The 288,358-nt window shown below is 43.2% G+C and overlaps 3 protein-coding genes and 2 pseudogenes across 4 annotated transcripts in view; all 5 read right to left on the reverse strand.

Moving 5' to 3' along the window:
- The window catches only part of bhlhe40 (basic helix-loop-helix family, member e40), a 3,908-nt gene extending 806 nt beyond the window's left edge, over nt 1-3,102 (reverse strand). Inside the window, 6 exon segments of the mRNA XM_046335889.1 lie at nt 1-571; nt 573-1,341; nt 1,507-1,630; nt 2,283-2,390; nt 2,532-2,595; nt 2,725-3,102. The exon segment at nt 1-571 is cut by the window's left edge and continues 806 nt beyond it. Of these exon segments, the coding sequence (XP_046191845.1) occupies nt 484-571; nt 573-1,341; nt 1,507-1,630; nt 2,283-2,390; nt 2,532-2,595; nt 2,725-2,801 (1,230 nt within the window). The 5' untranslated portion in view covers nt 2,802-3,102 and the 3' untranslated portion in view covers nt 1-483.
- Nucleotides 3,103-10,925: 7,823 nt separating this feature from the next.
- itpr1b (inositol 1,4,5-trisphosphate receptor, type 1b) lies at nt 10,926-174,378 on the reverse strand. The gene is given in 65 exon segments (XM_046342783.1): nt 10,926-12,033; nt 13,771-13,932; nt 23,308-23,468; nt 32,218-32,383; nt 33,043-33,191; nt 34,866-34,958; nt 35,185-35,374; nt 35,479-35,643; nt 36,146-36,321; nt 44,618-44,740; nt 53,712-53,904; nt 54,485-54,583; nt 57,106-57,243; nt 57,352-57,447; nt 59,150-59,260; nt 59,743-59,943; nt 60,708-60,982; nt 61,282-61,471; nt 78,700-78,887; nt 82,810-82,939; nt 83,515-83,562; nt 86,067-86,108; nt 91,650-91,685; nt 92,433-92,544; nt 93,665-93,813; nt 95,715-95,899; nt 96,097-96,217; nt 96,937-96,963; nt 97,520-97,537; nt 97,743-97,871; nt 98,190-98,315; nt 98,514-98,765; nt 98,933-99,133; nt 99,246-99,371; nt 99,570-99,707; nt 99,849-99,920; nt 100,030-100,194; nt 100,414-100,579; nt 100,689-100,743; nt 100,977-101,109; nt 101,316-101,506; nt 101,699-101,852; nt 101,949-102,090; nt 102,208-102,459; nt 102,639-102,833; nt 103,037-103,156; nt 104,720-104,892; nt 105,031-105,189; nt 105,327-105,468; nt 105,741-105,901; nt 105,994-106,093; nt 112,046-112,200; nt 113,384-113,413; nt 113,537-113,581; nt 113,851-113,922; nt 113,924-113,947; nt 119,063-119,209; nt 119,320-119,403; nt 120,296-120,394; nt 125,368-125,526; nt 130,430-130,516; nt 131,036-131,151; nt 152,290-152,360; nt 169,392-169,505; nt 174,204-174,378. Coding segments are annotated over 64 exon segments (8,367 nt in total). The 5' UTR covers nt 169,484-169,505; nt 174,204-174,378; the 3' UTR covers nt 10,926-11,943.
- Nucleotides 174,379-202,859: 28,481 nt separating this feature from the next.
- On the reverse strand, nt 202,860-204,681 carry LOC124017093 (annotated as a pseudogene).
- A 2,301-nt stretch (nt 204,682-206,982) lies between these two features.
- Nucleotides 206,983-207,038, reverse strand: LOC124032471 (annotated as a pseudogene).
- Nucleotides 207,039-250,316: 43,278 nt separating this feature from the next.
- Nucleotides 250,317-265,979, reverse strand: LOC124031498 (leucine-rich repeat neuronal protein 1-like). Of its 2 annotated transcripts, none has more exons than XM_046342786.1 (2): nt 265,777-265,979; nt 250,317-253,535 (listed from the first exon to the last, which is right to left on the reverse strand). In XM_046342786.1, the coding sequence occupies exon 2, from the start codon at nt 253,284-253,286 to the stop codon at nt 251,124-251,126; it is 2,163 nt and encodes a 720-aa protein (XP_046198742.1). In that variant the 5' UTR covers nt 253,287-253,535; nt 265,777-265,979; the 3' UTR covers nt 250,317-251,123. The 2 variants fall into 2 exon arrangements, with proteins under 2 accessions (XP_046198742.1, XP_046198741.1); XM_046342785.1 differs by having other exon boundaries at nt 265,553-265,979.
- Between the last annotated feature and the right edge of the window lie 22,379 nt (nt 265,980-288,358).

Below are 288,358 nucleotides of genomic sequence, written 5' to 3' on the forward strand. Positions count from 1 at the left end.
TACAATTCTTACATTCATTACAGACTGATGTGTGCAAAGGGCAGGTCCGAATGGCTGGGGGCTGTGCTGTCTGCGCATCACATTCTGGGTTTAACTCTGAGATTAAACAGAAGTGCAGAGAAACCATCCCCACGGTAAGTCTCACCCTCAAACACTTTTGTCATGTCCTTGTGTAAGACCATCTATTTACAGTTACTCAGAACTTTGCAACAGGTCATATTTGAGCCTTTAAAGGGACTGAGCTTCAGTGCTGACCGGCTCCAAGGCTCCACTCAGTGTATGGGTGCTAGCTTGGAGGGCGGTGGCTACTGTGTTTGTGTGTAACAGTTGCTGTTTGCTCTCAAAGGGAGAATGTGGGCGGAGGGGTGAAACAGCTGCTTGCTGGTGATCTTGTCTTTGTTTTCCCATTCCCTGGATGCCTTCCAGCAGGCAATTCATTCAACACCAAATATTCATAGAGCAGGGTGCAAACACAAAAGTGTATCAGTCTTTGGATTCCAAGTTCATGGGGGGGACTTGCTTTAAAGCTTGGAAGAGAGCTGGTGAATCCATAGGTGCCTGCTGGTGTGCCCGGGGAACCTGGCCTGGGCGACATTACCAGGTTTTGGGGTAGTTTCTCTGGAGACAAGCTGGCTGCAGAGCCACTCATGCCTGGGTACAAAAGGGGCATGCCCCCTTGGTACCAGCACTTCTCCAGCATGGGCCATGCTGCAGCCATTTGGGGGATTAGGTAGAAGGGCATGCAGAGTGGGGTCTGGTGTTGGGAGAAGCTCATGTAGCTTCCGTGGCTGCTGACCACCTGTCCAGAGGAAGACTCATCCTCTGAGGAGTCAGCTCTTAACCTCTTGATCTGGGGCTCATCACCCTCCTGCTTGATGCCACCTCCTGCCATCCTCTCAGCCACATCATACTTGAGATCCCCCTCCTTGGCGTAGCAGCTTGTGCGTTGGCCTTTGGGGTCCCGTTTCTCGTGTTCCCCTCCATAGCCACTGTCAGTGTCTGTGTCACTGCCACTCTGCTCTCCATGTCCGTTTGGGTATGTCCTTTGAATGACAGACACAAAGTTCTTGGCGTTACCCTCGTTGCCCTTAGGCGGATGACCAGCAGGCTTTTCCATGCTCTCGACGGGTTTGTGGGTAGACTCTTCTGGCTGGGGCCTGGGTGGACCCTGGAGCACCTCTGATGCAACTTTCTGGAGATGGCTGATCATGTGGGAGGGGATCAGATGGTCTTTGCTGCTCTCCTGGTTAGCCAGGTACTGGAGGACCTCCTTAGCACAGACGTGGAAACCAAGGCGGAACATCTCCTCACTGTTCTCTGAGCTAACACTGCTCTGATCACCTGTGAGAAACAAAGTCATATCAGATATATTCAATAATACTACAGTTTTGGCAATGAAACCACTGTCTCGATGGTATGTCAATAACAAATAATACTATTGATCGGGGGGAATAAGGTGTTGCCCATAATAAAATGAAACAGTGTGTCTCACGGTGTCAAACTTACTGATTTGCATGCCATTCTGTAATGCAATGATTTTCTGCTGCTGCTGATCCAGGAGAGTGCTCAGGGCTTTCACGTGCTTCAGGGTGAGTTCCAACACCACAGCTTTCTCCAAATGGCCCAGAGTCTAAAACAGGAAAACCTTCCATTAAGCATGTTGATCTTTCTTATGTAACACTTTCAGCACCTGAACAAAGGACAAACCACCACAGAGGGGAAGGCAGGGAATCCGCACACACCAACATTCAAACACAATGCAATAAATATAACTGAAAAGCATAGTTGATCAATGTACTATTTATGTCATATGTATTGTATTGATATAATAATATGAATAATAATAATAAAACTAATTTACAAAAGGCAACAGTAAACACGTCATCCCCCACACATGATGCAGATTTCAGTTAATTACTATAGCTCCCCCCTTGGGCCAATCAAATCAGTGTAATTTTGTAAATGACCGAACTCTATGGCAAAGAGCATAATTCACCCACGTTTAGTCAACATCGGCCCCGTGCTGTCTAAGATATCGCGTTTAACGTACGATCGAACGAACGGACGGAGAGAGATCCACAGTCCCCTCCCGATTTCACAGTGGGAGATAATTATGAGAAAAAAATCGAATAATAACTTTCCTTTGTCATATCAAATGTTTGAATTAAATGTCAGACTTAATCAAGGCAATGATTTGACCAAACAAAGCAAACGTGAACCAGGTGGCGCTAGACCTTTTGCATTGCTATTACATAGTCAGTACACATGCAAGTCGTACTCACTGCGAGTTTGAGATGTTCTGGCAATAAATCCTTCAGTTGGGCAATGCATTCATTGATTCTGTCACGTCTTTTCTTCTCAATCAATCGGTGGGGTAACTTGTATGACTCCTGCGGGGAAACATGCATAAATTTGTAAGTCAATGTGTAACATATATTCAATATGGAATAAGAACGAATATACTACCAAATATGAACATGTTGTTTTAAACTAAATAAACAAAATGTTGAAAGTAAAGAACTGTAGCATACCTTACTGTCTTCCCCGCGCTTCAAACCCCGTCGGGGTTTGTACACGTACATTGGGAAATCCATTCTATAGGACAATGAGAATAAAATATTGAGAAGAAATCATGCTTAAAGTTATTTATTTATTTACACAACAATACCAGGTTGTTTTGCAACGTTATAATGCAGAAATTACCAGCTGGTTCTGGGGACTTACCCTTGCATGTCTGCCATCTCCAGCAACTGGTGTTTTGCCATACAAGGAGGAGGTTGTGCACTTGTAATCCTCTCCATGTTGCGTCTTTATTAAATCCAAATATTGGTCTTCAAAAAATTAAACCCTAAAAATAGGCTTCTTCAGATCTGTTTCAATAGTCAGCAAATATTCTAATTTAAGAAAGATATATTTTTCTTCTTCTTCTTGCTATTATTGTTATGTTCTTCTATTCAATAGTTAACACTTTTTCTATAAAGAATAATCTTTCAACAGGCTATTGCTTTGCAGACTGTCAATGTGATGGTGTCACTCTGAGATCCAAGCACAGCAACGGTTTAGAAGCTCTACTCCCTGATAAATGTGTGAGAGAGGGGTGGTTTGGTCTACGTGTTAAATAAACCCTGTGACGAGACAGTCTCTCGGTTGGATAGCTGACCTACCTCCGTCACATGAGTCTCACGTGTTGGACGGCGCTTCCAACCCATCCCCTTTCTGTGCGATCTGCACGAGAATAGCCCTCCCTCTTATTCTAGCGGGCTGGGTTTATGCATCATTGGCTGTGTCACGTGTACCACCATGCTACAGCTACGCCACGAGACTTTAAAACAACTCGAGGCGGAACGTGCAAGTCGACCATGTTTACTAGATAGAGAGTAGGGCAGAATTCCTTCCATACACATTAAAGCCCAATCGATTTGTTCTTTATGAAGGCTACTGGCATGTTGTACATTCTGCCAACTGTACTTTCATGTACAACTTCCATATGCAGAATAATGACATAGGCCTATACACTAAGTGTACAAAACATTAGGACCAAGGTTCCTCTTTCCATTACATATACTGACCAGGTAAATCCAGGTTAAAGGTTTGATGTCACTTTAAATCCATTTCAATCAGTGTAGATGAAACGGAGGAGACAGGTTAAAGAAGGATGTTTAAGCCTTGAGAGAATTGAGACAATGATTGTTTATGTGCAACACTCAGAGGGTGAATGGGCAAGACAACATATTTAAGTGCCTTTGAACGGGGTATGGTAGGTAGTAGGTGGTTTGTGTGTCAAGAACTGCAATGCTGCTGTTTTTTTTCATGCTCAACAGTTTCCCTGTGTATCACGAATGGCCCACCACCCAAAGTACATCCATCCGACTTGTCAAAACACTGAAGCATTGGAGTCAACATGGGTCTGGAACGCTTTCGACCTTGTAGAGTCCATGCCCCGACGAATTAACTCTGTTCTGAGGGCAATAAGGGGTGCAACTCTATATTAGGAAGGTTTATAACTTATTATAGGACAGTGGGGAATTGGAAAGTGCATAGCCACAGGAAGTAGGGGTGCTGAGGCACCTCCTGCTAATTAGAAATACAAATAAATAACAAATAAATACAAATATGTGAACTAGGTCTTTATTGTGACTGTATGAGTGAACAAAAATACTATATATTTTTTTAACTTTTTTTTTTTTTTTTATGTAAGGAAAGTAGGTCAGACCTTCTATGGCTAAATGTTATTACAATTGAGAAAACATCCACAGAAAGCAATTTGCAGGGAGGAACACACATTTCCATTCTGGTGTAGCCTCCTATTCAATTTGTGTGAGTGTGAGTGTGAAAATAAAAATCTGTTTTATTTACACTATTATGTTCAGTAGGTTTTCAATTGTAGGTTTCGATAAAGCCTATATACACGTAGGCCTATGGCCATGACAAATATCCACAATAAACTAAACCATCCAACCTAATAGTACAGTCATTAATGTATGTAGGCTATTACATAATAAACCATCATAAAACACCTAATGCCATGTGGGAGTAATTATTTGGTGGCACATTTCCTGTTTTATTTTCTCCACGCTGATCTGTATTCTTGCATGTGCCAATAGGCTCAGAATTGACATGCTGTCCACACACTACCCATTTGCGTGTGCACGTGCACCTGCGGAGGGATGAGTCTTTGTTGTTTCCGGCTGCACCAAGGTGTCACGTTGAGCTCCTCATGGCCACGCGAACAGAGACCAGAGGTGATTTAAGATCGCTTGAATGTTTACTACGGTGTGGAACAGTTTGTACTGAACTGTTTTTTGTGTTCCGCAAAAAGTTATTGAACAGAATGAGGTATGTTTGCTCCAGTTTGATGGGTGTGGCAAGGTATGGCTTGAAGCAATGAGTGACGTATTTAAAGAGCAGTGGCCATTCTGACAGCGTTTCCCAACCCACAACTTCACCGTTTTTTTAACTGATCGTTCAGTACAGCATCTTTTCAATTCAATTGAATGTTCCAGATTGTAAAAACTTACAGAACTAAGCCCTGATCCCTGCTGTCATTCTCTATGTCTCAGCTCTATTAGTGTAAGTACTCATCAAGGATATAACCGTTTTAGCATGAACATTGCCACTGAGGGCTTCCACCATTTTAAAGTAGTCAAAGTAGTCAACTGAGTGAGGATTCCTATGGGTGGTAGCCTCAGTAGCACTGCCCATGCTGTCACAGATGCTATAATAGAGTACCACAGTATGAGTAATACCCATAAACTTAGCGGTCAAACAAGGAAATGGTTCCAATCTGTTTTCCACCATTCATTTCTCCCATAAGGGACTTTAGAAACACTTCAAATAAGGGATGTGTTTCGTGTAGGCTTACCCTGGCGTGACATTTTGATAACCATGTAAATCTCTCTAGGATAAGGTGACTTTTATCAATATATTTGCCTGTATTTGATTTGTATTTACCCCCCCAAAAATGAAATGTTAATTAGCTGCTAATGATGATGATCTGGACGAGCCTGCCGAATTGAGGCAAAGGTAAGTTTCTCTAGATTAATTATCAATTTTTATATTTTTATTTATTTTTTAGGGGGTAGATCAGCTTTAATATTGCGGATTGTAGCTTCTAATGTTAGCTACATTTAGTAATGAATAAATTAACATTTCTTTAAATTCACAAGTCCGTGAACTGTCAAGTTTTAAATGGACACAAAACCTGTTTAGCAAAGGTGTCAGATAGAGATGACATGCAGGAGTTTGCAGGGATTTGTAGTCTTGTTGATGTCTACTTTGATGCCAATTATCATTTTTGAATCTGAGAGTAAATAGAGCCGAATATATTACTAAAAGTCACCCTTGTCCGAGAGAAATTTACATGGTTATCAAAATGTCACACCAGGGTAAGCCCACATGAAACACAGGCCCTATTTGAAAGAGTTTCAAAAATTCACTATGGAGAAAAATGAATGATGGAGAAACGATTGGGCCATTTCCCTGTTTGGTTTTATGGGTATTATGACACCTCTAAGGTGGGGCTCTATGGCACGGATATAAATATGAGTCCTCTATTTTTATGAGATGAGCGTGCCTCTCTGCCTAGTGGCCACAACATATTTTTATGGACGTTAATTGTAAATAGCCTAGTAGGCTTAAACTGTCAGATGTGCACATGTCTGGACGATATACAGTGCATTCAGAAAATATTATGAATTTTGTTACGCTACAGCCTGATTCTAAAATTGATTACATTGTTTTTTCCCCTCATCAGTCTACACACAATACCAAATAATGACAGAGCAAAAACAGGTTTTTATAAATGTTTGCAAATTTATTAGAAATAAAAAAACTTAAATGTCACATAAATAAGTATTCAGACCCTTTACTCAATACTTTGTTGAAGGACCTTTGGCAGCAATTACAGCCTTGAGTCTTCTTTGGCATGACACTACAAGCTTGACACACCTGTATTTGGGAGCTTGCCCTATACACCATCACACCCCCTCCTCCGTGCTTCATCCATTCACCTACTGCGTCTCACAAAGACATGGCGGTTGGACTCATCAGACCGAAGGACAAATTTCCACCGGACTAATGTCCATTGCTTGTGTTTCTTGGCACAAGCTAGTCTCTTCTTCTTATTAGTGTCTGTTAGTAGTGGTTTCATTGCATCAATTCAACCATGAAGGTCTGATTCACGCAGTCTCGTCTGAACAGTTGATGTTGATATCTGTTTCTTGAACTCTATGAAGCATTTATTTGGGCTGCAATTTCTGAGGTGCAGTTAACTCTAATGAACGTATCCTCTGCAGCAGAGGTAAGTCCGGGTTTTCCTTTCCTGCGGCAGCCCTCACGAGAGCCAGTTTCATCATAGTGCTTGATGGTTTTTGCGACTGCACTAGAAGAAACTTTCAAAGTTCTTGAATTGTTCTGGATTGACTTACCTTCACGTCTTAAAATAATGATGGGCTGTCGTTGCTCTATGCTTATTTGAGCTGTTCTTTCCATAATATGGACTTGGTCTTTCACCAAATATTCTGTATACCATCCCTACCTTGTCACAACACAACTGATTGGCTCAAATGCATTAAGAAGCATGTAAATTCCACAAATTTACTTTAAAGGAAATTAGTAGGTGTGTCCAACCTTTTGACTGGTACTGTACGTCGAATTGACCTCTGTGCCCAGTGGGTTTCCAAGAGGTGTTGACTGTTCCTGACTTGAAAATCTGAGACAAAGTTTCAATATTGCTGTCCATCAATGATTCCCAACCAAATTTATTGAGCTTGAGCGATGTAAAAAAAAAGGATATATTTTGCCCTGAAAGTTGTGCAAAGTTGGTAGAATCTTCAAAATTATTCATAGCTGTAATAGCTGCCAAAAGTGCTTTGACCAAGTAGGCTATTAACTCTGGGGTGTGAAGACTTATGCAATCAAGAGTTTAAATCTAGAATTTTCTGTCATTTTTCTTTCACTTTGAAATTGTGGAGTAGATCGATAGGAACAAAAAACACATTTGATCTATTTTAAGAACATTTAAGAACATTTTTAGGCAGCAAACTGCAAGGAGTGTGTGAAGTTTCACTAAGCACTGTAAATATTGTAATAGACCATTGCCTATTTTAAATAGGCTGTTAGACTCCAAATTACAGACCTGGTCTGCTCCATCCAGTGCATTTGGAAAGTATTCAGACCGCTTGACTTCTCCAACATTTTGTTACTTTACAGACTTGTTCTAAAATGGATAAAATACATTCTTTCCCTTATCAATCTACACACAACACCCAATAATGACGAAGTGAAAACAGTTTTTTCAACATTTTTGCAAATGTATAAAATAAATACTATGCCTTATTTACGTAACTATTCAGACCCTTTGCTATGAGATTCGAAATTGAGCTCAGGAGAATCCTGTTTCCGTTATTCCTCCTTGATGTTTCTACAACTTGATTGGAGTTCACCTGTATTAAATTCAATTGAACGGACATGATTTGGAAAGGCACACACCTGTTATATATATAAGACCTTATATATAAGGTCCCAGAGTTGACAGTTCATGTCAGAGCAAAAACCAAGCCATGTGGTCGAAGGAATTGTCTGTAGAGATTTGAGATAGGATTTTGTCCAGGCACAGATCAGGGAATGGTACCAAAATATTTCTGCTGCATTGAAGGTCCCCAAGAACACAATGGCCTCCATCATTCTTAAATGGAAGAAGTTTGGAACCAGCAAGACTCTTCCTAGAGCTGGACGTCCTGCCAAATTGAGCAATCGGGGGAGAAGGGCCTTGGTCACTCTGACAGAGCTCTAGAGTTCCTCTGTGGAGATGGGTGAATCTTACAGAAGAACAACCATCTCTACAGCACTCCATCAATCAGGCCTTTATGGTAGAGTGGACAGACGGAAGCCACTCCTCAGTAAAATGCAAATGACAGCCCACTTGGAGTTTGCCAAAAGGCACCTAAAGTACTCTCAGACCATGATAAGCAAGATTCTCTGGTCTAATGAAACCAAGATTGAACTCTTTGGCCTGAAAGCCAAGTGTCACGTCTGGAGGAACCCTGGCACCATCCCTACAGTTAAGCATGGTGGTGGCTGCATCATGCTGTGGGGATGTTTTTCAGTGGCAGGAACTGGGAGACCAGTAAGTATCGAGGGAAAGATGAACAGAGAAAAGTACAGAGAGATCCTTGATGAAAACCTTCTCTAGAGTGCTCATGTCCTCAGACTGGGGTGAAGGTTCCCCTTCCAACAGGTCAACAACTAAGCGCACAGCCAAGACAACGCAGGAGTGGCTTCGGGACAAGTCTCTGAATGTACTTGAGTGGCTCAGCCAGAGCCCGGACTTGAACCCGATCATATACATCTCTGGAGAGATCTGAAAATAGCTGTGCAGCAACACTCCCCATCCAACCTGACAGAGCTTGAGAAGATCTGCAGAGAAGAATGGGAGAAAATCCTACAAATACAGGTCTTCCAAGCTTGTAGTGTCATACCCAAGAAGACTCGAGGCTGTAATTGATGCCAAACGTGCTTCAACAAAGCATTGAGAAAATGGTCTGAAAACTTATATAAATGTGATATTTCCATTTTTTTTAATACATTTGCAAACATTTCTAAAAACCTGTTTTTGCTTAGTCATAATGAACTATTGTGTTTAAATTGATTTAATCCATTTTAGAATGTGATTGTAACGTATCAAAATGGGGAAAAAGACAAGGAGTCTGAATACTTTCCCAAAGCACTGTAAATAAATATATAACCTATATAATTAGTCACAAGTTCAGTAACCCCTAGGTATGTGGGGAATCCTGCAGGGAAGTCCCCCAATTAAGCTAGATGCACCGTTTTAATTCCAGCCAATTACACACACTCCTTTTGTGACTGAGGTTGGCTATTCTGTAAACTTGTTTATGTTCGAGTCTACAGACAAGCATTAGTCCATTTATCTTTCATTTAACATGCTCCGTTTCTCTGAATAGCTACATTTCACCCAGCGAGGATGATTTGACTCTTCAACACTTTCTCTTTTGATTTGTGCTCGCCTGTGCACCAGAGTGCCCGCATACAGATGTAGTTACAATTGACAATGTATATATATTTTTAAATTAAGAAAGAAAAAAAAGGGGGAAACATTGTGTTCACACGTGTATTTGTTTGATTTACAACGGCATAGGACCAAGAGGAAGAAAAAAAATCTAAACTGAAATTATTATTTTTCACAAAAATGGACAGGACTACATTATTCACAATTCTAATTAATTTGGTTAGAGGCAAGTGATTCTCGTTAATGTGTAATTTATCTCACCTGTGGTAAATTGCAGGTGCCTACAGGGTTAAAAGTAACCATACAACCAGTTTAGAAAAAACAGAACATTCTGCTCCATTGACCTCCCTTGAAAAAGTGCAAGGTTGCCAGTATTTAACTGGAACTGCATACTGTGTAAAAATGCCTCAATATTTGTGACAATACTTACAAAGAGTTGAATACAAATTAAGTCATATTTTCTATAACAAAAGCAGACACTGTAGAAGTAGGTGAAAAAATTAGGTGGGAAATGATGTTACCTCTGACCTTTGCAGCTGGATTTTGCAATGGACTACAAAACTGGAATTACAGCTTTCCTTCAACATTTGATACAAAGTAACTGATTATCAAGCTAAAGTCAATACCTCTTCAAGACACTGGCCAGATGTGTATATATGGACATATATTTACAAATTCAATAATGAGATCCACAATATTCATCTTAAAAATAAAGTAAATTGTGAAAAAATTGAAGGCCGTTGGGCTCTCTGCTAACTACAAAGCTGACTTGCTAGTTGTCTAGAACATTTCAAAGTAGTTCCACCCACCGATAAAAACTAACCATGCAAATAAACCCATTACACTGCAACTTGAGGTTAAACAGAGTACACTGCCTATACAGAACTGAGTCACTGTAAAATGTATAGAAAGCCTATAGGTCTCATGAATTAAAAGCAGATTTAGGCAGCATCTGTGATTTATCTCAACCACAACCTTTCCTATATAGTAGCCCATTAGCCTACTGTGTAGTGACAAGATTCAATGGTAGATATAGAGGAGAATTACATACTGTATATTTTATTCAATAATTCTACATTATTTTACAATTCTGACAGTACTTAACTATTTTAAATTAGTCCTTTGAACATTAATTTCCAGTAACACCGCTTTAAATTCCATATTACCTTTCTGAAAACGTAGGTCCCTATACAACAACAATGGCTTAAGCGACAATGTAAAAAAAAACAGAAATGACTTGAAAAAAGTATTAAACAGCAGAATTGAGAACTCAACAGATGTGCTGAACGATAAAACAATGAAAAACACAATGACTAGTAAATCAGTAGCCAAATATACCTCTTAAAGGGACAAATGGCACACATGATAGGTGTATAATTAAAACATGACAAACCTGGACGATAGATGCTAATTATATTTAGTGCAATAAAATGTGGAAAGATTAACAAATCATGACAGCTTGGTCATATTTTAACATATTACATTTGTTTGGATGAAATGTCCTAACACCTCCCACTATCCCAGAAAGCAAATATCATCAAATAGTACAACAAGGTAGGACACATTCTTATTTGCAGAAAGGAAGCCGAAAACAAGACCTACACTTGCTCTCAGACAATACTATATCTCTATTAAGCGTATTAAATACTTTTTATGAAACATTCTGAAAGAAATAAAACAAGTAAAATCAGAAAGCCCAGAACAATGCATGTAACTTGATCTGTCCAGCCAACTGCTATTCTACATGGAATAATTTCCATATGTGAAATCTAACAACAGGTCCCTATTTAATTTGAAGCAAAATAATAACAAATAAAGCTCCCATTTGAAATTTTTTGCTGTCCCTATTAAATAAGGCATGACTTAAATTACAACTTAAATTCATACACCAAGGAGGTGGTTGCATATTTAAGTAGTGATATTGCACAAAATACAAAAATAAGACATTAAATACTGCTTGCTATACCAGTAGTATATACAAAAAGATGTTTCTTTCCATGTCTCTCAGTGTCATCTTCATGTTGGACTCCCTATTCCTGTGTCCGGTACAGCGCTGCTGTATTTCAAGTTCACACAGTAAAGGCCATATAATGAGAATTCACTTTCGTTTCTACATAGAAAACATTTGGCACCAATCCCAAATGGCCTGGGAAAAAGATGGGGTGTCTGGGTCTGGTGAGTGTTCTTGTTTGAGTTATACCTTTGTGGGCTAACCTACATATCACAATTATATGACTAGCTATGTCAGTGTGTTGCCTACTGTTACGCTTCGCACTCACACTCGGTAGCTACGGTATGAAGGCGGGAGTGACCACTAAGTGAAGATTCTGCACTCTGTTCTCTATGCAAACACAAAGCAGGAGTAGAAGTGGGTCTTCCTGGATCTTGTGGCTAGGTTGGGGGCATCCTCAGCCTCACGCAGGTTGCTGGGGGTTGGCGTGTTGAGGATGCTGAGGATGGCCCAACAGTCCAATTCTCTGTTTCTGCTTCCTTTGCTCTGTCATCTAGAGGACAACACACGGGACAGGAGCTGGGTTATTTGCTCATCTCTCATTTTCTGTATCTGTACCTCTACCATCTACTGTCGGTGTCTGACACTAGCCTCCAAATAAGCTGATGCTAAGTTTCTTTTTCAGATAAAGTTTTAAAAAACTGTTCGCGCCTGCAAATGCTGCACAGCAATGAAGTGAAAGCTTTTGGGTTTAACGGGAGGGTTTCAGTGTTTCATCTGAAACGTATCCTTCTACCCTTTTAGAACGTCATCTTGTCTAACAACATGTACACCACAGTAAGCAAACAACCAGCAGTGAAACCCCAGTAAAATACATTTTTACTTTCAAGTCAGGCTCATGAGTAATAATGCAAGATGTTGGCTTTCATGGCACTAGGGACGACATCCGTTTGAAATAAACTGAAGTATTAAAACAAAACAAGTGTCCTAAAAAAGGATTTTGCAATCTTAATATTGCAAACATACAATGGCAAAGGCAATACAAATACCCTCACAAACGCTGTTGGTCATGAGATGAGCGTTATAAAAGGAATTAATTACTAGATGTTGGGAAGTGCTAGAAAGAGCAGCATTAAAGTTTGTGAGAGTGCTGTGGGGGTGCCCACTGGTTAAACTCGGTTACAGTAGAATGTGACTCTTTATTTGTGCCACAGCAAACTAATTAAATCAATTTTCGTTGGAATTATGTAACAGATGGAGCTCTTGTCTGGGCCAGTTGTTTTTGAAACCATTTTCTTGTTTGTGCCACTTCTGAGTGCCATGGAGCATGCTTAAGACTCTTACAGGCAGGGGAGGGGACAGGAGGCACTGAAGGCAACTTCTGGGAAAATGAGACTGAAACAGTCCAATGTCTATAAAAAAAGCACAGTTTAGTCTGAATTTGTCTGTCAACTAAACTCAAAGTTCATTTTCATATTTTGGTCCATGTTTGTGTACGTGTGAAAAAAACGTGCAAAAGCAAAGTAGACATCAACCAATTTAGATCTGAACATGTATTTATGGAGATATTTAGTAATGAATAATCAAGAGAAAAGGGTTTTTGTGCCCTCACCCAAATATTTTAGCCTCACAACAACCATTTCCTTCTGTCTGGGCCAGTGTCTAGATAACACCCACTTCCTCATAGACACGTCTAATTTTATTGATAGACCAAAATACTACTTTGTTTACAAGAAACAGTATGCAAAGTTTGATTAAATTATTTATGACCAGTAACATTTTCTTGTACCGAACACAACTAATAAAGGTTGTATAATTAAATGATAGTCATTGCCATTATGATCATTGTCATTCTAATAATATTTTTGATATGTTAATGGAAAATAAAAGGTGTTAAGATCATCATTATCATCTTGCCAATTTACTGTAATCTGACCTTGGGCATATAAAGTCTACCAGATTATTGTACATAACTATAATTACTGCATTTAAAGACAATATAGCTCTGACTAGGATGCCCACAATACAGTGTGAGCTAAGTCATTGTGGAACTAATCCTTAATTAATGACGTAAATCAGATCAGGTTGAAGGCCACATGAGCTGCAGCATTGTGCACTATGAGTCATGGCCTTCTGATTTTAGTAAGCTCTACACCTACAAGGCAAAGAGTTGCTATCAAACAGATCAAAGCTACACAAATGACATGGAAAAATGTCGAAATAATGTAATATTTTCATAGCAATATCTATACAGACCACCATCTAGTCACAGGCAAAAGGGACGTCTCACCTGCTCCTTGAGCTCAGTCAGTTGTCCAGAGAGGTTGGAGACTAGCTTCATGGTAGACTCCAGTTTCTCCTGTAGGCTCCTGATTTCATTTTGCTCCCCGTCCGCATCGCTACAGACCAGAGACATGGCCCGCATCCGTGGAAACCAGTCAAGGTTGTGCTCCTGGTGACCAGAGGGAGAAGAGATGTTATTTAAGCATAACTAGAACATTTGTTTTGCGCACAACACATTTAAATTCTGGTCTCTAATCATGATTCTAAAAGATTATATAGAAAATATTTGGTAACATTTTCGTAACACTTCCATACACTTTGAAAAAGTAAACATTGTAAAGTGGACAAAAATGTACTGCCCAGAATTGATTAAATAACCTATCATTTAAACATAAATCAAATATCTTTACAATTTGTTTGCACAAATATTTTCATCACATTTTGTCATTAATTTAATGTATGCCGAACAAAAATATAAAACACAACATGAAACAATTTCAAAGATTTTACTGAGTTACAGTTCATAGGAGAAAATCAGTCATTTGAAATAAATGCATTAGACAATAGTCTATGGATTTCCCATGACTGGGAATACAAATGTGCATCTGTTGTTCACATATACCTTTAAAAAAAGATATACCTTTAAATAATTGACCTCACATTAGGCCTCAGGATATTGTCAAGGTATTTCTGTGCACTCAAATACCCATCGATAAAATGCAATTGTGTCCGTTGTCTGTATGCCTGCCCATACCGAAACCCACCGCCACCACGGGGCACTCTGTTCACAAAGTTGACTCAGCAAACCGCTCGCCCACATGACACCATACGCGTGGTCTGCATTTGTGAGGCCGGTTGGACGTACTGCCAAATGATCTAAAATGACATTGGAGGCGGCTTATGGTAGAGAAATTAACATTAAATTCTCTGGCAACAGCTCTGGTGGACATTCCTGCAGTCAGCATGCCAATTGCATGCTCCCTCAAATCTGTGGCATTGTGTTGGACATTTTAGAGTGGCCTTTTATTGTCCCCAGCACAAGGGGCACCTGTGTAATGATAATGCTGTTGAAACAGCTTGTTGATATGCCACACCTGTCAGGTGGATGGATTATGTTTACAATGGAGAACTGCACACTAACAGGTATGTAACCAAATTTGTAAAAAAAAAATAATAATTGACAAGAAATTATATTTTTGTGCCTATGGAAAATGTGTGGGATCATTTCAGCTCTGGAAACATGGGACCAACCCCTTGCATTCATATTTTTGTTCAGTGTAATTACATTTCTGGTGAACACTTATTTCATCAAATTTCACCAATAACATGATAACAGCCTTTGATTTTCTTTGACAAAGCCTTACACATTAGGGTAAGTCAGAATGACATCAAATATATTAGCTTGCTACAGCTCCACTTGGCAAACAGATGCCTCTTTGACTTGTGTTTCTCTCAATCCCTCTTTGTCTGTCTGTCTGTCTGTCTGTCTGTCTGTCTGTCTGTCTGTCTGTCTGTCTGTCTGTCTGTCTGTCTGTCTGTCTGTCTGTCTGTCTGTCTGTCTGTCTGTCTGTCTGTCTGTCTGTCTGTCTGTCTGTCTGTCTGTCTGTCTGTCTGTCTGTCTGTCTGTCTGTCTGTCTGTCTGTCTGTCTGTCTGTCTGTCTGTCTGTCTGTCTGTCTGTCTGTCTGTCTGTGTCTGTCTGTCTGTCTGTCTTTGTGCACTTATCAAGCCTGTAATAGAATTAATGTTGGGGACTTTCCATACCAGGGAGTTCAAACTTACCGAGACAACTTCCTTTAAAAAAATGATGATCTAATTATACAATAACACAGTCAGGTTGGATGTGTGAGGGCCGAATAGAGGAACATTTACTCAGACTTAACTAGCAATATAAGGCTGAGTTCCCCATTTCATTAATGTGGTATATTGTTGCATGTAAACTTCCTCTTCGGTGGCAATGTGGAGTTTAACACAACACACCCCTAAAGTGACAAAATGAGAATTGCTTGAATTTTCCAAATGCCACCACGGATTAGTTTCACATCTAAATAGTTGAGGTAAGAAAAACGCCTCAAGTCATCCACAGTGATTTGTAACGACTCTTTGCCTCTTTCCTCATTTGTAAAACGTTTCCACACTCCTCCTTGGTGTGTAGCCTACAGTACACATCAAAACACCACAGCTATCAATCAGTCAATACCTCTCAATTAATTTCTTATGCTAATCTGCTCTACCCGAGTGGAATCGCATGACTAAACTGATGGCTTCTAAAAATAGAAAATGGAAAACATACTGTACAAGGCATGCCCAGCGCACCTAGTGCACAAACGTTTACGCGTGGAGAACACAGTAAGTGTGACGGCCAGTCACTTCAGAGCCTTGAGCCAGTGAAAGGGTCGCTGCGTTCATCCAGGCGAGCGGCAAAGGGCCACTCTGAGCACATTCTGTCACCCCTCCATCTCCTCCAGCACTTGGCCACTACATACCAATGTTATTGTGTGTGCACTGTCTGAACCTGCCCTCAAACAAACGGAGGCTGTGTGAATAGGTCTGTCTGGAAGTCCCATCAACAAAAACACACGTTGGTAGATGCACACCATTCAAAAATAGTCACTCCTTTAGCTACATGTACATGCATGTGCACTCCCAGACCCTACAAAATAGCATTACAGTTAGCTTAACTACAAACCGAACAGTAGATTGTGTGCTTGAACAGGAGCGTGCTGGGTAGCACCTGCACTGTCGCTGGTTGTGAGCACAGCTGCATGGCTGGAAAAGTCCCTGGGTTTCAGTGGTGTAGTCTGAGATGTGGGGGCGAGAGTGGCGGCTGCATGGGCCACAGGCTAGTCCTCGGTCAGACAAACAGCAGGACAGGGGAATCACACAGAGACTCATTCTGAGATGAGGAAAGAAGAGCTGTGTGCATGCTCAACCCCACACCCCCCTCGCAGCACAATGCTGCTTTCCCACATGTGATCATGTACATGCGTATTCTGTATTGGACATCTACCTACTATAATAGACTAGAAATGCACCGACACAGTATACTAGATTGCTCTGCTAGTGTACTGCTGAACGTAGAAACAAATCCTTCAAGAAAAATCATGTATAGCTCAGACATAATGACATAAGTAAAATCGTGTCAACATTATTTGTCTGAAATCAATTTGTAATCAAAGTGCTAGGCTTGACTTGGATGAGAAAGGGGCAGAGGCGTGCAGTACAGCAAGATTGATCATCCTGCCCTTTGCTGTCTGTGTCAAGAGTCAGTTTGACAGCCCAGCCCCCCAAAACCCCTTTTCCTTTCTCAGTGTTTACAAGTGAAAACACTTCCAGTAAGTCTCAGACCGATGTCACCGCTGACATTAAATTAATCTTCACAGTAGCTCAATGGAAATGACAGAAATTCATTTTCCATTATTTAAACCACAAGGGCCATGACAGAGAAACAGGATGCTGTGTGGTTTTGACAGCAACAGAAACGTCACAGGCAAGCCACAGGCCACCTGACATACTGACAACCCACCACATCTACTACTCTTTCACACAAATTAAAGAAACAGATCACATTTCAAAATAGACCAAACAAACAATTAGAAACAATGTGCAAAACACAACGGGAAAACTCCTTCTCACTCCCCTTCTTCTGAAATGCCTCTAAAGCATTCTCTTATCAATGCGATTCAATGTTCAAATCACGATGTGGACGCATCTCGGCGCAGCGAGCATGGGCCGCAATAATAATGAGGGCAACAGATTCTGGCGTACCCAAGTCAAGCAATATAAATGTAAGCCTTCAACCCGACACTTCAGCCAAGGCTTTCTGCAATTGACGTCAGTCCCAGTCATTGTCAGACTTGTCTGACTTCTATCTACACCCCCTGATCTCTTAAATCCCCTCTGTGCATATGAGGTGTCTTCACCACTTCAGACAGCATCATCATGAGACACTGTCATGCTTGTTAGGGTAACCAGGGAAGAAAGAAGGGGAAATGTATCAATAGAACTATTATACAGTATTAAGCCTATTACACCAACATAAGGAGCCTTTTCCCCTACCATGTCAAATGAAGAAGAAAGATCTCCTGTGTTGAGTTGTGACATCATAAGAGGATAACTAATGTGACCGATTCCTTCACTTCTCAGATTCTAAAAGCTCAAACATGTATTTTATTTTATTAATCCATCCCCCTTTTCGGTGGTCAAGAATAACTTTCCTTTTTTACAGCTTTCTTGCGAACATATACACACATTTTGCATATACATTTTACATGCAATGCATTCAGAAAGTATTCAGACTTTTTCCACATTTTGTTGTTACAGCCATATTCTAAAATGTACTAAATTGTTTGTTTTGTCTCATCAATCTACATACAATACCGAATAATGAGAAAGCAAAAACAGATTTTTAGATTTCTTTGCTAATTAATGTAAAATAAAGAACAGAAATATCACATTTACATAAGTATTTAGACCCTTGATCGTTCTTGAGATGTTTCTACAACTTGATTGGGGTCCACCTGTGGTCAATTCAACTGATTCTATATGATTTGTAAAGGCACACACCTGTCTATAAAAATCCCACAGTTGACAGTGCATGTCAGAGCATAAACCAAGCCATGAGGTGGAAGGAATTGTCCATAGAGCTCCAAGACAGGATTGTGTCGAGGCACAGATCTGGAGAAGGGTACCAAACTATTTCTGCAGAACTGAAGGTCCTCAAGAACATAGTGACCTCCATCATTTTTAAAATGGAAAAAGTTTGGAATCAACAAGACTCTTCCTAAACCTGGTCGCCCGGCCAAACTGAGCAATTGGGGAAGGAGGGCCTTGGTCTGGGAGGTGACCAAGAACCCGATGGTCACTCTGACAGAACTCCAGAGTTCCTCTGTGGAGATGGGAGAACCTTCCAGAAGGACAACCATCTCTGCAGCACTCCACCAATCCGACCAGTTTCCAGACAGAAGCCACATCAGTTAAAAGACACATGGCAGCTCGCTTGGAATTTGCCAAAAGTCACCTAAAGGACTCTCAGACCGTGAGAAACAGCATTCTCTGGTCTGATGAAACCAAGATTGAACTCTTTGGCCTGAATGCCAAGCGTTATGTCTGGAGGAAACCTAGCATGGTGGTGGCAGCAGCAGCAAACTGTGGTGATGTTTTTCAGTGACAGGGACTGGGAGACTAGTCAGGATTAAGGGAAAGACGAAAAGAGCAAAGTACGAAGAGATTGATGAAAACCTGCTTGAGAGCACTCAGGACCTCAGACTGGGGCGAAGGTTCACCTTCCAACAGGACAACGACCCTAAACACACAGCCAGGGCAACGCAGGAGTGGCTTCGGGACAAGTCTCTGAATGTCCTTGAGTGGCTCAGCCAGAGCCCAGACTTTAACCCGATCAAACATCTCTGGAGAGACCTGAAAATAGCTGTGCAGCAATGCTCCCCATCAAACCAGACAGAGCTTGAGAGGATGTGCAGAGGAGAATGAGAGAAACTACACAAATACAGTTGGGCCAAGCTTGTAGTGTCATACCCAAAAAGACTCAAAGCTGTAATCGCTGTCTCTGAGCTCTACGGACAATTCCTTAGACCTGATGGCTTGGTTTTTGCTCTGACATGCACTGTCAACTGTCGGACCTTATATAGACAGGTGTGTGCCGTTCCAAATCATGTCCAATCAATTGAATTTACCACAGCTGGACTCCAATCAAGTTGTAGAAACATCTCAAGGATGATCAATGGAAACAGGATGCACCTGAGCTCAATTTCCAGTCTCATAGCAAAGGGTCTGAATACTTATGTTAAAAAAGCATTTAAAACATTTGTTTTTAAATAAATGTGCAAATATGTCTAAAAACCAGTTTTCACTTCGTCATTATGAGGTATTGTATGAAGATTGATGAGGAACACTTTTTATTTAATCATTTTTAGAATAAGGCTGTAATAGATGCATCACAAGTCCTAAACTGGCAGCTTCATTAAATAGTACCCGCAAAACACCAGCCTAGAAGGCCAGAATCCCGGAGTCTCCTCTTCACTGTTGACGTTGAGACTGGTGTTTTGCGGGTACTATTTAATGAAGCTGCTAGTTGAAGACTTGTGAGACATTTGTTTCTCAAACTAGACACTCTAATGCACTTGTCCTCTTGCTTGTGCAGTAGCACCGGGGCTTCCCACCCCTCTTTCTATTCTGGTTAGAGACCATTTGCGCTGTTCTGTGAAGCGAGTAGGACACAGCGTTGTACGAGATCTTCAGTTTCTTGGCAATAACTCTCAAGGAATAGCCTTCAATTCTCAGAACAAAAATAGACTGATGAGTTTCGGAAGAAAAGTCTTTGTTTCTGACCATTTTGAGCCTGTAATCGAACCCAAAAATGCTGATGCTCCAGATTCTCAACTAGTCTAAAGAAGGCCAGTTTTATTGCTTCTTTAATCGAAACAAGAGTTTTCAGCTGTGCTAACATAATTGCAAAAGGGTTTTATAATGATCAATTAGCCTTTTAAAATTATAAACTTGGATTAGCTAACACACCGTTCCATTGGAACACAGGAGTGATGGTTGCTGATAATGGGTCTCTGACGCCTATGTAGATATTCCATTAAAAATATGCAGTTTCCAGCTACAATAGTCATTTACATCATTCACAATGTCTACACTGTATTTCTGATCAATTTAATGTTATTTTAATGGGCAAAAATAATTTCCTTTCTTTCAGCATATATACACAGACACACATATATACAGTTGAAGTTGGAAGTTTACATACACTTAGGTCATTAAAACTTGTTTTTCAACCACTGCACAAATATCTTGTTAACTATAGCTTTGGCAAGTCGGTTAAGACATCCACTTTGTCCATGACACAAGTAATTTTTCCAACAATTGTTTACAAACAGATTATTTAACTTATAATTCACTGTATCACAATTCCAGTGGGTCAGAAGTTTACATACACTAAGTTGACTGTGGCTTTAAACAGCTTGGAGAATTCCAGAAAATGATGTCATGGCTTTAGAAGCTTCTGATTGGCTAATTGACATCATTTGAGTCGATTGGAGCTGTACCTGTGGATGCATTTTAAGCCCTACCTTCAAGGCCTATGCAGTGCCTCTTTGCTTGACATCATGGGAAAATCAAAATAAATCAGCCATGACCTCAGAAAAAAAAATTGTAGACATCCACAAGTCTGGTTAATTCTTAGGAGCAATTTCCAAATGCCTGAAGGTACCACGTTAATCTGTACAAACAATAGTACGCAAGTATAGACACCATGGGGCCACGCAGCCGTCATACCGCTCAGGAAGGAAATGCATTCTGTCTCCTAGAGATGAACGTACTTTGGTGTGAAAAGTGCAAATCAATTCCAGAACAACAGCAAAGGACCTTGTGAAGATGCTGGAGGAAACCTACGGTTTTGCTACTGCACATGTGGACAAAGATTGTACTTTTTGGAGAAATGTCCTCTGGTCTGATGAAACAAAAATAGAATTGTTTGGCCATAATGGCCATCGTTATGTTTGTTGGAAAAAGGGAGAGGCTTGCAAGCCGAACAACACCATCCCAACTGTGAAGCACAGGGGTGGCAGCATGTTGTGGGGGTGCTTTGCTGCAGGAGGGCCTGGTGCACTTCACAAAATAGAATGATTCATGAAGACAGACAATTATGTGGATATATTGAAGCAACATCTCAAGAGATCAGTCAGGAAGTTAATGTTTGGTCACAAATGGGTCTTCCAAATGGACAATGACTCCAAGCATACTTCCAAAGTTGTGGAAAAATGGCTTAATTAAGGACAACAAAGTCAAGGTATTGGAGGGGCCATCACAAAGGCCTGACCTCAATCCTATAGAAAATGTGTGGGCAGAACTGAAAAAGCGTGTGCGAGCAAGGAGACCTACAAACCTGAGTCAGCTACACCAGCTCTGTCAGGAGGAATGGGCCAAAATTCACCCAACTTATTGTGGGAAGCTTATGGAAGGATACCCAAAACATTTGACCCAAGTTAAACAATTTAAAGGCAATGCTACCAAATACTAATTGAGTGTATGTAAACTTCTGACCCACTGGGAATGTGAAGAAATAAAATCTGAAATAAATAATTCTCTCTACTATTATTCTGACATTTCAAATTCTTAAAAGAAAGTGGTGATTCTAACTGACCTAAAACATGGACATTTTACTAAGATTAAATGTCAGGAATTGTGAAAAACTGAGTTAAAATGTAATTGTAAACTTCCGACTTCAACTGTATACCCACACACATACACACATACAAGCTATTAACTTAGTTCTTGGTAAAAGTTTTGATCCATTAATAGCCCAGAGCCTGCATGCAGACATGCATGAACCTCCTGATGCTGGAGAGCTAACATCTAAGCTGTGAATTCTCTAAACTCAGCTTCTTCAGTAAATTACCATGTCTGAGCTCTGCCGAGAGCCGTGCTGCAGACACCTAATTTAGCTCCCAATCCAGAGCAGGAGGCCCCACATGATCAAACATGTAGCATGAGTCCAGTTGTGGTTCACTGTTCGAGTTGACGGGTCAGTGGATTCTAACACACCATGTGCCCTCTCTCAAGCAGAGGTCACTTTAAATCCTCCTTTGGACCACAATGTGTCCCCGACAAGCTCTGTTTGGCTCAGTAGGGTCCAAGGCTAAGAGGGGGTAGTTAATCCCAAATCAGATGACTCCTCATAAGACCTCGCAGCGCACCTCAAACCGAGAGACAGAACTGGGCCAAATAGTGCCTGAAAACTGTGTCAGAAGCCAACACCAGCACAACTGCATCAGGAAAGTTACCACTGTTGAAGAAGGGGCTTTCCTTTGACAGCTATAATTTTCCATGAAATCACTAAAAAAGCAATGGATAGCCTACTGACATTCAAGAACAGAATTTGAACAAAACTCATCGAGCAACAACATATTTTTAAACAATTCTAAAGACACCAAGGAATTAACTACCTCCCGTGGATTCTTCAGTCTAAATGTCAATGTATGTGTTCGAGATGCCTCCATGCCGTTGGAAGAGTAGGTAATTAGGTCTTCAGTGCAATATCCTCAGGCCTGGTTGGCATAGGAGACACAGCAGACATTGTGGGAGGGAGGGATTTCCCACACTGTTCAGCAGCTATCACGAGGCTACCTCCTGGCAGTAACCAGACAGGGGCGATATCGATGGACCAGAGGGTGTAACACGGTAAAACAGGGTGGAGGATGACTTTTAAAAAGTTGACAATGTATTGGTGCTTGTGGTTTTCTATTTCTGAAGATTTTTTTAGATGTATTCTCGCCACGGGACAGAGATATTTAACTGCATGCCAAAATGTCTTTCTTTATCTTGTATAGGAGCTGACCTGCATTCTCAGGAGACACATTTGATCAAAGCTCAGATATGTGAGCCTCTCTGATGAAGTCATGCAGAACTGCAAACTCCCTGTTCGAGATATATTTATGACCACATCCCTGCCTATTTTGATGTGTAAAATCAAGAATCTCATTCGTAATAAGCTGGCCGGTACTATGCGTAGTAGTCTAGTCGTACCCTGATCATCTCAGCGACGTAGCTCTCTGGTCCTGTGTACTCTGTGGAGTCCTTCACTTTCACCAGCACTATGAAGAACAGGTAGTGCCACATGTTGTGCTCCACCTTGATGTGCTCTTCAAATGTCACTGTCTTGTTGTCAAACTTGTCCCTTTCCAGGCCTGCACACGAGGGGACATATAAAAAAACAAATGGTCAAATAAGCAGACACAAATGCATGGCAGTTACTGCATTCCTCATCTGTAAACAATGCATGTGTGGCAATAATGGGTCAATCATTATGAGTCTGGTGATTGTCATGACCTTAGTTGGAATGACTGACTGCACAACAATAGCACGGGGAAGTTGCGTCATTGGAGAAAAGAACCCAATGCATTTCAGAGGGAGAATAGAATAGACCAAGGGACTTAACACTCAACAGGTTCTCAATGTCTCACATAAGCTAGTTTTTTTAACATTCCCCTTTGTCCTATGGGGCCACCTATACATACAATGTTTGCACACATGACTGTAGGTCGCTTTCTGCATAAAAGCGTCTGCTAAATGGGTGATTCAAAATATCTTTGGTATCTCAGATTGTTCTGGCAATTTTCACATAGGATCTTCATCTGGAGGAAGGATGTTTGAAAAGCTTTTTACATTTGCATCACAAACCACTTGGAGAAAATCCTTATGAAAGTGTACATTTTAGGCCCCTTTCAGACCTATACATTGCTCCTTTAAGACCCTATGATCTGTAAAACACACATGATACAGACAAAATCTTAGTGTCAATATACTCATCATAGTGTGCCCAAATATGCATTATGTTTCGTTTCTGATTTTTTTTTTCACATTCATTTAATAAACATTAAAACATAATATCTCCAAACTACACTTTTAGATTTGTTCATTTTAGGACACAATGTTCGATTTTAACAAACCTAAAGCAATGGTCAGTTTTAGGGTAGGCAGTAGTGCTATAGGTCTGGGGGTGTTTCAGAAATATTCTTGTCATTTTCAATGCTGGAATTATGAGTGCAATAGCTGGTGGTGGCACGAAAGGGCTCTGATGAATAAATAAATGACAGGTGTGACGAGGGCTTGGCCACTCACTGGCCAAATCAATCAATTCATGGCTTAAAGGAAAATATATTTTTTAAATGTAACTTCATATTGATCATCCCCAGCACTACCCAAACATCAACATGTGTGCAAATGGTGCATTTCTATGTTTTGTAGTAAAAAGAGATAGAAGAAATGTGTTTCCAATGACATCATCGGTGTGCATCATGTGATTTTAACCAATTATGAGTAGGCATTGCGTACTAATTGCCTACTAATTGGTTGATAATGTCATTGGAAACACTCATCTTCCTCTTATCTTTTTTACTACAAAACATAGAAATGCACCATTTGCACACATGTTGATGTTTGGGTAGTGCTGGGGATGATCAATATGAAGTTACATTTTCACATGACCCATTTCAGGAAGCTAGTCTTATGTCGCACATCACTACTTCACAGGAGAGGCATTTGAATGTCTTTGCAGAAATGACCTCGATGAACTTCCTGTGAACTTTCATGTTCCTTAATAACAAACTTGTATTCCGTCTGTAAATACAAATAAAATTGTTAAATTACGAGCGTTTTTGGTTTAGCCACGGAAAAAGGCAGGAACCTTCCTGCTAGCCATGAATTGGCTGAGATAATGGATGGGCTGGACATGCCGGGAGATGACTTTGGATTGGGCTACCATGTAGCGCGCTTCTGTCTATAACTTTAGCTGCTCAGTATGTGTTGATAATCCTTTCTACCACGGCTATCTTGAAAGATATAATGTTAGCCATCGAGAACTACAAAAGTTTTGGTACTTTTCTCAACAACATTGATGCCCTGAATTTAGCAGGTGCTATTGACAGATCAGTTGGAAAAAGTTGTGATGGGCTACTTTATGCACATGTCACAGTCAGTGTGAACCGGAGTGATTTAACTTGACTGGCAAACAAGATGAAGCTACAAACAAAATTAAGTTAAATGGTTCCCGTCTGATGTGAAGCGTTCATCCATGTATACGTGTAAGAGTCCAGCTACAGTTTCAGAAATGATATGTTTCTAATTTTGGCAGAAAGTAATTTTCATTGCAAGTTAAAGCCTACAGTTCGCTAACTAGCAAACGTTAGCTTGCTGGCTCGCTAGCTAACGTTACGCTACGTGTATGATCGGTGTAGTACTATTGTTCGAATCAGAAACCATTTGCATTGCTAGTTATAGCCTAATGTTAGCTAGCTAAAATTGAACCTAGTTGGTTAGCTTTAGCTACCTGAAGTTTCATACCACAGAAACTGTATGACAATACGTTTGTATTGGTAGCAGTATGAGTTGGGATTATGCCGGTTCATTGTTTCGCGATGTCTAAACAAAAAACTCCACTTCTTCAGATGATTACATGACCCATCAAGTTAGCCAGGTGTGTATGGAGGTGATTACAGACATCTATTGTATTTCATGAACATGTCTTGACATTTCTTTCACATGACCCATTCATTTAGACAAGTGTGTCTGGGTAAGCGTCATCTAATAATTCAAAAATATTTTTAAAAATATATATTTTTTGGACACTTTCTGTTTTTGATATTGCTACTATGCAAATACACTACAGATCAAAAGTTTTAGAACACCTACTCATTCAAGGGTTTTTCTTTATTTGTACTATTTTCTACAATTGTAGAATAATAGTGAAGACATCAACACTATGAAATAACACATATGGAATCACGTAGTAACTAAAAAAGTGTTAAACAAAGATTCTTCAAATAGCCACACTTGATGACAGTTTGTACAAACTTGGAATTCTATCAGCTAGCTTTGCTTGGAATGCTTTTCCAACAGTCTTGAAGGAGTGCCCACATATGCTAAGCACTTGTTGGCTGCTTTTCCTTCACTCTGCGGTCCAAATCATCCCAAACATCTTATTTTGGTTGAAATAATCCACAGTCGGGGGATTGTGGAGGCCAGGTCATCTGATGCAGCACTCCATCACTCTCCTTCTTGGTAAAATAGCGCTTACACAGCCTGGATGTGTGTGGGGTCATTGTCCTGTTGAAAAACAAATGATAGTCCCACTAAGCCCAAACCAGATGGGATGGCGTATCGCTGCAGAATGCTGTGGTAGCCATGCTGGTTAAGTATGCCTTGAATTCTAAATAAATCACAGACAGTGTCACCATTAAAGCGCCCCCACACCATAACACCTCCTACTCCATACTTTACGGTGGGAAATACACATGCGGAGATCATCCGTTCACCCACACCGCGTCTCACAAAGACACGGTGGTTGGAACCTAAAATCTCACATTTGGACTCCAGACCAAAGGACACATTTTCACAGGTCTAATGGTCATTGCTCGTGTTTCTTGACCGAAGCAAGTCTCTTCTTCTTATTGGTGTCTTTTAGTAATGGTTTCTTTGCAGAAATTTGACCATGAAGGACTGATTCACAGTCTCATCTGAACAGTTGATATTGAGATGTGTCTGTTACTTGAACTCTGTTAAGCATTTATTTGGACTGCATATTATGAGGCTGCTAACTTTAATGAATTTATCCTCTGCAGCAGAGGTAACTCTGGGTCTTCCGTTCCTGTGGCAGCCTTCATGAGAGCCAGTTTCATCATAGCGCTTGATGGTTTTTGCGACTGCACTTTCAAAAACTCCGTATTGACTGACCTTCATGTCTTAAAAGTAATGATGGACTGTTGTTTCTATTTGCTTATTTGAGCTTTTCTTGACATAATATGGACTTGGTCTTTTACCAAATAGGGCTATCTCCTTTATACTACCCCTACCTTGTCACAACACAACTGATTGGCTCAAATGCATTAAGGAAGCCTGTTCAACCTCTCTTTCATATCTTCTGAGATCCCCAAGGATTGGAAAGCTGCCGCAGTCATCCCCCTCTTCAAAGGGGGAGACACCCTGGACCCAAACTGTTACAGACCTATATCCATCCTGCCCTGCCTATCTAAGGTCTTCGAAAGCCAAGTCAACAAACAGGTCACTGACCCTCTCGAATCCCACCGTACCTTCTCCGCTATGCAATCTGGTTTCCGAGCTGGTCACGGGTGCACCTCAGCCACACTCAAGGTACTAAACGACATCATAACCGCCATCGATAAAAGACAGTACTGTGCAGCCGTCTTCATCGACCTTGCCAAGGCTTTCGACTCTGTCAATCACCATATTCTTATCAGCAGACTCAGTAGCCTCGGTTTTTCGGATGACTGCCTTGCCTGGTTCACCAATTACTTTGCAGACAGAGTTCAGTGTGTCAAATCGGAGGGCATGTTGTCCGGTCCTCTGGCAATCTCTATGGGGGTACCACAGGGTTCAATTCTCGGGCCGACTCTTTTCTCTGTGTATATCAATGATGTTGCTCTTGCTGCGGGCGATTCCCTGATCCACCTCTACGCAGACGACACCACGTCATTGGACACTGTGCTATCTAACCTCCAATCGAGCTTCAATGCCATACAACACTCCTTCCGTGGCCTCCAACTGCTCTTAAACGCTAGTAAAACCAAATGCATGCTTTTCAACCGATCGCTGCCTGCACCCGCTTGCCCGACTAGCATCACCACACTGGATGGTTCCGACCTTGAATATGTGGACACCTATAAGTACCTAGGTGTCTGGCTAGACTGAAAACCCTCCTTCCAGACCCATATCAAACATCTCCAATCGAAAATCAAATCAAGAGTCGGCTTTCTATTCCGCAACAAAGCCTCCTTCACTCACGCTGCCAAGCTTACCCTAGTAAAACTGACTATCCTACCGATCCTCGACTTCGGCGATGTCATCTACAAAATTGCTTCCAACACTCTTCTCAGCAAACTGGATGCAGTTTATCACAGTGCCGTCCATTTTGTCACTAAAGCACCTTATACTACCCACCACTGCGACTTTTATGCTCTAGTCGGCTGGCCCTCGCTACATATTCATCGCCAGACCCACTAGCTCCAGGTCATCTACAAGGCCATGCTAGGCAAAGCCCCGCCTTATCTCAGCTCAATGGTCACGATGGCAACACCCATCCGTAGCACGCGCTCCAGCAGGTGTATCTCATTGATCATCCCTAAAGCCAACACCTCATTCGGCCGCCTTTCGTTCCAGTACTCTGCTGCCTGTGACTGGAACGAATTGCAAAAATCGCTGAAGTTGGAGACTTTTATCTCCCTCACCAACTTCAAACATCAGCTATCTGAGCAGCTAACCGATCGCTGCAGCTGTACATAATCTATTGGTAAATAGCCCACCCATTTTCACCTACCTCATCCCCACAGTTGTTTTTATTTACTTTTCTGCTCTTTTGCACACCAATATCTCTACCTGTACATGATCATCTGATCATTTATCACTCCAGTGTTAATCTGCAATATTGTAATTATTCACCTACCTCCTCATGCCTTTTGCACACATTGTATATAGACTCCCCTTTTTTCTCTACTGTGTTATTGACTTGTTAATTTTTTACTCCATGTGTAACTCTGTGTTGTCTGTTCACACTGCTATGCTTTATCTTGGCCAGGTCGCAGTTGCAAATGAGAACCTGTTCTCAACTAGCCAACCTGGTTAAATAAAGGTGAAAAAAAACAACAACAAAAAAACATTTGAAATGCAGTCCAGGTGACTACCTCATGAAGCTAGTTGAGAGAATGGCAAGAGTATGCAAAGCTGTCATCAAGGCAAAGTGTGGCTACTTTGAAGAATCTAAAATATATATTGATTTGTTTAAACACTTTTTTGGTTACTACATGATTCCATGCATGTTAATTTCATAGTTTTGATGTCTACAATGTAGAAAATGGTAAAAGTAAAGAAAAACCTTTGAATGAGTAGGTGTTCTAAAACATTTGACCGGTCGTGTATATAAGTTACCACTTCACTGTTCTGTTTACACCTTCTGTATCCTGTGCATGTGACAAATAAACTTACATTGTATTTGATATAGTGTGTGTTTACCAGAGATGGTAAAGTGAAGAACAACATGACCTGCACCAAAGTCAGTTTAGGATATAGACCAAGTACTAGATAGTGTATTTTTACCTTGAGTTTCCTTATTGTACGCTCCTGCCTTTACCACTTTTAGTCTTGAAATCTTTGGTTGTTTACTACAATACTCACTCTGTGTAGAACATGGCCTCACATGTGAATCCTTAAAGAGATGGGTGGGGCCAAAGCTTAAGAGGGTGTGAAAGATGCTGAATGAGTGTAGACAAAGAAGAGCTCTCCAGTTGGCATACCAAAACATTCAAGGCCCAATGTGGGGTTACAAGTTTATCAACTTTCGAAGCAGAATTACTTTTTCATTGTTCCTTAACTGTAGTGTATGATATACATTGGATAAAAACTATATAGCTTTTATCCAATGTAAAACAAAAACACTATTTCAAATTTTGCTACATAGGACCGAATCCAGGTGGTGAGTCACATATGTTGATGTTGGGGTGGTGCTGGCGATGATGAATATGACGTTTAAAATGGTTTAAATGTCCCTTTAATACTGTATGCTGTTGTCTCAAGTTATGTAGGTTGTTGACGATATTTGCATATTCATCAACTCCAATTCGGCTTGGGGTATGGAATATTCTCTTCCTAGTCCATTGTGGATTGATACGGTTTATTAAATAGCATAGACTACAGTAACGAGTAACAGCAACAGTAAAACAAAATCATCCAGTGTTTGCTGAATGTATTTTTTTGAAATAATTGAAAACAAAAACTAAAATGTACCCCTTTTTCTCCCCAATTTTGTGGCATCCAATTGGTAGTTACAGTCTTGTCTCGTTGCTGCAACTCCCGTACCGACGAAAGTCAAGAGCCGTGCATCCTCCTCTTGACTCAATGCGCACTTAACCTGGAAGCCAGCCGCACCAATGTGTCGGAGGAAACACCGAACACCTGGCAACCATGTCAGTGGGCACTGCGCCTGGCCCACCACAGGAGTCGCTAGTACGCGATAGGACAAAGACATCCCTGCTGACCAAACCCTCCCCTAACCCAGACAATGCTGGGCCAATTGTGCGCCGCCCCATGGGTCTCCCAGTCGCGGTCGGCTGCGACAGAGCCTGGACTCGAACCCAGAATCTCTATTGACACAACTAGCACTGCGATGCAATGTACAATAGCCTACATAGATTTTTTTAAAAGTCCACTCAATATTTTGCTGCTCCCAAACTTGATCTTTTAATCAAGCTTAGGTGATTAAGATTTATTTCAAAGCAGTCTCAAGAGCCAAACCCTTTATCGATAGTCTTGACTACTTGGCAAAAGCATTTGGCAGGATGAATAAAAAATGCCTTCATCGAGAGGGGACGCTCTACTTGGTTTTTAATCAAATGAAAGAAACGGTTTCTATGTTTTTTCTAATGTATGTTTTTAAATACGAGGTTGGTTTACAACTCTTGTTGTTATGGGCACTGTGCATCACGGCTGGATTGGCTGTGCTTCCGCTGTAAAAAGCCATGCCATCACCAACCGTGTTACCTGGTAAAACCAGCTTTTGGTTGGTCTTAAATATCCCCACCAGTGCTGCCTGAAACTGGCACTTTGGCACGCATTTTTAGGGACACATCTCAGATATTTCCAACCCTCACACCTCAGAACAAGTGAGCTCATATAAAACGGGGAAATTACCAATCCTGGCACTAGGGAAATAGAAGAGGGTCGGCTTTAACAGGTCAATTGCAAATTAGTGTGTTTGACCATTGTGCCTGCTTAACGGCAGCCGGAAATAGAGCCCATATTGTTTGGAACAATATACTCTACAAGTACATGACATTTCCAAAGTGGGCTCTCTGCTAATTCTGAAGGTATGATCAATTTAGCGTTAGATGTTGTATGTTATGATCAATTATTGTTTGGCTGTGATTGGCTATTGACCTATAATGTCAATTTCTATGAATAAAATTAATCATATGATAAAAGTACCACTCTGGAAATATGACTTGTGTGAAGAGTATTTTGTTACAAACAATATGTCTAAAAATAAGCTAAATCAAAAAGGGTAGTTTTGAGATATTCATATTTTTTTACGTTGAATAATTGAATGTGAAAATGTGTATTTCAGAGTATAATGTACTGAGATGTTTTATGTCTGTATCATGTACCGTTCACAGATACAAGGGTCTTACAGGAGGCATGTATGTATAGGTCTAAAAAGGGCCTAAGATGCCCAATTTCATAATGATTTTCCCAAAAAAATGGTTTATGATATAAATGTAAAAAGCCTGTTAAGAGATACAAAAATATATGCTCTCCTCCCGCTGGCTTGGGATCATCCTATAGTAACACCAACCTGTTACAATCATGCTTGCAATATCTAACATGGAATGGATTTGTTTTTTTTAAATGGATAGGCTACAGTAACTAAAGCTGCAGTAATAGCTTGTATATGGTGATGTGATCCAGTACATTGCCATTGCATTGCACAACATGGTCAAGAATCTGCATTGGCAACAGGAGGAAGTTACTCCTACACATCCGCCATGACTAACCATTCTGGTTCTGGGAAGAGAAGGCGTTCTGTTGTTTACACTGCTGAGATGAGCAAAACAGCCCCCATTCTGCCACAGGCCAGCTGTGAGGCATGCAACATTAACAGCCTCAGACAGGCTTAAAGTGCAGGTTGAGACCACTCATCTGCAATGCCTGTTCATCCTCCTCCAACGCTCGCTGCACTGCAAACCTTGTTCTGAAATTGCACTGCTTCCGACTCTTCAGACCACAACCACTAGTCATTCCAACCCAAGCTCAAAATGGTAGCTACCACCATGATAGCTTAGCAGACAGTCTCAGGCCGAGCGTCAGCCCACTGATCACTAGCATTGGACACAGGCCAGAAGAGCCAAGCCAGGTCCAGGTAGGGCCACTCACCGCAGATAAAGCACGTCGTCTTCAGGACTTCCTCTTTTTTTTGCTTTTCACTCCTGAGGTCGGCAAAGGTGTCGATGATGACTCCGAAGATGAGGTTGAGGACGATGATGATGACCAGGAAGAAGAAGAGCAGGTCATAGATCACCCTGCCAGCAAACAGAGGCTCCTACCAAAGACACAGAATACAGAAAAAAAAACATTTGATAACACACATCTGAACATTACAAATAGTCAACTGTCAAAAACAACTGCGGCTAAGAAACATGACTACAGCAAAGTTATCCCAATAATTGAGATTGTAATGAAGCTAAAATGTATTTGTTTCTTCCCAAGTCTGGAACTGTGGGACATGTAAATGTTTTGGTATTGTTAGGGCTGTGACGATTATGGAACGATTACTTGTCATGCAAATGGACACGGTTATTGTCATATTTGTCATTTTTGTTGAAAAATGTTTTGAACTTGTAATGCATCTTTGAAAACAAGCTACAAATCACACACAGCTTTGGTGACAACCTTGTCCCAAAAAACTAATGTTTTTTACCGCTGGGAAGTTTTTGAAATTAAGCTTCTCCCCCCACCGTGCCATTCTGCTCGTAAAACAATGACCAACTTTACCCACTTGGTGTAAAAATAAAAAACTGCTATTGGGTAAACTAGTATATCCACTTCAATGTAAAGTTGAATCCCCACTTCTCCTAAAATGAATGTAATAAGACAATCATTATTTTGAGTTCACGGTTATTGTCCATAATTGTCAGTAACACAATTATAAGATAATTGTACCAGGCTTAGGTGTCGTGTTCAACATGGGCATTTGCGTACCTCTTTGGATGGCTTCCGGAGGACGTCCCCCACACCACCTCCACTCCTCAGGCCGTGACTCAAGACAGTGACAATACACATGAGTAGAGAGTCACATGACCGCTCCTTGTCCTCGATCACTACTGCCGACGGCTGGGTGGCTATGGCAGCTACAGAGGGACATCGGGTACATGTATTGCACATAATATATCCACAACAAATCCACAAACCCTTTTAATCCACATCCTCTAACTCAAATCCACATTTCTCATATACAAGACCTCATAGCAAATTCTGCCTTGCGGAGAAAACAATAACTCGTCAATTAGGAAAATGTTGTGCAAACAAAACATCTCACTCGATAGAAACTTCCACTGCCTGTCTCATCCCAGCACAGGAACCACAGACAATACCGATCTGACCCTTCCAAACTGTTCTCACAAAACAACAAGTCACCAGACAAGCATCATTAATTTGGATGGTGGTGATGGTGGCGGTGGCCTCCATGAGGTTTTAACCCAGAATCCCCAGAGCCTGACAAGGTTCATACAAGGTTGTCTGAGCACATTAAGGCAGCATGTAGGTCGTCTTTGATTTGGGAGATTTTTCTAAAGAAGTCTTACAGGGTCCGTTAGAATGCCTGGATCCCAACGAGCTGCCCCCTGCGCCCTCTCAGAGCGAACCCGTCAACCTGCCCTGGGCCTGATGGCAATTAACCCCTGACCTCTTCTCCCCTTCTTCTGGATCCTGGTCCTCCAGCAGCAGACGCACGTGGCATGGCCTAAGTCCCTGTGTGCTTCCCCTAGCCCAGGGTTAGGTGTCTTGCTCAAGGGCACAGACAGATTTTTCACCTAGTAGGCTCAGGGATTCGAAATAGCAACCTTTTGGATACTGGCCCAGCACTTCTAACTACTAGGCTACCTGCCATGTATCTATATGCCAACTGTGCACAACAATGCGTAATTTATCATAACCATTATAGATAACAAATCCTAATTGCAAAATGTCCTCACATATATTGAGAAAAAAAAGGTGCAATTTAAGATACATTTATTGAAACCGTAATATCGGCTGTTTATATTACACCGTGGAACACAATCTTCAAAAAGGCAGTAGCCTCAGCCATGCCGCTTGCTTGCCTTATGTTAGGAATCAAAAGGACTACATAAAAGGTAGGTTAAGTAAGGGATCACGGCGCTTTGCAGTGGCAAAAGAAATGATGCGAGATTTCTGCTGCTGGGCCCCCTTCTTTGAATGTTTCTTTGTGCATATGATATCTCATGGAGCTAGTTGTGCTGTGATAGGAGAGCTTGATATTGCATAGTTTGCATTGCACATGGGTCAAATTTCATCAGTTTGATCAAAATACTTTGAAACCTCACACAATTTGGCAGCCATGCTGATAGTGCCCACTTCTCGCTACGTGCTTGAAACAACCCCCCCACAGCCAATCAGAAGCATTTTCCATCAAATATTTGCCATTTATATTTTTAAATGTTAAATATTTAAAAAATCTTAAATAAAGAAGTTGTAATGTGATAGTTAACCCAGCTCTATCTCAATGTAACCCATTTAACTTTGACAAGAGTTATGAAATACATTTGACAAATAGTTCTACAATATTTGAAAAGAAAAACGATTTCTGGTTAAAGATGGAGTTTTGATGTCATTCGGGTACTCATGCCCCTCCCTAAACCAGGCCTAATCCCATGACTGCCCGGCCGTACACGTTTACGGCTCAGTGGAACTATGGGAAGCTTCTCCTCTGGATGAGGGGAGACTTAGGGGTCTGTGAGGATGCAGAAGCCCACGCACACACATTTTCCTTTCTCTTGAGCACATACCATCCACAACAGCTTCTGTGGAGCAGTTCTCCCCACTGTCCTTCCGACACACTTCTGCTGATAGGAACTCTCCCACCATACTGGCTCCACTCTCTGCCAAACAGGAAAACATAGGGTCAGGAGAAACGTTTGTGCCTTTTTTGGCTCAGCATTGTCTATTGCAAACGAGGGACCATATTAGGCCTTACAGACTTAATTTACAGCAGGAAACCTGGTGCAAGTTTTAAATGTGACAATCAGGGTGGGGAGGATAGACTGAGGAAGCCATTCTGTTTGGGAACTTTAAGTGACATAGGGAGCGCCTGCTCTTTGACCTTACCAAGTGTTTTATTAGGTATCCTGTCAATGTTAAGGAGAAAGTCATCCTGGAAGAAGATGTAGCCCACGATGGAGAAGAGGTAGACCAGGATGAGAGCCAGCACGGCTGTTAGCAGGATGGAGCGGCCATTACGGGTTACACTCTTGATCACATTCAGCAGCGTCTCCTCCCTGTACACCAGGTCAAAGAGCTGCAGGAGAGACAAGAGAAGAACACAGCTTAGTGGGAAGCAGGGGGGCAGGGGAGTGATTGAGTGAGTGAGTGAGTGAGTGAGTGAGTGAGTCCAGTTCTTACCAGCAGACTGTAGAAGAAGACATGGACGAAGACGCCCAGACTACAGATGATCAGGTAGAGGAGGTGGTAGAGGAACTCGACATCCATGATCATGGCCTTGTAGCCCCGCGTGAACGTCCCTCTGTTCCCCACGAAACTCATCAAGAAGATCATCTTATTGCCCACCTGAGGAACAGTGGAAAACATGGAGGGATTGAGCAACAACTTTGCCAGGTTAATTTAAAAGGTAAATACTGGCATGCAAAAACAAAGTAGGGATATTCAGAAACAACCAGGCATAGAAGACAAACACAACCAACTTAGAGAGACTGGCATAGATACAGGTCAACAAGAGGTGGACTTGAACACAGTGAAGTTGACATCGGTGACTTAAAAATATGTTGTGTAAAAGCATGAGTCATGCATCTATCCAACAGGTATTCATTCATTAGAAGACATGTCATTTAGTGTTTAGTTGGCCTGGTTGACAAGAGCGCCACAGCTCTGTGGAATCCCACAGTGACGCACTACACACCTCACCTCACATACGGGCGAGGTGAGGACACTGGACGGGGTGTTTGAGGGCACAGAGGCTACTGTAACCTAACGTGGCAGGCGTAAAAGCAAGGACCCAGTGACCAGAAACCCATCCAGTCACAGAGGCACACACACTTGCAGACACACTTACGTTGAAGGCCCCTAGGAGGAAGAGGGTTGGCTCCAGGCCCACAGAGAAGATGAGGCGGAGGATGGTTGAGGCGATGAGGACCCGGACGCCGTGGGGCTGGGGCAGAATGATGACAATGGCCAGGGAAACCAGCATGGCGATCCACAGCAGAGCTGACAGATGACCATCCAGGGTACCTGGAGAGAGGAGGTGGGAGAGGAGAGAGGCAAGAGTAGGGTTAAAAAGGAGGGATGGATGGGACGTGGATAGTGTTGTCCATGTAAGATGCCTACTATAATATACCTACAGTAACACATAGGTTTACTGTAAATTACATCACTTTTAAAAGTAGATCCAGTTAAAGATCTGTTTACATTAAATGTTGATTTAAAAGAAAAAAGCAGCCAACACCACAAGCACTGGCTCATCCAACTGCTGTAATGATAGTATTAACAGGGCAAACAATAATATGTTCTTGGCCTCCAGTGAGGGATATCCCTCTGCAGTAATATCACCTGTTGGACATGTTCAGACACATTCTTCTCCCCAGGGAGATGAGGCAGAGCTCTAAAGCCTTACAATACTAACAGTTACATAATACGGAAAGTGTGACATCAGATCGTTGTGGCTCAGTGAAGCTTTATAATGAGCTTACCTGGCACTAACTTGGTGGCTTAGTCCCAGCTCTGCTCTGTGCAACACAAGGACAAAGTCAGTCGAAGAACTGTTTGTTTGTTTGTATGTGTGTGTGTGTGTGTGTGTGTGTGTGTGTGTGTGTGTGTGTGTGTGTGTGTGTGTGTGTGTGTGTGTGTGTGTGTGTGTGTGTGTGTGTGTGTGTGTGTGTGTGTGTGTGTGTGTGTGTGTGTGTGTGTGTGTGTGTGTGTGTGTGTGCGTGTGTATACACATCTGTGCATGTGTGTGTGTTAAGCTGAAAACAAGGTCAGTCGTCTTTGCCGTATTCACTTCCAGGCCCCAGCCAGAGGCAAGTTTTGAGCTTCCTCCCACTCCCTCCCTGTCCGTGCCCCTCTCTTCTCCTCTCCTCTCCGTGGAGAGATCACATGACAGGTGCTCGTTACATAACTGGGTCCGCTAAAAATACCACTGGCTCCTGAGAAATTCATGAGGGATGGTCTGGGAGGGATCCCAGGCCTGCTGGCTGACAGCACGCCAGGGAGCTAGACTCTGCCGCCACGGAGGGAGGAATGGACATCACAGGCCTCCTCTCCAAACCCCATTCCTTTCTCTCCAAAAAGTCCAAATGATTACACTACCAGAGTAAAGCAGAATGAGAGCAGGATGCAGCCACTGCTCAACACCTCCTCTACACACATTGTCTGATATCTTGAAAGGCCAAACAGGCAGGTCTGTGGGAACAGACTTCAAAGCAGATTCTCAGAGTGGACACATGGTCAAAAGACAAGAGAGGAGTTTCATCTGTTAACATGGCTAAGTTAGGCTCAAGTATTCTCCCTCCCAACAGGCAGCTGCTATGCCAGCCATGCCACACTGACCCACCTCCAGAAGAGTGGAGAGGCACGAAGCATACAGCTCAACCTGGTCCTCTCCAGACAAACACTTCCCTGGGAAGTCTTGAGCAGACTGGGACAAGCAGCACACTATGGAATGACTGCTACGCTTTTTCTGACTTGTTTTATAGGAGAGTGCATCAGCTGAGCTCTGGGCAAGGCTCACCACTGTAAATGCACAGGGCCTTTAGAGAAACTAGCATTGTTTAAAGTCGTAAAAGTCTACTAGGCCACTGAAGTTCACTTCTCTTTTACAAGCAGCTGGTTTGAACATTAACAACGAGCAGCATCAGAGCTGGCATACATCCGGAGAGACATTATTATGGACCAATTAACTGTATATGTGTTTAAGATTTACTACTGAGTAATAATGATTCAAGAGCCAAGCTTCTATGCACATGATGGCTGGCTACATCATTAATTAAATTGTTTTTAAACCTTTTTTTAACTAGGCAAGTCGGTAAAGAACAAATTAATTCTTATTTACAATGACGGCCTACCCCGGCCAGACCCTAGCCCGGCCAGACCCTAGCCCGGGCGACGCTGGGCAAAATTGTGCGCCACCCTATGGGACTCCCAATCACAGTTGTGATACAGCCTGGAATCGAACCAGGGTCTGTAGTGACCCCTCTAGCACTGAAATGCAGTGCCTTAGACCGCTGCACCACTCGGGAGCCCACAAAAGTTAAATTATGTTAAGCCGAAATCATATCCGCCCTCACTGATGTCCTGAGCTGAACCCTACAGTCTGATGCTAATCTCTTTGAAGACACTGGAAACCACATGAATGTATTCTAGCTCTAAGCTAAAAGCATTTTCGCTTCTCTCTCTCTCTCTCTCTCTCTCTCTCTCTCTCTCTCTCTGAGGAAGTTCAAAACAAAAGGGACTGCGCCGCTTGACCCCAGACAGAACAATGTAAAGTTTATGCGAGTCACAATGTGGGTCTTCTCTCGGCAACTCTGCCCTGGAACAATAAAGGCCTTAATGACTGGGGCTGTGTTTTACACATCACCACAGACTAACAGAGAGAGAGAGAGAGAGAGAGAGAGAGAGAGAGAGCGAGAGAGAGAGCTGGAGAGAAAAGGCAGTTATGTAAAAATGTCTCTAAAATGACTAAATAAATCCTGTTTATTCAATTCTGACATTGCACAGGGGCAACAGTTTCCCCTTGCACACTGGCATACAGTGAAGGTAAAAGATAGGATTTAAAAGCTTGAAATCAATTCCAAGCCCCGCCTGGGCCAACTACAAGAGCAGCTCAATTATGCCATGTTCAATACCTAAGCCTAATGAGTGGCTATGCTCTTGCCTGATCATATGTTCCAAAAGAAATGTCAAATTTCACAGTCTGGGGCAGTGAAATGCACTGATCCTATAAGATGGTAAGATCTCAATTGCATACTTCTCATGTCCTTTCTCCTCGCCTTCTTCTCAAAACCCATTGGAGGAGAAGGTCAGAAGGCGTTCTCATCCAAGGGGTTTTGAGAAGGAGACAAAGAGAGAGGATGCGAGGATTATGCAATTGAGATCTTCTCATTGAGTATTACTTGTATTGTGTATTCATCGTTTTCTTTATCTTTATTTCCACAGATACAATGATGTTCAAGATCGGTATATACGACCTGTACTGTATATACGACCTGTATAAAATATCTGTATATAAGACCTGTATATAAGATATGTACTGTATATACGACCTGTATATAAGACCTGTACTGTATATACGACCTGTAAATAACTGCATTCTTGTGTTTTTCTTTTTTTCTTCTGTCACATTTCATGTTTTATTTCTTATTTATACAACAGGTTGGTCTAATCCTGAATGCTGATTAGTTAAAAGCGCATTCCAGCCGGTGTCTATTTCACAAGATACCACAGGCTAAATCTATGACATTAAAAGGCCTATTTACTCTGTTCCATCTGACTGCGCTATCAACTTTCTCATCAGCCCAAGCAGGGAAGTTATAAACTTGATCTCCACTATAAAAAGCATCTAGACATTATCTCACATTTCTTTTAGACTAACAATGAGTTTTTAACAGCAGAGGTGTATTAAACCTTACTGTCTGTCCCTCTGACATTTGCAACATCGTTTCAACATTCAAATTCGATCTCCAACTGTCCCCTAGTAATGAACGTGTAAGGGTCGGGATGAGTGATAGAGGGAGGCAGCCTTTCTCAGTCAGTCGAAATCATGAAATCAGCATAGTGTAGCTAGTTTGCAGTGTTTCCAGCTTCAGTTTGAAGTTATTGTGTTAGCTGTGCTGTTGACATCTCCTTTCAACTACAGTGTCCTAACGAGAGAGCACATTTTCTATGCCAGGCGAAATCGTGCCTCATTAGCGCATTGTTATGGATGTATCCAAATAAATGTCTCTAGAAAACCTCCAAATGCAGTAGCTGTTGTTGTTCTGTCTGCACTGTTTGATGTGACTGTAAGTTAGACGTAGTTGGCAAGCTAGCAAGCAAGGGATAAAACTGTTGCCAGCCAGTATAGAAATGGAACATTTAGAACGAATGACTTGGTCAAGTCCATAGATACAGAACAAAAAGACTTATCAACTGGGTCGCGTCTCTAGCAACCGAACCAATAGCACAAACGACCACCCGGCTTGGGTAGCAACCCTAGATTTGTTTTGGGACTATATCTTGTGGAAGGATGATATAGTATGAATAAATTCATCTAAATTCATCTAAATATATACGACTTGATTAGTGTAGTGTCAACAACGCACCCACTGCCAGCTGGCCTACTTCAGCAGTACTGTATCATTTTAATCATTTTAGTCAATAAGATTCTTGCTATGTAGCTTAACTTTCTGAACATTCGAGACGTGTAGTCCACTTGTCATTCCAATCTCCTTTGCATTAGCGTAGCCTCTTCTGTAGCCTGTCAACTATGTGTCTGTTTATCCCTGTTCTCTCCTCTCTGCACAGACCATACAAACGCTCCACACCGCGTGGCCGCGGCCACCCTACTCTGGTGGTCCCAGCGCGCACGACCCACGTGGAGTTCCAGGTCTCCGGTAGCCTCTGGAACTGCCAATCTGCGGTCAACAAGGCAGAGTTCATCTCAGCCTATGCCTCCCTCCAGTCCCTCGACTTCTTGCCACTGACGGAAACATGGATCACCACAGACAACACTGCTACTCCTACTGCTCTCTCTTCGTCCGCCCACGTGTTCTCGCACACCCCGAGAGCGTCTGGTCAGCGGGGTGGTGGCACCGGGATCCTCATCTCTCCCAAGTGGTCATTCTCTCTTTCTCCCCTTACCCATCTGTCTATCGCCTCCTTTGAATTCCATGCTGTCACAGTTACTAGCCCTTTCAAGCTTAACATCCTTATCATTTATCGCCCTCCAGGTTCCCTCGGAGAGTTCATCAATGAGCTTGATGCCTTGATAAGCTCCTTTCCTGAGGACGGCTCACCTCTCACAGTTCTGGGCGACTTTAACCTCCCCACGTCTACCTTTGACTCTTTCCTCTCTGCCTCCTTCTTTCCACTCCTCTCCTCTTTTGACCTCACCCTCTCACCTTCCCCCCTACTCACAAGGCAGGCAATACGCTCGACCTCATCTTTACTAGATGCTGTTCTTCCACTAACCTCACTGCAACTCCCCTCCAAGTCTCCGACCACTGCCTTGTATCCTTTTCCCTCTCGCTCTCATCCAACACCTCCCACACTGCCCCTACTCGGATGGTATCGCGCCGTCCCAACCTTCGCTCTCTCTCCCCCGCTACTCTCTCCTCTTCCATCCTATCATCTCTTCCCTCCGCTCAAACCTTCTCCCACCTATCTCCTGATTCTGCCTCCTCAACCCTCCTCTCCTCCCTCTCTGCATCCCTTGACTCTCTATGTCCCCTATCCTCCAGGCCGGCTCGGTCCTCCCTCCCGCTCCGTGGCTCGATGACTCATTGCGAGCTCACAGAACAGGGCTCCGGGCAGCCGAGCGGAAATGGAGGAAAACTCGCCTCCCTGCGGACCTGGCATCCTTTCACTCCCTCCTCTCTACATTTTCCTCCTCTGTCTCTGCTGCTAAAGCCACTTTCTACCACGCTAAATTCAAAGCATCTGCCTCTAACCCTAGGAAGCTCTTTGCCACCTTCTCCTCCCTTCTGAATCCTCCGCCCCCTCCCCCCCTCCTCCCTCTCTGCAGATGACTTCGTCAACCATTTTGAAAAGAAGGTCGACGACATCCGATCCTCGTTTGCTAAGTCAAACGACACCGCTGGTTCTGCTCACACTGCCTTACCCTGTGCTCTGACCTCTTTCTCCCCTCTCTCTCCAGATGAAATCTCGCGTCTTGTGACGGCCGGCCGCCCAACAACCTGCCCGCTTGACCCTATCCCCTCCTCTCTTCTCCAGACCATTTCCGGAGACCTTCTCCCTAACCTCACCTCGCTCATCAACTCATCCCTGACCGTTGGCTACGTCCCTTCCGTCTTCAAGAGAGCGAGAGTTGCACCCCTTCTGAAAAAACCTACACTCGATCCCTCCGATGTCAACAATTACAGACCAGTATCCCTTCTTTCTTTTCTCTCCAAAACTCTTGAACGTGCCGTCCTTGGCCAGCTCTCCTGCTATCTCTCTCTGAATGACCTTCTTGATCCAAATCAGTCAGGTTTCAAGACTAGTCATTCAACTGAGACTGCTCTCCTCTGTATCACGGAGGCGCTCCGCACTGCTAAAGCTAACTCTCTCTCCTCTGCTCTCATCCTTCTAGATCTATCGGCTGCCTTCGATACTGTGAACCATCAGATCCTCCTCTCCACCCTCTCCCAGTTGGGCATCTCCGGCGCGGCCCACGCTTGGATTGCGTCCTACCTGACAGGTCGCTCCTACCAGGTGGCGTGGCGAGAATCTGTCTCCTCACCACGCGCTCTCACCACTGGTGTCCCCCAGGGCTCTGTTCTTGGCCCTCTCCTATTCTCGCTATACACCAAGTCACTTGGCTCTGTCATAACCTCACATGGTCTCTCTTATCATTGCTATGCAGACGACACACAATTAATCTTCTCCTTTCCCCCTTCTGATGACCAGGTGGCGAATCGCATCTCTGCATGTCTGGCAGACATATCAGTGTGGATGACGGATCACCACCTCAAGCTGAACCTCGGCAAGACGGAGCTGCTCTTCTTCCCGGGGAAGGACTGCCCGTTCCATGATCTCGCCATCACGGTCGACAACTCCATTGTGTCCTCCTCCCAGAGCGCCAAGAACCTTGGCGTGATCCTGGACAACACCCTGTCGTTCTCTACTAACATCAAGGCGGTGGCCCGTTCCTGTAGGTTCATGCTCTACAACATCCGCAGAGTACGACCCTGCCTCACACAGGAAGCGGCGCAGGTCCTAATCCAGGCACTTGTCATCTCCCGTCTGGATTACTGCAACTCGCTGTTGGCTGGGCTCCCTGCCTGTGCCATTAAACCCCTTCAACTCATCCAGAACGCCGCAGCCCGTCTGGTGTTCAACCTTCCCAAGTTCTCTCACGTCACCCCGCTCCTCCGTTCTCTCCACTGGCTTCCAGTTGAAGCTCGCATCCGCTACAAGACCATGGTGCTTGCCTACGGAGCTGTGAGGGGAACGGCACCTCAGTACCTCCAGGCTCTGATCAGGCCCTACACCCAAACAAGGGCACTGCGTTCATCCACCTCTGGCCTGCTCGCCTCCCTACCACTGAGGAAGTACAGCTCCCGCTCAGCCCAGTCAAAACTGTTCGCTGCCCTGGCCCCCCAATGGTGGAACAAACTCCCTCACGACGCCAGGACAGCGGAGTCAATCACCACCTTCCGGAGACACCTGAAACCCCACCTCTTTAAGGAATACCTAGGATAGGTTAAGTAATCCCTCTCACCCCACCCCCCCCTAAGTTTTAGATGCACTATTGTTAAGTGACTGTCCCACTGGATGTCATAAGGTGAATGCACCAATTTGTAAGTCGCTCTGGATAAGAGCGTCTGCTAAATGACTTAAATGTAAATGTAAATGTAATGAAAATATGTCAATAATTATTTTAATATGTTGGGCCGGTTTGCAGGCCCTCAACCATGTCTCAGTTACGGCATTATCTTACCCTCAAAACACTGGCTTCTCGGGCATTATCACTTAACTATATTACTACCTTTATTGCACATTATTGGGAAGGAGCTCGCAAGTTAAGCATTTTACTGTACTGGTTTACGCCTGCTGTGTTCTGCGCATGTGACAATAAAACTTGAAACTTGAGAGACAGATACATGGCAATGGATCCTGACTGAATACTCGTCAGCATCAGAGTGAAGACAGGAGTCTGGTGACAGGTTAATTAAGTTAATGTGTGTGTGCGTGTGGGTGTGTGTTTAGCTCAAACCCCATATCAATAATCAGGCCAGGGCCTGATTCAGAGGACCTGGCATTAATAAGTGATGCCAGTGACACCTAAACCACAGGCATGAGACAGGAATCCAGCCTTGCATCACAGATCAGAGGTAAAGGTTACCTTCATAAATGTATGAAAGACATTGTTTTAAATATTCAAATAATTATCTCAAAGACATTGTGTGGAATAGGTAGCCACATAACCGTGATGCACTCATAATATAGCTTTACAAACACGCTTGCTTCAAACTGTTAGCTAAGTCATCCTGAGCATGACTAAATAAGCATAAATTACTGTTGAAATGTACAGTATTGTGAAATCACAATATTTTCAGAGAACAGTTTGAAAACAGTGGTGACCAAGTTTATGCTCAATTCACCTTCCCAAACAACTTGAGTTTGTGTGTAATGTGCGTTGTAATGTAGTTCCCTTGCTTTAATGGTCTGTGCTTGTCATTTGCTTCAATGTCCTGTTTGGTAACAGTCACACTTGTAGAATTAAACAGAGAACACATACAGATATCAGCCATCGTTTGGCACAGATACCCTGCAGATTATTTAGCTGAGCGAGAGAGAAGGTAGGGGATAAGGAGGAGAGAACTTCACTGACCTCCGCGGATTCCTTCCAGAGGGTAGAAGAAGGCCACCAGCAGGTTCATGAGCACGGCCAGGTTGAAGGAGATGCTGCTCCAGAAGGACATGTTACGAGAGCACCAGTATAGAATGGGCTGGGCTGGAGAAGGGACGAAGAGGGCCAACACACTTGGTCAATACAGAGTCATTGGGACCACCTCTACACCAGAAAACATTGCAATGCTACAACTACACCACCATCACAATACTGCTGCACTCGCCGAACTTAGACAAGATTCACAGAACACATCACAGGAGATGCACATACACGTACAGTATCTATAGTGCGTAAACATATTTGAAGGGAGCATTCATTGGAGGATTGTCCATTGAGATCATTCTGTATAATGAAAAGCATTTTATGAATTATTAATATTATTATGCACAACGCAGAGGTCCTTAAAGGGATACTTCAGGAGTCAGGTGAACTCATGGATACCATTTTTAATGTCCCTGTATGCAGTTTTAAGGAAGTTGCTAACAAGCGCTAACACAACTGCTAACCAAATGTTAGTGCAATGACTGGAAGTCTATAATATCTATTAGTAGATACCCATAGAACTTCCAGTCATTGCACTAACACCAGTTAGCATTTGCTCACAAAACTACCGCCAACTTCCTTCATACTGAGACAAACGTTTTATCAACAAATTTATCTGACTCTGGGGAAAATCCTGAAGGATCCCTTCAAAAATCACAATTGCATCTAGAGCTAAATCTCAAATATAAGACATACCACTAGGGGTTAGAATTTTGTCTAGTATGACATTTTTGAAAGAGGGGGGGCAATTTTGTATTTGGTTACAGTTGTAGGAAGGTTACTCTTAACTGGTACCCAAACATCATGGGTGATAGGGTGATTCACTTGTCAGTTTTTCTCGCAGCAAATAATACACCCCAGTGGCACGTCTTCACTTCACTGAAGTGTTTGCCTTTTTTGTGTCAGCTGAAGCATTCAACCCAGTAGGGCAGCATTTCTCAAACTCAGTCCTTGGTACCCCAAGGGGTACACATTTTAGTTTTTGCCCTTGCACTAGAGAGTTGATTCAAATAATCAAAGCGTGATGATGATAGTACTACATACAATGGTTACATAAGCTTACACACCAGAGCAGTGTTTCCATTTTCGTGTCTTTAGCCTGCTAGCCGTGGCCCGCTAGCTGTCTAGAGCATATCGGCTGTTAGCTGAATAGGTCCATCAGACAACTTCTTGGGCCACTATACCTATGTTGCCAATTGGACTGGTCCACTTTACAACACAGAACCCTACTAATCCATCACGACTGGTCTACTGACGTAAACGCACGAGGCGGGGCCGCACGAGGAGGCTATAAACAGACTTCCCCCGTCGCGACGTCCCTCTGAGGCCCTTCTGCTAGCTTGATTGCCCCGGCCCGCTAGCTGTCTGAATAGCCGTGTCTCCAACCAGCCTCACTACTCACTGGACCCTTACGATCACTCGGCTGCGCATGCCTCTCCTTAATGTCAATATGCCTTGTCCATTGTTCTGGTTAGTGATTATGGTTTTATTTCACTGTAGAACCTCTAGCCCTGCTCAATATACAGTACCTTAGCCAACCCTTTAGTTCCACCTCCAACACATGCAATGACATCACCTGGTTTAAAGGATGTTTCTAGAGACAATATCTCTCTCATCATCAATCAATGCCTAGGCCTACCTCCACTGTATTCACATCCTACCATACCTTTGTCTGTATATTATGCCTTGAATCTATTCTATCGTTCCCAGAAACCTGCTCCTTTTACTCTTTGTTCCGGACGTACTAGACGACTAGTTCTTATAGCCTTTAGCCGTACCCTTAACCTACTCATCCTCTGTTCCTCTGGTGATGTAGAGGTTAATCCAGGCCCTGCAGTGCCTAGCTCCACTCCTATTCCTCAGCTGCTCTCATTTGTTGACTTCTGTAACTGTAAAAGCCTTGGTTTCATGCTAGTTAACATTAGAAGCCTCCTCCCTAAGTTTGTTTTATTCACTGCTTTAGCACACTCTGCCAACCCGGATGTCCTAGCCGTGTCTGAATCCTGGCATAGGAAGACCACCAAAACCCCTGAAATTTCCATCCCTAACTATAACATTTTCCGACAAGATAGAACTGCCAAAGGGGGCGGTGTTGCAATCTACTGCAGAGATAGCGTGCAGAGTTCTGTCTTACTATCCAGGTCTGTACCCAAACAATTCGAGCTTCTACTTTTAAAAATCCACCTTTCCAGAAACAAGTCTCTCACTGTTGCCGCTTGCTATAGACCACCCTCTGCCCCCAGCTGTGCTCTGGACACCATATGTGAACTGATTGCCCCCCCATCTATCTTCAGAGCTTGTGCTGCTAGGTGATCTAAACTGAGACATGCTTAACACCCTGGCCATCCTACAATCTAAGCTTGATGCCCTCAATCTCACACAAATGATCAATGAACCTACCAGGTACAACCCCAAAACTGTAAACACGGGCACCCTCATAGATATCATCCTAACCAACTTGCCATCCAAATAAACCTATGCTGTTTTCAACCAAGATCTCAGCGATCACTGCCTCATTGCCTGCATCCGTAATGGGTCTGCGGTCAAACGACCATCCCTCATCACTGTCAAACGCTCCCTAAAACACTTCAGCGAACAGGCCTTTCTAATCGGCCTGGCCAGGAAGGATACATCCCATCAGTTGAGGATGCCTGGTTATTCTTCAAAAGTGCCCTCCTCACCATCTTAAATAAGCATGCCCCATTCCAAAAAAATGAACCAGGGATAGATATAGCCCTTGGTTCTCTCCAGACCTGACTGCCCTTGACCAGCACAAAAACATACTGTGGCATTCTGCAATGGTATCGAATAGCCCCCATGATATGCAACTTTTCAGGGAAGTTAAGTTAGGAACCAACATACACAGGCGGTTAGGAAAGCTAAGGCTAGCTTTTTCAAACAGAGGTTTGCATCCTATAGCACAAACTCAAAAACGTTCTGGGGCACTGTAAAGTCCATGGAGAATAAGAGCACCTACTCCCAGCTGCCCACTGCACTGAGGCTAGGAAACACTGTCACCACCGATATTTTATTTTAATTGTATTTCACCATAATTTAACCAGGTAGGCTAGTTGAGAACAAGATCTCATTTGCAACTGCGACCTGGCCAAGATAAAGCAAAGCAGTGTGACACAGACAACAACACAGAGTTACACATGGAGTAAACAATAAATAAGTGAATAACACAATAAACAAGTCAATGACACAGTAGAAAAAATAAAGTCTATGTACAGTGTATGCAAAATCCTCTATAATTGACCATTTCAATAAGCATTTTTCTAAGGCTGGCCAGGCTTTCCACCTGGCTACCCCTACCCCGGTCAACAGCACTGCACCCCCCACAGCAACTCGCCCAAGCCTCCCCATTTCTCCCTCACCCAAATCCAGATAGCTGATGTTCTGAAAGAGTTGCAAAATATGGACCCCTACAAATCAGCTGGGTTCGACAATCTGGACCCTCTCTTTATAAAATTATCTGCCAAAATTGTTGTAACCCCTATTACTAGCCTATTCAACCTCTCTTTCATATCGTCTGAGATTCCCAAAGATCGGAAAACAGTCGTGGTCATCCCCCTCTTCAAACATGGAGACACTCTAGACCCAAACTGCTACAAACCTATATCTATCATACCCTGCCTTTTTATGGTCTTTGAAAGTTAACAAACAGATTACCGAACATTTCGAATCCCACCGTACCTTCTCTGCTATGCAATCTGGTTTCAGAGCTGTTCATGGGTGCACCTCAGCCACGCTCAAGGTCCTAAACGATGTCATAACCGCCATCGATAAGAGACAATACTGTGCAGCCGTATTCATCGACCTGGCCAAGGCTTTCAACTCTGTTAATCACCACATTCTTATCGGCAGACTCAACAGCCTTGGTTTCTCAAATGATTGCTTCGCCTGGTTCACCAACTACTTCTCTGATAGAGTTGGGTGTGTCAAATCGGAGGGCTTGTTGTCCGGACCTCTGGCAGTCTCTATGGGGGTGCCACAGGGTTCAATTCTCGGGCCGACTCTCTTCTCTGTATACATCAATGATGTCACTCTTGCTGCTGGTAATTCTCTGATCCACCTCTATGCAGACGACACTATTCTGTATACTTCTGGCCCTTCTTTGGACACTGTGTTAACTAACCTCCAGACGAGCTTCAATGACATACAACTCTCCTTCCGTGTCCTCCAACTGCTCTTAAATGCAAGTAACACTAAATGCATGCTCTTCAACCGATCGCTGCCTACAACTGCCCGCCTGTCCAGCATCACTACTGTGGATGGCTCTGACTTAGAATATGTGGACAACTACAAATCCCTAGGTGTCTGTTAGACTCTAAACTCTCCTTCCAGATTCACATTAACCTCTTGCTCCTACCCGACACACAGGCGTCCCATCTAGACATCTGGAAATGCAAATGCGCTACGCTAAATGCTAATAGCACTCGTTAAAACTCAAACGTTCATTAAAATACACATGCAGGGTACTGAATTAAAGCTACACTCGTTGTGAATCCAGGCAACAAGTCAGATTTTTAAAATGCTTTTCGGCGAAAGCATGAGAAGCTATTATCTGATAGCATGTAACACCCCAAAAGACCCGCAGGGGACGTAAACAAAATAATTAGCATAGTCGGCGCTACACAAAACGCACAAATAAAATATAAAACATTCATTACCTTTGACCATCTTCTTTGTTGGCACTCCTAGATGTCCCATAAACCACTATTGGGTCTTTTTTTTCTCTCGATTAAATCGGTCCATATATAGCCTAGATATCGATCTATGAAGACTGAGTGATCAACGAAAAGAATAGCGTTTTATAACGTAAAAATTTTTTAAATAAAAAAAGTTGATGATAAACTTTCACAAAACACTTCGAAATACTTTTGTAATGCAACTTTAGGTATTAGTAAACGTTAATAAGTGATCAAATTGATCACGAGGCGATGTATATTCTATAGCTGTACGTCTGGAAATAATGTCCGGGTAAATCTCAACCAAAATATCCGGTCGGAGACCGGAAGAACTGCGCTGCCTCGTGTCTGTTTGACCAAGAAACAAATCGTAGGCAAATGACAAGACTGTTGACATCGTGTGGAAGCTGCAGGTATTGCAACCTCGGCCCCATTTAATGTGGTTCACGTTTAACAATCGGTTGAAGTGGCGCATGGATATATTTTCTCATTTTCAGTGATCAGATTTTCCTGCACTTTTCGATGAAACGCACGTTCCGTTATAGTCACAGCCGTGATTTAACCAGTTTTATAAACGTCTGAGTGTTTTCTATCCACACATACTAATCATATGCATATACTATATTCCTGGCATGAGTAGCAGGGCGCTGAAATGTTGCGCGATTTTTAACAGAATGTTCGAAAAAGTAGGGGGTAGGAGTAACAGGTTAAGCAACTCCAATCCAAAATTAAATCTAGAATCGGCTTCCTATTCCACAACAAAACATCCTTCCCTCATGCTGCCAAACATACCCTCTTAAAAAACTGACCATCCTACAGATCCTCGACTTTGGCGATGTCATTTACAAAATAGCCTCCAACACTCTACTCAACTAATTGGATGCAGTCTATCACAGTGCCATCCGTTTTGTCACCAAAGCTCCATATACTACCCACCACTGCAACCTGTATGCTCTCGTTGCCTGGCCCTCACTTCATACTTGTCGCCAAACCCACTGGCTCCAGGTCATCTACAAGTCTCTGCTAGGTAATGCCCCACCTTATCTCAGCTCACTGGTCACCATAGCATCACCCACCCATAGCACGCGCTCCAGCAGGTATATCTCACTGATCACCCCAAAAGCCAATTCCTCCTTTGGCCTCCTTTACTTCCAGTTCTCTGATGCCAATGACTGGAACAAACTGCAAAAATCACTGAAGCTGGAGACACATATCTCCTTCCATAGCTTTAACCTGTTGAGTGTAGGGGGCAGTATTTTGACGTTTGGATGAAAAAACGTACCCAAATTAAACGGCCTATTTCTCAGGCCCAGAAGCTAGAATATGCATATAATAGTCAGATTAGGATAGAAAACCCTCTAAAGTTTCCAAAACTGTTAAAATATTGTCTGTCAGTATAACATAACTGATATTGCAGGTGAAAACATAAGGAAAATCCAACTAGGAAGTGCCTCTTATTTTGAAAACTCCCTGTTCCATTGCCATGCCTTCCCTCCATTTAAAGGGATATCAACCAGATTCCTTTCCCTATGGCTTCCACATGGTGTGAAAAGTCTTTAGACATAGTTTCAGCCATTTATTCTGAAAAATGAGCGAGAACAATCACATTGCGTCAGTGGATGGCTGGGTGCCAGTAGAGTTTGGAGCAGACATTTTCTCTCTCTCTCTCCTATTGAAAAAGCTACGGTCCGGTTGAAATATTATCGATTATTTATTGTAAAAACAACCTGAGGATTAATTATAAAAAACGTTTGACATGTTTCTACTAACTTTACGGATACTATTCGGAATTTTCATCTACCCCATCATGACCGCTCGAGCCTGTGGATTTCTGAACAAAACGCGCAAACCAAATGGAGGAATTTGGGATGTAAAATGATCTTTATGGAACAAAAGAAACATTTATTGTGTAACTGGGAGTCTCGCGATTGCAAACATCCGAAGATCATCAAAGCTAAGTGATTAATTTTATTGCTTTTCTGACTTTCGTGACCAATCTACTTTGCTGCTAGCTGTTTGTAATGTTTTGTCTGCTGAGAGAAATGTCCTTACATAAACGCTTGGTTTGCTTTAGCTGTAAAAAAAAAAAAATCTGACACGCCAGGTGGATTAACAACAAGCTAAGCTGTGTTTTGCTATATTTCACTTGGGATTTCATGAAAAATTTATATTTTTAGTAATTTAATTTGAATTCGGCGCTCTGCAATTCAGCGGATGTTGACGAAATGATCCCGCTAATGGGATGGGTGCGCCAAGAGGTTTAAGCACCAGCTGTCAGAGCAGCTCACAGATCACTGCACCTGAACATAGCTCATCTGTAAATAGCCCATCCAACTACCTCATCCCCATACTGTATTTACCATTCATCTTCTGCACATCTACCATTCCAGTGTTTAATTGCTATATTGTAATTACTTCGCCACCATGGCCTATTTATTGCCTTACCTCCCTTATCTTACCTCATTTGCACACACTGTATATAGACTTTTTCTACTGTATTATTGACTGTATGTTTGTTTATTCCACGTGCAACTCTGTGTAGTTTCATGTGTCGAACTGCTTTGCTTTATCTTGGCCAGGTCGCAGTTGTAAATGAGAACTTGTTCTCATCTAGCCTACCTGGTTAAATAAAGGTGAAATAAAATAAAAATGTATCCAACTGAAGGTTAATTCTACATTAAACAAGAATTATGTCCAGGCTAAGGTTCACAATCGGTTTATTTTTAAATCGATAAGGGTAGGGTCAGATAGGAAATTTGCAAGGTTCAAATACACACTAAACAACAAAGCAAAAACATAATTTAAATAATGGAAAGGGGGCTAAGCCAATTAGCAGGCTTATTTAGTGTACATAAATCCTATGGGGTGATTTTGGAGTGTGTTCAGTACTTGATCCAGGGATTTGAACATCCAACTTGGACACTCATGACCGCCAATCCCTTCCCCGGCCAACATAAGTAACACTCGCCTCGCCTTCTGCCCACATGGTTTTTGATCAGGGGGTCGGACGGTTGCGTGGCGGCTGCTATTTTGGAGGCAGCTTCTTCATTTGAAAAGAGGAACGGAGGGTGGGGACTTTTATAAACAGTATAGGGCTCACAGAGTGACAGACAGGCAGGCAGAAACACGCTCCCATTGAGGAAACAAAGAGTGCAGTCATACAGCGTTCACAGCCTGAGAGGGGGGGGTGGAAGAATCAGGAACTGTGTGTCAATAGGGAGACGCCCTACTGAATGTGTAACATGGGGGATGTTTTGTGGGTGGACTTGGGATGAGGGCATCAACAATCACACCATGAGTTATTGTAGGACTGTTTTTTCTTCTTCATTTTTTTAACCTCCCATGAGGCTTAGGGTGTTATACTGTTTGCAAACAGATTCTGAGAACGCTAATCTTATTCTCTACGTGTCTAACTCTCTACCTTTACAAAAAATAATTTATTCTCCCAATCTATTGAATCACTCTCTCCCCCAGTCCCTCTCATGGCATCTGGTTCCCATTCATCAAGTAGGCCTAATCTGGTCCTGTCCTCCACCACACTCTCCAGCAGTCCTATAGATGGCTCATGACCTGATTGCTCTCAGTCTGTGCTGCCTGAACCGTTGTGGGCCTGGGGTCAGCAGTTGTGTCTGATGGTCTGCTGTATCCTGGACTGATTCTCCCTGGTCGAGACCCACCCAGACTGACCTCCAATCCCATTACACCCTATTCTCAGAGCAGCTCATCCTCTCGTCTAGCTATCTATTCACTCCCTGTGAGACAGGGCCATGGCATGTACTCAGTCTAGTAAACAATTAAAATATATCCCATCTGATAGTGTGCGTGTGTGTTTCTGTGATAAGAAAGATGAATTCTCACCTGACATAAACAACAACCCATCATAAGTAATTGAATGTGAATGTGTGGGCTGGGAACATAAACAAAAATACAGTACTGTAGCTGTGGGGCGTGAACAGGAGTCAATCAAGAATTTCATAATTCTTTACGAGACGTTGCAGAAAGTCACACCCACATTCTCAACAATCCTCCCTCTGTCATGTAAACATTTCACTCCAACCTTACACTGTAAATATCTTAGCCTTTATCCACTTTATGTTAGGTGCTCTAACTTAACATACAACCTTTACATGCCCTCTCCCCTCCCTCCCTTCCATTCAGGGTTCAGGGTGGGTCTCTGGCCCACGGAGGGAGAACCCAACCCAGCCTGGGGGGTCTCCTGAAGGGCCTGGAGGGGTCAGGGAGGGCTGAGGGCATGTAAAGCAGGTACCTAGTATAGAAAGGTAGGGAGAGGGACGCACAGGGAACCGTGTTTGCGTTACCAGTGGTTGGCTCTTGAGTACCTCGCAGCTTCTTCTGCCAGTTCATCTCGTTGAAGAGGTCCTCAGAGCGCAGGAAGAAGTCGTTGATCTTGCTGCCCTGCTCATCGCGCTCCGTGGTATAGTACACCCGCAGCTTGGACTCGTTGGTGAGGAACTCACAGATGTTGGGCACGGGGAAGACTATCTGCTCCATGGTGCGATCCAGCCGCACAATCTGGACACAACCACATGCAGCCAACGCTGCCTGTCACAGACATTCTCTCACAGGGGGGGACGGGAAACTCTAGGTCCTGGACTAGGTAGGCCCCAAACTATTTGGTTAGATAGTGGCATGTTGGTTACTATGTTATACACCAGAAGAGGAGTAGAGAGTGTGTATAAGTGGCTGTGTGTATAAAAGCACTTTGCAACACTACACTAATTTGATAAGCTCTTCCAGGTTTGAGGTTTGTCAACAGACAGCATTCTTTCCCCTTGCTGAGCACACAGTGGAACAGGTGCAAACATAACAAAGCTGCTAGTCATTTTCAAATGCTAACAAAATACTAACAGTATGAAAAGCAGGCCAAGAAAAATAACGTGACTGTCACATGAGTAGGGTAATAAAAAGTCTAAACATATTTATGACAAAATATATGTTGCAATCCACCATATTGAACACAGGGGTAATAAAACAGAAAATGACATAGTAAAAACACAGTGGAACAAATTGAACTTTTCCGTGCAGGGAGAGGACACCGGCAGGGGCAGAGCCACAATTGCTGACTCTCCTGAATCAGACTAAAATGACTGACCTCAATCTGAGCTGTGTGCTTGGCATAGAATTCCAGAGCTTCATCCCCCTCCCCATAGGTCTTCAACAAGGCCTGCAGCTCCTTGTTGTGGCGGGCCAACTGGAACAACATTGTATGAATGTACTAATGTCGTCAGGTGATGTACCACACTATAGTTGTGAATATTCATTGTACAGACATAAGTCCAAATTGACGATCAGGGTTTTCTAAGTCACCAACTTCATGTTTTTGTGTCTATTTGGCAGGTGGCATGGAACGTGCTACGTGTGGGGACAGGTGACTAACACTGATCTCTGCCGTGTCTGACACGGCAGCCTTCACCCACTAGCCAGCAGGGCATCATGCCTTGGGATCAACATTTTCATCTACATACAGTACTTTCGGAAAGTATTCAGACCCCTTCCCTTTTTCCACATTTTGTTACATTACAGCCTTATTATAAAATTGATTAAATACACTGTAGCCTCCATCATTCTTAAATGGAAGAAGTTTGGAACCACCAAGACTCTTCCTAGTGGGGGCCTCGTGAGTGGTGCAGCAGTCTAAGGCACTGTATTGCAGGGCTTGAGGCCTCACTACAGACCGGGTTCGTTCCAAGGCTGTGTCACAGCCGGCCATGATTGGAAGACCCATAAGGCAGCACACAATTGGTCCAGCGTCGTCCGGGTTAGGAGAGAGTAGGCTGGCCGGGATTTCCTTGTCCCATCGCGACTCTAGCTACTCCTTGTGGCGAGCCGGGCGTCTGCAAGCTGACTTCGGTCGCCAGCTGGACAGTGTTTCCTCCGACACATTGGTGCTTCCGAGTTAAGCAGGCAGTGTGTCATGTTTTGTCTTAGATTGTCTTGTCATTTTGCTTTTCCTTCTGTTCGTTTTCCCCCTGCTGGTCTTTTTAGGTTCGTTCCCCTTTTTCTCTCTCCCTTCCTCTCTCTCTTCTCTCTATCGTTCCGTTCCTGCTCCCAGCTGTTCCTATTCCCCTAATCAATCATTTAGTCTTCCCACACCTGTTCCTTATCTTTTCCCCTGATTAGAGTCCCTATTTCTTCCCTTGTTTTCCGTTCCTGTCCTGTCGGATCCTTGTCTATTGTTCACCGTGCTGTGTCTGTGTTTCGCCCTGTCGTGTCGTGTTTCCCTCAGATGCTGCGTGGAGAGCAGGTGTCTGAGTCTGCTAGGTTCAAGTGCCTTCCCGAGGCAACCTGCAGTTCTTGATCGAGTCTCCAGTCTGTTCTCGTCATTACGAGTGGAATTATGTCTTATGTTTGTAGAATTACTTTACTGGATTAAAGACTCTGTTTTCGCCAAGTCGCTTTTGGGTCCTCATTCACCTGCATAACACAGTGTGTCAAGATGCAGTGCGGCTTGGCAGAGTCGTGTTTCAGAGGACGCATGGCTCTTGACCTTCGCCTATGACGAGTCCATAGGGGAGTTGCAGCAATGGGACAAGACTAACTACCAATTGGATATCACGAAATTGTGAAGAAAAAGGGGTAAAAAATAATAAAATACTCTTCCTAGAGCTGGTAACCCAGACAAACATTGCAATCGGAGGTGAAGGGCCTTGGTCAAGGAGATGACCAAGAACCCGATGGTCACTCTGACTGAGCTCTAGCATTCCTCTGTTGAGATGGGAGAACCTTCCAGAAGGACAACCATCTTTGCAGAACTCTACCAATCAGGCCTTTATGGTAGATTGGCCAGACGGAAGCCACTCCTCAGTAATTGGCACATGACAGCCCGCTTGGAGTTCGCCAAAAGGCGACTAAAGACTCTCAGACCATGATAAACAAGATTCTCTGGTCTGATGAAACCAAGATTGAACTCTTTGGCCTGAATGCCAAGTGTCACATCTGGAGGAATCCTGGTACCATCCCTACGGTGAAGCATGGCGGTGGCAGCATCAGTGGCAGGGACTGGGAGACTAGTCAGGATCGAGGGAAATATAAACAGAGCAACGTACAGAGAGATCCTTGATGAAAACCTTTTGAACAAGTCTCTGAATGTCCTTGAGTGGCCCAGCCAGAGCCCGGACTTAAGCCCGATCGAACATCTCTGGAGACTTGAAAATAACTGTGCAGCAACGCTCCTCATCTAACCTGACAGAGCATGAAAGGCTCCCCAAATACAGGTGTGCCAAGCTTGTAGCGTCATACCCAAGAAGACTCAAGACTGTAATTGCTGCCAAAGGTGCTTCAACAAAGTACTGAGTAAAGGATCTGAATACTTAATCAAATGTAATATTTCAGTTTTTTATTTTTTATAAATTTGCTCAAATTGGCCTGAAAAACTGTTTTTGCTTTGTCATTTGTCATATTTTGTGATAATTGATGATAATTAAAACAAAAAATATATTTTAGAATAAGACTAATGTAACAAAATGTGGAAAATGTCAAGGGATCTGAATACTTTCCGAATGAACTGTAACTGTCGGTGTTATAACTGCATGAACTGTCGGTGTTATAACTACATGAATAGCTACATGAATAGACACAAAATGCCTCAGGGGGGTTAGGGTGGAAGCAAGGAGTAGTGCTCTGATGTAATTATGACTATAGGTTGTGTAGCTGTTACAGGGGTACTGTATGGGGGTGGACAATTGCATGCAGCCAGTAAGTGATCTACAGTACCTGATGAGCCAGGATGTAGATGTTATGTCCCACGTTTTGTGGAGAGGCTGCATGCTCTTCCTCGCCATCTTCATCTTCCTCAGCAGGCTCATTTGGCTCCACCTCCCCCTGCATGTAGGCCTTTTTTATCACCTCCACCTGCACATGAACGTCACAAACCAGACCGTCAGATAACTTCGCCTTAACATTGTCCTCTGTGCTGTGCTGCATGTGCATCTTGCAACCAATACTGTATATGCCACTTACCAGTTCTTTGGGCCTCATGTTGTATAGTATCCTCTCTGCGTTCTCACTGTCGTGGCGACTCTCCATGATGGCCAAGAGGAGCTTGGATGCATTATTCTGGAACAGAAAGAGAGCGGTGCAATGGAGACAGAACATCAGGAGGATGGATAACATTCAGGTTGTCATGAGTGCTGAAGGTTAAAAAATGCATTGAAACAAAGATTTAAGCCTACTAGAAAGGCCTGGAGGGAAGCAAATGCTACATAAGAATAGTAATGCCCCCTTTACTGGCTCAAAAAGCCGACCAATCAGCCTGTTACCAACCCTTAGTAAACTTTGGGAAAAATTTAGTTTGACCAGATACAATGCTATTTTACAGTAAACAAATTGACAACAGACTTTAAATACGCTTATAGGGAAGAACATTCAACAAGCACAGCACTTACACAAATGACTGATGATTGGGTGAGAGAAATTGTTGATTAAACGATTGTGGGGGCTGTTTTGTTAAACATCAGTGTGGCTTTTGACATTGTTTATAGTCTGCTGCTGTAAAAACGTATGCGTTTTAAACCCCATGCTATATTGTAGATAAATAGTTACCTGTCTAACAGAACACAGAGGGGGTTCTTTAATAGAAGCCTCTCCAAAATAATCCAGGTAGAATCAGGAATTCCCCAGGGTAGCTGTGTAGGCCCCTTACTTTAAAAAATCTTTATTAATGACATGCCACTGGCTTTGAGTAAAGCGGCTGTGGATGACTGAACACTATACAGGTCAGCTACTACAGCGACTGACACGTCTGCAAAATTTAACAAAGAGCTGCAGTTAGTTTCAGAATTGGTGGCAACAAATAAGTTAGTCCTAAATATTTCAAAAACTAAAATCTTGTAATAAATAATGTGGAAATTGAGCAAGTTGAGGTGACTAAACTGCTTGGAGTAACAGTGGATTGTAAACTGTCATGGTCAAACATGTTGATACAACAGCAGCTAAGATGGGGAGAAGTCTGTGCATTATAAAGCGCTACTCTGTCTTTTTAACAGCACTATCAACAAGGCAGGTCGTTCAGGCCCTAGTTTTGTCGCACCTGGACTACTGTTCAGTCAGGTCGTCACGTGCCACAAAGAGGGACATAGGAAAATTGCAATTCGCTCAAAACAGGACAGCACAGCTGGCCCTTGGATGTACACAGAAAACTAACATTAATAATATGCATGTCAATCTCTCCTGGCTCAAAGTGGAGGAGAGATTGACTTCATCACTACTTGTATTTGTGAGAGGTATTGACATGTTGAATGAACCAAGCTGTCTGTTTGAACTACCTGCACACAGCTCGGACACCCATGCATAGCCCACTAGACATGCCACCAGAGGTCCCTTCACAGTCCAGGCGCACAGTACTACATATAGCCATGACTACATGGAACTCTATTCCACATCAAGCAACTCATGCAAACAGTAAAATTAGATTTAAAAAACAGATAAAAATACACTTTATGGATCTGCGGGGACTGTGAAGCAGCACAAACAGACACATGCATTCACACACGCAATAACATACGCACTATACACACACAAATGGATTTTGTGTTGGAGATACTGTATGTGGTAGGGGCTTGGGGCACACACTTAATGTGTTGTGAAATCTGTTGTAAATGTATTGTAATGATTTTAAAATTGTATAACTGCCTTAATTACTTGATTAGAAATTACCTTGAAATGACCTTAATTACCTTGATTAATATGCCAAATGGATAATGAAGGAAAACATAACAGGGTGCAACATGACTACCAAACCGAGACAGGGTGTCCATACCTTAAGCTCCAGCACCAGGTCCATCCTCTTCTTGCCCAGGGGGTTGATGTCGTTGAGGATCAGAGCGATGATGATGTCGATACCGTTGCATTCATGAGTGGCGATGCAGTTCTGACAAAGAAACAGACAGGAAACTTTTTGCATCCCTCTCTGGGACTGATGTGACATTTACCAGAAAACAATATTACAAAAAGGGTTTTGTTTAGTCTGACATGATCCTGCAAGGAAAGCCTTCTCTTAGCATGCAGCTGTGTACTGGGACCTAGCTGGGCTTGTAAAGAGAATGTAAAAGCCAAGTAAAGCACTGCCAAACAAGACCAACCCTGCAATTACTAAAATGGAACCATCAGTTATATGCAAACACTGGGTCATTTGACAACAATGTTTCATGATACTGCATGTGCACATATAAAACAAAGCTTTGATCTCTGTAAAATCGGTGTGTGTGTGTGTGTGTGTGTGTGTGTGTGTGTGTGTGTGTGTGTGTGTGTGTGTGTGTGTGTGTGTGTGTGTGTGTGTGTGTGTGTGTGTGTGTGTGTGTGTGTGTGTGTGTGTGTGTGTGTGTGTGTGTGTGTGTGTGTGTGTATGCCCACCTGGTTCTCATGGCAGGGTCCCTGGCAGTACTCTGTGAGGCTCTCTACTGTCTGGTTGATGAGGCCTACGTTCTTCTCATTGATGTAGAGTCCCAGTAGCCCCAGGCCTCCCGTGGTGCTGCCACAGATACAGTCCAGGAACTGCAGTGTCTCACACACCAGATTATAGTTGTTCTTGTTGTTCTGACACCGTAGGAAGTTCTGGAGAGGAAAGTTACACACGACTCAAAGTTAGAAACACACTAATTCATATGTTCATTCTAAACATTGGCAATATGAACAATAAGCTCAGATCCCTCTATGAACAAATGGGTTTATTCCACTGAAACTCAAAAGTACTGGCTTTTGAGTATAATATCATCAGAAATGACCAATTATCAATGTTTCATGTGCTGTGTTAAAAAAGATACCTGTTACGGTTGCTTTCTGCCTAAGAGTTTAATTCAATGGCTGGTTTATCTAATGATGAGACACATCTTTAACTCGTGAGTCTAAAAATGTCAGTGACATTAAATCCTGATCATTTTAGCCCACTGTGTGTTTGGCTCAGGATCAATCCAGCCAAGCCATATAACTACACAACTGATGACGAGCTACGGTGATTCAGCATCCAGCTATCCGTCAATCATGTGGAGCCTTGACCTTACTGCACAGAGGATGTTAGTGGGGGAAGTTCACTGTCAGTCTGAGTTATTGGACGTCCCCATTTCCAAACACAATCGTCCTCATAGTGAAACCAGACCAAGCGCTACCAGATATGGAAACAGTTGCATCATGTTGTTCCAACGGATGTCTATTTTCACCATATGGTTTCATTTCTGTATAAAGATCTGGTGATGGAAATTTACCAGCACTGAAACGGTAAGTATGCCATGGGGCCTGAGCAATCATCGTGGCCCCCCTTTAATAGCTAAATTGTGTAACGTAAACTAGAGTAGTGCCCCCTGGTGGTGTGGCTGACCAACCTGCAGCTCCCTGTTGTGGTTCTCACACAGCAGCTGCATGAGTCGCAGGATGGGCTGCATGATGGTGATAATGACACTCATCTCCCCTTCCTGGTCATCAGGAGTGCTGGTGGGGCCCTGACCCTCAGCGGCAGCCAGATGCTCCTCGGCCTCGGCCTCACGCCGGTACCTTGTGAACGCCTTCTTAGTGACTGTGGAAGCCTCCACCAGTTGCTCCTTGACCTCCTCTGTCACCACGGCAACCGCCACCGTAGACACCACTGCCACCTCCATCCCTGTAGAGAGAGGAACAGGATAATTTAGAGACATACACACCGAAGGGCACCAGAGTACAACAGAGTAAGACATGGGAGCGTCTCACTGCACATTGCATACAGGAGCAGAGATGTAGCTGTCACAGAACGTGAGCTTCATCATTGGGTTCCAATTTGCACTGCAGTGTGAAACAGCTGTATGTGTTTGTGAATGACTGATGTATGATTTGTGCTGTGTTCTGAGTGCAGTAAATTCACTGGATTGACTGTCTTAGTAGACAGGAACAGGATGTTGTTCACACCAGGCCTGCTACCCTGACCTTTCTTTCCTTTAGCGGTGGGCGTGTCCTTGTCCGGGGGCTCCTCTTCTTTCTTTTTGCTGCCCAGATCGCTGGTGTTGACGGTCACAGTGGCCTTGATCTCCTGCTGGGCCAGCTTCATCCTCTCATAGAACACCTTGAAGAACATCTCCGACTTGTTTTCTCCCGTCAGGCGCATGAAGAAGGATTTCTGGAGACGGACAAGAAGAACAAGTAAATGCGGATGTAAGAGGTTCTGTTTGAGATCATTCTGTGTTTATATGGGAAGTGGTAGTGAGAGGGATTCATAGTGAGGTATTATGATAATGTTGTCAGATAATCTACATGTTTCCCATTGAAAGCAATACAAGGTAGACAGCTCAAAGGTCGGGTAGATTTGTTGTTCCGTTTGTTGGCAGTTTGACCACGTCTCTCCGTCTGTCTGTCTGTCTGCTATGCACCCAGAGGCTCTCTCTCGCTGAAGCTCTGTTAAATAACCCTCAGCCCTCTGCCAAGGAAATAACCTGGAGTGCCTCCATGTGCTCACCTGTTTTCACACCATCTGCTCTCTGCCCAAAGGGCACAACTCTACTGGCACTGTGCAGGGCAGGCTGCACTGTACACAAAGTCATACAGCAAACACAGCCAGGTACACAGCAATCACAGGAAGTTTGTCAACTCAAACAAAGGTGGCTTTAACCAAATTCAGCATCAAGTACTTTTCACCAGAACAAAACTCTTCAAGTGAAAGTATAGGACTTTATGTTTACAGTCTAACACTGCAAAACCTATAAAAACAAATGTATTTTTTTGCACACTAATTTGACAACTTTTCTTCCATGCATGGGACTTTGCTTTTTCCAGCTGCTATTATCCAGTCCCATTTTCCCTCCTTACATAAGGCTTGCAATCAGCTGAGTGGTTGAAGGGAGGGAGCCACTGCAAACAAACCTCAGCCCAAACACTGTTACATCAGATAACAAGGGGGGAAATGAAGGTAAAGAAGAGATGGAGTTTTTCCTAGCCACCGTGCTTCTACACCTGCATTGCTTGCTGTTTGGGGTTTTAGGCTGGGTTTCTGTACAGCACTTTGAGATATCAGCTGATGTACGAAGGGCTATATAAATACATTTGATTTGATTTAGATGGAAAACCCTGCCCTACTTTTTGAGCACCCGAGTGGCACTGTGTGTGTGCTTGGTCTGAGAGGGAAGGGAAGAGAGGGGAGACCAGAGGCGGGCAGGAGTTATCGCATGAATTCTGGGGCAGTTTGAAAACCTCTTACATAACCAGCATTCTTTCCAGGTTGAGACTCAACTCATTGAAGTCCCTCTGTCTGAGATAATGGAACATACAGTATACAGAAGATGAAGGAAAACCAGAAAATGTTATAGTAAAACTGTGCATGCATTAAACAGTACTCATAGAATTCCACTAGTAACCATGACCCGAGAGTAAGCACAAAGTTCAGATTAAGTTACCTGAAGTAGTTTCTACCCCTTTAAAATAACTTTCCAATAAACAACAAAACTGTAAAAAGGAACACATGTGGTTAAGTCAATCTTGTTGACAAAACCACGGTCATTCATTGATAGTGATCAGAAATCAGCAGTGGTTATGTAAGCAGGCAAACCTCCACCCAAACCTCCACCTCCATTACCATACAGAGGGGACAACTGCCAGAAAGCAACTTTATAACAACATTACCCAGTTCAAATGGGAAAACCCTCATGACTGTGACCATAAACAAGTAATTTCATCTCAAATTGCTTGGATGACAATAATTATGTCAACACCTGACTGCCTTATGACAATTTCCAAGAAAACAACAACAGCAGCAGCAGCAGCAGGAATAGAGCTGGCTAAGGAAAAACCCTGTCAGGGCAACTTGGCTGTTGCTCTATCTGCACATATGTAGGAATTTGTCAGTTTGCTGACTAGTATTGCCTATCAGTTTCCAATTCTCTGCAACACTACTATCTTGAAAAGGTTTCTAAACATATCTTGGGAAAATAACATTATGGCATGGTCTGCAAAACAACATAATACAATGAAATGATCAACAGTCCATCATATTGGGTCGTCACTCAATTGTCAAATTCGGGTCCCCGAGCAAAACCAGCTGAGAACCACTGGTCTAGATTATTATTATTTAGTTTCTTCTTGAGTGGATGGTCAGGGGACCAGAACATAATTACAAATCAATTGTAGACCGCAAATTAACCGCAAGAAGCCCAAACAAATATATTGTTTGACTAAAACAATTATTTAAAACCTTGCTTACATTTGTATACAACCATGTCGTGTCTCTCTATCATGTGTGGGAATACTTGGGAAGAGACTTCTTAAATGAAAATCACGTGGATGTGATTTCCTGGTGTTTTTTTTACAGTCTTTTATGTCAACACACACACATACATATATATATATATATATATATATATATATATATATATATATATATATATATATATATATATATATATATATATATATATATATATACACATATATATATATTTGTGGGAGGTTTCTGAAAACTTTGTGGGCAACAGAAAACCACCCGCCAGCCAGGAACCCTGGCCTAGGCATTAAGGTGCCATTTGCAGGTGATACTCAATAGCACTTGGACATTGCCAAGTGACATTTAATCCCCTCCCTCACACAACCACAGGACTGCGGCCCGCCTTTAACCATATGCATGACAGATTTCAAACAAGGATACAGTTCATGTGTACAAAACATACCCATGGCACGAGGGCTGTGACCTTTCCTGCAGCAGGGAATTGGGAAAGAGTAGAACAATAACCTTTTCCTTTATCATCTGAAGCAGTGTGCAGCAGAGCCACACGCACGCACCTGTTGCATCTGCACTATAGCCCTCTAGAGTCTAATAACCAGCATGGCTGTGGTGGTAAGCTTATTTATCCCTGGGCATGCACCATCAACCTGGTGATTCATTCTTCCAGGAAACCACCAGCTTGTCCTCTGCAGCAGCTTAGATCCTGCCTGCAAGGCCCACTGGGTGCACTAAGCCCTCTGTATCAAAAGCCCCCCCGAGGCCCCTGTCGACCCTGGCGCTCACCGTCATGTACAGTAGGCTGGGTCCCGCCCCCAGGTCTCTCGCCACATAAAACAAGGTCATTATGCATTCCTATCTTTCTCTTTTTTATTTTCCTCCTCTTCACTGCTGTCCCGGCTCTTGGCATCAACAAGGGGCAGTTATGTAAGCTCTATTTATATCGCTGGCTCCCTCGCTCCCTTGCCTCCTCTCCTGAAGCTTCAGTGAGCAACATGGCTGAGGCTGTAATCATTGCAGGGCAACGTACCGTACCCACCCAGCTGGTAACCACGGTGATCCGCTCTGGGAGAGGAGCGTGCTGGGAGGGAGAATGCTGTGGCACTTCACTTCACTCTGAGTTCTACAGAGACCCGGTCATATATGAGGATAGAAAAACAAACAAATCAACAAATCAACCAACCAACCAACCAGTATCCAATCACAAACCCTGCCAGCCACTGCCATTAGCATGGTGGAACTGTAGGGGGGAGATAAGGAGTGCTTGGAACACTGTATGGTAGTAATAAGCGAGATCATTGATTACTAATAAGAGAACAGTGCGTGAGTACACTGTGAAAAGTCTGAGGAAGGGAAATCCTAATAATATTTATTAGCTAAAGTTTTTGAGGTGGAGAAAATAGCCTGATTGCTGAATAGTGTTTTAGCTCAAGGTAAAAAAAAAAAGATTTTAAAAAATGAAGGGCAGCAGAAACTGGGTTTATTGGCTTTCAAAGAGGTTGCTGAAAAGAGAGTGAATCCGAGCCGGTGGCAATAAATGAAGTTGCACTGCAGGCGTCGGTGGACATCACCGTGCTGCGGCATGCCTATTGAGTAACAGCATTGACACCTGTTCCCCTCCATGACAGGGCAGGCCAGGGTTCACACAGGGAGATGGCCAGGTGGAGAAGCTGCCATAGTGGGCCTCTTCATCTGTTACATAAGACACACACAGTGTTTCCCCTATATTCCATTTAGCAATGACGGACAGCCGCTGTTAAATAGTTGGTGCCACTCCCAAAAAATATTATTTATTTAAAAAACATATTTTTAGAAATTTTCTCCGGGACGAGCTTTTAAACAGATTTTGGCAATTAAAGACATTTTTTCTACTTATCCAGAGTCAGATGAACTCATGAATAACAATTTTGTTTCTGAATGCAGTTAAATGAAGTTGCTAACTAGTGTTATCGCAAAGACTGGAAGTCTATGGGAACAGCAAGCATAATAGCTGTTCCTGTATAATTACGCTAGTTAGCAATGGCTCACGAAGCTACCTTCAACTTCCTTCTAACTGCACACAGAGACATGCAAATGGTATTGATGAGTTCATCGGACTTTGGTTAAGTAGAAAAGTTGCCAAAATCTTGCACTATACCTTTAAGATCAGAGTGACAAGACACAACGTGTCACACTGAGTGTGTGACACTGAGTGTACAAAACATTGCTCTTACCATGACAAAGATTATCCAGGTGAATCCAGGTGAAAGGTATGATCCCTCATTGATGTCACTTGTTAAATCCACTTCAAATCATTGTAGATGAAAGGGAGGAGACTGGTTAAAGAAGGATTTTGAGACAATTGAGACATGGATTGGGTATTTGTGCTATTCAGAGTGTGAATGTGCCAGACAAAATACCTTTGAACTGTGAATGGTAGTAGGTGCCAGGCGCACCAGTTTGAGTGTGTCAAGAACTGCAATGTTGCTGGGTTTTTCACGCTCAACAGATTCCCGTGATAATAAAAAATAGTCCACCACTCAAAAGACATCCAACCAACTTGGCAGAACTGTGGGAAGATTTAGAGTCAACATGGACCAGCATCCCTATGGAATGGTTTTGACACCTTGTAGAGTCCCGAACAAATATAGTATATTCTGAGGGTAAAAGAGGGTGCAACTAAATATTAGGAAGGTGTTCATAATGTTTTGTACACTCCGTGTATATTTGTATGATGTCAACATAATGACATTTTCAGTTGTCCACCAAAATTTTCAGTCGTCCACCAAAATAAATCCTCTACGGACACCTGGCAGAGGGGAAGAGGATGCGAGGAGGGCAAAATAAAATATACAAAGACACAATGAAAACAAACCTAAAAAAATATGCACCATAAACACAAAAAAACTGGGAACTCCACGCCACAAGTAGAACACACCAAGCAACATCAGATTACGAGGACAACCGCACCACTCTGGCAAATGACAAGACAGAAACACAAAGATCGTCAATTTACAAAGAATCCCACCGCATAGGAATATACACAGTGCCTTCGAAAGTATTCAGAAGCCGTGCATTTTTCCACATTTTGTTACGTTACAGCCCCCCCCCTCATCAGTCTACACACCCCATAATGACATAACCCATTTTTCTTTTTTTTAAACATTTTAGCAAATTTATTTAAAAAAATAAAAACTGAAACTATACATTTACAAAAGCATTCACACCCTTTACTCAGTACTTTGTTGAGGCTCCTTTGGCAGTGGTTATAGCCTTGAGTCTTCTTGGGTATGATGCTACTCTACCATAACGGCCTGATTGGTGGAGCATGGTGATGGCAGGATATTGCTGTGGGGATATTTTTCAGCGGCAGGGACTGGGAGACTAGCTAGGATCGATCGAGGGAAAGATGGTCGGAGCAAAGTACAGAGAGGTCCGTGATGAAAACCTGCTCCACAGTGCTCAGGACCTTAGAAGGTTCACCTTCCAACAGGACAACAACACTAAGCACACAGCTAAGGCAACGCTGGAGTGGCTTCGGCACAAGTCTCGGAATGTCCTTAAGTGGCCCAGCCAGAGCCCGGACTTGAACCCAATCAAACATCTCTGGACAGACCTGACAATAGCAGTGCAGTGATGCTCCCCATCCAACATGACAGAGCTTGAGAGGATCTGCAGAGAAGAATGGGAGAAAAATCCCAAATACAAGTGTGCCAGGCTTGTAGCGTCAGACCCAAGAAGACTCAAGGCTGTAATCACTGCCAAAGGTGCTTCATCAAAGTACTAAGTAAGGTTCTGAATACTTATGTAAATGTAATATCAGTAGATTTTATATACATTTGCAAAAAAAATGGAACCTGTTTTAACTTTGTCATTGTGGTGTACTGTGTGTTGATTTATGCGGGGGGAAAACTATTTCATCCATTTTAGAATAGGTCTATAACATCACAAAATGTGGAAAAAATGAATATTTTCCGAATGCAGTACAGGCAAAAGTTTTGACACACCTACTCATTCAAGGGTTTATTTTTACTATTTTCTACACTGTAGAATAATAGTGAAGACATGAAAACTATGAAATAACACATATGGAATCATGTAGCAACCAAAACAAGTGTTGAAATATATTTTGTTTTTGAGATTCTTCAAAGTAGCCACCCTTTCACTTGATGACAGCTTTGCACACGCTTGGCATTCTCACAACCAGCTTCATGAGGTAGTCACCTGAAATACATTTCAATTAACAGGTGTGCCTTATTAATACTTCATTTGTGGAATGTATTTTCTTCTTAAAGCGTTTGAGCCAATCAGTTGTGTTGTGACAGGGTAGGGGCGTATACAGAAGGTTGTCTATTTAGTAAAAGACCAATTCCATATTATGGCAAGAACAGCTCAAATAAGCAAAGAGAAACGACAGACATGAAGGTCAGTCAATACAGAACATCTCAAGAACTTTGAAAGTTTCTTCAAGTGCAGTCGTAGAGTCACCAGCCTCAAGAAATTGCAGCCCAAATAAATGCTTCATAGAGTTCAAGTAACAGACACATCACAACATCAACTGTTAAGAGGAGGCTGTGTAAATCAGGCCTTCATGGCGAATTGCTGCAAAGAAACCACTACTAAAGGACACCAATAAGATGAGACTTGCTTAGGACAAGAACCACGAGCAATGGACATTAGACCAGTGGAAATCTGTTCTTTGGTCTAATGAGTCCAAATGTGAGATTTTTGGTTTCAACCGCCGTGTCTTTATGAGACGCAGAGTAGGTGAATAGATGATCTCCACATGTGTGGGTGTGATGGTGCTTTGCTGGTGACACTGTCTGTGATTTATTTAGAATTCAAGGCATACTTAACCAGCATGGATAACACAGCATTCTGCAGCGATATACCATCCCATCTGGTTTTGCTTAGTGGGACTATCATTTGTTTTTCAACAGGACAATGACCCAAAATGCTCCTCCAGGCTGTGTAAGGGCTATTTGACCAAGAAGAGTGATGGAGTGCTGCATCACATGATCTGGCCTCCACAATCTGTCATGTTTTGTCATTGATTATCATGTCTTGTCTCTGTGCTTCCCTTCTATTCGTTTCCCTCTGCTGGTCTTATTAGGTTCTTTCCCTCTTTCTATCCCTCTCTCTCCCCCTCCCTCTCTCCCTCTCTCGCTCTCTCTCTCTATCGTTCCGTTCCTGCTCCCAGCTGTTCCTCATTCTCCTAACTACCTCATTACTCTTTTCACACCTGTCCCCTATTTTGCCCTCTGATTAGAGTCCCTATTTCTCCCTCTGTTTTCCGCTTCTGTCCTTGTCGGATCCTTGTATGATGTTCGCTGTTCTGTGTCCTTGTTCCGCCCTGTCGTGTTTTACCTTCTTCAGATGCTGCATGTGAGCAGGTGTCAATGTCAGCTACGGCCGGTGCCTTCCCGAAGCGAACTGCAGTCTGTGGTCGCGTCTCCAGTCATTCCTCTCTACTGACGAGTGGATTTCAGTGTTCCTGTTTTTGCTTTCACCTAGATAATATCCAGGATTATCGCTTTTGTCTAAGACTGGAATAAAGACTCTGTTTTCGTTAAGTCGCTTTTGGGTCCTCATTCACCTGCATAACACAATCACCCGACCTCAACCCATTTGTGATGGTTTGGGATGAGTTGGACCGCAGAGTGAAGGAAAAGCAGCCAACAAGTGCTCAGCATATGTAGGAACTCCTTCAAGACTGATGGAAAAGCATTCCTCAAGAAGCAAGTTGAGAGAATGCCAAGAATGTGCAAAGCTGTCATCAAGGCAAAGGGTGGCTACTTTGAAGAATCTAAAACATTAAATATATTTGTTAAACATTTTTTTGATTACTACATGATTCCATATATGTTATTTCATAGTTTTGTTCTATTCTACAATGTAGAAAATAGTAAAACAAGAAAGACCCTTGAATGTGTAGGTGTGTCTAAACCTTTGACTGGTACTAACCAAAAGTACGTGGACACCTGCTTGTCGAACATCTCATTCCAAATCATGGGCAGTATTGGGAAGGCTTTCCACTAGATGTTGGACGATTGCGGCAGGGACTTGTTCCTTTCAGACACAAGAGCATTAGTGAGGTCGTGCACTGATGTTGGGTGATTACACCTGGCTCACAGTCGGCATTCCAATTCATCCCAAAGGTGTTTGATGGGGTTGCGGTCAGGGCTCTTTGAGGGCCAGACAAGTAATTCCACACCGATCTCGGCAAACCATTTCTGTATGGACCTCGCTTTGTGTATGGGGGCATTGTCATGCTGAAACAGGAAAGGGCCTTCGCCAAACTGTTGCCACAAAGTTGAACGCGCAGAATAATCTATAATGTCATTGTATGCTGTAGGGTTAACATTTCCCTTCACTGTAACTAAGAGGTCTAGCCATAACCATGAAAAACAGCCCCAGAACATTATTCCTCCACCAAACTTGACAGTTGGCCCTATGCATTGGGGAAGGTCTGGCATCTGCCAAACCCAGATTCGTCCGTCGGACTGCCAGATGGTTAAGAGTTATTCATCACTCCAGAGAACGCATTTCCACTGCTCCAGAGTCCAATGATGGCGAGCTTTACAGCACTCCAGCCGACACTTGGCATTGCACATGCTGATCTTAGGCTTGTGGGCTGCTGCTCGGCCATTGAAACCGATTTCATGAAGCTGCCAACGAACAGTTCTTGTGCTGATGTCCTTGCCTAACACAGTTCCTCTGTGGAGGTGGGAGAACTTTCCAGAAGGACAACCATCTCCGCAGCACTCCACCAATCAGGCCTTTATGGTAGAGTGGCCAGACGGAAGCCACTCTTCAGTAAAAGCCACATGACAGCCCACTTGGAGTTTGCCAAAAGGCACCTAAAGGACTCTCAGACCATGAGAAACAAGATTCTCTGGTCTGATGAAACCAAGATTGAACTCTTTCGCCTGACTGCCAAGCGTCATATCTGGAGGAAACCTGGCACCATACCTAAAAGGAAGCATGGTGGTGGCAGGCTCATGCTGGCGGGATGTTTTTCAGCGGCAGGTACTGGAAGACTAGTCAGGAACGAGGCAAAGCTGAAACGGAGCAAAGTACAGAGAGATCCTTGATGAAAACTTGCTTTTCCTTCACTCTGCGGTCCAACTCATCCCAAACCATCTCAATTGGGTTGAGGTCGGGTGATTGTGGAGTTCAGGTCATCTGGTCTTTAATCAAATAGTATACCTGTATACTACCCCTACCTTGTCACAACACAACTGATTGGCTCAAAATCATTAAGGAAATACACTTTTAACAAGGCACACCAGTTAATTGAAATGCATTCCAGGTGACTACCTCATGAAGCTGGTTGAGAGAATGCCAAGAGAATGCCAAGTGTGTGCCAAGTGTGTGCAAAGCTTTGCAAAGCTGTCATCAAGGCAAAGGGTGGCTACTTTGAAGAATATAAATACAAAATACAAAATATATTTTGATTTGATTAACAATTTGATTAACAACTTTTTGGTTACTACATGATATTCCATATGTATAATTTCATGATTTTGATGTCTTCACTATTATTCTACAATGTAGAAAATAATAATTTTGAAGAAAAAAAAAAAAAAAAAAACCCTTGAATGAGTAGGTGCCCAAACTTTTGACTGGTACTGTGTGTTATGTGTGTGTTATGTGTTATTTCAGTTTTTTTTTTTGTCTGTTTTTGCATTGTCACTGCCGGGTATTGTGTGTAGATTGATGAGGGGAGGGGGGAAACAATGTAGAATAAGGCTGTAACGTAACAAAATGTGGAAAAAGTCAAGGGGTCTGAATACTAAGTAAATATTTAACAGTGTTGCGTGCTCTGTCAGATATAGACTTAGTAGACAGGTGCGCAGTGACCAGACAGCCCTGTGAAATGATAGGTCAGTCAGAAAGCAGAGTTCAATCAATATACTGTGTAATTGTTCTTCTAATTACAGGCAACCTCATATAATTGACAGATTAGGATAGAAAACACAGTTCTGTTATACTCATTGTCTGTGAGTATAACAGAACTGATATTGAAGGCGAAACCCTGAGAAAAATCAAACCAGGAAGTGGCTTCTATTTTGAAAACTCTATGTTCCATAGCCTCCCTTTGCTCCATTTAAAGGGATATCAACCAGATTCCTTTTCCTATCGCTTCTTCAAGGTGTCAACAGTCTTCCGACATAGTTGCAGGCTTTTATTTTGAAAAAATGAGCCAGAAAGATAACATCACGTTAGATGTTCACATGAGTTGCAATAGCATCGAATAGCATCGAATAGCCCCCGTGATATGCAACTGTTCAGGGAAGTCAGGAACCAATACACACAGTCAGTCAGGAAAGCTAAGGCCAGCTTCTTCAGGCAGAAGTTTGCATCCTGTAGCTCCAACTCCAAAAAGTTCTGGGACACTGTGAAGTCCATGGAGAACAAGAGCACCTCCTCCCAGCTGCCCACTGCACTGAGGCTAGGAAACACGGTCTCCACCGATAAATCCATGATTATCGAAAACTTCAATAAGCACTTCTCAACGGCTGGCCATGCCTTCCGCCTGGCTACTCCAACCTCGGCCAACAGCTCCGCCCCCCCCCCCCCCGTAGGTCCTCACCCAAGCCTCTCCAGGTTCTCCTTTACCCAAATCCAGATAGCAGATGTTCTGAAAGAGCTGCAAAACCTGGACCCGTACAAATCAGCTGGGCTTGACAATCTGGACCATCTATTTCTGAAACTATCTGCCGCCATTGTCGCAACCCCTATTACCAGCCTGTTCAACCTCTCTTTCATATCGTCTGAGATCCCCAAGGATTGGGAAAGCTGCCGCAGTCATCCCCCTCTTCAAAGGGGGAGACACCCTGGACCCAAACTGTTACAGACCTATATCCATCCTGCCCTGCCTATCTAAGGTCTTCGAAAGCCAAGTCAACAAACAGGTCACTGACCATCTCGAATCCCACCGTACCTTCTCCGCTGTGCAATCTGGTTTCCGAGCCGGTCACGGGTGCACCTCAGCCACACTCAAGGTACTAAACGATATCATAACCGCCATCGATAAAAGACAGTACTGTGCAGCCGTCTTCATCGACCTCGCCAAGGCTTTCGACTCTGTCAATCACCATATTCTTATCGGCAGACTCAACAGCCTCGGTTTTTCGGATCGGAGGGCATGCTGTCCAGTCCTCTGGCAGTCTCTATGGGGGTGCCACAGGGTTCAATTCTCGGGCCGACTCTTTTCTCTGTGTATATCAATGATGTTGCTCTTGCTGCGGGCTGATCCACCTCTACGCAGACGACACCATTCTATATACCTTCGGCCCGTCATTGGACACTGTGCTATCTAACCTCCAAACGAGCTTCAATGCCATACAGCACTCCTTCCGTGGCCTCCAACTGCTCTTAAACGCGAGTAAAACCAAATGCATGCTTTTCAACCGATCGCTGCCTGCACCCGCATGCCCGACTAGCATCACCACCCTGGATGGTTCCGACCTTGAATATGTGGACATCTATAAGTACCTAGGTGTCTGGCTAGACTGCAAACTCTCCTTACAGACCCACATCAAACATCTCCAATCGAAAATCAAATCAAGAGTCGGCTTTCTATTCCGCAACAAAGCCTCCTTCACTCACGCTGCCAAGCTTACCCTAGTAAAACTGACTATCCTACCGATCCTCGACTTCGGCGATGTCATCTACAAAATGGCTTCCAACACTCTACTCAGCAAACTGGATGCAGTCTATCACAGTGCCATCCGTTTTGTCACTAAAGCACCTTATACCACCCACCATTGCGACTTGTATGCTCTAGTCGGCTGGCCCTCACTACATACTCGTCGCCAGACCCACTGGCTCCAGGTCATCTACAAGTCCATGCTAGGTAAAGCTCCGCCTTATCTCAGTTCACTGGTCACGATGGCAACACCCATCCGTAGCACGCGCTCCAGCAGGTGTATCTCACTGATCATCCCTAAAGCCAACACATCATTTGGCCGCCTTTCGTTCCAGTACTCTGCTGCCTGTGACTGGAACGAATTGCAAAAATCGCTGAAGTTGGAGACTTTTATCTCCCTCACCAACTTCAAACATCAGCTATCCGAGCAGCTAACCGATCGCTGCAGCTGTACATAGTCTATAGGAAAATAGCCCACCCATTTTCACCTACCTCATTCCCATACTGTTTTTATACTGTTTTTATTTATTTACTTTTCTGCCCTTTTGCACACCAATATCTCTACCTGTACATGACCATCTGATCATTTATCACTCCAGTGTTAATCTGCAAAATTGTATTATTCGCCTACCTCCTCATGCCTTTTGCACACATTGTATATAGACTGCCCATTTTCTCCTACTGTGTTATTGACTTGTTAATTGTTTATTCCATGTGTAACTCTGTGTTGTCTGTTCACACTGCTATGCTTTATCTTGGCCAGGTCGCAGTTGCAAATGAGAACTTGTTCTCAACTAGCCTACCTGGTTAAATAAAGGTGAAATAAAAAAATAAAAAATAAATAAATAACGCGCCAAACAAACAAACAAACAGAGTTATTTTGGACATAAATATAATCTTTATGAAACAAAAGGAACATTTGTTGTGTAACTGGGAGTCTTGTGAGTGAAAACATCCGAAGATCATCAAAGGTAAACGATTAATTTGATTGCTTTTCTGATTTGTTACCAAGCTATCTGATGCTAAGTGTACTTAATTTTTTGTCATGCGATCGATAAACTTACACAAACGCTTGGATTGCTTTCGCTGTAAAGCATAATTTCAAAATCTGACACGACAGGTGGATTAACAAAAGGCTAAAATGTGTTTTGCAATATTGCACTTGTGATTTCACGAATATAAATATTTTTAGTAATATTATGTGAATGTGGCGCTATGCTATTCAGCGGTTGTTGATGACAATTATCTCGCTAAAGGGATGGGTAGCGTCAAAATGAAACCATCTGGTAGCATGCCCATGTATAGTAAATAAAATTACCCTTCACTCCTCATTCAGCCTGTAAGCAGAGCAGTTACAGGCTGACTGAGCAGTTACAGCCTCCTTAGCCTGTAAGCAAAGCAGTTACAGTATGTGGCTCTGACAGAATGACTCAAAATGAGATGTCAGTTTCCAGCCTCCCGTCTCTCTCTGACATTTCTATTAATACATTTCTCTAGAAGGGATGGGTTTTCTAATAAGTTATGTTTTTATATCCCTCTCACAAGACAAAGATGGAAATATAACCTAAAGCGGTTTGGCGTTTGAGCACTGATAATAACTGAGTGAACCAGGAAGCTTGTTCAAGGCAATGTTCTATCATGCAAAGAACAAACAATTCCAGTTCAATTAAAGAGTCAAATACTGAACAATGACCTAATTTCAGGTTTTACAGAGGAGGAATGCAGTTTATCCCATGAAACATTACAATGATCTCACTATAGCCTGCAGGCTGTTCTGCCTACTGCCAGTGTAGTAGCCAATAGTGTGGGCATCAGTATGGGCCAGAAAGCCTTCCAGACAAAGTCAGCAGCTTTGCAATCTAATTGGCGCTTATAATAATAATAATAATAATATATGCCATTTAGCAGACGCTTTTATCCAAAGCGACTTACAGTCATGTGTGCATACATTCTACGTATGGGTAGTCCCGGGAATCGAACCCACTACCCTTTTCTTATCACTACTGTCTGACCTATTTGGATTTCAACAAAAACAAAAAAAATGTTTACCTTAATTTAACCAGGTTAGTCTCTTTGAGATACAAATCTAGACCTGGATCAGTTCTGGAGCAGAGCCTTACATGGGACTATAAGTCTCTGATCTGGAGTAGCCATAAATGATGGTCATGTCCATACTGCAAGGACCTGACGCCGGAGATGAGAAGCAGGTACGGGGAGTCAAACATTTATTCAGGAACAGACATAGAAAACGACAGGAACAGCGTCAGCACACGTGTAAACAAGGACATGTGACAAACAATCCCGAAGCAGGGAACAGCGCTAGAAAACAGACAGATATAGGGAAGGAAATGACACAAGTAATTGAGTCCACGTGTGTCCAATGAGCGCTGATGCGCGTGGTGGGGAAAGGCAGGTGTGCGTACTGGAGGTGGCTTGCGTGAGTAATGTTGGGGAGTCTGGCGCCGTCGAGCGCCATAAGGAGGAAGAGCAGGACGCTTCTTCCATGTTTGATTTGATATCCCAGGAGAAAGCCAGAGAAAGGCATCAAGGAGTTAAAACATCATCTCACAGAACGCTTCATGTTCACAAAATGGTGTGACTGACTACCCACAACATTTCTAAAAGGGGAGTCAAATGGATTACAAACAATGAAAGCCATAATTACAGCTGGGCCTGGAATCCCAATTACACAAGCTGTGTCAGTGACAGCCATCTCGTCAGAAATCAGAGTAAGCAGGAGCCTTCATAGGAAAGTCTTTCATTAGTATGGTGAGAACATAATCAGTGGGCATGTTAAGAGAGTTAATGTCCCCAGTGGTGGGAGCACACAGAGGAGAGGAATGCAGAGGACCTGGACCCTTTCCCCCAGCATGGCTGGCACACACAGCTCAGTGCTGCAGCTCTGCTCCCAACGCTGCCTTCACTTTGGCACTTCATACGACCCCTCCCTCCTCCCTTCCCTCCCGCCCTCTTTCCCAAAGCAAATCCCGTTGGCCTGGCGACGGCCCCAGATTATCACAAAAACAAACAAACAAACTGCATGGATAAATCTGTGGCATGTTTTTGTCCTGCTTTTCATTTGGACAACAAGAGCCCTTCTGTCCTAGAAGAGGGGTAGCGGGCCCAGCATTATGCAACAGGAAGAAATGTGATGCGTCTGCTGATATGTTTTAGATTGACTCAGCACCATATGTGACCCCGCAACAAAGCTCACTTGTCCCCTGCAAAACAAGAAGGAAAAAAACAAACTGGCATTATGAAACAAGAAGCCCTGTTTGAAGTTGAGCAGGCTCCTTGGCTACAAAGCAGGAAGAATCACTTTCCCTGGCAGCTATCTGCAATGCTTTCCTGAAGGGAGGGCTTTTCCAAGGCCCCAGTGGGAGTGCAGGAAAGCATAATGGTGTTTAAGAGTGGGAGGAAATGAGATCATTGTGACAAAATTGTTCTATAAACGAATACGCTTTACCTAAAAAAAAAAAAAGCAGGCAGGCAGGAGGATCAGCGATTGATTCCCTTACGACAGAAGTATCACACTGAGTAATTGCAGTAATTCCCCTGCTCAACTCTCACACTCGCCCACACTGCAGTGAGAAACTCTTCAGAATTAACACTCTCGCATGGGGTTGGCAACCACCAAACACACACGACACAGATGACTTTGCAAACACTAACCCAAACTTCAAAAGAAAGGATTGCCACAAAGCCAAAAGGAAGACACGCCCATGGCACACACTGCTGGCTGATCTTAGCACAATAGAAAGCCGTCTTAGGCCTCACTCTCCCCTATCTGAGATATCTACTGCAGCCCTCATCCTCCACATACAACACCCTTTCAGCCAGTCACATTCTGTTAAAGGTCCCCAAAGCCCACGTATCCCTGGGTCGCTTGTATTTTCAGTTTGCTGCAACTAGCGACTGGAACGAGCTGCAACAAACACTCAATCTGGACAGTTTTATTTCAATCTCTTCATTCAAAGACTCAATCATGGACACTCTTACTGACGGTTGTGGCTGCTTTGCGTGATGTATTGTTGTCTCTACCTTCTTGCCCTTTGTGCTGTTGTCTGTGCCCAACAATGCTTGTACCCTGTTTTGTGTTGCTACCATGTTGTTGTCATGTTGTGTTGCTACCATGCTGAGTTGTCATGTGTTGCTGCCATGCTGCGTTGTCAAGTGTTGCTGCCATGCTATGTTGTCATCTTAGGTCTTTCTTTATGTGGTGTTGTGTTGTCTCTCTTGTTGTGATGTGTGTTTTGTCCTATATTTATATTTCATTTATTTGTATTTTTAATCCCTACCCCCAACGCCGCAGGAGGCCTTTTGGTAGGCTGTCATTGTAAATAAGAATTTGTACTTAACCGACTTGCCTAGTTAAAAAAAGGTTAAATAGAATTTGTACTTAACCGACTTGCCTAGTTAAAAAAAGGTTAATATATATATATATATATATACTGACTGGCGTTATCACTCCATAGATCTACATGAAAACACCTGCCTGGGTTTGCATGTTTGTATGTGGATCTGTGTGCGTCTAGCCAGTGGGATGGTGGAATACTCCCTAGGGAATGGCTGTTCTACAGGTGTCTGCTCTGTCTGGAACATTGGGGCTCCAAGGCTGCTCCTCTTCCCTTGTTTTGACAGTACAGTGCTACCCAGTTAAAAGGCTCTCTGTATTAATAAGCCAGGGACATGGTGTGGTTATGTAACCTGAGAGTCATGTGAGTGCCTTTGAGTACACTGCCTGAGCTGTGTGAAGCCAAGCCAGGGTTCATCAGGTAGAACTACTATGCAAATACAAGCCCACGCACACACAAACGTGGGCGATAAGTAGGGAAATGTAATTGGCCTACAATCAGCAGCACACCCTCCCCCCACCATCCCCTGTTCCTCTCTCAATCTTGCTGTGAGGTTAGAGAAGTGAAGGACTGTGTTGCTATAGCAACCCCTGGCTGACTGGCTGAGAGGAGAGGAGGTGGTGACACCAAAGACAGTACATCATGAAGATATGCTAAAACTACTTCTCCAATACAAATCCCGATCACACTTGTAGGTGATGCCAATGCGAAGTTGGCTAGCTGAGCTCCTCCTTCGATATAAAGTTATTTTTTATGAAAATGAAAACTTTCACTAGGTTGGAATAATAACATGTTCAACTACTTGAAACATTGGCTCGAATCTAGATTGTACCTTTAGGTTTAGAGAAAATGAACAACTAAAGAAGAATCGTTCACTTTTCTCATTGACTTCTCAAACCCCAAACCCCAACCTGGTCTGTATGGTCTGTTTCGCAAGTGTTCCTGGAAGTCTCGGGTTGTTCTGCCTCTGGGTTTAGAAACTCTGTGGTGACACATTGGAGCCTGGACCTCTCCCACCAGACAGATCATTAGTTCAAGCTCTGCCTCCACTTCCTGCTCTCCTCCTCTGGGCCCAGTCTCTTTCCCTCTACCGCCTCTCTAGCATGTTCTATTCATATTACATTATGCACCTGGCACGGGTTCATTCTCACCTGGATGACCGTGTTACCGCCCTCCAGCAGGGCGATGGCTAATAGGATGCTCTCCTGGAAGATACGATCGCTGGTGGCGTTCATGATGAGGTCAATTACCAGGTCGGATGCTCCCTCTTTATCCAGGCGGCACTGGACCTCATGCAGGGTCAGCTCCCCTTGGGCCGCGGCCGCCCCTGAACTCACCACTAGGGAGGGACAGAGAGAGAGGCAGAAAGAGAGGGATAAGCGGAGAGGGACAAGGAGACAGGAAGAAAGAGAGGGACAGGGAGAGAGGGACAGGGAAAGAGGGACAGGGAGAGAGGGACAGGGAGAGAGGGACAGGGAGAGAGGGACGGGAGGAGTGGGACAGGGCGAGAGGGACAGGGAGAGAGGGACAGGGAGAGAGGGACAAGGAGAGAGGGACAGGGAGAGAGGGACAAGGAGAGAGGGACAGGGAGAGAGGGACGGGAGGAGTGGGACAGGTAGAGAGGGACAGGGAGAGAGGGACAGGGAGAAAGGTACAGTGAGAGAAGGGCAGTGAGAGTGAGACAGGGAGAGCGGGACAGGGAGAGAGGGACAGGGAGAGAGGGACAGGGAGAAAGGTACAGTGAGAGAAGGGCAGTGAGAGTGAGACAGGGAGAGCGGGACAGGTAGAGAGGGACAGGGAGAGAGGGACAGGGAGAAAGGTACAGTGAGAGAAGGGCAGTGAGAGTGAGACAGGGAGAGCGGGACAGGTAGAGAGGGACAGGGAGAGAGGGACAGGGAGAAAGGTACAGTGAGAGAAGGGCAGTGAGAGTGAGACAGGGAGAGCGGGACAGGGAGAAAGGTACAGGGAGAGAGCCATCAAGAGCCTGAACAATGAGGAAGGACATACAGTATACAGGAGAACTTTGTCACTCTAAATGAGAGTAAAACTACTATTCCACCACTCAATAGATTTAGGATTTATTTGGATTCCAATTAGCTGACGCCAATGGCGACAGCTAGTCTTACTGGGGTCCCACACATAAAGAAAAAGACAGAACAGACCAAATACTTTAGAATTGAATTACATCAAGAGGATTGTCAAATGGGCAGAATGAATAGATCCATCTGTCTCTTTCCTCTTCATTGATTCACTGCATCATTTGCTTATTATATAATGTAATTCAATTAATTTTGATGGACAACTAAACCAAAGACGGGATGCCACAACTATAGTGATCATCATTCAGTCCCTTGAAAATAGCTGTATTTCCTGGCTAAGACTAGCTAGCCTCATCCAGTCATGATGACTTCGCCAGCCACACGAGGAAGTCGACGTGTGATAATGTTACCCAGAGGGCCATTCTCTGGCTGTGGGAGCAGGTGTGTCCACACTCCACAGGACTTTCTAATCTAGAGCCCATCTCTCTGGTCGCCTGGCAACAGCACGGCCTGGCTTAGCCAGAGGAGAGGGCTCGTAGGCTGAGGGACAGACCCCGGGTCCAAAGGTTTAATGGAGGACAGGGGCAGGCAGGCATAATTAAAATGGCGCTGTAATGAATAGCAGCCGTTTTACGGGCTCCTGACCTATTTTGTGTTTTTTTTTACACTGATCTTAACTTTTTTTTGTACATGATGACTCTACCATCGTTTTCTATGACCGAAAACTTCTGGAGATCAGAACAGCGATCATTAATCTTGATTTGGATGATAATTTCTACGTCAACGATTTGGCAGCTCTGGACGTTCTGATTACACCGGAACAGACCCTGATCCCCAGGACTCGAAAGAGGAAGTGACAGCGCGAAAGAGGCAGACGAACTGGCATCCTGACTAGACTATGTTGACATGCAAATAAACCTCCTCAACTCTCTTTGTTGGCAAAAGTATAGCCACTAGAGAATAAACTGGACGAGCTCCGTTCGAGACTATCTTATCAACAGCACCTGTGGAACTGTAATAGTCTATGTTTCACGGAGTCGTGGCTGAACAAGAACATGGATAAAATACATATCACTGGCTATTCCATGCATCGTCAAGAACGGTCGGGCAGCCTTGGGTAAGATGAGGGGGAGGGGTGTGTCTCTTTGTTAACAACAGCTGGTACGCAATCTCTAATGTTAAGGAAGTTTTTCATAGATGTTGATTTTAAACCGCTGGGAAACAGGACTGTTTCACTTGCAAAGACTGGAATAGGTTCCGGAATTCATCCGATAACATTGAGGAGTCACCGGCTTGTCTCCGGCTTCATTAATAAGTGCTTCAACGTCATCCCCACAGTGACCGTACGTACATATCCCAACCAGAAGCCATGGATTACAAGCAACAACCACACTAAGCTAAAGGCTAAAGCGGGACACTAATCCAGACGCTTTTAAGAAATCCCACTATGAACTCCAAAAGTGGTTGAACAGCCAAAGATCGAATCCTACTACGCTGGCTATGGCGCAAACCTTCCAGATGAGCTAAATGCCTTCTATGCACGCTTCGAGGCAAGCAACACTGAACCATGCATGAAAGCACGTGCTGTTCTGGACGACTGTGTGATTTTGTGTTCCGTAGACGATGTGAGGAAGACGTTAAAACAGGCTAACATTCAGGCCGTAGGTCAAGCAGACCACCATAGGTTACCTTGGCAAAATTGGGCACAGGGACTATCACCCCATACCACTCACATATGTAGCCATGAAATGCTTTGAAAGGCTGGACATGGTTCACATTCGTATATCGCCCCAACAGATCCACAGACACAATCTCTACTGCACTCCACACTGCCCTCTCCCACCTGGATAAGAGGAATACCTACAGTGTGTGAGAATGTTGTGCATTGACTACAGCTCAGTGTTCAACACAATAGTGCCCTCCAAGCTCATTATTAAGCTCAGGACCCTGGAACTGAACTCCTCCCTCTGCAACTGGATCTTGGACTTCCTGACGGGCCGTCCCCAGGTGAGGGTAGGCAACAACATATACGCCACGCTGACCCTCAACAAGGGGGCCCCTCAAGGTTGGGTGCTTAGTCCCCTCCTGAACTCATTACTCACCTATGACTGTGTGGCCATGCACAACGCTAACACCATCATTAAATTAGCTGATGACAACGGTGGTAGGCCTGAGCTCCGATGACGATAAGACAGCCTAAAGGAGGTCAGTAAACTGACAGTGTTGTGCCAGGACAACAACCTCTCCCTCAATGTCAGCAAGACAAAGGAGCTGATCGTGGACTATAGGAAATGTAGGGCCGAGCACGCCCCCTTCCACATCGACGAGGCTGTAGTGGAGCTTCAAGTTCCTTGGTGTCCATATTGCAAAGAAAATAACATGATCGACACACAACAACACAGTCGTGAAGAAGGCACGACAACGCCTTTGGCATGAGCCCTCAGATCCTCAAAAATGGCACCAATGACAGCATCTTCACTGGCTGCATCACCGCTTGGTATAGCAACTGCTTGGCATTCGACCACAAGGCAGTAGTGTGTACGGCCCAATACATCACTGGGGCCGAGCTCCGTGCCATCCAGGACCTCTATACCAGGCGGTGTCAGAGGAAGGCCCTAAAAATGTTCAAAGACTCCAGCCACCCAAGTCATAGACTGTACTCTCTGCTGCACAGCAAACGATACCGATGCACCGAGGCTGGAATCAACAGGACCCTGAACAGCTTCCAACCCCAAGTCAAGACTGCTAAATAGTGAACCAAATAGCTACCCAGACCATCTGCATTGACCGTTTTTGCACTAACTCTTCTGAATCATCACATATGCTGCTGCTACTGTTTATTATCTATCCTGTTGCCCTCAATAACCTCGTACCCCTGCACACAGACTTGGTACTGGTACCCCATGTATATATTGTTACCCATTGTGTATTTATTCCTCGTGTTATAATTTTTTCCTATAATTTTTCTATTTTTCTCTCTGCATTGTTGGGAAGGGCCCGTAAGAAAGTATTTCACTGTTAGTCTATACTTGTTGTTGACAAAGCATGCAACAAATTACATTTGGTTTGAGGCAGAAGCGTGAACAGGAAGGAACTCATTCCTTTTCTCCAAGCATGGAGAAGAGACCAACCATGACTCATCACCCTGATTTGTGATATTCAGCCAGTCCGTACCACCTTATCCAGAGAGACAGAGACAGAGATACAGAGACAGGCAGGTACCTGCTCGAGGTTTCCCTTCTGTTCCAGGGGGGACAGGACCATTGCTGAACGTCGTCACACTGTCTCTTCTGGCCCCAGGTTTGATGTTCCCATAGTAACGATTCACCAGAATCTGCCTCAGAGCTTCACCCTGGTGGAGAGAGGTGATGTCAGAGGATTGAGCCTAAATCGTCATCATGAGATAAGGACTCCCAACATCAGTGTTATCAGCTTAGAATACCTCAACTCTGATTGGGCCTGGCACCCTCATACAGTCAGTCTCAAGATATTAACCCTGCATTTTTAATCAGTGGAAACAGTGTGCTTCTTAGAAAATATTTTTTTCTTGCCTTTGTTTATAACCTTTGCCAGGTAAGAGGCAGAGCATGCTAAAAATCTGACCTCTGATCCCAACTGATTGAGCATCGCGCCTCATACAGTGTGTCTCAAAAGCAATCTTCCAACTCATATACAGTACATATAATTTCCCTAATATTCCTCCTGAAACCCATTGACACCCACATCCAGTGGCCAGTTCGTTAGTGTGGGGTGGGGGTGTGGGGGGGGGGTAACCCTGTGAGTAGGTGGGCATGCTGTGGAAGCAGAGTGGCTGCAGGCCAGGTCAGGTGCATCAGTGCATCAGGACAGCCAGCTGTGGTGGGCCAGAGAGAGCAGGTTGGCGGACTCCGGAACAGAGAGGATCAGACCGTACTGGACTGTACCTACCCTTCTCTGGTCCTCCAGTTGCTTCTGGGGCTGGTTGGGATCAAGCTCCTAAGGGTGAGGTGAGTTAGCAGAAAGTAAATCAAAGAAAAGTCCAAAAAAGGAAAATTAAGGGAAAACAAAAACAAAACGAGAGAGGAGTGTTAATACTGTGCACATTAGTCACCTTCCTTACATGCAGGGAACTGAGCCAAATGATTTCATGCAGTTAACATAGGGAGGTGGGTGGTGTGTTGGGGTGGATGTGGGGTAGGAACATAATCATGCAAGGCTTCGTGAAAATAGTCTTAAGCACCGGTTAGAGAAGAAAATTGAATAACAAGGTGGCTTGCTGTTAGAAATAAAATAACATTTATTTACAACCATCCCATTAACTTCACATCTCATAATCACTTTAAACTTTTTTACGTTCACAATGCTAAAACAAGGCGTAAACTTTGCTGTTCAAACCTTTGATATTGGGTTATTTCAACCAACAAACTAGATGGCTCAGAGTGACTCCATTGTTACTTTGCAGTTGCAGCACAAATTAAACCATGTTAAAAACACAAGGGAGCAACAGGCTGCAAGGGGCAGAAACACAACTCAAACCATGAGAAAAAACCCATCCCTTTCCAGATGACATAACGGAGTCAGTGCAGTGTACTAGTAGTGGTACTGACACAGTGTAAACCCATGTTCCCATCTGCAATGGAAAAACACCCAGCACGCTGCTCCAAAATCCGGCAGAAAGAAGGTAAGGAATCTGTTCTTCACTCAAAAACCTACAGAGGGATGGATGGATGAATGGAGGGAGGGAAACGGGACATACAGTGAGGGAAAAAAAGTATTTGATCTCCTGCTGACTTTGTACGTTTGCCCACTGACAAAGATATGATCAGTCTATAATTTTAATGGTAGGTTTATTTGAACAATAAGAGACAGAATAACAACAACAAAATCCAGAAAAACGCATGTCAAAAATGTTATAAATTGATTCGCATTTTAATGAGGGAAATAAGTATTTGACCCCCTCTCAATCTGAAAGATTTCTGTCTCCCAGGTGTCTTTTATACAGGTAACGAGCTGAGATTAGGAGCACACTCTTAAAGAGGGTGCTCCTAATCTCATTTTGTTACCTGTATAAAAGACACCTGTCCACAGAAGCAATCCATCAATCAGATTCCAAACTCTCCACCATGGCCAAGACCAAAGAGCTCTCCAAGGATGTCAGGGACAAGATTGTAGACCTACACAAGGCTGAAATGGGCTAAAAGACCATCGCCAAGCAGCTTGGTGAGAAGGTGACAACAGTTGGTGCAATTATTCTCAAATGGAAGAAACACAAAAGAACTGTCAATCTCCCTCGGCCTGGGGCTCCATGCAATATCTCACGTCGTGGAGTTGCAATGATCATGAGAACGGTGAGGAATCAGCCCAGAACTACACGGGAGGATCTTGTCAATGATTTCAATGCAGCTGGGACAATAGTCACCAAGAAAACAATTGGTAACACAATACGCCGTGAAGGACTGAAATGCTGCAGCGCCCGCAAGGTCCCCCTGCTCAAGAAAGAACATATACATGCCCGTCTGAAGTTTGCCAATGAACATATGAATGATTCAGAGTGCAACTGGGTGAAAGTGTTGTGGTCAGATGAGACCAAAATGGAGCTCTTTGGCATCAACTCAACGTGTTTGGTGGAGGAGGAATGCTGCCTATGACCCCAAGAACACCATCCCCACCATCAAACATGGAGGTGGAAACATTATGCTTTGGGGGTGTTTTCTGCTAAGGGGACAGGACAACTTCACCGCATCAAAGGGATGATGGACGGGGCCATGTACTGTCAAATCTTGGGTGAGAACCTCCTTCCCTCAGCCAGGGCATTGAAAATGGGTCGTGGATGGATATTCCAGCATGACAACAAAGAAGAAGCACATTAAGGTCCTGGAGTGGCCTAGCCAGTCTCCAGACCTTAATCCCATAGAAAATCTGTGGAGGGAGCTGAAGGTTCGTCAGCCTCGAAACCTTAATAACGTGGAGAAGATCTGCAAAGAGGAGTGGGACAAAATCCCTCCTGAGATGTGTGCAAACCTGGTGGCCAACTACACGAAACATCTGACCCCTGTGATTGCCAACAAGGGTTTTGCCACCAAGTACTAAGTCCTGTTTTGCAGAGGGGTCAAGTACTTATTTCCCTAATTAAAATGCAAATCAATTTATAACATTTTTGACATGCGTTTTTCTGGATTTTTGTTGTTGTTATTCTGTCTCTCACTGTTCAAATATACCTACCATTAAAATGATAGACTGATCATTTCTTTGTCAGTGGGCAAACGTACAAAATCAGCAGGGGATCAAATACCTTTTTCCCTTAAAAATCCACAAGGGGAAACATTTGCGTCTGTGTGTTTTGGTGAGTGGGCACTGAAAAGGGAAAGGATTTCGCTGTTTCCATCTTGATGAGTGGGGAGGTTGGATGACTCAGATTATCTATATTCTACAATAACCCATATTGGAGTGCTAAGGCCCAGGCTGTGCTGAGGCCCAGGCAATATGGGTGTTGAACTCACATCTGCAGCAGGGACTTCAGGTTCAGCCGGCAGAGGGGCCAGCTGAATAGATAGACAGATAAGACACATGGTCTGGGTTAGTCAAGGTCTGGGTTAGACCACAGTCCGCTGGCAAATTAACCTCAGGCAGTTCTCAGGTCACTTGCCTCACAGTGCAAACAGATCAATGCAAGGCCATTCCCGCTTCACCAAGGACCTCCTTGTATGTCTGGCTGGTTACAGTTGATCAGTTGGCCCATCATGTGCCCGACAGCAATAAAAGCGCATGACTCAAAGCCAGCCACGACGAAGGGGACAACAAACACGCCCTTATCTGACGTTTCTATGCTAAGTCTCTGCTGTTATTAGAGCATGTGTCTTGTGTTATATAATCAAACATCACTATTATACTCTCCCTGTGTTCATATGCCTGCATGGGGTTGCCACTGCTTTCTCCCAGTTGCTTGCATAGCAAAATGAACACCTTGACGTAGGACAATGAATGGACTGTTTAGTTAATGTGAGCAGAAATTGCAGGTCCTAAAATGAAGGCCAAGGGCTTTAAGGGACAAACCAGACTTGCAGTTATGGCTTTTAGTGGCATGATGGCGCTACAAGTAGGCCTATTAGTGATACAGTGCATAATAATACAGGCAAATGGAAACAAAACATGTACGAATACATTTAAAAACCTAAACCATTAGCTAATGCTGATTTGTTGATGTTGTTCATACTCAATGTTTGACAAAGTACCCCAAGAGAAAAGAGAGACATTTGATTTTCTGTGGGCTGACTGCAGAAATGAAACGCTTGCTTCAACACCAATGTTAAAAAGGACTTTTAGGAAGAGAGAGACAGACTGACGGATGTGATACATTTAAATGGTGCAAAGTGAAAAGGCAGAGACAGATACATAGACAGACCACAGTGCCTCAGTAACGCAGTCATGCTGACTCTGAGTAATTGTGAGACTAGACAAGAATCTCCCCTTATCAGGCCCCTGTTTACGTAAAACATCCATTTGCACAGGAAAAAGGATGATGCATGCAAACAAGGCTGAAAAGGTTTTAACCCTGATTCACTTGTCGAATTCAATTAAAGCACAACATCATAAAGCTACTTTTCAATGGGTTTCCGATCCGTCAACATATTCAGTGGTGGAGCATGACAATCATTATGGGCCTTATCTGCCCTGATTTGTCTTCCATGAGTCCCGGGGATCTGAACGCTGGGGGTCGCCCATGCTTTTCCCATGGAACTGCTGGCATCAGCCCTGGACACAGCTAGACCCATGACCGCCAACATTGGTCCCACTTGTACGTTTTCTCAGACTGTATGACGTAAACTATATTGTGGTATAGTGGGCTGAATCACTGCTCCACTGCGATACAGGGCCAAACATAAGGTCATCTTAATGGAAGTTACAATCACATTTCAGCCGTGGAAAGATGAGACGACTCCCCCATGGAGTTTCCACTTGTCTCTGCACTTGTTTTCAGGGTGTGTCACATGGGTCTGTAGTCAGAATCGTACCACCCCTTCCTTCTCCTTATTATATAATCTGCCGGGCCTCTCTCCTAGTGACAGTGACTGTCATAGACACCCCAGCACCCCTCCCCCCACCCTCCTATCCCCTAGCATGGAAGATTACAGGTCAAAGAATAAATAGGCAGGGGGAGGGAGACATACAGGCTTTCAAGAAAGAGAGACAAACAGGAAGACAATCATAGGAGATAAAGGGGGATAAGGGTGGAGGACAGAGAGATTATTTATTTTGTTCTTATCTGACACCATTACATCAGTGGCGGGCCTGAAACAGTTAACACTCCCTTGCCCGCCCCAGCGCCGCCCAACACGAGGCGCTGCCAGTCTCTCAGTAAACAGCTCCGCCACACTTTTATTGCCAATTACTTCTGAAGGTCACATCAGTGGAGAGTGAATTTCAGGGGGGGGGGGGGGGTATGCTAGCTCTTACATAACCGCTGCCTGAGAGCTGGCGGGAACCCAAGTATCGTGCAGGACGAAGGCAGGCTGCAGGGAACCTGGGACAGAGCGGCATGGCCAGCAAAAGTGCCTATAGTTTTCCCTGTTGGAGGGGATCAGAGAAACAACCAAGGTTCCCTCAAATCGCCTCACACACACTGCAGCAGCTCTGAGTATAGCTGAGGACAAGCAGGGAAATGCTGAGGCAGAGGACACCAGCACTGTGGGATGTAGAACGGCCATGAGAGGAGCGAACAGGGAGAGACGAAGAGGGAGGAAAAAGATTGGTAGAGAGATATAAATAGAGAGAGAGGGAGACAGAGAGTTTGCCAGGGATAATGAGACGATAGAGATCCACTGGCACGGGGACACACAGCGATGCGAGGGAGCAAGAGAGACACATGCGGACACAAACAGACCGTCGTGCCCTCTCCTGCATAGAAATCATCTCTATTGCGTAACCCCCCCCCAGGTCAGCACACAACATATCGCCAACCTAAAGCCATATTATCTCTGCTTTCTGCTGACCCTATTACATTATCCCACCCACCCCCGACACAAACACGCACACCGACTCAGGGTACTACAGTACCCTACGCTTCTCAGATTAATAATGAGAGTACTGTCCTGCATGGCAGAGCTCTCCTGTAGCAGTGGGAAGCCACAGAGGAGCTGGCATACCGAGCAGCGCAGCAAGCTTAACACAGGGCTTACGGAACAGCTAACTGACAGACAGCTCAGTGCTGCTGCTGCTGTTTCTGCTGCAGAGGGGAAGTGTGGGCTTTGGATCAGCCTGGGGTATGGGACACTGCATCCCACAGTAGGGCCCTCCTAGGTCCATGCACGTGCTGGATGTATGGGTGGGTGTGTGTGTGTGTGTGTGTGTGTGTGTGTGTGTGTGTGTGTGTGTGTGTGTGTGTGTGTGTGTGTGTGTGTGTGTGTGTGTGTGTGTGTGTGTGTGTGTGTGTGTGTGTGTGTGTGTAAAGTATGTGTGTACATTCTTCAGACAGTAAAACGGGGAGGGGGCGTTGAGGCAACAAAGAAGCAGTCTATCTGTTCACTCCCATTTTAGGAGGGAGCGTCAGGGATTGTTTTTGGGAGGGGAAGCAGCTGGGGATTTCCAACACTGGATACCACATGGAGGGAGGGAAGGAGGGGTAGAGAAAGAGAGAAAATACACTCATGTGAGCATGTGATCTCCTGGCAGACATGCAGCTTAGAGTGTAGGCTCTCCAACAGCCACTCAGTCTGATATCTATGTTTACCTTTCCTTCTTATCTCTCCCTCTCTTGTTTTCTTTCCTTTTTTCAGAAATGAAGTTTCACACCCTAAAGTGACTCATTCCATTCTTGTGCTCATTTACAGTACAATAAATCAAGTGCTTGAATTTGTGAGTAGAAAATGTTGTTGTGACCAAAAAGTTAAACTACAGTAATACAGCAACTTATACTAAATGATATCTTCCAAAGGTAAAAAACAAACAAACAATACAATCTATGGTTGAAAGCTGTGCTCTTATATGCCACACCCTCTCAATGTATGCTTTGGAATGGGGTGTACTGTAGTCTGGTGCTTCGCCATTGACAAGGGTAATATTAACTGTTGCGTAACATCCAGGAACTATAAACACTTCTAAGTAAGAAGTTAGACCCTCCCATATGGCACTGGTCCCAGCCTCTCTGAAAGTCCCTAAACAGACAGATACAGTACCAGATGAAAGGTTAAAATTTAAAAAAAAAGAATATCTCCACTGTCCTTAAGGCAGACACAGACACAGAAACACAGACCTGAATGTACATATACAGTAGCAAGCACACCTGCACACACCAACCCCCTTACCCTCTATGGATGTTGGTATGCTCTGGTGTCCGCCACTACATTTAAGGGATAGCTTCACGTGTATAAATACTCACACACCTGCTGTGGTAATGATGGTGAGGAATTTAGGGGGAACCACCCTGTCCCTCTGACCACCACCCAAAGAGAGTCTGGGTATGATCAACCCCCCCCCCTCAGGGTCTGCCATTATGGTCTGTGTGCACTGTTTCCAAAAATACCAGATTCCTAACATGCAATTCCAGTCTGAAAAAAACTGTATAAAGACCTGTGGATCTATGTACACAACGACCATAATTCAACTTTAAGCAGACGACTACAATCAGACATGTGTTCAAATACATGGACCTCTGTATCTGGGCCGTTCCACCAATTGGATGCCTTTTGAGTCGTGTAACTTGATAAAAAAAATATATATATATATATGATTTCACCTCATTTTTACATGACCTAATGTGTATATGTTAACCTTAAATTAAAAAAAGTGTTTTCCATCTCAAGAGGTTAAATAAAAATACTACTATGATAAGTGCCAAATAAAGTAACAGGGTTGACCGTAACTGGGTTGACAGTAACAGGGTTGACCGTAACTGGGTTGACAGTAACAGGGTTGAGAATTTCATCCATACATCCCCTTGTGTCAGGGTGAATGGAAGCCTGTTGCGTACAACAGGGAAAGGCAGTTGAACGCAAACTTTACAGAAAAAAAAGTATTGTTAAAACATTTGTAGCCTGTCTACTGGTTGATGTGTTCTGCTCGACCCCACTCACTTTTCCACCTCAAAACACCAGAAAATTGCTCAAAATAGTAGAACCAGCTCACCTGCTTCTACACTATGATTTGATTGTTAGATGTTGTGTTTCTTTTGTAAAAAAAAAATTTACAGTACAAAAAAAGAAGAGTTTTCATCATATTAAAAGGAGAGTTCAGTTCATGTGACAGGGTTGACCTTAAAATGAGAGACAGACGTAAAATGAATAACTAATCACATGAAATAAATAATCATCTTCAATATCTGAAGCTAAAGCAAGTTAAGTTAAAGCAACAAAATAACTAGGGCTTTACAATGATGGTGAAAACTTGAGAGACATTTTGGGGTTAAGTGGGTTAATAAAGTCCTAGAAGTCACAGAGGGTGTGCAGAGGGACATGTCAAAATGTAGAATTTTGGCACTTTAGCAAATCTTTATTCATATTAACTGTCAGATTTATTGAATTCTCCATGTGGTCTATATTAAAAGGGCACATCATTTAATATAAATGGCTTTTAAATTGCAATATTGGTGCGCAATTTCTACTTGAAATATCGAAGTGATGCAAAAGGCACTTTTTTCTTGGAACAAACCATCTGGCATCTAAAATACTTTTTTTGGTGTATTTGAGTATTCTCAAACACACAGCCCAAAACAAACACTTTTATTTGAAGTATTTGAATGGCTAATTGTAAAAACCAAATAGTCTGCCAAATTGTATTTGACAGTATTTTCGAATACTTGTTTGAAATACTATTTCCCGATACCTGGGTTAAATGTGTGGGAGTGAATTTGAGTCTGAGTATTTTGAACCCAGGTCTGACTACAATACAGACACATTGGAGTGTAGCAAGTTGGCAACACCAAAAAGTGCTTAGCATGCTAGTGGCACGGTAACACACACGGAAACAAGCAGCTACACTGAAGTCAGCAGCACGTAACAAGACAGAAAAACCACCAGCACAGGCACATCTATCTACACCACACGACTAGTACGAGACAGAAACCGAACGAAAGAAGGAAAATGATCAACCTCAGCCACATCCATCTCATCATCAAAGGCAATGTGCTGGAAGAGAAGAGTATACAGGCAGAGTTAGTAGAGCTGGGTTAGGAGGAGGGGTGGCAGCTGAAAACAGACAAACAGTAGGTAAGAAACCCCACACCATGTCAGTCAGTCAGTCAGTTAGTAAAAACACACAGGTTACTGCATTTTAAAGCAATGGATTGCCCTCGCTCAACAGAACAGAAAGCAGAGTGAACCAAGGTCATTAATCAGAGATTAGTACAAAGAGTCATTTACAGCCCATACAGTAAATGCTGTATTAGTGTTAATGGTGTATTAGAGTTAAAGTTCAATTACAGCGTGCTGGTGCTGTTAAAGTATACTGGAACTGTCCCCAACCACCAAACATAGACAAGTCATTTTCAGATGGACACTAATCCATTGTGGTTTATGTGTGTGTCTGACTGTGCCAATAGGAAAAGCACTGAGGATACCATATATACACACCCTTGGCATCTTATTCCTGCAGAAAGGCAGCTGCTACTGTAGGTTTTAAACCAAACCAAAAGACTCATCCCAACCAACACAGACATAATGTACTACCAGTATCATCTGGGGGGAAGGCAGAGGGCAACAGAGGAAAACTTAACCTCCAGCTTTGCTGTTAACCTCTGACCTTTGCACTGACCTCTGTAAAGAGCTACAGAATACCAGGCCTCTTAGAAAGCACTCAGTTTCCGCTCATGATAAAACCCAGTGTAGAGAGAACAAGGGAAGTATTGTGAGATGGTGGTGAAGACGGCCATTTACCTTCTCCCCATAGCCACGGTCTTTGGTCATCATCTCCCTCAGAGTCTGCAGCACCTTGATACACAGCCGCTCCTCGTTCTCCTCCAGTAGCTGCTTGGTGTGTTTGATCAGCCTGGGCAGAGGGACAGGGACAGAGACAGGGACAGGAGGAGAGGTGTATCACACTGTACAGAACTGCACTCCCCTCCCAAAAAAAACACTTCAGTGATAACAAACCCTGATTTCAGAGTCACCCCTATAGTATGTACTGTTAAGCTTGAGTAATTAAGAGATAATATTATGTTTGCTTGACATATCGTAATTGATTGGCTTAATTCATTATTGGTCATAAATGCTAGGGGTAGAGATTGACCTCACGTGGGTCTTAGAGGTGCTGTCAATCAGATCAGGTGCTGTGTGACTTGTATTCATTGATAGGAGTGTTTCAGTCCAAATGATCAATCATGTGTATGAACACTTCAATGAAAATCATTAGACCCAATTTATTCCCGGCATACAAGCTTTCCTAAAGGTCCCATTGTATTCTACTGTACATATTACGGTTAGTACTGTACTGCATTACCTTTGAAATGTAAGTCATTGTTCTGAATCAGTGTGAACATGTGGTATCTCACGTGCTACTCCACACATTAATCCCCCCTGCCTGCGGCCCTTTACAGTACGCTAACCCCTGAGCCGGCACCTGTTCAAAAAGCCCAGACGCCCGCCCTCATGCCCAGTAATCCAATCTCAGCCCTTATCAAACACAACAGACACAGGAATGGCCTGGCCCGTGTAAGGCAGGGAGGGAGGGAGCCCTGTGTGAGGGAGGGAGAGCTCCAGTAGGTTCAGGGCAGGACACGTGAAAACAAAGCCCTGGGTCACTACAGTAGCATGTTTTGAGCAGCACGCCCTGATCAATGACGGATTCAGTTACTGTACACTTGTACATGATAAGTGTCCCAACTCTAGTTACAGTACAGCAGGTACAGTATGAAAGAGCACAACACATTCCTCAACACTGAGACAGTATCAGGAGACTGTGCAGACTTCCCAGTTAAACCACAGCTAGATCAATTTCTAGTGGCTAAAACCTCAGTCGGTTTACAACTGCTGTGGGAAATTTTTCGCAATTTCTAAGAAGATTACAGACTGTGGTTTATCACTGGACATAGCAAGAGGCACGTCCATTGTTAGTCAGCATGTCAATGAGGTGGGTGGCTTGCAGTGGTTAGTGGGTACATGAGTCTTACTTGGAAATGAAGCCACCGCTTTCACACTTCCTGCGGGCATCTGTGTTCTCAGGAAAGAGTAGCTCTGGGCGATGCAGCACATCCACCAGTACAGATAGCTCAGCCTGGACCAAAGGACGCAGACGGTCCTCTAGAGCCGACACTATGTCCTTAAACACAGAGAAATGCAGAAGACAGGCATGGTTAGAGAGGTAACAGAACAGAAATAGGACACAGACAGGGCACAGGCACACTCAGGATATTGGCACACTGAGTGTTACACCAGTGGTAGGTCTAGATGAGGCCCAACCGAACTGTATGAGATTGGGGCCTGGATTCCAGCCCCTACATTTGAAGTCGTGACCAAACAAGATACAGGGAAGCTGACAAAAATGAAAAACACCATGGTGAACTTTGTGACCTTACTGTCTCAGAATACACACTGGAAAAAAATGTATAAAAGCAGAAGTAGACCTCGGTTTACCAAAAACCTCGAAAACAGACCAGCCCAATCCAACTCCCCTCACCCCTCTCTATATCCCCATGAGTCAGAGTCATGATAAACTCCATGGAAATAAGAAAACTGTTACATTTGCGTCACACTGTGTGTTGATTGTAGACATTGTCTTGCGTAGGTGGGAGGGAAGGCGGGAGGGGTTCTGGTAGAGTTACTGTATACAGTGTGATGGGTACAAAGAAATTGCAACACACACACTAGGTTAGCTTTCTGGGGGACTACAGGTCATTCCTTACTAACGCAGTTCCATGAATTCTGTTTCTGGGAACTGGTCAATTCATCACAGCCATTTTCAATTATTGCCATAGTTTTACAAGATGATTTAAGTCAAAACTGAAACTAGGCCACTTAGGAACATTCAACGTTGTCTTGGTAAGCAACTCTAGTGAATATTTGGCTTTGTGTTTTCGGTTATTGTCCTGGTGAAAGAGGAATTTCAAATCAAATCAAATTTGATTTGTCACATGGCAGAATACAACAGGTATTCCTTACTGTGAAATGCTTACTTACAAGCCCTTAACCAACAACGCAGTTCAAGAAATAGAGTTAAGAAAATATTTACTAAATAAACTAAAGTAACACAATAAAAAGTAGCACAAAATGACACACCAATAACGAGGCTATATACAGGGGGTACCGGTACCGAGTCAATGTGTGGGGGTACAGATTAGTTCAGGTAGTTTGTACATGTAGGTAGGGGTAAAGTGACTATGCATAGATAATAAACAACAAGTATCAGTAGTGTAAAAATAAAGGAGGTGGGGGGTCAATGTAAATAGCCCGGGGTGGCATTTGATTAATTGTTCAGCAGTCTTATAGCTTATTAGAAGCTGTTAAAGAGCCTTTTGGACCTAGACTTGGCGCTCTGGTACCGCTTGCCGCTGTGCGGTAGCAGAGAGAACAGTCTATGACCTGGGTGACTGGAGTCTTTGACAATTTTATGTATCTTCCTCTGACACCGCCTAGTATAGAGGTCCTGGATGGCAGGAAGCTTGGCCCCAGTGATGTACTGGGCCGTACGCACTACCCTCTGTAGCACCTTACGGTCGGATGCCAAGCAGTTGCCATACCAGGCGGTGATGCAACTGGTTAGGATGCTCTCAATGGTGCAGCTGTAGACATTTTTTAGGTTCTGGGGACCCATGCCAAATCTTTTCAGCCTCCTGAGGGGGGAAATGTGTTGTCGTGCTCTCTTGTGTTTGGACCATGTTGCTGATGTGGACACCAAGGAACTTGAAACTCTCGACAGAGTGACTCCATTGCAAATTCTTGTGTGACTAGTTAAGCAAATTTTTGCGACTGAACTTTAGGCTTGCCATTACAAAGGGCTTGAATACATATTGACTCAAGACATTTCAGCTTTTCATTTTTTATTAATTTGTAAAATGTTCTAAAAACATAATTCCACTTTGACATTATGGGATATTGTGTGTAGGCCAGTGACATACAATCTAAATGTAATCCATTTTAAATTGAGGCTGTAACAAAACAAATTGTGGACAAAGTCAAGGGGTGTGAATACTTTCTGAAGGCACTGTATTCCTGAATCCTCACCTGCAGCCTTTCTATGATGTTCCTGTAGCTAACGGACGCAGTGGCGTTGGAGTCCCTCCTGGGGGCGTTCTTGGCGGAGAGTCTCCAGCTCAAGATGGACTTGGTGACCACGTTGTTGGACTTGACAAACAGGTTGTTCACCTGGCTGTCCAGGTCCACTGGGATCGCGATGGCTCTGCTCTTGGCTGTGTGAAATGAAACAGTAGGACGCAAACTTAAGAGGGATGCTCGTTTTTTAAAAACTTTTTGAAATATGTATTTTTTTCTTCTAGATGACAGATAAAATGAGCTCATTGACTTGTGACTATAAAGATATGTACTTCTCTGACTTTATCAAGACAGTATTTGGGTAACAGGTGGAGGCCAATTGCAGGTATCTTACCCACGTCAGAGAGCACCTTGATACAGGCCTCAACGGAGGCCTTCTGAGTGGGGTTGAGCCAGTTGCAGTGGTATACCCTGAACACCCCCTGTAGGAGCTGTACAAACACCGGCTGACGAGTCTAAGAGAAAGCGCGAGAGACAGACAGACAGACAGACAGACAGACAGACAGACAGACAGACAGACAGACAGACAGACAGACAGACAGACAGACAGACAGACAGACAGACAGACAGACAGACAGACAGACAGACAGACAGACAGACAGACAGACAGACAGACAGACAGACAGACAGACAGACAGACAGACAGACAGACAGACAGACAGACAGACAGGAAGACAAGACAGTAGATATAAGAGGAGGAAAGAAATCAAAAGACAAGTCAGAAGCTGCACATTAAACAAAGCTAAAATCCCCAGCCGTGATCAACAAAGGCTTTGTGGTTTATCACAGACCATATTTCTATAACCCAGTTTCCCCAACGTGAGGGTGCCATCAGACACAAATTGAGTCATGTTCAGCAGGAAGAAATCAGAGAAAACCTTTGACACCGAGAAAGTATTACCTGAACGTTTATTTACGTTTCAAAGCATTTTCTCCTGTTTGCCCGTACAATTCTCAAACCTTGAACAGTATGTACTGTAAAGGTGCTATAACATACAGTATGTAAGAGGGTCTAACACTTCTAGTATGCCTGTTGGTTACCACCAGAATCAGCTCAGGTCCCAACTACTACTAGAGCAATGTCTAATACATACAGTATCACCGCTACCACCAGGACCAAACAACACCCTGTGAACCAGCTGCACACAAACCTACGGTACAACATACTGTATACCTCAGTTATCTTTCCCAGAATGCTTGCCTGTCATGGGAGAGAAGGGAATGAATATCATTATGGCGGTTCACATCAACTGGTGTATTGAGTCTAATGGGATGTGGGATAGTGGAGGAAATGGGTTGGAAAGGATGTGGAAATGACTATAAGAGAAACTAAACCTAAAACAATCTAAACGAAAACATAGTTCCTTACAGGAATTGGTATTACTAGACAACTCCAGGAGGGATTGCAAAACCCTTAGAGTGAAGTGGACAAATCTTCTCCTCCACCTGTCATACATCTCAACCATTTATAGTAGGCCACGGAGTGATTTACCATTCGTTACGTGACATTTGCAATTATATCCCAGCAAACACATCCCAGTTATCTTGTGAAAACAGGCCTAAAGATCTGGGAAGGAACTGAGGGGAAGATTCTAAAGCATTTGCACACGCCATCTGTAGAGAATTCTTGGAAGGTGCTGACTCAGTTCTGTGAAGACCGGTCATTGAGGAAACGTCTGGCTGCTCTATGACTGCTGGTAAGGAACACACCCAGGGGATGGAAAACCAATTACAATGGGACTTTTACTCATACTTACATACACCTGACGTGCCAGCTATTTGAAGCAAAATGTCATATATTACATGTTAACTGTCGGTGTAGAGCCTTTGGGAATAATGTTTCTTACACACAGACGAGGAAGTTAACACCGTTCACTATCAACAGAAAATGATTGATGACCAGATTTCTCCCAACAGCGTAGAATATCCACCATTCAACTGCTTTTATTTAGTGTTATATGTTACGGTGGTCATGGTTACCTGCAGACTGGTGCTCTGGTCAGAGAAGGGCGAGCTGAAGAAGGTGGTGACGATGCTCATGACGGTCTCTGTCACGTAACCCTCCAGAACCGTGTCTGCATGCTTCCTGTCACTGGTGTTGTTGCACACCTACAGACAGCAGACAACAGACAACCATGGTCAACCTGACTCACTCACCAGACAGACATGGGTAATGGGTGAGCATTCACTGGATCACATTTCCTGGATCCTCACAGGAAGGAGGATAGAATATTGTTTCTCCACGCTGTGATCTCACAGTGCCTCTCAGCAGAACACTCCCAGGAGAACATATAAGGCTAACTTCATTTTTGAGAGTCTCCCTGTAGAATGCTCAGCAGACTATCAACCAGGTCTCAGTAACATGTCACCAGCATGCCTGTTGACTCGCCAACAGATAAGGAAGAGAGGTGATGTGTGTTTGTTTACCCTGCATATGTCCACCAGGAAGTTCTCAAAGAGCTTCCACATGTGGTTGCTGGTGTAGATCTCCTTCATCTCCACCTCTGTGTCCACGTAGCAGTGGTTCAGGAAGTTGATGTAGGCTATCTTCACCTGGAGAAAAAGTTAAGAATGAACAACTTCATAGGTGCCTAAGTACATAATTATCCCAAGAGCCCAGAATGGTCATTTAACTTGCTGCAAGAAGCAAATATTCAAATGAGTCGCATGAATACAACATGTACACCAGGCTCTTGATCATTTCAGTAGACTACCAATGCATGCCGTTTAGCTCTTCGGTCAATCACTCACCTCAGGGATGCAGTCCTCATGGGTGACCACCCTCACTATGTCATCCAAAGGCAGCAGAGAGTTACACTTGATCTCAGTGTAGACGTTTTTTCCCTCGGTGCAGACAGCCAGCAGCTCGACCAGGTGGATGTGGTACCTCAGAGCGCTGTTCTCATCCATACGATCCCGCTCCGACCTCATCATCGTGACCAGGGTCTGGAAGGATGCACGGTCGTTGTAGAACACCAGGACGTCCTCGCCCGAGTTCACCAGCTGAGCAGGAGGAAGACAGAGACTGTCATTATCATAATGCTGCTGACAAATGATATAGATTTGAACAAATTTCTGTTTGGGTAGTATTACAGGTTTATATTGCTAAAATGCATAATGTGTTACATTTGCATTGGAATCATGTGTGCACTGTAATTATGGTGTCCCACCTCAGCCATGACGGTGTCCTGACACTTCTTGATGAATTTGTTTTCGGCTTTGACAATGGTTTGAAGGAATTTGAGGTACTGGACATGGCGGCCATGCGTCTCGGTGCAGTGGATAAAGTGCTGCACCACGCGCTCGTTGATCTCACTGCACAGCTGGAAGTTATTCATGAAAACGTGCTGCATGGTGACTGCCTCCAGAATCTAAAGAGAAGGTGAAATAGAAGCATCAAACTAGTGGACTTATGGTGTGGGAAGGATGGAGTACCACTGGTTCCTCCCAGCCCTAACCCTTTCTCCAGGAAAGTCCACTCACCCCTGGGTTGAGGAATAGGTTGATGTGCTTATGCAGCAGGATCTGGTTCTGCTGGTTCCCTGCACAGAAGTTCTGGAGGAACTCATGAGCCAGCTTCATGATCTCCTGCATACGGACGTCCTCGCCCTGGAGTGTTCATCATAAGTACAGGCAGACACACATCCAAAGAGCTGCAGCTATCATTCAAACCTTCCACAAATTAAATGATTGACCAAGCTTATGTACTGTACAACTCTATGGCATAAATGCTCTAGTGTTTTCTTCATGCCTTTTTGATCAGTATGTGTTGAGAGTATAGGTCTGGCTCATCATATTATCCAGTACCTTCTCATAGGGGATCTGCAGTAGCTCCAGCACCACACTGTGGGCCCCCATGTTCCTCAATAGTCTCTGTTGCTGCTTCTTACTCTTCTTCCCCGATGCTCCCTCCTGGACACACAGCTTACTGAGCCGCAGCAGGATCTGAACACAGGGGAAGAGAGAAGGGGCTCAGAGACTGTCTGCCTTATACATCTCTAATGACTGACAACATATTAAAAGAGTGAAGGCAAGGACTCCTTACACCACCAACTCAGAGATGAGAGAAAATGAAGAAGATGATACCTCCTTCATAACCCTGTAGTTGTAACTGCTGTTGCTTTCCTCCTTCTTTTTGTCAGAGCTGCCTGAATCCCCCTGCACATGGACAGAGTTAGAATGAGAGCTTGTTCATATTCATGTGAAGCATTCCCCCCCAAAAATCATTGAGATGTACAATAATCGTTGGTAAGTTTTAACCAAATACCTTCTTTTTATGGTCGGACTCTGAGGGTCCGTCCCCTCCGTCATCGTCCCCCTGCCTCTTGTACACCCACAGCTCCGACTTCTCCACGATGGAGCGCAGCTGGTCCAAGTCGGACTTGATCTGTTTGTAGTTGTCCACATCTTGACTGGTCACCAAGAGCTGGACCTAAGGGAAGAGGAAGCGCTATAACTCAGTTTAGACTAAAGTTTAATCTCCACAGCAGGCTAGGCCTTTAATTGCCTTGTAATCAAATGGCTTTAATGCTCATTCATATGATGCCTTTCTAACTAAAGATACGATTCTTGATGAGTGTGCAGAAAACTGATACAGTGGACCTGTGAGTTCTTGTGGCTGTGGCACCTGTGGGTTTGGTCGGAGGCCTACCTGTTTGAAAGCCATGAGGACTTCCTGTCTCTGGCTGAAGTGTCTGAAGAGCAGCTGGAGGGCCCCAGACACCAGGGGAGGATAGTCATGCATGGTGAGGTGCAGTAGCACCCTCAGGAAGGTCCTCCCTCCATGGTCATCCAGGTCCAGAGGGGTGTTCTCCTCACTGCAGAGCAACACACCAGGCTCAGACACTGAGGACTAAGTATCCCAGTCTTAAAAACAGTCCGTTTACGGAGACTGACACTGCATTGCTTTAAAATGAGAGGGTTTACCTTCCTCCAAAGATTGCCTCTGCCTGCTCTTCTATGTTCTCAAAATCTAGAGCCCCTAACAAAACAAATGAAGCATTTACATTCTTGTGGAACCCGTTTGAAGGCTATACTTCACTTTAGAAACCATCGACTCCACAAATGAACTTGAAAAATATCTGAATATAAAAATGTAATACAAATACTAAGGGTGTAAGGACATGTGGCATCTGTTATGCCTGTAGTGTCTGTAGCTTGAGGGTAAAAGCAGTAAGAAAGAAAAGGCAAGGCTATGGTTCTCAGTATGCTGACCTGTCATATTATTTCCATCTTGACTAGCACTAGACGATGTATTATCACCCTGAGGGTTACTCTCATCAAACTCTCGCTTGAAGATGCAGAGCAGGCAGGAGATCCTGTAGTCCAGCCGCACATTCAGAATGAACTGGTGGGCAGGAACAGAGCACATCAGTTAGTTAAAACACCAGGCTTTGGAGCTCACCACTAAGAATAATCATACGGACAGTAATAGGTCCTTCATCTAGATTTTGTACACATTTGTATATGATACTATGGGAAATCAAAGCCAAGATATTTGGAAACAACATCAGAAAATCTATATAAAAGACCAGATGACGGGGCAGATGTTACCTGCAGGATCTCGATGATCTTGAGCTTGGTGTCCATCACCATGATGTCCTCCCTCTCCGGCTCTGTTTGGGTCTTGACCACACCCTCCTCCGGCTGGTGGGTGGGGGTGATGGGGAGGAAGCCCCCCCCTCGAAGGACCACCTGGGTCATTAGCTCCCCCACCCCATGGATAGACTTCATCACATTACTGCCTGTGGGGACACACATACACACAAAAACACACACTCCTCAGAGTTGAACTGGGGTGCTTAACCAAACCTAATTAACTCCCACATGATTCCTCATATAAGGGAAGGGTATTGAGAGCGAGAGAGTGCACCTCAATTACACTACATCAGTAACAGCCAATACCAATTGAGAGACAAAAGAAGTCGGGTGTTCACCTTGTTTTTCCTCTCCCTTCTCCAGCTTGGTAATGGGGTAAATGGTGCTGACATGAACACAATCCAAGATGTTCAATAAGATCTTAGTCAGTCGCAGCAGGTCACTGAAGTTATAGAAGCCAAAGTAAATGAGGTTCCTTGCCAGGTTCACTACCTTTTAACAGAGAAAAGTGAAAATGGAAGTGAGATAATTCCTCATATTATACATTCTCTCTGGTTGACACTTTGTGATGTTTCCAGAGAAAACTACCTCGAAGGTGAGCTTGTTTTTCTCTCTGTCGTCGAAAGGGATGTTCTGAGACACCACAGACATCAGGTAGTTCTCCACAAACTCCATGGTCAGGCAGAACCTTTCCTTGATCTCATCTCTGGTGGTCCCATCATTGTCGTAGCTTAGAAAGTGAGAGAACATTCTTGTGTAAAGGCTCAGAGGTAGCCTATAGAGGAGCTCAGCTAATGCAGAATATCGCTGATAGGACCCTAATAACACGTTCATAAACCCCACTCACTTGTCAATGGCGATCTTGGAGGGGATCTCGGACCAGAGGCGTGCGTACTTGACTGGCGTGACCTGTTCCTGGGGGTCGCGGTCCACGTGCATGTGCAGCATCATGCGGCAGAAGGATGCCCTAAGGTCATAGGGCAGGTCCTCGTCAGACATGCAGCGCAGGATCAGGTCCACGTCTAGCTGGCCAGAGATCTTATTGATGGCCAGGTACTGCCGGTCCAGACACATCCGCGCAAACAGATTCAGCTGGTACCTGCAGGGGGAGAGGAGCATACTTTAACATCTGGTCGGGGTATTAGTCTGAAAGCAGGCTATGTACATAGACAATAAAACTGTCCCATATGCTTTTAGATACTGTACATTCAAACATGTCATTGCACCCATAATCCAACCTTAAATCCTTCTGAACCCTGTAAGGCTCTAAACCCCGACCTGTAGTAGCTGACCACCTCCTGGTCCTCCTTCTGGCCCTCCTTGGCGTCCTGGGCCAACTCTCTGACACTCTTGCTCCTGATCTCCTTGCAGTTGTCCCTCCAGAAGAGCCACACCTCCTCCTCGTCCTCCTCCGTCTCTATGGGATTCTCCCCCATTGTTACAGCCTCAATCTCAAAGCGCGACAGAACTAGCCTGGTCGGCGGCAAATAAAACAGACAGTCAACATAGTGCAAAGTAACTGCAGAAAACAATGAATACTGAAACACACGTCGGTCTTTGTTTACATAATCAATAGCATTACTAATAACACTATATTGGAGCCAATCTAATTAGAAAGCATCAGTATAATGTTCAAGCACGCACACACCCACGCTCATGTTTTTAGTGGGGTTTACTTAGTCTCGATGAGGATGTCTGCGTTGGATGGGTCCAGCACGGCGTTACAGATGAGCTCCTGAGTAACTGGTATTGACTTGTTCATGGACACACACAGATCAGACAGGTAGTCCAGAAACCTGGAGATGAAGGTCAAAGACAAGGAGATGGTCAACATACAGGTCCAGCTGCCTAGGAGGAGGCATACACCACTGCACTGGATTAACACTCAAGTTGGTGCTAAACTGAAGAACAGGGCTACCGCACACAGAGCTACCGTAGACAACCTTGGCCGAAGACAAGAAGAAGTAGACCCGCTATGACCTCCGCAGAGTCAACAAACGAGCAAAAGGACAATATGGGAATAAGGTTGAATCATAATAAACAGACGCCCGCCTCATGTGGCAGGGGCTACATTCTATTACTGATAACAAAGGAAGACCCAACTCTGCCCAACGATGCCTCTCTAGCAGACAAACTCAATGCACGCTTTGACAACAACATTGTGAGAATTCGGTGATCTCACTCTCTGAGGCCGACGTGAGAAGGGTCTTTAATCAGGTTAACACCCGCAGGGCTGCTGATGGTACTCCAGGTTGCGCTCTAGGGGCATGCGCAGAACAGCTGGTAAGCATATTCACAGTTATTTTCAACTTCTTCTTGCCCCAGTCTGTAATTCCCACATTTCAAAATGACCACAATCCTTCCTGTTTCTAAGAATTCTAAGGCTTCATGCCACAATGACTAATGCCCTGTAGCACTCACTTCTGTAATCATTAAGTGTTTTGAGAGGCTGGTTATTGCACACATTAACTTCATCATCTCAGCCACCCTAGACCCACTCCAATTTGCATACCACCCCAACAGATCCATAGATGACGCAATCTCAATTTTTCCACACCGCCCTCATCTACCTAGATAAGAGGAATAACTATGTGAGATTGCTGTTCATTGACTACACACTATTGTCCCCTCCAAGCTCGTCACCAAGCTTAGGACTCTGGGTCTGAACACCTCCCTCTGCAACTGGAACCTGGACTTCCTGACGGGCCGACCCCAGGTTGTAAGGGTAGGCAACATCTCCTCCGCCACGCTGACCCTTAACACAGGGGCCCCACAGGGGTGTGTGCTTAGTCCCCTCCTGTACTCCCTGTTCACCCACGAAAGTGTAGCCACGCATGATTTCAACACAATTATCAAGTTGACTGATAACACGACAGTGGTAGTCTTGATATTCTTGTGTTTTTTTATGTGACATTAAAACTTGAAAACTACGGGGTCTACAACAGTGCACTAGCCAGTATCCACAGTACAGGCTCCCAGAGTAGGCTTATTCAGGCTCTATGACCTGCTACAGCCCTGTGCTGCTGGAAACAGAAGGCTCCAGTCCCGACACAGTCCCCCTCCCAGTTCCATCAGACCCCAATAAAAGCCCCCTTTATCCAGACCCTTGGATCAGCATGGTTCTCATGTCGCCAGCAGCACAAAACTGGAGCTTGACAGCACTAATGACAGCAATTACCTCCAGTGCCAGGGTCCAAAACAATCCCATCCTCTGATACCCTCATGCATACATTTGAATACATCTACATCTACTACATTCCCTGGCTGGTGCTGTACAAACAAACTTCCCCCCACAGACAACCTTCTGAATCAGGCCCATGGCATGCCCCCATCCTATCACCCCGTCCTCTTGGTCTCACCTGGGCTCCCGGTTCTTCCTGACCAGGGTGACAAAGGTGTCGATCTCTGCGGCCGTGATGTGTTTTTCCAGCAGCTTGCGGTTGTTGTGGAGCAGGGCAGTTATCGTGTCCTCAGCCAGAACGTCGTAGCCTATCTGCTTCTGCATGAAGCGGAACTGCTTAGCTATGTACTCCTGTAGAGGGGGAGTCCGTGAGGGTCAGGACCATTCTAATGCACAACTAACAGGTTAATTATATTTAGCCTTTTAGCTAGCACATTTCTGCTGTGTGTCTGAGTTGATAGATGCAATCAACCAGTTCTGCCCACCGACCTGGTTCTTCCTGTAGTCTTGTTGGGAGTGTCGTAATACCCGGTAACAGAGCCTGCAGATGTGCCTGAAGGGGGCGTGTCGCTGGTCACCAAGCTCTTCCAATCGCAGCATAGGACCATCCCCACTGTCCGTGAATGGGGCTTGGAGAAGTTTGAAAATCTAAAGAGGGATATGGATTCCATATGTCATTTAACTCAAATTGACAATGTGGAGAGGTCAACTTAACATTGACTCATTGTCATAAGTACCCCAAGCCCAAAGTAGATGATACTACCACGGAGTACAATGAGCTGTACCTGTTTGAGGATGTTCTGCTCCCTCATGAGTTTCTGTCTCTCTCTGTTGGGCTTGTTGACCATGATCTCCAGCACGTCCTGGCCAGTGTTGGGGATGTCACACACGAAGAAGACTAGGTCCTCCAGAAGCTTAGTGACAAACCTGGAGACCAGAGAGACAGGGCCAGGGAGGAATGAATGGTTCCACCAGGAACCCAAATAACACCCACTCCTACAGCCAGGAGCCACGGACAATAGCTAAAAGAGAAAAACTATGGAATACCCAGTGGACCTTAAAATGATGACACATCTCAACATGAAAAATACTACTTCTACCAAATGTTAAAAGGCCAACAGCAATTTCTAAAATGACTTTCGACCTACCAGATATTTACAACAATGTTGTACAACATCTGTTTCAAACACACACTTTACCTCCTCTCATTCTGTGTTATAGTGCCCTTCTCCAGTTTCCCAGCAATGGATGCCAACACTTTACTGGCATCGTTGGCCAAGTCTAAGTCTCTGACTTCCGCTGGGGGGACAGGCACTATGGCAAAGGCCTCTTTGTCTTCTTTAACCGCTGATGTGCCAATCTAAAAGAACGACGTGTAAAACATACTTTGAATAAATAGATTTTACAAGTCCGATCAAAGGTCACACACTAGTATCCTTCCCAGCCACGTACCCGTAACATGACAGGCTTCTCCTCCTCCTTGTCAATGGGGTTGTTGGTGCTGTGGACCCATGTGTTGGTGCAGAGGTGCCTGAGCCTCACAAAAGAGTTCCTGAGGGAACAGGACAGAGCAACTCAGAGGACCGCACCAACACAAAAAACAACAGTCCACTAAACTAGTCAACCTCTCTATGATAATCCTACTAAGAGGCCTTTATATGCAAAATTATGTTTGTGGATAGTAATTCTTCAGGTGATTATTTTTTCTGGTGTCAACCTTACAGTAGCCTTGAAAAGTGAACTTTGTTTAAACATTTATATTGTTTGGAGAAGTATTTTGAGATTACTAGGGAATACCAACCGTCTGTAATGCTCTTTCAACTTGGATGGGGAAAAAATGCTGTCTTATTAAACCAAGCCCTGTGAGGACAGAATGGGACGCTCAATAACGTACGTCACTCAATTTCTCAGAATCTGCTCTTGATGCAAGAGCTCAACTGTAGACAACCGTGCATGGTGACTCTGCATGGATATAGATGGCTGAGTCAGGACAGGAGATTCTTCAAAGTAGCCACCTTTTGCCTTGATGACAGCTTTGTACACTCTTGGCATTCTCTCAACCAGCTTCATGAGGTAGTCCCCTGGGATGCATTTCAATTAACAGGTGTGCCTTGTTAATACTTAATTAGTGGATTTTTTCCCTTCTTAACGCGTTTGAGCCAATCTGTTGTGACAAGGTAGAATTGGTATACAGAAGATAGCCCTATTTGGTATAAGACCAAGTCCATATTATGGACTTATTCATTACTTTACTTGAAGACATGAAGGTCAGTCAATCCAGAATATTTCAAGAATTTTGAAAGTGCATCAAGTGCTATGATGACACTGTCTCTCATGAGGACCACCACAGGAAAGGAAGACCCAGAGTTACCTCTGCTGCATAGGATAAGTTCATTAGAGTTACTGACCTCAGAAATTGCATTAAAAAAAAATGCTTCACAGAGTTCAAGTAACAGACACATCTCAACATCAACTGTTCAGAGGAGACTGCGTGAATCAGGCTTTCATGGTTGATTTGCTGCAAAGAAACCACTACGAAAGGACACCAATAAAAATAAGAGACTCGATTGGGCCAAGAAACACGAGCAATTGACATTAGAGCGGTGGAAATCTGTCCTTTGGTCTGATGAGTCCAAATTTGAGATTTTTGTTTCCAACCGCTGTGTCTTTGTGAGACGCAGAGAAGATGAACGGTTGATCTCTGCTTGTGTGGTTCCCACCGTGAAGCATGGAGGAGGAGGTGTGATGGTGTGGGGGTGCTTTGCTGGTGACACTGTCTGTGATTATTTAGAATTCAAGGCGCACTAACCAGCATGGCTACCACAGCATTCTGCAGCGATACGCCATCCCATCTGGTTTGCGCTTCGTAGGACTATCATTTGTTTTTCAACAGGACAATGACCCAACACACCTCCAGACTGTGTAAGGGCTATTTGACCAAGGAGGAGGAGAGTGATGGAGTGCTGCATCAGATGACCTGGCCTCCAGAATCACCCGACCTCAACCCAATTGAGATGGTATGGGATGAGTTGGACCACAGATTGAAGGAAAAGCAGCTAACAAGTGCTCATCATATGTGGAAACTCCTCCAAGGCTGTTGAAAAAGCATTCCAGGTGAAGCTGGTTGAGAGAATGACAACAGTGTGCAAATCTATCATCAAGGCAAAGGGTGGCTACTTTGATGAATCTCAAATATAACATTTCTTTTGATTTGTTTAACCCTTTTTTGGTTCCTACATGATTCCATGTGTTATTTCATAGTTTTGATGTTGTCACTATTATTCTACAATGTAGAAAATAATAAAAATAAAGAAAAACCGTTGAATGAGTAGGTGTGTCCAAACTTTTTACTGGTCCTGTATATCAATTGGTTGTTCAAACCACCTAAAACCAACTTAGTTATTGATAATGGTAATAACGTTTAGAGTGGGCTCTCACCACTAGTGGGTGTGATGACTTTCTGTAACATCCTCAAACAAGATGTATGAAAATCTAGTTCCAAAATACAAATACTGTTGTTGTTCAACGCGATGTGCCATTCATAATGGCTGCTGTAGCTACTGCTACCTAGCATGAGGACAAAAAGGGCAGTTTTCTGGGGAAAAAATAGCAGTATTTCAATCTTCCCAATGTATCGGTTTGGATAAAGGTAACATTTGGAGTACAGAGGCATATCCCATCTCTATATTTTTTATTTTTCTTTAACAAGGCAAGTCAGTTAAGAACAAATTCTTATTTACAATGTTTACATTGTAAACACAATTTAACCAACACCCATCTATTTTTGTGGCTAACTGGACCTACCAATTGGTTTTGAATTACTGAAACCAAACCATAAGAATTGAATAAAAAGTATTTTAATAAACATGAAAAAGGTGAACATAAGAGGCGCTCAAAATTTCAGATGGGCTACATGTAATATTAAACTGCATATAAACACTCTAAATAGGTCAGGAGGCAGACAGGGAGCCTAAAAAAGGAATGAATTATTTAGGCTATATTATTTCAATTATCTCAAGGCTATAGCCTACAAAGAAATACATTGTGAAGTATTTGCGAGTACGACCCACTAGTCTGGTAGGAGTCAGGGTCATTAGGCGCTCAGCATTTAAACAACATTTCATTGTGTTAACTCATTTTAGTCTATAAATTGCACATATAGCCCTGTGACTTACTTAGAATTAAATACAAATTAAATTAAATGCCTTATTAGACTCAGTCTACAGTGCCTTTGAATTCATTTTTAGAAACAGCAGTTCGTCCAAAGTCTGTGGCACGAGGCTCATTCTGACGGTGCAGGGAGAGCAGACCAACAGCGGAAAATATCCACGCTTGCAGAGCCACCGGAGATGCTAAACACCTTTTTGGCCACTCTTACCAGGCTGATATACTGTACATACACTACCGGTCAAAAGATTTATAACTCTTTCAAGGCTTTTCTTTATTTTTACTATTTTCTACATCAAAGAATAATAGTGAAGACATAAAAACTATGAATTTTCTAAAGATTTTGCCCTGTTTATCAAAGGTGTTGGAAAAACTTGTCAATAAACTACTGACTGGCTCACAAGTCCTCAACTGGCAGCTTCATTAAATAGTACCCGCAAAACACCCGTCTCAACGTCAACAGTGAAGAAGCGACTCCGGGATGCTGGCCTTCTATGCAGAGTTGCAAAGAAAAAGCCATATCTCAGACTGGCCAATAAAAATTCAACTATTAAGATGGGCAAAAGAACACAGACACTGGACAGAGGAACTCTGCCTAGAAATCAAGCATCCCGGAGTCTCCTCTTCACTGTTTATGTTGAGGCTGGTGTTTTGCGGGTACTATTTAATGAAGCTGCCAGTTGAGGACTTGTGAGGCATCTGTTTCTCAAACTAGACACTCTAATGAACTTGTCCTCTTGCTCAGTTGTGCACCGGGGCCTCCCACTCCTCTTTCTATTCCGGTAGAGCCAGTTTGCGCTGTTCTGTGAAGGGAGTAGTACACAGCGTTGTACCAGATCTTCAGTTTCTTGGCAATTTCTTGCATGGAATAGCCTTCAATTCTCAGAACAAAAATAGACTGACGAGTTTCGAAAGAAAGGTCTTTGTTTCTGGCCATTTTGAGCCTGTAATCGAACGCACAAATGCTGTTGCTCCAGATACTCAACTAGTCTAAAGAAGGCCAGGCCTAAAGGTTTTTAGGCAAAATAACCCAATCAAAATGGAAAGCTCCTTGAAAGTTGGAATATGACAGGCCTATTGGGCCAAAATCAATTATGGCATATTGTATAGATAAAATATAGCGGCACACAAGTAGACTACAAATGCATATTGGGTTTGGCATGCCCTGAGCTCGTAAAATTAGCGCTACTGGAGCGAAATTGGAGCAGGGGCAAGAAGGCCGACACTCCAGCCTTTGGGAATCTTGCTCCGTGCTCCAGTCAAATTGAGCACTCGCCACTCCTCGCTCACTTACTCTGGTGTCCACCTTCTCTGGCCGTAGGCACAGACAGTACACCAGACACTGGCTGTATTCTTGGCCTGGTTGCGTAATGACCCATTAGGCTAACAGGCTTACCTTTGTGTAGACCATCCACCATGCTCACTCTAGTGACTCATACCTAAAGCCCAGCCTGCCTACTCGTGTCCTGAAGAACATGGGTTATTTCAGGTAGGAAGGGAGGGGAGGAGGAGCCGAGAGGGAGGGTGCAGCCAATAGTAGCCAGAAGTTCAAGCACGCACCTGACAACGTTACACAATACAGTCTTTAACACAACAGTGAGAGGCGCTGGCCTTATCTGATGTGATGCTGGTGACAGAAACAACCACACTATTGTTATTTTAGCAAACACCGCCATTGCACATGATACAGTCAATAAGGGTGAAGAAGAAGGAACACAGCAAAGGTAAATATAGACATATGGTATGTCAGAAATCTACGCCCTGTTGCGCACATGAGAGAGCTAGTCATTTTACTCACACTAGTGTGTGTGTGTGTGTGTGTGTGTGTGTGTGTGTGTGTGTGTGTGTGTGTGTGTGTGTGTGTGTGTGTGTGTGTGTGTGTGTGTGTGTGTGTGTGTGTGTGTGTGTGTGTGTGTGTGTGTGTGTGTGTGTGTGTGTCAGTCAATAGAGTTTCAGTCACTTGTAGAATCTATGTCAAGGTGCATTGAAGCTGTTCTGGCTTGTGGTGGCCCAATGTCCTATTAAGACACTTTATGTTGAGAAAACATGTGGTTCGAGGCTGGGTTTCTATATAGCACTTTGTGACATCTGCTGATGTAAAAAGGGCTTTATAAATACATTGGATCGAGCACACCTTAATATCACATTGTCTGATGTCCATATTTGAGGTAATATATGGACAGAACCTGATCATTCCCATGTATTGGGAAGTAGTCGTCTGAAAGCGCAGTTTACTTCATGAGAAATATGACGGTGTGTTTTCTGTGTGGGGGCAGATGGATGGTTATTCAACATCTGGCTTCTGTGTTTAGTTAGGGGACCGGGAGGTGGCTAGATCAAGACATGTTGCAACATCTTCTGGTTCTCCTGAACAAGCCTGCAGTGCTGCAGTCTGCCTCATCACCATGGTTTCCTGCTTCAAACCATACCGGGACTTTCCTGACTATTATTAGATAGTAGAAAACAAACTGGACTCCCTCCTACAAACACGCACACAGAAAGTGGAATGAATGGCCAATGTCCGGTATCACCTCAGCAAGGTCAGAGTTCTGACTGATTTTGAGAAAACACAACAGCACATTATTGTGGTAGATGGTGAGACATCTTAGAACTAAGGATCACTTTGAAAACAAAAGTTCTAAAATTGAATCATGTGCACCACTGAGCTATGCTGTCCCGCAAACCTTCTATTCACATTAAAGAACAAACAACTGAACATTTCTTTAGCTATCCCACAATAGCCCTGAAATGGTCCACTCTGAAATTGTAAACGCTGCTCCTTGGTTTCTCAGACTAACTAGGCTGCATGACTAGACACCCTTGAGGTCCCTTCTCCATCTCTATGAAGATGCGTCACGGGTGGGTGCCTCATCCAGTCAACACGTGACTGTCAGCAACAGCCTGTAACACGGCCCCTACAGGAGGAAATAGAGTCCTGCCCACTACTTCCCCTTGACCCCGAGTAACCCTGGACCACTCCCTAATAACCTGACGGTACAGGTTCACGTGGGGATAACGTGGGGATAAAGAGGGCACCAGACAGATTTGCATCATGCGTCACCTGTGCTATTTAGACCAGGTTGTTTGAAGATGTGATGAAAGACAGGTCACAGCGGCAAGTAGCCTAGTGGTTAGAGCGTTGGACTAGTAACCGAAAGGTTGTAAGATCAAATCCCCGAGCTGACAAGGTAAAATGATGTTCTGAAAAAGGCAGTTAACCCACTGTTCTTAGGCCATCATTGAAAGTAAAAATTTGTTCTTAACTGACTTGCCTAGTTAAATAAAGGTACAATTATTAAAAATATCAGGTGGAGGGGTGTGATATTTGACTGTGTACCTGGGCACTAGGGAGTCCCCACCTCTCAGGGTGGTAGGGTCCAGCTCAAAGATGGAGGAGATGTCCATGCCATCAGGAACAGACACCAGTTGGTACATGACCCTTTCCTGGGGGGTTCGCAAACGCGCTCTCAGGGCCTCATGATCCGAGTCCAACTGGAGGTACAGTATAAAGAGGACACTGTTAGTTCATATTGAAGTCCCAACACAGCAGTCCAGTTCATCATTTCAATATTACTGTGACTGTGTGTAACACAAATGAGGAATGAAGATATGTTTCCTTTAATCTGTTTCTAGTTAAGACTTATGCATGGCAACAATAACTTAAATCAGTGCTATATCAATGGATCACATTAAGAAGTTAAAGCATTGCAACACTGTTCGGGTTACTGCAGTCAGAGATGTTCTAATTTCCAGCTTTACAGTACAGTAAGGCAAGTTAATCATTATTCTGATATTGGGATAATTGACTAACCTAACTCCCTCTTTTCCTCCATCCCCCAAGACAAATACACCAACCAACACATCTCTCCTTGAGTACTCATCAGTACCACTCAGATGAGGACTGAGCAAGAAGTTACGTTGAGATGGGAGTTACGCCAACTCAGAGACCTTTTCCAATTTTAGAAGAGCTAATGTGTTGTTGACGCATCCTGTCAAGTTGACTGATCTAAAGGCTAATTCAATTCAGAATGCATTTAGATGTATATGATAAATAAATCTATAAATAAAAACATTTGCGGGATGTTCCCCAATGATGGAAGGAGCCCCCTCCCCCCAATTTGGGAACCACTAATCTAGGCTAAGGGCTTATATAATAAGTCAGTTTTTATGAATGCAATTCAATAAGAAGGAAGCTGAATCAAACTATGGAAAGACACAGACCCTGGATTCTACCCCAGAAGATCATATTTCTTTGGCATATTCCTCCATAGCCACACTCCACACAGAGTAATAGATGGTGTTCTACTGCCATCTATGGCTGAGCTCCAGTACCATACACAGAGAATATGGTATGATGACATCCAGTGGAGATCTACTACAACTGCCAATGCCATTGAATTTGTAAACCTATTACAAGTGGACGCTCTCCTTTCAGAATATGCAGAAAAATCTTCAAAATGTGATGATAGAAAATGGTTTTCCTAAGAACTACTCAAAACACACTACACACAAACAGTGGCTTGTATGGAGAGACCCGAATTAAGGAAGTCAGACCGCGATTTAGTTTGAGTTCTCTTCAAGAGGGTGAATTCGCTATTAAATCGTGGTTAAAGAATCTCTCAATTCATCAATGAAGTATTTCAGTGGATGAAACACACCAGGACAGACACAGTACCTGGAAGTTAAAGGGAACAGAATCCACCACCTGGAAAGAAAAACAAGATCCAACACAGAGTTGAAAGTGTAGATCAGCGGTAGATAGGGCAAGTCAGAGCAAACACAGCTCAGACATGAAACACAGACATAGAGTAGTCTCTGGTTGACTTACTGAGGATCTGGGCTCAGGACATTCTTCCTTATAGTCGGGGTTCACCTGAAAAGATATCAGGAACCAGAATGGGATACTTAACTACAACATGTGAGGAAGCAAGAGGCAATACATAGTCCTCTTATAAGTGAATAGAAAGTAGATCAGGTCCAACTTAATCAAGCCCCGTTGTTAAGACTTTCAGATCGCATGCTGAAGCACTGCAAGATGATGCTACACATTATAATTCCAGGTATTAATCAATTGAGCCATGCAAGTGGTTGGTTGGTAGACTATCATGTAATATGACTACAGTCGGGTGTGAGAGGACTCACCTCAGCAGCCAGGTATGATCCTGTTGCAAGGTGTTTGAACCGGAACAGGCTGTTCCAGTAGCCAGCTCCGCCCCCGACAAGGGTCATGGTGGACCACCTGATAAAAGAATGCAAAACATGACAGCATGAGAAACAGCTGTCTGGACTGATAACATACGAGTAAAAACATCTTATAAGATGCAGGACGACCCACATGGTTTCACCTGGTTCTCTCCATCCCAGGGGCCTCATTTATCAATCATGTGTAGGCAAAAAAAAAACATGTGCGTAAACCAGGCATGGGAACATTTCCACGCAAAGTGTGAGATTTAAAAATGGGAACGCTTGCTTGAGAGTGTATGTAAATGTACACACAGCCATGACCATGTGTATGCACAGTGCCAAGTGGGGGAATGAGGGAACTGCTTGTCAAGAGTAACCTAGAGAATGGGGAATATATATGTTGAAAATGTGTGAATTCAATAATTATTCGATTTCATTGTATTTCCATTGTGAATTCATGCAACATAGTATCTTCACAGGTTATATCATATACATACATATACAAAGCATGTCGACACCCCCTCAAATTAGTGGATTTGGTTATTTCAGCCACAACCGTTGCTGACAACTGTATACAATTGAGCTCACAGCCATGCAATCTCCATAGACAAACATTGGCAGTAGAAAGGCCTTATTGTAGAGCTCAGTGACTTTCAACGTGACACCGTCATAGGATGTCACCTTTCCATCAAGTCAGTTCGTCAAAGTTCTGCCTCGTTAGAGCTGCCACAGACAACTTAAGTGATGTTATTGTGGAAACGTCTCAGCCGCAAAGTGGAATGCCACGCAAGCTCACAGAACGGGACCGCCGGGTGCTGAAGGTCGTAAAAATGATCTGTCCTTGGTTGCAACTCACTACCGATTTCAAAACTGTCTCTGGAAGCCACGTCAGCATAATAACTGTTTGTCGGGAGCTTCATGAAATTAGTTTCCATGGCCGAGCAGCCGCACACAAGATTAATGCCAAGCATCGGCTGGAGTGGTGTAAAGCTCACCGCCATTGGACTCTGCAGCAGTGGAAACACGTTCTCTGGAGTGATGAATCTGGCAGTCCAACGGATTATTCTGGGTTTGGTGGATGCCAGGGGAACAATACCCAAATGCATAATGCCAACTGTAAAGTTTGGTGGAGGAGTAATATTGGTCTGGGGCTGTTTTTCATGGTTTGGCTAGGCCCCTAAGTTCCAGTGAAGGGAAATCTTAACGCTACAGTATACAATGAAATTCTAGACGATTCAGTGCTTCCAACTTTGTGGCAACAGTTTGGGGAAGGCCCTTTCAAGTTTCAGCATGGCAATGCCCCTGTGCACAAAGCGGGGTCCATATACAAATGGTTTGTCAAGATCGGTGTGGAAGAACTTGACTGGTCTGCACAGAGCCCTGACCTCAACCCCATCGAACACCTTTGGGATGAATTGGAGTGCCAACTGCGAGCCAGGCCTCATCGCCCAACATCAGTGCCCGACCTCACTATTGCTCATGCCTAAATGGAAGCATGTCCCCGCAGCAATGCGGGGACAACATGTAGTGGAAAGCCTTCCCAGAAGAGTGGAGGCTGTTATAGCAGCAAAGGGGGGACCAACTCCAAATATGCCCATGATTTTGGAATGAGATATTCAACAAGCAGGTGACCACATACTCTTGGTCATGTAGTGTAATTTGACCACATCAGTCCATTTTGTTATGATAATAATCAATATAAAGTACAGTAATTATTAAATGAAAAGGCACGTGTGAAAGTGAAACCATTGTTGAAGTTAATGGGAAATTGAATGCGAGATAACTGATCTTGCTCTGTTTGACACAGGTTGCATTTCACAGAGAGCACATTTTTTTGTGACAGGTGGGACCTATTTTCAGAAAGTACAGATTGGCATATCAGATATCATTTTTTTGCAAAGACCCTCTTGTTCCTGTTCCCAAGAAAGCTAAGGTAACTTGAGCTAAACGACTACCGCGCCCCGTAGCACTCACTTCTGTCATCATGAAGTGCTTTGAGAGACTAGTTGTTACGGATACAGTTATCCTGTGTGTGTGTGTATCCTGTGTGTGTTTCTTTTCTCTCCTTCTCCCCTCACAGGTGAAAACCATCACTCCCCAATCAGTCAACAATCAGTCATCAATCAGAAGACACACCACCTCCTATTTCCTGACCTATCACAGTTCCTTCCCCATGGTTTAAAAACCCCATCATTTGTTTGTTCTAGCTCAGCTCAGCTCAGCTCAATCTCTCTGTAAATGCCATGTCTGTTGGTCTCTGTGTTTCACTCTCGCTTTGTGTCTTAACCTCTCTTTTGTTTAAAGCACCTCCATAGCACTTTGTCATCACCTGTGAGTATTGTTTTTGGTTATGGTGTTTGTTTGTTTGCTGGTGGGAAAAGGGGAAACCAAGACAAGTCGCCCATGGGCATACACTACCCGTAGGTGAACTTTGTTAAATACACTAGGTAGAACTGGGCGGACCACCCACTGTATTTTTGGTTAGTTAGTTAGTTGTTGTTAAAGTAGGCTAGTCTAGCTTAGGGGTGTGTTTTTGTATATTTATTGTTTCTTTCCTTGGGTCCAGCTCAGCCCCTTTTCCTGCTCCCCCCATTACCGTGTGTTTATAAATAAACCTAGAGTTTGACGGTAGATTTCTGTTGTCGTGGTTATTTCGTGCACACTTTTACTTTGTCACAATAATAATTTGCATGAGTTATGTTACGGGTCTCATTACCATCCCCCCTAGACTGTCGGGCCAAAAGGGATTCGTAACACTAGTCAAGGACCATATCACCTCCACCCTACCTGACACCCTAGACCCACTCCAATTTGCTTACCGCCCAAATAGGTCCACAGACGATGCAATCTCAACCACACTGCACACTGCCCTAACCCATCTGGACATGAGGAATACCTATGTGAGAATGCTGTTCATCGACTACAGCTCGGCATTTAACACCATAGTGCCCTTCAAGCTCGAGACTCTGGGTCTCGACCCCGCCCTGTGCAACTGGGTATTGGACTTCCTGACGGGCCGCCCCCAGGTGGTGAGGGTAGGCAACAACATCTCCACCCGCTGATCCTCAACACTGGGGCCCCACAAGGGTGTGTTCTGAGCCCTCTCATGTACTCCCTGTTCACCCACGACTGCGTGGCCATGCACGCCTCCAACTCAATCATCAAGTTTGCGGACGACACAACAGTGGTAGGCTTGATTACCAACAACGACGAGATGGCCTACAGGGAGGAGGTGAGGGCCCTCGGAGTGTGGTGTCAGGAAAATAACCTCACACTCAACGTCAACAAAACTAAGGAGATGATTGTGGACTTCAGGAAACAGCAGAGGGAACACCCCCCTATCCACATCGATGGAACAGTAGTGGAGAGGGTAGTAAGTTTTAAGTTCCTTGGTGAAAAACATCACAGACAAACTGAATTGGTCCACCCACACAGCACCTCTTCAACCTCAGGAGGCTGAAGAAGTTTGGCTTGTCACCAAAAGCACTCACAAACTTCTACAGATGCACAATCGAGAGCATCCTGTCGGGCTGTATCACCGCCTGGTACGGCAACTGCTCCGCCCACAACCGTAAGGCTCTCCAGAGGGTACTGAGGTCAGCACAACGCATCACCGGGGCAAACTACCTGCCCTCCAGGACACCTACACCACCCGATGTCACAGGAAGGCCATAAAGATCATGAAGGACAACAACCACCCGAGCCACTGCCTGTTCACCCCGCTATCATCCAGAAGGCGAGGTCCACTAACATTGAGTGGCTGCTGCCAACACAATGACTCAACTCCAGCCACTTTAATAATGGGAATTGATGGGAAATTATGTTTAATATATCACTAGCCACTTTAAACAATGCTACCTAATATAATGTTTACATACCCTACATTATCCATCTCATATGTATACGTATATACTGTACTCTATATCATCTACTGCATCTTTATGTAATACATGTATCACTAGCCACTTTAACTATGCCACTTTGTTTACATACTCATCTCATATGTATATACTGTACTCAATACCATCTACTGTATCTTGCCTATGCCGCTCTGCACCGTCACTCATTCATATATCTGTATGTACATATTCTTTATCCCCTTACACTTGTGTCTCTAAGGTAGTAGTTTTGGAATTGTTAGCTAGATTACCTGTTGGTTATTACTGCATTGTCGGAACTAGAAGCACAAGCATTTCGCTACACTCGCATTAACATCTGCTAACCATGTGTATGTGACAAATAAAATTTTATTTGATTTGTTTTTTGGCCACAGGCACACACCATCGCACAACAGTTTGCGGTCAAGAGGGGTTTCTTTGCAATTAATGGGTTCCCAGATACCAACGGAGCAATAAAAGCCACATCCCAAAACGAGTTCAACTATGGAAAAGGCTTCAACTCAATTAATGTGCAGGTTATGTGACGCACAAAAGACACTGCTGAATGTGGTGGCAAGGTGGCCAGGTGCAACGCGCGGCTCGTTCATTCTGCACAACAGAAGAGCTGTTGAGGATGGATGGCTTATTGGTGAGTGTTGCCTACTCATTTGAAGTATATTTGCCATTGCTAAAGCAACTTTAATTATCCTAATGGGCCTCTCTGTTTGTTCAAATGTGTACTGGTCAAGCCACAACTGAGCGAGCCAAATAAAACCTTTTGGTTGCATTCAACCTCTGACACCAACACCTTTATTTCAGGTCTCGGAAAAGTTGTATGCTTCTTAGCTTTTTTGGGTTGCATATCATGGTACGGCATTGTATATTTCCCACAGGCTTTAAAGGGATGATTTTGAACATATATGGTTAATTAGGGGCATTTCACAATGCAAATAGACAAGGTTGTGCACGAGCACTGAGGCTGAGAACAATATTGATTAATATCATTGGAGATCTCCTACAGGTGATGATGCCCGTATGATGGTTTGATGAATCACACTTTCTTTGCAAACGGACATTCTAAATTCTGTTTCTAAGTAGCATTTTAGAATAGTTTTACCACAAAATGTATAAATTAGGCCCCAGGACTTATTCAGGGAAACTAGCTTTGGAACAACCTACAGAATGTCATGGCAAAGTTATCGTAAAAACCATATCCTTAAATATCAGTGTCATATGTGATTGTGTACCATGAATTTCACCATGTATCTAATATCTCATTGTCCTATGCTCACCTCCACTTCCCACAATGCCTTGCTGCTAGTGGCGGAGGTGGCGGACTGGCGTCCTGTAGTCCTGAGAAAGACGTACTCCTTCTTCTTGAAGTCGTCACATGTCAGGAACTTCTCCTGCTCTGCATGGAACAGCCGAACAACATCCCCCTTGCAACACAAACACAGACACCAGTCAGTAAAATGAGGGCAGGAGAGCCATCTACCCTGTATGTGTTATTGTGTCCAATACATTTCAATCAACTAATCAGAGTACATACCCCTTTAAGAATAGTCTCCTTGTTGTCACTCCATTTCATGAACAAAACTACTTTCCAACTTGTGTTGCAGTTTACAGAGTTCACCTGAAAAACAAAATGATAAGCATGTGTGAGTTGTGTCAGGAAATACTTGGTTTAATTCTCAGTTATACAGTTGGGATAGACTTTTATTCACATCATCAAGTTTGTTTTAAAAAAGTGACATCAAAACAAATGAGCCTGCACCTTTTTGTGCATGTGGGTTTCGGACAGGCTTGCAGGAATGGAGAAGCTCAGTAAATATGCACTGTGTGTACAAAACATTGGGAACATGTGCTCGTTCCATGACAGATTAACCAGGTGAAGCCAGGTGAAAGCTATGATCCCTTATTGATGTCACTTGTTAAATTTACCTCCATCAGTGTAGATGATGGAGAGAAGACAGGCTAAAGAAGGTATTTTAAGCCTTGGACATGGATTGTGTATGTGTGCCTTTCAGAGGGTAAATGGGCAAGACAAAATATTTAAGTGCCTTTGAACTGAGTATGGTAGTAGGTGCAAGGAGCACCGGTTTGAGTGTCAAGAACTGTAACGCTGTAACCTTGTAGAGTCCACACCCTGTAAAATGAAGGCTGTTCTGTGGGCAAAAGGAGGTGCAACTGTATTTTGTCTTTATGGCTGTTGAGCTTTAAGAATGGTGTATGTACTAGCATAAACAACCATCACTTCATTAATTCAAGACAATATGGCCGTTTTACAATCCATTCTTCACATATAGCAAGGATGATTAGTACGCAACAAAAATAAAACAGGAACTAATGAATGCGTTTCCTCATCTTTGAGAGGACAGAATGAACAATAACAAAGCACAGTTCTCAGCATAGTTAAAACCTGCACTACTCAAGGAAGTGAAATGTGCAGGGACACCTTGGTTAATAAAACAGTAGAGACTTTCCCAAAATGGATTCTGTTCCACAAGATGAAACATGTACTCTACCTCATTGCATCCTGGGTTGTCGACCAGCTGATGGCTGCTGGCATGAAGGGGCTGTCCAGCGTTCACAGGGTTAAGGACCACCTTGTCTCCAATCACCACCTAGACAGACCGGGGCGCAATCAATAGCATTATTATACACACACAGTATAATCAACTACACCGAATATCACGGCCACACATGCTCACACAAAAACACACATGTACATACAGAGACATGGACACCGAGACACAACAAACAGAGAGACAGTCTGATTGTGTGTCATTGAGTATTTTACATGTACACTAATAATTCAATATTAAACTAATTATGGCAATGGGCAGATTTTGCAATAGTCATATAAACACCTTACTCTGCATATCCTAATTGGCGTGAGGTCAAATTCTAAGTAAGCATACCTTGCTTTTCTGAGCATTATTTTGAAATTATTAGGACACGTAAACACCTTCAAAATCTGCGTTCCAGCGGTGTATTTTAGCTGCGCATGTGCTCACACCAGCCGAGAGCCTCCTCCTTTTGCGCGAGTGAAGTGAGTTCAGAACAACTGAATGTATGCATCTTAGAGGTAGTAGTTTTCACTTACAAACTTTACATGTCCCAACTCAGAATCAAATATGCTTCCCAAAAATAACATGTTCCCTGTGGTAGAACGTTAATATTGATTGCCGATTTCCTGCATTTTCAGAGTGCTTTCAGGTAGATGGATTTCCGATGCGTCCATGTAAAACAGGATTATTTAGGGAAATCGCTCTTCTTACAAAGCATGTAAACGTTTTAATCGAAACATTATATTAAATATGTATCCACAATAATCACTTTATTGTGTGCGTGTAACTGCCATCATTATTATATACTGCTCAAAAAAATAAAGGGAACACTTAAACAACACAATGTAACTCCAAGTCAATCACACTGATTGACAATAAATGTCACATGCTGTTGGGCGGCAGGGTAGCCTAGTGGTTAGAACCGGAAGGTTACGAGTTCAAACCCCGAGCTGACAAGGTACAAATCTGTCGTTCTGCCCCTGAACAGGCAGTTAACCCACTGTTCCCAGGCCGTCATTGAAAATAAGAATTTGTTCTTAATTGACTTGCCTGGTTAAAAAAAATAAAAAATGGAATAGACAACAGGTGGAAATTATAAGCAATTAGCAAGACACCCCCAATAAAGGAGTGGTTCTGCAGGTGGTGACCACAGACCACTTCTCAGTTCATATGCTTCCTGGCTGATGTTTTGGTCACTTTTGAATGCTGGCGGTGCTTTCACTCTAGTGGTAGCATGAGACGGAGTCGACAACCCACACAAGTGGCTCAGGTAGTGCAGCTCATCCAGGATGGCACATCAATGCGAGCTGTGGCAAGAAGGTTTGCTGTGTCTGTCAGCGTAGTGTCCAGAGCATGGAGACACTACCAGGAGACAGGCCAGTACATCAGGAGACGTGGAGAAGGCCGTAGGAGGGCAACAACCCAGCAGCAGGACCGCTACCTCCGCCTTTGTGCAAGGAGGAGCACTGCCAGAGCCCTGCAAAATGACCTCCAGCAGGCCACAAATGTGCATGTGTCTGCTCAAACGGTCAGACACAGACTCCATGAGGGTGGTATGAGGGCCCGACGTCCACAGGCGGGGGTTGTGCTTACAACCCAACACCGTTCAGGACTTTTTGCATTTGCCAGAGAACACCAAGATTGGCAAATTCGCCACTGGCGCCCTGTGCTCTTCACAGATGAAAGCAGGTTCACACTGAGCACATGTGACAGACGTGACAGAGTCTGGAGACGCTGTGGAGAACGTTCTGCTGCGTGCAACATGCTCCAGCATGACCGGATTGGCGGTGGGTCAGTCATGGTGTGGGGTGGCATTTCTTTGGGGGGCCGCACAGCCCTCCATGTGCTCGCCAGAGGTAGCCTGACTGCCATGCTTTAGTCCAGGTCTGGGAGGAGATCCCTCAGGAGACCATCTGCCACCTCATCAGGAGCATGCCCAGGCGTTGTAGGGAGGTCATACAGGCAGGTGGAGGCCACACACACTACTGAGCCTCATTTTGACTTGTTTTAAGGACATTACATCAAAGTTGGATCAGCCTGTAGTGTGGTTTTCCACTTTAATTTTGAGTGTGACTCCAAATCCAGACCTCCATGGGTTGATAAATTTGATTTCCATTGATCATTTTTGTGTGATTTTGTTGTCAGCACATTCAACTATGTAAAGAAAAAAGTATTTAATACGAATATTTCATTCATTCAGATCTAGGATGTGTTATTTTAGTGTTCCCTTTATTTTTTGAGCAGTGTATATATGATCATGTAGAAAACCACTGATAGCACTTGTACATACACACACATCAGTGTTCTCCAGTGTGCTGATCTACAGAGGCCCCGGCAGAGCTGCTATACACTACAGCTCAGGCACACGCACACAGGGAGGGGTCAGATTAGTTTAGAGCAGAGGAAAGGTGCCCTTCAAGATAACCAGAAGCTCTCGACTTCTGGCAACTGTTGATTGCACAATGAAAGAGAACAGCTGCCACGCCCTGACCTTAAATATCTGTTTTCTATATATTTTGGTTAGGTCAGGGTGTGACTAGGGTGGGTACTCTAGGTTTTTGTATGTCTAGGGTTTTTTGTATGTCTAGGGGTTTTGTATGTCTATGTTGGCCTGATATGGTTCCCAATCAGAGACAGCTGTTTATCGTTGTCTCTGATTGGGGATCATATTTAGGCAGGCCTTTTTCCCAATTTCTGGAGTGGGATCTTGACTAAGTGTAGTTGCCTGTCAGCACGCTATTGTATAGCTTCACGTTTTGTTAGTTATTTTGTTAGTTTGTTCGGTGTTCATGATTTTAATAAAGAGAATGTACGCACACCACCCTGCGTCTCCTTCATACGACGAACGTGACAGAAGATCCCACCCAAAATGGACCAAGCAGCGTGTACAGGAGGAGTGGACTTGGGAGGAGATTCTGGAAGGAAAGGGACCCTGGACGCAGGCCGGGGAGTATCGCAAACCTAAGGAGGAGATAGAGGCAGCGAAAGCGGAACAGCGACGATAACGAGGATATAGCTCAATGGAGCAAGCACGAGAGGCAATCCCAATAAAAAAAATTGGGGGGGAGCACATGGAGCGAACCGGAGCCAGTCAGGGAGTCGGATGAGGAGCTCGATGCAAGATTCCGAAGAGAGGTGCTAGCATTGAGAGCGCTGCAGAGCGGGCGTGCTGAGGTGCGTGTCATCAGCCCGGTGTCACATGTACCGGTCCCACGCATCAGGTCTCCAGTGCGCCTCCACAGTCCAGTACGTCCTGTGCCTACTCTCCGCACTCGCCCTGAGGTGCGTGTCATCAGCCCGGTGCCACCTGTACCGGACCCACACATCAGGTCTCTAGTGCACATCCACAGTCGAGTACGTCTTGTGAATCTTCCCCGCACTCACTCTGAGGTGCGTGTCATCAGCCGGGTGCCACCGGTACCGGTCCCACGCACCAGGCCTCCAGTGCACCTTCACAATCCAGAGCATCCGGCGACCGTTCCCAGACCGGAACCGCCGGCGATGGGCCATAGTCCGGAACCTCCAACGTCGGGCCACAGTCCGGAACCTCCAACGACGAACTGCAGTCCAGATCCTCCAGCGGTGGTTCCCAGTTCTGAGCCTCCGGCGATGATCCACGGTCCGGTTCCTCCGACAACGATCCACAGTCTGGTTCCACAGAAGCTGCGGGATCAGTGTAGGGAGTGGGGACTGCGTCCAGAAACGGAGCCGCCACCGAGGGTAGATGCCCACCCGGACCCTCCCCTATAGGTTCAGATTTGTGGCCGGGGGGGTACTGTCACGCCCTGACCTTAGATATCTCTGTTTTCTATATATTTTAGTTAGGTCAGCGTGTGACTAGGGTGGGTACGTTTTTGTATGTCTCTGTTTTTTTGTATGTCTAGGGTTTTTTGTATGTCTATGTTGGCTTGATATGGTTCCCAATCAGAGACAGCTGTTTATCATTGTCTCTAATTGGGGATCATATTTAGGCAGTTCTTTTTCCCACTATCTGGTGTGGGATCTTGACTATGTGTAGTTGCATGTCAGCACTCTATTGTATAGCTTCACACTTTGTTTGTTATTTTGTTAGTTTGTTCGGTGTTCATTCTTTTAATAAAGAGAATGTACACATACCACGCTGCGCCTTGGTCTCCTTCATATGACGAACGTGACAACAGCTGTGGTCTTATAACAGCCAGGTGAAGTCCTGCTGCCGCACAAGATGTCCTGCCACACAGGTCTGAGATGTCTGAGCACTACCACTGCATAATTAATTCCTGTCAACATCCACTGTCCTCTTAATGTATATAACTAGTGCTTGGTGCTATCTAACACCAGGCAAATAATGATAACACATTGGTTGACTTGTTCACATCAGACCATGTTGGCTACCAAGCACTAGGTGGCCACAGTGGACCATCTCATCAGCACAGGAATCATTCAGCCAGAAATACCCTAATGGCTAAAGCTAATGAACTTACCTACGGTAGCCTACTTGCAATTGAACTAGTACACACCCTGAAGCCATCACAATGTCAAAATAGGCAATGATATATTCATGTATTCGTACAACTTGTCAATTCTATACACCCCTGATTCTATTTATAAAGCAGGTAAGCTTAAGTAGCATCAGGCATTAACAGAGGAGTGCTGTCCAAGAGATCCCTGTGTTAATGATTTTTGCTCTGGCCACTGACGCCAGGAGCTTTAAGAATCTTGTGTGCCAGACTCACCATGTGAACTTTCAGTGAGATCTTTACATGTTAAGCTCTTAATCACTCTTAATCTAGACGCCTACTGACAATACAACTTTGACCAGCTAGCCTGAATGTTAAAATGTTAGGCATATCCACCAATTAAGAAATTGAAACCTGAAGAGAACCATACAGATAGCTATGAATCAGAACAATCAATGAGCATCACGTCTTGCTCTTGAGAATAAAGGCTGTTGTCTAGGCTTTATCATTGTTCTATAGAGAGACATGACAAGACTTCCTATCTGACCTTTGACCCACACTACAGCCAACCCTGGGCTAGACACTCACACTGTCTCCCAGGGAGCGCAGTTTGTAGAAGGGCTGAATGTAAAACCAGGAGCCCTCGTTGCCTGCAGAGTCCAGCGTCACCCTCATAGCATTCTTCTCCAACAGGGCAGGGAGTCGCTTATTCACCGTCAGGTACTTATTACTTTTCAAGTGCAACAGCTGAAACAGTGGCAGACAACAGACACAGTTATAAACTCATACATGCATGTAAACATAATACATGTACAGATGCATGTCACAGTCTGAGTCTATCATGACGTGTATCTACAAGGAAAGTTGGAGTTAGATATCAAATATTGGCACAGTGGCCATTCGTAGATATCCCCAAAGAAACATAAAGGTTTAAACACTGTTTCCCATGCTTGTTCAATGAACCATAAACAATTAATGAACATGCACCTGTGGAATGGTCGTTAAGACACTAACAGCTTACAGACGATAGGCGATTAAGGTCACAGTTATGAAAACTTAGGACACTAAAGAGGCCTTTCTACTGACTCTGAAAAACAACAAAAGAAAGATGCCCAGGGTCCCTGCTCATCTGCATGAACGTGCCTTAGGCATGCTGCAAGGAGGCATGAGGACTGTAGATGTGGCCAGGGCAATAAATTGCAATGTCCGTACTGTGAGAGTCCTAAGACAGCGCTACAGGGTGACAGGACGGACAGCTGATCATCGCAGTGTAACAACACCTGCATAGGATCAGTGCATCCGAACATCACATCTGTGGGACAGGTACAGGATGGCAACAACAACTGCCAGAGTTACACCAGGAACGCACAGTCCATCCATCAGTGCTCAGACTGTCTGCAATAGGCTGAAAGAGGCTGGACTGAAGGCTTGTGGGCCTGTTGTAAGGTAGGTCCTCACCAGACATCACCGGCAACAGCGTCGCCTATGGGCACAAACCCACCATTGCCGGACCAGACAGGACTGGCAAAATGTGCTCTTCACTGACGAGTTGCGGTTTTGTCTCACCAGGGGTGATGGTCGTATTCACATTTATCGTCGAAGGAATCAGCGTTACACCGAGGCCTGTACTCTGGAATGAGATCGACTTATTCCTCTGCCATTATTTCTACTTTTGAACTCGGACAACTTGTTCTAGGTCCCAAAAAACAAAGAGATCTGTTGGATCTGACAATAAATCTTGATGGTTGTACAGTCGTCTCAAATAAAACTGTGAAGGACCTTACTCTGGACCCTGATCTCTCTTTTGACGAACATATCAAGACTGTTTCAAGGACAGCTTTTTTCCATCTACGTAATATTGCAAAAATCAGAAACTTTCTGTCCAAAAATGATGCAGGAAAATTAATCCATGTTTTTTTACTTCTAGGTTAGACAACTGCAATGCTCTACTTTCAGGCTACCCGGATAAAGCACTAAATATACTTCAGTTAGTGCTAAATACGGCTGCTAGAATCCTGACTAGAATCCCAAAATTTGATCATATTACTCCAGTGCTAGCCTCCCTACACTGGCTTCCTGTTAAGGCAAGGGCTTATTTCAAGGATTTACTGCTAACCTACAAAGCATTACATGGGCTTGCTCCTACCTATCTTTCTGATTTGGTCCTACACGTACGCTACAGTCACAAGACGCAGGCCTCCTAATTCTCCCTAGAATTTCTAAGCAAACAGCTGGAGGCAGGGCTTTCTCCAAAAGAGCTCCATTTTTATGGAATGGTCTGCCTACCCATGTGAGAGACGCAGCCTCGGTCTCAACCTTTAAGTCTTTACTGAAGACTCATCTCTTCAGAAGGTCATATGATTGAGTGTTGTCTGGCCCAGGAGTGTGAAGGTGAATGGAAAGGCTCTGGAGCAACGAACCACCCTTGCTGTCTCTGCCTGGCCGGTTCTCCTCTCTCCACTGGGATTCTCTGCCTCTAACCCTATTACAGGGGCTGAGTCACTGGCTTACTGGTGCTCTTTCATGCCATCCCTAGGAGGGGTGTGTCACTTGAGTGGGTTGATTCACTGATGTGATCTTCCTGTCTGGGTTGGCCCCCACCGCCTTGTGATTATTATTATTTGACCATGCTGGTCATTTATGAACATTTGAACATCTTGGCCATGTTCTGTTATAATCTCCACCCGGCACAGCCAGAAGAGGAATGGCCACCCCTCACAGCCTGGTTCCTCTCTAGGTTTTGGCCTTTCTAGGGAGTTTTTCCTAGCGACCATGCTTCTACACCTGCACTGCTTGCTGTTTTAGGCTGGGTTTCTGTACAACACTTTGAGATATCAGCTGATGTACGAAGGGCTGAATAAATACATTTGATTTGATTTGATTGGAGGTGGAGGGTCAGTCATGGTCTGGGGTAGTGTGTCACAGCATCATCGGACTGAGCTTGTTGTCATTGCAGGCAATCTCATTGCTGTGCTTTTCAGGGAAGACATTCTCATCCCTCATGTGGTACCCTTCATGCAGGTTCATCCTGACATAACCCTCCAGCATGACAATGTCACCAGCTATACTGCTCGTTCTGTGCGTGATTTCCTGCAAGACAGGAATGTCAGTGTCCTGCCACGGCCAGTGAAGAATCCAGATCTCAATCCCATTGAGCACGTCTGGGACCTGTTGGATTAGCGGGTGAGGGCTAGTGCCATTCCCCCCAGAAATGTCCGGGAACTTGCAGGTGCCTTGGTGGAAGAGCAGGGTAACATCTCACAGCAAGAACTGGCAAATCTGGTACAGTCCATGGGGAGGAGATGCACTGCAGTACTTAATGCAGCTGGTGGCCACACCAAATACTGACTGTTACTTTTGATTTTGACCCCCCCTTTTTTCAGAGACACATTATTCAATTTCTGTTAGTCACATGTCTGTGGAACTTGTTCTGTTTATGTCTCAGTTGTTGAAACTTGCTATGTTCATACAAATATTTACGCATGTTAAGTTTGTTGAAAATAAATGCAGTTGACAGAGAAGAGGACGTTTATTTTTTTGCTGAGTTTATTTCTCATGGACCTTCATTGCTCCATAATTTCAACCAATAAATAAATCAGGCATGTTTACTCTATTGACCTCAACCAGCCTCACCGCCTCAAACAGGTATTCTACATCTGCATTGCTTGCGGTTTGGGGTTTTAGGCTGGGTTTCTGTATCGCACTTTGTGTGTCATGTTTTGTCATTTATTATCTTGTCTTGTCCCTGTGCTTCCCATTCTATTCGTTTCCCTCTGCTGGTCTTATTAGGTTCTTTCCCTCTTTCTATCCCTCTCTCTCCCCCTCCCTCTCTCACTCTCTCGCTCTCTCTTCTCTCTATCGTTCCGTTCCTGCTCCCAGCTGTTCCTATTCCCCTAATCAATCATTTAGTCTTCCCACACCTGTTCCCGATCCTTTCCCCTGATTAGAGTCCCTATTTCTTCCTTTGTGTTCCGTTCCTGTCCTGTCGGTTCCTTGTCTAGAATTCACCGTGCTGTGTTTGTGTATCGCCCTGTCGTGTCGTGTTTTCCTCAGATGCTGCGTGGTGAGCAGGTGTCTGAGTCTGTCTGGTTCAAGTGCCTTCCCGAGGCAACCTGCTGTTCACCTGCTGTTCAAGATCGAGTCTCCAGTTTGTCCTCGTCATTTCGAGTGAAAGTTGTGTTTTTTGTTTGTATTTACTTTACTGGATTAAAGACTCTGTTTTCGCCAAGTCGCTTTTGGGTCCTCTTTCACCTGCATGACATTGTGACATCGGTTGATGTAAAAAGGGCTTTATAAATACATTTGATTGGTACTGTGAGACTAGACCTTAACCAACCTTTCTGATTGTGGTTGTTTGTTTTGAGGGAGAAATTAGCGACTAAAAAAACTATTAGTTCAAAATGTCTCAGACAATTACAGATATATGCGTTTACAATGCATTCTGTCAAGTGTTGAGCTACCCACTTACTAGTGTAGTAAGACTGTGTTAAATATTAAACACTGGCAGAGGAGCACGGCTGTACCCTACTGCCCTCAATACCTTTCCTGTCATCACACCACTAAAACACATAAACCCCATAGGCCTACTGTACAACTTCCTCAAATACAGTTCTGAAAGCACGAGCACCATTTTTCAGGAGATAGCTGTCCTAAAATATATGCAGGTGTTTTGCCTTTTTAGATGATAGATATCGCTAATACAATGGGTCTGTCACTTGACAGGGGAGTGTTGAGTAAGTTCAGCCATTTTTACATTCGGCATCACTCCTTCAAGGAAAAATGTTTGTTCTTTCTAACAAAGATATCTACATATATTTCAGGATGTTGTGTATCCCCCCCCAAAAAAATCTGAATTTATGTGAACATTACAGTTTTCAACACAATCACTTTTTTGTATATTAATAATTTAAAAATCTTTTAACACAGGCTTAACACCTAACTTTTAACATATTCCAGGCCCTGTTCTTACCTCATATCTCAGCTATAATGCCTTGCATTACACCTGGGAAGAAAACACTTCAATTTGCTGAACTTCCATTGGCTCAACTTACCCCAAGGCAAACATTTTGACTATGTTAGCCCCCACAGCTACAACAATACACTTCCATGCTGAGTTTAGGAACTCATACTGAAGCTTATAGAGACCCCAACTGATGAATAGAAAATATAAATAAATATCTACTTTGGTTTAGATACAAGCATCATTAAACCTCTAACACAATGCATTAATTTGACTTGGTGAAAATACATTTTTGGGACCAAACTTGCTTTCCACTTTTTCCATGTGGTTTCTTCCTTCACAGACTCCACAAAATTACGACCTCTTCCTAAATATTTGATCAAATTACTGGTTTTCTGTATGGGCCCTCAATTTAACCCACTCTCCCCTACTATAGAGCACATCTACTTCTAGTGGTCCATTAGACCGGTTTCCCTGTGACCTGATAATCTCACTTCTGTGTCGTAAACTTTCACTGGTCAAATATGCAGAGGATGATAAGGCCTGGATGATAATTGTCTGCATTAATGGAGGAGCTGTATTGCCTTTCTGCTCCAGGCTCTTCACTAACCTTAATGACACTGTCACGGTATGGCTATACCAAACTCAATCTCCTTGTTACCACCTTACACTTACTCTTCCTAGTCATACCTGAATTACATTTCCGTATTGGATTACAGTTCCTAGCAGCTTTCGGTTCTCAGATTCATTCTGTTTCTTCTCCAGATCAGCAGCATGCTGAAACATAGGGATAAAATATTATGTCAGACAATACAATAGCCACAAACGAAAGAGAAAACTCAACAGACCGATTGTCGGTCTGCACAGTTCGGGGCCGGATGTTCGCTGTTCATTCGCTTGCTGTCTACGCTGTGTGTTTAAATGGGACCACCCACCGTTGGTGATTGCCGTCATTTTCACTTGTTTCTACATGTAGAATCGGTTTGCACTTGGTATGCAAATTACGGCCAGTACTCTGTTCAGAGGTGCGAAGTACTCATGGGCCAGAGACGCTCGGCAATCCTACCGGTCTGTCCATGCCTTTAGATTTAGTACTCCAAAAACACATTAAGAATAAGATGCAGTACTTTATGAAATACAGATCTGGCTTTATGGCGTGTAATAAAAGTGGAGAGTGTCTCACTTGTAATGATTTTCTCGACCTCAACAACATGCAGATTAGAAGTCAGAAGTCAGAATGGGAAGCAGTTGTGTTAGAGAACAATGAATAGAAACCAGTGGGATGAGGGTACTCACGTGGAGTTTGTTCAGTAGTACTGTGTCAGTGGTGCTGTTTCCCCCTGGTTTTGCTGCCTTCCAGAACTGTTTCTGTGCAGAGTACCTGTTCATGGGGCACAGCTTGAAAAGGCAGTCTGGAAAGAAGAACAGAGAAGGAGAGTCAGAGAAAAGATGTGCTGATTTATCATCAAATCCATAACATTGAGTGCATGATGAATAAAGTGGTGGGAATATTTACCAAAAGGGCATGGAGGAGTAATTGGTTGTCAGTATAACAACATGAATATCTCTAAATCAATAAAACAGGATGATGGTGAGTCCTGACAGAAAACCCTAGTTCCTCCTCCAGTCCCCGAGGCTGGCTACCGGCTAGGCACAATGGGGGACCTGATTATCTGTGACAGGTGTACAAAATTGCCGTTCCAGTGAGCGCCAAGCGCCACCACAAAACTTGTCCAACGAACGCCACAGTACAGGGATTAGCTGTCATGGGGATGCATGGTGGGGGAGAGGGAAGAGCGGGATGAATAAGCACAGGAGGAGGTGAAGAGAAGAGAGCCAGGGACAATAGGAGAGAGGGTTAGGTAAATGAACGAGGGAGAGGAAGTGGGTTTATGGACTGAAGAAGACCATGTTAGGGGAATTAGGATAGGAGGACAGAATTGGGAGGAGTGTAAGCAAATGACACACAGTACGAAGGAAGGGTTGTGTTTTTTTTCTTTTTTTAACAACAGTTGGCAAACTGTGCAGGAAATGGCAGGGTACAGTATGACACAACCCACCCTGCAAACATTGAGGAACAGACAGGAATCAACATAAAACAGGCCACTGAAATGCTTAAACAATGCTGCTTTAGATCAAATAAATGGAAGTTTAAACAGCAGGCCCACTGTACAAAAATAATAAAACAAATAATATACTACTATATATAATACTTAGTACAGAATTGTCACAGTCACATTAAATACAGCATACTCTGCCAGACTGTGATGATCCAATGATAAAAGGGTCAACAGGTGACATTGACAAATACCATCGCCTTCTCCTTTCATCCATGTTATCACAGCTCTCTGAGAAGTGTATGAATACAATCAGAGACAGTCTATCACTGACAGGAATGAGTTGTCCTAGCTGTGGGTAATATTTCCTAGAGAAACATACCTAAGTGTCAGACATGTCACCCAAGCAATTACAGTTGCAATGTACCAATCCCACATCAGAGAGGAAGAAGTGAGGTTTAAAACGCTGGGTTAAAGCTCCATGGAAACCAGTCCTTTTAAATAGCTTAACAGGGCTATTAATACTCAACAGGGATCTTAGGATTTAGCCAGGTACACTTTCCCTCTGTTCAGTGCTCAGGCACGTGGAGTCTTGCATGGAGTCTCAGTCCTGTTGCTGTGGCTACCTGGAGGATTGATGAGGCCTGTGAGAGGCTGGAGAGGTGGGGTGAAGACGAGTACACTGTGCCATCGCAAACCAACCGTGCCCCAAGCCCCATGAGGAAACTTAGGCAAATAAGGTTGAAACATGCTGATGCCATTGCACTTGGTCATGCCATCACTTGAGGTCACCGCTTGAAATGCCCTCAATAGACTCTGCTATAATTCAAATGCAAAGCCTGTAAAACACTGCGAGAGAACGCTAGCCTCTCACTGTGCAGGGGGAACTGTAGCCATGGGTGATAGGACTTTCAGAACCTCACAAGAGCTCCATTGTTCTACATCCATATCCATTACTGACCAATCTCAGAGTAATTTCTCTGGAATCCCAATAACTCTGGAACCGAAATTTGCAATAGATGCCCACAATACACTAGATCTTGAGTTCCAGAAGGAATTTCTGACATTGCCTTTAACAAAGTAGTTCACTACCAGCACAGTATTCACTTCATGCATTCAATGTAGGCTGAATATTTGTTCTGGGCCCAGTTTCCCAAAATCATTTTAAGGCTAAATGAATTTTTTGAATCTTCATAGCAGCACCACTAAATCTCCAAACTGTCTTTGAAATTGTTACAAACAAGCAAAGCATAAAAAGATGAAAGAAAACAGATGACTGCAAATTAAATCTAAATACAGTATAGGCTACATAGTCCTATATACCGTTTTTAGATCATATTGAAATACATTTCATGTTCAATCAATTGAGTTCTATTTTACTTATTGTATGCTACTGTCTGTAATTTTCCCCTCAATATATTTCATAATGTGTAACAAGATGTGGGCAATGATGTGCCAAATCTGTGATTTAGTGCATCATTATAGGGTAAGCATTAGAATAAGCAGCAAAGTTTGCAGCCAGCCAATTAGGCAATAATATCTTTCTAAGAGCTGATCCGTCTCCAGTATTGTAGAATAATTCTAATGTTAAGGTAAGATTTGAATGAAGAAAAGCTGATCTGAGATCAGCGCTACATGTCTTTCGATCCTACCAGTATCAACACATGCTCCAACAACTCACTTATTGAAAGTTCTCCCTATGTGATGTGAGTTGTTTGGCCGTTATAAGAACGATGCATCTTTAAAATTAACTGTGACGTCACATCTCTACGTTGCCTCCGTGCTGCTTGTTGCTACCTGCCAAACTTATTTTTTAAAACTTTTAATAAACGTTTAATTAAAATTATGCATTTAACCCATTTACCAAAGTTTAACTTTTTTCCTCGCTGAACTTTATAATTTTTTTCTACTTTTTCCACCCAGGACGCTTTATCTGGACATAGGATCTACAGTATCTCCACCAGCTGAAAAGCTATGTAGTAACATTAACTCTATGCCGTATAATTTCAGTCGCTGTACTCATAATCTACAGGAGAGCTATCGCCTCAAGGTGAGGACAGCCAAGTTGCAAGCCCAGCTTCATATGCAAGGGCAATTTAGTGTAGGAAAGGATGAATCAGCATTTGTCACCAGTAAGGACAGGTAGTAGTATAAATCCCCCCCCGACCCGCACAGTCCCCGCAGCTGGACATTTTTTTCAAGGGTTCTGGTAAGAAATGCTGTCGGCATGCTCAACCGGTGTCGCTAATTCAGACAACATAAACTTTTAAACAGGTTCTCCCCATTAAGCAACGAGTCAGAGTCAGATGCCGAGCCTTCTAAGGTCTCTCCTCCACCCGTTACAATGGGGTCTGAGCCACCGAAGCCTCCTACCATTAGCTCTGACAAATTTAAAATCCTCGTCATTGGCTACTCCATTACCCGCAATATTAGATTTAAAAATAATAATCCAGCGATCAAACACTGTTTACCAGGGGGCATAGCTACAGACGTAAAGGCTAATCTGAAGAGGGTGCTGGCTAAGGCTAAAACTGGCAAATGTAGAAATTATAGGGATATTGATATCCATAGTTACTGTTTACGGGCCTCCCGAGCCGTATACAGCATTCGTCACTGAGTTCCCTGAATTCCTATTGGACCTTGTAGTCATGGCAGATAATATTCACATTTTTGGTGACTTCAATATCCACATGGAAAAGTCCACAGACCCACTCCAAAAGTATTTCGGCTCAGTTTATTTTGGTCATCGACTCAGTTGGTTTTGTCCAACATGTCTCCAGACCCACGCATTGCCTCAGTCATACCCTAGATCTAATTAAGGTCCTGTGTAACAAGTATTGTGGATCTAAATGTTTTCCTCATAATCCTGGACTATCGGACTACCATCTTATTACATTTCCAATCGCAACATATCATCTGATCAGACCACAACCAAGGATCATCAAAAGCCGCGCTATAAATTATCGGACAACCCAAAAATTCCTAGATGTCCTTCCAGACCCCCTCCACCTACCCAAGGACATCAGAGTATAAAAATCGGTTACCACCTAATTGGGGATCTAAATTTAACCTTTCGTAATACCTTAGATGCAGTCTCACCCCTAAAAACAGAAAACATTTGTCACAAGAAATGAGCTCCCTGGTATACAGAAAATACTACGTTTCCAGAAAATTGGAATGGAAAGACAGAACCATAAAATAGCTTGGAAAGCCAGTACCGTACAATATTAAAGAGCCCTCAATGCTGCTCGATCAGCCTATTTTTCCAACCTAATTGAGGAGAATTTATTTTTCGATACCGTTTCGATAAGTAAAAATCGGCATTCCCCAAGAGAGGATGGCTTTCACTTCAGCAGTGATGAATTAAACTCTGACAAATCATTTGTACAACCATTTCGCTACACTCGCATTAACATCTGCGAACCATGTGTATGTGACCAGTAAAATTTGATTTACTTTGTACCTTTCGTTGTTCCTCAAGGTTCCGTTTTAGAACCACTATTGTTTTCACTATATATTCTACCTCTTGGTGATGTCATTCGGAAGCACAATGTCAACATTGCCTACCCTGAAAGCATGTGTTTCAGACATAAGGAAGTGGATGGCGACAAATGTTTTGACTTTTAAACTCAAACAAAACAGAGATGCTAGTTCTAGGTCCCAAGAAACAAAGAGATCTGCTGTTGGATCTGACAATTAAACTTGATGGTTGTACAGTCGTCTCAAATAAAACTGTGAAGGACCACTGCATTACTGGACCTTGATCTCTCTTTTGACGAACATATCATGAATACTTCAAGGGCAGCTTTTTTCCATCTTCGTAAAGTCTTTACTGAAGACTCATCTCTTCAGTAGGTCTAATGATTAAGTGTAGTCTGGCCCAGGGGTGCGAAGGTGAACGACAAGGCACTGGAGCAACAAACCGCCCTTGCAGTCTCTGCCTGGCCGGCTCCCCTCACTCCACTGGGATTATCTGCCTTTGACCATATTACGGGGGCTGAGTCACTGGCTTACTAGTGCTCACTAGTGCTCTTCCATGCCGTCCCTAGGAGGTGTGCGTCAATTGAATGGGTTGAGTCACTGACGTGATCTTCCTGTCCGGTTTTGCGCCCCCTCTGGTTCATGCGGTGTCGGAGATGTTTGTGGGCTATACTCTGCCTTGTCTCAGGGTAGTATGCTCCCCTCTAATTCTCCCTCTCTCCCTGCCCTCCCTCAGGACCTGAGCTCTAGGACCATGCCTCAGGACTAATTGGCCTGATGATTCCTGGCTGTCCACAGTCAACCTGGTCTCCACCCAGCACAGTTAGAAAAGGACTGGCCACCCCTCAGAGCCTGGTTCCTCTCTAGGTTTCTTCCTAAGCTCCTGCCTTTCTAGGGAGGTTTTCCTAGCCACCGTTCTACATCTGCATTGCTTGCTTTTTGGGGTTTTAGGCTTTATGACACCTGCTGATGTAAAAAGGGCTTTATAAATACATTTGATTTAAAACACTCGCCCATAGCTATCGGGAAACCAGGCCCAGAGCAATCGGGGAACCAGGCCCAGAGCTAGTATGGGAGGAAACAAACTGCTGCTTAACAGGTGTTTATTTCGTGTTTTGGAGAAATGACAGCTTCAAAAGTTCTTAAGCACTCCAGGAACAACTGTACTTTGGAAATAGACTATTTCCCAATTTTATTAAGTGACTGACTTCAATATAATATTACTGAGCCTGCAAGCACAGTGGAAAAAAACTAGCTAGCCAGCTAAAACTGGTACAGCTAGCTAGCTAACTAATGGTATCTGCTGAATCAGACCTTCATCTTTCCACATTTGTTTGGACACCTGTAGCTCATCAGACTTAAAAAACAACATCAGGAGGCCTATACCTAGCTGTCTTTAAGTGTTTTGTATATTTTCGCTAAACTAAAGTTCAGTTATTTATTTAAATCAAATCACATTTTATTTGTCACACACATGGTTATCAGATGTTAATGCGAGCGTAGCGAAATGCTTGTGCTTCTAGTTCCGACAATGCGGTAATAACCAATGAGTAATCTAACCTAACAATTCCACAACTACTACCTTATACACACACGTGTAAAATGATAAAGAATATGTACATAAAGATATATGAATGAGTGATGGTACAGAATGGCATAGGCAAGATGCAGTAGATAGTATCGAGTACAGTATATACATATGAGATGAGTAATGTAGGGTATGTAAACATAAAAGTGGCATAGTTTAAAGTGGCAAGTGATACATGTATTACATAAAGATGGCAAGATGCAGTAGATGATATACAGTACAGTATATACATATACAGATGAGATGAGTTATGTAGGGCAAGATGCAGTAGATGACACACAGTACTGTATATACATATACATATGAGATGAGTAATGTAGGGTATGTAAACATTATATTAAGTGGCATTGTTTAATGTGGCTAGTGATAGATTTTTTACATCAATTTCCATTATTAAAGTGAGCTGGAGTTGAGTCAGTATGTGGGCAGCAGCCACTCAATGTTAGTGGTGGCTGTTTAACAGTCTGATGGCCTTGAGATAGAAGCTGTTTTTTAGTCTCTCGGTCCCAGCTTTAATGCACCTGTACTGACCTCTCCATCTGGATGATAACGGTGTGAACAGGCAGTGGCTCATTTACATTACATTACATTTAAGTCATTTAGCAGACGCTCTTATCCAGAGTGACTTACAAATTGGTGCATTCACCTTATGACATCCAGTGGAACATCCAGTGGCTCGGGTGGTTGTTGTCCTTGATGATCTTTATGGCCTTCCTGTGACATCGGGTGGTGTAGGTGTCCTAGAGGGCAGGTAGTTTGCCCCCAGTGATGCGTTGTGAAGACCTCACTACCCTCTGGAGAGCCTTGCGGTTGTGGGCGGAGCAGTTGCCGTACCAGGTGGTGATACAGCCCGACAGGATGCTCTCATTGTGCATCTGTAAAAGTTTGTGAGTGCTTTTGGTGACAAGCCAAATTTCTTCAGTCTCCTGAGGTTGAAGAGGCGCTGCTGCGCCTTCTTCACAACACTGTCTGTGTGGGTGGACCAATTCAGTTTGTCCGTGATGTGTATGCCGAGGAACTTAAAACTTACTACCCTCTCCACGACTGTCCCGTCGATGTGGATAGGGGAGTGCTCCCTCTGCTGTTTCCTGAAGTCCACGATCATCTCCTTTGTTTTGTTGACGTTGAGTGTGAGATTATTTTCCCGACACCACACTCCGAGGGACCTCACCTCCTCCTTGTAGGCCGTCTCGTTGTTGTTAGTAATCAAGCCTACTACTGTAGTGTCATCCGCAAACTTGATGATTGAGTTGGAGGCGTGCATGGCCATGCAGTCGTGTGTGAACAGGGAGGACAGGAGCGGGCTCAGAACGCACCCTTGTCACTTAATTTAGCTAGCTAGATAGGTAGAACAAACTGAATGGAACTGTCAAGCAGCCGTGCAGCGAGTGTGTGAGTGACCAGCTGCCTGCAAAGTGGGGTGCCCATTTTCTCAGGCGCATGATGAATTGATTGAAGCAGTGTACTGTTAGGTAGCATGCCTTCATGTGGAGAACCTATAGAATGTGGAATCACATTTTTGTTCATGACATGTAAGGTGTAGAGCAGGGCTTTGCTTATAAATTCACAAGATAATGCCCCTGATATTTTGCTATTTCAAAAAGAGGTATGGTACATTGAGTTAACTTCCATAAACATGGCTCTCCCACGCTTGTTCAATGAACCATAAACAATTAGTGAACATGCACCTGTGGAACAGTCGTTAAGAAAAAAACAGCTTACAGACGATAGGCAATTAAAGTCACAGCTATGAAAACGTAGGACACTAAAGAGGCCTCTCTACTGACTCTGAAAAACACCAAAAGAAAGATGCCCAGGGTCCCTGCTCATCTGCATGAACATGCCTTAGGCATGCTGCAAGAAGGCATGAGGACTGCAGATGTGACCAGGGCAATAAATTGCAATATCCTTACTGTGAGACGCCTAAGAAAGCACTACAGGGAGACAGGATGGACAGCTGATTGTCCTCGCAGTGGCAGACCACGTGTAACAACACCTGCACAGGATCGGTACATCTGAACATCACACCGGCGGGACAGGTACAGGATGGCAACAACAACTGCCCAAGTTACACCAGGAACGCACAATCCCTCCATCAGTGCTCAGGCTGTCCGCAATAGGCTGAGAGAGGCTGGAATGAGAGCTTGTAGGCCTGTGTAAGGCAGGTCCTCACCAGACATCACCGGCAACAACGTCGCCTATGGGCACAAGCCCACCGTCACTGAACCAGACAGGACTCGCAAAGGTGCTCTTCACTGACGAGTCGCGGTGGGGTGATGGTGATTTGGTCGGGGGTGATGGTCGGATTTGAGTTTATCGTTGAATGAATGAGCATTACACCGAGGCCTGTACTCTGGAGCGGGATCGATTTGGTGTTGGAGGGTCAGTCATGGTCTGGGGTGGTATGTCACAGCATCATCGGACTGAGCTTGTTGTCATTGCAGGCAATCTCAAGGCTGTACGTTACAGGGAAGACATTCTCCTCCCTCATGTGGTACCCTTCCTGCAGGCTCATCCTGACATGACCCTCCAGCATGACAATGTCACGAGCAATACAGCTCGTTCTGTGTGTGATTTCCTGCAAGACAGGAATGTCAGTGTTCTGCCATGGCCAGAAAAAAGCCCGGATCTCAATCCCATTGAGCACATCTGGGACCTGTTGGATCGGAAGGTGAGGGCTAGGGCCATTCACCCCAGAAATGTCTGGGAACTTGCAGGTGCCTTGGTGGAAGAGCGGGGTAACATCTCACAGCAAGAACGGGCAAATCTGGTACAGTCCATGAAGAGGAGATGCACTGCAGTACTTAATGCAGCTGTTGGCCACACCAGATACCGACTGTTACTTTTGATATTGACCCTCCCTTTTTTTCAGGGACACATTATTCAATTTCTGTTAGTCAAATGTCTGTGGAACTTGTTCAGTTTATGTCTCAGTTGTTGAGTCTTGTTATGTTCATACTAATATTTATGCATGTTAAGTTTGCTGAAAATAAATGCAGTTGACAGTGAGAGGACGTTTCTTTTTTTTGCTGAGTTTAGTATCACAGTTGAGTATTGATCAATCGCCAACCAAGCACAGAATGCTGCTCCCTGAGTGAGTGTGTTTCTGTATATCAGAGATGTAAGGTCTGGTTTGGTTCCAGGAAATCAGCATATGGTTTTCCTTCTGTACTGTGGCATGAACACACTTTGCACTTGTCTTGCTTAAATGAACTGCCTGGTCTTGCATCTAATCAAACACCATGATGTATTATTATAATACAAAAGCACAAGACAGGGCTGGACATGGTGGGAAAAGTCAAGGGGGTTAACCTGTGCAGGACCTTGTGCTCTATTCCTGACTATGAGAAAAAATATTAACATTTACGACAGATGTTTAGCAGGGAGGGCAGGATCAAGACAACTAAAAAGTTCCTAGGTAGCCTAGTCTCTAATTAAGTGCATCTGAGGATTGCTCTCTTTCCTAAAAGCAGAATTCTTCCTTCCTCTTCATTTTTCGCCAGTTAGACAACATTGCCAAATAAGGCAGGGTGGTCAGTGGGAAAAGGAGCTGGAGATAGGAATGGACCCTGCTGCCAATGTCTACCAATACTCAGTATACAGTATAACCGCCCTACAGTATAACCGCCCAATACAACATCAGTCCAGATAACTTTAGTCACTCCCATTGCTGCAACTAAGGTTCATCCATTCGAGCCTAGATCACTAAATAAACGAATGTCCAGTAATGCTCATGTCTACTATAGCTATTTGGGGAACCGAAACAACAGTTGTGCAAACCACAACAAAAACAGCTCACCATCTTGACAATGCAAGCCATTTAGTAGAAACACAATTCCGAAATGAGGCTAAAGACGTCATGTAGGACTATTCTCAATCAAAAATGAGAATGATAAGGCCAGAAAATAAACAACAGTGGCACGAAAACATACAGTTGAAGTCGGAAGTTTACATACACTTAGGTTGGAGTCATTAAAACTCATTTTTCAACCACTCCACAAATGTGCTGTTAACAAACTATAGTTTGGGCAAGTCGGTTTGGGTATCTACTTTGTGCATGACACAAGTAATTTTCCAAAAATGGTTTACAGACAGATTATTTCACTTATAATTTACTGTATCACAATTCCAGTGGGTCAGAAGCTTACATACACTAAGTTGACTGTGCCTTTAAACAGCTTGGAAAATTCTAAGAAATTATGTCATGGCTTTAGAAGCTTCTGATAGGCTAATTGACATAATTTGAGTCAATTGGAGGTGTTCCTGTGGATGTATTTCAAGGCCTACCTTCAAACTCAGTGCCTCTTTGCTTGACATCATGGGAAAATCAAAAGAAATCAGCCAAGACCTCAGGAAAAGAATTGTAGACCTCCACAAGTCTGGTTCATCCTGGGGAGCAATTTCCAAATGTCTGAAGGTACCACGTTCATCTGTACAAAAAATAGTACGCAAGGATAAACACCATGGGACCATGTAGCCGTCATACCGCTCAGGAAGGAGACTTGTCCTTTCTTCTAGAGATGAACTTACTTTGGTAAGAAAAGTGCAAATCAATCCCAGAATAACAGCAAAGGACATTGTGAAGATGCTGGAGGAAGAGGTACAAAAGTATCTACATCCACAGTAAAACAAGTCCTATATCGACATATCCTGAAAGGCCACTCAGCAAGGAAGAAGCCACTGCTCCAAAACCGCCATAAAAAAGCCGGATTTCAACTGCACATGGGGACAAAGATCGTACTTTTTGGAAAGATGTCCTCTGGTCTGATGAAACCAAAATAGAACTGTTTCGCCATAATGACTATCGTTATGTTTGGAGGAAAAAGGGGGAGGCTTGCAAACCGAAGAACACCATCCCAACCGTGAAGCACAGGGGTGGCAGCATCATGTTGTGGGACTGCTTTGCACTTCAGAAAATTGATGGCTTCATGAGAAAGGAAAATGATGTGGATATATTGAAGCAACATCTCAAAACATCAGTCAGGAAGTTAAAGCTTGGTCGCAAATGGGTCTTCCAAATGGACAATGGTCCCAAGCATACTTCCAAAGTTGTGGCAAAATGGCTTAAGGACAACACAGTCAAGGTATTGGAGTGGCCACCACAAAGCCCTGACCTCAATCCTATAGAAGATTTGTGGGCAGAACTGAAAAAGCGTGTGCAAGCAAGGTGACCTACAAACCTGACTCAGTTACACCAGCTCTGTCAGGAGGAATGGGCCAAAATTCACCCAATTCATTGTGGGAAGCTTGTGGAAGGCTACCCAAAACGTTTGACCCAAGTTAAACAATTTAAAGGCAATGCTACCAAATACTAACTGAGTGTATGTAAACTTCTGACACTCTGGGATTGTGATTAAAGAAATAGAAGCTGAAATAAATAATTCTCTCTATTATTCTGACATTTCACATTCTTAAAATAAAGGGTTAGGATTAAATGTCAGGAATTGTGAAAATTTAGTTTAAAAGTATTTGGCTAAGGTATGTAAACTTCTGACTTCAACTGTATAGTAAGACTCTACAAAGACAACTAAAAGGTACTCTGCTACTAGCTATTGATTCCTCTTTTATCTCAATAATAAGCAGTGACATATCTGGGTGAGTCCTGTTAGAGGCCTGAAACCTGATGCATATGGATGGTTCAATCTCTAGCAGGAGTCTGGACAGCTGCTTCAGAGGAAGGAATTGACACTGTCCATCAAATTATCTTGAGCTCCTGCACTAAAAAAAACACTAAAACATCCATACGGCAAAACATACAACTGACATCAAACTAACCAGAGGCAATACATTGACTCTTTACCATCTTCCATTGTGCTACAGCACAGGTGATCTTCGATATCCGGATGAAGAGTGTATTGGGAAAGTATTCAGACCTCTTAACTTTCACATTTTGGTAAGTTTTTCCCCTCAATCTACCCGCAGTAGTCCATAATGACGAAGCAAAAGGTGTTTTTTAGCAACATTTTGAAAATAAGAAAATGAAATATCACATTTACATAAGTATTCAGACCCCTTACTCAGTACTTTGTTGAAGTACCTTTGGCATCGATTATAGCCTCCAGTCTTCTTAGGTATGACACTACAAGCTTGGCACACCTGTATTTGGAGAGTTTCTCCCATTCTTCTCTGCAGATCCTCTCAAGCTCTTTCAGGTTCGATGGGGAGTGTCGCTGCATAGTTATTTTCAGGTCTCTCCAGAGATGTTAGATCAGGTTTGAGCTATGGCTGGGTCACTCAAGGACATTCAGAAATTGTTCCTGAAGCAACTCCTGCGTTGTCTTGGCTGTGTGCTTAGGATTGTTGTCCTGTTGGAAGGTGAACCTTTGCCCCAGTCTGAGGTCCTGAGCGCTCTTGAGCAGATTTTCATAAAGGATCCCTCTATACTTTGCTCCGTTCACCTTTCCCTCGATCCTGACTAGACTCCCAGTCCCTTCCGCTGAAAAACAACACCACAGCATAATACTGCCACCACCATGCTTCACCGTAGGGATGGTGCCAGGTTTCCTCCAGATGTGACACATGGCATTCAGGCCAAAGAGTTACATTTTTGTTTCATCAGACCAGAGAATTTTGTTTCTCATGGTCTGAGAGTCCTTTAGGTGCCTTTTTGCAATCGCCAAGCGGTCTGTCGTGCCTTTTACTGAGGAGTAGTTTCCGTCTGGCCAGTCTACCATAAAGGCCTGAATGGTGGAGTGCTTCAGAGATGGTTGTCCTTCTGGAAGCCTCTCATCTCTACAGAGGAACTTTGGAGCTCTGTCAGAGTGACCATCAGGTTCATGGTCACCTCCCTGTCCAAAGGCCCTTCTCCCCCGACTGCTCAGTCTGGCTGAGCGGCCAGCTCTAGGAAGAAGCCACTGTGTTCATGGGGACCAAAGCTCCAGAAATGTTTTAGTAACCTTCCCCAGATCTGTGCATCGACACAATCCTGTCTCGGGGGTCAAACGACAATTCCTTTGACCTCATGGCTTAGTTTTTTCTCTGACATGCACTGTCAACTGTGGGATCTTATAAGGACAGGTGTGTGCCTTTCCAAATCATGTCCAATCAATTCAATTTACAACAGGTGGACTCAAATCAAGTTTTAGAAACATCAAGTATGATCAATAGAAACAGGATGCACCTTAGCTAATTTTTGAGTCTCATAGCAAAGGGTCTGAATATTTATGTAGATAAATTATCTATTTTTATTTTGAATACATTTGCAAAAAAAAGTGTTTTGTCATTACGGGATGCTGTGTATAGATTTATGAGGTAAACATTTTTTGAATCCATTTTAGAATATCATTCCGTTGAGCTCCCAGCTGTTCCTATTCCCCTAATCATCATTTAGTCTTCCCACACCTGTTGACGTCACAGTTTTGGAGAGTCCCTATTTCTTCGTTTGTGTTCCTTCGGGTTTTCCCTATTTCTTTTCCGTTCCTGTCCTGTCGGTTCCTTGTTTAAATTCTGGTTATCTTTCTAAACTCTGTTTCTGTGTACGTACCAAATTTTAGAAAAGGTCATGGGGTTTGCATACTTTCCAAATGTGTTTCATTACACACCACCTCTTAATTTTGTCACCATTGAACCTGAAGGTTGACATAAACTGTGACTCGCTTCAGGAAACTAAGCATATATATGTCGAGCATCACTACTTTACAGGAGAGGCATTTCAACGTAGACACTTCGGTACGTGTAGGTAATAATGCAGAGGGAGTCAAAAAGAGAACACACAGAAGAAGGCTTTGTATAAAATACCTGTCTCTGGATTATATCTTCAAACTAAGGGTAACCATGTCATCCATGACAGAGAGGGTGAAGCGTTCATCCCATGTATATGGGTAAGAGAGTCTAGCTTGCTACATTTTCAGATACTATAAGTTTCTCATTTTGTCAGAAAGGCATTTTCATTGTAAGGTAAAGTGTACTGTTAACTAACTAGCTAACGTTAGCTGGCTTGCTCGCTAGCTAACGTTACGTGTATGATGTATCTGTAGTAATATTATTTGTATCTCAGAGACATTTGCATTGCTAGTTATAGCCTGATGTTAGCTAGCTAGCTAACATTGAACCTAGCTAGTTGGTTAGCTTTAGCTTCCAGCAGATTCATGAAGGGTAGGAACATTATGAGTTGGGATTATGAATCATTGTTCAGCTAGCTAGCTAGCTCCATGTCCAAACAAAAGACTCCACTATGCAAGTAACCATTTCACTGTACCATTTATACTTTCTGTAATTATCCTGTGCATGTGACAAATAAACTTTGATATAGTGTGTGTTTACCAGAGACGGTAATGTGAAGAGCAACATGACCTGCACCAAAGTCAAATTAGGATATAACGTTAGGCCAACGAGACAGTGTACAAGTTCTACAATTCTATGTTAGAATGGCCTGCTTTTATTTCGTCAAACTCACAACAATAAGCCACTTTCTGTAATTAGCTCATCATTAACTTGTAAATAATGATCTTGTTTTGAGTTTATTTTCCTGTAATAGTGAATACAAATTAGCTAAAGTTAAGACGTTGTCAGCTATATATGGTCATTATTTGAATTGACTAGCCAGCTAATTCGACGTTATCTAGCTAGCTAACAAGCTAGAAACGAACCAAAACATTGTTTAAAAAGTTGCTTTTAGTTGCCTGGTTTGCTAGATTGACATTTTTAAACAAATGGGTTTCGGACCACCAGGCTGTTGATGTCATGCAGCCTGTCGTTTTTGTGTTTATACATGTTCATAGCGACAATGACAAGTTTGATGTAGGACAACAATAGAATGTTCACTGCGACAACTATCTACAGACATGTCGATAGACGCAGTATAAACCAGCCTTTAGTCTTGAAATCTTTGTCTGTTTAGTACACTACCATACTCACTCTATATAGCACATGGCCTCACATGTGAATCCTTAAAGAGATGGGTGGGGCTAAAGCTTAAGAGGCTGTGAACGATGCTGAATGGGTGTAGACAAAGAAGAGCACTCTAGTGGGTGTACCAAAACATTCAAGGGTCATTTTCTCAAAAGTGGCGATACAAGTTTATCACTTTCAAAGCAGAATTACTTTCCCATTGTTACTCAACACTAGTATATGATATACCCTTTTCTCGCTCTGAATCTCTACATTTATCCAATGTAAAAAACACAATTTCAAATAATTTTGCTACATAAGACCAAATTGAGCTGGTCAGTCACAAATAGAGAGTGATTTGTGTGACAATGGCACGGATGTGCTATGTAAAGTAAAGCGGGGCTCATCATTTTCAGGAATAAAAAGGTCAATTAAATTTACATGACCTTGATTTGAGTAAATGGAACTCACATTGGCCATCACGTCAATTCACTCAAAAAATAATTTACTAAAGGTCTGCTCTGGAGGCCTGCCAAGGCCTTGTGCTCATTTGAAAAGGGCTCTATTAGAGACCGAGACAGTATGCAACCAGCGCCTCCAGGAGCCCATCAGGAGGAGTCTCACAACCACTCCCAGATGGCCCTCCCTGCTGATGCCAGAATCATTCTGCTGCACTGACCTTGAGATGCAGGGAGGCTTCTACTGTAAACACTCCAGGTGCTTTACTGTCTGACACATCACTGATCAGTCTTAAAGTCCCAATAACATCTAGCCTGTATGGTTTTGAGTTAGTGGGGGGGGAGTAACAGTCCGAGAATAAGTCTGAGAATAAAGCTCAAAACAGAACATTGGTATAATTTCCAACCAATCATACACATTCATAGCTTCTCCAAAATAACCTAATGTAGTTTTCATCAAAGTGCTATAAATAAGAGCGTATTCTATTATCTTATTATGTAGGCTGCCAGTATACAATAAATTATGTAATTTGCATTACGCACAAGCCTATGTGTTCAACGTGAGCTAAAAAAGAGCAATTTTGTAGCATAACTTCATCCGCCGTTGAAATCTCCATCTGGGAAAGGTCAATATGCCATTTCTATGGCAATAGGATTGACACAGTGCCAGTTCAAACAACCATGGCAATTTATGATGAACCCCACGAGTCCCAATGTACTTTCACTTCACTAATCACAGTCATTTTTCAATAATAAGTGAATTCCGGAACGTCCAAGTATTAAATGTGGTAGGGTTTAAAACAGCAGTGCCATCAAAATACACTCGTAGATGTATCAACGTGTTTTATTTCAGGACAGTGTTCTTGTTCATGAATTAAGATGCCTCTGAAGATATGAAGCTCTAGTTCCAGTGAAAACAAAGTTAATTAAATAACAAACACAAACCTTTTTTTGCTGCTGCCTCAAAATCAAAATCCCAATAACAGCAAGCTGGGAATAAGGGTTTGCATTGGAACCAAGACACCAGGGGTTGGTTTTGGCTATCACAAATGGGCCTCAAAACCACCAAACAGTTTGAGACTTCACAGGCAACATTACTGAGAGCAACACTCAGGCAAAACCAAACCCTGGAAACACATTGGAGTCTAACACCCAGTTGGATGCATCATCCGCACTACTGCATCAATCTATATTAACTGAGTGCTTGCTCACCTGTTGATGGAAATGTGGAAATGAACAGTGAAGTCTATCAGACCTGTCATGAAAGATGTATGAAGATCAATCTGATCTAATGCAAGAACCCCTGGGCTGTGTTCATTAATGTCAAACATTGATCAAAAGCATGACTCATAACTTGTAGTAGAAGAATCACGAATGCCTTGAGAAACTGCCAGAAAATAGTACATTTTACTCACACACAATCCTGTTTCAGACTTCTAGACAGTCTCTGAACACTTAGCTCTGAGAGATGTCCTAGCGTAATCCACACTGCTTACATTTGCAGGAAATGGACTGCATCTGGCTAGTTCTACACGTCAGCCTCAATAACTATAAGAAACATGGCACTCCGCCATCAATCGCTTTACAGAATGTTTTACAGTCCAAAGACATTTGATACATTTGCACAAAGCTTAATTCTTAAATGCTGCCACTGCCAGATAAAATAATATAGATGAAAGTTCTCATTAGGTTTTAGTGGTGAAAGAACAAAGGGCATCAGAGTTAAACATACTTTCCCCTCAGAGTTAACACAGGGTACAGGCCTCTCACTAGGTGACACATTGTGGTGTAATAACCGTACTGTAATGTAGCCTAGTGCCACATTTCAGTCAGGGGCTGAGGGGTGGCAGGTGAACGCAAGGTTAATTATCTTCATTACAGCTTCATTTACACAAAGACACCAGTTCACATTTCATAACAAAGGAGCAGGGGTCACATCTCCATGTCTCAAAATACCTTTTATATCTCCTCAGTGTCAACTACTGCTGATCTAATGGTTACACGGAGCACAAACCACTTGGTTAAACATACAGTACTTACAGTGCCTTGCGAAAGTATTCGGCCCCCTTGAACTTTGCGACCTTTTGCCACATTTCAGGCTTCAAACATAAAGATATAAAACTGTATATTTTTGTGAAGAATCAACAACAAGTGGGACACAATCATGAAGTGAAACGACATTTATTGGATATTTCAAACTTTTTTAACAAATCAAAACTGAAAAATTGGGCGTGCAAAATTATTCAGCCCCTTTACTTTCAGTGCAGCAAACTCTCTCCAGAAGTTCAGTGAGGATCTCTGAATGATCCAATGTTGACCTAAATGACTAATGATGATAAATACAATCCACCTGTGTGTAATCAAGTCTCCGTATAAATGCACCTGCACTGTGATAGTCTCAGAGGTCCGTTAAAAGCGCAGAGAGCATCATGAAGAACAAGGAACACACCAGGCAGGTCCGAGATACTGTTGTGAAGAAGTTTAAAGCCGGATTTGGATACAAAAAGATTTCCCAAGCTTTAAACATCCCAAGGAGCACTGTGCAAGCGATACTATTGAAATGGAAGGAGTATCAGACCACTGCAAATCTACCAAGAACTGGCCGTCCTTCTAAACCTTCAGCTCATACAAGGAGAAGACTGATCAGAGATGCAGCCAAGAGGCCCATGATCACTCTGGATGAACTGCAGAGATCTACAGCTGAGGTGGGAGACTCTGTCCATAGGACAACAATCAGTTGTATATTGCACAAATCTGGCCTTTATGGAAGAATGGCAAGAAGAAAGCCATTTCTTAAAGATATCCATAAAAAGTGTTGTTTAAAGTTTGCCACAAGCCACGTGGGAGACACACCAAACATGTGGAAGAAGGTGCTCTGATCAGATGAAACCAAAATTGAACTTTTTGGCAACAATGCAAAACATTATGTTTGGCGTAAAAGCAACACCCTGAACACACCATCCCCACTGTCAAACATGGTGGTGGCAGCATCAGCAGCATTTTCTGCAGCAGGGACAGGGAAGATGGTTAAAATTGATGGGAAGATGGATGGAGCCAAATACAGGACCATTCTGGAAGAAAACCTGATGGAGTCTGCAAAAGAACTGAGACTGGGACGGAGATTTGTCTTCCAACATGACAATGATCCAAAACATAAAGCAAAATCTACAATGGAATGGTTCAAAAATAAACATATCCAGGTGTTAGAATGGCCAAGTCAAAGTTCAGACCTGAATCCAATTGAGAATCTGTGGAAAGAACTGAAAACTGCTGTTCACAAATGCTCTCCATCCAACCTCACTGAGCTCGAGCTGTTTTGCAAGGAGGAATGGGAAAAAATTTCAGTCTCTCGATGTGCAAAACTGATAGCGACTTACAGCTGTAATCGCAGCAAAAGGTGGCGCTACAAAGTACTAACTTAAGGGGGCTGAATAATTTTGCACGCCCAATTTTTCAGTTTTTGATTTGTTAAAAGAGTTTGAAATATCCAATAAATGTCGTTCCACTTCATGATTGTGTCCCACTTGTTGTTGATTCTGCACAAAAAAATACAGTTTTATATCTTTATGTTTGAAGCCTGAAATGTGGCAAAAGGTCGCAAAGTTCAAGGGGGGCGAATACTTTCGCTAGGCACTGTAGTTATAATCCCCATGTAATGATGATGGTCTCAGAGAAGAGAATCTAAACAGCTTTTTCCAGCTGACATCATGTCCAGTGTAATGTTATCAGAGAACAGGGGACACTCACTTTTACCAGCAAGTCACCTGTGCAACTAGAGTGAAAAAAAACCTAGATCACCTTTACTCCACGCGCAGAAACACATACAAAGCTCTCCATTTGGCAGATTTGACCATAACTATCATCCCGAATCCTACTTACAAGCAAAAACTCAAACTGGAAGTACCAGTGCTCAATACGGAAGTTGTCCGAAAACTCAAATATAAAGTACCAGTGCTCAATACAGAAGTGGTCTGACGAAGCAGATTATACACTACAGGACTGTTTTGCAAGCACAGACTGGAATATGTTCCTGGATTCATCCTATAATATTGAGGAGTTTACCACATCAGTCACCGGCTTCATTAATAAGCGCATCGATGAAGTCGTCCCCACATTGACCTTACATACATATCCCAACCAGACGCCATGGATTACAGGCAACAACCACACAGAACTAAAGGTAGGAGCTGCCGTGTTCAAGGAGCGGGAAACTAATCCGGACGATTATAAGGAATCCCGCTATGAAGTCTGATGACCCATCAAACAGTCAAAACATCAATACAGGACAAAGATCGAATCCTACTGTGCCGGCTCTGACGCTCAGCATATTTTGCAGGGCTTGCAAACAATCACGGATTACACAAGGAAACCCAGACGTGAGCTGCACAGTGACGCGAGCAGACCACCATAGTGTGTCCAAGATACCCACCAAAATACCCTGTTTAAATTACTATTGCCCTGTAGCACATCTGTAGCCATGAAATGCTTTGAAAGGCTGGTCATGGCTAACATTAACAACACCATCCAAGACACCCTGGACCCACACCAATTAACATATTGTCCCAACAGATCCACTCCACACTATTGCACTCCACACTGCCCTTTCCCACCTGGACAAGAGGAACACCTACTGTGAGAATGCTGTTCATTGACTATTGCAGCATCCAATACCAAAGCTCATCACTAAGCTCAGGACCCAGGGACTAAACACCTCCCTCTGCAACTGGATCCTGAACTTCCTGACAGGCCATCCCCAGGTGGTGAGGATAGACAACAACACATCCATCATGCTGACCTTAAACACGGGGACCCCTCTGGGGTGCGTGCTTTATCCCATCCTATACTCCCTGTTCACCCATGACTGTGTGGCCATGGACAACTCCAGCACCATCATTAGGTTTGCTTAAGACACAAGGTTGGTTGGCCTGAGCACCGATGATGATGAGACAGCATATAAAGAGGTCAGTGACCTGGCAGTGTGGTGCCAGGAGCTGATCGTGGACTACAGGAATGGGGCCGAGGACGCCCCCATCCACTTCAACAGGGCTGTAATGGAGGGGGCAGAGAGGTCCAAGTTCCTCGGTGTCCACATCACTAAAGAATGATCATGGTCCACTCACCCCAACACAGTTGTGAAGAAGTCACGACAATGCCTCTTCCCCCTCAGGACGCTGAAAAGATTTGGCATGGGCCCTCAGATCCCCAAAAAGGTATACAGCTGCACAGTTAATAACGGAATTGATTTGACAACATCCGGTGAAATGGCAGAGCGCCAAATTCATATTAAATTATTAGAAATATTTAACTTTCATACAATCACAAGTGCAATACACCAAATTAAATCTTTACTTCTTGTTAATCTAGCCACCGTGTCAGATTTCAAAAAGGCTTTACGGCGATAGCAAACCATGCTATTATCTGAGGACAGCACCCGATCAAACAAACACAGACAATCATATTTCAACCCGCCAGGCGCAAATAATACATTATGGCCTTTCTCTTGCATTTCAAAGATGATGGTACATTTTTTGATAATCTTTAATCAGATCTATTGTGTTATATTCTACTACATTCCTTTCACATTTCCATAAACTTCAAAGTGTTTCATTTCAAATGGTACCAAGAATATGCATATCCTTGCTTCAGGGCCTGAGCTACAGGTAATTAGATTTGGTATGTCATTTTAGGCTAAAATTGGGAAAAAAAGGGGCTTAAGAGGTCAAATAGCTACCTGAACTATCAGCATCAACCCTTTTTGCACTAACTCTTTTGATTCATCACATATGTTGCTTCTAATGTTTAAAATCTATCTTGTTGCCTATTCACTTTATCCCAAGTTATCATTACTCATTGTATATTTATTGCCTGTGTTAATATTTTGCTATTATAAAATTATTTAAAAAATCTCTGCATTGTTGGGAAAGGCCCGTAAGTAAGCATATCACTGTTTGTTTACACCTGTTGTTTACAAAGCATGTGACAAATAAAAGTATTATTTGATTTGGACTGACAGAGCAAGCTATAGTGAAAAAAGGTCACATGAAGCGATGCCTTAACTCCTTGCTGATTGTTTGAGCAAACAATATTGGTTGAGTGCTTGCACTTGAACAGCAGACTGAACAGAGTGATAGTCCTTACCTCGAAATTTCTTGGGTGGGTTGTTAAGGTCGCCTGTGTCTGGCTGTACCACACAGCGGTCATCCACAAGCCTGGGGACAGGAGGAGCAATGACAGCTGTCAAACACTCAGAATATTAATCTCTCTGACTGCACATCCATCTAGCCTCCAAAAACAGACAAACAATAACATCAGCTACAATTTTCCTCCTCAGCAGTGGATGCTACTGATGCACGTGCATACACAGTACAAATAATGATGTTGAGTCGCTCAATACTTTAAAGGGATTTTTTAAAATACTTTAAAGGAAATTTGAAGATGAAACTTTAACAAAGCTGGGCACCCCACCGCTGTTTTGGGAAAAGGCTGAGGGATGGGACAGGAGAAATGTTACCACATTGAAATTCTTAAGACAGAGCTATGGATGCTGAGTTGACTCTTATTTCAGTATACATGGCAGCTAAAAGCTGAATTGCATACACACCAAGAAATCAAAGTGAACCAATAAATGTCTTAGGTAGCTAATCCAGCATGTTCAGGCGTCTGATGGATGGGTCATGGAGGGTTGTTCAAGCACTTTGGATCGTGAACGGAGCAGCGTAGAGGAAACATCGATGGAGGAGGAAGCATCTCAGTCACAGCCAGGTGCTTAAAGACAGATTTTTTTCACCTTTATTTAACCAGGTAGGCAAGTTGAGAACAAGTTCTCATTTACAATTGGACCTGGCCAAGATAAAGCAAAGCAGTTCGACAGATACAACGACACAGAGTTACACATGGAGTAAAACAAACATACAGTCAATAATACAGTATAAACAAGTCTATATACAATGTGAGCAAATTAGGTGAGAAGGGAGGTAAAGGCAAAAAGGCCATGGTGGCAAGTAAATACAATATAGCAAGTAAAACACTGGAATGGTAGTTTTGCAATGGAAGAATGTGCAAAGTAGAAATAAAAATAATGGGGTGCAAAGGAGCAAAATAAATAAATACATTAAATACAGTTGAGAAAGAGGTAGTTGTTTGGGCTAAATTATAGGTGGGCTATGTACAGGTGCAGTAATCTGTAAGATGCTCTGACAGTTGGTGCTTAAAGCTAGTGAGGGAGATAAGTGTTTCCAGTTTCAGAGATTTTTGTAGTCCGTTCCAGTCATTGGCAGCAGAGAACTGGAAGGAGAGGCGGCCAAAGAAAGAATTGGTTTTGGGGGTGACTAGAGAGATATACCTGCTGGAGTGTGTGCTACAGGTGGGAGATGCTATGGTGACCAGCGAGCTGAGATAAGGGGGGACTTTACCTAGCAGGGTCTTGTAGATGACATGGAGCCAGTGGATTTGGCGATGAGTATGAAGCGAGGGCCAGCCAACGAGAGCGTACAGGTCGCAATGGTGGTTAGTATATGGGGCTTTGGTGACAAAATGGATTGCACTGTGATAGACTGCATCCAATTTGTTGAGTAGGGTATTGGAGGCTATTTTGTAAATGACATTGCCAAAGTCGAGGATTGGTAGGATGGTCAGTTTTACAAGGGTATGTTTGGCAGCGAGAGTGAAGGATGCTTTGTTGCGAAATAGGAAGCCAATTCTATATTTAACTTTGGATTGGAGATGTTTGATATGGGTCTGGAAGGAGAGTTTACAGTCTAACCAGACACCTAAGTATTTGTAGTTGTCCACGTATTCTAAGTCAGAGCCGTCAAGAGTAGTGATGTTGGACAGGTGGGTAGGTGCAGGTAGCGATCGGTTGAAGAGCATGCATTTAGTTTTACTTGTATTTAAGAGCAATTGGAGGCCACGGAAGGAGAGTTGTATGGCATTGAAGCTTGCCTGGAGGGTTGTTAACACAGTGTCCAAAGAAGGGCCAGAAGTATACAGAATGTTGTCGTCTGCGTAGAGGTGGATCAGGGACTCACCAGCAGCAAGAGCGACCTCATTGATGTATACAGAGAAGAGAGTCGGTCCAAGAATTGAACCCTGTGGCACCCCCATAGAGACTGCCAGAGGTCCGGACAGCAGACCCTCCGATTTGACACACTGAACTCTATCAGAGAAGTAGTTGGTGAACCAGGCGAGGCAATCATTTGAGAAACCAAGGCTGTCGAGTCTGCCGATGAGGATGTGGTGGTTGACAGAGTCGAAAGCCTTGGCCAGATCAATGAATACGGCTGCACAGTAATGTTTCTTATCGATGGCGGAGGCAGAGGTGCACCCATGACCAGCTCTGAAACCAGATTGCATAGGTATGGTGAGATTTGAAATGGTCGGTAATCTGTTTGTTGACTTGGCTTTCGAAGACCTTAGAAAGGCATGGTAGGATAGATATAGGTCTGTAGCAGTTTGGGTCAAGAGTGTGTCCCCCCTTTGAAGAGGGGGATGACCGCAGCTGCTTTCCAATCTTTGGGAATCTCAGATGACACGAAAGAGAGGTTGAACAGGCTAGTAATAGGGGTGGCAACAATTTCGGCAGGTAATTTTAGAAAGAAAGGGTCCAGATTGTCTAGCCCGGCTGATTTGTAGGGGTCCAGATTTTTCAGCTCTTTCAGAACATCAGCTGAATGGATTTGGGAGAAGGAGAAATGGGGAAGGCTTGGGCGAGTTGCTGTTGGGGGTGCAGTGCTGTTGACCGGGGTAGGAGTAGCCAGGTGGAAAGCATGGCCAGCCGTAGAAAAATGCTTCTTGAAATTCTCAATTATGGTGGACTTATCAGTGGTGACAGTGTTTCCTATCTTCAGTGCAGTGGGCAGCTGGAAGGAGGTGTTCTTATTCTCCATGGACTTTACAGTGTCCCAGAACTTTTTTGAGTTAGTGTTGCAGGAAGCAAATTTCTGCTTGAAAAAGCTAGCCTTGGCTTTTCTAACTGCCTGTGTATAACGGTTTGTAGCTTCCCTGAAGAGCTGCATATCACAGGGGCTGTTCGATGCTAATGCAGAACGCCATAGGATGTTTTTGTGTTGGTTAAGGGCAGTCAGGTCTGGGGAGAACCAAGGGCTATATCTGTTCCTGGTTCTAAATTTCTTGAATGGGGCATGTTTATTTAAGATGGTTAGGAAGGCATTTTTTTAAAATATCCAGGCATCCTCTACTGACGGGATGAGATCAATATCCTTCCAGGATACCCCAGCCAGGTCGATTAGAAACGCCTGCTCGCTGAAGTGTTTCAGGGAGCGTTTTACAGTGATGAGTGGAGGTCGTTTGACCGCTGACCCATTACAGATGCAGGCAATGAGGCAGTGATCGCTGAGATCTTGGTTGAAGACAGCAGAGGTGTATTTAGAGGGGAAGTTGGTTAGGATGATATCTATGAGGGTGCCCGTGTTTAAGGCTTTAGGGGGGTACCTGGTAGGTTCATTGATAATTTGAGTGAGATTGAGGGCATCAAGTTTAGATTGTAGGATGGCTGGGTTGTTAAGCATGTTCCAGTTTAGGTCGCCTAGCAGCACGAGCTCTGAAGGTAGATGGGGGGCAATCAGTTCACATATGGTGTCCAGAGCACAGCTGGGGGCAGAGGGTGGTCTATAGCAGGCGGCAACGGTGAGAGACTTGTTTTTAGAGAGGTGGATTTTTAAAAGTAGAAGTTCAAATTGTTTGGGTACAGACCTGGATAGTAGGACAGAACTCTGCAGGCTATCTTTGCAGTAGATTGCAACACCGCCCCCTTTGGCAGTTCTATCTTGTCTGAAAATGTTGTAATTTGGAATTAAAATTTCAGAATTTTTGGTGGTCTTCCTAAGCCAGGATTCAGACACAGCTAGAACATCCGGGTTGGCAGAGTGTGCTAAAGCAGTGAATAGAACAAACTTAGGGAGGAGGCTTCTAATGTTAACATGCATGAAACCAAGGCTATTACGGTTACAGAAGTCATCAAAAGAGAACGCCTGGGGAATAGGAGTGGAGCTAGGCACTGCAGGGCCTGGATTCACCTCTACATCGCCAGAGGAACATAGGAGGAGAAGAATAAGGGTATGGCTAAAAGCAATAAGAATTGGTTGTCTAGAATTTCTGGAACAGAGAGTAAAAGGAGGTTTCTGGGGGCGATAAAATAGCTTCAACGTATAATGTACAGACAAAGGTATGGTAGGATGTGAAGACAGTGGAGGTAAACCTAGGTATTGAGTGATGAAGAGAGAGATATTGTCTCTAGAAACATCATTGAAACCAGGAGATGTCATTGCATGTGTGGGTGGTGGAACTAATAAATTGGATAAGGTATAGTGAGCAGGACTAGAGGCTCTACAGTGAAATAAGCCAATAAACACTAACCAGAACAGCAATGGACAAGACATATTGACATTAAGGCGAGGCATCCTTAGTCGAGTGATCAAAAGAGTCCAGTGAGTGGAGTGGTTGGTTTGGGGGTCATGGCGATTTAGACAGCTAGCCAGGACATCGGTAGCAAGCTAGCATAGGATAGAGGTCTGTTGTTAGCCACCTCTTGCGTTCCGTCAGTAGATTAGTGGGGTTCCGTGTGGTAGAAGGGATTAGTCCAAATCACACAACAACAAAAATAAAATAAAAACAATAGATATAGTTATAGAGGCCCAAGAAGAAACATAATAATAATACAAATAAATAAATTGTCTGATTGTCTATTCTGAGAGCAGCCGGTAAGACAGCTAACGGTTAGCAGGCCGCAGATGGGCATTCAGGTAACGTCGCGACGGAGGAGCCAGCCGGATCTCCTTCGGGTAGATAACGTCGGCAGTCCAGTTGTGAAGACCCGGTGGGGCTCCGCGTAGGCAGTAAAACGGGTCCGGATAGGTGACTGCAGCCCAGGAGTGATTGACGGAGATCAGGAGTGATTGATGGAGCTGGCTAGCTCCGGAGTAATTGATGTTTGCTCCGGAATCGACGAGAGCAGATAGACACACGGATAGCAGCTAGCTAGCTGTGAGATCCGGGAATGAATGTCCAGAGAGCAGTTGAAATCCAAGGACATGGAGAGAAAAATTGGTCCGGTATGTTCCGTTCCGAGCCGCGCTGCGCCGTACAAAACTGGCGATAGATTTTCGAGCTAAATGATAGCTGATGACCACAAACCGTGGTTAGCTGAATACTAACGATTTGCCAGTAAAGAAGCTAACTAGCTTCTGAACTAGCTTCTGATTAGCTTCTAGCTAGCTCCTGGCTAGCTTCTGGTTAGTTTCTGGCTAGCTTCTGGCTAACTTCTTGGAGGATTGCAGATTTGAGGTAAATAATACTTATTTATAAATATAAATTGGTGAGGCGGGTTGCAGGAGAGTGTTTTGAAGATGAGTTGATGGAAAATAAAAATAAAATGTATGTGAAAAAAAGTTGTAAATATATATATATATACAGGACACGACAAGACGAGGACAAAAGACGTCTGAACTGCTATGCCATCTCGGGTTATTAGGGCCGCAGCCTCAGCAGCGCACCTCGCCGTGCCCAACAGCCACTCCATGCTCAAACAGCACCACCATTAGTGCAGCACCCACTTGAGTGATGCCACTGCTGCCACTGGCGCACAGGTCATCAATATTTGGTAACAAACGCAAGGATTGACTGGAGGCTAGGACTGACCATCCATGGACTGATCTTGCATGACATTAACATTACAGTTTGAACCATGTTTTAAGGCTATATAGTGTTTGTTTAGGCCTACATTTACATTGTCTACAAACATTGGAGTAAAACAAGCTTCATTGGAGTAAAACAAGCTTGCATTTTGGGGTTCTGCTGGGGTATATTCTTTAAGAATCAATGGGTATACATCATTTAGAATTGCAAGAAATGGATGTAGCAACTGCAGATTGCCCCTTTAGTCTCCATCTTCATTATTACACCCGTCTCTTTCACTCCGAAGCATGACTGTCATTTTGATCCAGGCTATCCTGCATGTGTCACCAATCATCATCACAATGCATAATACCACTACTTCATTGTATCAACAAAATGAATATTGGTCAAGAATTGTAGAGGGCAGATTGCTGTGGGAGATGCCCATCAAACTCAGTATGCCCAATTTTGGCTAAGCAGAGCAGAGGCATCCAGCTGCCCTCTCTGGAGGCTGCACATTGAGAGAACCTATAAGGACATAAAGGCCTGAGACCAGGCCTAAACAGTGGATGTGAGCTGTGTATCACCCGCTACCTGCTGTAAGGGCATTCACAGCAATGCTAAGCCAGTCTGCTCACTCAGACCTAAGCCAAACCTTCTGAGCTAAAAATAAACAGAGCAAGAACAGCTTCAGCAGAGATTCCTGGCTTAAATGTATATATATATATTTGAGGGGTTATTATGAAAATAAATATTTAGTTTGGGAGAAGCTGGTGAAATATCAAAAGGATTGGGGCTTTTTTTTAAACACACGGTTTCAAGAGCATTTTTCCCCTTATTATTACAAATATTAGTTCTTAATACACGCCTATTCACACTTAACTCCTAAACATCTAAAAACCATTGTGCCTTATGAACCAACACAGCTGAATTAATATTGGAGGCACTTGGAATCTGAACACCTGAACATCTGGGATTGGCATTCCTCAAACACTCTCTGTTTGATTCCTATGTTGGTGCAGCAATGCAATAATCAGAATTAGGCCTGTTATTGATCCTCGTTCTTGGAGAATTCTGCTGAAGCATTTACACTATTAGGATCTAACATTTTAATAACATGTGTTGCTCTCATACATGTGTAGTTACGCTGTAATTACACTAGTCACTACATTGTATTGACATGTTACATGGGCTAATATTTTGTAACTAATTATAATGACGAAGTTGGGTGCTTTTTCTTTGTTACACAAGAGGCATATACTACCTGGGAAATAGCAAGACACGCTCAACTCCCTTATTTTGCAATTACAATGCACTTAGTAAAATAATATGTAACTACAATGTTACTGTAGTAATTAGTGTAACTACACTGTTATAAGACCCATGAAAATCCTTTTCATAATAGCTCAGTCAGATTTACTACTGGCTGCAAAACACAGGATGCTTAGCAGGTAGTCTGAAATATAAATATGACACCTCCATGGGGTTCTGGATCCAGTCCAGGCAGCATTTTCCTTTTATAGCCCATGCAGTGTGTAGGCTATGTATCGTACCGTAGGACATTCTTATGTTTAGATTTGTAAAAATACACTGTAACCATCTCCCCAAGGGGAATGAATGGGATTACGATAGTTGTACTTGTTTTACATATCAAATATACTAATATTTTGTCCATGTATCACATGGATGAACTGCATTGTGCCGATAATGGAAAGATTCAGGCCTATCTGCATTAATGACTCCTGCAAGATGTCATTCAACTGGATTTGTATGCAGAGATCGTTTTGATTGCTCGTCCTGATGCTTTGTGCAAATTCTTTGGGGACCTTCTGGATTATGTGTGTATTGTTTAGTACTGCTAGGAATGGCGGCACTGCTGCAGCCAGAAACAAAAGCATTTCGTTGCACCTGTGATAACATCTGCAAATCTGTGTATGAAGCCAATAAACTTTGATTTGAGCCTGTAAAGAGGTGTAATGGCGGATATGTAAAATCACCAGAGGGCTTCAGTCTTGCTTTGTGTTCCTGTTATGCACGTGAGTGAGGACCCAAAGGCGGTTTAACAGATACAGAGTCTTTTAATGTCAAATCACAGGGAAGACATAGATCCTCTTCAGATGTATAAAAATGGCAAAATAGACAACCCGCAGAGAGGGCGACAAAAGAATAATAAAGTCCCTCTGAATATTACAGATGAGTCCCCTTCTTGCAGCAGAGGAGAATAGCTGGGTTAGAGTCCCCCTCTAGCAGCCGAGGACAATAGCTGGGTGAGCAGCGACAGACTGCTGGTCTCTCTGGGTAGGCGCGGGTCGTAGAGGACAGAGGTACCTGATCACATGTAGCATCAGAAGAACAGGTAGATTCCGACAGGACGGGACAAGGGTGAAGCAAACAAAACGATAGTTTGGTTCTGGCATGAGAAACTCAAACGAGAATCTGATAAAGACAGAAACAGGAACAGAGAAAGAAATAGAGACCTAATCAGAGGGAAAAAGGGAACAGGTGGGAAAAGGGTGAACGAGGTAGTTAGAGAATATGAGGGACAGCTGGGGGAAGGAAAGGAAGAGAAGGTAACCTAATACGACCAGCAGAGGGAGACTGAGTGAAGAGAAAGAACAGGAACAAGACATAATATGACAATACATGACAGTACCCCCCCACTCACCGAGCACCTCCTGGCGCACTCGAGGAGGAAACCTGGCGGCAACGGAGGAAATCATCGATCAGCGAACGGTCCAGCACGTCCCGAGAAGGAACCCAACTCCTTTCCTCAGGACCGTACCCCTCCCAATCCACTAAGTACTGATGACCACGGCCCCGAGAACGCATGTCCAAAATCTTACGGACCCTGTAGATAGGTGCGTCCTCGACAAGGATGGGGGGGGGAGACGAGCGGTGGCGTGAAGAACGGGCTTAACACAGGAGACATGGAAGACCGGGTGGACACGACGAAGATATCGCGGGAGAAGAAGTCGCACTGCGACAGGATTAATGATCTGAGAAATACGGAACGGACGAATGAAACGCGGGGTCAACTTGCGAGAAGCTGTCTTAAGGGGAAGGTTTTGAGTGGAGAGCCATACTCTCTGACCGCGACAATATCTAGGACTCTTAGTTCTACGCTTATTAGCGGCTCTCACAGTCTGCGCCCTATAACGGCAAAGTGCAGACCTGACCCTCTTCCAGGTGCGCTCACAACGTTGGACAAAAGCCTGAGCGGAGGGGACGCTGGACTCGGCGAGCTGAGATGAGAACAGTGGAGGCTGGTACCCGAGGCTAATCTGAAAAGGAGATAGCCCGGTCGCAGATGAAGGAAGCGAGTTGTGGGCGTATTCTGCCCAGGGGAGCTGTTCTGCCCAAGACGCAGGGTTACGAAAAGAAAGACTGCGTAAGATGCGACCAATAGTCTGATTGGCCCTTTCTGCTTGACCTCCTGTACACTGCCTGCTGTTGCTATATAAAAAAAAAGTGATTACCAGTGCAATGTTGGCAACTTGACAAACGAGCACTGTCAAGTAGGGCATTGACAGTCATGGGATTTTGGAAGACAGTAATTGACCAGCCAAATGACCGCGGTCAACGTAAGAACCATTTTTAGACCCAGATGTTCTCCTCTCCTCTGCTCCTGACCATGTGTGCTGCCATAGAAATAGAATGAATAGAACGGGCGTCCCCATTCAAGTCAATGGTGGCATAATGGGTGGACATTGCGAGAGTACCGGAATTGTCTCACGTCAGACAGGATCACTAAAAAGAAGTTATTTATTCAACTCTAAATGTGCATGGAAATGTGCTAGCTAGTGTCTGCATGCTGGCTGAACCAGTCTCAAATAAATCCATATGAAAACGGCAGTTCATACATTCAATGCTTAATGCACCCTCTAGCTAGCTAGCGTAGTGAAATTCTATCTAATAGCACAAATTAGCTTTCCTGATAAGGCAGTTTGTTTTGCCATGATTAATGTGCAGAGTTCTGCAGCACAGCTGACCGCTCTGGCTGATACATTATCGTGTTGGCCAAATGTTACAAAGTAGCAAGTAAGATACATGCTGATTTCTAAGAATAGTCAGAAAACTTCGGTGTCATCATACAAGTTCATCAACAAGCTTGCAAACTAGCAGAGGTGGAAAATGTACCCAGAGTAAAAGTAAAGATACCTTATTAGAAAATAACTCAAGTAAAAGTGAAAGTTGCCCAGTACAATACTACTTGAGTAAAAGTTTTAAAGTATTTCGTTTTAAATATACTTAAGAATCAAAAGTAAAAGTGTAAATCATTTCAAATTCCTTATATAGGGCACGCTCCAACATAGCCAGGGGCACGCTCCAACATAGTCAGGGGCACACTCCAACATAGCCAGGGGCACGCTCCAACATAGCCAGGGGCACGCTCCAACATAGTCAGGGGCACGCTCCAACATAGCCAGGGGCACGCTCCAACATAGCCAGGGGCACGCTCCAACATAGCCAGGGGCACGCTCCAACATAGTCAGGGGCACGCTCCAACATAGTCAGGGGCACGCTCCAACATATTTTACAAACAATGCATGTGTTTAGTGAGTCTGCCAGATCAGAGGCTGTAGGGATGACCAGGGATTTTCTCTTGATAAGTGTGTGAATTAGACAATTTTCCTTTCCTGCTAAGCATTCAAAATGTAACGGGTGTAAAGTACTTAAATAAAAATTCTTAAGTAGTTTTTTGGGGTATCTGTACTTTACTTTTTATATTTTTGACAACTTTTACTCCACTACATTCCTAAAGAATTAGTGTACTTTTCACTCCATAAAGTTTCACTGACACCCAACCTGCAAACTAGCTACCATAATGGCTATTCAAACAAGCTAGCACTAGGCTGCTAGCTGGGGCAAGTTTGATAAGCTGATCGCACATGGTTTGCCATTGTAGCCAGTGCATCATAGCTACGGATAGCAGAGTGATTTTTTTATGGAGTGATCATCTAGCTATGCGCTTCCCAATCCTCTCATGACCACGGCTGTCCATCTGCAGGATTCTTCAAGAAGCTTTCAAAACAGACTTGATCTAGCTACTGTTGTAGCCTATACTTATTTTTGAACAACTTGTTTATTTTGCTTGACAAGTGCTTTGAGATTCTGTCTAATGAAAAGCGCTATAAAAGTTTAATAAATTACTATAATTTTCAGAATTAAAAACAGATTAACAAAAAAAATGACAGATGAGCAAAATCGTGATTTTTAGACATGAGTTCCACGTTTGGTTAGACAGATGGCTTCTGGCAACTGCGTGTCGCAAAGCAGGAAGAAAAATACGTGCTGTGATTTGTTGATTCAACTTAACTGACATTACAAAAGTTATATTCCATTGCATGAGCCACATCAGTTAACATCATTTAAATGTATATTCTACATTATCATGGAAATTCTTGCATCACAATACCAGGCAGCCATTGCGAGTGTACCCATGGCTAAAAGGTGCTGTGAAAGATGCAAGTTTGTGTTCTTGGAAGTAGCCTATGGCAACTACTCGTCTCCTCCATTGCAAAACTACTGAATCTTAGGAGTCAATTCCTAGCTTGACACCCGGAAATGGGAGTCGATGGGCAAGGAATCGAGGAATCTATCCTTTTGGTTTCAACTCCCCACCACTAGTGTCTAGGCAACTAAGACGTGTTTGCTACAACACCTTGCTGGTTTGAGCAAGGAGCAAGAAGGCTTCATTATGCTGTTAAGAGTCAATGTTACGGCAGAAACGGACTCAAGGGCCAGATAGTGATGAGGTATGATTAAGACTGCTAAACGAGGAGGCTAAGAGTAGAAAGGGCAATACAGATGCCGTGTTCATTTTCACTGATGGAAAAGAACAACAAAATGGCAGGAGCAGAAAATGGAGGAGGAACAAGAGGCAGTCAAGCTGCTCTGACGCCAGAGAACTAGAGGCTGAAATAATTTATAACCTTCCAGAAGTGTTGTCAAGTCCATCAGCCTTTTGTGAATCCAGTCACGGTTCAGTCAATGATCTCCCTCAACCCTCACTTTGGCCGTGATGAAAGTTGAGGTGCAGAAATGCTCTCTGATTCTCTTTGATAAATGGGTATCAGCGCTTAGAGGAAGAACTGAAGTTGACATTTTATCAATTTTACAGTTCATTGCATAAGTTCTCAATATTTAAATTCAAACACAGGAAGCAAAATATTTGAAGCCACTTAGGTCCATCATTTCAGGGTTTACTAATGGTACAACTTGGGAGAAAGAGGAGAGCCAACACATCCCATAAACCTCCCACAATATGACATCACCTGCATCGTGTCCCATTGACACTATCCCATTCAGTATAACATGTTTCTCGTTCAACCCCATCCCTCTCTTCCCTGACACTCATCTTTCCTATGGTTTTCCCTTTTTTCCTTCATCTCACTCTCTTATTTGCTAATAACACCCTCACTTCCTGTCATGCAGGTGAAAGAGGACCCAAAAGCGACTTAACAGAAACAGAGTTTATTTAAGTCCAAAACGGAATAACAGAAATCCTCTAGACTTGTAGAGGGGAAACAACTGGAGAAGCGGCCACAGACTGCAGGTCGCTTTTCGGGTAGGCGCAGGCCGTAGTCGACAGAGACACCTGCTCACACGCAGCATCTGATGAAGGCAAAAAACACGACAGGACAGGGCGATACACAATCACGGCAAAAACACGACAGGACAGGGCGAAACGCAATCACAGCATGGTGAATACAATACAAGGAACCGACGGGACAGGAACGGAACACAAAGGAATAAATAGGGACTCTAATCAGGGGAAAGGATCGGGAACAGGTGTGGGAAGACTAAATGATGATTAGGGGAATAGGAACAGCTGGGAGCAGGAACGGAACGATAGAGAGAAGAGAGAGCGAGAGAGTGAGAGAGGGAGGGGGAGAGAGAGGGCTAGAAGGAGGGAAAGAACCAAATAAGACCAGCAGAGGGAAACGAATAGCATGGGAAGCACAGGGACAAGACAAGATAATAAATGACAAACATGACAGTACCCCCCCACTCACCGAGCGCCTCCTGGCGCTCTCGAGGAGGAACACTGGCGGCAACGGAGGAAATCATAGATCAAACGGTCCAGCACGTCCCGAGAAAGAACCCAACTCCTCTCCTCAGGACCGTAACGAAAAACGATAAAAAGGGAAACTAGGGTACTACTCTAAAAAAAAAAAAAAGAGAACTAGGGACAGACTGAGACACAGCAAGGGCAGGGACAAGAACAGGAGAGATGCGATGGCAGGGAACAGACTGAGACCCAGCAAGACCAGGAGCAGAAGCAGAAAAAAATTACCAGACTTCTTCTGCGCGCAGTCTGAACACGCAGCCACGAAACGGCGCGTGTCACGCTCCTGAGTCGGCCACCAAAAGCGCTGGCGAATAGACGCAAGAGTGCCTCGAACACCGGGATGACCAGCTAACTTGGCAGAGTGAGCCCACTGAAGAACAGCCAGACGAGTGGAAACAGGAACGAAAAGGAGGTTACTAGGACAAGCGCGCGGCGACGCAGTGTGCGTGAGTGCTTGCTTAACCTGTCTTTCAATTCCCCAGACTGTCAACCCGACAACACGCCCATAAGGAAGAATCCCCTCGAGATCAGTAGAAGCCACAGAAGAACTAAACAGACGGGATAAGGCATCAGGCTTGGTGTTCTTGCTACCCGGACGGTAAGAAATCACAAACTCGAAACGAGCGAAAAACAACGCCCAACGAGCTTGACGGGCATTAAGTCGTTTGGCAGAACGGATGTACTCAAGGTTCTTATGGTCTGTCCAAACGACAAAAGGAACGGTCGCCCCCTCCAACCACTGTCGCCATTCGCCTAAGCGGATGGCGAGCAGTTCACGGTTACCCACATCATAGTTGCGCTCAGATGGCGACAGGCGATGAGAAAAGTAAGCGCAAGGATGAACCTTATCGTCAGACTGGAAGTGCTGGGATAGAATGGCTCCCACGCCTACCTCTGAAGCGTCAACCTCGACAATAAATTGTCTAGTGACGTCAGGAGTAACGAGGATAGGAGCGGACGTAAAACGTTCTTTTAGAAGATCAAAAGCTCCCTGGGCGGAACCGGACCACTTAAAACACGTCTTGACAGAAGTAAGAGCTGTGAGAGGGGCAGCAACTTGACCGAAATTACGAATGAAACGCCGATAGAAATTAGCGAAACCTAAAAAGCGCTGCAACTCGACACGTGACCTTGGAACGGGCCAATCACTGACAGCTTGGACCTTAGCGGAATCCATCTGAATGCCTTCAGCGGAAATAACGGAACCGAGAAAAGTAACGGAGGAGACATGAAAAGAGCACTTCTCAGCCTTTACGTAGAGACAATTCTCTAAAAGGCGCTGTAGAACACGTCGAACGTGCTGAACATGAATCTCGAGTGACGGAGAAAAAATCAGGATATCGTCAAGATAGACAAAAACAAAAATGTTCAGCATGTCTCTCAGAACATCATTAACTAATGCCTGAAAAACAGCTGGCGCATTGGCGAGGCCGAACGGCAGAACCCGGTACTCAAAATGCCCTAACGGAGTGTTAAACGCCGTTTTCCACTCGTCCCCCTCTCTGATGCGCACGAGATGGTAAGCGTTACGAAGGTCCAACTTAGTAAAGCACCTGGCTCCCTGCAGAATCTCGAAGGCTGATGACATAAGGGGAAGCGGATAACGATTCTTAACCGTTATGTCATTCAGCCCTCGATAATCCACGCAGGGGCGCAGAGTACCGTCCTTCTTCTTAACAAAAAGAACCCCGCCCCGGCCGGAGAAGAAGAAGGCACTATGGTACCGGCGTCAAGAGACACAGACAAATAATCCTCGAGAGCCTTACGTTCGGGAGCCGACAGAGAGTATAGTCTACCTCGAGGAGGCGTGGTCCCTGGAAGGAGATCAATACTACAATCATACGACCGGTGAGGAGGAAGGGAGTTGGCTCGGGACCGACTGAAGACCGTGCGCAGATCATGATATTCCTCCGGCACTCCTGTCAAATCGCCAGGTTCCTCCTGAGAAGTAGGGAGAGAAGAAACGGGAGGGATGGCAGACATTAAACACTTCACATGACAAGAAACGTTCCAGGATAGGATAGAATTACTAGACCAATTAATAGAAGGATTATGACATACTAGCCAGGGATGACCCAAAACAACAGGTGTAAACGGTGAACGGAAAATCAAAAAGAAAGAGTCTCACTGTGGTTACCAGATACTGTGAGAGTTAAAGGTAGTGTCTCAAATTTGATACTGGGAAGATGACTACCATCTAAGGCAAACATGGGCGTAGGCTTGTCTAACGGTCTGAAAGGAATGTTATGTTTCCGAACCCATGCTTCGTCCATGAAACAACCCTCAGCCCCAGAGTCAATCAAGGCACTGCATGTAGCACCCGAACCGGTCCAGCGTAGATGGACCGACATAGTAGTACAAGATCTAGATGAAGAGGACTGAGTAGTAGCGCTCACCAGTAGCCCTCCGCTTACTGATGGGCTCTGGCCTCTTACTGGACATGAATTAACAAAATGTCCAGCAACTCCGCAATAGAGGCACAGGCGGTTGGTGATCCTCCGTTCCCTCTCCTTATTCGAGATGCGAATCCCTCCCAGCTGCATGGGCTCAGTCTCAAAGCCAGAGGAGGGAGATGGTTGCGATGCGGAGCAGGGAAACACCGTTGATGCGAGCTCTCTTCCACGAGCCCGGTGACGAAGATCTACCCGTCGTTCTATGCGGATGGCGAGAGCAATCAAAGAGTCCACATCTGAAGGAACCTCCCGGGAGAGAATCTCATCCTTAACCACTGCGTGGAGTCCCTCCAGAAAACGAGCGAGCAGCGCCGGCTCGTTCCACTCACTAGAGGCAGCAAGAGTGCGAAACTCAATGGAATAATCCGTTATGGACCGTTCACCTTGGCATAAGGAAGCCAGGGCCCTAGAAGCCTCCCCACCAAAAACTGAACGGTCAAAAACCCGAATCATCTCCTCTTTAAAGTTCTGGAATTTGTTAGAGCAATCAGCCCTTGCCTCCCAGATAGCTGTGCCCCATTCTCGAGCCCGGCCAGTAAGGAGTGAAATGACGTAAGCAACCCGAGCTCTCTCTCTAGAGAGTGTTGGGTTGGAGAGAGAACACAATCTCACACTGCGTGAGAAAGGAGCGGCACTCAGTGGGCTGCCCGGAGTAGCAAGGTGGGTTATTAACCCTAGGTTCTGGAGGCTCGGCAGGCCAGGAAGTAACAGGTGGCACGAGACGTAGACTCTGGAACTGTCCAGAGAGGTCGGAAACCTGAGCGGCCAGGTTCTCCACGGCATGGCGAGCAGCGGACAATTCCTGCTCGTGTCTGCCGAGCATGGCTCCTTGGATCTCGACGGCAGTGTAACGAGCGTCTGAAGTCGCTGGGTCCATTCCTTGGTCGGTTCCTTCTGTCATGCAGGTGAAAGAGGACCCAAAAGCGACTTAACAGAAACAGAGTTTATTTAAGTCCAAAACGGAATAACAGAAATCCTCTAGACTTGTAGAGGGGAAACAACTGGAGAAGCGGCCACAGACTGCAGGTCGCTCGGGTAGGCGCAGGCCGTAGTCGACAGAGACACCTGCTCACACGCAGCATCTGATGAAGGCAAAAAACACGACAGGACAGGGCGATACACAATCACGGCAAAAACACGACAGGACAGGGCGAAACGCAATCACAGCATGGTGAATACAATACAAGGAACCGACGGGACAGGAACGGAACACAAAGGAATAAATAGGGACTCTAATCAGGGGAAAGGATCGGGAACAGGTGTGGGAAGACTAAATGATGATTAGGGGAATAGGAACAGCTGGGAGCAGGAACGGAACGATAGAGAGAAGAGAGAGCGAGAGAGTGAGAGAGGGAGGGGGAGAGAGAGGGCTAGAAGGAGGGAAAGAACCAAATAAGACCAGCAGAGGGAAACGAATAGCATGGGAAGCACAGGGACAAGACAAGATAATAAATGACAAACATGACACTTCCACTGCTATCCTGCATCAGCTGGACTCCAAAACTACGTGACCACTCTCTGCCTCTCACACTCCAGTTCCAAACACTCTCTGCCTTGCCATTTATCAAAGTGTGTTCTAAGGGCATAGAACAGTATCACCTCAATGACAAGAGTTCTGCAATCTTGCTGTTCTTATTATATACTTCACCACCACAATGTTTCTTCCATAAGAATGGAATTAGCACGGATTTATTCTGCTAATAACATTGGGGGAGCAAACATGATTAAACTTGTGAAGTAAAAGCCATGACTCAGACTAAGCAATTAACTAAATCCCTCCATTATTCTACGTTATCGCCTTGGCTGCAGATCCAGCCATCTCCCTGGCTTCAAACACCAATAAGGTTCATATTTCCACTGGTACCTGGATCTGTCTGTGTATATGCATGCGTACATGTGCACAGACTGGTGTCTGATCTTGGCTGTGTACTGTACTGTACTGTGACAGACATGAGTCTATGGGCATGCATCTATTCAATTAAAGATCATGTTTTTCATGAATATCAGTGGGGTTTCAATGAGAATTCAAGTTGAGAGGGATGGGATTCATATGCAGCTGTAAAACAGTAGGCAGACAGACATACCCTAAAGTGCTGATAAATCCACTGGTGGAGCCCTCCGCATAGAGGGAGCAGATGTCGCCTATGTGGAGGAAACTGGACATCTTGTCCGACATGTTGCCTCACCCAGTACCGTGCCTGGAAAAGATGGAACAGACAAGAGATAGCATGGCAAATAAACCACACAGATGTACAGTCATTTACACTGATAAATACTGCATATTTAATTGTATATGATGTATTAAATAACCTATACCGCTATTACCGTGTAATTACAACATTGCTACTATAGTAACTACTGTGTAGTTACATAGGTATAATGGCAACATAAGGTAAAGTGTTGCGAAACATGTGTGCGAATGGATATGTATTGGATTTGTACAGTGTGGAGAATGGGAAGTAAGCATTGCTATTGTATGCCAAGATATGGCCCATGTTTACATATTAAAAAATCAAACAAACAGTTTGGTGCATGCTGTGTGTATTTGTGTGTCGACATAGGCGAACGAAGGGTGTCAACTAGAGGTCGACAGAGTAATGGGTATGGCTGATTAATTAGGGCCGATTTCAAGTTTTCATAATAATCGGAAATCAATATTTTTGGGCGCCGATTTGCCGATTTTTTTATACTTTTATTTAACTAGGCAAGTCGGTTAAGAACACATTCTTATTTTCAATGACGGCCTAGGAACGATCCACTCTTGCAACCTTACAGTTAAGTAGTCCAACGCAATAACGACCTGCATCTCTCTCGTTGCACTCCACAAGGAGACTGCCTGTTACGCGAATGCAGTAAGCCAAGGTAAGTTGCTAGCTAGCATTAAACTTATCTTATAAGGACAATCAATCATAATCACTAGTTAACTACACATGGTTGATGATATTACTGGATATTATCTAGCTTGTCCTGCGTTACATATAATCTGACTGAGCATACAAGCATACAAGTATCTAAGTATCGGACTGAGCGGTGGTAGGCAGAAGCAGGCGCGTAAACATTCATTCAAACAGCACTTTCGTGCATTTTCCCAGCAGCTTTTCGTTGAGTGTCAAGCATTGCGCTGTTTATGACTTCAAGCCTATCAACTCCCGAGATGAGGCTGGTCTAACCGAAGTGAAATGGCTAGCTAATAGCGTTTCAAACGTCTCTCGCTCTGAGCCTTCTAGAAGTTGTTCCCCTTGCTCTGCATGGGTAACGCTGCTTCGATGGTGGCTGTTGTCATTGTGTTGCTGGTTCAAGCCCAGGGAGAAGCGAGGAGAGGGATGGAAGCTACTGTATACTGTTACACTGGCAATACTAAAGTGCCTCTAAGAACATCCAATAGTCAAAGGTTAATGAAATACAAATGGTATAGAGGGGAATAGTCCTATAATTCCTATAATAACTACAACCTAAAACTTCTTACCTGGGAATATTGAAGACTCATGTTAAAAGGAACCACAGGCTTTCATATGTTCTCATGTTCTGAGCAAGGAACTGAAACGTTAGCTTTCTTACATAGCACATATTGCACTTTTACTTTCTTCTCCAACACTTTGTTTTGGCATTATTTAAACCAAATTGAACATGTTTCATTATTTACTTGAGGCTAAATTGGTTTTATTGATCTATTATATTAAGTTAAAATAAGTGTTCATTCAGTATTGTTGTAATTGTCATTATTACAAATAAATAAATAAAAATTGTCCGATTAATCGGTATCGGCTTTTTTGGTCCTCCAATAATCGGTATAGGCGTTGAAAAATCAGACAAATCTCTCACACAATATAGTACAAAGCAAGAATTGAATAAGGGTCGTTCCATTTGAATTCAATCACTTTCTGACTGCACCCCATTTGATTCCAGCAAAACCTTCCATAATTGATTGCCCATGGTAGACGTGGTCAGAAAGTAACCTTTTGGACCTGAATGCCAAAGCATTCAGGAGATGGAGGTGTTCAAAGTTGACCCTAACATGTGACATCAATGTCTATATCACTGAAAAATATAAATGGTTGAGATGTATATTATTTGAAAGCTCACATAAAGGGTTGGTAAATTTCATAAATCTATATTAAAAAAATATATATTTTATGTCAATTACTCAAAACACGTGAATAACGATATTGTTCATGTTCATATACACTGAGTGGACAAAACAAAAAGGAACATATTCCTAATATTGAGTTTCACCCCCTTTTGCCCACTGAACAGTCTCAATTTGTTGGGCATGGACACTACAAGGTGTCGAAAGCATTCCACAGGGATGTTGGCCCATGTTGACTCCAATGCTTCCAACAGTTGTGTCAAGTTGGCTGGATGTCCTTTGGATGGTGGACCATTCTTGACACACGAGAAACTGATGAGTGTGAAAATCCCAGCAGCGTTGCAGTTCTTATCACACACAAATTGGGGCGTCTGGCACCTACCAACATACCCCGTTCAAAACAAATGAAATATTGTCTTTCCCATTCACCCTCTGAATGGCACACATACACAATCCATACCACAATTGTCTCAAAGCTTAAAAATCCTTATTTAACCTGTATCCTCCCCTTCTACACGAATTGAAGTGGATTTAACAGATGACATCAATACGGAATCATAGCTTTCATCTGGATGAATCTGGTCACTCAATGTCATGGAAAGAGCAGGTGTCTTTAATGTTTTGTACGCTCAGTGTATGTAGATCAGACTCGATTTTACACCGTCTGAGGTGTTTGTGATGTGCACACCATCGGTTGAGACACAGTATACTATTGAATACAGGGTGGATGTCATGTGACTTATAACTGTACTAAAATCCAAATACAATTAAAATGTAAACTTTCAAGTGCTACCACAAAGCTGGTTGGAGCTCCACACATGATAGAATGTTGACTTGAGTGGGAATATCTATTGTTTTAAATTAAACTGTCAATCTTCCATAGGAAACCTATTGAAATCATAGAAATATAGATAATAGAATAGACATTCCTATGGAAGTCAGCCATCTTTCTGGTAGTAATTGGAAGTTGCAATTTCAATTCAATTTAAATTTAAATAGAGTACAAGCTAAATTGCAGTGGTCTGAAGGGATAGGTCCATTCTCAGAATTCTGTTTCTATGATTGAAATGACACGCACCCTGTGTTCAAGAGCATGCATGGCTGGCACAACACAAACACCTCAGATGATGTAAAATAGGGTACGCTACAACATGTGAAAATGAGATGAATTTGAGTTTACATTTTTTTTTAAATATTTGACGTGATGAAGACATGGATGTCTCATTGTCGGGTAGGGTATGTAAAATGGGTCAACTTTAGGTACCTCTATCTCCTGATTGTTTGGGTATTCTGGTCTAAAATGTAACTTTCAGACCACTTCTACCATGGGCAAACATGTATGTAAGGTTTCATTCAAATCAAAAGAGGTGCAGTCAAAAAGTGATTGAAAGCATTATGGAAACAGTGTGTACCAATGAATGCGGCCCTGAGAAAAACTGGTCAGAGCACAGGGCCAAAGTCACTGCATACTGATTGCAGTGACACTGTACCACTTCTGTTGAGAACCTCTGACTGACAGTTAAGAATTCGATGCTACATTCAAATGAACAAACCTGAACAGAAAAACATATTGGATTAAATGCATTAATAGGTGACATTTGTTATACTATGCCCTACAAGACACCATATAACCTCTGAACTAGAGCTGGTGTAATCTAAATTGTCTTTGCTTTCATTATCTGTTTAACATTTACATATCCCTGGGCTTTTGCATGGGACGATAGTCCATTACAGTAGTAATTTAGGACAGAGGTCCTCTTGTACATCACATTTGTTTTAGGTCAATTTGACTTGATCATAAATTGTTTCAAGTGATAGTGTTCAACAACCAACACAGCTCATGCAGATAGCTGCGAAGTGAGTGATAGCCCACAGAGGCTATATGAACGAAAACTCAAAGAAAATATAAGCCTATTTTAAAACTCTACATTCACAAGCACACTCATCTTTATGGAACACATTGACAAACCTACAACTCTAATTCCCAGAAGTGTCCAAATGGAAATGTCTGTAGACTTATCCATTAGTAATACTAATTCCTGTCCAAATCCCCAGTGAAAAACACTTGTTTGTAAACAGGCAGCGCACCTCGTCATCAACGTCCCCAATGTAAACCTCATCCAAACAGACGCAAATACTATAGCCATCTACAATGTGGCAATAGGTCTATCTGACTCCATCAGAAACAACCATCTGACAATTATATTTTACTGTTGCATGGCTTGTTTACCTACGCTGTCATTGATGTAGGCAACAATTGCTTGAGATAGGCTTCTAAATCATCAGGATGAAACACAATGAATCAATACAGATCAAAAGTTAGACTAATCCTACATTTACTCGAACACTAATCCCAAACATTAGATTTGTTTGACAATGACTATATTGATACATTGTAATTACAATGTTGGGCTACGTTGCCAGTCTTTGCCTGCTTGCTAGGATACATGGTTACATCCTGAGTGAAGCTGTCAAATGAAACCGAGTCGCATAAACCACACATTTACCGCTTGGTTACATTGTGTCAGTATTGCCCACAGCTGCCATGTATGTCCCTTTGAGTCTAAAACACTCTGAAATTTTGACGTCTTAAATTTCAGGTTTAATTCTACTATGCAGGCCCATTTTGGTGAACTTGAAATGCAATGCAATAAAAACGGTAGAAGCCGTAGCCTACTAAACGTTATGTCGAGGTAGGCTAGCTACAACTTATGGGTTAGCCGTACTGTACTTCCTTGACAATTGACGTTTGATGAGGATGCTCCTCGCAAAACTAAGCTACAGGATGAGGATGTGCATAGGATTTTACCTTCACAAAAGGAAGAATGCGACGAAAATAGAAGAGATTCAGGGAGGATCAGCAAACGTGAATTTCTACTGCGCTGTCCTCGTTTAATTCCATGATAGCCGGCTGACACTCCAGTGAGAACACCACGTCTCTGACAGCTGAATTTGTCCTCAGCGGCAATCCCCTTCTTACCTCCTCCACATGCACTTTGAAGAAACGCCCCTTTCGCTATATATATATATATATATATATATATATATATATATATATATTTGGACACACCTACTCATTCATTTGTCATTATTTTTTAACACTGAAAACATCAAAACTATAAAACAACACATATGGAATCATGTCGTAACCAAAAAAGTGTTAAACAAATCACAATATATTTTAGATTTTAGATTCTTCAAAGTAGCCGCCCATTGCCTTTATGACAGCTTTGCATACTGTTGGCATTCTCTCAACCAGCTTCACCTGGAATGCTTTTCCAACAGTCTTGAAGGAGTTCCCACATATGCTGAGCAGTTGTTGGCTGCTTTTCCTTCACTCTGCGGTCCAACTCATCCCAATCCATCTTAATTGGGTTGAGGTAGGTTGATTGTGGAGGCCAGGTCATCTGATGCAGCACTCCATTACTCATTCTTGGTCAAATAGCCCTTACACAGCCTGTACAGTAGGTGTGTTGGTTCATTGTCCTGTTAAAAAAAAAATATATATATATTCCCACTAAGCATAAACCAGATGGGATGGCAGAATGCTTAGGTAGCCATACTGGTTAAAACCTCTTAGGACTTAGGACCTCTTAGGACTCTCTCCACTGGCTTCCAGTTGAAGCTCGCATCCGCTACAAGACCATGGTGCTTGCCTACGGAGCTGTGAGGGGAACGGCACCTCAGTACCTCCAGGCTCTGATCAGGCCCTACACCCAAATAAGGGCACTGCGTTCATCCACCTCTGGCCTGCTCGCCTCCCTACCACTGAGGAAGTACAGTTCCCGCTCAGCTCAGTCAAAACTGTTCGCTGCTCTGGCTCCCCAATGGTGGAACAAACTCCCTCACGACGCCAGGACAGCGGAGTCAATCACCACCTTCCGGAGACACCTGAAACCCCACCTCTTTAAGGAATACCTAGGATAGGATAAAGTAATCCTTCTCACCCCCTCCCCCCTTAAAATATTTAGATGCACTATTGTAAAGTGGTTGTTCCACTGGATGTCATAAGGTGAATGCACCAATTTGTAAGTCGCTCTGGATAAGAGCGTCTGCTAAATGACTTAAATGTAAATGTAAATGACTAGGCCCCTTTTTTTTCAATTTCCGCCTGACTGATGTGCCCAAAGTAAACTGACTGTTGCTCAGGCCCTGAAGCCAGGATATGCATATAACTGGAAAGAAAACACTTTGAAGTTTGTAGAAATGTTAAAATAATGTAGGAGACTATAACACAATAGATATGGTAGGAGAAAATCCAAAGAAAAACCAACCAGAATTTTTGGGGGGAGAGACTATGCTCTTACAATGGAAAGTATAGGGGCATACTTAATTGTAGCTCCCGGGATGCAATTCCTATGGCTTCCACAGGGTGTCAGCAGTCTAGGTTCAAAGTTTCAGGCTTGTAACTTCCAAAACAAATAATAAATATTAGTTTTAGTACAGGGACACATTCTTGGAAATTTGTGTTTGGGCGCGCCATGAAGACAAGATGCACCTGCTAAAATTGGTTTCCTATTGAACATACTTCTTTCCATAAGAAATATTATAGTTTGATTACATTATAGGGTATCTGAGGAGTAAATAGAAATGTATTTTGACTTGTTGAAACAAAGTCTAGGGGTAGATTTTCGATGAATTTTCTCTGCATCTAAAAAAAGAGGATTAACCAAATCAATGGCAATAAATAAACAGACTTTTTGGGATATAAAGAAGGATTTGATCTAACAAAACGACACTACATGTTTTAGCTGGGACCCTTTGGATGACAAATCAGAGGAAGATTTTTTTTTAAGTAAGTGAATATTTAATAGCTATTTGTGAATTTATGAAACCTGTGCCGGTGGAAAAATATTTTGATGTGGGGCGCCGTCCTCAGACAATCGCATGGCATGTTTTCGATGTAATAGCTACTGTAAATCAGACAGTGCAGTTAGATTAAGAATGTAAGCTTTCAACCAATATAAAACTATTCTATGTACCTAAATGTTTAATATCCGTAATTTTTATGATTATTTATTGAATTGCGCGCCTTCCAGTTTCACCGGAAGTTGTCCCGCTGGGGGACGCCAATCCCTGAGAGGTTTTAAGTCTGTCGTGAATTCTAAATAAATCACAGACAGTGTCACCAGCAAAGCACCCCCACAGCATCACACCTCCTCCTCCATGCTTCACAGTGGGAACTACACATGCGGAGATCATCCGTTCACCTACTCTGCGTGCCATAAAGACTCAGTGGTCTGGTCGTGTTTCTTAGCCCAAGCAAGTATCATCTTCTTATTGGTGTCCTTTAGTAGTGGTTTCTTTGCAGCAATTCAACCATGAAGGCCTGATTCATGCAGTCTCCTCTGAAAAGTTGATGTTGAGATGTGTCTGTTACTTGAACTCTGTGAAGCATTTATTTGGGCTGCAATTTCTGAGGCTGGTAACACTAATGAACTTATCCTCTGCAGCAGAGGTAACTCTGGGTCTTCCTTTCCCGTGGCAGTCCTCATGAGAGCCAGTTTCATCATAGCTCTTAATAGTTTTTGCGACTGCACTTGAAGAAACTTTCAAAGTTCTTGAAATGTTCTGTATTGACTGACCTTCATGTCTTAAAGTAATGATGGACTGTTGTTTCTCTTTGCTTATTTGAGCTGTTCCATAACATGTACTTGGTCTTTTACCAAATAGGGCTATTTTCTATATACCAAGCCTACCTTGTCACAACACAACTGATTGGCTCAAACGCATTAAGAAAGAAGACAAATTCCACAAATTAACGTTCAACAAGGCACACCTGTGAAATGCGTTCCAGGTGACTACCTCATGAAGCTGGTTGAGAGAATGCCAAGAGTTTGCAAAACTTTCTTCAAGGCAAAGAGCGGCTACTTGCAAGAATCTGAAATATAAAATATATTTTCATTTGCATAACACTTTTTTGGTTACTACATGACTACATGTGTGTTGTTTCATAGTTTTGATGTCTACACTAGTATTCTACAATGTAGAAAAAAGTCAAAATAAAGAAAAACCATGGAATGAGTAGGTGTGTCCAAACTTTTGACTGGTACTGTATATATAGTGCAGCAGTTGAGTTTGGGGAATGTTGTTCCAATGAGAAAACTCTTCTTATGCACCACTGACCTATTCCTTTCCAGTCTATGGCACTGGGAGCCATTAAATGATATTGACGTTGAAGTTCATGATATGCCAATAAAGATAGACTTATGTTTAGAGCTGTTTTATAATTGCTGTGTTGATAATTTCTTTGCTTGAGAGTGTATTAGGCCTACTATTATTAACTTTGACACTATGAATAACTAAAGTGTGTCATTATGGATGAACAATTAATTTAAAGTGCAGTCTCTATTTGGGAGTGATTTGTCCAAAGATATTTTTACCAAATGTTTCATGTGAGGTGACAGTACAGAATGTCACCTTTTGTCACGTTCGTTGTAACGAGGAGACCAAGGCGCAGCGTGATGTGAATACATTCTTCTTTAATAAAAGGAAGAACACTAAACAAACTATACAAAACAATAAAACAAACATGAAGCTATAAACAACTAGTGCTGACATGCAACTATACATAGACAATAACCCACGAAATACCCAAGGAATATGGCTACGTAAATATGGTCCCCAATCAGAGACAACGATAAACAGCTGCTTCTGATTGAGAACCAATATAGGCAACCATAGGCATATAAACACCTAGACTAGAACAACCCCATAAACATACAAAAACCCTAGACAGGCCAAAAACACATATATCACCCTTGTCACACCCTGACCTAACCAAAATAATAAAGAAAACAAAGAATACTAAGGTCAGAGCGTGACATCTTTATTTCACGGTATATTCACACATTTATTTTTAATGTTTAAAAATGATATTACTATATGTATCTAGTCCCCCTATTTGAAGAAGTTTTATTTTTTATACAGTTGAAGTCTGAAGTTTACATACACCTAGGTTGTAGTCATTTAAACTTATTTTTCAACCACTCCACAAATTTCTTGTTAACAAACTACAGTTTTGGCAAGTCGGTTAGGACGTCTACTTTGTGCATGACACAAGTAATTGTTCTAACAATTGTATACAGACAGATTATTTCACTTATAATTCACTGTATCACAATTCTTGTGGGTCAGAAGTTTACATACACTAAGTTAACTGTGCCTTTAAACAGCTTGGAAAATTCCAGAAAATTATATCATTGCTTTAGAAGCTTCTGATAGGCTAATTGACATCATTTGAGTCAATTGGAGGTGTACCTGTGGATGTATTTCAAAGCCTACCTTCAAACTCAGTGACTCTTTGCTTGACATCATTGAAAAATCAAAAGAAATCAGCCAAGACCTCAGAAAAAAAAATGTAGACCTCCACAACTCTGGTTCATCCTTGGAGCAATTTCCAAACGCCTGAAGGTACCACATTAATCTGTACAAACAATAGTAAGCAAGTATAAACACCATGGGACCACGCAGCTGTCATACCGCTCAGGAAGGAGACGTGTTCTGTCTCCTAGAGATGAACATACTTTGGTGCGAAAAGTGCAAATGAATCCCAGAACAAAAGCAAAGGACGTTGTGAAGATGCTGTATGAAACAGGTACAAAAGCATCTATTTCCACAGTAAAACAAGTCCTATATTGAAACCTGAAAGTCCGCGCAGCAAGGAAGAAGCCACTGCTTCAAAACCCCCATAAAAAAAGCCAGACTATGGTTTGCAACTGCATCATACTTTTTGGAGAAATGTTCTCTGGTCTGATTAAACTTTTTGGCCATAATGACCATCGTCATGTTTGTTGGAAAAAGGGGGAGGCTTGCAAGCCGAAGAACACCATCCCAACCGTGAAGCACGGGGGTGGCAGCATCATGTTGTGGGGGTGATTTGCTGCAGGAAGGACTGGCGCACTTCACAAAATAGATGGAAATCATGAGAAAGGAAAATGATGTGGATATATTGAAGCAACCTCTCAAGACATTAGTTAGGAAGTTAAAGCTTGGCTGCAAATGGGTCTTCCAAATGGACAATGACCCCAAGCATACTACCAAAGTTGTGGTAAAATGGCCTAAGGACAACAAAGTCAAGGTATTGGATCACAAAGCCCTGACCTCAATCCTATAGAAAATGTATGGGTCTGCAAGCAATTAGGCCTACAAACCTGACTCAGTTACACCAACTCTGCCAGGAGGAATGGGCCAAAGCTTGTGGGAAGCTCGTGGAAGGCTAAAAAAATGAATATGTATCTGAACACTTCAACATGAATGTGGATGCTACCATAACTATTAATAATCATGAAGAAATCATGAATAATGATAAGTAAGAAAGTTACAAAGATCATACACCCCCCAAAAATGCTACATTCCCATGATTGGTAATGGTAAGTGACTAGCCATCTTCAAATGGAGGGACTACATACATAAAGTGCTTTCATTTCTAAATAGTAAAACAGATATGTATGAAAATACCCTCAAATAAAAGTTTACCTTCTGCACTGTCACCTCATCACATTTGATCTGAAATTCTAAATCCTGCAGTATATAGCCAACTGTATACATTTTAACTTTACTGTTCTTATAGATATGAAAAGTACACCCACATACTTTTCATATCTATAAGGACAGTAAAGTTAAAAGCATCAGAATAAATAGCATCAGAATAGCAACAGAAAAATAGCTTAAAACTGTTCCTGAACTTTAGGCCAGGGTTTGACATGGGTGATTATGTGTTTTTTTTTTTTGTCTAGGGGTTTTGTAGATTGATGGGGTTGTGTGTAGTATAGTATTCTAGGTAAGTCTATGGTTGCCGAGAGTGGTTCTTAATCAGAGGCAGATGTTTATCATTGTTTCTGATTGGAACCATATTTAGGCAGCCATATTCTTTGGGTATTTCATGGGTGATTGTTCCTGTCTCTGTGTTTGTTGAACCAATTAGGACTGGTGACGTTTTTGTAAATTAGAATATGTGGACATCTATAAGTACCTAGGTGTCTGGCTAGACTGTAAACTCTCCTTCCAGACTCATATCAAACATCTCCAATCTAAAATCAAATCTAGAGTCGGCTTTCTATTCCGCAACAAAGCCTCCTTCACTCACGCCACCAAACTTACCCTAGTAAAACTGACTATCCTACCGATCCTCGACTTCGGCGATGTCATCTACAAAATAGCTTCCAATACTCTACTCAGCAAACTGGATGCAGTTTATCACAGTGCCATCCGTTTTGTTACTAAAGCACCTTATACCACCCACCACTGCGACCTGTATGCTCTAGTCGGCTGGCCCTCGCTACATATTCAACTGAAACAGGGCTGAACCTGTCCTGGGGAAAATGGGATGGTCATCCTAACACACACGGTCAACTTTACTAGACTAGGCTACAATGTGAATTACCATGAACTTCTAATAGGCCTACCGGTAGCCAGTGATGTAGTGGTAACAAATAGGTGGGTAAACTCTGATTGCCAGTCACAGTGAAAAGTAACGCTCCCTATACTGCATTCTTCTGAAAAGGGTGGGTAAATGGCGTTTACTTGCGTTTCCCCTCCACTAGGCCTACACCCCTGCCGGTAGCCTACCCTGTCAGGCGAGGCAATTTTACACACATGAACATACGCACAACAGGTAGCCTACATTCAATATCATAGGCCTATGATTTGAATCAAAACATTTTTACACCCTACAGTGCATTCGGAAAGTATTCAGACCCTTTGACTTTTTTTCACATGTTGCTACGTTACAGCTGGATATAAATTCAACAAAATGTATTTAAAAAATAAAACATCTCAAATCTACACACAATACCCCATAATGACAAAGCAAAAATAGGTTTATATATATATATGAAATGAAATATCACATTTACGTAAGTGTTCAGACCCTCAGTACTTTGCTGAAGCACTTTTGGTAGGGATTACAGCTTTGAGTCTTCTTGGGTATGACTCTACAAGCTTGGCACACCTGTATTTGGGGTGTTTTCTCCCATCCTTCTCTGCAGATCCTCTCAAGGTCTGTCAGGTTGGATGGGGAGCATCGCTGCACAGCTATTTTCTCACCAGAGATGTTCGATCAGGTTCAAGTTCAAAAGGTTTCCTATGGAGGATCGACAGTATAATTGAAAACAACATTTCCCATTCAAGTCAACATTCTCTGATATGTGCACCTCCAACAGTCTTTCTGGAACCATTTTGAAAGTAGACATTGCAATTGTATTCCCATTTTAGTACATTTATCAGCCAAAACATGATACCCACTGTGTATTCTAGAGCATGTTGTGTCTCAACTGATGGCGGACACAACATAATAGGGTCTAAGCTACAACATTGTTTTGATTTTTTTTTGTGATTTTCTTTTGATAATTGTAAAAAATATTAACCCTTTACATTCGTACCCAGGTTGAAAATAGCAGATTTGGGCACTCAGTGGCAGTACAGTAAGATGCTCTACATCTTGTCAGACACCCTTGTCAGACACCTTGTGCTCCACAGTGCTGTAAGGGTTTTGACTGACAGACATTCTGAACTTGAGCACCTTGCATGACAAGAAGTTGCCCCCATCCCTCCCACTAATTGGGCAAATTTTGTAAATATTTTGTTGACTGGGTGAGGGAAATGCTGTTAATTAAGAGGTCTCAATGTACAGTATATTGAAATGTGAGATATTGAGGATTATAATAAATACTGCTTTGATGTCATACAAGCCAGCCAAACACCTGTGAGTCCAAATGTGCACATCACATCTCCAAATCATAAAACTCCTACAGTTTCAACGTTTATGATCACTATGTTTGATGTACAGTTACGAGATGACATGGCGTTGTACCCTGAACAGAATGAGCCTATGTACGTCTACTGTGAAGAAGATTTGGCGCTACACACACACACACACCTGAATGTACTCATGACTCCTTTTCCATGTGCACTAAAATTACACTCTGTTTCCCTGAATTGCATTGTGAAAGCCTGACACTGTAATGTCATATTTTATCATTCAGCTAGTCTTGTTGGCAATAGAACAACCTTTCAAATCATGCCCACCTGGACCTAGATTGAGATTTATGTTTTTGGATTACGTAAATAATAGCAGTAATTGTATGGTGGCAGGGCTTGTGTTCCAAACAAATCAACTACAAGTGTGCTTCCTCTAGTTCCTCAACAGCACAGCAAGGAGAACTCAAAAAAGCCCCTTTATAGTTGAAGACTCATCTTTAAGTCATACAAGAGTGTTCAAATCACATTGGAGAGGTGTGTGTGGTCACTTCGGGACACCAGTTAGTGCTCCCACTCAAACCCTGTTGTTTTATGTGGTACCGATCCCACATTTTCCTGGGAAAGTTTTATCATGTCACTGAATGTATCCAGAGTATTTTCAGATGGTGTTATCTAGTAAATGTCAAATGCATATAAAATCAACAGTGTACTGTTTTGGTTTCAGTCTTGTCACGTGCTGTTGTGTCCTCGCCTTTTGGTCTGATCATTTTCCCATCTCCAAACTGTTCCCTTTCAATTTGTTATGCGTTTCATATTTCTTCTGTAAGAAATAATTCAACGTCTTAATTGTTTATTATTATGATAATTTAATTGATTCTGATATTTCAGGGGGTGGCAGCACCCCGACTTCCTGCGGGTATGGGAATAACCAATGGCGATGCAGGCATTGCAGCCTGTGAAATTTATAGCACGCTTCAGACAACCACGGTGAATGTGACTACAGTAAATTTTAGAAATGTTAAAAAGTTTGATACAATTTTCACCTGACACGATCACTCTTAGTTCTTGCCTAAATATGTTGGCATGCATAACTCTTTTTTTTTTACAATTCCCATATTTTCAATAATGTGATAGTCGTTTTGCACTGATCCAAACAGTATGTTTTAACTGTTTTGTATAATATTACCATTATATCTACGCTAAATGACCAGGTAATCTCTGCTCTGGCAGACATATCCGGATCACCACCTGCTCTCGGCAAGACAGCTGCTCTTCCTAGACCTATCACGGTTGACAACTCCATTGTGCCTCCTCCCAGATAAGAAAGATCCCACAACAAACTGTGAACCAGCAGGTGACCAATTTCTGTGTCTTTATTAACAATGTCATATTCTGCTTGAAATAACATGTAGGTTAATGAAATAATCAAAAGAAAAATGTGATTTGATTATTAGCCTAATGGTAGGCATTATATCATGTGAATTAGGCCTTATGTGAAATCATTGTCAAAAGCGCAACAGGTACTGTTGCATGTAGGCCTAGATTATTTATGGGTTGATCATATAGAAATATCAAAACATTCTTTCAACTCCAAAGCAATTGCCTGTCTATGATGCCGGAACCACTTACTCGCTACCTTTTTCTATAATCAAGACACCTGCTGGTAACTCTTAAATGGTTAGGACAGCTCACAAGGTGTCCTAAATATCTGTCGACTAGGTGTGACTCTTACGACTAAAGAGGCTTCTTGCATAGCTTCTATTTTTACCCATAAGAGTAAAATCTCTCTATGCTCAGCACTTATGCCCAATTGTCTACCCTGAGATGCTTTGTGGATACGGGCCCACCTAGGATAGGATAAAGTAATCCTTCTCACCCCCTTAAAATACTTAGATGCACTATTGTAAAGTGGTTGTTCCACTGGATGTCATAAGGCTGTCAGTAAAATCTCTCTATGCTCAGCACTTATGCCCAATTGTCTACCCTGAGATGCTTTGTGGATACGGGCCCAGCTGTCAGATGAACAGGTTGTTTCCCCTCATCGGTGAGATGCACGTAAACCCAATGGGTTGGTCACTGCCCAGGTACTGGGACACAGTGCTTTATGGCAGAATGGTGGATTGTGGGAAATGCAAGCACCGGGCCATCTCTTTGTGCTTGTTTTATTAATTTATTTGATCTTTATTTAACCAGGCAAGTCAGTTAAGAACAAATTCTTATTTTCAATGACGGCCTAGGAACAGCGGGTTAACTGCCTGTTCAGGGGCAGAACGACAGATTTGTACCTTGTCAGCTCGGGGGTTTGAACTTGCAACCTTCTGGCTACTAGTCCAACACTCTAACCACTAGGCTAACCTGCCGCCCTGCTGTTCTCCTCCCACTGGAACCTCCAACTCCTTTACTGTGTGATGTCAGAGTAGATCACCGTTGTCCCGGGGAACAGTTGGATGGCAGCTCACATCTGACGCACCTTTGTGTGTCCCAAGTCGTTTCCGAGGTGGATGACTATGATACATTCACGGTCGCACCTTGCCTTGGTGAGAGAGAATATTTCAGAACTTTTCCTTTGAGAACAGCTCATCCATATTTCACGCTCCTGTCGTCATCTAGCCAGATACATTGTGTAATCCCATTGTAAATATTTGCTCTCGCCAATTTGCTTTGAGCAATGATCAGTAGGATTATGAGCTGGGATCTTATCAATAAGTCAAACGCACAACATTGTGAGGGTTCACAAGGATAGCATGTGTTAAACTGTATTATAATGTTGCGTAATTATCTTCCGGTGTGAAACCATGGAAATGAAAAACTACTAGATTTGAAGTCAGAATAGGCATTGGTCTGAAGCCGAAAAAGAAAAGAAATTCACGAGTACCATAATGCTTATTCCACCAACGCTCTACCAAGGTTTTCCAGCACATAGCTTTGCCCTACTACAGTAGCTATGTTGGTATTGTAATTCAAACTGTGGTGGCTGGTTGCTTTGGATTCAAACCTTCTCAAATAGCCTAATTCATACTCTTCAGATGGATAATGGACTGCAATTACAATTATATATAACGGTATAGATATATACAGTACCAGTCAAAAGTTTGTAAACACCTACTCGTTTCAGGGTTTCTTTGTTTTTGTTTTTTTTCTACATTGAGGAATAATTGTGAAGACATCAAAATCACAAAATAATACATATGTAATGTAGTAACCAAAAAAGTATGAAACAATGCAGAGATCATCCGTTCACCTACTCAACGTCTCACAAAGACACGGCGGTTGGAACTAAAAATGTCAAATTTGGACTCCTCAGAATAAAGGACAGATTTCCACCGGTCTAATGTCCATTGCTCGTGTTTTTTGTCCCAAGCAAGTCTCTTCTTCTTATTGGAGTCCTTTTAGTAGTGGTTTCTTTGTAGCAATTTGACCATGAAGGCCTGATTCACGCAGTTGATGTTGAGATGTGTCTGTTACTTGAACTCTGAAGGATTTATTTCGGCTGAAATCGGAAGTGCAGTTCATTTGTGGCAAACTTATCCTCTGCAGCAGAGGAAACTCTGTGTCTTCCATTTCTGTGGCGGTCCCCATGAGAGCCAGTTTCATCATAGCACTTGATGGTTTTTGCGACTGCACTTGAAGAAACTTGAAAAGTTCTTGAAATGTTCCGTATTGACTGACCTTCATGTCTTAAAGTGGTCCTTCTGTAGCTCAGTTGGTAGAGCATGGCGCTTGTAACGCCAGGGTAGTGGGTTCGATTCCCGGGACCACCCATACGTAGAATGTATGCACACATGACTGTAAGTCGCTTTGGATAAAAGTGTCTGCTAAATGGCATATATTATATTATTATTATATTATTATATTATATATTATATTCGGCGCCAGACCCACTGGCTCCAGGTCATCTACAAGTCCATGCTAGGTAAAGCTCCGCCTTATCTCAGTTCACTGGTCACGATGGCAACACCCACCCGTAGCACTCGCTCCAGCAGGTGTATCTCACTGATCATCCCTAAAGCCAACACCTCATTTGGCCGCCTTTCGTTCCAGTTCTCTGCTGCCTGTGACTGGAACAAATTGCTAAAATCGCTGAAGTTAGAGAATTTTATCTCCTTCACCAACTTCAAACATCTGCTATCTGAGCAGCTAACTGATCGCTGCAGCTGTACATAGTCTATCGGTAAATAGCCCACCCAATTTTACCTACCTCTTCCCCATACTGTTTATATTTATTTACTTTTCTGCCCTTTTGCACACCAATATCTCTACCTGTACATGACCATCTGATCATTTATCACTCCAGTGTTAATCTGCTAAATTGTAATTATTCGCCTACCTCCTCATGCCTTTTGCACACAATGTATATAGACTCTCTTTTTTTTCTTTTTCTTTCTACTGTGTTATTGACTTGTTAATTGTTTACTCCATGTGTAACTCTGTGTTGTCTGTTCACACTGCTATGCTTTATCTTGGCCAGGTCGCAGTTGCAAATGAGAACTTGTTCTCAACTAGCCTACCTGGTTAAATAAAGGTGTTCTCAACTAGCCTACCTGGTTAAATAAAGGTGAAATAAAATAATAATAATAAATAAATAAATTGTTCGTATTTTCATATTTCATTAAAGATGTTTATGAATAACCACACTGCATTTTGGTCCTCCTCTCTTTCACCAGAAGAAAACCGTAACACTCATAAGCTAGTGTAGTAATGGACAAAACAGCTGACATGGGCCTATATGTCACATGATATTGCTTTTACCATGCACATGATGACGATGGAGGATAAAATCCCTGAGATGAATTGATGTTTTTATAGGATATAACTGTGTATAATAGGTTGGTTGCCATGTTCAAAACAGAAATGTCCAAAACATACACTCTCCCTTATAGTGAGGCCTCATGCTGTGCATGTCGGTCTTGGAAGGGAAATGAGAGAAGCCCAGCGTTTGTGTGGACAACCTGCTGTCAAAAACACCACTGTCACAAACTCTTCAATCAATTAGATTTTCTGAATAGGATTCAACCGGGTCAGACACCTCAACAATTTACCGTGGTCAGACACCTCAACAATTGACACTGCATGGTTTATTCCCACTAGGCTGTTGTTCACACAGGAAAATATTATTATTCCTAGCCGTGGATGGAATATCCTGAAGACGCAACTGTATTGTACACATGCTGCAACTTAGAGAGCCTCTAGTGTTCTGAAGTGATCCTTCAGCTGAGGTGGACAATGAACCTCATCAACCAAAGGCATGAATGTACATTCGGTTATGGTATGCTAATTTAGTTTCTGTCCTCTCTGTCTCTCAACTAGCGAATAAACTCTGTCTTTCATTTCAAGTTTTGTAGCTCTGACCTGGTGTGAGTGATCTACTTTATTTTCATTTGCCCCATTAAAATCTTGTCTTTCCATTTCTTTTCCTGCTGGAGTTGGAACACAGACTCGTCAATGTACTCTGGATTAAACATGAAAAAACATTGAAGCCACTAAAACACTTCCCAGATAAACTGAATAAATTTAAGTGGTCCCCTGACTGTTTCAAAACCCCACTTAAGCAACTGTTATTTTCCAATAAAAATAACTTTAAGATCACTTAATAAACAGTAAATACCACTTTTTGAGATTGTTTTACCTCCCACTGGAATTCAGTAGCCCACAAATGTATCTGTTGAAACGCTTTTAATATTGTCCATCAAGTTTTCTTAGTATGGATGTCTTAACGATAAGGTGCATTAGTTATTTATGTCAGCATTTTGACATATAATTAGATATCACACCACTTAAGTCCATTTTCTCATCTGGCCTGTGATATTTCCATTACTATATTATTACCATGTATTTAAGCACAAACACACCCGCACATGCATGTATGCACTCCCGCATGCACGCACACACACATGCGTACACACACTCACGGCTCAGTATCTTCAAATCTTGTGCATAGAGCATGTTCATTTGAAAACTGCAGGTTCTAAAGAGATAATGATTCAGGTTCAGCATCTGTGAGAGTGCCCGTGTATCTGTTACCCTATGAGAGCTGTTCCCTCAGGTATCTCCCTTTCCCTTTCCCACATTCACCCACCTCACACTCCGCTTTCGCCTAGTGCTCAACAAGGAGGCCTTTGAGATGTAAACGTTTGCAGATCGATACAATATATAAACGATTTAGCGGATGCTTTGAAGATCATTTAAACCCTTTGTGGTACACCTTACTGTAGTGTCACTTTGATCAGTGTGACTCATGTATTAATGGTGTTTACCTCCACCAAATGAATTTGGTGTGTCATGGAACATGTCTCTTTGATACAGCTGAAGGCATGATAAGCGTAATAGTCCTGAAGGGACTGCGGTCTCCGTGCACTGCAGGTTGTACTCGAGTTGCTACACTGCATAATAAAAATGTATTAGTCATTGCAGACATATTGGTCCCACTTGGTCCACCTACTATCCTTCCCCCTTAAGTATTTCTCATGACCATTTTAAATCACACAGGAGTTGGACGTGATCCCCATGTGAGAGCTTAGCCTGTCAACAATAATACTCAGTGCCTACAATGGATTACATCCCTGGGTAAAATCCCTTACACCACTATGTTTTCCAATATGCATTTTCTCTTCCTTCTCTGCCAGTATCTGGAGTCCAGACGTCAATGACGTCTGACAAAAATCATCATGAGTTGTCAGTTAGTTATTTATACTCAGTACCATATGGGTTTCACTTCATATTCTTCTATGCCTACATTACCAAACTGAGTGGCTGAGTGGGACTTTCATAAATTGCTATTGTCCCTATGTCAATACAGTTTGATGTATTCCTGGCAAGTGTACCTTAGTCATTGAGAGGTTCCCTTCATTCTTAAAAGTCTGAGCCGTGAGTGAGTCAATCTAACCACTACTGTACTTGCTTTCCATGATCAATCTTAAATCAAACCTTTTCCCGGAGGTTTCAGCTTTGACTTATTTAGGATTGCAAATTCCCACAGAAATGGCAAACACCTATAAAGTATGTGATGTGCCTTCACTTTAAAAGGCTGAGGAAGAACTGGATTGGTGGTGTGATCTACCAATTTCACTAATTGGGTGTGTTAATTTCACGGCCGTCTTCCTGGAGGAAGAAGTGGACCCAAGCGCAGCGTGGTGAGCGTACAGGGTAGCCTAGTGGTTAGAGCGTTGGACTAGTAACCGGAAGGCTGCAAGTTCAAACCCTCGAGCTGACAAGGTACAGTACAAATCTGTCGTTCTGCCCCTGAACAGGCAGTTAACCCACTGTTCCTAGGCCGTCATTGAAAATAAGAATTTGTTCTTAACTGACTTGCCTGGTTAAATAAAGAAAAAAAAAAAAACATTACTTTATTTCTAATGCCACCAACAAAACAATAAACAATCCAAAAGGACCGTGAAGCTTGAGGGCTATAGTGCCACTAACAAAGTCAACTTCCCACAAAGACAGGTGGGAAAAAAGGCTACCAAAGTATGGTTCTCAATCAGAGACAACGATAGACAGCTGTCCCTGATTGAGAACCCTACCCGGCCAAAACATAAAAATACAAATAATAGAATATAGGATACCCAACCCAACTCACACCCCGACCGAACCAAAATAGAGACAATAACAGTATCTCTAAGGTCAGGGCGTGACAGTTAATTGTTTTGGCAACATTTTAGTATCTGTTCCAACTCTGCTATGTCTCTGCCTAAACACTTTTTCAGACAAATGAGCACTCTGATTTCTAAATTGTTATGGAAAGGGAAGCCCCCCCCTCCCCCAGAGTTAAACTCTCTTTGTGCAGACCGTACTCAAAGGGTGGTCTTTCTGTGCTCGATTTTAGGATTTATTACTGGGCATCGCAACTGAAGGCAATATGGGTGGCAGGACACCAGTACTGATCCACTGGCTTGGAGGCATTTAGTATCTCCATAAATAAGTACAGCCTTGAGTCTTCTTGGGTATGATGCTACAAGCTTTGCATACCTGTATTTGGGGAGTTTCTCCAAATATTCTCTGCAGATCCTCTCAAGCTCTGCCAGGTTGGATGGGGAGCATCGCTGCCCAGCTATTTTCAGGTCTCTCCAGAGATGTTTGATCATGTTCAAGTCTGGGCTCTGGCTGGGCCACTCAAGGACATTCAGAGACTTGTCCCCAAGCCACTCCTGCATTGTCTTGACTGTGTGGTTAGGGTTGTTGTCTTATTGGAAGGTGAACCTTCGCCCCAGTCTGAGGTCCTGAGTGCTCTGGAGCAGGTGTTCATCAAGGATGTCTCTGTACTTTGCTCTGATCATCTTTCCCTCGATCCTGACTAGTCTCCCAGTCCCTGCTGCTGAAAATCATCCCTACAGTATGATTCTGCCACCAACATGCTTCACCGTAGGGATGGTGCCAGGTGTCCTCCAGACGTGACACTTGGCATTCAGGCCAAAGAGTTCAATATTGGTTTCATCAGACCAGAGAATATAATTTCTCGTGGTGTGAGAGTCCTTTAGGTTCCTTTTGGCGAACTCCAAATGGGCTGTCATGTGCCTTGTACTGAGTGGCAGGATGCACCTGAGCTTTATTTCGAGTCTCGTACGGTCGGAAAACTTGTGTAAATAGGAATTTCTACCAAATAAAAACCAAATATCAACATTTAAAGTAGGTGTATCTAATCCTTGGATAGTTTCATCTGATTCACTGGCTTAGTCCTGTTCTTTAGTTGTAAAAAGGTTAATTAGCTATTTACTGTATTTCAAAAGTGTTGTCCACACAACCAAATATCAACATTTGAAGGAGATGTACAGTATTGTTTGTGCCGCTGACTTAGTCTTTTTTAAGTTCCAGTTGGTCTACAAATGAATAATTGATATATCTCCATCTCAACCAAAAATCTAAATTAAAGAATAGGACTAGTTGATTTAGTCCTATACTTTAACTTCTATTTTTCTTTGAGATGTAGACGTGAATCCAAAATATTAATTATTAATGAAGTTACATTTGAAATCAACCAAAGTTTGAAACCCTTGGACTATATTTGTTGTTTATTTTTAGTTGGACCCTGGGTTGAATTGAAACAATAGTTGTAAGCCTAAATAGTTGAAGATACATGTATGTGACTTATATGTTTGGTTTAACCTTCCCTTTGGAATGACTTCGATAGCAACACTGAATCTATTTCGATATTACAAAATCTCTCAACAATCATTCTCACAATAGCACATTGGTAGTAGTCAGTGACAAGTATCAAAGCTAAGCAGAGCTTGGTTAAAACACTGAATGGGAGACCAAATGGATATTGCTAATGTAGATTGATCAACACTCCAGTAGGAGATACTGCCCAGCCTACTGTTTTTGTTTTCTGATAGTGGATATAACGTTGAAGATCTGAAGTTGTTTCAAAGGCACAAATTCAACATATTTATAACAAGGTTTGTCTATGTTGAAAATTGGTTACCATGATGATATAATTCTGTGGTTGAAATTTCACCCTGAAAACAACAGGATCTCTACACCAGGCAGTGTCAGAGGAAGACCCCCAAAATTGTCAGACTCCAGTCACCGAAATGACAAGTCTAGGTCCAAAAGTCTCCTTAGGAGCTTCTACCCCCAAGCCATAAACTACTGAACAGTTAATCAATGACTACCTGGGTTATTTGCATTGACCCCCCAATTTTTAAAACGCTACTGCCACTCGCTGTTTAATATTTATGCATAGTCACTTTACCCCTACCTACATGTACATATTACCTCAATTATCTCAACTAACCTATACCCCTGCACATTGACTCAGTACCGGTACCCCTTGTATATAGCCTCATTATTGTTATTTTAATGTGTTTATTTTTTTTATATATATTTTTTTACTGTAGTTTATTTAGTAAATATTTTCTTAACTCTTATTTTTCTTAAAACTGCGTTGTTGGTTAAGGGCTTGTAAGTGAGCATTTCACGGTCTACACCTTTTGTATTTGACGCATGTGACAAATACAATTGGATTTGATTTGATTTGATTTGATTTGGATGCATTTTTGCAAATCCAATGTGATTTCCACATCACAATACGTTGGCAAATTATGTTGAAACAATGTTGTATTCAACCAGTTTGTGCCCAGTAGGGAGGCTTATTCTTCCCACAGTAGGCCTACACAAAATCAACGAAATCAACTAATTGAGACCTTTAACAACCTGCGGGTCATAGACAGGGAGCCGAGCGATTGCGATGACATAAACACTGACAGTCTGGCTTGTGGTGGATATATGGCCTTTGGGACTTTGGGACATGTGTCTGTTTCTCATAGCATTTCTGTTCCTTTCTGTTCTCACAAAAATTACAATGCAAATCTTCTTCATGCACAGAATGTTAAACAGAGAGTAGGTTAACAAAATGTATTGCCCATGCGTGGGTGTGTGTTTCAGAGATTTGAGTGAATGTGCAATCTGCTAAATGATTAAAATGTCAAATATAAATGTGTGTGTGTGTGTGTGTGTGTGTGTGTGTGTGTGTGTGTGTGTGTGTGTGTGTGTGTGTGTGTGTGTGTGTGTGTGTGTGTGTGTGTGTGTGTGTGTGTGTGTGTGTGTGTGTGTGTGTGTGTGTGTGTGTGTGTGTGTGTGTGTGTGTGTGTGTGTCTCTTTACGGTTTCAAAACCAGTGTGTGTGTCTGACTGTTCCGGCCTGACGCCATTCCTCTGCCAATGTTGTGTGGGTGTAACCATAGATGGTTTTCTTGATTCACAAGCCATGTCAGAGTTTCAGGGTTGCTATTTCTGTGTGGGCCCAGTCTTTAATCTTATCTTAGTATTGATACAAAAATGATAATAGCGGGGGAAAACTCAATTACAACCAAAGAAACAAAGAAAATCTGGAATTATCTGTGCAGCTAATGCTTGCATTATGAATATAGTGCCTTCAGAAAGTATTCAATCACACCCCTTGACTTTTCCACATTTTGTTGTGCAACAGCCTGAATTTAAAATAGATACAATTTTGATTTTGTGTCACTGGCCTACACAATATTTCCCCATAATGTCAAAGTGGAGTTATGTTTCAAGAAATGTTAACAAATGAATTAAAAATGAAAAGCTGAAATGTCTTGAGTCAACACCTGTTCAACCTCTTTGTTCTGGCAAGCCTAAATAAGTTCAGGAGTAAAAATGTGCTTAACAAGTCACATAATAGGTTGCATGGACTCACTCTATGTGCGATAATAGTGTATAGAGCTATTTGTGTTAGTCAGAATATGAGCAACAGGACGGTTATATAGTAGTCTGATAAGCCCAACATATTTTCGACCTATATTCCAGAAGTTCCGATCAAATGCTTTTATTGCATCCATCACTACAGGCTCCTGTTAACCCTCCACGCAATGCATCATATTTAATCATCTCGTAATATTGTCTGACAACGATCGGTTTCGTACCAAGCCTGTCTGATCTATATTAACCAGGCCTGATAACACCCTGTCGAGTCTATGGGCTATGAGTTTAGCAATAATTGTATAGTCTGTATTAAGTAGGGATATGGGCCTATAGGAGCTGCATTGGGTGGGATCTTTCTTTAGCTTAGGCAATATAGTATTGAGGGATAGCGCAAGAGTGTCTGGTAGCTTGCTCGTCACTATAGCATGGCTGAACATATTACAGAGTGGCTCAATTAACTTGGGAAGGAAAGCTTTGTAAAATGCAATGGAAAATCCATCCAGCCCAGGTGCCTTCCCCCCCACACAATGCTAAAAAGGGCCTCCCGAATTTCATCAGATGTAATTACCTCTTCCAGATTATCTCTGTCCTCATTAGTCAAGGACTTTAATGTTATTCTATCCAGAAACCCCTGCATCACTTCTGACAAACCTCCTTCAGACATGTAGGTTCTCGTAAATAATCTTGAACGTCAAGTTCACATCATCAGAGCTCAAGACTACAATGGTACTAGGCAATGTAATTGAATCTGTCTCTCTTCACTTCCTTCCTTCTTATTTTCCAGCCAAGTAGCTGCCTGCCTTATCCCATGTTCGTAATAGTTCTGTTTAAGTCTATTTAGTGCATTTTATGGTTCACGGGTCATTAAGGTGTTGTATTCAAGCTGTTTCAAGCTGTCCATTTTTGTTTTGTTAGGTCCTCAAATGTTGTGTAATGAGATATTTATTTATTTCATTTTCAAGAAATTTGGAACATTTTCGAAATACATGTTTTCACTTTGTCATTATGGGGTATTGTGTGTAGATGAGTGAGAAAAATAATCAATTGAATACATCTTGAATTCAGGCTGTAACAAAACAAAATGGAATAAGTCAAGGGGTATGAATACTTTCTGAAGACAATGTAAGTAATAATAAGGTCCCACAGTTGACAGTGTATGCCAGAGCAAAAACAAAGCCTTGAGATCGAAGGAATTCCGAGACAGGATTTTTATTGAGGCACAGATCTGGGGAAGGGTACCAACACATTTCTACAGCATTGAAGGTCCCTACGAACAGTGTCCTCCATCGTTTTTAAATGGAAGAAGTTTGGAACCACAAAGACTTCCTAGAGCTGACCGCCCAGCCGAACTGAGCAATCTGGGGAAAAGGGCTTTGGTCAGGGAGGTGACCCAGAAACCGATGGTCACTCTGACTGAGCTCTAGAGTTCTTCTGTGGAAATGGGAGAACCTACCAGAAGGACAACCATCTCTGCAGCACTCCACTAATTAGGCCTTTATGGTAGAGTGGCCAGACGGATGCCACTCCTCAGTAAAAAGCACATGACAGCCCGCTTGGAGTTTGCCAAAAGGCACCTAAAGTACTCTCAGACCATGAAAAACAAGATTCTCTGGTCTGATGAAACCAATAACTCTTTGGCCTGAATGCCAAGCATCACAACTGGAGGAAACCTGGCACCATCCCTACGGTGAAGCATGGTGGCAGCATCATGCTGTGGGGATGTATTTCAGAGGCAGGGACTGGGAGACTAGTAAGGATTGAGGGAAAGATGAACAGAGAACAGTACAGAGAGATCCTTGATTAAAAACCTGCTCCAGAGTGCTCATGTCCTCAGACTGTGGGCGAAGGTTCACCTTCCATCAGGACAACAACTCTAAGCACACAGCCAAGACAACGCAGGAGTGGCTTCAGGACAAGTCTAAATGTCCTTGAGTGGCCCATTCAGAGCCCGGACTTGAACCTGATCGAACATCTCTGGAGAAACCTGTAAAACATCTCTGCAAAAAACGATAAAGCCTTGCGTTCCTTTTTCTTACATTTTTTTCACGCTGTTGGCAGTAGGTGCACTTGATTCAGCAGTATTAGCGCCGTGAAGCCAAAGTGTTCCTATTTTGAACCATTTAATGTGTCTGAAGGTAGAACTCCACCTACCCGGCAGGCCCAGAAAGCAAATCAAGCGCACCTATAGGCCTACCCCTGGCCAATCAGATAACTCAGATCGTGTCTATACAGTTTCCTCGAGCCACAGACTTTAAAAATAAACCTCAAACGCACAGCAAAGTTGATACTGGGAGATTTAAACACTTTTAAAACCATGACTAGAGACTCAACGAATACAGCAAGAAAAGTCTGTGTCCCCAACGAAAGTGAGCGGAGGGACGGTGAGTTGCGTGAAAGGCAGCCTCACTGCTGCTCCCTCCCCTCAGACTGACCACCATCGGAAAGCTCGGCATTGCGCATGGTGATCTTAGGCTTGTGTGTGGCTGCTTGGTCATGGAAACCCGTTTCATGAAGCTCCCGACGAACAGTTTTTGTGCTAACGTTGCTTCCAGAGGCAGTTTGGAACTCGGTAGACAAATTATTTTTTACTCGCTATATGCTTCGGTGGTCCAGTTCTATGAGATTGTGTGGTGGCATCCTATGACGGTGCCATGTTGAAGGTCACTGAGCTTTCTATTAAAGCCTTTCTACTGCCGATGTTTGTCTATGGAGATTGCATGGCTGTGTGCTCGAATTTATACTTAGTCAGCAACGGGTGTGGCTGAAATAGCCGAATCCACTAATTTGAAGTGGTGTCCACATACTTGTGTATTTATAGTGTATTACAAGTCTTATATCAGATTTTTGAAAATATAGTTTCAAAATGGTCTGAAAAGAACAATTGACAGGGCAATTCAAGCCTAGCAAATATGCAGTTATAATGTATTCAGCCTATAGCCCATTGCACAAACCTCCAGAACTGTTTTAATTGGTTTATGTGCCTAAGCTTATATTTTTGAAGCCATGTTTAAAAAACTAAATTGAGTGGTACTGTAGATGTCGACTTGCATTTTGACTCCGAAAGTGATCTTGACTCATAAAAGGTTGGTGACCACTGTTTAACAGTAAGCTACTGTATAGGAAAGCTGGGTCAAGTGTTCTGTTTTTCAAAATGTATCTCATTTCAAGGTAAGTAACCAGCTATATCTTTTCCATCTGTAGGATCAGATCCCAGTGAGACAGAGGAAGAACAGTCATGGCTGGTTGGTTTATTTATCTCAGAAGTACCCCATTCTACTCTAAGCCTTGCCTGCATGGGAGTACTGAGCACTCTCAGAGCAACTTCCTCTCCTCCCTGTCCTCTCTTCATTTGCATCCCATCAACCAAGCCGGAAATGTAAAAATAAATTCCAGATTAGGTAGAATGCACCCATTGATAAAATCTGATGTTTCAAATGCTGTTGGCCAGTGTGTTGTAGGACAGCAGCCTGTGGACAGACAGGTTTCTGGGTTTTGAATTTAGTTCCATGCAGATGCGAGAGACAGAAACAGGACAGAAGTTGCTATGAAGAAGTTGGGAGAAAAAATATATATATAATTTATGTTAAGAAAATGTAGGATGAATACTTGAATACAATTTATTTTTATGCCCAAAAGATTCAACATATTTTTGCTTTTAAAATGTCTAATGTCATGTTCTCATGAAGATCACTGCCCTCTCCTCTCTTCAAAGTACATGCCTAGGGTTCTTTTATTTAATTTTTGTATTTATTTGGTTCAGTTTCATTTGGGTCCTGCTGTCAAAAGAACAGGAACTGGTGCTGTGCCCTACAGGGTAGAGTTCTTCCTCACTAAAAATAAAATACAATTATGCCATTATAATGGCCTTGCAATCCCCTATGGAAATGTGCTTATTAAACCAGCTACAGAGACATTCTAATTAGGCCTAGTGGTTGGTGCTATTACTTCTATTGCTGCTCTCAAAGTGTGAAAAATGATGTTTCCATCTTATGTATTTCTACACACATTATTCTTTGCAGGAATTTAGAATTTAGTTGCATCTTTGGTCAAAGGAAGTACACAACCCATCACTTCAAGAAGGGGAGATCACATGCTTGATATCATGGGATATTCATTCTGCTCAGTGTTTTGTAGACCAAAATACTAACTCGTCTCTTGATTTCAGCATAATAGAGATGTACCAGAACAAATTGTCTACCAGGTGGTGTTTGATTCAATTACGTTTAATGATCCACATTTCAAGAGTGTGAAGACTGTACCAAGCTTAGCACCTACCTTAAACAAGGAGAACGTCCAGAGAGCCATGCAGGGGTGATGAGGAACTCACCTATTTGACCCACAGAACCCCTTTTAACCCTGTTTCAGTAATACCCTTTAACAGCATGTAATCTCTTTGGATCCAGTCTGGCGACGAACCAGACAGAGCTACTGACGTGCTTTCCCTTCCATGTTTATACATACTATACACGTACGTGTCTGTCTTACTCTCCCGCTGTATATGTTTCCATGAGTAAACAGATGACATTTCTTTTGAAAAAAAAGGGACAATTCAACTCAAATGAATGTGTGCAAAAATCAGACAGCGACGTTCCATTGAATCACCAGACATGTTGTCCTATCAGAGATTGTCACCGACTGTAGCGGTGAGAGAGAACATTGGTAATGGGATTGTTACAGCTTTGGATAGAAAACGCCAATGGGTCTGCAGGTTCAGGTGGGTAGTTTGGTTCAATGATACACAATATTGTCATGGATCCCCCCGGTACTGCTGCTCATTCTGTTCACCAGTTTCCGGAGATCTACATCACCGGCCTTCTAGGTGTCACTGAACTGGGTCATCACCACCAACCCCGGGCTGTCTTGTCTCATTATGCACACCTGGTTCTCATTCCCCCTGATTAGTATGTGTATATGTGTGCCCTCTGTTCCCCATTGTCCTCGTCGGTCACTGTCCTACAGTATGTCTGTTTTATTCGGTTTTTGGTGCTATGTGTATTTTTGTGCACTTGTTATTACGGGTGTCCTCCCGAGCGTAGGAGAAGGAGGAATCTGGGCCTCTGCTCCTTTGGTGGAGAAAGGGGTCATTTTTCCCCGACCTGCCCTCTATCCACAAATAGGTGAGGAGGTGACAAGCCAGGGAATTACCCTGCTCCAATCCAGGCAGGATGCAAGATCTCCCCTCCTTTTCTGTCAACTCATCAAATTCCCTGAATACCCTAGCCCCTCACTCCCGTTAGCTCTGATTGATTGAGGTGCCGGGAATCTGTTAGACAGCGCACTGGACACTGCATTACGCATCCCTTTGGTTCCACTACAGTCACCCATTCCGGTTAGAGCCCTGGATAATCGTCCAATAAGGACAGGGCTTCCGTTTCTCTGCTGATCCATGACACTCATTTAGAACAGATCACCTTTTGGATTATAGACACCCCCACGCACCCTCTTATTTTAGGTCTCCCCTGGTTGAGTTGGCTTAACCCTGTTATTTCTTGGTCTGAGAGGAGACTGCTGGGTTGGTCACAGGAGTGTCAGGGGAGGTGTCTCGCAGTGTCTGTCAACACCACTACGGTGGAAAGTCCGGACCACACCCCTCAAGTGGATTTACTGGAGGAGTACCAGGATCTGCACAGGGTTTTCTCGAAGACCCAGGCTACACGCCTGTCTCCTCATCACCCCTGGGACTGTGCCATTGACCTGCTGACTGACGCAGCCCTCCCGAGAGGATACGTCTATTCCCTCACCTAAATGGAGACCGAGTCTAATGGAGACCTATGTACAGGAGAGCCTCCAGCAGGGTTTTATCTTCCCCTCTACGTCACCAGCCTCCTCAAGCTTTTTTTGTGAAGAAGAAAGATGGCGGACTGTGCCCCTGCATTGATTATCAAACTCTGAATAAGGCCACCGTCAAGGTCAGCTATCCTTTAACCCTCATTCCAACCATCATCGAACAAATGCACGGGGTGCCGTACTTCACGAAACTGGACTTGAGGGGCTCCTACAATCTGGTGCGCATTCGTGCAGGCGATGAATGGAAAATGGCCTTTTCCACGACCATGGGCAATTACTAGTATCTTATAATGCCTTTTGGCCTGTCTAATGCTCCTTCAGTCTTCCAGGCCTTTATTAACGAAGTGTTTCGGGACATGCTGGGACAGGGCGTAGTGGTTTATATAGATGACATTTTGGTCTATACTGCTGACTGCACCCAGCATGTCTCGTTAGTCAGCTCTGTGCTGGGAAGACTGTTGGCGCATGATCTATATACTATGTTTTTCCAGTGGTCCATGTCCTTTTCGGACTACCTTATATCCATAGAGGGAGTGGAGATGGAGGAGCAATATGTCAGCGCAATCAGGTCATGACCCATCCCCAACTATGTGAAAGCAGTGCAGTGATTATTGTCTACAAAACAACTCCAAAGCCCTGAAAAACCATAACATTATTGGAACTATTTTCTTGAAATTAGATATGGCTCCAACAGATCTCTTTTATCTGTGTTGACTTTATCTTTTTTTTTGAGGCCCCAAGTTCGGTGGCAATGACATCTGTTTCTTCATTAGAGAGGTGCTCCACTTCAGTAATGACAGGCTGCCAGACCATATTTCTGACTGACCATTCTGAAATAGACTCTATACACCCACTGCTTGTTGTCTCTATCATGTCTCTATCATAGCATCCTTTTATTAACCTAGCATGAGTGGAACAGGCACTGTTAAGTTGTAGCCTAGAGCTGCAGGGTGGTAGATTGTGTCAGTGGACACACACAAAAGAAAGTACCACCACACTGGCTTCAATGTTCTTCTGATTATACGTATGGACCTGACTATGGCCAGTCAAGTTATTATTTTTGATCATCTTTCGCATTTGAAGTATTAAAGTTTAAACTCATTTAAACTCTCAAAATGATTCATGATGAACTCGATCAATACATATCTCGTATCTAACACTATATATGTATCTAGGACAAGAAAAAGTTCAAGGCTATGACACGCTCATTTTAGAAGACATTTTGAGCAAAACATTCGGCAGTAGACATTTGTCTTGAGGTCAAAAAGAAATGGTACAGGTATTACTCAAGTTGAAGTCTTAGCATAGAAGGACAGCGTAACATACTGTAGTCTACAATCAATGTCTGTCCGTCTTAAGTGTTGCCTGGTGTGACTGTGACCAAGGCTGTGCTGTAGCAGCTGCCCACTGCAATCACCATGAGGAAGTTCACCTCATGTGGTTAAGTGCTGGTTGCTAGGTGACTGTTATGGGAATGAGGCACTCAGTTCCAGCTCCAGTCCTGAACAGTGTGTGTGGAAGACTGCTTGTCCGGCACCATGCACACAACCCTGCTGTCCAATCGCCTACTGTACACACATCCTGTTTCCATAGGGACTTAAGGGGTCGCTTGCTTACTCACAAAATTACATAAATCAAGTATTACAAACAGGATTAGGTCTCTGCTTCGACATGTTCTGGAACGCTCGGACACAGAATTACTCAGGTGAAAGAAAAATGCTTCCCGTGAAAAAATTGCTGTCACAGACCAACCTGACCCCTACCTTGACGAAAGACAAATCTCAGTGGTCACAGGTGTTTGATATACTGTGCCACCTCTGATAGGAGTGGAATGGCAGAAGAAGCGTTCCCATGGTCAATCAGAACCAAACATAACAAACTAAACAATATAGAGCAAAGGGAACCCTCATTATAGAGCTGAGAAAATGTAGGTTGATGCATAACATCCTTTATAGTTCATCTCTCTCTCTGACACTGACTGAGGCCTACCATCTCCCCAACATGCTAGAGAGGATGGGTGCGCTCTTTAAGCTTGCCTGGCTGGTGCCCCGGCTGGGCAGAGATTTCATTTTAGGACCAATAAGATGGTCTAAAATGTGCCAAATCCGCCCACGCTTTACCCTGGGTGAAGTAAAATGAGTGCACCTAGTGGTTGAGCCGCACTGCTCGACCCCCCGCCCAGCCCCACAACGTGACTGGAGCGCTGGTCTCATTTCTGGACTGAACACGCCATGGTATCTGTACTAATTAACCCAGATGTGGATATTAATAAGCAGCTGGTATGAAAGCGGGTCTAGACTGGAAGTGGGGACATTTGAGAGGAGAGAGGCCTCATTTAAGAATGGTCACAGTAAAGTGGGACACAGTGGCCCCTCCCGTGGCAGGGGAATAAGACCCGTTACTATATTGAAATACCCTCCGGCCCTTCTTAATGTCTCACACCTCTGGAGATTTGGCTCCAATGAAAAGCTGAAGATACCTTCAAGGGTGGCACTGTGTTGAAAGAATACAGAAATACATAGAGAATTGTAAAGTTGAGGGATGAAGACTAGATGCCCATGACTTCTATGCTCTTCATCTTTGAAGGTTAAATGGATGTGGGGATCATCTCTATTGACACGGAAATACCTTTGCACACAACATTTAAAAGCCAATCTAGGAGCACACATGATTTGTATAATACAGGGTTTCACAAACTCGCCCCCCAACACTACACAGCTGATTCAAATGACCGACTAATCGTCAAGCTTTGAACAATGAGTTTGGGAAACCCTAGTATAGTACATACCACTAAAAGGCCATACCCGTCTTTTACTGTAGTCAATATCAGACGGTTGGCATAAAGATCTGGTAGATTCATCTGCTGTCGCGCGAGGGCTTTACAGTCCAGGCAGGGCATGATGAGACTTGGGGACCGAAGTGTTTCGATAGCTAGGTCTGGTGGGACGTGCCCCACATAGCACAAGTACTCTCTGACAGAGAGAGCTTTTAGTTGGTCTGCTCAACACAGATGGAGTTTATACTTTTTGACAGAAATGCTGTATCTCTATATCAGACCAGCGATGCCATCCAACAGAAAGGAGTTGGGGACAGTGAGATAGTTGGCAATTGTAAGAGAACAGTGGGGGGTCATCATAGAAGGGTCAATCCAGGATTTAGAAAAACAAAGCGGTCACCGTGACACTTGTTCTGATTTGTAAGTCGCTCTGGATAAGAGCGTCTGCTAAATGACTTAAATGTAAATGTAAATGATTAACAGCTGAGGGATGAACTGGAGAAATGTAACCACTCGCAAATTCATAGACCGAGCTATGGTTGACCATCGATGAGATTTTAACCATGTTTTGAAGCAGTGCATGTTTAGACTTTCAATATAACAAGCTTATATTTTGGGTTCTGATGGGGGTATGACAGCCGAAGCTGTCGTAACCCATCCGTCATATTATTCAAGAATAAATGGTTACATGAGTCCAAAATGGAGCAATCCCGGATTGCCCCTTTAATCCAGATGGATGGCACACTGGTACGGACAGGATGACTACATCAGCAGACTGTGTAGGTGGAGCAACTGATGTGTCATAGAGAAACATCTTTATCTACAATGATGGACGATGCTGTTAGCAATCAACTGACACACTGGGTGCAGAATTGACATTTAACAAAATAACACGTGCATTAGAACTGGAGAGTTGGATTCGACCAAAATAAAAATAAAAAGCAAGGGTTCTGTGCAAAATGTCTCTCCTTTCCAGTACAACACGATCACTTCAAGTTACAAAACATCAACTTACAGATATGAAACAAATAACCACATTCATCTATCTAATTGTTGAGAACAGGTATGTCCAGTGGCAGGAATTGGGCACAGTTCTGGGCACCACAGCAGTATGGTTTCCTCTGGAGGGTATCTGTCCCATTGGCTTCTGTCCCAGGGTCACTCTGAACCAACCCATAGAGTGTGTATTGCTATAGCCCGCTGAATAGTCAAATGTGAGCTCTTGAGGGGTGATGCCAGTGAACAGGGCCAGCCTGGGCACCAGGGAGTGCACCTGGACAGGCACCATGAACAGGTTGGGCTGGAAGGAGTGGTTCAGAAATCGCCCCACATTCCCAACCACAATAGGGTCCACAAAGGTCTCATTGACTGGGCCCTATCCAGCATACTCCCGCACAGCAATGATGTAGTTGTTGTCCTCAGGCCCCTGTGCAAGCTTTCTACGCCTGGCCTCCTCAAAGCCGAGCACTTTCCCAGCGTACTCACACACAAAGGACCCACAGGAAATGCGCTCCAGAGCTCGCACCCCCAAGCCCCTGTCCTCTGTGGGGTAGACACACAACCTGAACCCCAGGCCTCTCTGGACCACCCGGTTACCTGCAGACCTCACTACAGCCCCACAAGGCATTACACTCAAGCACAGGCCTGCAGTAACAATTGACTGTATCTCCTCTGGTCCTGGTGACAGCCTGTCGTATGTCTGCCCGTATGTCTGCAGGCAGAAGGAGCTCTCTCTCAGGCAGGAGTGGGTGTAGCAGGAGCATCTAGGAAGAATGACCTCACTGGGGTCTATGTGATGTCCTGGCCCCTGGACATTCTCTGGAGAATACTGAAACCAAAGAGGCAGATGAAAAGGGGCCTTATGTTTTATATGATACAAAGGTAATCAGGCCAGTATTGTTGTTTTTTAAAACAACCAGTCAAGGTATTGGCGTTGGAGGATTTAACTTGGCTAGAGGAGATAGTTACAGAGTAAATAGCATCCAATCCAGCATAGCTCTGCTTCTTTTAGCAAGCAGTGGTGCAAATCTTCAAAGAGAAAGACGTGTAAGAAAATTGTATAGTGGGGCAGTTCACCAGCTTTCAGAAGTGAGCCTATTTTGGATTCTCTATTTTGTCCAGAATGTCTAAAGGATGTCTAGTGATGATACTGTGCTGCCACCAGCTGGCAGAAAATAGTTTAGACCGCCTGAATGAGGATCTTCAGGTAACTGCCAAAATAAAGGAAACATCAACATAGTGTCTTCCATGACCCTCCAGAACAGCTTCAATGCGCCTTGGCATAGATTCTACAAGCGCCTGGAACGCTATTAGAGGGATGCGAAACCATTATTCCACGAGACATTGCATCATTTGGTGTGTTGTTGATGGTGGTGGAAAACGGCGTCTTAGGTGCCGCTCCAGAATCTCCTGTAAGCGTTCAATTTGTTTGATATCTGGTGACTGAGACACACACATACACACGCCCCCTTTAAACCCATTATTACAGTAAACCATAAGTTATGGGGGGGGTTCTACTAGGCTATTATATGGAATTGTTTTAAGAAGGTAATACCAAGGGTCATTATGCTATTTTATTTGGAAGTTTAAGACCTATTGAAGTATCAAAAAATATATACTAAAATCATTTGATTAAACATTGCATTTGGGCTTACTACTATTAGCCCATACAAACACGTTGTTACGAAGTGTCTGTCCTATATCTGAGAGATGTAAGATAGATCTGGAATTGAAACATGTTTTTTTACACGTCCCTTATTTTTGTCACTAAACAGTCTCCATGCAGTCCATACGTGGTACCGGGGGAACTCAGACGAGTCTTGTGAGGCTTGTGGGCGTCCTAGAGCCAAACAACCGCCGTACATACTCTTGTGAGTCTCACCTTTTCACATATTAGTGTGTAGCCCAAACTGTTCGGACGCTACAGACAGGAGTTGGGTTCGAAGACGCCTGTAGGGAACAGCATCGGGTCCGTGAGAGACTCGTCTTTCCGGTAGAGGGGTTTGAAAAACAGTTCGGACGCTACAGACAATTTTGTGAGGCGTCCGATTTTAAGGGATGGTCTGACAAACACGGCTCTAGCTCTGGCACCATTCACTGCAGATGTGGAAGTGCGACATAGACGGAGGCGGAGGATTGAGAGGCGTACAATGCAAAAAAAAACAGATACACTATACATACAAAGTATGCGGAGAGCCCTTCAAATGATCGGATTAAGCTATTTCAGCCACACCCATTGCTGACAGGGGAATAAAATCAAGCACACCGCCATTGCAATCTCCATAGATAAACATTGGAGGTAGAATGGTCTTGCTGAAGAGCTCAGTGACTTTCAACGTGGTGCCGTCATGGGATGCCACCTTTCCAACAAGTCAGTTCGTCAAATTTCTGCCCTGCTAGAGCTGCTCCGGTCAACTGTAAATGCTGTTATTGTGAAGTGGAAACGTCTAGGGGCATCAATGGCTCAATCGAAAAGTGGTAGGCCACACAAGCTCACAGAACGGGACCGCCAAGTGCTGAAAGCATGTAGAAAATGTCTGTCCTTTAAAAATGTCTGTCGAAACATACCGAAACCAACCCACGTGCACTCTGTTTTACAATGTTGCCCGCCCACATTTGGATCACATGTAGGCCTATGTAATTAGAGTGCAAGAATGTAAGGATGAAGATGTAAGCTTAAGCTCTAAATAGTAATTCACCCAAAACAATAAACATGCATATATAATAACCAATGATTGGTGGCGACATGAACAATTTGTCTGTAGCGCCTTTTGCTTAGAAAAAACACAAAAAAGTTTCCCACAATGCTTTGGTTCTGACTTCAAGTTACAGTTGGTGAGGAGCAACTGTCTAGTCGACTGCTGTCGAAAGTTCATGACCTTTGATCACATGGTTTTTGTAAAGGCCATACAGTTGACATGTAGTCACAAGTCAGACAGTCTTTATACCCATAAAGCAACACACTTTGAAAGGCGGTGTCCAACGATGGTCAACGTCCTGACAAAAGTGATCCACTTGAACACGCCCAATGTCAATATAGAAAGGGCACTGCACCAGTCCAAGGAGAGACTTAGGGAAAGTCTATGATTAATGTTTTACATTGTCGCCACCTAGCGGCCTTCTAGCACAAGCACACTATCGCACTGCTGCAATTTTTGCAGTAAGTGGCGCTATGAGACTTAACAAAGAGACCCACTTACAGCCAGAACATCATGTAATGAATCACTGACTCATTAAAGAAAAGTGTGTGTATGAGACATTAGAATTCAGAGGTAATATAGACCAAATAAAAAACATGGCCATATGAGGAAACACTGTCCTGTGGTTCCCACATCATAAGAGCACAAACACGCATTGTTGGAAGTGGAACCCAGCTGGAGAGTGAGTGAGACAGCAGCCTGTGAGTAAGGAGCGAGGATCCTCTCTTCCACTCCAACAGGGGGACGCCTGGCACAATGTAGCTTTGGAAGCCACCCCTGTTACCTTGGAGATAACGATACACCAAATGGACAACAATGGAAGGCTCCTGCCAGTGACATAATCCATCCTGTAATGATGGGGCTTTGGAAGCACCGTGCTCCATCTGTTCCTTAGACCCATGGGGAGGGGAGAGGAAATGGAGAAGGAAATCATACCACAGTATACAAAAAAATACTATAGTATACTGTAGTGTTTTTGCAGACGAAAGAGTAGAATTTATTGGAGTATATTGGAGTATACTGTAGTATTTACTGTTAACAATAGTATAAATACTGAAGTAAAAGAAAACTGTGCTATATAGTATATTATCAACTGGGTGGTTAGAGTCCTGAATTCTGATTGGCTGACAGCCGTGATATATCAGACCGTATATCACAGGTATGACAATATTTGTACTGTTCTATTTACGTTGGTAACCAGTTTATAATAGCAATAAGTCCTCTTGGGGGTTTCTGGTATACGGCCAATATACGATGGCTAAGGGCTGTATCCGCTTTGCGTCGTGCATATGAACAGCCATACTTAGTATATTGTCCATATACCACACCCCTCGTGCCATATTGCTTATGTAATCAATGTAGTTTTTGCGAATTGTAGTATCCTGTAGTATTTACTGTAGTGTTTTTGTAGACATGACTGTAGTATTTATTATAGTTTTTCTGTTTTATTATCTTTGACAAAGAAGTGGAGGCTTTCTCCATGCGGAAACCTACTGGAGAAATACTAAAAGAGCATAGTATTCATAACCTGTAGGTAGGTAGGTAGGTAGGTAGGTAGGTAGGTAGGTAGGTAGGTAGGTAGGTAGGTAGGTAGGTAGGTAGGTAGATAGATAGATAGATAGATAGATAGATAGATAGATAGATAGATAGATAGATAGATAGATAGATAGATAGATAGATAGATAGATAGATAGATAGATAGATAGATATAGCTTCTGCTCTTTTATATAACTTGTATGTTACACAATATGATCTATACTTGGCTTGTAGGTTTTCCACTTATGGGCGACACAATGGGAAGAGGAATGGGCAGGGCATATGCAAATTATACACTGTAGTATTTACTATAGTTAAATGAAGTAGTGCTTTTATGGACTGCAGTGTTTTTGCGGACATTACTGAGGTATTTAATATATTTTAAAATATTTTTCTCAGGTGGTGGAAGGAAGCAGATGGGGAGAGGTCACATTGCTGGCTGGCATTTCAGCTGCACACACAACTGACCCTGTGTCATCTTCCTCTGAGAATACTCCCCCTATTCTAATTCCTTTATAATGTCCTTGTGCAAAAAACACATTTTGTTATTTTGAATTCTACTGGATTCTACTGTCAGCAGAACTATTGCAGTTATTGCATTAACAAGGACACTAGATGCTCCCCAACAAAATTACCTTTTTAGGGAAACTAACTTTAGATATGGGTAGAGCTCTGGGTAGGGTATTGATGGCTGTCATGCAATGATGATTAATTGATCGATGAGCCCAAGTCTGTCCAGTCAGCAATATGTAAATATATTACACAATGAAATCTCCCATCAGCACTTTGTCATTTTACCGCTTGCTCCTGCCTCCCTGTCTGCTGAAAATAAGCAAATGGTACAGAATCAAATAGTATTTAGCAAGACTGTATTATATTCAACCCACACACAGCTTGAAGTGTATCTCTCTGGATTCCCCCAGTGCTGTAAACTGAAACAAAGTATGGACAAATATATTACATTTACCGTTGAAAGTTTGCTATCCCATACAATAGAGGAAGAAAAAATATGCGTAAGAGGGAATGTGTTTTTGATTGGATTTCTCAGTTGGAAATCGGTTCTAAAAATGTACCAGAAGTACAAGCTTGTTTTTCTCAATGATTAATATGACTTGACAATGTGAGGCTCTCATGAAGCACATCCCTTACCTCCCGTTCTCTTAATGACAGAGCTTGTTGGGGGATCTTTAATTAACTCCTTTGTCTTTTTGGATTTAATGAGAAGACAACAACACAGAAGACCTGGGCTTTGAGGGCATAATACAATTGGTTGGACAGCCAATGATCCAAAAGCATGATAGAACACGTCCTTTGGGGAAATGATCAACAACACCCCAGTGCTCTCTCTGCTCCTGTGTTTATTGGCTTCTCTTCAAATTGCCAGTGATGCTGCTCTCAGCTAGTAAGGAAAGTTGCTCGGCGGCATGCTGCTCACTGTTTAATTTGACTTTGGAGAACAAAGGACATTTCAAAGGCTCCCCCTTCTCCCTTCTTTAGCCTGAGAGGGCTTGATTACTAGGACTCTCCCTGTGCCAACTCCCCAGGCCTCTCAAAGGGGCCCGCCATCATGGTTCTCACAGTTCATCAAAGGCCACAGTCCTACAGGGGCACAACTTGTGGAGAAAAAAAAGCATTAGGGAGGTTGCCAAACAAGCAAAACTGGGAAAGTAAAAGTAAAAATAGAAGAACAAAAAAAGGGGGGGGTAATAATAAGTACCCACATTAAAAAGTACTATAGTATACTATGGTATAAATACTGTAGTATTACTATATTTACAGTGCCTTTGGAAAGTACACATTTTGGTAGGTTACAGCCTCCTTCTGAAATGTTTTTTTCCCCTCATCAATCTCCCCGCAATAACCCATAATGACAAAACAAAAACAGGTTTTTAGAATTAATTAATGAAAAATTCAAAGCTGATATATCACATTTACATGTGCAATCTGACCATTTACTCTGTACTTTGTTTGAAGTACCTTTGGCAGCAATTACAACCTCGAGTCTTCATGGGTATGACAAGTTTGGCACACCTGGATTTGGGGAGTTTCTCCCATTCTTCTATGCAGAGCCTCTCAAGTTCTGTCAGGTTGGATGGGGAGCGTTGCTGCATGGCTATTTTCAGGTCTCTCCAGAGATGTTAGATTGGGTTCAAGTCTGGGCTCTGGCTGGGCCACTCGGAAGCAAACAAAACGAAAAAGGTATAAACATGGCTGAATTTGTCCAAGAGAAACTCTCATTTGCAACTTTTGGACTAATGATTACTCCCTAGATCAGCTAGATGCAGGCAGGAGTGCAAGGCGGTAATTAATGTGGCGCTGTCTGTGTTACATCTGCTCCTGCCACGCCCTCTACTGCTTATCCTGTGTCTCCTTGACCTGCCGCCACTCCCCCAGTTCTCACTCCCTCTCCCTCTGTGTGTGTGTGTGTGTGTGTGTGTGTGTGTGTGTGTGTGTGTGTGTGTGTGTGTGTGTGTGTGTGTGTGTGTGTGTGTGTGTGTGTGTGTGTGTGTGTGTGTGTGTGTGTGTGTGTGTGTGTGTGTGTGTGTGTGTGTGTGTGTGTGTGTGGAGACAGGTGTGCTGGAGTCAGAGCAGATCTCCACCAGCTGCAATCTGTTCCATAATCAAGAACTCTACAAATACTCAGTCCTGCCACATCCACACTGCCAGATCATAATTTCTGCTCAGTCAGTCTAAGTTTCTAGCCGTTTGTTACTATTTAGATCCTGTTATCCTGCTGTACCTGTTTTCCTTGCCTGACACGGTTTTCCTCCCCGCAGAAAGTTCTGCCCTTTCTGACCCTGGTTCCTGTCTCCAGTCACACGTCTCCTCATTCTGCTACTCTGCCCTAGATTCCCCATTCTGCTGCTCCCCTGGATTCCCCTCTGGACCTGCTCACCCTGTCCTAACCCCTCTCGCTCCAGCCTCAACCTCCTCACCTGGTTTCCTGCAACCCGCCCAAGCTTCTCCTGGCCTATACACTCCATCTTCCCTGTGTTACCAAAAATACCTTGGTTACTTCATCCCAGTCTTCTTGTCTGAGTCTGCTCTTGGGTTTCCCTGTTCCACTCCGCGTAACAGCCTGTCACCTTGATTACTCATAATTCTCTGACCTGTGCACCTACGTTGTAAACGGTCATTCATAGGCTAGGTCGTAGTAACCTCAGGATGGGTACAAGGAAAATGTGAGTATCGTATAGTAGCCTAAACCTATATAACCTAAGTTATATGGAGCTGAGTGAATGTAATATGAATCACAGTGGTCCAATATTGTAATAGAAATAAGACCACGCTCATAAAAGTATTATCCTCCCTCATCTTAAACATCACCGACCACCATTGATCAAAATGTTTCTGAAGCCTGTCGGCCAAGACTCTCTTGAGGAACTCACCTAGACTGCAGAGAAGGCTAGTTGGCTGGTTGATGGGGTTCTTTGTTGGGTGTGGGGATCATGGTAACCAAGGCTGATTTCCAGGGTTTGGGGAAATGGCCTGTGAGAAGGCAGAGGGTGAGCAAGTTAGAGATTTTTAAATTTGTTTTATTTATATGTATTTTGCCCCCTTTTTCTCCCCAATTTCAATCTTGTGTCATCACTGCAACTCCTCAACGGACTCGGGGTGCAAATGCATCGTCCGAAACCTGAACCGCCAAACCATGCTTCTTAACACCTGCACGCTTAACCTGGAAGCCAGCGAACGAAACACCGTTCACCTGATAACCGAGGTCAGCCTGCAGATACCCGGCCCGCCACAAGGAGCCGTTAGAGCACGATGACCCAAGTAAAGCCGGTCAACAATTACCTTCCACTCTAGGTCGAACAGGGGGCCTGGAGGATAGGAATGGACTTGCTGTAGGTGGTCTTTAAATACTATATGTTAGCCCTTTTTACTGTCCTCTTTGACAATCTTCCCATTGTGTTTCAGCACTGTTACATTTGAGCTGTTTGTCCTGCCATTTAACAGGTCAACTTTTTGCCAGATGGTTTTGGGGTTTGGATCTGTGTTTAGTTTAAAAAATATATATATCATAGTAGTTTTCTCTTTCTTTAGCCTGTAATGTTTCTTATTTGGGTTTGTAGCTGGTTTACTTTTCTTTTTGTTTCCTCAGATCTGTACTTCATGTAATCTCTACGTGCCTTCCGTTTCAACTGGATGAGGTGAGGGGGAAGAGGTTTGGGATGTTTGGAATGGCTTTGGTGTTTGACAGAAGATTCTCTGGCAGAAAAGAGAATCTGGCACAGCTCCACCATTCAGGGTCACAGGGGGGGTAGGTCAGAGTTCTTGGTGGATACTATGTCTCTATATTTTTGCCAGTTTGCCGTGTTGTAATCAAATCAAATCCAATCAAATCAAATTTATTTATATAGCCCTTCCGTACATCAGCTGATATCTCAAAGTGCTGTACAGAAACCCAGCCTAAAACCCCAAACAGCAAACAATGCAGGTGTAAAAGCACGGTGGCTAGGAAAAACTCCCTAGAAAGGCCAAAACCTAGGAAGAAACCTAGAGAGGAACCGGGCTATGTGGGGTGGCCAGTCCTCTTCTGGCTGTGCCGGGTAGAGATTATAACAGAACATGACCAAGATGTTCAAATGTTCATAAATGACCAGCATGGTCAAATAATAATAAGGCAGAACAGTTGAAACTGGAGCAGCAGCACAGTCAGGTGGACTGGGGACAGCAAGGAGCCATCATGTCAGGTAGTCCTGGGGCACGGTCCTAGGGCTCAGGTCCTCCGAGAGAGAGAAAGAAAGAGAGAATTAGAGAGAGCATATGTGGGGTGGCCAGTCCTCTTCTGGCTGTGCCGGGTGGAGATTATAACAGAACGTGGCCAAGATGTTCAAATGTTCATAAATGACCAGCATGGTTGAATAATAGTAAGGCAGAACAGTTGAAACTGGAGCAGGAGCATGGCCAGGTGGACTGGGGACAGCAAGGAGTCCTCATGTCAGGTAGTCCTGGGACATGGTCCTAGGGCCCAGGCCAGTTGAAACTGGAGCAGCAGCATGGCCAGGTGGACTGGGGACAGCAAGGAGTCATCATGTCAGGTAGTCCTGGGGCATGGTCCTAGGGCTCAGGTCCTCCGAGAGAGAGAAAGAAAGAGAGAGAGAGAATTAGAGAACGCACACTTAGATTCACACAGGACACCTGAATAGGACAGGAGAAGTACTCCAGATAAACAAACTGACCCTAGCCCCCGACACATAAACTACTGCAGCATAAATACTGGAGGCTGAGACAGGAGGGGTCAGGAGACACTGTGGCCCCATCCGAGGACACCCCGGACAGGGCCAAACAGGAAGGATATAACCCCACCCACTTTGCCAAAGCACAGCCCCCACACCACTAGAGGGAAATCTTCAACCACCAACTTACCATCCTGAGACAAGGCCGAGTATAGCCCACAAAGATCTCCGACACGGTACAACCCAAGGGGGGGAGGACCCAGACAGGCCGACCACAACAGGTGACGCACCCCCAGGGACGGCACGAGAGAGCCCCAGCAAGCCAGTGACTCAGCCCCGTAACAGGGTTAGAGGCAAAGAATCCCAGTGAAAAGAGGGGAACCGGCCAGGCAGAGACAGCAAGGGCGGTTCGTTGCTCCAGAGCCTTTCCGTTCACCTTCCCACTCCTGGGCCAGACTACACTCAATCATATGACCCACTGAAGAGATGAGTCTTCAGTAAAGACTTAAAGGTTGAGACCGAGTTTGCATCTCTGACATGGGTAGGCAGACCGTTCCATAAAAATGGAGCTCTATAGGAGAAAGCCCTGCCTCCAGCTGTTTGCTTAGAAATTCTAGGGACAATTAGGGTCTTGTGAGACGTGTAGGTATGTACGGCAGGACCAAATCAGAGAGGAAGGAGCAAGCCCATGTAATGCTTTGTAGGTTAGCAGTAAAACCTTGAAATCAGCCCTTGCTTTGACAGGAAGCCAGTGTAGAGAGGCTAGCACTGGAGTAATATGATCAAATTTTTTGGTTCTAGTCAGGATTCTAGCAGCCGTATTTAGCACTAACTGAAGTTTATTTAGTGCTTTATCCGGGTAGCCGGAAAATAGAGCATTGCAGTAGTCTAACCTAGAAGTGACAAAAGCATGGATTAATTTTTCTGCATCATTTTTGGACAGAAAGTTTCTGATTTTTGCAATGTTACGTAGATGGAAAAAAGCTGTCCTCGAAATGGTCTTGATATGTTCTTCAAAAGAGAGATCAGGGTCCAGAGTAACGCCGAGGTCCTTCACAGTTTTATTTGAGACGACTGTACAACCATTAAGATTAATTGTCAGATTCAACAGAAGATCTCTTTGCTTCTTGGGACCTAGAACAAGCATCTCTGTTTTGTCCGAGTTTAATAGTAGAAAGGTTGCAGCCATCCACTTCCTTATGTCTGAAACACATGCTTCTAGCGAGGGCAATTTTGGGGCTTCACCATGTTTCATTGAAATGTACAGCTGTGTGTCATCCGCATAGCAGTGAAAGTTTACATTATGTTTTCGAATAACATCCCCAAGAGGTAAAATATATAGTGAAAACAATAGTGGTCCTAAAACAGAACCTTGAGGAACACCGAAATGTACAGTTGATTTGTCAGAGGACAAACCATTCACAGAGACAAACTGATATCTTTCCGACAGATAAGACCTAAACCAGGCCAGAACATGTCCGTGAAGACCAATTTGGGTTTCCAATCTCTCCAAAAGAATGTGGTGATCGATGGTATCAAAAGCAGCACTAAGGTCTAGGAGCACGAGGACAGATGCAGAGCCTCGGTCCGATGCCATCAAAATGTCATTTACCACCTTCACAAGTGCCGTCTCAGTGCTATGATGGAGTCTAAAACCAGACTGAAGCATTTCGTATACATTGTTTGTCTTCAGGAAGGCAGTGAGTTGCTGCGCAACAGCCTTCTCTAAAATCTTTGAGAGGAATGGAAGATTCGATATAGGCCGATAGTTTTTTATATTTTCTGGGTCAAGGTTTGGCTTTTTCAAGAGAGGCTTTATTACTGCCACTTTTAGTGAGTTTGGTACACATCCAGTGGATAGAGAGCCGTTTATTATGTTCAACATAGGAGGGCCAAGCACAGGAAGCAGCTCTTTCAGTAGTTTAGTTGGAATAGGGTCCAGTATACAGCTTGAAGGTTTAGAGGCCATGATTATTTTCATCATTGTGTCAAGAGATATAGTACTAAAACACTTGAGCGTCTCTCTTGATCCTAGGTCCTGGCAGAGTTGTGCAGACTCAGGACAACTGAGGTTTGGAGGAATACGCAGGTTTAAAGAGGAGTCCGTAATTTGCTTTCTAATAATCATAATCTTTTCCTCAAAGAAGTTCATGAATTTATCACTGCTAAAGTGCAAGTCATCCTCTCTTGGGGAATGCTGCTTTTTAGTTAGCTTTGCCACAGTATCAAAAAGGAATTTCGGATTGTTCTTATTTTCCTCAATTAAGTTAGAAAAATAGGACGATCGAGCAGCAGTAAGGGCTCTTCGGTACTGCACGGTACCGTCCTTCCAAGCTAGTCGGAAGACTTCCAGTTTGGTGTGGCGCCATTTCCGTTCCAATTTTCTGGAAGCTTGCTTCAGAGCAGCTCGGGTATTTTCTGTGTACCAGGGAGCTAGTTTCTTATGAGACATTTTTTTAGTTTTTAATCATATTTCTTTGTTTTTCCTGCAGGTTAGGTATGGAGGGAGAGCGAAGTGAGTATTGGTAAGTGGTCCCTTCCTATATCTCCATATGCCGAGAACATGGCTACCTTGGCAGCAGGCTCGTGGGTGCAGAAACAGAGGTCCAGTGTTGTGTCAGTGATTTTATATGATGTTGAGTAGAAGGTGGGCTGGTCATTGCTTAATAAGACAAGATCATTTGGATTCAGGATGGAGTGGAGTGTTTTACCCGCCGGGTTGATAGATTTGCTGTTGAAAGACAGGTGTTTGGAATTGAAATCTCATATAATTATGAGTTTGTCTTGCTGGAGCAGGTGGTGGAAGAGATGAGGAGGGGATGATTCCAGAAGGGCAGTAGTTGGAGGCCAGAGTCAGGCTTGTTATATTGGTCAACCTGACTCTGGTTGTGATTCATTAGTTTAGCTTGAATTGATCTGGGGTTAATATAATGGATGTTTTGACGAAGGAGAGTAAACTCTTAATCAGGAGAGCCACTCCTCCCCTGTGACTCTGGGTCCTGTCCCTCCTTAGGATATGATATCCTTGTGAAGAGAAGTCCACTTTGGTTGATAAAAACATTTAATTAACAGAAGCAGCATGGAACTCTTTCTCAATTTATAACCTGTTGAAAGTTCTCTGTTGGCCCAGAGTCCCCTGATATTAATATGTAAAACATTTTTTTAAATGATCAATTAGGAACATTTAAAATATATTTTTTAAATATGTGCTGAGGCAGTAAAGTGCAAATTATTGAGGTGCTCCTCCGGACTCTTCAAGATTGAGCTGTATAGGGAGTTATCCTTGCATAGGCCAAGGAGTTCAATTTGGAGGTCAATGCATTTGGTCAGTGCCCTCTAGACAGGTCGGGCCTGGTTTTGGGGCTGGGACGGAGGCTGGACTGAGAGGCTAATTGGGGCCTACCAAGTCCAGGTAGGTAGGGCACTGCTTGGAGGGCGGCAGAGTGGGCTCTCCTCCACAGTTGGCACATTTGGCATCATGCTTTTCTATGGTGCACATTTTGTGTGAGTGTTCTACTCCACATCTCACACACTTGGTGGGGTTAGTGTAATTCTGTGCAGTGTGTTTGAAAAGCTGGCAGTTAAGATATTGTGTAACATGGACAGCGATGTGGGGTTTTTCTACCATGTAATGAAAGAAACCCATGAAGAACCCTTTTTTTAAGTAGCAGGTGAGTGGAGTCTTCAGGCCAGGTTAGATGGTCCCTGTCAAATGTGGTAGGTTGTTCGGTCCTCCTGCTGATGATCCTGTTGATATTTGTGTGGCAACTTCTTGATGTTGTAGTTCTTTGATTTTCTCTGAGGTGATGGAGGTTGATAGGCCTTTGATTGTTATTTGACTCTGTGGTCTGTCGCTGGCATCCTGCCTTCCATGGCAATATGCCATTGTTTTGGAGAATGGGGCTCCTTTAAAAGCATCTGTTTGCCATGGAACCAGGAGCTGGAATATGGGTGATAGGAATGGGTGGGGTATATGTAAATTAAATGCTGTAGTATTACTATAGTTTTAAAAACGGTAGTGTTATTGCGGACATTACTACAGTGGGGCAAAAAAAGTACTTAGTCAGCCACCAATTGTGCAAGTTCTCCCACTTAAAAAGATGAGAGAGGCCTGTAATTTCCATCATAGGTACACTTCAACTATGACAGACAAAATGAGAGAGAAAAAATCCAGAAAATCACATTGTAGGATTTTTTAGGAATTTATTTGCAAATTATGGTGGAAAATAAGTATTTGGTCACCTACAAACAAACAAGATTTCTGGCTTTCACAAACCTGTAACTTCTTCTTTAAGAGGCTGCTCTGTCCTCCACTCGTTACCTGTATTAATGGCACCTCTCTCATCTTTTTACGTGGGAGAATTTGCACAATTGGTGGCTGACTGAATATTTTTTTGCCCCACTGTAATTGAGGCTAGTATAGATTTGTAGTATACATACTACAGTATGCTACAAAATTGTATAGTAAGAACTACACTATCGAGGGGGATACTGCAGTGTGTAGTATAATATTCTACAGTATAATACGAAATCCTATGGTAAGTACTACACATGATCAAGGGATACTACAGAGTATAGTATAGTATTCTACAGTAAGTACTATTTTATAGTAACCTGTGCTCTTTTTTTCATGTGGGTAAACACATTATAGATGTAGACATACTGTAGACATACTGTAGCATGACACATTGACAAACTTTCCCTCCCTCTCCACAGAAGTGACATGAAGGGTTGTGTGTATGGGTGTATGTAGAAAGGCTTAAGATTGCATTTCCTCGCCCTCGGAGACTCATCAGAATACTTCCTCTGCTGCTTGGCAACAGTGACGGGCAGCATGATTTACTCACATGACAAAAATTCACAAAAAACTTAGGAAGAGTCAGGGATGTTACATTAATGTGGATGCTACCATGATGACGGATAATCATGAATAAATCGTGACTAATATCAGGATAAGGTAAGACCCAGATGCCGACCGTGTCGAAGTAACAATGTTTATTACAGCAACAGAGGCAAAGGTACAGGACGGCAGGCAGGCTCAGGGTCAGGGTCAGGGTCAGGGTCAGGGTCAGGGTCAGGGTCAGGGTCAGGGTCAGGGTCAGGGTCAGGGTCAGGGTCAGGCAGGCGACTACAGGGACAGGCAATGGTCAAAAACCAGGAGGGCGAGGAAAAAGAGGCTGGGAAAAGACAGGAGCTGACAGGACAAATGCTGGTCAACTTGACAAACAAGACAAACTGGCAACAGACAAACAGAAAACACAGGTAAATACAGGGGATAACGGGGACGATGGGCGACTCATGGAGGGGGATGGAGACAAGCACAAAGACAGGTGAAACAGATCAGGGCGTGGCAATAATGATGAGTGAGAAAGTTACACGAAGATCATACCCCAAAGACATGCTAATCTCTCACCATTACCAATAATATGGGAGGTTAGCATTTTCGGGAGGGTATGATATTTATGCCTCTGTCACTTTCTCACTCATTTTTTACGATTCATTCATGATTATTTGTAATCTTGGTAGCCTCCACATGAATGTAGAAACGTTACAAAGCATATTATATTATTATTAACAATAAAAGGGACTCCAGAATGACACAATACATTATTTACCATTCATTACTATTGGGCATAACATAACCCGAAACTCAACCCAAACAAACTGCAAATGCATCCAACACGTTTGTAGAGTCACAAGCTTGCGTGCTAGGCATATGGGATTTAATTCTAAGACGTTTGACTACTTTAATGCACTATAAGTGAATTTACCCAAATACTTATGACACATACAGTAAAGTTCTTTCATTTCTAAACAGTTAAACCGATACCGTATGTATGAAAATATTCTTAATTAAAAAGTGGCATTCTGTACTGTCGCCTTATATGAAACATTTATTCTGAAATCCAAAATGCTCAAGTATAGAGCAAAATTAAAAGTTTTATCTTCACAGTAAAAATAAACTCTTAAACTAGTTGATGATGAACATCACAGCAGCAACAAAACAGCACACTAGATTTTCATACAGTAGTTGAGGACAGGACACTGAGGAGAAGAGAGAGAAGAGAGACGCGAGAGAACCAAGAGAAGCATAGTGTATGCCCTGTGTCGCAAGTCTGAACAAGCCCCCTGGTGAGAGACTCACAGAGTTTCATGGTGATCTTTCTCCACAGCACTGCACAGGCCATCAGTGACTTCTCAACTATTACTCAGCTCCCTTTTCCTTGCTTCTCTCTTCTCTTCTTTTCTGACTCTGCAGGTTACTACTGCCTGCTTGCCTAGGGGGGGGGGAGAAGAGGGCCATTCCACAGATGTATGTCTCTCACACAGACAGGTGAAAAGGTGGAGGTGATAATGGAGCAAATTCTGCGGATTTAAAAAGCATTTCACCCTTAATGTGAAGTAATAGAGAGGGCAGGACCTTAGCCTCATGGTACTGTGGTTGAGTGCCAGACTAGAAGGATGATGATACGTCTGGGTGCGCCTGCAGAAAATAGACACACAGCCATTTGCCAGTACAGCTTAGACAATAACAAAGACAAGCAATCAATAGAACCTACAAATATAAGATAGAAATTCAGTCCATAAGGCTAACATGGGGATAAATAATGAACATGACATTAATGCTAAAATACAGCTTGATTTTTTTGTATCATATCAAACTAAATAAGTATGGTTCTTTTCCCATTCCATGGCCTTGAGTCACTCGTGACTGATATGTCCAGCCAAGCCCAAGCAGGTTTCACCCATTAACCTAAATCGTTACTCCCTGAAACTCCTTGAATCCAATGTAATTCCTTTTGTCTACTTCCACTTACCTTGCCATGGTTCAAAATCGATGTTACAGATGGGATACAGTAATCTCTCTGCACTGTCTTACCAGAGGCTTGCTAAGTTCTGGAGACACAATAGTCTATTTCCTCATTTGGAAGTGTTTGACCTTAACATTGTTTTAAAGACATATTGACTATGCTGAGTAACTTCAAGGTGGGATGTCAATTGAGTCAATCCTCTGTTTAAAGTCTTGTATGGCAACATTCTCAACTGAACATGAAGTTAAATACACCACCGTTCAAAAGTTTAGGGTCACTTAGAAATGTTCTTGCTTTTTAAAAGAAAATCACTTTTATCTCCCATTAAAATAACATCAAATTGATCAGAAATACAGTGTAGACATTGTTAATGTTGTACTATTGTAGCTGGAAACGGCAGATTTGTTTTATGGAATATCTACATAGCCATACAGAGGCCCATTACCAGCAACCATCACTCCTGTGTTCCAATGGCACATTGTGTTAGCTAATCCAAGTTTATTATTTTAAAAGGCTAATTGATCATTAGAAAACCTTTTTGCAATTATGTTAGCGCAGCAGAAAACTGTTGTGCTGATTTAAAGAAGCGATACAACTGGCCTTCTTTAGACTAGATGAGTATCTGGAGCGTCAGCATTTGTGGGTTCAATTACAGGCTCAAAATGGCCAGAAACAAATAATTTTCTTCTGAAACTCGTCAGTCTATTCTTGTTCTGAGAAATGAAAGCTATTCCATGCGAGAAATTGCCAAGAAACTGAAGGTCTCGGACAACGCTGGTTCTCTAACCAGAATGGAAAGAGGAGTGGGAGGCCCTTGTGCACAACTGAGCAAGAGAACAAGTTCAATAGAGTGTCTAGTTTGAGAAACAGACACTCAACTGGCAGCTTTATTAAATAGTACCTGCAAAACACCCGTCTCTACATGAACAGTGAAGATGCGACTCCGGGATGCTGGTCTTCCACTCAGAGTTGCAACGAAAATGCCATATCTCAGACTGGCCAATAAAAATTAAATATTAATATGGGCAAAAGAATACAGACTCTGGACAGAGGAAAATTGGCAAAAAGTGTTATGGACAGAAAAATCTAAGTTTGATGTGTTCGGATCACGAAGAACATTCGAGAGACGCAGAAAAAATGAAAAGATGCTGGAGGAGTGCTTGCCACCATCTGTCAAGCATGGTGGAGGCAAAGTGATGGACTGGGGGTGCTTTGGTGGTGGTAAAGTGGGAGATGTGTACAGGGTAAAAGGGATCTTGAAGAAGGAAGGCTGTCACTCTATTTTGCAATGCTATGCCATACACTGTGGACAGAGCTTAATTGGAGCCAATTTCCTCCTACAACAGGAAAATGACCCAAAGCACAGCTCCAAACTATGCAATAACTAATTAGGGAAGAAGCTGTCAGCTGGTATTCTGTCTATAATGGAGTGGCCAGCACAGTCACCGGATCTCAACCCTATTGAGCTGTTGTGGGAGCAGCTTGACCGTAAGAAGTGCCCATCAACCCAATCCAACTTGTGGGAGGTGCTTCAGGAAGCATGGGGTGAAATCTCTTCAGATTACCTCAACAAATTGACAACTAGAATTCCAAAGGTCAGCAAGGCTGTAATTGCTGCAAATGGTGGATTTTTTTATGAAAGCAAAGTTTGAAGGACACAATTATTATTTACATTAAAAATCATGATTTATAACCTATTCAATATGTTGACAATATTTCCTATTCATTTTGCAACTTTATTTCCTATTCATCATGTGTGTTTTTATGGAAAACAAGGACATTTCAAAGTGACCCCAAACTTTTGAATGGTAGTGTACCTTGGATAGGTTATATGGTTTCCCCCATCATGGAGTCCTATAGCAACTGTTTCCCTCTCTTCAGTCTTATTTCTTTTTTACAGTAAAACTGACATCTCTAAATCACTGGCGCTTGAAAAGATAACTATGAGTTGTTATTATGATGTTTCGATGTTCTCCAGACACATTTTATAGCCAGATCGACGCACAGACAAATTAAGTCATAAAACGTGGAGGTGACAAATGGTGATATTTGTTATTTCTCGGGAATAGACCCGTGGTGATGTCAAGGAAAGCATGCCATCCCACCAGTGGCTCTCTTCACCCCAATCACCTGGTAAAACACAGACCCCAAATTGAACTGACTACAGACCCTTTAGAAACTTCTGTAACCACTTTTCCATCCGCAGCTTTTATGAGTGTAAAGTAATACCATATATAAAGAATCACAACAGCTGTGATGGAAACAGGAAGTTTCGTTAAAATGTTATAAATGCAGACAGGTCATTTGAGGGGAAAAAAACAGACTAAGCCTGTAACGTAGCAACATTTTGAAAAAGTCAACAGGTCTGAATACTTTCTGAATGCATTGTATAAGATTATTTTAATTGTATTTTTCTTACATGTTTTTAACCCTTTATTTTGGTATTAAACAGTCTAAGCCATGTCTAAGCCGGGGGAGGAGGGGAGTTATACTAAGCTATATGGAATTGTTTTAATGCTGGCCCGTGTTGACTCCAATGCTTCCCACAGTTGTGTCAAGTTGGCTGGATGTCCTTTGGGTGGTGGACCATTTCTGATAAACATAGGAAACTGTTATGCATGAAAAATCCAGCAGCTTTGCAGTTCTTGACATACTCAAACCGGTGTGTCTGGAACCTACTACCAGACCACGTTCAAAGGCACTTACATCTTTTGTCTTGCCCATTCACCCTCTGAATGGCACACATACACAATGTCTCAATTGTCTCAAGGCTTAAAAGTCCTACTTATCCTGTCTCCTTCCCTTCATCTACAGTAATTGAAGTGGATTTAACAAGTGACATCAATAAGCAGATCATAGCTTCCACCTGGATCACAGCTTCCACCACCACAACCGACATGTACGTGTTAGTGAGCGATAAAAAAATGGAAAACACTATGTCGTGTTTGTGAAAGACTCATCTTTCCATAGAGTGGTCATATACGTTTGTAGGCCAAACCATTCGGAAACATCAGACATTTTCATGAGCAGACCGGTTTTGGGGATCTCTCATGGTCTGACAAACACCGCTGTAGCTCGGCAGTCAACCGCCGATGCGTACGGTTGCAATTGGCGGATGCAAATAAAACAGATATCTCTAGCTTAAACAGACACATTTTGACGGGGATATTTGTTATTCATCTAATTGTTTCACCTTAAGGTAAAAATTGTATTGCCTCCCCTTTTGTTGGTGGAGGGTTTTAAAGTTAATATTCTGCAATTCTACACATTTTGCCATAGGGTGGAAAGACATTTTTGTAGTTTTAAAGCAAATTTCCTGTAATTCTGCACATTTTACCATGACTTAATGATATCTGAGAGAGAATGACTAACACAATCAGTGGTGGGCTCCTGGAGGTTAGGGCTCTGGGCTAGACTAACTACCAATTAAATTTTTTTTGCTGACATGGCTAATTGAGTGATGGTCAATGACTGACATAATGAGGGAAAAACTGCTGAATGATGCACAACCAAAATTGCACCAGGTGCATTCTTCTATTCTTACTCTCAATAGTAAGTTCAGACCTCAGACCTCTGAGTTCCTAAAAGAGAATTGGGGGACCCCAAGCAGCCGTGGGGCCTTAAGCAACCCTTTATGCCGCTTATGCCTGGAGCCGGCCCTGGTGGGCAGTGTGTATCATTAATGTCACATTGATCTAATTCCAACAAGGTGATCTCATTCATTTATTTGCAGTAAAGATTGAGACGTTTTTATTTCCTATTAAAACATAATTTGGATGTTCAGACGATTAATTTTCTTCTAGTAAGTACTTTCACGGCACAGGGGCCTCAATGAGTCAATAGCTGCTTTTCCGCGATCATGTTCAGGTCTTTTAGTTTCCCACTGATACTTCCTGCCTCAGAGGAGCTCAGTACAGAGTCTACTCCTGTGGTGGAAGTTGAAATACTAAGAAAAGCATATATTTAGCCATAAATTAACAATAACGATTTTGTTGATTTAGGAACCTTGTATCTGTACTGAAAAGCTTTATGAGCATAAGAATTGGCTTTCAGTGCGTTTGGGCTATAACTTTCCCCCCAGTCACCAAAATAGGTGCACATTGTCACTCTGGTAGAGGGCTCTGCTAGTTGAGCACAGCAATTAGTAATAGACCACTTTTCTGAGCTCTGTCTGCAATGAAAATACCCTGTGAGAGTCTCTCATTCATTCACTTTGCCACTCCCCACATAGCAAACCTACAGTATGTGGAATCTGCAGGACTGTTGTCCATGGTTCTGAAACCCTTAGTGGAGAAATTGACGTTCATGGAAGACCGTCAGATCAGTGAGCAATCAACAGTGAGTGTTGGACAATTTAACAGACTATAATTTAAGCAACATACTTGTTCCTGAATGCAACAGAAAATGAACTGTTCCCGAGACCATATTGGTGAAGATGTTATAGGCAGTTTGCTGTCAAAGGGAAATGACCCTGATGTACTCTATACTGTACACGTTGCGACCCCTTTTCACGAAACCGCTCTATCTTAGCCACATGGCTATGAAGAGCACCCACGGATGCTGTCTGCTGAATCAATATCTAAACCACAGTTGTGGACTATCAACACGTACAGAGGGTAGGAAACCCAGTTTCGATATCATATTCCATTAATCATCTTCTGCACCAGTGCCTGTCTAGTGTACAACTTAAGTAATGAGTGATGATATGCAACATTGTAATATATTTCCGAATATTGCTCAAGTCAAGCCGTTCTTCAATTATGATCTTACAATCACTGTGGCTCCATATTTCTCTCACCAGCCCGTCAACTGCCCACGGAAACCATACATGCATGAAATGGGCTGTCTGTGGGAGAAGTACATTTACACCAATGACAAAAAGAGAATAATTGCCGCAGCAGACAATAGGACATTAATTGTGGAATATCCTCAATGTCATCGCATCACAGTACTGTAAAACGTTTTTAGAGTAAAATGAGAAAAGCTTCTGACCTGTTTTTATCACAAGCAAATGCAATTACCATTTGTTCCATATTCAATTTGAAAACATAATGAGCATGGTCCCTTGGCTCAAATCAATGTAATTAAGCCAAACTGTTTTTCAGATAAACAAGAAAGAAACTGCAAAGCCTCACTGGAGACAATATTCACACATGATAAAACAATCTCTATGAGGAGAGAGTCACAACCTTCAACATGTAACCTGGCCTGTACACTGCAGCATTGTGTCTGTGGATACCTTTCCTCACCAGTCAGGTATATCTTCACTCTTGAATTACCTAATTGTTGTGCATTGGGCAAGAAGTCCAGCTATAGAAAGTGCCTTATATCTAATAGTTTAAGCATATAGAGACGTTTACATTATAAGACATGGATTAGAAATTATAAGATGTTTCGTGACCCATTTTTTTATGGCTCAGAATACCCAGAGGCAACATAATGTAAGGCAAAACGATGCTGACAGTAGTAAGGATATTGGCTAATGTTGCAAAAACTAGGGCCTGAAAGTGCATACACACATATGCACATGTATTCAGGTACACACAAACACACACCCTTTCAAAGTGGTGTAAAGTACTTAGGTAAAACTACTTGAAAGTACTACTTAAGTAGTTTTTTGGGGTATCTGTACTTTACTTTACTATTTATATATTTGACAACTTTTACTTTTAGTTCACTACATTCCTGAAGAAAATTATATACGTTTTACTCCATACATTCTCCCTGACACTCAAAGGTACTCATTATATTTTGAATGCTTAACGGAACAGGAAAATGGTCTATGTTACACACTTGTCAAGAGAACATACCTGGACATGCCTACTGCCGCTGATCTGGTGGACTCACTAAACATATGAGGAATTTGAAATGATTTATACTTTTACTTGATAATTAAGTATAATTCAGCAATTACAATTACTTTTAATACTGAAGTATATTTAAAACCAAATATTCTTAGACTTTTACTCAAATAGGATTTTACTGGGTGACTTTCACTTTTACTTGAGTCATTTTCTATTAAGGTATCTTTATTTTTACTCAAGTATGACAATTGGGTACTTTTTCGACCACTGCACTTTCACACACAATGGGGAGATCAATTGGTTTAAGGCTTCCTTTCTCTGAGAAATGAGGACATCAGAAGATGGAGTGGGACCATCTTTGAGGTCCATAAATATTGCAAGGCAGTAAGAGAGGAAGACAGCCTATGAAGTCGGAGTCCAGGGTATAATTGGAGGGGGGATTAATAGCCTTTTCCTCCTAGAACTGACAGTTTTACAGCCAAATAGAGACCTGTGGACACATATTTCCCACATACTCTCATCTGTGTTTATTTATGAATTATAAACTGGCTGAAAGCTGTGGTATATCAGAGAAATATACCACGGATATGAAAAAAAAATGTTTTTATGTTCTAATTGCATTGGTAACGGGTTTATACAGTAATACCAGTCACCTCAGGTTTTTGGGGGGGCATGTGGCCAATATACCACGGCTTACGGCTGTAGCCAGGCACTCCGTGTTGCGTCATGCGTTAGAACAGCCCTTAGCAATGGTATCTTGGCCATGTTGTCATGTTTGTCATTTATTATCATGTCTTGTCCCTGTGCTCCCCATTCTATTCGTTTCCCTCTGCTGGTCTTATTAGGTTCTTTCCCTCTTTCTATCCCTCTCTCTCCCCCTCCCTCTCTCACTCTCTCGCTCTCTCTTCTCTCTATCGTTCCGTTCCTGCTCCCAGCTGTTCCTATTCCCCTAATCATCATTTAGTCTTCCCACACCTGTTCCCGATCCTTTCCCCTGATTGGAGTCCCTATTTATTCCTTTGTGTTCCGTTCCTGTCCTGTCGGTTCCTTGTTTAGAATTCACCGTGCTGTGATTGTGTATCGCCCTGTCCTGTCGTGTTTTTGCCTTCATCAGATGCTGCGTGTGAGCAGGTGTCTCTGTCATGCTACGGCCTGCGCCTAAAGAGCGACCTGCAGTCTGTGGCCGCTTCTCCTGTTATTCCCCTCTACAGACTAGAGGATTTCTGTTATTCCTGTTTGGACTTGAATAAACTCTGTTTCTGTTAAGTCGCTTTTGGGTCCTCTTTCACCTGCATGACAGAAGGAACCACCTCTGTCATGCAGGTGAAAGAGGACCCAAAAGCGACTTAACAGAAACAGAGTTTATTCAAGTCCAAACAGGGAATAACAGAAATCCTCTAGTCTGTAGAGGGGAATAACAGGAGAAGCGGCCACAGACTGCAGGTCGCCCGGGTAGGCGCAGGCCGTAGCTGACAGCTGCTCACACGCAGCATCACAGGACAGGGCGATACACAATCACAGCACGGTGAATTCTAAACAAGGAACCGACAGGACAGGAACGGAACACAAAGGAATAAATAGGGACTCCAATCAGGGGAAAGGATCGGGAACAGGTGTGGGAAGACTAAATGATGATTAGGGGAATAGGAACAGCTGGGAGCAGGAACGGAACGATATGAGAGAGGGAGGGGAGAGAGAGGGATAGAAAGAGGGAAAGAACCTAATAAGACCAGCAGAGGGAAACGAATAGAATGGGGAGCACAGGGACAAGACATGATAATAAATGACAAACATGACACATGTACTGTACCACACCTTCTCGGGCATTATTGCTGAATTATGTCATCGATACAACACATTTAAACTGTTGCATGTCTTGCTTAGTTGCACCTCATCACATTTCTTTTGAGTGGAATTAATTTTAACCAAACTTACAACAGAACACAGCTAGCAATGAGGAATCGACACAGAAGCGGCCCTCTTACTGGGGCCCGGAAATGATTGAATCAGCCTAGAATCGGAAGTCGGACTCGGGCCGGAATTAAAATGAATGACTGGCCAGAATGGGCCCAAGTACATCGGGCAGTTTCCATCTACCAGAATTCAGACGACTTTGCCGGCATCTTACCAGAATCCCCCCAGAAGCGTCCCGATGCAATTTTAAATAAATGTATACAAAATTACCTGATTTAGTCATTTTAAACATTACCATTATACATATACAAATTATACCCATCACAAATATCTTTTTGAATTTTATATTTTATTTTTTACCCCCTTTTCGTCATATCCAATTGCCTTGTCCCATCCCTGCAACTCCCGTACGGCCTCTGGAATGCGTCCCCCCGAAATACAGCCCCGCCAAGCCGCACTGCTTCTTGACACAATGCACGCTTAATCCGGAAGCCAGCCGCACCAATGTGTCAGAGGAAACACCATACACCTGGTGACCGTGTCAGCATGCATGCACCTGGTCCACCACAGGAGTCTCTACATCGCAATGGGACAAGGACACCCCGGCCGGCAAAACCCTCCACCCACCCGGACGATGCTGGGCCAATTGTGCGACGCACGGGTATCGATACAGCATTTGTATCAACACAGTTTGCACTGCGAAGCAGTGCTTTATACTGCTGCGCCACTCGGGAGGCCCCATCTACAAAGGTTTTAATGCTTATCAATTGCCTTGCACAAAGTATAGAAAATACGAAAAGGACTCAAAGAATTTAATTTAAATGTTAATTTTTTTTTTGATCACAGAAACAATGAGAAAATATGGAAAAATAAATAACTCATGAAATGTTAATTATATAAAGCAGCCCGTGTAATCATCTGCCAGAGAGTAGTCACAATCGTCCCGAGCCCCAAGTAATACATTTGGGCCAGATAACTCTTACCGGAATCGGACTTAGCTCAATCCTCACATCCTAGCCACAAGTAATACTGCCGAAGGCGGCCCAGACTCGGGCCACATGATGTCGGCCGAGTCTGACTCTCAGCCGAGTGCCCCGACTCTCAGGCGGAATCGGCCCAGATCCACCCTGCTAGCTGGAAACAGCGTACAGATGAAAAGTTGATGAATTCAAAGCTACTCTCACGGTGAGACTAACACACACTGCACTTCAAGCCAACTGAATCTTTTAATGAGGCCCTGGGAGAAAACACAACAACAGCACAATCAGTCCACCCGATTTACTATGCATTTAACAGATGATTAACAATACTGAAATAAAGTAGATTGGGTACTTTCACTGAGCTCTTAATTCAATAGCTAGTTGACGCCCAATGAACACAACAAAGGGTGCATCACTGCAGAAACCTATATGTGGGCAGAACTAGAACACTATCAGTCAACAGACACACCCAGGAGAATATAGAACACTCAGATTAGATCACTTCTACCCTGGGAATGTACTTTAGGCATACGAATAAGCAGTCGTTTATATTAAGCTCATTTATATAACTGCTTTTGAGAGAAGATTAACTTTCTATATATTTTATCTTTTACAAAGTCTAAAGAGACAGAGAGAGGGAGAGAGGGAGTGAAAGAGAGAAAGAGAGAGAGAAAGAGAGATTGGACATTGAGGAGTAGAGAGAGAGTTAAAGAGAGAGAGATTTGATATTGAGGAGGAGAGACAGAGAGGGAGAGAGATGGGGAGGGAAGGGATGACAAGTTGACGAGTTCTCTCTCCGCAGATCATCCGATTGCACTCTGGGTCGGGGGTGAAATTATGTCATACAAATGAAGGAAACAAGAAAATTCAACTTGTCTTGGAACAACCTCCATTACACTAGCATGAGTAGTGCCCATCACATGTTCAGCTGTAGACACAGGCAGACCCCTAAATGCTTCCATGAAAACGTCAAAGTGCAATTCTCAGCAAAGTCTTCTCTCTTATCACAGCAATTTGAGAGACAATTTAGCTGTCTCTGCATACAACTCTGCTCTGCAGAGCTTCTGGGTCTTTTGTTGTCCTTCATCTCTGTCTCCTGTGTTCCACTCTATATCCATCCATCATTATTATCTAAGATGACTACAAGAACAAAGTCTTTAACTTGGGAGATCCATGAAAAGCAATGCCAATTATGGAGGTTTGTCCTTGGACTATATTGGTTGACCAACAGACAGCATGCTACTCTATGACAGAGATTTCACGGTGAGCAGGGAAAACAAAGGTATAATACTCTATTAATGTCCAAAATACCTGAAATTAAGCTGCCAACCATACACCTTTAGAAAAAAGGCCTCCAAAATAGTTATTTGGCTGTTCTTGAAAGTTCCTTCTTATGGGGACAGCCGAAGTTCCTAAGCGTGTACAGTATAAGGCTTCCGAATCCTTCTTTTAATGGCCTACAGGACACCTCACCATTATCCCTCAGCTCTAGAGCGTCTGGTCAGCGGGGTGGTGGCACCGGGATCCTCATCTCTCCCAAGTGGTCATTCTCTCTTTCTCCCCTTACCCATCTGTCTATCGCCTCCTTTGAATTCCATGCTGTCACAGTTACTAGCCCTTTCAAGCTTAACATCCTTATCATTTATCGCCCTCCAGGTTCCCTCGGAGAGTTCATCAATGAGCTTGATGCCTTGATAAGCTCCTTTCCTGAGGACGGCTCACCTCTCACAGTTTTGGGCGACTTTAACCTCCCCACGTCTACCTTTGACTCATTCCTCTCTGCCTCCTTCTTTCCACTCCTCTCCTCTTTTGACCTCACCCTCTCACCTTCCCCCCCTACTCACAAGGCAGGCAATACGCTCGACCTCATCTTTACTAGATGCTGTTCTTCCACTAACCTCATTGCAACTCCCCTCCAAGTCTCCGACCACTACCTTGTATCCTTTTCCCTCTCGCTCTCATCCAACACCTCCCACACTGCCCCTACTCGGATGGTATCGCGCCGTCCCAACCTTCGCTCTCTCTCCCCCGCTACTCTCTCCTCTTCCATCCTATCATCTCTTCCCTCCGCTCAAACCTTCTCCCACCTATCTCCTGATTCTGCCTCCTCAACCCTCCTCTCTTCCCTCTCTGCATCCCTTGACTCTCTATGTCCCCTATCCTCCAGGCCGGCTCGGTCCTCCCCTCCCGCTCCATGGCTCGATGACTCATTGCGAGCTCACAGAACAGGGCTCCGGGCAGCCGAGCGGAAATGAAGGAAAACTCGCCTCCCTGCGGACCTGGCATCCTTTCACTCCCTCCTCTCTACATTTTCCTCCTCTGTCTCTGCTGCTAAAGCCACTTTCTACCACGCTAAATTCCAAGCATCTGCCTCTAACCCTAGGAAGCTCTTTGCCACCTTCTCCTCCCTCCTGAATCCTCCTCCCCTCCCCCCTCCTCCCTCTGCAGATGACTTCGTCAACCATTTTGAAAAGAAGGTCGATGACATCCGATCCTCGTTTGCTAAGTCAAACGACACCGCTGGTTCTGCTCACACTGCCCTACCCTGTGCTCTGACCTCTTTCTCCCCTCTCTCTCCAGATGAAATCTCGCGTCTTGTGACGGCCGGCCGCCCAACAACCTGCCCGCTTGACCCTATCCCCTCCTCTCTTCTCCAGACCATTTCCGGAGACCTTCTCCCTTACCTCACCTCGCTCATCAACTCATCCCTGACCGCTGGCTACGTCCCTTCCGTCTTCAAGAGAGCGAGAGTTGCACCCCTTCTGAAAAAACCTACACTCGATCCCTCCGATGTCAACAATTACAGACCAGTATCCCTTCTTTCTTTTCTCTCCAAAACTCTTGAACGTGCCGTCCTTGGCCAGCTCTCCCGCTATCTCTCTCTGAATGACCTTCTTGATCCAAATCAGTCAGGTTTCAAGACTAGTCATTCAACTGAGACTGCTCTCCTCTGTATCACGGAGGCGCTCCGCACTGCTAAAGCTAACTCTTTCTCCTCTGCTCTCATCCTTCTAGATCTATCGGCTGCCTTCGATACTGTGAACCATCAGATCCTCCTCTCCACCCTCTCCGAGTTGGGCATCTCCGGCGCGGCCCACGCTTGGATTGCGTCCTACCTGACAGGTCGCTCCTACCAGGTGGCGTGGCGAGAATCTGTCTCCTCACCACGCGCTCTCACCACTGGTGTCCCCCAGGGCTCTGTTCTTGGCCCTCTCCTATTCTCGCTATACACCAAGTCACTTGGCTCTGTCATAACCTCACATGGTCTCTCTTATCATTGCTATGCAGACGACACACAATTAATCTTCTCCTTTCCCCCTTCTGATGACCAGGTGGCGAATCGCATCTCTGCATGTCTGGCAGACATATCAGTGTGGATGACGGATCACCACCTCAAGCTGAACCTCGGCAAGACGGAGCTGCTCTTCCTCCCGGGGAAGGACTGCCCGTTCCATGATCTCGCCATCACGGTTGACAACTCCATTGTGTCCTCCTCCCAGAGCGCCAAGAACCTTGGCGTGATCCTGGACAACACCCTGTCGTTCTCAACCAACATCAAGGCGGTGGCCCGTTCCTGTAGGATCATGCTCTACAACATCCGCAGAGTACGACCCTGCCTCACACAGGAAGCGGCGCAGGTCCTAATCCAGGCACTTGTCATCTCCCGTCTGGATTACTGCAACTCGCTGTTGGCTGGGCTCCCTGCCTGTGCCATTAAACCCCTTCAACTCATCCAGAACGCCGCAGCCCGTCTGGTGTTCAACCTTCCCAAGTTCTCTCACGTCACCCCGCTCCTCCGTTCTCTCCACTGGCTTCCAGTTGAAGCTCGCATCCGCTGCAAGACCATGGTGCTTGCCTACGGAGCTGTGAGGGGAACGGCACCTCAGTACCTCCAGGCTCTGATCAGGCCCTACACCCAAACAAGGGCACTGCGTTCATCCACCTCTGGCCTGCTCGCCTCCCTACCACTGAGGAAGTACAGCTCCCGCTCAGCCCAGTCAAAACTGTTCGCTGCCCTGGCCCCCAATGGTGGAACAAACTCCCTCACGACGCCAGGACAGCGGAGTCAATCACCACCTTCCGGAGACACCTGAAACCCCACCTCTTTAAGGAATACCTAGGATAGGATAAGTAATCCCTCTCACCCCCCCCTTAAGTTTTAGATGCACTATTGTAAAGTGACTGTTCCACTGGATGTCATAAGGTGAATGCACCAATTTGTAAGTCGCTCTGGATAAGAGCGTCTGCTAAATGACTTAAATGTAAATGTAAATCTCTAGAACACCATGTGGTTCTGTTCAGGAACATAAATCTAGTGAGCATTAAATCAAAGCCCATTCCTTCCCAAACTCTTCACGTGGACAAGGTAATTGTGTTCCTTATCAAGGCATTAGTAATTCAATTAGAATTATTGGCCTTTTTTTTAGCAACAATATCAGCAGCCTGTAAATAAAATCTGCCTGAACCCCCAAAGGGAGATGAAGAGAAGTCAATGTTGCCATGGGAACAACCCCCCTGCACTGGTGGTGACAGGCAGGCCACTTGAGAAAGAGAAGCTTACAACTAAATGGAGGAAAATGTCACCAGTTTTACTGTTAAAAGTGACATTGTGTGTCTAGGAATTTGTAATGTGCCGTCATCAGTTTACTCAGAGTGAGGCATTTTGGGATGCTAACACAGATATCAATAACTTTTCCAATGAATCTGGAGTAAGATTCATTCATAGTTCCTGCCTGTATTGGCTTATAATCATTGACATTATTTAGATTATGACAGAAATCATGATTCATATCTGGTATGCATAAAAGCCTCATTGAGATATAAAGGAGTATAATTGCTCTGTCGCTCAAGATTCCATGGAGTTCAATTTGTTTTAGCATAAGGCACAACTATTCCATTTCTGGCAAATCCTAGCCATTATTTGTGCTGACATTTTTATTGCTAACTTTATGCCGGCATTGCGAAAACAAATGGAATGACTAAGAGCTTAATAAAATGTGTTATGTGAAAATGTGTTTCATGTCAATCATACAATGTTGTATTTGCGTAACCTTTTGTCTTGACTGAAAATTCACTTTTGAGAATACCACGGCAGTTGTTCCTGAGTGATTTCTCCTGCTTGCTGAGACTTCCTCCATCCTGGCTATTGCGATCGTCATACAGTAGACGCCTCTCATAAATTGACAACCTCTTCTTTGAAATTAATGTATTCCATTTTTTTTAAACGAGGGGAAAAAAATTATAAATGAAAATATTGAGGGAAAAAAGGGGAAAAAAAAGGTATTCAACAGCAGTCTTCTTCCCTTGCCAATAATAATAAATTGGCCAAAGTCAGTATTTGTAGAAGTGTACCTCTATGACAGTATGCATCATTTGAACTCGGTTTCTCTTTAGTATGTTCTGAACGCTGCTGAACAAATACGGACCTAATGTAAGTTCATTCCTGCCTCTTAAAGAAGGAACTACCTCTGTTAAGTGAGCTGGTCTAATAAAAAGTGTCAGGTCCTGGTGCAGGCCTTGGCTTTCTCCTCATGCTGAGCAGAAAGATTACATTTTGATTATCTTCTCTCAGCGAGGGCCGCAGGCCATGGGCCTGTTGGGGGAGAGCTGATGGCTGGGCTGTGAGTCAGGAGTCAGAGGGAAATGGAAGGTCACCTCAGCTCTGGATGGCTGCACTGCTGCCAGCTTCACACTCCAGCGGGGCAGTAAAAAGAGACCAGACACCAGCACTGACACACCAGACACCAGCACTGACACACCAGACACCAGCACTGACACACCAGACACCAGCACTGACACACCAGACACCAGCACTGACACACCAGACACCAGCCCTGACACACCAGACACCAGCACTGACACACCAGACACCAACACTGACTCACCAGACACCAGCACTGACACACCAGACACCAGCACTGACACACCAGACACCAACACTGACTCACCAGACACCAGCACTGACACACCAGACACCAGCACTGACACACCAGACACCAGCACTGACACACCAGACACCAGCACTGACACACCAGACACCAGCACTGACACACCAGACACCAGCACTGACTCACCAGACACCAGCACTGACTCACCAGACACCAACACTGACACACCAGACACCAACACTGACACACCAGACACCAGCACTGACACACCAGACATCAACACTGACACACCAGACACCAGCACTGACTCACCAGACACCAGCACTGACACACCAGACATCAACACTGACACACCAGACACCAGCACTGACCTACCAGACACCAGCACTGACACACCAGACACCAGCACTGACACACCAGACACCAACACTGACTCACCAGACACCAGCACTGACCTACCAGACACCAGCACTGACACACCAGACACCAGCACTGACTCACCAGACACCAGCACTGACTCACCAGACACCTCGATCATGCTCTGGGCTGAAACATGAATATGACAAATCTCCAGCTGTATTCCCACACACCGTGCCAACAGACAGTATTATGCTCATGTTTCAGTCATTTGGGATGGCTTAATCTGGTTTCAGTTATTGCTCCAGAGACCTTGCCAAATGAATCTCTTTAAATTTGATCTCCATTTGGCGCCACGGTTATAGGGTGACCCCATTCTGTCAGATTTGACAAATGAAAATGATTCACTGTATTTGCAGAAACACAGACACAGCCAACCTGTGCATTGTGGCGTTTATCTATTGCGCCATGAATTGTAAGAAAAATCCAACCCAATGAAATCACAGCTGCTCTCAGTAAACACTTGTCCTGACTTTGACCCATGTTAGGTTTTTCCACACTCTTCCAAAAGCATGGCTTACACAGCGGCATGATGCCTAGAATTAAGTAGTGGTATACAGGCAACAACAACAGAAAATCTCTGCACACCTTTGAAAGGGAACATGGTGTTGTTGTAGTTCCCAGCCTGCAGGGAGTTAACCTTGTCAGTGGTATTTTAGGCTCTGTGCCTGTGGGCTTTTTTTTCAGACTGCTGCCAGCCACCTTCTGTAGGTAGTAACAGCTAGGGGTTGTCATGGAAACAGGCCGCTGAGATGAGACATGGCGCAGACTACCACGCACATTTTCAAAAGAAAGCATTTATTGGCATTACAACTAAAAAATACAAATCTGTTCCAATCCTCAGATGCTCATAAACACATATCAGATCATGCATGATCATTAGGTTTGCATTAGTTAAGTAATGTGAAAATATAGATTTCCGACTAAATAGACATAACCAAATTATTTATCATAAACAACACGTAGTAATTCTCACCTTTCTGGTTAAAAAAAAACAGTTATAAATTGCTGAGGTGTAGTCACTTTTGAGGACACAAGTTGAAGTACACAATAGGGGAGAGTGGGGTAAGTCGAGTTAAAAGGGTTCGTTGAGACACCTCTTGTTTCTAGGAAACCATACACAAAATTCATCATTTGAACAAATATTTAGGAGTCTGTAATGAGAGAAACCACATGGAAAAAGTGATTTTCACAAAGACAAATTCATTTATTGTGTTAGAGGTTTAATGATGCTTGAATCTAAACCAAAGTAGATTGTTCTATACATCAGTTGGGGGTCTCTATAGGCTTCAATATAAGGTCCTAAACCTAACATGAAAGTACATCCTTGTAGCTGCATGGGCTAATAGCGTCAAGAGGTTTGCCTTGGGGTAAGTTGAGCCAAAAAGCCATGGGGTAAGTTGAGCCAAAGATTGTGAAAACTTAATATGTGTAAACATTTGTATGAGCATAACAAGATTCAACAACTGAGATATAAACTGAACAAGTTCCACAGACATGTGACTAATAGAAATTGAAAAATGTGTCCCTGAACAGGGGGGGTGTCAAAATCAAAAGTAACTGTCAGTATCTGGTGCTGCAATGCATCTCCTCCTCAACGACTGCACCAGATTTGCCAGTTCTTGCTGTGAGATGTTACCCCACTCCTCCACCAAGGCACCTGCAAGTTCCCGGACATTTCTGGTGAGAATGAGATCCGGGCTCTCGCTGGCCATGGTAGAACACTGACATTCCTGTTTTGCAGGAAATCACACACAGAACGAGCAGCATGGCTGGTGGCATCATGCTGGAGGGTCATGTCAGGATGAGCCTGCAGGAAGGGTACCACACACCGCCCCAGACCATGACGGACCCTCCACCTCCAAATCGATCCCACTCCAGAGTACAGGCCTCGGTGTAACGCTCATTCTTTCAACGATAAACGTGAATCGGACCATCATCCCTGGTGAGACTAAACCGCGACCGGTCAGTGAAGAGCACTTTTTGCCAGTCCTGTCTGGTCCAGCGATGGTGGGTTTGTGCCCATAGGCGACGACGTTGCCTGTGATGTCTGGTGAGGACCTGCCTTACAACAGGCCTACAAGCCCTCAGTCCAGCCTCTCTCAGCCTATTGTGGACAGTCTGAGCACTAATGGAGGGATTGTGCATTCCTGGTGTAACTCAGGCAGTTGTTGTTGCCGTCTTGTACCTGTTCCGCAGGTGTGATGTTCGGCTGTACCGATCCTGTGCAGGTGTTGTTACACGTGGTCTGCCACTGCGAGGACGATGAGCTGTCCATCCTGTCTCCCTGTAGCGCTGTCTTAGGCATCTCACAGTACGGACATCGCAATTTATTGCCCTGGCCACATCTGCAGTCCTCATGCCTCCTTGCAGCATGTCTAAGGCACATTCATGCAGATGACCCTGGGCATCCTTCTTTTGGTGTTTTTCAGAGTCAATAGAAAGGCCTCTTTAGTGTCCTAAGTTTCATAACTGTGACCTTAATTGCCTACCGTAAGCTGTTAGTGTCGTAACGACCTTTCCACACGTGCATGTTCATGAATTGTTTGTGGTTCATTGAACAAGCATGGGAAACAGTGTTTAAACCCTTTACAATGAAGATCTGTGAAGTTATTTGAATTGTTACGAAGTATCTTTGAAAGACAGGGACATTTCTTTTTCAGGACCCTGTTTCTTCTTCGTTAGAAAGAATACTATATTTCCCTTGATTGAGTGATACTGATACTAATGTGATTTAAAAAATACACTACATGAACAAAGGTACGTGGACACCTGCACGTCGAACATCTCATTCCTAAATCTTGGGCATTAATATGGTGTTGGTCCCCCCTTTGCTGCTATAACAGCCTCCTCTCTTCTTGGAAGGCTTTCCACTAGATGTTGGAACATTGCTGCGGGAATGTGCTTCCATTCAGCCACAGGAGCATTAGTGAGGTCGGGCACTGATGTTGAGCGATTAGGCATAGCTCGCAGTTGGCGTTCCAATTCATCCCAAAGGTATTCGATGGGGTTGAGGTCAGAGCTCTGTGAAGGCCAGTCAAGTTCTTTCACACCAATCTCGACAAACCATATATACTGTATGTTTTTACCCCCCTTTTCATCATATCCAATGTTGATCTTGTCTCATCCCTGCAACTCCCCAATGGGGAAGAGGCGAAAGTTGAGTCATCTGTCCTCCAAAACATGACCTGCCAAACCGCGCTCCTTAACACCCGCACGCTTGACCCGGAAGCCAGCCACACCAATGTGTCAGAAGAAACACTGTTCAACTGACGACCGAGATCAGCCTGCTGGCACCCGGAGTCGCTAGAGCTGCCACAAAGAGACGCTAGAGCGCAATGAGCTGAGTCAACCTCCCCGGCCAAACCCTTCCCTAACACAGACAATGCTGACCAATTGTGCACCACCCTATGGGACTCCCAGATGTGACACAGCATGGGACCGAACCTGGGTTTGTAGTGACACCTCAAGCACTGCAATGCAGTGCATTAGACCACTGCACCACTCAGAAGGCTCAACAAACCATTTTATGATGGACCTCGCTTTATACACGGGGTCATTGTCATGTTGAAACAGATAAGGGCCTTCCCCAAACTGCTGCCACAAAGTTGGAAGCACAGAACTGCCTAGAATGTTATTGTATGCTGTAGCATTAAGATTTCCCTTCACTGGAAGTAAGGGGCCTAGCCCTAACCATGAAAAACTTTACAGTATACACTATGCATTGGGGCAGGTAGCATTCTCTTGGCATCCACCAAAACAAGATTAGTGCGTCGGATTGCCAGATGGGGCAGCGTAATTCATCACTCCATAGAACGCATTTCCACTGCTCCAGAGTCCAATGGCAGTGAGCTTTACACCACTCCAGCCAATACTTGGCATTGCGCATGGTGATCTTAGGCTTATGTGCAGCTGCTCAGCCTTGGAACCCCATTTCATGAAGCTCCAGACGAACAGTTCTTGTGCTGACGTTGCTTCCAGAGGCAGTTTGGAACTCGGTAGTGAGTGTTGCAACCGATGACAGATGATTTTTACGAGCTACCCGTTTCATCACTCAGCGGTCCTGAATTGTGAGCTTTTGTGGCCTACCACTTCGCGGCTGAGCCAATGTTGCTCCTAGATGTTTCCACATCACAATAACAGCACTTACAGTTGACCAGGGAAGAGCAGATATTTGATGAACTGACTTGTTGGAAAGGTGGCATTAAGGCCATTCTAAGGCAAATGTTTGTTTATGGAGATTGCATGGCTGTGTGCTCAATTGTATACACCTGTCAGCAACGGGTGTGGCTGAAATAGTCAAATTAACTCATTTGAAGGTTGTCCACATTCTTTTGTATATATAGTGTACGGAAATATGAAAAAGTAAGTTTTTTCTTATTCAACAAAAGTGGGGGAGTAAGGCTTGAAATTATTTAAATGCTTTCTAAATATAGTAACAATCAAATTATAAACAACTTGCTATAATATTTCACCTTTCTTACAACTGTAAAATATATATGACATATATATGATTATACTTAGTGACAGTACAAAATTAGCAACATTTCTTATAACTGACGACAAAGCATTTTCTGCCCAGCGTCCTCTGAGTGACGCACAGACGCCATTCAAAAGCCTGCTGAATCATTGCTTTTCCTCTCATTTTGTCCCTCTGTGATCAAGAGAAAGTGGTCTTGTTTAAATTCTATTAAATTATTTTATATATTTATTAGCACCCTTAAATAGGGGACTTAAAGTTTAAGAGGTACTGTACCACAAGATGTTCAAGGTAACTACATATATCCAACAAGCTCTCACTGTCTCACTGCAGAATTAAACGTTCATCTATGTTCTCCAAACGTCAAATTTCAAAGCGTTTCTGTTGCTCCAAAAACAGTACATTACAGTACAGTAGAGCACAGTAGAGTACAGTACATGAATGAAAAGTAAAGAAAAGTAGAGTTGAGTACAGTACAGTAAAGTCCTGTACAGTAGAGTAGAATAGAGTGGAGTAGAGTTCCATACAGTGCACAGTAGAGAACACTAAATTGACTACACTATAATCTTTTTCCGCAATTCTGTTACTGGCTGTAAATCCACTTCACTTAATGTAGTTCAATAACCAAAACCACCTGGGGGCAGCCCGTCAAGAAATCCATGATCCAATTTCAGAGGGAGGTGTTTAATCCCAGGGTCCTTAGTTTAGTGATGAGCTTGAAGGGCACTATGATGTGGAACGCTAGGCTGTAATCAATGAACAGTATTCTCATGTAGGCATTCCTTTTGTCCAGATGGGAAAGGGCAGTGTGGAGTGCAATAAAGATTGCGTCATCTGTGGATCTGTTGGGCCGGTATGCAAATTGGAGTGTGTCCAGGGTGTCTGGGATGATGGTGTTGATGTGAGCCATGACCAGCCTTTCAAAACATTTAATGGCTACAGATGTGAGTGCTACGGGGCGATTTAGACAGGTTACCTTGGTGTTCTTGGAAACAGAAACTATGGTTTTCTGCTTGAAACATATACAGGACCAGTCAAAAGTTTGGACTCACCTACTCATTCAAGGGTTTTTCTTGAGAGAATGCCAAGAGTCTGCAAAGCTGTCATCAAGTCAAAGGGTGGCTACTTTGAAGAATCTCAAATATAAAATATATTTGGATTTCTTTCACACTTTTTTCGTTACTACATGATTCCATATGTGTTATTTCATTGTGTTGAAGTCTTCACTATTATTCTACAATGTAGTAAATAGTCAAAATAATGAAAACCCTGGAATGAGTAGGTGAGTGTAAACATTTGATATATATATATATATATATATATATATATATATATATATATATATATATATATATATATATATACTGCTGTAGCTCGGCCACCTTTCACTGCAGATTAACGATTTTGATGGAGATTTTTAAAATGATTTTACTTAGATTGAAGCAGGGGTGCGTCAATAGACTCTTAAGGATTAAAGTCACCGGCCCCTAGGAGTAGGGCCTCTGGGTAAGCATTTTCTTGTTGGCCCTATACAGCTTGTTGAGTACGGTCTTAGTGCCAGCAAACGTGTGTGGTGGTAAATAGACAGGTTTGAGAAATATCTTGGTAAACCATACTATTTACAGTTTATCATGAGTTATTCTAACTCAGGCTAGCACAACCTTGAGATTTCCCTAATATTAAAGATTGCACGCCAGATGTTGTTAACAAACACAACACGCAACATCTCCCCTGACTTTCCCCCGACGCCACCGTTCTGTCCCGCCAATGTATAGAAAAACAAACCAGCTAGATTTATATTTACCATGTCCTTGTTCAGCCACGACTCTGCGAAACATAGGATATTACAGTTCTTCAGATCACGTTGATAGGATACGGAACTCATCAAGTTTATTCTCCAGTGATTGGCAATTTTTCCTCTCTGTGACGTAGTCTCGTCAGGTAGCCTGTACAGCTCCATCTCCTCCTTATTTGACTCTCGAGGATTTGGGCCTGGTTTCGCCTCCGACTCATTGAAGTAGAAGTCCTCTTCCAAATCGAGGTTAGTGATAGCTGTTCTGATGTCCAGAAGCTCTTTTCGGTCATAGGAAATGATGGTGGAAACATTATGTTAAAAAATACACAAAATAGCACAATTGGTCAGGAGCCTGTAAAACGGACACTATTCCCTCTAGTACCATTCTCAGACTCAAAGCAATAATTATTTTAATTAGAAAAAACATAGGGTGGTAAAAGCTAGCTAGCATTTCCCCATCATTCACTAATGCGCTTAATTTCTGACAGGCTGGTCAGATTACATTTCAGCCTCAGAGGCTGATAAATCAATTCTGACATGTTAGCTGTTTCATAGGTAAAGCTCCTTGTAGGCAGATTAGTAGTCAGTGATTTAAAGGCTGATGCAGGGTTGCCGGAAAATGTGTGGCGAGGCGCCATTTGCCACAGCACTTTTTAATCAGGTGTGGCAGCGCCACATTTTTTATTTTGTTGAAATAAAATATATTGACGCAAAATGCTAAAAAGAGGGGCAAAAACACAGCCAGATGATACAAAATGTAAAACAGTGACAATAAAACATGATCAACATTAAAAGAGCTTAGTTTCCTTAAAAAGTAGTGCCTTTGCTGTCCTTTCTTATACATCAGTGCTGTGCATTTTCCCCAACGTAGCTTGTGGTGATGCACAGCTAGGGTTGGGTAGGTTACTTTCTAAATGTAATCCATTACAGTTACTAGTTATCTGTCCAAAATTGTAATCAGTAACATAACGTTTGGATAAGCCAAACTCAGCAACGTAATCTGATTACATTCAGTTACTTTTAGATTACTTTCCTTTAAGAGACAATAGAAAAATACAAAAATGTATGTTACCAATTGAACGACATCTGTCGCAGGATAAACCAATGTTAAAGTTTATATAGCTGGCCATATATGGATGTTACAATTTACTTTATGGGTTGGTTACGTAGGCTTCTTCTAACCTATCACTTTCTACTACATAAAATAATACGAATAATTTATATCTTTACATTAATATTTATAATTTCTGAATCCAAAAATGGATGTAGCAACTACAGACTGCCCCTTTAAGTATATCAACAGTGTGTGCATTTGAGCATGTCTCTATTAGACCTATGAATTATACATTTTTTTATCAGCATGAATTCGATAGAGCAATAAAAGCTCCACTCTGTAGGGTGGGATCGCACTATGCAGCTGTTGCAAGATCACATTTTTCACTGGCTGTCCACTGGTTTCAAAAACAATGATTGATATGCAGTTTAAACGTCTTGAATTCACCCATTCCTGGGTTCAAATAAACATTTTGATTTGTGAACAGCCATCCACAACAACCACAATCCATTAGCGGCAAATTGCTAAATGAGAGAGCAGCAGTGTGTTTCACATCAATGTGCAATGTAGATATCTATAATAAGTGATCCGTATCGCCATAGACTACACCACTGCTGTCATCCTTACCTCCAAGCGTTTATTCAAGTTGGTTAATCTTTGGATCCCGACAGCAGTCGCACCATTGGAAGACATAGCTTGGACTGTAGCCTACAAAAGCCTATTCCCGCTCTTTTCCCTCGAGCCATCAAACACATTTGGTGTGTCATCATAGTGGTCTCTAACTGGTGGTCAGACTCGCTCAGGTGGAACAAACATACATTTACACAATTCTTCAATGCTCATTTGAATGTCATTGAGAAAACCGAGAAATGTAAAAAAAAAATGTTTGCAAACATCCTTTCTGAATTTAAAAGTAATCCTCTAAGTAATCATCTAGTTTTTCAAAAGTATCTGTAATCTGATTACAATTGTTGCTGGTAATGTAACAGATTACAGTTACCGTTTTTTGTAATGCCTTACATGTAACAGATTACATGTAGTCCGTTACACCCCAACCCTGTGTACAACACCCACATCTTCATACTCCTACACTACCTCTATGTATTGCCCCTGAACAACAGTCAGTGGGGAGGGTGTTATGTTTCCCCTACAGTCAATATGCGTTTCTTTTCTCTTTTTTTGTGTTCAGCACTAAGTGAGAGTCATCACACCACTTAACAAAGTTCTCCAAGACTGGCCCGTGCTCCTTCTCCTCATCCTGGATTAGCATAACCAGTGCTGTGTTGTCTGCAATCTTAATCAATTGTCTTCCAGGGTAGGAGCTTTTACAGTCACTGGTATACAGCTTCGGAGAAAGCACACACCATGGAGGAGAGACCATGCTAGTGGTGCGCTTGTCTGACATCCACTGTCCCACCTTGACCTGCTGTGTCCTATTGCTCTGGAAATCCAGGATCCACAGCACCAGGCTTCCATCCAATGATAGATTGTCTGTCCGTCTCTGAGCCAAGGATGGAGGGATGGATTGTATTAAACGCCAAAGAGAAATCAACAAATAAGACCTTAGCATAGCATGGCATTTGACCCTCTAGGTGATTGTAGATACAATAAGGTTCAGTAGCATAAGGATGGCATCAACAACCCCTTCCCTCTACCAGTCACAAAAGCAAACTGAAGGCAATTAAGACACTGCTGTATCTAAATCCCCTTCACAAAACACTTCTTAACCAGGGACGTTAATGCCACTGGCCTGTAGTAATTTATTACATATGCGTTTGTCAATTTGGCGATGGGTACTATGGTAAAGTTTTCCAGAGCGTAGGTGCATGTTGCTGATCCAAAGAGGGTTTTAAAAAAACGAAAGAGAAAATACCTGCCAGTTGCTTTGTAAAGAGTTTTAAAACAGGCAAAATCCTGATTTATCAGCCTCAGTTCCAATTGTGTTTTTATGTATGTGCAGTGCTGCAAACAATGATTAATCTGCATTCATTTTCTACTTAAAAAAATGTATCTCAGTTTACGGAACTGTATTATGGCCTTCCATGGATTCCTTGTTTTACTGAGAGCAAACAACTCACAAGGTGAAAGAGACAAATGTTTGTTGACCTTCATAAATCAGACAGCAGGTACAAAAAAGGGATACAAATCCAAATATACCACTTACCAAATCAAATCAAATCAAATGTATTTCTACAGCCCTTCGTACATCAGCTGACATCTCAAAGTGCTGTACAGAAACCCAGCCTAAAACCCCAAACAGCAAGAAATGCAGGTGTAGAACCACTATTAGGGCAACGAGTAAGACCACTGGAATAGTGGTAAATGTGCCTTGTAGTGGACACATGTGTATCTTGTCCCTACGCAAAGTGAGGAAGATAGTTCGGGAGGCAAAAGAAAGGTTCAAGGGCCACAGTTGGAGAATTACAGAACTTGGTTGCATCTTCGGTTCACCGAGTCTCCAAATCTAGCATTAGATGCCACCTAAAAGACAATAGCCTCTTTGGAAGGGTTGCCAAAATTTGTCAAATTCTTTAGAGGAACTAAGAAATGTAAATTCCTGCCTGAGTTTGCTAAATGACATTGGTGCTTGGATTGGAAACAGTGCTACGGTCAGATGACATGAAAATAGAGCTCTTTGGCCACACACACCAGTGGTTGGTTTGGTTTCAAAAGAAGGATATCACATGCAGAAAACAACCTCTTACATACTGTAAAATATGGTCGTGGATCTTTGATGTGATGGGCTATTTTGCTTCCACTGGTCCTGGGGTCCTTTTTAAGGTCAACGGCAATTTGAACTTCACCAAGTACCAACGCATTTTAGCCAAAACCCCTGTTCCCTCTGCCAGGAGGCTAAACCTTGGCCGCAAGTGAATCTTCCAGCAAGACAATAACATCAAGCACAAATCAAAATACACAAATAAATGGTTAATTGACCACAAAATCAACATTTTGCAATGGCCAATGGTCTCCGGACTTGAACCCAATTTGAAAACCTGTCGTTTGAAGTGAAGAGGGCAGTCCATAAGCACACACGAAGGATATAAAGGATCTGGAAAGAAAGTCTATGGAGTAATTATCTAAGATTCCTCCCAATGTGTTCTCCAATCTCATAAAACATTTTAGAAAAAGGCTCAGTGCCGTTAACCTCGCAAGCAAAGTTTTGTGGAGTACTGAAAATGGGGGTGCAAATAATCTTTACTTCTAACGACTGCTCGCACCCTCCCGCCCGTCCAGCATCACTACTCTGGACGGTTCTGACCTAGAATATGTTAACAACTACAAATACCTAGGTGTCTGGCTAGACTGAAAAATCTCCTTCCAGACTCACATTAAGCATATCCAATCCAAAATGAAATCTAGAATCGGCTTCCTATTTCGCAACAAAGCCTCCTAACCGCCAACCATACCCTCATAAAACTAACTATCCTACCGATCCTTGACTTCGACGATGTCATTTACAAAATAGCCCCCAACACGCTACTCAGCAAACCCTGTAGTCTATCACAGTGCCATCTGTTTTATCACCAAATCCCCATATACTACCCACCACTGCGACCTCTATGCAACCGTTGGCTGGCCCTCACTACATATCCATCGCCAAACCCATTGGCTCCAGATCATCTAAGTCTTTGCTAGGTAAAGCCCTGCCTTATCTCAGCTCACTGGTCACCTTAGCAACACCCACCCGTAGCACGCACACCAGCAGGTATATTGCACTGGTCAACCCGAAAGCCAACACTTACTTTGGCCCCCTTTCCTTCCAGTTCTCTGCTGCCAATGACTGGAACGAGTTGCAAAAATCACTGAAGCTGGAGTTTATATCTCCCTCTCTAACTTTAAGCATCAGCTGTCAGAGCAGCTTACCGATCACTGTACCTGTACACAGCCAATCTGTAAATAGCACACCCGACTACCTCATCCCCATATTATTACTTACCCTGTTGCTCTTTTGCACCCCAGTATCTCTACTTGCACATCATCATCTGCACATATATCACTCCAGTATTAATGCTAAATTGTCATTATTATTATTTCACATCTATGGCCTATTTATTACCCTACCTCTGTACTCTTCACCATTTGCACACACTGTACATGGATCTTTCTATTTTTCTTTTCTTTTGTGTTATTGATTGTACGTTTGTTAATGTGTAACTCTGTGTTGTCGTTTTTGTCGCACTGCTATGGTTTATCTTGGCCAGTTCACAGTTGTAAATGAGAACTTGTTCTCAACTGGCCTACCTGGTTAAATAAAGGTGAAATAAAATAAATAAATAAAAAATATCTTAGAGAATTTTGTATTACTAAATCTATTGACCTGAGCATTTGTATTAGTATAAAATAATATAATTTTCAAAGAAAATGTAGCATTTAATATAGTTCAGTATTTTATAGTGTTTCTTGCTCCTCTAAATCAATGGTGCCAATAATGTTGGACCTGACTATATCTATTATTTTTAATGCTAAAAGCATGTTCAATATTTTTTTATACTTTCAAAGGATAAAGCTAAGAACATTAACAACTTCATAGTTAAGAACAATATATCAATATGGAGGAAAATTAAATGTATTCTACAAGAACCAATATAACATCCTAAAAACAAAACCTTTATGGAGCAATCCTTGGATAGCTTTTCAGAATTCACTGATAAATTGGTCTACATGGAAAACCAAAGTAATATAAACTGGTAACAGGAAATAAATGTTTCCATGACAGAATTAAAAAGTAATTTTGGACTGACCAATGTAGATAGTTTCAAATACATGCAACTTAAAAGTTGAATTTCATGAAATTTTGATTTTAAATATTTTGGACGTCAGAGTAACTTTGAGGGAATCTTATTTGAATCAGAAAAGAATATTCATATGAGTGTGAAGATATATAAAACCATGCAAAGAGCATATCCAACTGACAATCTCTTAGAAAAAAATATAAACTATTGGAACAAAGACTTAAAATGTAGTGATGTTTTCACAAGATGGAGAGAAAGTTGAAGCATAACTAACGTAGTTACAGTTAACTAAAATGTACACTTATTCCAGTTTAAACTAACGTATCGATTTATTATACAAGAGACAAACTTCACATTATCTACAGAACAACGTCAGAGTCATATCTTACTATAAGTGTAAAACTAATAAATACTCAATTATCAATGCTTTCTGTGAATGCAATAAAGTCCAGAAGTTATGGACGGAGCTAGAAAGTTGGAAGCTATTACAATGTAAACATACTTTTAACCCTCTTACTGTGTTCTGGTCGAATTGGACCGATTTCCAAGTTTTCTCTCTGAAAAATGTGGTTCATTTAATCTGATTGTCATAAGGTTCCATGACGTTGTCCACACAGAGCATCTGAACACACAAAATACATTTTGATTATGTTCATTACATTTTGAGTGTTTTATTTAACTTTGTACACCTGTGGTGTTCCCAGTCAAAATGACCGGTGATTAGAAATGAATTGGTGAAACTACAATTAGTGTATACAATTGAGTTCAGGCACATGCCCATTCATCAGATGGGCACACTTCCTCTCCCAGACCCCCACATGCATGTGTGTTTGAGCACACACACACACACACACACACACACACACACACACACACACACACACACACACACACACACACACACACACACACACACACACACACACACACACACACACACACACACACACACACACACACACACACACACACACACACACTTCACTCTCTTTCTTGGCTTCCATGGCAACCCCCACGGGAACCTTTCCCCAATATAATCTTTCCCCCACGGGAACCACACCTTTTGACATTCTCACAAACAATCGCAATATTGTTTCAATAATATATAGAACTTTTCTCACTGCTTTGGTATATAAAGCTATTTTGAGGCCTTGCTCAGAATTCATTCTGTGGCAGCACAATTACCAAACGATATTGTCACACCCTGGCCATAGAGTGGCTTTAGTTCTCTATTTTGGTTAGGCCAGTGTGTGACTAGGATGGGCATTCTAGTTTCTTTATTTCTATATTTTCTATTTCTTTGTTTTTGACCATGTGTGGTTCTCAATCAGAGGCAGCTGTCTATCGTTGTCTCTGATTGGGAATCATACTTAGGCAGCCTTTTTCCCACCTGTGTTTAGTGGGAAGTTGTTTTCTGTATAGTTTATTTGCCTTACAGAACTGTTCGTTATTCCCTTTGTTATTCTGTTCGAGTGTTTTGATCAATAAATATCATGAACACTTACCACGCTGCACTTTGGTCCGATCCTCATTCTGACAAGAGACGTTACAGATATACTGTATGTGAGGCTCTTGATCATATCTTTGATCATGATACTGGTGAGAAGGAGAGTCCTTGTTAAATTTTAAACTTTGACACAAAGTAGTCTGTGATAAATAGCACAATATGTTTCATCTGAGTATTTGTTATAGTCAAAATAATCCATACATTATGCTTTTTTAACTCAAAAGCGAGTTGAATGAGCTCAGGTCAATGAGGCCTACAGGCCATAAATAGCAAATAGAAAGTTCAAAACTTGCAATGTTCACAAGAACTTCAGTTGATAAAAAGTTCTATCACAATATTAGTGATAAAGAACTTCAGTTGATAAAAAGATCTAACACAATATTAGGTGATAATATATGTATTATTATGGATTTATAATCAGCTACAATGGGGCAGTCGTTTTGGACCGGGAACACAGAATGAATTAACATTAAACGAAAACAACAGGAGGGTTAATCTGTCTGTCTGCATATTTTAAGACATGGCATATGGGGGTGTAGTGAGATACCCAATGGTCTGGACCATTCTCTTCTCACCACTCATGTTGAAAAAAACGTATATTCAAAACTTGGAAATCAATCAATCCGCAATCATTAACACAATGGAAAAATGTAATGATTTACTATTGAAATATTGAAATAGCATGGGCGACTGAGAAAAACAATTGGTACAATTTAAGGCCAAGTGGATAACAATAATGCAGGCACTTGGGATGGAGGTGTGAGAATGTGGTTCTGGTCAGATGAGATGTAGTCGTTGTTTGTGTGCGTCTGTAAGTTGTTGTTATTTGTTTGTATTATAAAAAATTACGTTTTCAAAAAACATTAGATTTTACTGTCTGTCCCTCAGTTGTATGTCACCATCTTGAAAATCACTCATTACATAGATATGCAAGGACCTTGAGCATTCCCCCCAGTGGCAAACTGTTATCGAGTGAGGGATCTATATTAAATACAATTATTAGCTTCCTTTTAGTATGTCATTACTTTGAGGATTCTATTGATTCTTTGGTGTGTCTAAATCCAAAGTGTAATTTCGTGTTACTCAATTTATAACATGATGGTGCCAATAGACATGGTCACCCTATTTCTAGCTCCTAGCCAACTTTGCAGTATTCTTTTAAATGTTTGTATTATTTCTTACATGATTTGCTCAGAAAGTTACTTGTATTATTACCTACAGCCGGAAAATACTTTTGGACATTAGATTGGCGGTCACTCACCAGAAATTCAAGCAAAAATGTTACTTCCCTGACCAGGGTCCTTCATTTTAACTTCCAGAGGCAGTTTTATTCATCACGGGGCCTGCACCAAAACGCTGATGCCAAAGACAGTGAAGAACAAGTGGGGCCGAAGTCAAACTCAAGCGGTGTGCATACCATCCACCACTTCTGAATATATCACTCGCTAACGTTCAGTCCCAGGACAATAAAGTAGATGAGCTGGGAGCGAGGTTCTACTTCCGGAGAGACATCAGGGAGTGTAACATACTTTGGACTATGTGCAATCTGTAAACCACATATCGCATAAATCATATTTATTGTATCTGGGGACTTAAATAAAGGAAATCTGAGGAAAACGCTACTGAAATTCTATCAACACATCTCCTGTGCTACACACACACATCACACATTCTTGATCAGTGCCCTCCCATCAGCAAATCAGATCATGCCTCCATTCTGCTCCTCCCCACCTATAGTCAGAGACTTAAACAGGCAGCACCCTTTGTAAGGACTGTTCAACGTTGGTCTAACCAATCGGAATCTATGATTGCACCTGGTGTATTCTACTCTTCTTACTCTCAATAGTAAGTTGAGACCCCGATTGAGTGGCCGTGGCCCTAAGAGACCGCTTATGTCACTAATTCCTGGAACAGGCTCTGCTCATACAGTATGAGGGTGCAGACAACTGGGAGCTGCTAGCATCTCTCTGAATAAAGCTGTGTTGCTGACTGTAAGATAATGCAGCATTCTGTGCTGCTTAATAGTGCCCATTATCCATCATCACATCCTCCTTTGATCTAAGCTCAGCCACTTCATTCCTCCCCTCAATGCTGCCCACACCCATCTCATCTCATCCTGGAGAGTGGGCATGGCAAGGGAGGACACTGTTGCCCTATATGTCATTAAATGGCAGTGTGAACACTGAAGATCTGTCCTCTGTGCCTGGTGGTCTTCATCACTTTGGGAGGCTTGTCTTGCCATTTACTCCCATATGTCCTCTTCCTGGTTTCCAAAATCTTTCATCTGTGGTTTTTTAGGGCTGTTTGCTCCTCGAAGGCTTTTTGCAGCAATAATTGGAGACGAAAGGGGCAGATTTTAATTACGCTCTGATAATTGCTTTTGCAGCATCTCAGCCTCTGTAGTTAGTATCTCTCCACTCCATCTCTCTTTATCACAATCTACACTGTGCCGACACCTACACTCAAACTGATATAATGCATCATTTACCATAATGTCATAATGTAAAACACATCTTTCCATCTGCCCCGCGTTACATGTTTTCATTTTAGTCATATGGAATTATGGTAAACACCGTCTTTGTTGTCAAAGTAAATGCTTAAGGTTTGAAATGAATTTATTATTCCAGAGCCTGTTTTTACTATATATGATGTAACATACAAATAATGACACAAGGTCTGGAAATGGTATAAAAAATATGAGGAAAAAAGTATTTTATTTTTGCTTGCTCCTCAATATACAACATACAGTATTTGCGTGTGTAAATCACAACAAACTCAGTGATCGTTGAATGATTCTAGCAAAATCAAAAATAAGATTCTGAGAATTTAAAAAGCTTTATGTCTACTTACCTAGTTATTAAACATTCATATTTCTATTGCTGGTTCATGGTATTTTCTCTGCAAACTTAAGTTCTTAATAAAAAATTACTGTTTGTTAATGTCAAAAAAGTCATTCAAATGATAGTTGATACAACATTACAGAACAATTGCTAACATTATTCAATAGACAGTATATCAAGTCTAAACTTACTTTGTCAGCTTATATTGTAGTCCATAGACAAATTGGTTTATATATTGCATTGTACAACAGTTAACACTTAAACTGTTTTATGAGAAAAAAACCATTGTATTCTCTAAGAATACTTCCAGAGAAAGAAATCTAAATGGATCCAATTCCAGCTCCAGCAAGTTGATCCAGACTGAATCCATGACAATACCCATGCTATGATATCAAAACAAGTACTCAAAATAAAGCACAATGACTACCAAGTCCTGGGAGCTAAACAAAGCTGCCATATTGACTGTCAAAAAGGGGGCAAGAGAAGAAAGGCAATACACTATACTAAAAAGTCTGAAATATCTGTCTGTTCTTCGCCTCAAATGAGCAAAGCAGAAAACTGCAAAAAAATATTTCATATTACTGTCACACAAAGAAGCAAAATAAGTGCCTTTGTGCTCCTAAAATGTGTTATTTCTGTTTTACCCCCACATGTAGTGGCTTTCACCACATGTAGTAGCTCCGTGTTGTGTCCACCTGGCCTGGTTTGGTCTCTGATGAGGAGGAAACCTCTTTCTCCTTCTCACTGTCCGCCTCCCACAGGTTGATGAGGGGAGGGTAGAGTTCATTTAGGGGGATGGAAGATGTTTTCTGCATGTACTTTTTCAGGGAGTGATTGTAGTTTTTCCTCTTCCACCTCTTGGAAATGTACACAGCCATAGAAGCCAGGCTGATGATGCCGAATATGGTACCCATGACCGCTGCGAGAGCGGTGTTAGTGCCTTGGTCAGATATCTCCACAGTGAAGGCAGCGTGCTTCGTTGTGACATTGACACAGGACTTCTGTGTCTGCTGGTGGATGTTGGAGACGGTGAGACATACCTCATACTCGGTGGAGGGCTGTAGGTGTGTGAGGTTATACTCATGGACATCCACTGGGACCCTGGCTGTGTAGGTGATGTGAGGGTTGTCTATCTTCATTGTGGCAGATGACCACTTGAGGTTGGAGGTCATGACGTTGGAGTTGACCTTCCAGGAAACCAGAATGGAGTGGGACTCAGTCTTCTTCACGTACACTTTCATCAACTGGGTGCTGTCTAAGAGAGTACCATTCACCCTAATAGCAGTCACCCGAGTGTCCGCCCCCTCAGCATTCTGAGCCACACAGGTATACCTGCCAGAGTCCTCGACCTGGATTTGAGAGATACGCAGTGTTCCCTCACTACTGAGGCTGTATTTATCAGACAGGGTTTCCACCATCACCTTGTTCCCTACAGGTGTGACCCAGTAGATATCTGGCTCAGGCTGGGACATGGCACGGCAGTCCAGGTCCACAGTCATGTCTATGTCCAGGTTCAGGTGGTTGGGAAAGCTGTCGTGGGAGATCATGGGCAAGCACTGCTCTGATGAGTCCTGCTGGAACAACTCCCTCACATGCTGGCCTCTGACCTCGACTGGAAGAGCACAGAACATGGAGAGGGGTTCCATGAAGCGGATGCTGGTCTTGTTGGAACTCATCCACTGGATGACGCAGTCACATCGCAGGGGGTTGCTGTGGATGCTGATCTCACGCAAGTTGGGCAGGGAGTCCACAGTGGACTGGTAGAGGGCGTTAAGGGCATTGTTGTTCAACATGAGGCTCTCCAGGGCAGGGACGTCACGGAAAGCCTGGCGGTTCACGTAGGAAAATTTGGGGTTATTAGTAGCCTCCAGCTTGGTAAGCTCAGGGAGGTTATCGACGGCAAAGCGGTCAACGGAGACCAGCTCCCCCATGTTGTTTATGCCCAGCTCTTTCAGCCTCAGCATGTTCTTAAAGTCCCCTTCTTGGATTTTGTGCACAGGGTTTTTGTTCAAGTCCAAGAACTTGAGGTTAGGTAGTTTCTGAAGGGCATTCTGAGGAACTCTAATTAGCTTATTGTCGTAGAAGGAGAGACTCTCAAGGTTGTCTAGTCCCACAAATGCATTTCCAGGGACGTCTGTTAAATCCATTCCAGCCAGAACCAAGCTCCTCAGGTTTACAAGCGGCTTGAAGTTAAAGTCCAGGATGCCAACAACAGGATTTTCCCCGATCATGAGGATCTCAAGGTTGGGCGTTGACTCAAACCAGCGACTGTCAATGGCCTTGAGCCTGTTGGAGTTGAGATGGAGCCTGAGCAGATTGTGCAGACCAGAGAGGGCATTTGGGGAGATTATGTTGATCTGGTTATGGTTGATGTAGAGCTCTTGGAGGTTGCTGAGGTCCTGTAGGCAGTAGTCAGGCATTTCAGTAATCTGGTTCTCCTCAAGGTGTAGTGTGGTGAGCTGGGACATGTTGGTGAGGCCCACATCGTGGATGCTGCTGAAGTTGTTCTGAGACAGGTCCAGCTCGGTCAGGTTGAAGAGCTGCTCCAGCTCTTCACTGGTTCTGGCGATGTAATTGCTCTGCAGGAGGAGCACCTGAGTGTCGCTGGACAAGTTGCCTGGAATGCGTGTGAGACGGAGGTCGTTACAGTCCACCGTTGTGGCTTCTCTGTAGGTGGATTGGGGGGTGAACCAGGGTCGGATCTCACACACACACAGCTGGGGACACTCATTATCTCTCTGGATGGAGGATAGACCAACGGACGCCAGAAACAGGCCAGCCAACAACTGCCCTAGTAGACAGTAGATGAATCTCCCTCTAGCCATGCTGTCTGTCTGTGTTCACCGGTCCAAACCCACAGAGGGTTGGACACCAGAAAAGGTTGATGACCTTGGCAGGAGCTGTGTTATTGTCATTAACCAGAGGTTTTGCTGACTTGTAGGTGTATCCCTGTAAAAGGGTCCAGGTGGGAAAAGATGTGCAGGGGGTTCCAGTGAAACAGTCCCTGAGTTACAGTGAGCCTCCCACTGTTCAGAGTGTTTCTTTCATCAAAACCTCAGGACTGCACGGTGAGTCTGTAAAACAAAGACAAAAAAAGACTATGGGTTACTGTACAGTTTAGTTTAATGCATGGACAACCAGGAACACATACAGTTGAAGTAGAACAATTACATACACTTTAGCCAAATACATTTAATACAAATTCCTGACATTTAATCCTAGTAAAAATTCCCTGTCTTAGGTCAGTTAGGATCACCACTTTATTTTAAGAATGTGAAATGTCAGAATAATAGTGGAGATAATGATTTATTTCAGATTTGATGTCTTTCATCACAAACCCAGGGGGTCAGAAGTTTACATACACTCAATTAGTATTTGGTAGCATTGCCTTTAAATTGTTTAACTTGGGTCAAAAGTTTCAGGTAGCCTTCCACAAGCTTCCCACAATAAGTTGGTTGAATTTTGTCTCATTCGTCCTGATAGAGCTGGTGTAACTGAGTCAGGTTTGTAAGGCCTCCTTGCTCACACGCCTTTTCAGTTCCGCGATTGAGGTCAGGGCTTTGTGATGACCACTCCAATACCTTGACTTTGTTGCCCGTAAGCAATTTTGCCACAACTTTATGCTTGGTCATTGGAAGACCCATTTGTGACCAAGCTTTAACTGATGATGTCTTGAGATGTTGCTTCAATATATCCACATACTTTTGCTTCCTCATGATGCCATCTATTTTGTGAAGTGCACCAGTCCACTCTTGCAGCAAAGCACCCCACAACATGATGCTGCCACCCCCGTGCTTCACGGTTGGGATACTGTTCTTCGGGCTTGCAAGCCTCCCCTTTTTTACTCCAAACATAACGATGGTCATTATGGCCAAACAGTTCTATTTTTGTTTCATCAGACCAGAAGACATTTCTCCAAAAAGTATGATCTTTGTCCCCATGTGCAGTTGCAAACCGTAGTCTGGCTTTTTTATGGCGGTTTTGGAGCAGTGGCTTCTTCCTTGCAGAGCGGCCTTTCAGGATGTGCTGATATAGGATTCATTTTACTGTGGATATAGATACTTTTGTACCTGTTTCCTCCAGAATTTTCACAACGTCCTTTGCTGTTGTTCTGGGATTGATTTGCACTTTTCGCACCCAAGTTCATTAATCTCTAGGAGACAGAATGCATCTCCTTCCTGAGCGATATGACGACTGAGTGGTCCCATGGTGTTTATTGTGTACTATTGTTTGTACAGATGAACATGGTACCTTCAGGCGTTTGGAAACTGCTCCCAAGGATAAACCAGACTTGTTGAGGTCTACAATTTTTTTTCTGAGGTCTTGGCTGATTTTTTTTTAGTTTTCCCATGATGTCAAGCAAAGAGGCACTGAGTTTGAAGGTAGGCCTTGAAATACATCCACAGGTACAACTCCAATTGGTCGAGGCTTGCAATTGACTCAAATTATGTCAATTAGCCAATCAGATGCTTCTAAAGCCATGACATAATTTTATGGAATTTTCCAAGCTGTTTAAAGGCACAGTCAACTTAGTGTATGTAAACTTCTGACCCACTGGAATTGTGATACAGTGAATTATAAGTGAAATAATCTGTCTGTAAACAATTGTTGGAAATATTAAATGTGTCATGCACAAAGTAGATATCCTTACTGACTTGCCAAAACTGTAGTTTGCTAACAATAAATGTGTGGAGTAGTTGAAAAACAAGTTTTAATGACTCCAACCTAAGTGTATGTAAACTTCCGACTTCAACTGCACAGCATAAACAATTTGATTTATGAGACAGGGAGTTGGTGAAAAGTAGTGTCTGGGGTAAATGTAAGGCTATCATACGTCTAGTCATATCATGTTAACCAGAAGTGACATGTCAGCCATGTTAAATAGAACAATGAATGTAACACAGCTCATGATGATGTTGAGAGCAAACCTTCTGCTTGGCTGTCGTTTACATCTTCATCTCCCTGAGAGATTGTTAATGTGAATTATGCGGCATCATCAGTTGAGGGAAAATGCTAAATCAGATCCTTATAATGCAGGCACAATTAAAATAAAAAAATAAAAAATTGTATATACTTGGACACAGATCAAATTCACTTGAGTGCTTTCATCTATCCAACAGGCCCATCAGCAATAGATCATTAGCGTCTCCGCACATCATTAAATACTCTGAGATATGTCAGTATTCTCCATGCCTCTGAAGAAAATAAATGATGGCAAAAATATGTTCCTAGATTATTAATGAAAGAGCCCCTGTGTCCTGGTTTTGGTACAGGGATATGGTGGATTTCTTTAACATGTGTTGTGTATTTCTGAGAGAAGCCTTCAGTGAGCATTGCAAGTACAGTATTTTGTAAAAAAGCATACATCACACTTCTCCTCAGCCTCAACTGTCAGTTATTCATCCATAACTACTTTTGTCCAAGGACAGGAATTTCAGGAGAAGGACTTGTAAATCCAGAATCTAGTCTTGTGAGGAGCCATAACAGGAGCACTGGCATCTGCCGTACCATACAGTGCTGACTAACAAATAGGCCACAATACTATTAAACCTCAAGTTAATATGTGATATCAATTAACATTGACTTTAATTGTGGTAATGTTCTTGAACATAATGATTTCACTGACAATTGAGTTGGTTCCTAGGCTTTTGCTCCCATCACTAAAGAGTGCTAGTGATTTTGCAGAGGAGAGGCAAGCACATATGCCCACTTGAGCAACTACAAGGTTCTGTAATTGAGTTCTGAATGTGGCAAGTGGAAATCAATAAGCACTGATTCCTCCCTGTAACTACCGGAACATTCAGACCATTTGAAATAGTGCTTAACTCTTTGAGTACCAACCTGTTCTGTATGTGTAGTAAAACTATATAATGTAGATGGGCTAGCTTGCTCTACCATGTTGGAATCCTGTAGGGCATTATAGGGCAACACTTAAGAACCTAAGTAACCTAACTAGGTGAATTTACTAAAGGAGGTATCAATCTCAGTGAGTGAGTACTGAATTGCCATAGGCCTTCTTAACCTAACAGAGTCTGTGGTCAACACTCGCTAATAGGCTTTGGAACTAAAGAGCTGACTAATTCATCTGAGTGCAAAACTGCTTGGCAACAGAACAAGGGTGACATGAAATAAGTTTAAGCTCTTCCTGCACAGGGGATTTTTCTCCTGGGACAGGGTGAAATAAGGGTTATACAGACATGTTCCTGAAGCTAAAGCAGAATAAGTGAGTGGTTAGTTAGAGGTGGAGATCAATCCAAGGAAATGGAACAGTTGAAAACCTCAGGAGAGATTTATTTTTATTTTGTATTAACCTTTATTTAACTTCGCAAGTAAGAAAAAAATATTATTTACAATGACGGCTTAGGAACAATATTTCTTTCTTACTTGCGAATAAAAAAAACAGCCTTGATCAGGGGCAGAACGAGAGATTTTTACCTTGTTAACTCGGGGATTCGATCTAGCAACCTTTCGGTTACTGACCCAACACTCTAACTACTAGGCTACCTGCCACCCCGAGATACAGCTCACTGTCTAACTACTTTAATTAAAAACAACTGTAGCCGATCTAATCATGTTATTCACGGACTATTCACAGAACAACAACATATTCAAACCATTCTATTGAAATGTAAGAAAACTGCTTATTATTGGTCCCTTATGTCATTGCACTAATGCTTTTAATGCACCACAGCATGATAGTAGTGTATGTATTCTGAACACACCGTTTGAGACAAAGGTTGAGCCAGAACAGAGAGTCCTCCGACAGCCATTACTGATAGGCTTAAATAGGCTTAGAAGTAGCCCACAATGCCTCAAAAACACATAAAAGTGACAAAGTTATGCAAGTTCTTAAATCCTGAAGTTTAAGGCAATACATATGGAGCCTAAAAGGGTTCACAAGCTAAAGGATTGCCATTGATACCATTGGTTTAAATCTGATATTTCATTTTACTCCTACTGTAGTTATGCATTCTCTCATAATGCCTTCATTTATCACAATGGGGCTAATCTGAGATTCTGTTCATGACTCCGAACGACCTTAGAGATGGGACCATTTCATTGTGAGAGGTGACATTTAAGAGGCCATCATTTCATGTAAGTCTTTGTGTTCCAGACAAGGGCTTCAGTTTAAATATTATCTAAAAGGTCTAAAGCCAAAGATTAAACACATACACGTTTTTGTTTCTTTTACTCTCGTAGCTTCCCTGACAACAGTTGAAACCAATGAAAACAAAACAAATATTGTTGTGTGCACTTATCTCTGTCAGACAGAGATAAGTGTCATTAAACATGTACAAGTATCAATATGATTATATTGGAAACAGTTTAGTTTTATAAGGCAGGTAGGGCGGGCGGGATGGGGGCACATTTAAGAAATGTATATGAACGTTTAAGTGGTGTGGGTGTATCATTACTGCTTGGAACCATGACAATACAGCTGAAGAGAGCTTGTGAACTTGGCCAATGCTGTGTTAATAAACAGCTGTAGAGCCACGTTGACACTACCCTGAAACAGCCCTGACCGTGTTCTCCTGACCCAAAGGGCTCAGAGCCAGAGGAAACTCAGCCTTGAAACCTGGCCTCCACAGCCACACAGCAGAGGGGGGGGGAAGAAAACAACACTACATGGAAGGAAAGAAAGAGAAAGCTATTCAGTTTGAATCACGACAGCCTTTGTATCTTTCAATGGGGGTACTTAACCTAAATACAGCAGTCACAGTTAATACTATGTGATCCTATGGGTAAGTGATTTGAAGATCACAATTTTCTGTGATATTGTATTACAGCCTGAGATGTGTATGTGTATGAATTCATATGGGTACAAAACTACTTTAGCACATGATATGTAAGTGCAAAATTCCTTGGTATACATGATTCTTGGGCATCATAGGTTAATGGTACGCACAGTAGTCGTAGCTTGTCTGCTATGAGCCAAAATGGCATATGACAACCATGAAAATGACTATTCATGAGCGATACACCTGCCATTGTCTATCCAGAAAACTCTCTGTCCTTTGTCAAGAACACATACTACTTCTACCTTGGTGCACCTGCTACAACATGTAATATCTGCTAAACTGTGTACACGACCAATACACTTTGATTTGATTTGAATGCCAACTCGCAAAACAGTGTCAATCAAAAATATGTTTTCAACACCAAGTTATTGCAGTCAATGTTACAGTTATTCTGTGCTATTCTGTTTCGTGTGAACGTTTCCATGTTGGCTTTCATCTGATGTACTCCATTTTAAATATAAAGAGACTGCGACAAAATAATGGCGTTCATAGTCTGACTGTGTGTCCTTGAATGGGTGGTTAATGGAAATAAGGGTGTTCTTGAATGGATGGTACAACTAAACAAAAGTATGTATGGGAAAATTCAACATTTACAGTGTATACAATACTTCAATCAAACACCAAGAGGACAACCGCACAGTAAATATCTGGTACACAGACACTGAGACTACACATAATACACATCAACACAGAGCTTATAAAAAAATCAAATGTTAGCTGTACTCTTGTTATATAGTTACACATTACAATACAAATCTGTGTAATCAAATAGAAGAGACTGTGCTGGAAAATCTAATGGTTCACTTCACTACAGTACCTCTAGTTGTCAGATAAAACTGAATCATGCAAAGAATACATGAATACAAATTGACAATTGAGAAATATTATATATATATATATATATATATAGATATTATATATTATATATATATATTTTTGAATGCTGATAGTTAAGGATTTGCTTGTTCCCAGGTCTTTGATATGTAATGAGGAGTGAAATCCATTTTTCCATGAGAAGGGTGTTTACTTTCAATCCTGTGTAAATAAACAAGATAAGGCTTCCCTTAGGGACAATCAAATTTAAGTCAATTCTCCACCATCACCAATTCCTCGAGAACTCCCTCTAAACCAAGTGAATAAACAAATTCCACAGAGGGCCGAGTGTCTGCGGGTTTTCGCTGCCTTCCTTGTACTTGATTGATGAATTAAGGTCAATAATTAGTAAGGAACTCCCCACACCTGATTATCTAGGGCTTAATTGAAAGGAAAAAATAAAAACCTGCAGACACAAGGCCCTCCATGTAATGAGTTTGACACCCCTGATCTAAATGGACACTCACGCTCAAATAAATGTTTTTATTTGGTGGTCCCAGCGCGCATGACCCACGTGGAGTTCCAGGTCTCCGGTAGCCTCTGGAACTGCCGATCTGCGGCCAACAAGGCAGAGTTCATCTCAGCCTATGCCTACCTCCAGTCCCTCGACTTCTTGGCACTGACGGAAACATGGATCACCACAGACAACACTGCTACTCCTACTGCTCTCTCTTCGTCCGCCCACGTGTTCTCGCACACCCTGAGAGCTTCTGGTCAGCGGGGTGGTGGCACCGGGATCCTCATCTCTCCCAAGTGGTCATTCTCTCTTTCTCCCCTTACCCATCTGTCTATCGCCTCCTTTGAATTCCATGCTGTCACAGTTACCAGCCCTTTCAAGCTTAACATCCTTATCATTTATCGCCCTCCAGGTTCCCTCGGAGAGTTCATCAATGAGCTTGATGCCTTGATAAGCTCCTTTCCTGAGGACGGCTCACCTCTCACAGTTCTGGGCGACTTTAACCTCCCCACGTCTACCTTTGACTCATTCCTCTCTGCCTCCTTCTTTCCACTCCTCTCCTCTTTTGACCTCACCCTCTCACCTTCCCCCTACTCACAAGGCAGGCAATACGCTCGACCTCATCTTTACTAGATGCTGTTCTTCCACTAACCTCATTGCAACTCCCCTCCAAGTCTCCGACCACCACCTTGTATCCTTTTCCCTCTCGCTCTCATCCAACACTTCCCACACTGCCCCTACTCGGATGGTATCGCGCCGTCCCAACCTTCGCTCTCTCTCCCCCGCTACTCTCTCCTCTTCCATCCTATCATCTCTTCCCTCTGCTCAAACCTTCTCCAACCTATCTCCTGATTCTGCCTACTCAACCCTCCTCTCCTCCCTTTCTGCATCCTTTGACTCTCTATGTCCTCTATCCTCCAGGCCGGCTCGGTCTTCCCCTCCCGCTCCGTGGCTCGACGACTCATTGCGAGCTCACAGAACAGGGCTCCGGGCAGCCGAAATGGAGGAAATCTCGCCTCCCTGCGGACCTGGCATCCTTTCACTCCCTCCTCTCTACATTTTCCTCCTCTGTCTCTGCTGCTAAAGCCACTTTCTACCACACTAAATTCCAAGCATCTGCCTCTAACCCTAGGAAGCTCTTTGCCACCTTCTCCTCCCTCCTGAATCCTCCTCCCCCTCCCCCCCTCCTCCCTCTCTGCAGATGACTTCGTCAACCATTTTGAAAAGAAGGTCGACGACATCCGATCCTCGTTTGCTAAGTCAAACGACACCGCTGGTTCTGCTCACACTGCCCTACCCTGTGCTCTGACCTCTTTCTCCCCTCTCTCTCCAGATGAAATCTCGCGTCTTGTGATGGCCGGCCGCCCAACAACCTGCCCGCTTGACCCTATCCCCTCCTCTCTTCTCCAGACCATTTCCGGAGACCTTCTCCCTTACCTCACCTCGCTCATCAACTCATCCCTGACCGCTGGCTACGTCCCTTCCGTCTTCAAGAGAGCGAGAGTTGCACCCCTTCTGAAAAAACCTACACTCGATCCCTCCGATGTCAACAACTACAGACCAGTATCCCTTCTTTCTTTTCTCTCCAAAACTCTTGAACGTGCCGTCCTTGGCCAGCTCTCCCGCTATCTCTCTCAGAATGACCTTCTTGATCCAAATCAGTCAGGTTTCAAGACTAGTCATTCAACTGAGACTGCTCTTCTCTGTATCACGGAGGCGTTCCACTCTGCTAAAGCTAACTCTCTCTCCTCTGCTCTCATCCTTCTAGACCTATTGGCTGCCTTCGATACTGTGAACCATCAGATCCTCCTCTCCACCCTCTCCGAGTTGGGCATCTCCGGCGCGGCCCACGCTTGGATTGCGTCCTACCTGACAGGTCGCTCCTACCAGGTGGCGTGGCGAGAATCTGTCTCCTCACCACGCGCTCTCACCACTGGTGTCCCCCAGGGCTCTGTTCTAGGCCCTCTCCTATTCTCGCTATACACCAAGTCACTTGGCTCTGTCATAACCTCACATGGTCTCTCCTATCATTGCTATGCAGACGACACACAATTAATCTTCTCCTTTCCCCCTTCTGATGACCAGGTGGCGAATCGCATCTCTGCATGTCTGGCAGACATATCAGTGTGGATGACGGATCACCACCTCAAGCTGAACTTCGGCAAGACGGAGCTGCTCTTCCTCCCGGGAAGGACTGCCCGTTCCATGATCTCGCCATCACGGTTGACAACTCCATTGTGTCCTCCTCCCAGAGCGCTAAGAACCTTGGCGTGATCCTGGACAACACCCTGTCGTTCTCAACTAACATCAAGGCGGTGGCCCGTTCCTGTAGGTTCATGCTCTACAACATCCGCAGAGTACGACCCTGCCTCACACAGGAAGCGGCGCAGGTCCTAATCCAGGCACTTGTCATCTCCCGTCTGGATTACTGCAACTCGCTGTTGGCTGGGCTCCCTGCCTGTGCCATTAAACCCCTACAACTCATCCAGAACGCCACAGCCCGTCTGGTGTTCAACCTTCCCAAGTTCTCTCACGTCACCCCGCTCCTCCGCTCTCTCCACTGGCTTCCAGTTGAAGCTCGCATCCGCTACAAGACCATGGTGCTTGCCTACGGAGCTGTGAGGGGAACGGCACCTCAGTACCTCCAGGCTCTGATCAGGCCCTACACCCAAACAAGGGCACTGCGTTCATCCACCTCTGGCCTGCTCGCCTCCCTACCACTGAGGAAGTACAGCTCCCGCTCAGCCCAGTCAAAACTGTTCGCTGCCCTGGCCCCCCAATGGTGGAACAAACTCCCTCACGACGCCAGGACAGCGGAGTCAATCACCACCTTCCGGAGACACCTGAAACCCCACCTCTTTAAGGAATACCTAGGATAGGATAAAGTAATCCTTCTCACCCCCCTTAAAAGATTTAGATGCACTATTGTAAAGTGGCTGCTCCACTGGATGTCATAAGGTGAACGCACCAATTTGTATGTCGCTCTGGATAAGAGCGTCTGCTAAATGACTTAAATGTTATGTAATGTAAATGTAATATTCAAATGTAACCTTTACTGAACTAGGCAAGTCAGTTAAGAAAAATTCTTATTTACAATGATGGCCTATCTGGGCCAGTTTGTGCGATGCCCTATGGGACTCCCAATCACGGCCGGATGTGATACTGCCTGGATTCAAACCAGGGACTTTAGTGACGCCTCTTACACTGAGATGCAGTGCCTTAGACCATGGCGCCAGTTGGGAGTCCTATGCTAACTCTATAATTGAGTAACAATGAGCAATGCAAAATGAGAAAGTAGATTTTCAACACACTCGTTCATTTGAGTAGTGTAAACATGAAGTCAAAGACAACGAAAAGTGTTGATAAGCCCTGCGGCACTCGAGGGGCAGGCGTGAAGGGTGCTCAGAATCCATTATTCTAATTCCTAAAAGCCCATGAACATTTACACCTCCGTAAGAGTCTGATGGGCTGGGATTGGGAAAGGAAATTGGTAGCTAGCACAGAGAAGATTTTTAAGAACAGTAAGTATTAAAATAACTATATTCCCTTGAATGGGTGGGAGAGGTGAAATAAGTTACATACAGGAGAGTTTGGGAGGGAACTATGTTGTACAGTATGATACAATGAGCAGAATCAACTGGCCGGCTCAAGTTATGTCCTGCATTAAATGGTTCAGCCTCTTCATGTCCTGTCAACATGAGAAGATGCATGTTGATTATAGGCTAGATTAGAATATGACAAATATTAATATTGTACATCTCTGTAGTCATAAGATATCTGTGAGAGAGGTGTGTTGAGTCTTTCCGGTATTAAGAACACTGTAAAGTGAAGCGTTACCTGAAATGTATGCTCGTATTTGTAGCCTGTGTCCTTCACACTGAGAAAATAGAACAGTAATGTCCCACCACTAAGCCTGGGGTGTTTGGGCCCCTAAGCCCACTGTAAAATTTCCATTCTGCACAGAATGATTTCTTCAGCTGATTATGAGGACAGAATTAGTTGAACAGCTGCTGAGCCTGTGCCATGCCTTATCTCTGAGATCCACACAAAGACTAATGTGTTGCAACACCCTCCACCCACCCCTCCCCATCCCAACCCAGCCCCCCTATCCCCAGCCCCAGCCCCAGGGGAACTCCCTTCTCCATGGTGGAGAGCATTGTGGCTTTCTCAGCGACTCCTAACAACCCTGCCTGGTGGACAGACACACGCACCCTATTAGCAGGCCTTTGTCATAGAGTGTTCTCACAGTAAAGTGTGTGTGTGTGTGTGTGTGTGCGTGCGTGCGTGCGTGCGTGCGTGCGTGTGTGTGTGTGTGTGTGTGGAGGGGGAGGGGGAGGGAAAGGGAAAGGGGGAAGGGTTATACCCCAGGGTAGACAGAAGAAAAGGCCAGACCCCCTCATCAGGCACCTTGCCACTCTCTAATACTTTGTTCTTTGAGTTTTGATAAATGGATTTGCCCGCTGTTCACTGTCAGTTCTGGTCTTGGATTGTAACTTGACATATCACATGGGGCTCACAACAAGGTCAAGTGTTGTGTCTTTAGCATTACTCATCTCTTTATTTGAACTGCTGTAAGAAAAAGGTCATCCTCAACACTTTATTTTTCAGTCTAGACTCTGACAGCCTATGCCATACTGCCAACACTGACTGAGGCTCAGTAGGCAAAGTGATGACTTGACAATTCTAGCATAAGCAACTTGAAACCACAGCAATGAGTGACATTGTATAAAACAATGAAAGTCTGTAGCTAAGTGATAACAAATGACAACTTTAACAGACTGACCGATAACAAATTGGATTCGGTTAGAACTATAATTTTGGATGGTCAGTCCTTGAATCCATAGCTCAGTCTATGAATTTGAGAGTGGTTACATTTCTCCAACCCCATCCCTCAGCTTTTTACCGAAGTATGGGCTGGGATCATCTTTGTTATTGTTTCTACTGTTGATTACTGCTTTAAAACAGTGCCAAAGATACTGCTCCACTACCATAGCCTAGCCTTAGTGTTGACAAAAACAGTTAATAATACAAAGGGGGAATAAGAAGCTTGTGAGACAATAGTCTTTAAGTTAATAACCTCAGCTATTGCATAGGAGCAACAGCTGCAAAACCGCAGACGCGTATATACAATGACAATAGGCTACCCCACTCCCTGCCCCCCTTGTACAACCTGTTCTCACTTAATATTCTTGAAACATTGAACTTTTTTTTCTCACAGACCGGTTGCCTGTTCGAATTCTGCCGATATAGACTAATGAAATAATCGAGACATCTGCCCACATGCTTTCGCATCTATATGCAAATCACATTTTCCCTACGTTGCGTGCACCACGCGAGCCTACCTACATTTATGCGCAGCGGTGAGCCACACGAGGATCAAAGTTTGTTTCCGAGCACGTTATCTGACGCATTGAGATGTTGAAATTTGTATAATTCTGACTGTGAATGACCGGAATATAATTACAAGAATAATAGATGCAGATATAAAACAACAGGCAGAGTAATCTTAATCCTGATCAATTATATAGATCGCCTGATATTACATTATTATAGAAATCGGTTGTCTATTAGTTATTATGTCGTATAAAAGGCTATTGCCTTGGGTCCCTCCACCCCATGCACAGCAAGACATGCCCTGGCAGTGATGCAGTAACGGTAGTAGGTTGTTGGCAAACAAATACAATTTTGTTGGGGAAATGTCCTTCACAGAAAAATTGATACTATGACCCCTGTTTTTTTTCTGGCCACGTTTAACCTTATTGTGAAGGTAAGTGTCAGACAATCGGTGCACAGCCACGGAGTTCCAGTTTTCATAACATCCACGTCCACCTGTTCTCATGGTACTGCAAAATACCTCGAAAGAGCATGGCAGGCTACAAAATAAACAGCTTCCGTTTAATATATTTAGACTTTGTTCAAACATTAGCCTAATTAAAGCAATAATTGTACGTATTGGCCTCACCTCGTTGACATGCAATCCCCTCTCTTCTCAGTTGCATCCAGTTTCTTTGGACATCAGTAAGGTTTATGCAAATAGCCTTCACCTCTATGCGTCAACAGCCTACATCCCCAACAAATGCATACAATACATACATAGATAGCCTGAACGGATTCCTTAAATATGATCATGTACAATTAATCTTCCTCTATTCCATGTGATTCAAGCAGCAACTCAGGTAAGCTAACCTTCGAGCAGAGCATAGTGCAGATTGCAGAGACATCCAAACGCCAACTGAAGCCACATTGACTAGTTGCCTGCCGATATTCTACTCTTCGCCCGTAGCCCACTGCTCCTTCAAGGAAAATATTAAAACAGCACCTGGCGCTGTCCAGACGAGTCAGCTGATTCCTGACTACGCGATTGGCTGCTGGCTGGTGCCTGTCATTCTCGCCCAAGCATGCACCATCTGTTCGATGATTGTTGTGATGGGGACAAAGGCAGGCGCTAGGGCTGCGCAGTTGGAGAACGAGGGGAGTGGATAGAGAAACGCAAAGGGGGGCTCTTTTTCTGGATTTTCCTTGTGAGAATGTCTTCTGCCTGCGGCCCCCTCCTTCATCCAGACTGCATTGCTACGTCTGATGCCCCAGCTTGACAAGGAGACAATGTGCCTCATTGTTTTGCGTTCGTTAAGTTGCTCTGATTAAAGTTGTTTAATATGCAACCCATTCTATTTGTTGCTCCACTTGAACTTTGTAACATTGTATACTTTTAACAAATGTCAGCAATAACTGGAGGGGTCTTTTTGTTTGAATAGAGATATATTGCAGACCTTCAGGAAAGTTGAATTGGCTGATTAATTATTGACAGTCTCACCTATTTTAGACCAGATAGACAGAACCCTAGGTTCATGGCAAGACCTGAAAATGATTTAAATCCCAAACCAGATATTTTCAGGTCTCCCTAGGCAGTGACTCAGATGTAATGGACCCAACACATTATTCAGTGTTGTAGTTGCAGCATTAAGATTTGCGCAATAGTGTATGATGGCATCACATTTATCACAGGGGACAGTTTTAGTATGCATCATTGTGTCCTGTGTCAAAAGGTTGGCTGGTCCTCATTAATGTCCTGTAGGTCACTTCATTACTCCCTCTTTGTTTACAAAGCTCTGCTAGGCCTACATGAGCTTCAGACTTGCCTAACTTCGGTGTTTCGAAGTATAAAAACGTGAGTTACAAAACGCGTTGGTTAACTCTTGAGGTTCCTCAGGTCTCCACTGAATTAGGTAAATTCGCTTTTAGTTTAATGCAGCTCACTGCTGGAACAATTCACAGATCTTATTCAAATAGGGTGTTCTGGTGCCACTTAGGCACCAGAAGATGTCTCAGTGTAGACTCCTTGTTAAAATAAAGGTGAAATAAAATGTAAAAAATAAAAAATTAATGATGCTGAGAATCGTTTTAGTGAGGGGTGAACCCACATGAACCCACTCCAGGTTCAGGAACATACGAGGCTGTGTGAACCTGCTCATGCAACACAACCCTGTTGCCATGTCTCAAAGTACATGGCAACAAACCAGAGGGGAGCCAAGTGAAAGCTGAAAGGGTTGAAGTGGAAGACCTGCATGAATAATTTCTCCTCCACCTCTATTCTCCATCCATCTCCTGCTCTCTTCACATCCATGTGTTGCTGGAGAGCTTTTCTTTATTAGAACAAGAACTATGAACTCCAAGCAATCCAAGTCATTTTGAATACAGTAGACCTAAATGTTTTTTCTGGTAGACACCCCATACCCTGCTCTGTAAATGTCAAAAAGGTCCAGTTTATTTTCACGAAAGTGAGGCTTGATGTCACTTGGACTGCTCTCCTTGAGTGTTCTTCACTTTGAAGCACCTTGATCTCAATGCACTCCACAACATGAGATAGATGAGACATGCACACTCTTGAAATCTAAGGTTCACGACTGGCAAGATGAACTATTCCAAGTCTATGCTCAGTGATTCATTCCAGTTGAATGTGAACACATCAGGTTGAGACTGAAATCATAACAGATTTAAAGATTTAATCCTGAACCTAATCTATCCTCGATCTACGATCCCTAGGCATAAAAAGACTTATGTGTTTGTGAACCGATTGACTGGTCAAACATGATATAAAAAGGACTGATACCAAGCCTTTAAAAAATGACCCTGAGCTTTCATCCTTTCTGGAAAGATAAACTAAACCGTTTTAGCTGTAGACCAGAAAGTAGATCTTGCAGACTGTGCAAGACCCATGGCTTCAAAACCTCCCTTGGTGAGGTGACAGGAGAGGTGGGCAGGGAGGAGGCAGGTAGGGAGGAAAGTTCTTATCGACTCCTCCCAGGGCCCTGTTTGTCCGTCCCTGTCCACGGAGAGAGATGAAGACAGATGGCCAGCTCTGGCCCTGATAGAGAGAGGCTGCAGTGAAAGCACAGGCTGTCTGGAGGTGGATGGGCAGATGGATTGACCAAATAAGGTAGGGAGGAATGTCAGGAAGAAGGCTCCATCTTGCACCGCTACCTCTTCCAGGTGTATTGTGGTGCTATATGACAGTGGAGCTGCTTTTTGATGATTCATGTCTGTTCATATCGGAAAAATGCAACATTAGGGTGATCATAGGCATCGACTGTTTGTAATTAAAGCAAAATTATGATGTATTGTTACTCATGAGAACTTCACAGCTTTTTCATTGAGGAACTTCTCGAAGGGACATCTCCCACCGGTCATGACAGTAGATCTGAAGGTCTTGTAGTGTAGTTCTTCAAGGTCTTGATACATGGTCCTTGGTGTAGTCAAATGGGCCTATCACACACAAGAGAATATAATGGCGGTAAAGACTATATTGTCTCATTAAGATCACGACACACAGATAGTTGCTCCAGTTGTGATAGACTCTTTGGCAAGCGTGTCCTGCTTTCATTCCAGAGATTTTGTATTCACAGTATCAATGCCGGGTATTGATTCCTCCCATTAACTTGTGCTGTAAACAGTGTGGTTTATCAGGTGTTGTCATCTGCTTCCAGTATGATTCTCTGTGAATACTAAAGTCCACATCGCATAACAAGCGTTAAAGGGGAGCTCGGGAGGACAAACAACAAACACATTTGTGCTTGGTGTCTCCGTTTCTAATATCCCTTAATCTCACAAAGGGACAGTCTCTGGAATGGCCAAAAAGCTACCACTCACAGCTGCCAGCTGCAACTGAATGACTGTGATGTTTTATGTGAAATGTTAGGGGGTGTGAGGAGAAAACTAAAACAGTTCAGAATATGGACCATGTAAGGAATACTTGTTGGTAACTAATACTGTTTAGGAGTGCGTATATATATAGCTGTATCAAGTTAATTTGTTTCCATCGGTTTAACTTCACATCTGATGATGGACAGTGATAACAGAGAGTGTGATTAATGTGACTGATGATCGTTACTCATTTCCAGGATGATGTGTCAAGTCGAAGTGAGAGGTGCTGTGGGAGAGTCTGGTCAGACTGTGAGCATGATGCCTGGCCAAAGTGACATGGCATTTAGCCGTGAGTCAGCCAGGAGGTCAGCCTGTCAGGACCACTGACCGTCAGCCATGTACGTGCCTACTGACACTACTTTGAGGAGGCAGCACCAGATGGAGACATTCACTCAGCCTCATATAACTGTTCTACAGAAGTATCAACAGTATCTCTCTTCACACTCCAGCCCTACTGACTGAATGTGATCGAGTGGGAAGGAGCTCAGACACTCCTCCTCTTGGACAAGTCAAACATCGTCCCACTGCAGCACATCGTGACCTTTCTCTCTTTGAACATGATCTTCTCAACATTCACCACAGATCACACTGGTCTTTACTGCAACAGAGCACAGCCCTGCTCTTCCCAGACTTGTCCAAAGCAAAGGTGGTGGATAAATTAAGATAGTTCCCTCAGGTCTACTGAACTGGGTGTGTCTCCCATAGACACCAATGCATTTTCAGCTGGGCCTGGTGTACTTAATTCACTGACTTTCATTGAACTGAAAAAAGAGAGAGAAAAAACAGGGAGGGGAATGGTGTCTCGCTTCCCCTTTAGTTTCTGTTTAAAGGTCTTTCCCTCTCACCCCACCCCCCCTAAGTTTTAGATGCACTATTGTTAAGTGACTGTCCCACTGGATGTCATAAGGTGAATGCACCAATTTGTAAGTCGCTCTGGATAAGAGCGTCTGCTAAATGACTTAAATGTAAATGTAAATGTTTTCTGCTCTGCATAGCTCTGACGGCTCTTCCAGCACTTTTCCAGTCATGCCTCACACCACACTTCTCGCCTCCACTGGCTGACTGAAGTTTGTTCATATTTCACTCGGAGATGAGAATAAGAATGTAGGGCAGGCTTAAGCCAGAGCCTCTGCAGGATATTGAGACCAACTTGTCCTCTTAATCTGCTACCTGAGGCAGAGGTAGTGCAAATTGCAGATATGTTACTGTTAAGTTATTTAATTTCCATGCAACGTCCCATTCTTGCTTGTAATAAAGGATGCAGGATTATGGCAGTTTAGACATAATAGTTTCAGAGCACTGGCCAATAGAAAAGAAGGTTATGTTATCATTTCATCTATTGGAGGAATCCACAGTTGTATACTTCCCCTTAACCAGCACATAAACAATCTGGTGACATTAGTTCCATTTACAGTCACAGGACTTGAACATGACACATGCTAGATTCATGAGCTCTCATATTCCATCTGAACACCTATAACATTAGCATGACAAAAATAATCTGTGAGTGTGTGTTTTCAGAAAGTATTCACACCACTTGACTTTTTCCACATTCCACATGTTCTGTTACAAAGTGGGATTAAAATGGATTTTATTGTTTTTTTTTCAACAAACTACACAAAATACTCTGCAAGGAAAAATAAAACACTAACATATCTTGGTTAGATAAGTATTCAACCCCCTGAGTCAATAAGTGTTAGAATCGCCTTTTGCAGAGATTACAGCTATTACAGTGCCTTTCTGGATAAGTCTCTAAGGGCTTTGCACACCTAGAATGTACAATATTTGCCCATTATTCTGTCAAATTGGTTGTTGATCATCGCTAGACAACCATTTTCAAGTCTTGCCATAGATTTTCAAGCAGATTTAAGTCAAAACTGTAACTCGGCCACTCAGGAACATTCATTGTCTTCTTGGTAAGCAACTCCAGCATAAATGCTGTCTTGTGTTTTAGGTTATTGTCCTGCAAAAAGGTGAATTCATCTCCCAGTGTCTGGTGGAGAGCAGCCTAACCCAAATTTTACTCTAGGATTTTGCCTGTGCTTAGGTCCAATTCATAAATGTTTTATCCTGAAAAACTTCCCAGTCCTTAACAATTACAAGAATACCCATAAAATGATGTATCCACCACTTGAAAATATGGAGAGTTGCTTTGCCACATTATTTTCCATATTACTTTGGTGCCTCGTTACAAAAAGGATGCATATTTTGGAATAGTTTTATTCTGTACAGGCTTCCTTCTTGACACTCTTTCAATTAGGTTCATATTTTAGAGTAACTACAATAGTGTTGATCAATCCTCAGGTTTCTCCTATCACAGCCATTAAACTCTGTAACTGTTTTAAAGTCGCCATTGGCCTCATTTTTAAATCCTTGAGCAGTTTCCTTCCTCTCCAGCAACTGAGTTAGGAAGGACGCCAGTAGCGTTGTAGTGACTGGGAGTATTGATACACCATCCAAAGTGTAATTAATAACTCCACTATGCTCAAAGGGATATTCAATGTCTGTTTTTTTTTATTTTGACCCATCTACCAATATGTGCCGTTCTTTGAGAGGCATTGGAAAACCTCTCTGGTCTTTGTGGTTGAATCTTTGTTTGAAATTCACTGATCGACTGAGGGACCTTACAGATAATTGTAAGTACAGAGATGTTGTCATTCAAAAATCATGTTAAACACTATTATTGCACATAGAGTGAGTCCAAGCAACTTATTATGTGACTTATTAAACACATGTTTACTCCTGAACTTATTTAGGCTTGCTATAAGAAAGGGGTTGAATACTTAATGACTCAAGACATTTTAGATTTCATTTTTAATTAATCTTGAAGAACAGAATTCCACTTTAACATGTTGGGGTTATTGTGTGTAGGCCAGTGATTTAAAAAATAATCGCTATTTAATTTTAAATTCAGGTTGTAACACAACAAAATGTGGAAAAAGTCAAGGGGTGTGAATACTTTCTGAAGGCACTGTACAGTATGTGTACATCTGAGTGTGTGCCTCTAGGTATGAGATTCCTCATTGCCCCCCCACCCCACCCCACTCCTCACTCCTCCTCTCACTTTCAGTAAATAACCACCCAGGTGGCGTTGAGGAGTAAATACCAAATGTTAGTGCTTCTGTGTTCAGAATGGCTCTATCCTCAGGCAATGTAGTAGCTAGTGACTGTGGGTCAAAAGTGAGAATCACAAAGTGGATGTCTGGGGATAACAAGGTCAGGGGTAGTGCAGTGATAGGGATGGGAGGAGACAGGCAGGGAGAGAATATATAGCAGATAGACTAATAATGCGTGCATTGCTTCAGTTGCCAGGCAGATTTGATATCTTGACGTTGGCTATGCAGCCTGTCCTTTCCCTGACTGGGGGAATCTCATCTCTTCTGCTTGCCTACGCTCTCTCTTTCTCCCTCAGGTCTAAAAGGTTTTTATCCTTCTCTCTTAAACACACACATACATACACACAAACGCACACTCACATGCACACACACACACACATACACACAATACATAGCTAACAGAAATATTCAGGTTAGATAAATTCATAAAAATGGAGGAGCTGGAAGTGAACCACCTCAGTACCTGAGTATTTCAATAAATAAACATCCAGTAAGAGAGTTTTGCTGTAAGCTGTCACTCATGAGAAATGGTGGTAGTGTAGTCATCAGTTAAACATCCACAGGAATCCCCCAGCATTTCTCCTGGGGAAGGTACACTGCCTCTGCATCACTGGAGATCGCATAAATGAATTTACTCAGCACATGCACAGGACCACGCCTTTTAAATACTGAATAACCTCTATCTAGTATCTACACATGTGCCTTTCATGGGCTGCTATACTGTACGGCCATCTCCCACAGAGTAGTGAGACAATAAAGTAGACGAGCTCAGGCTGAAGATCTCCTCCCAGAGAGACATCAGGGACTGTAACATACTCTGTTTACGGAATCATGGCACTCTACGAATATATTGTCCGGTCCCTTCAGCCAACAGGGTTCTCCTTTATCGCACAGACAGGAATAAAGAACTCTCTGGGGAAAATAAAGTTTTTTTTTTTTACAGGAACTCAAGTCCTTTTGTCCTCCCAATCAGGAATACCTTACCATCAAATGCTGACCGCATTATCTCCCGAGATAATATTCTTTGGATCATCTTCGCTGCCATGTACCTGTATATTCCCCCCCAAGCAGACACAGCGACGGCTCTGAAGGGACTATGTGCAAACTGTAAACCTCATATCCGGAGGCCGCATTTATGGTATCGGGGACTTCAATAAAGGAAATCTAAGGAAAACGCTATTGAAATTCTATCCACACATCTCCTGTGCTACATACGCAACACAGACCCTGGATCATTGCTATCATTGCTAATTTCCCAGTCTGGGAAATGTTCTCGGTTGCTCCTGAGAATAGTGTCCACGTATAGACTGACGCAGCGACTGGGTTCATCAGGAAGTGCATAGAGATTGTTGTTCCCACTGTGATGATGAGAACAAGAAAAAAACATGGATAGATGGTAGCATTTGTGAAGATGGAAAAGCGCAAACCACTGCATTTGGCAAGGGGACTGGGAATATGGACATGTACAAAAATACCAGCTATGACCTCTGTAAGGCAATCAAAGAGGCAAAACGACAGTACAGGGACAAAGTGGAGTTGCAATTGAATGGCTCAGACACGAGACGTATGTGGCAGGGACTCCAGACAATGCACGAACGAAACACCTTCTTCGCCCCCTTTGAGGAAAACATCATCAAGCCACGACGCTGACGAGGACTTTGTGCTCTCATTTTCCGTGGCTGACATAAGTAAATAATTTAAGTTTTTTAACCCTCACAAGGCTGCCTTTATCCAACTTTATATCCCTTTTACTGCCCGGAAGGCCTCTGCTGATCCTGTAGCTATTGTATGCTATTTAGAGTGTTGGACAAGTAACCGGAAGGTTGCAAGTTCAACCCCCCGAGCTGACAAGGTACAAATCTGTCAGTTAACCCACTGTTCCTAGGCCATCATTGAAAATAAGAATTTGTTCTTAACTGACTTGCCTAGTTAAATAAAGGTTAAAAAATGTTTTTTATAAGCCTATGAACCAGAGTAATACTGTTACTACTAAGGTGGTGTGCCCTAGTAGGAAGTCCAACGTGTGCAGCTCACCCTGCACTAATAAAATAACCTGAATATGTCTCTCTCTGCTAAACTACCCAGTAAAGCAAGAAGCAGAATTAAGCATCCCAGAAAAGTGTTAAAAATAGCCCACGTTAACATTTGTAGCTGAAGAAACAGGCGAAAGATGTAACAGATTACATTCATATTCTGACAGTCTCTGAAACTCACTTTAAAAATACCTTTGATTATAAAGTGGTGCCAAAGGTGGAGGTGTGGCTGTTTATATTCAGAACCACATTCCTGTAAAGCTTAGAGAGGATCTCGTGTTAAATACTGTTGAAGTAATATGGCTACAGGTTAATCTGCCTCACCCACCCATTCTGGTGGGAAGCTGCTATAGACAACCAATTGCTAAACAGTCAGTATCTAAATAACGTGTGAAATGTTTGATAATGTATGTGATATCAATAGAGAGTTAATTCTTTCTGGGTGATTTAAACATTGACTGGTTTTTATCAAGCTGCCCATTCAAGAGAAAGCTTCAAACTGTAACTAGTGCCTACAACCTGGTTCAGGTTATCAGTCAACGTACCCTGGTATTTACAAACAGTACAGGAATGAAATCATCAACATGTATTGATCATATCTTACTAATGCAGCAGAAATTAGTTTAAAAGCGGTATCCAAATCCATCTGGTATAGTGATCACAATATAAACTCGGCGAAAAAAGAAACGTCCTCTCAATGTCAACTGCATTTATTTTCAGCAAACTTAACATGTGTAAATATTTGTATGAACATATCAAGATTCAACAACTGAGACATGAACTGAACAAGTTCCAAAGACATGTGATTCCACAGACATGTGAATAATATAATTTGAATAATGTGTCCCTGAACAAAGTCAAAATAAAAAGTAACAGTCAGTATCTGGTGCGGCCACCAGCTGCATTAGGTACTGCAGTGCATCTCCTCCTCATGGACTGCACCAGATTTTCCAGTTCATGCTGTGAGATGTTACCCCACTCTTCCACCAAGGCAAGTTCCCGGACATTTCTGTAGGGAATGGCCCCCCTCACCCTCCAATCCAACAGGTCCCAGACGTGCTCAATGGGATTGAGATCCGGGCTCTTCGCTGGTCATGGCAGAACACTGACAATCCTGTCTTGCAGTACATCATGCACAGAACGAGCAGTATGGCTGGTGGCATTGTCATGCTGGAGGGTCATGTCTGGATGAGCCTGCAGGAAAGGTACCACATGAGGGAGGAATATGTCTTCCCTGTAACGCACAGCGTTGAGTTTGCCTGCATTGACAATAAGCTCAGTCCGAAGATGCTGTGACACAGCCCTAGACCATAACGGACCCTCCACCTGTAAATCAATCCCGCTCCAGAGTACAGGCCTCAGTGTAACGCTCATTCTTTTGACGATAAACGCGAATCTGACCATCACCCCTGGTGAGACAAAACCGCCAAACTGAAGTTTATTTAGTGCTTTATCTGGGTAGTCGGAAAGTAGAGCATTGCAGTAGTCTAACCTAGAAGTAACAAAAGCATGGATACATTTTTCTGCATAATTTTTGAACAGAAGGTTTCTGATTTTTGCAATGTTACGTAGATGTAAAAAGCTGTCCTTGAAACAGTCATGTTTGTCAAAAGAGAGATCAGGGTCCAGCGTAAATCCTTCACAGTTTTAGTTGAGACGACTGTACAACCATCAAGATTTATTCTCAGATTCAACAGAAGATCTCTTTGTTTCTTGGGACCTAGAACAAGCATCTCTTTTTTGTCCGCGTTTAACACATTATGAACTTGACACATTATGAATTGTGCATCATGAAATTGCTTATCCCAGTCACTAATAAGCATGCACCCATTAAGAAAATTATTGTAAAAACTGTTAAATCCCCATGAGGAATTGAACAATTGTATGGTTGAGTGGGATGAGGCAAAATAAATGGCAAATAGGTCTGGCTGTACAACCGATTGGCAAACGTACTGCAAATTGAGGAATTATTTGACTAAACTGAATAAAAATAATAAACCTGTCACAGTTATGAGTGAAGAGGTGTGGAGTCAGGCGCAGAGAGCAAAGATGTGGGAAAAACAACACGCTTTAATGTCCCGAAACACAACATGTACAAAGTGAAAACACAAATGAACAGAAATATAACCGGACAGCGTGAAACCCAAAATACAACAAAATACACTCAACCAACAAAACAGACGAACAAGCCCGCACGAAACAGAAGCGGGCTAAACAGACTATATATACCCTATCCTAACAATCAAACTAGAACCAGGTGCTACCAATTAGACAAAACTAAACGAACACAGAACAACGGATCGGCGATAGCTAGTAGACCGGCGACGACGACCGCCGAGCGCCACCCGAACAAGAAGGGGAGTCACCTTCGGTAATATTCGTGACAAAACCACACAATGAAGCTAAGATAAATTACATAAAGAATGATAGTAAAAAGCTTTGGAGCACCTTAAGTAAAATTTTGGGCAAAAGGCAAACTCTGCTCCATCATTCATAGAATCAGATGGCTCATTCATCACAAAACCCACTGACATTGCCCACTACTTGAATATTTTTTTCATTGACAAGATAAGCAAACTTAGGCATGACATGCCAGCAACAAACACTAACACTAACACATCCAAGTATATCTGACCAAATTATGAAAGACAAACACTGTAATTTTGAATTCCATAAAGTAAGTGTGGAAGAGGTGAAAAAATGATTGTTGTCAATGAACAATGACAAGTCTGACAACACGGATGGAAAATTATTGAGGATAATAGTGTACAATATTGACAGTACTATTTCCCATATCTTCAATTTAAGACTACTAGAAAGTGTGTGCCATCGGGCCTGGAGGGAATAAAAAGTTATTTCCCTACCTAAGAGTAGTAAAGCCCCCATAACTGGCTCAAATAGCCGACCAATCAGCTTGTTACCAACCCTTAGTAAACTTTGGGGAAAAAATTGTGTTTGACCACATACAATGCTATTTTACAGTAAACAAATTGACAACAGACTTTCAGGACGCTTATAGGGAAGGGCATTCAATGCTACTTAATATAATGTTTACATTACTCATCTCATATGTATATACTGTACTCTATATCATCTACTCCATCTATATAATCTACTGCATATTTATGTAATACATGTATCACTAGCCACTTTAAACTATGCCACTTTGTTTACATACCCTACATTACTCATCTCATATGTATATACTGTACTCGATACCATCTATTGCATCTTGGCTATGCCGTCGTGTACCATCACTCATTCATATATCTTTATGTACATATTCGTTATCCCTTTACACTTGTGTGTATAAGGTAGTCGTTTTGGAATTGTTAGGTTAGATTACTTGTTGGTTTTACTGCATTGTCAGAACTAGAAGCACAAGCATTTCGCTACACTCGCATTAACATCTGCTAATCATGTGTACGTGACAAATACATTTGATTTGATTTGATTCAACAAGCACAGCACTTATAGAAATGACTGATGATTGGCTGAGAGAAATGCATGATACAATTATTGTGGGAGATGTTTTGTCAGACATCAGTGTGGCTTTTGACATTATCGATCATAGTCTGTTGCTGGAAAAATGTATGGGTTATGGCATTATACCTCCTGCAATATTGTGGAGAAAAGAGTTACCTGTCTAACAGAACACATATGGTGTTCTTTAAGGGAAGCCTCTCCAACAAAATCCAGGTAGAATCAGGAATTCCCCAAGGCAGCCGTCTAGGCCCCTTACTTTTTTCAATCTTTACTAATGACGTGCCACTGGCTTTAAGTAAAGCAGGTGTGTCTATGTATGCAGATGACTCAACACTATACACGTCAGCTACCACAGCAATTAAAATTACATTAACACTTAACAAAGAGCTGCAGTTTATTTTCAAAATGGGTGACAATGAATAACTTAGTCCTAATTATTTAAAAAACGAAAAGCATTGTATTTGGGACAAATCTGTCATGTTTTGTCTTATATCATCTTGTCATTTTGCTTTTCCTTCTGTTCGTTTTCCCCCTGCTGGTCTTTTTAGGTTCGTTCCCCTTTTTCTCTCTCCCTTCCTCTCTCTCTTCTCTCTATCGTTCCGTTCCTGCTCCCAGCTGTTCCTATTCCCCTAATCAATCATTTAGTCTTCCCACACCTGTTCCTTATCTTTTCCCCTGATTAGAGTCCCTATTTCTTCCCTTGTTTTCCGTTCCTGTCCTGTCGGATCCTTGTCTATTGTTCACCGTGCTGTGTTTGTGTATCGCCCTGTCGTGTCGTGTTTCCCTCAGATGCTGCGTGGTGAGCAGGTGTCTGAGTCTGCTAAGTTCAAGTGCCTTCCCGAGGCAACCTGCAGTTCAAGATCAAGTCTCCAGTCGGTTCTCGTCATTACGAGTGGAAATTGTTTTATTTGATTGTATTTTTACTTTACTGGATTAAAGACTCTGTTTTCGCCAAGTCGCTTTTGGGTCCTCATTCACCTGCATAACAGAAGGATCCGACCAAGAATGGACCCAGCGACTATGGATTCTCTCTACTCTACTCTCGAGTTCCAGGGAGCGATGCTCGGCAGACACGAGCAGGAATTGTCTGCTGCTCGGCATGCCGTTGAGACCCTGGCCGCTCAGGTCTCCGACCTCTCAGGACAGTATCAGAGTCTTCGTCTCGTGTCACCAGCTACTTCCGGTTCTTCCGAGCCTCCGGAACCTAGGGTTAATAACCCACCATGTTATTCTGGGCAGCCCACTGAGTGCCGTTCCTTTCTCACCCAGTGTGATATAGTGTTCTCTCTCCAACCCAACACATACTCAAGAGAGAGAGCTCGGATTGCCTACGTCATATCACTCCTTACTGGTCGGGCTCGGCAGTGGGGCACAGCTATCTGGGAGGCAAGCGCTGAGTGTACTAACAATTATCTGAACTTTAAAGAGGAGATGATAAGGGTTTTTGATCGCTCAGTTTTTGGGAAAGAAGCTTCCTGGTCCCTGTCTTCCCTATGTCAAGGTAATCGATCCATAACGGATTACTCTATAGAGTTTCGCACTCTTGCTGCCTCCAGTAACTGGAACGAGCAGGCGTTGCTCGCTCGTTTTCTGGAGGGACTCCACGCTAAGGTTAAGGATGAGATTCTCTCTCGGGAGGTTCCATCCAGCGTGGATTCTTTGATTGAACTCGCTATTCGCATTGAACGACGGGTAGATCTTCGTCACCGAGCTCATAGAAGAGAGCTCGCGTTAACTGTGTCTCCCCTCTCTCCGACACTACCGTCTTTCCCCACTGACTCAGGTGTTGAGCCCATGCAGCTGGGGGTATTCGCATCTCGACTAAGGAGAGGGAACGGAGAATCACCAACCGCCTCTGTCTCTATTGCGGTTCCGCTGGTCATTTTGTCATTTCATGTCCAGTTAAAGGCCAGAGCTCATCAGTAAGCGGAGGGCGACTGATAAGCGCTACTAGACGGTCCTCTCCGTCAAGTACATGTACTACCTTACCGGTCCATCTACGCTGGACCGGATCGGCAGCTTCCTGCAGTGCATTAATAGACTCTGGGGCAGAGGGCTGTTTTATGGACAAAGCCTGGGCGCGGGAACATGACATTCCTCTCAGACAGTTAGGGGAGCCCACGGTCATGTTTGCCTTGGATGGTAGTCCTCTCCCCAGTATATTATATGAAACACTACCTTTAACCCTCACTGTATCTGGTAACCATAGTGAGACCATTTCTTTTTTGATTTTTTGTTCACCTTTTACACCTGTTGTTTTGGATCATCCCTGGCTAGTGTGTCATAATCCTTCTTTTGATTGGTCTAGTAATTCTATCCTTTCCTGGAACGTTTCTTGTCATGTGAAGTGTTTAATGTCTGCTATTTCTCCTGTTTGTTCTGTCCCCTCTTCTCAGGAGGAACCTGGTGATTTGACAGGAGTGCCGGAGGAGTATCATGGTCTGCGCACGGTCTTCAGTCGGTCCAGAACCAACTCCCTTCCTCCTCACCGGTCGTATGATTGTTGTCCTGTTCTCTTCAAGAAGCGTTTTGCATCCGCTCCTATCCTTGTTGCACCTGACGTCACTAAACCATTTATTGTTGAGGTTTACGCGTCGGGGGTGGGCGTGGGAGCCATTCTGTCCCAGCGCTCCGATACTGACGATGGGGTCCACCCTTGTGCGTATTTTTCTCATCGCCTGTCACCGTCGGAACGTAACTATGATGTGGCTAACCGCGAACTGCTCGCCATCCGTTTAGCCCTAGGCAAATGGCGACAGTGGTTGGAGGGGGCGACCGTTCCTTTTGTCGTTTGGACTGACCAAAGGAACCTTGAGTACATCCATTCTGCCAAACGACTGAATGCGCGTCATGCTCGTTGGGCGTTGTTTTTCGCTCGTTTCGAATTCGTTATTTCTTATTGCCCGGGTACTAAGAACACCAAGCCTCATGCTTTATCCCGTCTCTTTAGTTCTTCTGTGGCTTCTACCGATCCCGAGGGGATCCTTCCTGTTGGGCGTGTTGTCGGGTTGACTGTCTGGGGAATTGAGAGACAGGTTAAGCAAGCACTCACGCACACTGCGTCGCCGCGCGCTTGTCCTAGTAACCTTCTTTTCGTTCCTGTTTCTACTCGTCTGGCTGTTCTTCAGTGGGCTCACTCTGCCAAGTTAGCTGGCCATCCCGGCGTTCGGGGTACGCTTGCTTCTATTCGCCAGCGGTTTTGGTGGCCTACTCAGGAGCGTGACACGTGCCGTTTCGTGGCTGCGTGTTCAGACTGCGCGCAGAAGAAGTCTGGTAATTTTTTTTCTGCTTCTGCTCCTGGTCTTGCTGGGTCTCAGTCTGTTCCCTGCCATCGCATCTCTCCTGTTCTTGTTCCTGCCCTTGCTGTGTCTCAGTCTGTCCCTAGTTGTTACTCTCCTGGCCTGTTTGGTCCTGTTTGCTCTTAAGTTTTCAGTTCTCTACCCGTGTCTCATTTTTTTTTTTTGAGTAGTACCCTAGTTTCCCTTTTTTATCGTTTTTCGTTACGGTCCTGAGGAGAGGAGTTGGGTTCTTTCTCGGGACGTGCTGGACCGTTTGTGATCTATGATTTCCTCCGTTGCCGCCAGTGTTCCTCCTCGAGAGCGCCAGGAGGCGCTCGGTGAGTGGGGGGGTACTGTGATGTTTTGTCTTATATCATCTTGTCATTTTGCTTTTCCTTCTGTTCGTTTTCCCCCTGCTGGTCTTTTTAGGTTCGTTCCCCTTTTTCTCTCTCCCTTCCTCTCTCTCTTCTCTCTATCGTTCCGTTCCTGCTCCCAGCTGTTCCTATTCCCCTAATCAATCATTTAGTCTTCCCACACCTGTTCCTTATCTTTTCCCCTGATTAGAGTCCCTATTTCTTCCCTTGTTTTCCGTTCCTGTCCTGTCGGATCCTTGTCTATTGTTCACCGTGCTGTGTTTGTGTATCGCCCTGTCGTGTCGTGTTTCCCTCAGATGCTGCGTGGTGAGCAGGTGTCTGAGTCTGCTAAGTTCAAGTGCCTTCCCGAGGCAACCTGCAGTTCAAGATCAAGTCTCCAGTCGGTTCTCGTCATTACGAGTGGAAATTGTTTTATTTGATTGTATTTTTACTTTACTGGATTAAAGACTCTGTTTTCGCCAAGTCGCTTTTGGGTCCTCATTCACCTGCATAACAAAATCATTCACTAAAGCCTAAATCTCAACTAAATCTTGTGACGATTAATGTGGAAATTGAGCAAGTTGAGGAGACTAAACTGCTTGGAGAACTGCTAACTCTGGATTGTAAACTGTCGTGGTCAAAACATATTGGTACAACAGTAGCTAGGATGGGAAGAAGCCTATCTATAAAAAAGTGCTGCTCTGCATTCATAATAACAGCTCTATCAACAAGGAAGATCCTACATGCCCTAAGTTTTGTCGCACCTGGACTACTGTTCAGTTGTGTGGTCAGGTGCCACAAAGAGGGATTTCGTAAAATTGCAGTTGGCTTAGAACAGGGCAACACGGCTGGCCCTTGGATGATAGAGAGCTAAGATCAATAATATACATATCAATCTTTCCTTGCTCAAAGTGGAGGAGCGATTGACTTCATCAAACCAAATAAAACTTTATTTGTCACATGTTCCGACTACAACAAGTGTAGACCTTAACGTGAAATGCTTACAAGCCCTTAACCGACAGTGTAGTTCAAGAAGAGTTAGGAAAATATTTACCAAATAGACTAAAGTAACAAATCATAATAAAAAGTAACACAATAATAACAACAATAACGAGGCTATATACAGGGGGTACCGGTACCGAGTCAGTGTGTGGGGGTGCAGGTTAGTTGAGGTAATTTGTGCATGTAGGTAAGAGTGAAGTGACTATGCATAGATAATAAACAATGAGTATCAGCAGTGTACAAAGGGAGGTGGGGGGTGTCAATGTAAATAGGCCTTTGGCGATTTTATGAATTGTTCAGCAGTCTTATGTCTTGGGGGTAGAAGCTGTTGAAGAGCATTTATGATCCTAGACTTGGCGCTCCGGTACCGCTTGCCGTGCGATAGCAGAGAAAACAGTCTATAACTTGGGTGACTGTCTCTGACAATTTTATGGGCTTTTCTCTGACACTGCCTATATTTTATAGGTCCTGCATGGCAGGAAGCTTGGCCCCAGTGATGTACTGGGACATATGCACTACCCTCTGTAGCGCCTTATGATCAGATGCCGAGCAGTTGCCATACCAGGCAGTGATGCAACCGGTCAGGATGCTCTGGATGGTGCAGCTGTAGAACCTTTTGAGGATCTGGGGACCCATGCCCAATCTTTTCATCGCTACTTGTATTTGTAAGAGGTGGTGACATGTTGAATGCACCGAGCTGTCTGTTTTAACTACTGGCAAACAACTCAAACACCCATGCATGCCCCACAAGACATGCCACTAGATGTCTTTTCACAGTCCCCAAGTCCAGAACAGACAATGGGAGGCACACAGTACTACATAGAGTCATGACTACATGGAACTCTATTTCACATCAAGTAACTCATGCCAGCAGTAAAAGTTGCCAAATCTACTAAAAGGCAAAAGGCCTCCTGCGGGGACGGGGAATTAAAAATTAAAAATAAAATAAAAATATAGGACGAAACACACATCACGACAAGAGAGACACCACCATACTACATAAAGAGAGACCTAAGACAACAACATCGCATGGCAGCAACAAATGACAGCACAGCATGATAGCAACATAACATGACAACAACATGGTGGCAACACAACAACATGGTAGCAGCACAAAACATGGTACAAACATTATTGGCCACAGACCACAGCACAAAGGGCAAGAAGGTAGAGAAAGCAATACTTCATGCGAAGCAAAATAACTGCCTTCATTTTGCTGGTCCCCAGAAGAGTAGCTGATGCCTTGGCAGGAGCTAATACAAATTCAAAGTACAGGTGCATCAAAGCTGGGACCGAGAGTGCAACGACGAGAAGCAAGTTCAGCGAGTAAGTGTTTTATAAAATAAACAGAATTTAATGCAAAACAAGAAACACTAACAGCACACAGACAAGAAACAGAAACAATGACACCTGGGGAAGGAACCAAAGGCAGTGACATATATAGGGAAGGGAATAAGGGAAGTGATGTAGTCCAGGTGAGTCTGATGACATGCAGGTGCGCATAACGATAGTGACAGGTGTGTGCCATAACGAGCAGCCTGGTAACCTAAAGGCCGGAGAGGGAGCACAGGTGACAGAGAGACTAAGAAAGAGCTTCTATCTACAGGCCATCAGACTGTTAAACAGTCACTGCTAGCCGGCCTCCACCCAGTACCATGCCCTGAACCTTAGTCACTGTTCTAGCAGGCTACCACATGGTAGGTACTCTACACTGTACCTTAGAATTCAGCCCTATCTCCATAGAGTCATTGAACCCCGGCCACTTTAATAATGTTTACATACTGTTTACCCATATTAAATGTACATACTGTATTCTAGTCACGGTTCATCCTATCTAACTACTGCGGTACACACCTTTTATTGTCATATACTTTCCATACTGTCTATATACACCATTCTATGTATATATACAGTATCAGTCAAAGGTTTGGACACACCTCATTCAAAGGTTTTTCTTTATTTTTACTATTTTCTACATTGTAGAATAACAGTGTAGACTATCAAAACTATGAAATAACACATATGGAATCATGTAGTAACCAAAAAAGTGTTAACCTTTTGTGACTAGGGGGCAGTATTTTCATTTTTGGAGAAAAAAAAACGTTCCCGTAGTAAACAGGATATTTTGTCAGGACAAGATGCTAGAATATGCATATAATTTAAATCTTAGGATAGAAAACACTCTAAAGTTTCCAAAACTGTAAAAATATTGTCTGTGAGTATAACAGAACTGATGTTGCAGGCGAGAGCCTGAGACGAACCCAAACCGGAAGTGCCTCATGTTTTGAAAGCGCTGCGTTCCAATATGTCCCTATTGAGCAGTGAATGGGCTATCAACCAGATTACTATTTCTCCGTATTCCCGAAGGTGTCTACAGCATTGTGACGTAGTTTTACACATTTATGTTGAAGAATACCCGTAGGCGGCTACATTGCGCAAGTGGTCACCTGATGCTCACAGAGAGATTCTCGCGTAAGATACAGAGGTAGCCATTACTCCAATCTGTCCTACTGAAAAATGAATTGTCCCGATGGATATATTATCGAATAGATATTTGAAAAACACCTTGAGGATTGATTATAAACAACGTTTGCCATGTTTCTGTCGATATTATGGAGCTAATTTGGAATATTTTTTGCCGTTTTCGTGACTGCAATTTCCAGGCGATTTCTCAGCCAAACGTGAAGAACAAACGGAGCTATTTCGCCTACAAAAATAATATTTTTGGAAAAAAGGAACATTTGCTATCTAACTGGGAGTCTCGTGAGTGAAAACATCCGAAGCTCATCAAAGATAAACTATTTAATTTGATTGCTTTTCTGATTTCCGTGACCAAGTTACCTGCTGCTAGCTGGACAAAATGCTATGCTAGGCTTTCGATAAACTTACACAAATGCTTGTTTAACTTTGGATGTAAAGCATATTTTGAAAATCTGAGATGGCAGGGTGATTAACAAAAGGCTAAGCTGTGTCTCAATATATTTCACTTGTGATTTTCATGAATAGGAATATTTTCTAATAATATTTATGTCCGTTGCGTTATGCTAATTAGTGGCAGATGATGACAACGGTCCCATTCACGAGGTTAAACAAATCAAAATATATTTTATATTTGACATTTTTCAAAGTAGCCACCCTTTGCCTTGATTGACAGCTTTGTACACTCTTGGCATTCTCTTAACCAGCTTCATGAGGTAGTCATCTGGAATGCATTTCAATTAACAGGTGTTCCTTGTTAAAAGTTAATGAACCGCTATCGGTACACCTACGACAACATCCGGTGAAATTGGAGAGTGCAAAATTCAAAATACAAAAATCGTAATATAAAAATTCATGAAAATACAAGTGTCATGCATCATTTAAAAGCTTAACCTCTTGTTAATCAAACCGCGTTGTCGGATTTCAAAAAGGCTTTACGGCGAAAGCATACCATGCGATTATCTGAGGACAGTGCCTCATATCAAAATACGTTTTCAACCAGCACAGTGAAGACTTACAGAAAACGTTTGACCTCTGTCATTGCCAACAAAGGGTATATAACAAAGTATTTAGATAAACTTTTGTTATTGACCAAATACTTATCTTCCACCATAATTTGCAAATAAATTCATAAAAAATCCTACAATGTGATTTTCTGGATTTTTGTCCCTCATTTTGTCTGTCATAGTTGAAGTGTACCTATGATGAAAATTACAGGTCTCTCTCATCTTTTTAAGTGGGAGAACTTGGTTGGTGGCTGACTAAATACATTTTTGCCCCACTGTATATATAGTTTTATGGATTGCGTGTGTATTTTTTACAAGTTTTATTGCTAGGTATTACTGCACTGTTGGAGCTAGAAACACAAGCATTTCGCTGCACCTACGATAACATCTGCAAATCTGAGGACGCGACCATTAAACTTTGATTAGATTTGAGAGAAGTCTAGCCTGAGAGGGGTTTATTTCCTGCTTAATGGTAGATAGATAGATAGATATATATATATAGAGAGAGAGAGATAGAGAGAGAGAGAGAAATGTTTTGAAAAAAAAACGAATACGCTCCCACTGGATTCATGATCCTACCAGTTGTGTTTTCTGGCTTTGACTTCCCCTGTCCAGCTCCATTTTTTGTATTAATGTGTATAGACGTAATAACCCTGGGCCTGTAGGGTAAAGTGTAGACCTGCAGCTGTGAGGCTGTTATACTCCCAGTGTGTATTTGTTGTAACCTCTTCCAGAAATTGCTGCACAGCACTCACACAATTATGGGTCCCAGCATGAGTCTCTCATGGTGATATCAGCACCACGGACACTGGCAGACAAGTACTGTAGGGCAAATTTAATACAAGTTCACCTCTGAAAACACCTGTATCGGGACTGCAAAGGGCATGTAAAGGGGCCTCTCTATTTACACTAAGCAAAATCCTATGTGCACACATACAGTTGAAGTCGGAAGTTTACATACACTTAGGTTGGAGTCATTAAAACTCGTTTTTCAACCGCTCCACAAATTTCTTGTTAACAAACTATAGTTTTGGCAAGTCGGTTAGGAAATCTCTATTATGCATGACACAAGTCATTTTTCCAACAATTTTTTACAAACAGCTTATTTCACTTATAATTCACTGTATCAAAATTTCTGTAGGTCAGAAGTTTACATACACTAAGTTGACTGTGCCTTTAAACACTTTGGAAAATTTCCGAAAATTATGTCATGGCTTTAGAAGCTTTTCATAGGCTAATTGACATAATTTTAGTCAATTGGGGGAGTGCCTCTTTGCTTGACATCATGGGAAAATCAAAAGATAAAAAAATGGTTGACCTGCACAAGTCTGGTTCATCCTTGGAAGCAATTTCCAAACGCCTGAAGGTACCACGTTCATCTGTATGAACAATAGCACGCAAGTATAAACACCATGGGACCACGCAGCTGTCATACTGCTCAGGAAGGAGATGTGTTCTGTCTCCTAGAGATGAATGAACTTTGGTGCGAAAAGTGCAAATCAATCACAGAACAACAGCAAAGGACCTTGTGAAGATGCTGGAGGTAACAGGTACAAAAGTATCTATATCCAAAGTAAAACGAGTCCTATATCGACATAACCTAAAAGGCCGCTTAGCAAGGAAGAAGCCACTGCTCCAAAACCACCATAAAAAAGCCAGACTACAGTTTGCAACTGCACAAAGATTGTACTTTTTGGAGAAATGTCCTCTGCTCTGATGAAACAAAAATAGAACTGTTTGGTCATAATGACCATTATTATGTTTGGAGTAAAAAGGGGGAGGCTTGCAAGCTGAAGAACACCATCCCAACCATGAAGCATGGGGTGGCAGCATCATGTTGGGGGGGGGTGCTTTGCTGCAAGAGGGACTGGGGCACTTTCCAAAATAGATGGCATCATGTGGACAGAAAAGTATGTGGATATAGTGAAGCAACATCTCAAAACATCAGTCAGGAAGTTAAAGCTTGGTCACAAATGGGTCTTCCAAATGGACAATAACCCCAAGCATACTTTCAAAGTTGTGGCAAAATGGCTTAAGGACAACATTGTCAAGGTATTGGAGTGGTAATCACAAGGCCCTGACCTCAATCCCATAGAAAAAAATTGTGGGCAGAACTGAAAAAGCATGTGTGAGCAAGGAGGCCTACAAACCTGACTCAGTTACACCATCTCTGTCAGGAAGAATGGGCCAAAATTCACCCAACTTGTTGTGGGAAGCTTGTGGAAGGCTACCCGAAACGCTTGATCCAAGTTAAACAATTTAAAGGCAATGCTACCAAATACTAATTGAGTGTATGTAAACTTCTGATCCACTGGGAATGTGATGAAAGAAATAAAAGCTGAAATAAATCATTCTCTCCACTATTATTGTCACACCCTGACCTTAGTTATCTTTGTTTTCTTTATTATTTTGGTTAGGCCAGGGTGTGACATGGGTGATGTATGGTTTTTGTCTCATCTAGGGTGTTTGTACTGTCTATGAGCTTTTGTAGATTTATGGGGTTGTTTTCATCTAGGTGTCTATGTTAGTCTATGGTTGCCTAGATTGGTTCTCAATCAGAGGCAGGTGTTTATCGTTGTCTCTGATTGGGAACCATATTTAGGCAGCCATGTTCTTTGGGTATTTTGTGGGTGATTGTTTCCTGTGTCAGTGTTTGTGCCACACGGGACTGTTTCGGTTAGTTCATGTTTTTGTATTTGTGTTCATGTTGTGTTTTTCTTATTAAAAACCATGGACACCTACCACGCTGGGTATTGGTCCGATCCTTGTTTAACCTCTTCAGAGGAAGAGGAGGAAATCTGCCGTGACAATTAT

Source organism: Oncorhynchus gorbuscha, linkage group LG03 (assembly GCF_021184085.1).
Source record: "Oncorhynchus gorbuscha isolate QuinsamMale2020 ecotype Even-year linkage group LG03, OgorEven_v1.0, whole genome shotgun sequence".
In the NCBI taxonomy this organism is placed as follows: domain Eukaryota; kingdom Metazoa; phylum Chordata; class Actinopteri; order Salmoniformes; family Salmonidae; genus Oncorhynchus; species Oncorhynchus gorbuscha.

Coding starts and splice junctions, on each gene's coding strand:
- LOC124031498 (XM_046342786.1), bottom strand. CDS start 253,286: ATGGCTAGAGGGAGATTCATCTACTGTCTACTAGGGCAGTTGTTGGCT.